General features: G+C 43.5%; 5 protein-coding genes and 2 long non-coding RNA genes across 8 annotated transcripts in view; 4 read left to right on the forward strand and 3 right to left on the reverse strand.

The window, feature by feature from the left end:
• Positions 1 to 5357, forward strand: part of sdad1 (SDA1 domain containing 1) — a 12654-nt gene extending 7297 nt beyond the window's left edge. Inside the window, exons 16-19 of the mRNA XM_064977311.1 lie at positions 1089 to 1273; positions 4384 to 4468; positions 4844 to 5008; positions 5131 to 5357. Of these exons, the coding sequence (XP_064833383.1) occupies positions 1089 to 1273; positions 4384 to 4468; positions 4844 to 5008; positions 5131 to 5178 (483 nt within the window). The 3' untranslated portion in view covers positions 5179 to 5357. The remainder of the gene's footprint in view (positions 1 to 1088; positions 1274 to 4383; positions 4469 to 4843; positions 5009 to 5130) is intronic.
• A 19351-nt stretch (positions 5358 to 24708) lies between these two features.
• LOC135548074 (kelch-like protein 8) lies at positions 24709 to 48685 on the forward strand. 2 transcript variants are annotated; one of them, XM_064977312.1, is made up of 10 exons: positions 24709 to 24815; positions 32610 to 32856; positions 34242 to 34790; positions 36027 to 36213; positions 36488 to 36631; positions 42839 to 42950; positions 43094 to 43262; positions 44849 to 45008; positions 45836 to 46037; positions 46250 to 48685. In XM_064977312.1, exons 2-10 carry the CDS (start codon positions 32632 to 32634, stop codon positions 46383 to 46385), a joined length of 1884 nt encoding a protein of 627 aa, XP_064833384.1. In that variant the 5' UTR covers positions 24709 to 24815; positions 32610 to 32631; the 3' UTR covers positions 46386 to 48685. The 2 variants fall into 2 exon arrangements, with proteins under 2 accessions (XP_064833384.1, XP_064833385.1); XM_064977313.1 differs by having other exon boundaries at positions 46262 to 48685.
• Positions 48686 to 55387: 6702 nt separating this feature from the next.
• On the forward strand, positions 55388 to 90695 carry LOC135548075 (macrophage mannose receptor 1). The gene is made up of 49 exons (XM_064977314.1): positions 55388 to 55568; positions 57386 to 57531; positions 57625 to 57737; positions 58034 to 58167; positions 58272 to 58495; positions 60835 to 60950; positions 61056 to 61174; positions 63635 to 63770; positions 63858 to 63940; positions 64152 to 64271; positions 64384 to 64485; positions 64632 to 64790; positions 64917 to 64999; positions 65116 to 65260; positions 66665 to 66709; positions 66929 to 67096; positions 67344 to 67463; positions 68251 to 68361; positions 68445 to 68477; positions 69019 to 69153; positions 69301 to 69447; positions 70407 to 70541; positions 70658 to 70812; positions 71008 to 71152; positions 71231 to 71285; positions 71475 to 71541; positions 71653 to 71786; positions 71911 to 71954; positions 72294 to 72467; positions 74664 to 74818; positions 74933 to 75046; positions 75128 to 75243; positions 75671 to 75822; positions 75915 to 76120; positions 81477 to 81876; positions 82009 to 82178; positions 82302 to 82372; positions 82474 to 82574; positions 83828 to 83947; positions 84042 to 84179; positions 84282 to 84436; positions 84606 to 84705; positions 84819 to 85054; positions 85184 to 85370; positions 86721 to 86969; positions 89006 to 89188; positions 89277 to 89333; positions 89450 to 89595; positions 90517 to 90695. The coding sequence occupies exons 1-49, from the start codon at positions 55526 to 55528 to the stop codon at positions 90559 to 90561; spliced, it is 6492 nt and encodes a 2163-aa protein (XP_064833386.1). The 5' UTR covers positions 55388 to 55525; the 3' UTR covers positions 90562 to 90695.
• Positions 90696 to 96896: 6201 nt separating this feature from the next.
• LOC135548076 (AF4/FMR2 family member 1-like) lies at positions 96897 to 155085 on the reverse strand. Its single transcript, XM_064977315.1, is given in 20 exon segments — positions 96897 to 100999; positions 101285 to 101514; positions 106892 to 106938; positions 108904 to 108997; positions 109158 to 109229; positions 109726 to 109862; positions 109979 to 110042; positions 110149 to 110240; positions 110435 to 110648; positions 112157 to 112251; positions 114931 to 115902; positions 116261 to 116414; positions 120856 to 120910; positions 122167 to 122203; positions 122548 to 122634; positions 123222 to 123263; positions 139383 to 139675; positions 139678 to 140212; positions 146929 to 147046; positions 154844 to 155085. Coding segments are annotated over 20 exon segments (3480 nt in total). The 5' UTR covers positions 154861 to 155085; the 3' UTR covers positions 96897 to 100874.
• Positions 155086 to 187230: 32145 nt separating this feature from the next.
• LOC135548077 (uncharacterized) lies at positions 187231 to 190032 on the reverse strand. The gene is made up of 2 exons (XR_010456770.1): positions 189664 to 190032; positions 187231 to 188975 (listed from the first exon to the last, which is right to left on the reverse strand). It is a non-coding gene; the product is annotated as an uncharacterized LOC135548077 (long non-coding RNA).
• A 4362-nt stretch (positions 190033 to 194394) lies between these two features.
• On the reverse strand, positions 194395 to 201952 carry LOC135548078 (growth/differentiation factor 5-like). The gene is made up of 5 exons (XM_064977316.1): positions 201466 to 201952; positions 199855 to 200012; positions 198823 to 198909; positions 198374 to 198510; positions 194395 to 196735 (listed from the first exon to the last, which is right to left on the reverse strand). The coding sequence occupies exons 1-5, from the start codon at positions 201591 to 201593 to the stop codon at positions 196598 to 196600; spliced, it is 648 nt and encodes a 215-aa protein (XP_064833388.1). The 5' UTR covers positions 201594 to 201952; the 3' UTR covers positions 194395 to 196597.
• LOC135548080 (uncharacterized) lies at positions 200496 to 202613 on the forward strand. The gene is made up of 2 exons (XR_010456771.1): positions 200496 to 200685; positions 201394 to 202613. It is a non-coding gene; the product is annotated as an uncharacterized LOC135548080 (long non-coding RNA).
• Positions 202614 to 225611: the final 22998 nt, after the last annotated feature.

Genomic DNA, 225611 nt, shown 5'->3' on the forward strand with positions numbered 1-225611 from the left:
CAAGATGCTAGAATATGCATATAATTGACAGCTTAGGATAGAAAACACTCTAAAGTTTCCAAAACTGGAAAAGTATTGTCTGTGAGAATAACATAACTGATATTACAGGCGAAAGCCTGAGAAAAATCCAAATCAGGAAGTGACTCATGTTTTGAAAGCTCTGCGTTTAGATGCGTCCCTATTGAGCAGTGAATGGGCTATCAACCAGATTACTTTTTCTACTTATTCCCCAAGGTGTCTACAGCATTTTGACGTAGTTTCACGCCTTTATGTTGAAGAATGAGCATAAGTGGTCACCTGATGGCTCTCAGAGTGATTCTTGCGTAAAATACAGAGGTAGCCATTTTTCCTCTTGGTCCTACTGAAAAGCCAATTGTCCCGGTGGATATATTATCGAATAGATATTTTAAAAACACCTTGAGGGTTGATTATAAACAACGTTTGCCATGTGTCTGTCGATATTATGGAGCTAATTTGGAATATTTTTCGGAGTTGTCGTGACCGCAATTTCCGGTCGATTTCTCAGCCAAATGTGAAGAACAAACGGAGCTATTTCGCCTACAAAAATAATATTTTGGGGAAAAAAAGAACATTTGCTATCTAACTGAGAGTCTCGTGAGTGAAAACATCTGAAGCTCATCAAAGGTAAACAATTTAATTTGATTGCTTTTCTGATTTTCGTGACCAAGTTGCCTACTGCTAGCTGGACATAATGCTATGCTAGGCTATCAATAAACTTACACAAATGCTTGTCTTGCTTTGGCTGTGAAGCATATTTTCAAAATCTGAGATGACAGGGTGACTAACAAAAGGCTAAGCTATGTTTCAATGTATTTCACTTGTGATTTCATGAATAGGAATATTTTCTAGTAATATTTATGTCCGTTGCGTTATGTTAATTAGTGTCAGATGATGACAACGATCCCGGACCCGGGATGGGTAGCTACAACAGGGGTTGTCCCTCCCTGTTTCTGTCCGTTTTCTGCCAAATGAACACTACCCTGGTGATTAGTGTTCTGATTGGTGAATAACATGTTCTTATTGGTGAATAACGTCTTCTCATTGGCCATTGTATGCGTCTCGCCCAGGCTGAGAAGCTGAAGACTATGGATCCAGAGGAGAGGAAGGCCAAGGCAGCAGCGGTCAGCTCCAGTCGACTCCTCACTCAGGATGACTTCAAGAAGATCCGTCTGGCTCAGATGGCTAAAGAGGTCAACGCTGCCCCGGGCAAGGGACAGAAGAGGAAGATGGTTGAAGATGATGATGGTGAAAGGTCAGTCTTGTTATTTTACCTCAGGTCCTATGATATATATATATAATTCAAAACAGGGCCGACTTTTTGTTACAATGATGATGTGTGGATTGCATTTTTTACCTGATGGGAATATCTTATTTAAAATGCGTTGATGCTGCGTTTAGACGAAGGACGCAAAAACCATCATACCAGTTGGTATAACGGGACAAGAAAGCAAGAAGGTGAGGGTGACGACAAGACAAAAAGCACGACGGTATGCGTTGCTATGGTGATATCCGTAAACAAACAGTGCAAACGAACATCCGGTAGAAAACAACGCTACGGCAAAAAAGTTGTGATATTTGAACTCTGGCGGAAAGTCCCGTATACCGTGGCGGCTAGGGATAACCCGGTTTAGTCGACCGGTCGATTGTTTGGTCGACTAAGATTTCTTGAGTCGAGCGGTAGCAAAAAAACGTGGCGTACGAGACACCTGTCTGGTCGGCTCCTGTCTGAGTGGACTGATCCAGGCCGTGGGGATGGCACTGTCCATCACTCTCAAGACATTTGCTGCTGAAATTGTACATGGTTATATTACATAAGATCAATGGTGCAACACTAATAAAAACAATATTATTTTATAGCAAATGAGCTTTCTCCCGCTTTGGATAGCGGTTGCTGTCCGCGGTTCTGAAACATCAGTACGCTGTGGATTTGGAGCCTAGACCATGTTGCTATGTGCGTAATAGCAAAATTACCCAGCATATTGGTGTTGAGAACAATGTGGTGGAGGCAGCAGCGGAGTTAGGAGACGAGAAAACAGCCTTCGCCTTAATTGTCTAAGAAAAGAGAGGAGAGAGGAAACCCCAGCTTAATTCGGTCTATAATCAATAGCCCAACTGTTAGGTGTGCCTGGCTTTATAAATCATCCACATATACAGCGCATTGTGAAAGTATTCAGACCACTTGACCTTTTACACATTTTGTTACGCAACAGACTTATTCTAACTTTGATCAAATAAATGTCTCCTCAATCTACACACAATACCCCATAATGACATCACAATACCCCATAATGACATCACAATACCCCATAATGACATGACACTACCCCATAATGACATGACAATACCCCATAATGACATGACAATACCCCATAATGACATGACAATACCCCATAATAACACCACAATACTCCATAATAACATCACCATACCTCATAATGACATCACAATGCCCCATAATAACATCACAATACCTCATAATAACATACAATACCCCGGCAGGGTAGCCTAGTGGTTAGAGCGTTGAACTAGTAACCGGAAGGTTGCAAGATCAAATCCCCGAGCTGACAAGGTAAAAATCTGTCGTTCTGCCCTTGAACAGGCAGTTAACCCACTGTTTCTAGGCCGTCATTGAAAATAAGAATTTGTTCTTAACTGACCTGCCTAGTTAAATAAAGGTCATTATTTTTTTTATTTTTTTTTACATCACAATACCTCAATCTACACACAATACCCCATAATGACATCACAATACCCCATAATGACATCACAATACCCCATAATGACAAAGCAAAAACAGGTTTTTAGACATTTTTGCAAATGTATTAAAAATAAATTACATATCATATTTACACAAGTATTTAGTCCCTTTACTCAGTACTTTGTTGAAGCACCTTTTGGTAGTGATTACAGCCTTGTAGCGTCATTCTTGGGTATGACGCTACAAGCTTGTCACACCTGAAATTGGGGAGTTTCTCCCATTCTTCTCTGCAGATCCTCTCAAGCTCTGTCAGGTTGGATGGGGAGCGTCGCTGCACAGGGAAAAAGTCTGGGCTCTGGCTAGGCCACTTGAGGACGTTCAGAGACTTGTCCCAAAGCCACTCCTGCGTTGTCTGGACTGTGTGCTTAGGGTTGTTGTCCTGTTGGAAGGTAAAGCTCCTGAGGTCCTGAGCACTCTGGAGCAGTTTTTCAGCAAGGATCTCTGCTCTGTTCATCTGTCCCGTCAATCCTGACTACTCTCCCTGCCGCTGAAAAACATCCCTACAGCATGATGCTGCCACCACTATGCTTCACTGTATGGATGGTGGTCAGGTGATGAGCGGTGCCTGTTTTCCTCCAGACGTGACAAGTTAAATCTTGGTTTCATCAGACCAGAGAATCTTAGTTCTCATGGTCAGAGTCCTTTAGATGCCTTTTGGCAAACTAAGTGGGCTGTCATTTGCCTTTTACTGAGAAGTGGCTTCCGTCTGGCCACTCTACCATAAAGGCCTGATTGGTGGAGTGCCACAGAGGAACTCTGGAGCTCTGTCGGAGTGACCATCGGGTTCTTGGTCACCTCCCTAACCAAGGCCCTTCTCCCCCGATTGCTCAGTTTGACCGGCCAGCCAGCTCTAGGAAGAGTCTTGGTGGTTCCAAACTTCTTCCATTTAAGAATGATGGAGGCCACTGTGTTCTTGAATACTGCAGACGGGCCCGGATTGACCCTTCTCTGGGGCTGGGCCCGGATTGACCCTTCTCTGGGCCCGGACCGCCAGTTGAGTTCGGTTGCCCTATTGGTCACCTGCATGCGATGCATTCATGTGTCACGTAAAGAGAACAAAGTTTTTAGGGAATCTTTTTTTTCTCTCCCGCTGCAGCAGAGAGGAGAGAACGACAACGGGTGCACGTCACACAGTCACTCGTTGTCTTTTTTTACACAGCACAGCAAGTCTGAGCCCAGCCTGGCACAAAACAATTACTATCGGATTCCCTTTAGTCTTCTGCGTGTCTTTTAATTATTTCATCAAACTGTGTGCTTTAAAGCATCAGACAAGCTCAGTTCACATTGTTGATTTGATTAAAAGACAGGATGTGTCAATATAGGGAAAAATATACGTTTTAGAATTTTGGCGAAAGAACGGATGACTCTCGGGTCGACCAAGATTTGTATTCAGTCGAGGACAGCCCTAGTGGAGGCTGACTGCATTCACTGCCCGCCTCAATGGCATTTACCATTGTAAATGACATCCGGTTCGCTGTCTACCTCGTACCAGCTAAACGCAGCATAAGTGTGATAAACACTCATGCAAATAGTTTAACCGCCATTTTGTGTGTGTGTGTGCGTGTGCGCGCATCTTAACTAATAACATGTCAAATCGTTTTCAGAGGGGAAATCCTTACCTTGAGAGACATTGAAAAGCTGCACAAGAAACCCAAGGCAGACAAGGAATCAAGACTTGCCACTGCACAGGTGACCATCTCAATCAAGAATGTGCTGAATTCTAATTATCGTATTCTTAGGATGTGCTGAATTCTAATTATCGTATTCTTAGGATGTGCTGAATTCTAAGTATCGTATTCTTAGGATGTGCTGAATTCTAATTATCGTATTCTTAGGATGTGCTGAATTCTAATTATCGTATTCTTAGGATGTGCTGAATTCTAATTATCGTATTCTTAGAATGTGCTGAATTCTAATTATCGTATTCTTAGAATGTGCTGAATTCTAATTATCGTATTCTTAGAATGTGCTGAATTCTAATTATCGTATTCTTAGAATGTGCTGAATTCTAATTATCATATTCTTAGGATTTCAGCAGATCGTGTGGTTTTGTTTTGATGGTAGGCTGGCCGCTCGGATAGGAAGGAGTTTGTGAAGAAGAGGAAGGAGAAGCTGAACCCGTTCGCTTCCACCAGCAACAAGGACAAGAAGAGGAACAAAGACTTCAGGATGATGAGACACAGTCGAAACGTACGGACCAAGAACAAGAGATCCTTCAGAGATAAACAGGTACATGAAGTTTGTTTTTTTGTGTGTTCAGCATAATTGGAAAATGTGTATTTTTGTCAGTATTATTTATCTCTGTTGTATCTATTTCTCTTTCTTTCTCTTCTCTCTCTCTCTCCATACAGATTGCTCTAAGAGATGCACTCATTAAGAGAAAGAAGCAATACAAATAGCAATGTCACTGTGGACTCTGTTTCCTAAGGAAATGATGGCTTCCTTGAACGTGGGCTGTTAAAGGAAGATGGGGAAGGCTTCATTTTAACGTGTTAAATCTTGCTGTCCTTTGTTTTCCTTCTTAGGTAGTAGGCTGTAATCACACTGCCTTCTATTAAAATATTTACTGTCAATCGTCTACTCCTTCTCCTATTTGCATTTTTATGTACAGTTTGCTTCATATTTCCATACACCTTTTGATGTGAAGATTATGTTCCTGCCAACAAATGAAATGTAACTCCTCTAGATTGACATGATAGACAATAAATAAATGCAGACAGGATTTAAATGTCAAGATTTCCAGGACACAAACGCATATAATATACGGACAGATCAGTCCACTTCATTACGATGCCACCTTCAACCCCTACAGGTAAGGATAGGTTTGAGTTGTTGTAATGCTTCTCTCAGCTGGAATTCATTCACACTTAACTGGTATTTAGAATTCAATCAAACATTCCTGTCCGTATATTATGATACACTTGCCCCGGTTGGGCAGAGACTCAGAAGTGCCCCAGTTGGGCAGAGACTCATAGAAGTGCCCCAGTTGGGCAGAGACTCATAGAAGTCCCCCGGTTGGGCAGAGACTCATAGAAGTCCCCCGGTTGGGCAGAGACTCATAGAAGTCCCCCGGTTGGGCAGAGACTCATAGAAGTCCCCCGGTTGGGCAGAGACTCATAGAAGTCCCCCGGTTGGGCAGAGACTCATAGAAGTCCCCCGGTTGGGCAGAGACTCAGAAGTCCCCCGGTTGGGCAGAGACTCAGAAGTCCCCGGTTGGGCAGAGACTCATAGAAGTCCCCCGGTTGGGCAGAGACTCATAGAAGTCCCCCGGTTGGGCAGAGACTCATAGAAGTCCCCCGGTTGGGCAGAGACTCATAGAAGTCCCCCGGTTGGGCAGAGACTCAGAATTCCCCCGGTTGGGCAGAGACTCATAGAAGTCCCCCAGTTGGGCAGAGACTCAGAAGTCCCCCGGTTGGGCAGAGACTCATAGAAGTCCCCCAGTTGGGCAGAGACTCAGAAGTCCCCCAGTTGGGCAGAGACTCAGAAGTCCCCCGGTTGGGCAGAGACTCATAGAAGTCCCCCGGTTGGGCAGAGACTCATAGAAGTCCCCCGGTTGGGCAGAGACTCAGAAGTCCCCCGGTTGGGCAGAGACTCATAGAAGTCCCCCGGTTGGGCAGAGACTCAGAAGTCCCCCGGTTGGGCAGAGACTCATAGAAGTCCCCCGGTTGGGCAGAGACTCAGAAGTCCCCCGGTTGGGCAGAGACTCATAGAAGTCCCCCGGTTGGGCAGAGACTCAGAAGTCCCCGAGTTCTTCAAATCCCCAGATGGTTCTTGCTGACCCAGTTCGTCTTGCCTCTGGGCTGCACCGTCGAGGCCATGGGCTATCCTGGTAGGGCTGCTGTACCAGTTTGGCTTCATGCCCCCTCACGGCCTACCTGCTGGTTCTGGGCTTCTCTGTACAGGCAGGCGGTGGCTATAATCACCACGGGCCGCTTTCTTGGAGGAGTAATTTCCAACGTCATCAAATACTGGATAGATGGGGACATGGACCTCCTGTGGTTGGGTTTACTTAGGTCACGACCCAAATGGCACCCTATTCCCTACATAGTGCACTACTTTAGACCAGAGCCCTATGGAACCCTATTCCCTACATAGTGCACTACTTTAGACCAGAGCCCTATGGAACCCTATTCCCTACATAGTGCACTACTTTTGACTAGGGCCCATAGGTCTCTGGTCAAAATGTAGTACACTGAGACAAATTTTATTTTGTGAATTCTCAAATCATCAGGTAACAATACCTTGGTTCTACGTCACATACAGCCCCATGATCCTCTAGTTCTCTGAACATGTCTCGTCATTACAGGGTCATGGGCCGGTCATCCTGCTAGTTTTGGGTCTATTTTGGTTGTGTTGTCTGGAGCATCACCATGACGAGTATCTCCACAGTGCTTGGTATGGGCATGATGCCCCTGTATCGGCACGTCTACACACACGCCTGGCGTGGAGGCAGGCACGATCACAACACCATTCTTTAATATATAGGTAATGACCGTTTCTGTTTTCCATTGTGTTTCTTGATGTTTTGAATCTTCTCTGTCTGTGGTCTCACTCGCTCCCTTTTTCCTCTCTCACTACTCAACCTTTTCCCGAGGAGAGAGTTGTTTGATCAACGCTGAAGGTCAGAGACTTTAATAAGAATCTTGAAATGCAATGGAATGCAATGAATGTTTTACCAGTAGTCTAGGAGGAAAATAACCTCTCCCTCAACGTCAACAAAACGAAGGAGCCGATTGTGGACGGCAGGAGACAGTAGCGAAAGCACGCCCCCATCCACATTGACAGGGTAGCAGTGAATAGGGTGAAAAGCTTCAAGTTTCTCAGTCTGCACATCACTGACAAGCTGAAATGGCCCATCCACACATAGTGTGGTGAAGAAGGTGCAACAGCACCTCTTCAACCTCAGGAGTCTGAATAAATTTGGCTTGGCCCTTAACACCCTCACAAACTTTTACAGATGCACCATTGAGAGCATCCTGTCGGGCTGTATCACCGCCTGATACTGCAATTGCACCATCCGTGAACGCAGGGCTCTATTTTCGCAATGTACACAGTGGCCAGACTTAGTAATTTCCATTGGGCGGGCCTGGGAGCCAAGTGTCACGCTTCTTGGGTAGCTGCTTGCTCTGTGTAACGGAATCGGCTAGACGCTAGGGGGCAATGTTATGAACTCTAGTAAATTTTGGCCAGTTTTGAGGATGTTCAAGTGTTTTCAATACAATGAATTTGACGCGACCTGCACGTGGGCTGTACTTGGAAAAACAAACGTTGCGACTTTGACGTTCAGTCTCCCTAGCACGGGTATAGACCTGTTAAACGACCTTCTGTCACGTATCATACCCGAGTTACAGGAACCTAGTGTACCAAATCTATGTCTGTACTACTGTTCCGTCAGTTTTAGGAATTTACCCATCGGTATGTGTACGAGGTGGTTACTGTCTGCGCGTGAACGTTTATTCCTACTCTGCGATTTGCAGAAGATTGTAGACTCGAACTTGTTTTCTTTATTTTTGTGGATTGTAAGATCCAAGAAGTATATCTTCTCCCAAATCAAATGACAATGCAGCAATATCAACAAGTAATCTAACAATTCCACAAAAACTACCGTATACACACATCTAAATGGATGGAATAAGAATATGTACATGTAAATATATTTACGAGCGATGGCCGAGCAGCATAGGCAAGATTCAATAGATTGTATAAGATACAGCATATACATATGAGATGAGTAATGTAAGATATGTAAAAATTATTAAAGTGCCATAGTTTAAAGTGATGGTGATGCATTGTGCAGACCTCACTACCCTCTGGAGAGCCTTGCGGTTCAGGGCGGTGATACATCCCGACTTCTCTCTGCTGTGAATTTGAGTTTGGCGTCAGATAAGTTAATATAATAAATTAAATAGTACCATTCCATACCATTAGGATGTTGTCAATGTAGCTTTTCCAAAGGGCTACATTCTGGAAAAATCCTCAGTTTCCACCTCATTTTGTAGGTAGTGCGCACATAGCCTGTCTTCTCTTGAAAGCCAGGTCTGCCTACAGCGGCCTTTCTCAATAGCAAGGCCATGCTCACTAAGTCTGTACATAATCAAAGCTTTCCTTATGTTCTGTTCAGTCACAGTGGTCAGGTATTCTGCCACTGTGTACTCTCTGTTTAGGGTCAGGTATTCTGCCACTGTGTACTCTCTGTTTAGGGTCAGTCACAGTGGTCAGGTACTCTGCCACTGTGTACTCTCTGTTTAGAGTCAGCCACAGTGGTCAGGTATTCTGCCACTGTGTACTCTCTGTTTAGGGTCAGTCACAGTGGTCAGGTATTCTGCCACTGCGTACTCTCTGTTTATGGTCAGCCACAGTGGTCAGGTATTCTGTCACTGTGTACTCTCTGTTTGGGGACAAATAGCATTCTAGTTTGCTCAGTTTTTTTTGTTAATTCTTTCCAATGTGTCAAGTAATTACCTTTTTGTTTTCTCATGATTTAGTTGGGTCTAATTGTGTTGCTGTCATGGGGCTCTGTGGGGTCTGTTTGTGTTTGTGAACAGAGCCCCAGGACCAGCTTGCTTAGGGGACTCTTCTCCAGGTTCATCTCTCTGTGGATGATGGCTTTTTTTATGGAAGGTTTGGGAATCGCTTCCTTTTAGGTGGTTGTAGAATTTAACAGCTTTTTTCTGGATTCTGATCATTAGCGGGTATCGGCCTAATTCTTCTCTGTGTGCATTATTTGGTGTTTTACGTTGTACACAGAGAATATTTTTTTGCACAATCCTGCATGCAGTCTCAATTTGGTGTTTGTCCCATTTTGTGAATTATTGGTTGGTGAGCAGACCCCAGACCTCACAACCATAAAGGGTAATTGGTTTAAAACCCCATTTAAAAATCTCTCTCTCTCTAGGTGGGTGGGTACTGTGGTGGGAGGGCTTCTCTTGATGGTAATAGGGGTTGACAGTGCTGTTCTCTACCGAGGCTCCTGGCACAGTGCTGTTCTCTACCGAGGTTCCTGGCACAGTGCTGTTCTCTACCGAGGCTCCTGGCACAGTGCTGTTCTCTGCCGAGGTTCCTGGCACACAGACGCCTCTATCATGGTCATCATTGAAGGTATCAGGGTAATCAATAATGAAGAAAGATTAGAATGTCATCCAGAGTATGTGATGTTTTATTGACAAAAACGAGGAGGAGCCTGGGAGAAAACTCTCGTACAGCTCTCAAGTACATTTTCTCAAAGCCTTACTTCCTTGTTCATCTCTGCTTACACCTGGTTTTGCATCATAAAGTGTTTTGCAATAATCAAATTCAACGTATCACAACAGCTTGAGTTTCAATAAACCGGTAGACCATATTTGGCTAAGCTTTCCTGTGACAAACTTAACCATTACATTTTTTTTTTACCAGTTAAGTTGACTGAGAACACTCTCATTTACAGAAACAACCTGGAGAATAGTTACAAGGGAGAGGAGATGAATGAGCCAATTGTAAGCTGGGGATGATGGTACAGTATGAAGACCAGATTGGGAATTTAGCCAGGACACCAGGGTTAACACCCCTACTCTTACAATAAGTGCCAAAGACTACACAGGGCAATAGGATATTTTTTTAGGCCAGAGGAAAGGGTGCCTCCTACTGGCCCTCCCAAAACCACTTCCAGCAGCAGCATCTGGTCTCCCATCAGCAGCATCTGGTCTCCCATCAGCAGCATCTGGTCTCCCATCAGCAGCATCTGGTCTCCCATCAGCAGCATCTGGTCTCCCATCAGCAGCATCTGGTCTCCCATCAGCAGCATCTGGTCTCCCATCCAGGACCAACCTTGCTTAGCTTCAGAAGCAATCCAGCAGCAGTATCCAGGGTGGTATGCTGCTCTTCTGGGTTTATATCATCTTCCTCCCACTGGGCAACAACTGGTTGAATCAATGTTGTTTCCACATCATTTCAACAAACAAACAAACATCTATGTGATGTCGAAAACTGATTGGATTTGAAAAGAGTAATCAACGTCAGGGAATTTCGTATTTTTTTCACCCAACTTTTAACCTAAATAGAATGAAGGTGAAATGTTTTATTTGATTTATTTCATGTTTAATTCACGTTAGTTTACAACTCAACCAAATGTAAATTAAAACTTAGACGTTGAACTGACGTCTGTGACCAGTGGACTTCCTGTTGGGACCTAAGATGAACTATTTAATGGGACTGCCAATTCTATTCAAACCACAGGTTTTCAATTGAGTTCTTGTCCATTGAAAGTAATTAGCCTAGTTCTTTTTTCTTCTTCTTTTTTTTACCTATGTATTTTAGAAGTACAGACATACCTAACAGTGATGTTTTTAATACACTGATTCTACTAATATTACTGTTGCATTTGAAAGTTTTTTTGTCTTCAGAAAAATAAAGATGAAAAAACAACATTTAAAACAGCCTTTTTATGCCTCGAGTGAAATATAAGTATCAAAACATTGTTTATATAATGGACATGAGGTCTGCCGTTGCTCATGTGAGCCCCGATAAGAGGTCACCTTACTCAGGATTCCCCTTTTGGACCAACCTTGTTCCTACGGCAGGACAGATATCCTACCCTGTGGATGTTACTGTGAGGTCAAACATATTGCATAACATCTCACCGAGACGATTCTGCTGTATCTGACCAGTTGAGTCGATTCTGCTGTATCTGACCAGTTGAGTCGATTCTGCTGTATCTGACCAGTTGAGTCGATTCTGCTGTATCTGACCAGTTTAGGCGATATGGTGCAAAGTTTTACTTCCTTGTTCTGCTGAAAACAGTATTATCCAGTTATTACTATATAAATGGGCAATTCTACATTAATCCAGAAGAGAGTGCTGGTGTACTCAGTGGTAGAGAAGAGAGAGCTGCTGTACTTAGTGGTAGAGAAGTGAGAGCTGCTGTACTCAGTGGTAGAGAAGAGAGTGCTGGTGTACTCAGTGGTAGAGAACAGGGAGCTGGTGTACTCAGTGGTAGAGAACAGGGAGCTGGTGTACTCAGTGGTAGAGAAGAGAGTGCTGGTGTACTCAGTGGTAGAGAAGGGAGTGCTGGTGTACTCAGTGGTAGAGAAGGGAGTGCTGGTGTACTCAGTGGTAGAGATGGGAGTGCTGGTGTACTCAGTGGTAGAGAACAGAGTGCTGGTGTACTCAGTGGTAGAGAAGAGAGTGCTGGTGTACTTAGTGGTAGAGAAGAGAGTGCTGCTGTACTCAGTGGTAGAGAAGAGAGTGCTGGTATACTTAGTGGTAGAGAAGAGAGAGCTGCTGTACTTAGTGGTAGAGAAGGGAGTGCTGCTGTACTCAGTGGTAGAGAAGAGAGTGCTGGTGTACTCAGTGGTAGAGAAGGGAGTGCTGGTGTACTCAGTGGTAGAGAAGGGAGTGCTGGTGTACTCAGTGGTAGAGAAGGGAGTGCTGGTGTACTTAGTGGTAGAGAACAGAGAGCTGCTGTACTCAGTGGTAGAGAAGAGAGTGCTGGTGTACTCAGTGGTAGAGAACAGAGAGCTGGTGTACTCAGGGTTAGAGAAGAGAGTGCTGGTGTACTCCGTGGTAGTGAAGGGAGTTCTGGTGTACTCAGTGATAGAGGCTTGTGTCGTGGAGCACCAGGGCAGTGGAGCCTCACCCAGAACAGGGTGAGGACAGATGGATTAGGCTGCATGTCTAACTGTGTTTAGTTTCTCTATGTCCACACTAGGACCGGCATGGTATTGGCAGTATGTAACAAAGCAATACACTTATCTGTGATGATGTCTATAACAGGCAGAGGGAAAGTAAACCGTGTGAACAATACTGCTAACCAGTACTGTGTTTGTGCTGAATCAGATATTTTCTTGTCACATTATCCTTTCCAGCACGGCTCCAGCAACCATTGTGGATAGGTAAGCAGTAGGTACGCAGTACAGCTCAGCTTGGCTTAACCAGAGACGTTTTCTTACAGAGTTCAGACAACTCTTTGTTAGGGGTGAATATACAGTTGAAGTCAGAAGTTTACATACACTTAGGTTGGAGTCATTAAAACTCGTTTTTCAACCACTCCACAAATTTCTTGTTACCAAACTATAGTTTCGGAAAGTCGGTCAGGACATCTACTTTGTGTATGACACAAGTCATTTTTCCAACAATTGTTTACAGACAGATTATTTCACTTATAATTCATTGTATCACAATTCCAGTGGGTCAGACCTTTACATACACTAAGTTGACTGTGCCTTTAAACAGCTTGGAACATTACAGAAAATGATGTCATGGCTTTAGAAGCTTCTGATAGGCTAATTGACAATTTAAGTCAGTTGGAGGTGTACCTATGGATGTATTTCAAGGACTATCTTCAAACTCAGTGCCTCTTTGCTTGAAATGATGGGAAAATCAAAAGAAATCAGCTAAGACTTCAGAAAAAAAATTGTAGACCTCCACAAGTCTGGTTCATCCTTGTCAGCAATTTCCAAATGCCTGAAGGTACCACGTTCATATGTATAAACAATAGTACGCAGGTATGAACACCATGTGACCACGCAGCCATCATACCGCTCAGGAAGGATACGCGTTCTGTCTCCTAGAGATGAACGTACTTTGGTGCGAAAAGTGAAAATCAATCCGAGAACAACAACAAAGGACCTTGTGAAGATAGTGGAGGAAACAGGTACAAAAGTATCTATATCCACAGTAAAACAAGTCCTATATCAACATGACCTGAAAGGCCGCTCAGCAAGGAAGAAGCCACTTCTCCAAAACCGCCATAAAAATGCCAGACTATGTTTTGCAACTGCACATGGGGACAAATATCGTACTTTTTGTAGAAATGTCCTCTGGTCTGATGAAACAAAAATAGAACTGTTTGGCCGTAATGACCATCGTTATGTTTGGAGGAAAAATTGGGAGGCTTGCCAGCCGAAGAACACCATCCCAAACGTGAAGCACGGTGGTGGCAGCATCATGTTGTGGGGGTGCTTTGCTGCAGGTGGGACTGGTGCACTTCACAAAATAGATGACTTCATGAGGAAGGAAAATTATGTGGATATATTGAAGCAACATCTCAAGACATCAGTCAGGAAGTTAAAGTTGTGTCGCAAATGGATCTTCCAAATGGATAATGTGTCACGTTCGTCGATTATGATGAGACCAAGGCGCAGCGTGAACAGAGTTCCACATATTTTTAATGAACCGAAACTCAACAAAACAACAAACAAAACGTGAAGCTACTGGTGTGCACACAGGCACCTAACTGTAGACAAGATCCCACACCGGAAAGTGGGAAAAAGAGCTGCCTAAATATGATCCCCAATCAGAAACAACGATAAACAGCTGTCTCTGATTGGAAACCATATCAGGCCAGCATAGACATACAAAAAACCCTAGACATACAAAAACCTAGAGTACCCACCCTAGTCACACCCTGACCTAACCAAAATATATAGAAAACAGAGATATCTAAGGTTGGGGCGTGACATAATGACCCCAAGCACACTTCCAAAGTTGTGGCAAAATGGCTTAAGGACAACAAAGTCAAGGTATGGGAGTGGCCATCACAAAGCCCTGACCTCAATTCTATAGAAAATTTGTGGGCAGAACTGAAAAAGCGTGTGCGAGTAAGGAGGCCTACAAACCTGACTCAGTTACACCAGTTCTGTCAAGAGGAATGGCCCACAATTCACCCAACTTATTGTGGGAAGCTTGTGGAAGGCTACCCAAAACCAAGTTAGACAATTTAAAGGCAATGCTACCAAATAGTAATTGAGTGCATGTAAACTTCTGACCCACTGGGAATGTGATGAAAGAAATAAAAGCTGAAATAAATCCTTCTCTCTTCTATTATTCTGACATTTCACATTCTGAAAATAAAGTGATGATCCTAACTGACCTAAGACAGGGAATTGTTACTGGGATTATATGTCAGGAATTGTGAAAAACTGAGTTTAAATGTATTTGGCTAAGGTGTATGTAAACTTCCGACTTCAACTGTATTGTATGTCAGAGACATGTTTGTCAGAGACTAAATATTCATATGAAAATATAACATCAACATAGGGGGCAGGGCTTTTTTTCCTCTACCCTACAGACATAAGATGTTCATAATTTGTTGCGTGATTTTATTGGCTTAGATAGTTAAAGTGAATGGCTTTCATATGACATTATAAAGTATATCTTTAATTGCCTACATCGCACATTTTTCTGTAAATGGGCCTCAGAGTAGATTGTATAACACTATAATTTTATACTTTTAACTGATGCACAACATTCTGGTATACAACTACTGTGCAATAAACAGACGTGAGCATCACTGATTGTAATGGCTTCCCTAACATTTGATTGACTCAGCATACCAGTTTGTAGGTGGACACATAAGATCATATATTTTATTGATCCCCCTCAGGGGATTGTGCCGCATGTTTTACTTGTACCTTTATTTAACCAGGCAAGTCAGTTAAGAACAAGTTCTTATTTTCAATGACGGCCTAGGAACAGTGGGGTTAACTGCCTTTTCAGGGGCAGAACGACAGATTTGTACCTTGTCAGCTCAGGGATTGGGACTTGCAACCTTCCGGTTACTAGTCCAACGCTCTAACCACTAGGTTACCCTGTGCATAAGACAACATTAACCAGTCAACATATTACCAATGAATACTAATGTAGTCTGAGGAGTCTATGGGTAACATACTCTGGTCCCCAACAACTCCACAGAAACTGGGCTTCACCTCTCTGGGACTGTCCCGTCAACTGCTTATTACGTTTATGAGTTCCAGCGTATCTAGCGTGCATTTTGAAAACATCACAGGCCCATCTCAGTACCTCACATTTAACTGTTTAGTTTTGAGTTCATTTGTCAACATCCTGGAGTATTTTGAACAAGTGGGAGCAGATTCACACTGCATCTGTGTGTTATTATTCTGTGTCCCATGTCTGCAGTTATAGATTGCTTTCTGTGTGTGTTTTCTAAGGCATGGTCTTTCAGTTGGTGTTCACCAACACTCTCCAGCTAGGGTCTCCGATGGTCTAAATGACCCAGGGCTGCCCAAACATCTGGATGCTCAGCTTACTTCGGGGTGGCAGGGTAGCCTAGTGGTTAGAGCGTTGGACTAGTAACCAAAAGGTTGCAAGTTCAAATCCCCGAGCTGACAAGGTACAAATCTCTCGTTCATCCCCTGAACAGGCAGGTTAACCCACTGTTCCTAGGCCGTCATTGAAAATAAGAGTCGGTTCTTAACTTACCTAGTTAAATAAAGGTAAACTAAAAATAAATCCTGTTTGTTCAGCGAGACCAGACCAGCAGGTCATTTAACAAGTTAATAATAACACCACAAACACATAACAAAAGCAGTGTGTGACAGGCCTGATTGTCTGTTTTGTAGAGAATCTCACCACTATACCGATCATAAAAACAATCATTCATATGGCATGTGCCGCCGCAAGGTGATGTGTATTTCACTACAAATCTGAGGTAAAAATACAGGTAATTGAGGTTTCATTTGACCACATCAATGTTTTATGTATTTAAAATGTGTTTTTATTTTACAATATGTATCGAGTTCTTTGATCTGCTGGAATCTGCCAACTGCAGTTATTTTATGCTTATGATTACCATAGGATGGTTACATAATTCTTAACACATTAACATTATTTTATGGGATTCCAATTTTTTTAAACTTCACATCAGACTTGGTTCTGACTGGATCAGCAAGATGTACCAATCCCCAGATTGAATTACATTGGAACTGGGCTTGCTACTGTGAGGTACATGCTTTATGATACAGTAAATGTTGAAGAGGGTGAAACCTCTGATATTTATTACTGGGGTGTGTAGGCAAAGATATGGAGATTGTGCTCTTGGTGGTAGGTTTAACATAAATGTCAGGCTTCTGTGCCATCATTAAACTGTAATTATCCAATGTGTGTCCATACACTGACGTCTGAAAGTCAAACAATAAATTAGAATTGCAACAATACAATGGCTTGACATCTTAGAATAAAGGACATATTCATTAGCAAATAACAAATCGGACAAACAGTTGTCATTTGCTATAACAGTGCCTCAAAAAACGAGATACAACTTGGCTAGCTAACCAGTCAATATTTTGACAGGCAACATGTGGTTACTTAGGCTCGTGCCCTAAATGTTACAATAATGACAACTTCGTCAGGAAAAACATACGGAAACAATATACTGTACTCACAGTAATTACATTCACGAACAGTGAATAATTAACAGCTAGAAATAATAATGTTTGAAACTGGAGCTTCCTCTCCACAGCCGCAGGCAGCCAGCTGATCCTGGAATGAATGAACCGCCTGGGAGCCCGTTCGAGCTGTGACCTCATCAGTCACTCTTAAAGGGACAGTAAAACTTACATTAAACGTTGAGTACTCAAACAGCCGCCTGTCGCATTTAAATGCACTGGGACACATTTTGGCAAATAAAAGCCTGTTTCAAATAAACGCTTGGTCTAAGTTAGTTGTTCCCTAGCTTACCATTGACCATGGACATAGATGTGAAGTTTGAAATCTTGGGTGTATGATAGGAGGGCCTAGTCTTTGCAAGTCTGATCTGTGATGGATTTGTCACAAGTACGCAGTCATTTTAAATAAAACTTTGTTCTTATTAACTGACTTGCCTAGTTAAATAAAGGTTAAATAAGAAAATGACACCATTATTTAACATGACTGTATGTCAGCCACGTGAACAATGTGTGAATTGACTGGAAACCGGGTGGTATTCGCTCCAAATTGAGACGCAAGTGGTACAGATGAGTGGCCGAGACGAGACCGAGGCTGCCATGGACAACTGTGGATAAATCAATTCAGGCTACAAGTTTATGCCTTATGATAATCACAGAATGTCATTACAATACACCTAGGTGTTTTATAGCAGATTTCTCTTTCTATTCATCACATTTCACATGCACTGTTGGGGTTTGGATACTGAAATTATTTTGTGAGTGAACTAATGTTTCTTTAAGTGGCTGCTCCCTTGCTGCATTTGCAGGGCTAGTGTATAGATGTTCCTACACCACAATCATCTACATAAATAACATGAGGAATGGTACAGCATCTCCAGGAGCCAGCCAGTACGGTACGATTGTCAGCAACTGCATAACTATTATATCGAATAAAATAAATGAAAACCTTCAGACTGAAAAAGGTATCAACGCTAGTCATATCTTCATCACACTTACATTAATCGTTGACCATTTGACACAAGTTGTGATTGTCTATTTGTTGTTTCCCCTCCAGGTTTGGATTTCCCTTTTCCCTTTCATGACCGGGATTAATGTTACCACCTCCATAGTATTCTTTGGGTATTGTACACTGATGAAGAACAGGCCGTTTCTCCCATCAAAGTGTGTATTACCAGCCACATCCTTATTCCAATGTCCTTAATAGCACACGGCTAAACCACTCCACCAAGAGCATCCATCAATGTGTGTTTCTCAGGGGTGTGTGTAGAAAGCAGAAAATACATACAGTGGGGCAAAAAAGTATTTAGTCAGCCACCAATTGTGCAAGTTCTCCCACTTAAAAAGATGAGAGAGGCCTGTAATTTTCATGATAGGTACACTTCAACTATGACAGACGAAATGAGAAAAAAAAATCCAGAAAATCACATTGTAGGATTTTTTATGAATTTATTTGCAAATTATGGTGGAAAATAAGTATTTGGTCACCTACAAACAAGCAAGATTTCTGGCTCTCACAGACCTGTAACTTCTTCTTTAAGAGGCTCCTCTGTCCTCCCTCGTTACCTGTATTAATGGCACCTGTTTGAACCTGCTCCAGTTTCAACTGTTCTGTCTTATTATTATTCGACCATGCTGGTCATTTATGAACATTTGAACATCTTGGCCATGTTCTGTTATAATCTCCACCCGGCACAGCCAGAAGAGGACTGGCCACCCCACATAGCCTGGTTCCTCTCTAGGTTTCTTCCTAGGTTTTGGCCTTTCTAGGGAGTTTTTCCTAGCCACCGTGCTTCTACACCTGCATTGCTTGCTGTTTGGGGTTTTAGGCTGGGTTTCTGTACAGCCCTTTGAGATATCAGCTGATGTACGAAGGGCTATATAAATAAATTTGATTTATCAGTATAAAAGACACCTGTCTACAACCTCAAACAGTCACACTCCAAACTCCACTATGGTCAAGACCGAAGAGCTATCAAAGGACACCAGAAACAAAATTGTAGACCTGCACCAGGTTGGGAAGACTGAATCTGCAATAGGTAAGCAGCTTGGTTTGAAGAAATCAACTGTGGGAGCAATTATTAGGAAATGGAAGATTCTTATCGGCAGACTCAGTAGCCTCAGGTTTTCTAATGACTGCCTTGCCTGGTTCACCAACTACTTTGCAGACAGAGTTCAGTGTGTCAAATCGGAGGGCATGTTGTCCGGTCCTCTGGCAGTCTCTATGGGGGTTCAATTCTCGGGCCGACTCTTTTCTCTGTACATATCAATGATGTTGCTCTTGCTGCGGGCGATTCCCTGATCCACCTCTACACAGACGATACCATTCTGTATACTTCTGGCCCTTCCTTGGACACTGTGCTATCTAACCTCCAAACGAGCTTCAATGCCATACAACACTCCTTCCGTGGCCTCCAACTGCTCTTAAACGCTAGTAAAACCAAATGCATGCTTTTCAACCGTTCGCTGCCTGCACCCGCACGCCCGACTAGCATCACCACCCTGGATGGTTCCAACCTAGAATATGTGGACATCTATAAGTGCCTAGGTGTCTGGCTAGACTGCAAACTCTCCTTCCAGACTCATATCATTTCAATCTCTGTATCATTTCAATCATTTTAGTCAATAAGATTCTTGCTACGTAAGCTTAACTTTCTGAACATTCGAGACGTGTAGTCCACTTGTCATTCCAATCTCCTTTGCATTAGCGTAGCCTCTTCTGTACCCTGTTAACTATGTGTCTATCTATCCCTGTTCTCTCCTCTCTGCACAGACCATACAAACGCTCCACACCGCGTGGCCGCGGCCACCCTAATCTGGTGGTCCCAGCGCGCTCGACCCACGTGGAGTTCCTGGTCTCCGGTAGCCTCTGGAACTGCCGATCTGCGGCCAACAAGGCAGAGTTCATCTCAGCCTATGCCTCCCTCCAGTCCCTCGACTTCCTGGCACTGACGGAAACATGGATCACCACAGATAACACTGCTACTCCTACTGCTCTCTCTTCGTCCGCCCACGTGTTCTCGCACACCCCGAGAGCTTCTGGTCAGCGGGGTGGTGGCACCGGGATCCTCATCTCTCCCAAGTGGTCATTCTCTCTCTCTCCCCTTACCCATCTATCTATCGCCTCCTTTGAATTCCATGCTGTCACAGTTACCAGCCCTTTCAAGCTTAACATTCTTATCATTTATCGCCCTCCAGGTTCCCTCGGAGAGTTCATCAATGAGCTTGATGCCTTGATAAGCTCCTTTCCTGAGGACGGCTCACCTCTCACAGTCCTGGGCGACTTTAACCTCCCCACGTCTACCTTTGACTCATTCCTCTCTGCCTCCTTCTTTCCACTCCTCTCCTCTTTTGACCTCACCCTCTCACCTTCCCCCTACTCACAAGGCAGGCAATACGCTCGACCTCATCTTTACTAGATGCTGTTCTTCCACTAACCTCACTGCAACTCCCCTCCAAGTCTCCGACCACTACCTTGTATCCTTTTCCCTCTCGCTCTCATCCAACACTTCCCACACTGCCCCTACTCGGATGGTATCGCGCCGTCCCAACCTTCGCTCTCTCTCCCCGCTACTCTTTCCTCTTCCATCCTATCATCTCTTCCCTCTGCTCATACCTTCTCCAACCTTTCTCCTGACTCTGCCTCCTCAACCCTCCTCTCTTCCCTTTCTGCATCCTTTGACTCTCTATGTCCCCTATCCTCCAGGCCGGCTCGGTCCTCCCCTCCCGCTCCGTGGCTCGATGACTCATTGCGAGCTCACAGAACAGAGCTCCGGGCAGCCGAGCGGAAATGGAGGAAAACTCGCCTCCCTGCGGACCTGGCATCCTTTCACTCCCTCCTCTCTACATTTTCCTCCTCTGTCTCTGCTGCTAAAGCCACTTTCTACCACTCTAAATTCCAAGCATCTGCCTCTAACCCTAGGAAGCTCTTTGCCACCTTCTCCTCCCTCCTGAATCCTCCTCCCCCTCCCCCCTCCTCCCTCTCTGCAGATGACTTCGTCAACCATTTTGAAAAGAAGGTCGACGACATCCGATCCTCGTTTGCTAAGTCAAACGACACCGCTGGTTCTGCTCACACTGCCCTACCCTGTGCTCTGACCTCTTTCTCCCCTCTCTCTCCAGATGAAATCTCGCTTCTTGTGACGGCCGGCCGCCCAACAACCTGCCCGCTCGACCCTATCCCCTCCTCTCTCCTCCAGACCATTTCCGGGGACCTTCTCCCTTACCTCACCTCGCTCATCAACTCATCCCTGACCGCTGGCTACGTCCCTTCCGTCTTCAAGAGAGCGAGAGTTGCACCCCTTCTGAAAAAACCTACACTCGATCCCTCCGATGTCAACAACTACAGACCAGTATCCCTTCTTTCTTTTCTCTCCAAAACTCTTGAACGTGCCGTCCTTGGCCAGCTCTCCCGCTATCTCTCTCAGAATGACCTTCTTGATCCAAATCAGTCAGGTTTCAAGACTAGTCATTCAACTGAGACTGCTCTTCTCTGCATCACGGAGGCGCTCCGCACTGCTAAAGCTAACTCTCTCTCCTCTGCTCTCATCCTTCTAGACCTATCGGCTGCCTTCGATACTGTGAACCATCAGATCCTCCTCTCCACCCTCTCCGAGTTGGGCATCTCCGGCGCGGCCCACGCTTGGATTGCGTCCTACCTGACAGGTCGCTCCTACCAGGTGGCGTGGCGAGAATCTGTCTCCTCGCCACGCGCTCTCACCACTGGTGTCCCCCAGGGCTCTGTTCTAGGCCCTCTCCTATTCTCGCTATACACCAAGTCACTTGGCTCTGTCATAACCTCACATGGTCTCTCCTATCATTGCTATGCAGACGACACACAATTAATCTTCTCCTTTCCCCCTTCTGATGACCAGGTGGCGAACCGCATCTCTGCATGTTTGGCAGACATATCAGTGTGGATGACGGATCACCACCTCAAGCTGAACCTCGGTAAGACGGAGCTGCTCTTCCTCCCGGGGAAGGACTGCCCGTTCCATGATCTCGCCATCACGGTTGACAACTCCATTGTGTCCTCCTCCCAGAGCGCTAAGAACCTTGGCGTGATCCTGGACAACACCCTGTCGTTCTCAACCAACATCATGGCGGTGGCCCGTTCCTGTAGGTTCATGCTCTACAACATCCGCAGAGTACGACCCTGCCTCACACAGGAAGCGGCGCAGGTCCTAATCCAGGCACTTGTCATCTCCCGTCTGGATTACTGCAACTCGCTGTTGGCTGGGCTCCCTGCCTGTGCCATTAAACCCCTACAACTCATCCAGAACGCTGCAGCCCGTCTGGTGTTCAACCTTCCCAAGTTCTCTCACGTCACCCCGCTCCTCCGCTCTCTCCACTGGCTTCCAGTTGAAGCTCGCATCCGCTACAAGACCATGGTGCTTGCCTACGGAGCTGTGAGGGGAACGGCACCGCAGTACCTCCAGGCTCTGATCAGGCCCTACACCCAAACAAGGACACTGCGTTCATCCACCTCTGGCCTGCTCGCCTCCCTACCATTGAGGAAGTACAGTTCCCGCTCAGCCCAGTCAAAACTGTTCGCTGCTCTGGCCCCCAATGGTGGAACAAACTCCCTCACGATGCCAGGACAGCGGAGTCAATCACCACCTTCCGGAGACACCTGAAACCCCACCTCTTCAAGGAATACCTAGGATAGGATAAGTAATCCTTCTCACCACCCCCCTTAATGATTTAGATGCACCATTGTAAAGTGGCTGTTCCACTGGATGTCAGAAGGTGAATTCACCAATTTGTAAGTCGCTCTGGATAAGAGCGTCTGCTAAATGACTTAAATGTAAATGTAAAATGTAATCTCCAATCTAAAATCAAATCTAGAGTCGGCTTTCTATTTCGCAACAAAGCCTCCTTCACTTACTCCGCCAAACTTACCCTAGTAAAACTGACTATCCTACCGATCCTCGACTTTGGCGACGTCATCTACAAAATAGCTTCCAATACTCTACTCAGCAAACTGGATGCAGTTTATCACAGTGCCATCCGTTTTGTTACTAAAGCACCTTATACCACCCACCACTGCGACCTGTATGCTCTAGTCGGCTGGCCCTCGCTACATATTCATCGCCAGACCTTGCTCCAGGTCATCTACAAGTCCATGCTAGGTAAAGCTCTGCCTTATCTCAGTTAACTGTCACGATGGCAACACCCACCCGTAGCACGCACTACCAGCAGGTGTATCTCACTGATCATCCCTAAAGCCAACACCTCATTTGGCCGCCTTTCCTTCCAGTTCTCTGCTGCCTGTGACTGGAACGAATTGCAAAAATCACTGAAGTTGGAGACTTTTATCTCCCTCACCAACTTTAAACATCTGCTATCTGAGCAGCTAACCGATCGCTGCAGCTGTACATAGTCCATTGGTAAATAGCCCACCCAATTTACCTCCCTCATCCCCATACTGTTTTTACTTATTTACTTTTCTGCTCTTTTGCACACCAGTATCTCTACCTGCACATGACCATCTGATCATTTACCACTCCAGTGTTAATCTGCTAAACTGTAATTATTTGCCTACCTCCTCATGCCTTTTGCACACAATGTATATAGACTCTTTCTTTTTTTCTGCTGTGTTATTGACTTGTTTATTGTTTACTCCATGTGTAACTCTGTGTTGTTGTCTGTTCACACTGCTATGCTTTATCTTGGTCAGGTCGCAGTTGTAAATGAGAACTTGTTCTCAACTAGCCTACCTGGTTAAATAAAGGTTAAATAAAAAAAATAAACATCATGGGAAATCAAAAGAAATCAGCCAAGACCTCAGAAAGAACATTGTAGACCTCTACAAGTCTGGTTCATCCCTGGGAGCAATGTCCAAATACCTGAAGGCACATGTTGACCTGAATGCCGTGTTAAATTTGTTGCTCACAACTGTCCTGAATGCAGTGTTAAATTTGTTGCTGACAACTGACCTGAATGCAGTGTTAAATTTGTTGCTCACAACTGACCTGAATGCCGTGTTAAATGTGCTGCTCACTACAGACAGAAGCAACATGACAAGAACGGTTGCTATAGCTGCGTTTAGGCATAGTTTCCTTGTTCTGAGTCCGTTAAGTGTGTTTCTCATTCTGTTGGAGTTGACCTAGTATTTTATATTGAACCTACCTGACACATCCAGTTGTTCCTCAAAATGTGCAGTACAGAATTTGGCAAACCATAATGATCGCACAATCCAGCACAGTAGGTGGGGGCATGCACCTGAACCGTTTGTTTGCGGACCGCCATTATAATATAAAAGACAAAGAAGAAGAAATTGCACCATCTGTGCCAGAGCGAGAAGTGTGTAATTGCAGACCGCAATTAGGGTCGTTTTCTGTTATCGGCGTTTCTTGATATGAATTTACACCCATTGATACTCGCCATTAGTCCGTGGTCGTTTATTTCGCTCGGGAAAACCGTAGCGACGCCTAACCTTAACCCTATTCTCCTAACCACGATAGTTATCCTAACTTTTTTTTGTTAGTTAATTATCCTAACTTGCTATGTAAACTGTAGATATACATTTTTTTTCTATTGTATCATTGACTGTATGTTTGTTTATTCCATGTGTAACTCTGTGTTTGTGTCGAACTGCTTTGCTTTATCTTGGCCAGGTTACAGTTGAAAATGAGAACTTGTTCTCAACTGGCCTACCTGGTTAAATAAAGATGAAATAAAAACAAATAATCAGTGTCGAGAGAACATTAGTCTCATAACACCGGAACTGACCATTGGCAGGCACCAATGGTTATTTCCTGATATCAAGAAACGTCCCGAAGTGATCTCTGCGCACGCACCATATCGTCCAGAGCGAGTCGAATGGTTTCATTTCTGTACCTGTAAATGAAAGTGGGATTGGATTTTTACAATATGAGGTAACAGAATAATACATTTGTCTCATGTAGATTGGCTCAACGTGTTCCATGTAGTAAATGTACAGCGATGGTAACAGTAATTCGTTTCCTCCAACATCTTGCATGAGTTCATGAGTAACGTTAGTAGCTCATTTTCAGCTTAGCTTGTTAACGTTCGTTAGCTTCTTGCTAACCAATGAATTTGAACAGATTGCTTGTTTAACAAGCAAAACATATAAGTACACCAGTAAAGCTATTGCTTATGATTGTTCATACTCATACCGACACTTATACTCTAAGTTATAGTATCGCAAAGATATGAGAGACGTATGAATACCGCTAGCTCTAGCTAGCTATTTACCCAGCTAACAGTCATTAGCAAGTGAGCTAGCATAACAACAATACATCAAATCAAATTGTATTTGTCACATGCGCCGAATATAACCGGTGTAGACGTTACAGTGAAATGCGTACTTACAAGCCTTTAACCAACAATGCAGTTTTAAGAAAATACAAAAAAGCAAGAGATAAGAATAACAAATAATTAAAGAGCAGCCGTAAATAACAATAGTGGGGCTATATTCAGGGAGTACCGGTGTCGAGGTAATATGTACATGTCGGTATAGAGTTCTTAAAGTGACTACGCATAGATAATAACAGAGAGTAGCAGCAGCGTAGGGGTGGGCGGCAATGCAAATAGTCTGGGTAGCTATTTGATTACGGTAGCTGTTCAGGAGTAGCTTGGGGGGTAGAAGCTGGTTAGAAGCCTCTTTGACCTAGAATTGGCGCTCAGGTTTTGTTGTGCCCTCTTCATGATGTGCTTGGACCATGTTTGTTTGTTGGTGATGTGGACGCCAAGGAAGTTGAAGCTCTCAAACTGCTCCACTACAGCCCCGTCGATCAGAATGGGGGCGTGCTCGGTCCTCCTTTTCCTCTAGTCCACAATCATCTCCTTTGTCTTCATCACTTTGAGGTAGAGGTTGTTGTCCTTGCACCATATGGTCAGGTCTCTGACCTCCTCCCTATAGGCTGTCTCATTGTTGTCGGAGATTCAGGCCTACCACTGTTGTCATCAGCAAACTTAATGATGGTGTTTGAGTTGTGCCTGGCTGTGCAGTCATGAGTGAACAGGGAGTACAGGAGGACTCTGAGCACGCACCCCTGAGGGGCCCCCGTGTTGAGGATCAGCGTGGCGAATGTGTTGTTACCTACCCTTACCACCGGGGGCGGCCCGTCAGGAAGTCCAGGATCCAGTTGCAGAGGGAGGTGTTTAGTCCCAGGATCCTTAGCTTAGTGATGAGCATTGAGGGCGCTATGGTGTTGAACGCTGAGCTGTAGTCAATGAATAGCATTCTCACTTAGGTGTTCCCTTTGTCCAGGTGAGAAAGCGCAGTGTGGAGTGCAATAGAGATTGCATCATCTGTGGAGCTCTTGGTGCGGTATGCAAATTGGAGTGGGTCTAGGGTTTCTGGGATAATGGTTTTGATGTGAGCCATGACCAGCCTATTCAGAGCATTTCATGGCTACAGATGTGAGTGCTACGGGTCGGTAGTCATTTAGGCAGGTTACCTTTGTGTTCTTGGGCACAGAGACTATGGTGGTCTGCTTGAAACTAGAGGTCAACCGACTTTGATTTTTCAACACCGATACCGATTTTTTTTGGGGGGGGGCGGGGGGATGACCAAAAAAGCCGATACCAATTAATCTGCTGATTTTATTTTATTTATTATTTTTTAAATTATTATTATTATGATTATTTTTTAATATATTTATTTTATTTATTTGTAATAATGGCAATTACAAATGAACACTTATTTTAACTTAATATAATACATCAATAAAATCAATTTAGCCTAAAGTAAATAATGAAACATGTTCAATTTGGTTTAAATAATGCAAAAACAAAGTGTTGGAGAAGAAAGTAAAAGTGCAATATCTGCCATGTAAAAAAGCTAACGTTTCAGTTCCTTGCTCAGAACATGAACATATGAAAGCTGGGGGTTCCTTTTAACATGAGTCTTCAATATTCCCAGTTAAGAAGTTTTAGGTTGTTATTATAGGACTATTTCTCTCTATACCATTTGTAATTCATATACCTTTGACTTTTGGATGTTCTTATAGGCACTATAGTATTGCCAGCCTAATCTCGGGAGTTGATAGGCTTGAAGTCATAAACAGCGCAATGCTTGAAGTACAGCGACGAGTTTGAATGAATGCTTATGAGCCTGCTGCTGCCTACCACCGCTCAGACTGCTCTATCAAATATCAAATCATAGACTTAATTACAACAAAAAAGCACAGAAAAACTTGCCTTAGGTCATTAATATGGTCAAACTCGGAAACTATCATTTCGAAAACAAAACGTTTATTATTTTAGTGAAATGCGGAACTGTTCCGTATTTTATCAAAAGGGTGGCATCCATAAGTCTCAATATTCCTGTTACAATGCGCAACCTTCAAAGTTATGTCATAATTGTGTAAAATTCTGGCAAATTATTTATGGACTTTGTTTGGAAGAAATGGTCTTCACACAGTTTGCAATGAACCGGGTGGCCCAAAATGCTGCATATACCCTGACTTTGCTTGCACAGAACGCAAGAGAAGTGACACAATTTCCCTAGTTAATATTGCCTCCTAACATGAATTTATTTTAACGAAATATGCAGGTTTAAAAATATATACTTGTGTATTGATTTTAAGAAAAACATTAATGCCTATGGTTAGGTACATTGGTGCAATAACAGTGGGTTTTTTCTCCGCGAAGTGCTTGTTAAATCACCACCCGTTTGGCGAAGTAAGCTGTGATTCGATGATAAATTAACAGGCACCGACATGGATTATATGTAACACAGGACAAGCTAGTTAACCTAGTAATATCATCAACCATGTGTAGTTTACTAGTGATTATGTTAAGATTGATAGTTTTTTTTATAAGATAAGTTTTATGCTAGCTAGCAACTAAACTTGGCTCCTAGCTGCAGTTGCGTAACAAGTGGTCAGCCTGCCACGCAGACTCCTCATGGAGTGCAATGTAATCGGCGTCCAAATATACCGATTACCGATTTCAAGTTTTCATAACAATCGGCCATGCCGATTACTCGGCTGACCTCTAGTACGTACATACCCCAACCAGAAGCCATGGATTACAGGCAACATCCGCTCGTACTGCACCGGCTCCGATGTGGTGTACTCCTCAATGCCATCGGAAGAATCCTGAAACATATTCCAGTCTGTGCTAGCAAAACAGTCCTGTAGTTTAGCGTCTGCTTTCTGACCACTTTTTTTATAGACCGATTCACTTGTGCTTCCTGCTTTAATTTTTGCTTGTAAGCAGGAATCAGGAGGATCTAATTATGGTCAGATTTGCCAAATGGGGGGCGAGGGAGAGCTTTGTACCCGTCTCTGTGTGGAGTTAAGGTGGTCTAGAATTTTTTTTTCTCCCTCTGGTTGCAAATTTAACACGCTGATAGAAATGAGGTAAAACTGATTTGTTTCCCTGCATTAAAGTCCCTGGCCACTAGGAGCACCGCCTCTGGATGAGTGTTTTCCTGTTTGCCTTTGGAGGTATACAGCTCATTGAGTGCGGTTTTAGTGCCTGCATCGGTCTGAGGTGGTATGTAGACAGATGAATACAGATAAATTCATCAGCTAGCTTGTGTCACTTATTTGGTTGAAAACATAAGCATGGAACAGATGGCTACTTAGCTAGTTGCCAAATACTGATTAGCATAGCAATCGTCCCTAAGTTAGCCAAGTGTAATTAACATTGTTAGTTGTCTAGCATGCTATTTAGAATGTCAACATTGGCTACATTGTAGCACCTTCTACATGCCTGTTGTCCATAAACCCTGCTACAGGCACTAATTGCTCCATGTCCAAATGCAGGCAGTTAATATAATGTATACTAATACTATTATATTAGAATACCGATATCCAATATTTTCCTTGCCAAAAAAAACGAAACCGATAATCGATATTTACATTTTTTGCGGCCTTTTTAAGTATTCTCGTACTGTTAAATAGTTGACGCAGCGGTCTAAGGCACTGCATCTCAGTGCAAGAGGTGACACTACAGTCCCTGGTTCGAATACAGGCTGTATCACATCCGGCCGTTATTGGGTAAGTCGCTCTGGATAAGAGCGTCTGCTAAATGACTTAAATGTAAATGTAAATTGGGAGTCCCATAGGGTGGTGCACAATTGGCCCAGCGTCGTCCGTGTTTTTGCCGGGGGTAGGCCGTCATTGTAAATAAGAATATGTTCTTAACTGACTTGCCTAGTTCAATAAAGGTTACACACACAAACACACCACACTGACCAAAAAGGTATTTAGTTGGCATTTACATATGTCCCCATTACCAGTAAAACATCATCAAAACCTATTTCTTTCACGTACTTGCTGTGCTGTTTCATTGTTCAGTCGTTTCATTCTCAACCAGAATTTCTATGGAACGCCGTTTGGGTCTTTGCATGTCAAAAAAGAGGCGTCAAATAACACTATTTGACGTGTCAAATAAGCTTGTTGACCAAACAGGAACTGAATATGACTGCACGTCACATAGTAATTTAACGCTTTCATACATTTTTTTACGTAGTTATTAAACATTGATTACACCATCACTCGTATTTCATAACACTGTGATTCATCGATACGTATGCTATGATGCTGGTAAAGTTGTCTCGCGCACCTACAGTGCTGTTCATTTAAAAAAAAGCTAGCACATGGATGCAAACAATGTTCTTCCCCAAAACACAGCAAAACGACATCTGTTTCAGTAGCTATAGTTAGCTAGCTATGTAGCGCTAGTTGTCATCTAAAATAACCCTAATTTATAAGACAGTTCTTATTTGATTAATGGTGGTATGACCCATCTATCTGAAGCTAGCCACCATAAGGATTAGCCACAATAGTGGACTTTGCGGTTAGCCTTCAAAATACAAATGAATACAAACAGTAGAATTATGCCATAATTGAATAGATCATGCTAAATGAGGTTGGAATGTTGATATATAAAATCAACAAAAGACTCCACCGCCCTCAATGGCAAGGCTCTCCAGAGGGTGGTGCGGTCTGCACAACGCATCACCGGGGGCAAACTACCTGCCCTCCAGGACATCTACAGCACCCAATGTCACAAACTTGATGATCGAGTTGGAGGCGTGCATGGCCACAAAGTCACGGGTGAACAGGGAGTACTGGAGGGGGCTGAGCATTCACCCTTGTGGGGCCCCAGGACACAGCTAGGTATGCTGTCTGGGCCGGCAGTCTTGCGAGGGTTAACTCGTTTAAATGTCGTACTCATGTCGGCTATCGGAGAAGGAGAGCCCACAGTCCTTGGTAGCAGGCCGCATCGGTGGCACTGTATTATCCTCAAAGCGGACAAAGAAGGTGTTTAGCTTGTCTGGAAGCAGGACGTCACTGTCCGCGACGTGACTGCTTTTCCTTTTGTAGTCCGTGATTGTTTGTAGACTCTACCACGTACGTCTCGTGTCTGGGCCGTTGAATTGCGACTCCACTTTCTCTATACTGACATTTTGTTTGTTTCATTGCCTTGCGGAGGGAATGACTGCTCTGTAGTCCTCCATATTGTCTTTCAAGACGATTCAATTACGTATCTATACTGAACAAAAATATAAACTCAACAATTTTAAAAGTTTTTACTGAGTTTTTTTATTTTACCTTTATTTAACCAGGCAAGTCAGTTAAGAACACATTCTTATTTTCAATGACGGCCTGGGAACAGTGGGTTAACTGCATGTTCAGGGGCAGAACGACAGATTTGCCCCATATACTGTTCATATAAGGAAATCAGTCAATTAAAATACATCTATTAGGCCCTAGTCTATGGATTTCACATGACTGGGAATACAGATATGCATCTGTAGATATGCTGTTAAAAAAATATATATATTAAAAAAAACGAAAGTAGGGGCGTGGATCAGAAAAGCAGTCAATATCTGGTGTGATCACCATTTGGAGGAGAAATGCTCACTAACAGGGATGTAAACAAATTTGTGAACAACATTTTTGAGAAATAATCTTTGATGTTTGGAACATTTTTGCGATCATTATTTCAGCTCATGAAACACGGGACCAACACTTTACATGTTGAGTTTTATATTGTTGCTCAGTGTTGGGACATAGGGTTTTGATACTATACAGGAATGCTACGTTTTGGTTTGAAACAATTAGGTTTGATTTAATTAGTGAACAAAATGCACTAAACATTTGTTGCGTCAACATTCATGTTCCATTCTAAATTAAAATCTGCTGCTGATGTCGTTCAATAGCTGGGCCCGTCTGAGCTGGGCCCGTCTGAGCTGGGCCCGTCTGCGCTGGGCCCGTCTGCGCTGGGCCCGTCTGCGCTGGGCCCTTGTGTGAATGATGCATGTCTAAAGTGTATACTATGGTACCTGATCTGAGCCATAAAGGAGACTAGACATCTACCACCCCACTCCGATTAGAGCCATAATGGAGACGAGGCATCTACTACCAGATTCATTTTTTTTGTCCCCCTCCACTGGTTCTGAAATCACTATCACCCACTCATTAACTTTTTTTTTTAACAGATTAAGTGTTTCAGCTAGTAGTGTATCAATACTTATTATTTCCAAATGAGCTATGGCATAGCCAATGAATATATAGTACAACTTTGGATTTCACCCCCATCTCAAAATCAAATGGTTTTGCCCAAGCTTTTAGTCAGCTCATTTTGTCCTCCAGCGTTTGGCCATGCAGTGAACCTCGCAAAAAGTGCTTCCTCATTATGAAAATATCACTTTACCCTGTATTATCTAAAAATGACATTTCTATACACTGAACTAGTAAAACATATTGCTGATGGTGAACCTGAACAATCAACATAAAAATCAGCATTCAGCAGCTATAGCCAGATGAGTTGTGTCTCCGGTAGCTTACTTTTATTCTGGAAAAACACAATTTTCAACAACGTGTAGATAACTATAACCTAGCAAATTACACAGGTTGTCACTCAACTTATAAAGCCTAATATTGCCAGCTAAGCTGGGCACAGTGTGCATTTTGACAAGGCTACTCCCTAGGGTTGTTCTGCATGCTCAATGACTCTCAATGACTGACAACGCAGTTAAATGCTTAGTTTTGACACTGGAAGACAGACATGCATCAGTTGTCACAAAATGAGGTATTTTCGGGAAATGTAAGAAACATATGAACAACAACAACAAAGTGAATAGGTGATTCATAACGTTTGAATTGATTTTCTGACTGGTGCTAGATTTAGATCGGTTTATGGTCTGCGGACTGATGCAGTCTTATCTTAAACATTTGAATCTTAAACATTTGAATCAAGGACTGTTGTGTAATGGTTGTGTAATGGTGAATGTTACACCCCTACAATAGATGTCTTCTGTCCTTAAGAATAGTGACGAGGGGGCGGTGAAGCCTATGGCCACATTGTCTCAGGGAGTCTATTCAGCAGCAGAAAGCTCACCAGAGAAGCCACATAATCTGTCGAATGTGGGTGGAAATGTGCTTAGCGATGCTCTGTTTTATAGGCTGTGCCATATCAGTTTGACAGCGAGAGAGAGAGAGACAGAGAGAGAGACACCTCACACAGGAGCTCAATGGCGTCTCCAGTCTACAGCTCTCTACTCCCAACTGTGACATCATACATTTAGCCTCTTGTGAGAATTAGCTTGACCTCTTTTTCCACTGACTGGGGACATTTGGTTGGCTATAAATGTACAGGACAAGGCTAACCCCCCCTCCCCCTTCCTTCTAACAAGCTCTCTGAATTTTCTCCCCTTCATCTTGCCCCTCTTTCTCCCCTCCCAGGTCTGACTCCCTGTAGACTGTGATGGCTCCAGGCGACATGGTGCCGGAGCATGCCAAGCAGCATAAGCTCAAGCAGAAGAAGGAGAACCGTCAGAGCACCACTACCACCACCACCACCACCAGGCCCGATGGAGACTCTGAGCCTGACGGATCCTTTGTCTTTGAGGCCTATGAGGCATGGAAGGACTTCCACGACTCCCTGAGGCAGTTCTACGAAGTGGGGGAGCTCTGTGATGTCACACTGAAGGTAGGTCTGGACATAGACGTGAGGGACGGGCAGAGTGGGGTTTTCAAATCAAATCAAATCAAATGTATTTATATAGCCCTTTGTACATCAGCTGATATCTCAAAGTGCTGTACAGAAACCCAGCCTAAAACCCCAAACAGCAAGCAATGCAGGTGTAGAAGCACGGTGGTTAGGAAAAACCATATAGTTTTATAGTGTTCACAATGCTCAGTCACTAGCTCTTTGGCTACTAGCTATTTGTGAAATGGGTATGCCAAACAATGGGTAAAGCATAGAGATGCTATTAAATTACTAGAGGGGCTGAGCTGTCATTAACACTCAAAGTTCCAGAATGGAATGAAAATTGCAGCCATATTGGTCAGGAAGAAATCCAAACCAGTCTAATTAGAATTTGTATTAAAACATTTTTATTTTACCATTATTTAACTAGGCAAGTTAAGAGCAAATTCTTATTTTCAATTACGGCCTAGGAACTGTGGGTTAACTGCCTTGTTCAGGGGCAGAACGACAGATTTTTACCTCGTCAGCTCGGGCATTCGATCCAGCTTTCGGTTACTGGCCCAATGCTCTAACCACTAGGCTACCTGCTGCCCCAGCGGCACGTAGCCAATGGCAGTAGAGGCTTAATCCTGATTTGACTTATGCAGGAAAATAAAAGTAAGGCATGTGATATCATAAATTGTGTAATAATTATTGTCAACTTCAAATAGTCATGATTATAAATACAGTTTATTTGGGTTTTATACACTTTCTGTATAAATAGCCTGTAAAATATGTAAATGTCTACTTTTTTAGTTTTCTTGGAAAGCTGTGAGTACTATTATGATAAAATATTTGCATTTACAGCTGTCTTAAGTCCTATCATCAACTGACGTCAGCCAGTGTATGACTGTGGATTGACTGTATTTTTTTAATCGAATATTGCCATTTTAATAATTTATGGAATCATTCCTCTAAAAGTGTCTGGCTAACATACATACAGGGCAGAAAAATTATTCAAAATTCATTATTTTACACTATCTTATCAAAGCGCTGGCAAACCATGGTTGACCAACTCCCTGACCAAAATGGCTGCCCTTTATCCCATCATAAGAAGGTTCATGTCCATTCCGGTATTCTAATTCCTAATTCTATTTGTCTCCAAGGTAAAAACTTATGTCTGTTTTTGTGAAGTTTGGTGGGAACCAGTTAAGCCTATAATTATTTTTTATTTTTTTAAGACACAAATTAACCAACAAAACCTTTTATGTACTGAATAGTTCAGGGAATGAATAACGTGTGAGCTTGCATTAACTCTCTCTGTCTCTCTCTCTGTCTCTCTCTCTGTCTCTCTGTCTCTCTGTCTCTCTGCCTCTGTGTGTGTGTGTGTGTGTGTGTGTGTTCAGGTTGGCAGCAGGCTGATACCATGCCACAAGCTGGTGCTGGCTTGTGTCATCCCTTACTTCAGGGCCATGTTCCTGTCCGAGATGTCCGAGGCCAAACAGGACCTGATTGAGATCAAGGACTTTGACGGCGACGCCATCCACGACCTGGTGCGTTTCGCCTACTCCTCCCGTCTGACCCTGACAGTGGACAACGTACAGCCCCTCCTCTACGCAGCCTGTATACTGCAGGTAGAGCTGGTAGCCAGAGCCTGCTGTGAGTACATGAAGGCCCACTTCCACCCCTCCAACTGCCTGGCTGTCCGCACCTTTGCCGAGAGCCACAACCGCGTCGACCTGATGGACATGGCAGATCGCTACGCTTGCGAGCACTTCCGGGAAGTGGTGGACTGCGAGGACTTCCCGTGCGTGTCGCCTCCTCACCTGAGAACCCTGTTGTCCTCCAGTGATCTGAACATCCACTCTGAGACTCAGGTGTACACCGCTGCTGTCAAGTGGCTGAAGAATAACCCTCAACACCACGAGGCCTGGCTGCAGCAGATCATGACTCAGGTAGGTCTGAAAGACTGCGTTTTCACAGGCAGCCCAATTCTAATATTATTATTTTTTTCTCCACTAGTTGGTCTTTTGTCCAATTGCATTTAGATTTTTACACATCTGATTGGTCATAAGACCATGTAGTGAAGACCATCGAACTGCCTGTGTAAACGCAGTCTTGGCTGGTTGGGGAGCTTTGGTATTTTGTTTAATTTTTAATTTATGCTTGTATGTGCTGTGTGTAGTATGTTGGGTTTGTGGAACATTTTCCTCATCAATACTTGGTTGTAGGTGTGTGTGTAGTGTTTGACACTGTGTGTGTGTGTAGTGTTTGACACTGTGTGTGTGTGTAGTGTTTGACACTGTGTGTAGTGTTTGACACTGTGTGTGTGTAGTGTTTGACACTGTGTGTGTGTGTAGTGTTTGACACTGTGTGTGTGTGTAGTGTTTGACACTGTGTGTGTGTGTAGTGTTTGACACTGTGTGTGTGTGTGTGTAGTGTTTGACACTGTGTGTGTGTGTGTGTGTGTGTGTGTAGTGTTTGACACTGTGTGTGTGTGTGTGTAGTGTTTGACACTGTGTGTGTGTGTGTGTACTGTGTGTGTGTGTGTGTGTTTGACACTGTGTGTGTGTGTGTAGTGTTTGACACTGTGTGTGTGTGTAGTGTTTAACACTGTGTGTGTGTGTGTAGTGTTTAACACTGTGTGTGTGTGTGTAGTGTTTGACACTGTGTGTGTGTGTGTAGTGTTTGACACTGTGTGTGTAGTGTTTGACACTGTGTGTGTGTGTGTGTAGTGTTTGACACTGTCTGTGTGTAGTGTTTGACACTGTGTGTGTGTGGTGTTTGACACTGTGTGTGCAGTGTGTGGCTGTGTGCAGTGTGTGTGCTGTGTGCAGTGCTGTGTGTGTGGTGTGTTGACACTGTGTGCAGTGTGTGTGTGCAGTGTGTGTGTGTAGTGTTTGACACTGTGTGTGTGTGTGTGTGTGGTGTTTGACACTGTGTGTGTGTGGTGTTTGACACTGTGTGTGTGTGGTGTTTGACACTGTGTGTGTGTGGTGTTTGACACTGTGTGTGTGTGTGGTGTTTGACACTGTGTGCAGTGCAGTGTGTGTCGGCTGTGTGCAGTGCAGTGTGTGTCGGCTGTGTGTGTTGGCTGTGTGCAGTGTGTCGGCTGTGTGTGTTGGCTGTGTGCAGTGTGTCGGCTGTGTGCGGTGTGTGTTGACTGTGCTGTGTATCCATACCTCCTGTAGGTGCGTCTCCCCTTGCTCCCAGTAGACTTCCTGACGGCCACGGTTGCCAAAGAGGAGATGATCAGAGGGAACCTGAGCTGCAGAGATCTGCTGGATGAGGCCAGGAACTATCACCTGCACCTCAGCAACAAGGTGGTCCCGGACTTTGAGTATTCAGTAAGAACAACGCCTAGGAAACACACTGCAGGTAACAGACTGGCTGCTTGTCCAACTAATCGTCATTCAGCTATGTGATATAGTGTTGAGGACATTGCAGAACAATGATAAAGGAAAACAATCTTAATTTTATATATTTACGAGTCTGACAAATAACTAAACCCTAAATCGTTGATTGATTCCTCAGGGTGGATATTCATGTGTTGAGCTTGGCATTGCAGTGTGTGTGGTGTTTTTTAAAATATTGTTTAATACCTGCTCTGAAGTCATACCTTCTAACCCCTGACCTTTTGCCTCGTCTTCAGGTGTGTTGTTCTGTGTGGGTGGGCGGGGTGGTTCTGGTGACCCGTTCCGCAGCATCGAGTGCTACTCCATCAGCAAGAACAGCTGGTTCTTTGGACCTGAGATGAACAGTAGGAGACGACATGTTGGAGTCATCTCTGTAGGAGGTGAGAGATGGAGGGAGGGAGGGAGGGAGGGCGAGAGAGAGGTGGGGGGGTGGGGGATGGCGAGAGAGAGGTGGAAGATGGAGGGAGGGAGGGAGGGCGAGAGAGTGGTGGGGGGACGAGAGAGAGGTGGAAGATGGAGGGAGGGAGGGAGGGCGAGAGAGAGGTGGAAGATGGAGGGAGGGAGGGAGGGCGAGAGAGAGGTGGGGGGACGAGAGAGAGGTGGAAGATGGAGGGAGGGAGGGCGAGAGAGAGGTGGGGGGCGAGAGAGAGGTGGAAGATGGAGGGACGGAGGGAGGGAGGGCGAGAGAGAGAGATGGGGGGGGGGGCGAGAGAGAGGTGGAAGATGGAGGGGGGAGGGAGGGGGGCGAGAGAGAGGTGGGGGGGCGAGAGAGAGGTGGAAGATGGAGGGAGGGAGGGAGGTGGGGGGGGCGAGAGAGAGGTGGAGGGAGGGGGGGCGAGAGAGAGGTGGAAGATGGAGGGGGGAGGGAGGGGAGAGGAGGGGGGGGAGAGAGGTGGAAGATGGGGGGGAGAGGGGCGAGAGAGAGGTGGGGGGGGGGAGAGAGAGGTGGAAGATGGAGGGGGAGGGAGGGGGAGAGTGGGAGAGGAAGATGGAGGGGGGGGGGGCGAGAGAGAGGTGGAAGATGGAGGGGGAGGGGTGGGGGTGGGGGAGGGCGAGAGAGAGGTGGGGGCGAGAGAGAGGTGGAAGATGGAGGGAGGGAGGGCGAGAGAGAGGTGGGGGGGGCGAGAGAGAGGTGGAAGATGGAGGGGGGAGGGAGGGCGAGAGGTGGAGATGGGTGGAGGGGGGGGCGAGAGAGAGGTGGAAGATGGAGGGAGGGAGGGCGAGAGAGAGGTGAGAGATGGGATGGAGGGAGGGCGAGAGAGAGGTGGGAGATGGGATGGAGGGAGGGCGAGAGAGAGGTGGGAGATGGAGGGAGGGAGGGCGAGAGACGGGTGGAAGATGGGAGGGAGGGAGGGCGAGAGAGGTGGAAGATGGGATGGAGGGAGGGCGAGAGAGGTGGAAGATGGGATGGAGGGAGGGCGAGAGAGAGGTGAGAGATGGGATGGAGGGAGGGAGGGTGAGAGAGAGGTGGAAGATGGGATGGAGGGAGGGAGGGCGAGAGAGAGGTGGAAGATGGGATGGAGGGAGGGCGAGAGAGAGGTGAGATGGCGCTCCTGTCAATGTGGGATAAGGACACGCCTCTGATTACTCATAGAACCTGGCCCAGGATACCTGGCCTAGGATACCTGGCCTAGGATACCTGGCCTGCGCTCAAATGTAGGCTTAAAGATCACCTGATTTATACATCTGCCCACTTGGGGATCTGATACTGTTTCTGATTGGCTTAACTTAACCATCACTGTTGAGCTTCTCAAAGTAATTTTTTCTTCACCTCCAACAGCAAGTAAACAAAGTCCGTCTTTCTCAATGGATGTAAAAACCATGTTGTGGAACTATTGTCAATTTGAAAAATCTTTCCAGCTCTCTCCATATTGATAACCACTTGGCATGAAAGGGGAAAAAATGTCATGCTCTGATTTGGTGAAAACGTCATAAAATAGGCCTACCTGATTACTTCTTATCCCTTGTGCAAATAGCCCACAGCTGTGTCTGTCTGTCTGGACATCACTTTTGCAGGAAACTCTGAGGGAAGGGAATGTTGCAAGTTTTCTGGCACTGGGCCAGACTAAGTTAATAGTTGATACAATGTTTCAAGTTCCTTGTAGACAGGCCATGTGTAGCCAATGTGATTTCTAGGATATTTTTTTTCTTTCTGGATATTTTCAACCTGCAGGCTGCAATGTTTTTATTTTGATGGCTTTATGTTGGCTATTTTACGTAATGGCAATAGAAGTTACTTTTAGATTTGTATTATTTTCATAAAATTTTGATTCACCACATAACATTTAATTTTGAGATATGAAGACTTTTTATTATAAATTAAATGAAACTGATCCATGAAAATGTGCATTTGAAAATCATAACGGGCACTCAGGTCAGTAAAATCGGTAGGATAACTTGGCACTCCACATGGAAAAATGTTACCGACCGCGGGTGTAGCTTATTACCAGCAAATTCAGGAGCGTAATGGCTGCTACGAAGGCCTGCAGCAACGGGAGGAGGGTCTGGATGGAACAGGTTGTCTTCTTCTGGTTAGACTATTTTGATCTGTAAGGCCATATTGATCTCTGGCTCCCTCTTTAGACATTTGTGTCTTCCTTTTTAATCACGGTGCTTAAAGCATCAGACAAGCTCAGTAGCCTACATATAGTTGATTTTATTCAAACATTTAGATTTTATTCAACACCTACAGTGGGGCAAAAAAGTATTTAGTCAGCCACCAATTGTGCAAGTTCTCCCACTTAAAAAGATGAGATGCCTGTAATTTTCATCATAGGTACACTTCAACTATGACAGACAAAATGAGAAAAAAAATCCAGAAAATCACATTGTAGGATTTTTAATGAATTTATTTGCAAATTATGGTGGAAAATAAGTATTTGGTCAATAACAAAAGTTTATCTCAATACTTTGTTATATACCCTTTGTTGGCAATGACAGAGGTCAAACGTTTTCTGTAAGTCTTCACAAGGTTTTCACACACTGTTGCTGGTATTTTGGCCCATTCCTCCATGCAGATCTCCTCTAGAGCAGTGATGTTTTGGGGCTGCTGCTGGGCAACACGGACTTTCAACTCCCTCCAAAGATTTTCTATGGGGTTTAGATCTGGAGACTGGCCAGGCCACTCCAGGACCTTGACATGCTTCTTACGAAGCCACTCCTTCGTTGCCCGGGTGGTGTGTTTGGGATCATTGTCATGCTGAAAGACCCAGCCACGTTTCATCTTCAATGCCCTTGCTGATGGAAGGAGGTTTTCACTCAAAATCTCACGATACATGGCCCCATTCATTCTTTTCTGTACACGGATCAGTCGTCCTGGTCCCTTTGCAGAAAAACAGCCCCAAAGCATGATGTTTCCATGCTTCACAGTAGGTATGGTGTTCTTTGGATGCAACTCAGCATTCTTTGTCCTCCAAACACGACGAGTTGAGTTTTTACCAAAAAGTTATATTTTGATATCATCTGACCATATGACATTCTCCCAATCTTCTTCTGGATCATCCAAATGCTCTCTAGCAAACTTCAGATGGGCCTGGACATGTACTGGTTTAAGAAGGGGGACACATCTGGCACTGCAGGATTTGAGTCCCTGGCGGCGTAGTGTGTTACTGAATAAAGGCTTTGTTACTTTGGTCCCAGCTCTCTACAGGTCATTCACTAGGTCCCCCCGTGTGGTTCTGGAATTTTTGCTCACCGTTCTTGTGATCATTTTGACCCCACGGGGTGAGATCTTGCGTGGAGCCCCAGATCGAGGGAGATTATCAGTATGTCTTCCATTTCGTAATAATTGCTCCCACAGTTGATTCATTCAAACCAAGCTGCTTACCTATTGCAGATTCAGTCTTCCCAGCCTGGTGCAGGTCTACAATTTTGTTTCTGGTGTCCTTTGACAGCTCTTTGGTCTTGGCCATAGTGGAGTTTGGAGTGCGACTGTTTGAGGTTGTGGACAGGTGTCTTTTCTTTTTTTCTTCTCATTTTGTCTGTCATAGTTGAAGTGGACCTATGATGAAAATTACAGGCCTTATCTTTTTAAGTGGGAGAACTTGCACAATTGGTGGCTGACTAAATACTTTTTTCCCCCACTGTATATATGGAAAAATACACGTTTTAAAATGTCGACCAATCATTTGGAACAGATGACTTGGTCTACAAAGAATTTTTTGTTTCGGGACAGCCCTTGTCGTGGACAGCCCTAGTATAGTGCGTATATTATCATGTGTAAATGCATTTGTCTCTTCAGTCACGCTGTTCCATAAGGTGTATTTCTATCTTTTTTTTTAAATCAGATTTTTCTGCTTGGTTGAGTTACTTGATGTGGAATAGAGCTCTGTGTAGTCATGGCTCTATGTACTACTGTGTGCCTCCCATAGTTTGTTCTGACCTTGGTAACTGTGAAGAAACCTTTTGGGCATGTCTTGTGGGGTATGCATGGGTGTCTGAGCGGTGTGCTAGTAGTTTAAACAGACAGCTTGGTGCATTCAACATGTCAATACTTCTTACAGTAGTGATGAAGTCAATCCTCTACTTTGAGATGGAAGAGATTGACATTCATGTTAGCTCTCCATGTACATTTAAGGGTCAGATGTGCTGCCCTGTTCAGGGCTAATATTAATTTGACTAATTCCCTCTTTGTGGCACCTGACCACGCGGCTGAACAGTAGTCCAGGTGTGACAAACCTAGGGCCTGTATGACCTGCCTTGTTGATAGTGTTGTTAAGAAGGCAGAGCAGCACTTTATTACAGACAGACTTCTCCCCATCTTAGCTACTGTTGTATCAATATGTTTTGACCATAATAGTTTACAATCCAGGGTTACTCCAAGCAGTTTAGTCTCCTCAACTTGTTCAATTTCTACATTATTCATTACAAGATTTAGTTGAGGTTTAGGGAATGATTTGTCCCAAAATGCAATGCTTTTAGTTTTAGAAATATATTTAGGACTAACTTATTTCTTGCCACCCATTCTGCAACTGACTGCAGCTCTTTGTTAAGCGTTACAGTGATTACTGTCGCTGTGGAAGCTGACGTGTATAGTGTTAAGTCATCAGCATGCGTAGACACACTGGCATTACTCAGAGCCAGTGCCAGGTCATGAGTAAAGATTGAAAAGGGGCCTAGACAACTGCCCTGGGGAACGCCTGACTCTACCTGGATTATGTTGGAGAGGCTTCCATTTAAAGAACACCCTATGTGTTCTGTTAGATGGGTAACTCTCAATCCACAATATAGCAGGGGATGTAAAGTCACAACACAGGTTTTTCAAGCGGCAGATTATGATCGATCATTTCAAAAGCTCCACTGAAGTCTTAACAAAACAGCTCCCACAATGTTTTTATTATCAAATTCTCTGTCTATCATCAGTCATTTGTGTAAGTGCCGTACATGTTGAATGCCCATCCCTATAAGCATGCAGAAAATCTGTAGCATTTTTTTTTCTTCTGTGAAATAGCATTGTATCTAGTCTAACAATTATTTTCCAAAAGTTTACTAAGTGTTTGTAATGGGCTGATTTGGTCAGCTGTTAGAGCCAGTAAAGGGTGCTTTGCTATTTTTGGGTAGACTAATGAGTTTCCTGTAGGCTTAGATTGAAGAGATAGCAGACAATATTGCCACTCCTATTTTGCTATCATCCTCAGTAATTTTCCATCCAAGTTGTCAGACCCAGGTGACTTGTCATTGTTTATAGACAACAATACGTTTTTCACCTCTTCCGCACTCACTTTACGGAAGCCAATCTTGCTAATAAAAAAATAAATGAAGTAGTTGGCAATATTAGTGTGTTTTGTGATGAGTTAGCCATCTGATTCAATGAATGATGGACACCTAAAATGCCTAAAATGTCATTTTAAGGAGCTCCAAAGCTTTTTACTAATAATTTTTTAATATAATTTCTCTGTTTCATAGCACAGTTTCTTCTTTTTGTGCAGTTTAGTCTCATGATTTCTCAATTTACAGTATGTTTGCCAAGTGACTGTGTGTAGAATGTGTAGAATTGCAGAAAAAGTGCTTTAAAGTAATTGTCCAGTGTTTCCAGATTTCTATGAAATATGACCTATAATTACTTACAATATGAGTGAAATAGTTTTCCTGACAAAAAATGTTAATTAATTATGTTAAAAATAGGCTTTTCTGTGTTTGAATGGTGTGTGTGTGTGTGTGTGTGTGCGTACCCCAACAACAGAATGGTGTGGGCGTATACCGTCATAAAACATATGAGTACGAGTAGACTGCTGATTGGCCAGCTCATCCTCCTCAGGAATATGACATCATACTCAATGAGGAAATAGCACTGATTTTTTTTATTTTTTTAGACTATTTTTTTTCTTCTCTAATTTATGCTTTGGCCACAAATACAAGTATAAAATGAGTCCACAACATGATTTGGGTATGAGCTGGCGGAATAACTTTTTAAGTGATATTTTCACTGGACAGTTACTTCTAAAACTGCACATTTTTCTCTCCGCACCCATGGCAAAATGTGTAGAATTAAAACTGTAAAAAAGTTGTGATGTTGACCACATTTAGTATATGTCAGGTTGTGAGTTGTCTATGGTCTCGTAGTCCTAACGTTGCTCTGGTGTCCTCAGGTAAAGTGTATGCAGTAGGGGGGCATGATGGTAGTGAACACCTGGGCAACATGGAGATGTTTGATCCACTCACTAACAAGTGGATGATGAAGGCTTCCATGAACACTAAGAGGTATGTCATGTCTGGGCGGAGGAAGGCAATTCTCTAATATGAGTTTTGTTTTAGAAATGTTGTTTTTCAGCTGACCATAAAGATCCCTAATTATAATCACTGATATACTGCCCTATTGTCAATGCTGTCTTGTATGTGTGTAGAAGGGGCATAGCTCTGGCAGCTCTGGGAGGTCCTATCTATGCTATCGGAGGCCTAGATGACAACTCATGCTTCAACGACGTGGAGAGATACGATATCGAGAGCGACCGCTGGACTGCTGTGGCGTCCATGAACACACCCAGAGGAGGGGTGGGCTCTGTGGCCTTAGGGGTAAGAACAGCGGAACAGCATGGATACATGGTTGCACTGAACATACAGTATTATACAGAGCCTGTGGCCTTAGGGGTAAGAACAGCGGAACAGCATGGATACATGGTTGCACTGAACATACAGTATTATACAGAGCCTGTGGCCTTAGGGGTAAGAACAGCGGAACAGCATGGATACATGGTTGCACTGAACATACAGTATTATACAGAGCCTGTGGCCTTAGGGGTAAGAACAGCAGAACAGCATGGATACATGGTTGCACTGAACATACAGTATTATACAGAGCCTGTGGCCTTAGGGGTAAGAACAGCAGAACAGCATGGATACATGGTTGCACTGAACATACAGTATTATACAGAGCCTGTGGCCTTAGGGGTAAGAACAGCGGAACAGCATGGATACATGGTTGCACTGAACATACAGTATTATACAGAGCCTGTGGCCTTAGGGGTAAGAACAGCAGAACAGCATGGATACATGGTTGCACTGAACATACAGTATTATACAGAGCCTGTGGCCTTAGGGGTAAGAACAGAGGAACAGCATGGATACATGGTTGCACTGAACATACAGTATTATACAGAGCCTGTGGCCTTAGGGGTAAGAACAGCAGAACAGCATGGATACATGGTTGCACTGAACATACAGTATTATACAGAGCCTGTGGCCTTAGGGGTAAGAACAGCGGAACAGTATGGATACATGGTTGCACTGAACATACAGTATTATACAGAGCCTGTGGCCTTAGGGGTAAGAACAGCGGAACAGCATGGATACATGGTTGCACTGAACATACAGTATTATACAGAGCCTTCTAAAAGTATTCACACCCCTTGAATTTTTCCACATTTCTGTGTGTTATAGCCTGAATTTGAGATGTGTCACAGGCCTGCACACAATACCCATGTCAAAGTGGATTTATGGTTTGAGATTCTTTTTCTCTCCAAATTTAATTTAAAAAAAATAATTAAAGTTTTGAAAGTATTGAGTCAATAAGTATTCAAACCCTTTTGTTATGGCAAGCCTAGATACGTTCAGGAGTAAACATTTGCTTAACAAGTCACATAATAAGTTGCATAGACTCACTCTGGGAATCTCACTGGGACCAGGGAGGTTTAACCCCCCCTCCCCCGCAAGGACCAGGGAGGTTTAACCCCCCCTCCCCCGCAAGGACCAGGGAGGTTTTCCAATGTCTCTCAAAGAAGGGCACTGTATTGATAGACATTAAAACAGTTTAGAGTTTAATGGCTGTGAATGAATAAACTTAATTTTAACACTCAACGGGTGACATTACCCTCCCCACAGAAGATTATTTTACAACCATTTATACCATTCAGTAAAGAGATTTTATTCCCTGTGCTGTTTGTGTGATTGAAGTCCGACCATGTCCGTGGACTATAATATATAATCAGACCTTTCCTTGTCGGTAATAGGAACACACCTCAAATGTTGTTCTTCTTGAATGGCTGAGCCTCTTTCATATCGGCTTAGTTCCAACACTTAAAAAAGAGTAGCAGCAGCTAATTCACTCCACTTCAAGCACTGAGAATCACTTGTCTTAACCCCCCCCTGTCCTCTCCTGTCAGAGTCATGTGTACGCTGTGGGAGGTAACGACGGTGTGGCCTCTCTATCCAGTGTGGAGAGGTTTGACCCCCACCTCAACAAGTGGACAGAGGTCAGGGAGATGGGCCAGAGACGAGCAGGAAACGGAGTCAGTGAGCTGAACGGGTGCCTCTATGTCGTGGGTGAGAACACAGCACAGTACTACTGAATTGACATGCTAATAATTTACAACAGTGTTTCCCAAACCAGGTCCTGGGGACCCAAAGGGGGGCACACATGTTATTGTTTTTTGCTCTAGCACTACACAGCTGATTCAAATCATCAAAGCTTAATGATGAGTTGATTATTTGAATCGGCTGTGTAGTGCTGGGGCCAAACCCAAAACGTGCACTCCTTGGGGTCCCCGGAACCTGGTTTGGGAAACACCGATTTTGAAGATGTGAATGACTTACAGTAACCACATATCACTGTCACGTTGTATTTCCTATCAGTGTTTACCACCCGTTCTACTGGCTGCTATTTAACATGGGTCACATGCTTCTCACACACAAGGGGTTGGCTTGTAAACATGAGACAGAAAAGAGAAAAGTTCATGTTTTGTCAAGTTGGTTACTGATTTAAAAAGTGATCTATAAGGGTGGGGTGATGTTATCGGCTGAATTTGTAGAGTCTTTTTCGCAGCTCTGGCCGGACTCTTAGCTGATCCCAGTTGAAATGAGTCAGCATGGCTGTGTTTGTGGAGGAGGTTAAAGCTACTGATTATCTCAGTCTACCATAAGCATTGACCTTGCTGGGCAGACGAGTGGATCTTTATTGCCTGCTGCTTCACTGACCGGGTTATGCTATCACATCTTGTACTGATTGAGCCGTTATCCTACAGTATGTACACAACTAACTTTATTCGGGACACGACGTGTACAAGCCTTCAACTCTGAAATTGCTCATTCATAGTTTGTTAGTCAGGGCTCCTCCGAGGTGTTACTGAACCCCCCCCCCCATCTTCCGTCAGGCGGTTTTGATGACAACTCCCCGCTGAGTTCTGTGGAACGTTTGGACCCCCGTCTGTGCCGCTGGAACTACGTCTCTGAGCTGACCACGCCCCGAGGCGGAGTGGGCGTGGCCACGGTCATGGGTCGAGTGTTCGCAGTCGGTGGTCACAACGGCAACATTTATCTTAACACGGTGGAGGCCTTCGACCCCCGTATGAACAGGTGAGAGAGAGCAGGGTTACTGTCCAGGTTCAAGGAAGAGGTTGTAAGTTGTTGTTTTTTAAAAGCACACCAAAGTATTTCACCCAGGTCTGGTATACTCAAGGCTCTAGCACAGATGAGCAACTGTTTTCTACTTAAAGAGGGTCTAATCATTTTTTAGTTTTTAGGTCTGGTGCGTTACACTTTTTATCACACTACATACATACTGACAGTGTGTTCCTCAGATGGGAGCTGGTGGGGTCTGTCTCTCACTGCCGGGCAGGAGCAGGAGTGGCTGTCTGTTCCACTCACATCAGCCAGATCAGAGACGTGGGCCAGGGCTCCAGCAACGTGGTCGACTGCATGTGACCGCTGTCTGACCACAGACTGACCCGGAAAACTGCACAAGATCAGACGTGCACAGAACAGCACCCATCCCACGCACAGCCACAAGCACTCAATCACACTGCACCGGACACTGACTAGGAGCAGCTGTCCTTAAAGCAGCACTTCCCTTTAGCACTGAGTGTAATGTAACCAGTCTCACTATGTTAGGTGGTGTGCGTTGTTATTGTTCAGCTGAAGACACTTCTCTGACTGAACCTTTATCAGTGGAGAACTGATCTATAAACAATCCATATATTTTCTCTTTTTGTGACGTTTGCAGATGCAATTCAGTGATTGGTGTATTTTGAAACAAATTATAGATTTTCTTTGCGTTTTGACTGCTTTGGAACATTATCGAAGGAAAATAGCTGACTGATCGTTGCGCTTTAGATGTCTCATTAGACAGGCCTTGCATATCAACTTGTATATTTTTAAGAGCGACCGGTTAGTACCTATGTTCTGTCAGAACTCACTCTCACAATCATCACTGTCTGAACTGGTTAATTACCTATGCTCTGTCAGAACTCTCACTCTCACAATCGTCACTGTCTGAACCGGTTAATTACCTATGCTCTGTCAGAACTCACTCTCACAATCAACACTGTCTGAACTGAGAGATCTTCCTAGGGTTCCCAGCAGTCTCTCACCATATACAACAATATGAGAGAGAGCACTGTGAAGTATGGACAGTATCTGGAGGCTGGAAAGCTGTGAAGTAAAGACTGAACAGAACAGTGTTTGTGATAAAAAAATAGAGGATTTCAGGGCTTTCATTCTAATCTATCCGCTGTAGACTCCGTGATGCTGAAACCGCTTTCGTGTTAGCATTAGCTAGCTGTAGCCTGTATTTGCGTTTTGTACAATCATTCAGACTGATTCTAATTGAGATAGTTTAATCTATGGCGGTCTTTGGCAGAGTTGGACTAAATTGTGAAGCAATAAGAGGTTGATGCATATCTCTGTTACCAGACTGAACGTGTGCGGTTTTGAAATGACTGGGGGACTAGTGATAACTCTCAGGACAGACAGTCTAGGGTCTTAGCAGAATGCTAACCCTCATACGCTCTGTGTTCTACTCAAAGATGGCTGCCAGTAAACAAGTATGCTTTCAGACATGTGAAGAGATGGATCCTCTATCTGCCAAATGATTCCGATTTTATATTTTTATATTTGGAAGTTTTTATGAAATCAGTGCTCATCTTTGGTGTTGTTCTCTACTGTCTTGTCTTGGACTTGTTGTTGTGCACTATCTTCCTAGAGTTGTCAGGGGTTTCACTATATTTTGTCCTATGGAAATGTTTATGCTATTTTCAACATGTTTTGACAGTTTTTTTTTTTTTTTTGAGGCCTTGTGTTTGAAGAATTTTTCTCAACCTTATTTTGTTGTGGTGACTCCTGGTCAATTCAAGGCCTTTCAGGTAATTCTGGATTTGATTGTAAGACTGTTGTTGGTCAACAGATTGACCCAATACTTTGATTTAGAAATACACACGTTTGAAGAGATGATATGCATTAGGAAAACATGCTCTTTCCATGACAGACTGACCAGGTGAATCCAGGTTAAAGCTATGATCCCTTATTGATGTCACTTGTTAAATCCACTTCAAATCAGTGTAGATGAAGAGGAGGAGACACGTTAAAGAAAATTTTTTGAGACATAGATTGTGTATGGGTGCCATTCAGAGGGTGAATGGGCAAGACAAAAGATTTAATGGGGCAAGCCGAAAGTGCCTCTGAACGGGGTATGGTAGTAGGTGCCAGGTGCACCGGTTTGAGTGTGTCAAGAACTGCAAAGCTGCTGGGTTTTTCATGCTCAACAGTTTCCCGTGTGTATCAAGCATGGCCCATCACCCAAAGGACATCCAGCCAACTTGACACAACTTTAGGAAGCACTGGAGTCAACATGGGCCAGCATCCCTGTGGAACGCTTTGGACACCTTGTAGAGTACATGCCCCAATGAATTGAGGCCGTTCTGATGGTCCTTAATGTTCTGTACACTCCATTATATGCATAATTTCTCTTGTTCCCTCCATTAAGGGAATATTGAATTGTTGCACCATTGGTTTGTTGTATTCTACAATAGAACTGTATTACCTCTGGTGTGTCATACTGTACACCAGGGGTGTGTACTGACTTGCCAACCGTAATATAGAACGTGTAAGTTCATGCTTTTGTAAATGTGTTGCTATTGGTTCAGATTAAATGCTGTGTCTTGCATTGTATTTTTGCTAAAATCTTCATTTTGTTGATGTTACTATAATAAATTTGTCATTATCCATGATATGGCTCCAGTATGTCATTATTTGTTTTACTCGTTTGGATTGCATATTCAAGTTAACATGTTCTTATGGTCTGTATCAGCAGTGGCGTAAAAGTACTTGAAAGTACTACTAAGTAGTTTTTTTGGGTATCTATACTATACTACTTTTACTCCATTACATTCCTAAAGAAAATTATGTACTTATTACTCCATACATTTTCACTGGCACCCAAAAGTACTCATTACATTTTGAAATCTTAGCAGGGCAGAAAAATTGTGTGATTTATTTATTTTAATTTTATTTCACCTTTATTTAACCAGGTAGGCCAGTTGAGAAGAAGTTCTCATTTACAACTGCGACCTGGCCAAGATAAAGCAAAGCAGTGCGAATCAAACGTACAGTCAATAACACAAAAGGAAAAATAGAAAAATCTATGTTCAGTGTGTGCAAATGTAGGGAGGTAGATGACAAATAGGCAAAAGAGGCAAATTTATTACAATTTAGCATTAATACTAGAGTGATGTGCAGATGATGTTCAAGTAGAGATACTGGGGTGCAAAAGAGCAAGAGGGTAAGTAATACTATGGGGATGAGGTAGTTGGGTGTGCTATTTACATATTGGCTGTGTACAGACAGGTACAGTGATCTGTAAGCTGCTCTGACAGCTGATGCTTAAAGTTAGAGGGGGAGATTTTAGACTCCAGCTTCAGAGATTTTTGCAATTCGTTCCAGTCATTTGGCAGCAGAGAACTGGAAGGAAAGGCGGCCAAAGGAACTGTTGGCTTTGGGGATGACTAGTGCAATATACCTGCTGGAGCGCGTGCTACGGGTGGGTGGGTGTTGCTATGGTGACCAGTGAGCTGAGATAAGGCGGGGCTTTACCTTGCAAAGACTTCTAGATGACCTGGAGCCAGTGGGTTTGGCGACCAATATGAAGCAAGGGCCAGCCAACGAGAGAATCATCAGCAGCAAGAGCGACATCATTGATATATAAAGAGAAGTGTCGGTCCGAGAATTTAACCCTGTGGCACCCCCATAGAGACTGCCAGAGGTCTGGACAACAGGCCCTCTGATTTGACACACTGAACTCTATCTGAGAAGTAGTTGGTGAACCCGGCGAGGCAGTCATTTGAGAAGCCAAGGCTATTGAGTCTGCCGATAAGAATGCTGTGATTGACAGAGTCAAAAGACTTGGCCAGGTCGATGAAGACAGCTGCACAGTAATGTATTTTATCAATGAAGGAGAAGCAGAAGGGGGGGGGGGTTGGGCAAGTTGCTGCAGGGGGTGCTGAGAAGTTGGCCAGGGTAGGGGTAGCCAGGTGGAAAGCATGGCCAGCTGTGGAAAAATGCTTATTGAAATGATCGATTATTGTAGATTTATTGGTGGTGACACTGTTTCCTATCTTCAGCGCAGTGGGCAGCTGGGAGGAGGTGCTCTTATTCTCCATGGACTTTCGTGTCCCAAAACGTTTTGGAATTAGTGGTACAGGAACCAAATTTCTGTTTGAAAAAGCTAGCCTTGGCTTCCCTAACTGACACAGTATATTGGTTCCTGACTTCCCTGAAAAGTTGCATATTGCGGGGGCTATTCGATGCTAATGCAGTACGCCACAGGATGTTTTCATGCTGGTCAAGGGCTGTCATGTCTGGGGTGAACCAAGGGCTATATCTGTTCTTAGTTCTACATTTTTTTGAATGTGGCATGCTTATTTCAGATAAATCACTTTTGAAGAGCAACCAGGCATCCTCTACTGATGGGATGAGGTCAAAATACTTCCAGGATACCCAGGCCTGCTCGCTGAAGTGTTGAGGAAGCGTTTGACAGTGATGAGGGGTGGTCATTTGACTGCGGACCCAGTATGCACGCAGACAATGAGGCAGTGATCGCTGAGATCCTGGTTGAAGACAGCAGAGGTGTATTTGGAGGGCAGGTTGGTCAGGATGATATCTAAGAGGGTGCCTATGGTTACGGATTTAGGGTTTTACCTGGTAGGTTCCTTGATGATTTGTGTGAGATTGAGGGCATCTAGCTTAGATTGTAGGATGGCCGGGGTGTTAAGCATGTCCCAGTTTAAGTCACCTAACAGTACGAACTTTGAAGATAGATGAGGGGCGATCAATTCTCATATGGTGTCCAGGGCACAACTGGGGGTCTATAACAAGCGGCAAAGGTGAGCGACTTGTTTCTGGAAAGGTGGGTTTTTAAAAGTCAAAGCTCAAATTGTTTGGGCACAGACCTGGATAGTATGACATAGTTCTGCAGGCTATCTCTGCAGTAGATTGCAACTCCGCCCCCTTTGGCAGTTGTACCTGGTTGGGAAATGTTATAGTTAGGGATGGAAATTTCAGGATTTTTGGTGGCCTAGCCAGGATTCAGACATGGCTAGGACATCCGGGTTGGCGGAGTGTGCTAAAGCAGTGAATAAAACAAACTTAGGGAGGAGGCTTCTAATGTTAACATGCATGAAACCAATGCTTTTACGGTTACAGAAGTCAACAGATGAGAGCGCCTGGGGAGTGGGAGTGATGCTGGGGGCTGCAAGGCCTGGATTAACCTCTACATCACCAGAGAAACAGAGGAGGAGTAGGATAAGGCTACGGCTAAAGGCTATAAGATCTGGTCGTTTAGTGCGTTCGGAACAGAGAGTAAAAAGAGCAGGTTTCTGTGCGCGGAAGAATAGATTCAAGGCATCATGTACAGACATTTACATTACATTTAAGTCATTTGGCAGACGCTCTTATCCAGAGCGACTTACAAATTGGTGAATTCACCTTATGACATCCAGTGGAACAGCCACTTTACAATAGTGCATCTAAATCATTTAAGGGGGGGGGGGTGAGAAGGATTACTTTATCCTATCCTAGGTATTCCTTAAAGAGGTGGGGTTTCAGGTGTCTCCGGAAGGTGACAAGGGTAGGTTATGAGTACAGTGGAGGTAAGCCTAGGCATTGAGTGATGATGAGAGAGGTTTGGTCTTTAGAGTCACCATTTAAGCCAGGTGTCGTCACCGCATGTGTGTGGGCATATTTGAGCAGGGTTGGAGGCTCTACAGTGAAATAAGACAAAAATTACTAACCAAAACAGCAATAGACAAGGCATATTGACATTAGAGAGAGGCATGTGTAGCTGAGTGATCCTACTCTTATCAAGAGAACATCCCTGGTCATCCCTACTGCCTCTGATCTGGCGGACTCACTAAATACATGCTTTGTTTGTAAATGATTGTCAGTGTTGTAGCGTGCCCCCTGTCAATCCGTTAAAAATATTTTTTTAAAGAAGAAAATGGTGCCGTCTGGTTTGCTTAATATAAGGAATTTGAATTGATTTTTACTTTTGATGCTTAAGTTTATTTTAGCAATTACAAAGACTTGATACTTAAGTATATTTATAACCAAATACATTTAGACTTTACTCAAGTATAATTTTACTGGGTGGCTTGCATCATTTTCTATTAAGGTGTCTACTTTTACTCAAGTATGACAATTAGGAACATTTTACACCACTGTGTATCAGTGAACAGTATAACTTAGATTCAGATGAAGGTACAGATTCAATCGTTTTACGTTTTATTTATGTAAATTAGGATTCTATGCTTTTATTGTTGTGCTGATGGTTCTGCTGTTCCACCAATTCACCATACATAAATCAAGGCCTCGATTTAATCAGCAAAAGCGATAACCGACACCCGCATAGCTGATGCTTTGGCCATGTGGGAGGTGTCAAATAGGTGAGCAGCTGCTCTTGATCACGGAAGACATACCGTCCTACTCGCGTTAGAAGTTCAGAACGAGAAAGTGTAGGCTCTATAGAAATAATGACGCTAAAATTGAAAAATCCTTCAATTAAATAACGAGGGTTTCTATCATCGTAATGGAGGTGTAGATTACATCTCACATTCCAGTGTTAGAACTTGTGAACAAGGCTAAACGACGCTAAAGCGCGTCTGGGTAAAAAGTTAAAAAGTAACCATTCAAGGCAGTTTCGGTGATATAATGTTTACAGACTAAAAGTATGTGGGTTTTAGGAGAATCATAAAACATATTTTGGACTTTGAGATTTCAAAATTGATATTGTGTCAAATGCACCTCCTGATCATGAATCAGCCCATTATTTCATTCAACTCAAGACATGGATGTGAGAAAATGGTACACTGACAGGCTCTTTCCATGACATAGACTGAACTGAGGGCAACTGTCGGTTAAGCTCTTTTGCACACCAGTATCTCTACCTGTACATGACCATCTGATCATTTATCACTCCAGTGTTAATCTGCTAAATTGTAATTATTCGCCTACGTCCTCATGCCTTTTGTACACAATGTATATACTCTTTTTTTAAATTATTATTATTATTTGTATTTTTTTAATACAGTGTTATTGGCTTGTTTATTGTTTACTCCATGTGTAACTCTGTGTTGTTGTCTGTTCACACTGCTATGCTTTATCTTGGCCAGGTCGCAGTTGTAAATGAGAACTTGTTCTAAACTAGCCTACCTGGTTAAATAAAGGTGAAATAAAATAAAACTGGGATTTTTTTACCTTGTCAGCTCGGGGATTTGAGCTAGCAAATTTTCGATTACTGGCCCAACGTTCTAACCACAAGGCTTCCTGCTGCCCCGGGGCAAAATGTTTACGTCAATTTGATCAGATCATGAAATCTATAAGAAATGTGGTGTAAATATTTGAATATATGTCACGGACTACTTTCCTTTATTTAAATATTCCGCCCCACTTTATGAACTACAATTTATTTAGGCTTTTTAGGGAATTCATAAAGACTATTTTTGACCTTTATTTAATCAGCGAGTCACCGTTGAGACCAGTGTCTTTTTTTTTACGAGGGAGCCTTGCATATACAATTTCATAAAATAAATCAAAAATCGAATGCAATATAAATCTAACAACACATATTGAACAGACAAACATTAATATACACAAAACACAGTCAACTAAAATGAACACATTCTTCATTGTACAAATCCTCTGTCTGCTTCCTGAACTGCCCAAGGGACACTAACACATCTATTCGAAATGTATTTTGGACAACTAAACTCTCTAGACACCAAAATGAGTCTCCAGAGTTAACCGACCCTGTGAATTAGTTTGTTAACTTGTCATTTTAAATCTTACCAGTGATGTTAGGTAAGTCGGAAGCTTGTGGAGCAGGGCTTTGTAAACAAAAATAGTGTAATCATGTGATCTACAGTGCCTTCAGAAGGTATTCACACACCTTGACTTTTTGCACATTTTGTTGTGTTACAAAGTGGAAGTAAAATGGATTAAATTGTCTTTTTTTGTGTCAATGATCTACGCAAAATTCTCTTTAATGTCAAAGTGGACTTTCAAGCAGATTTAAGTCAAAACTGTAACTAGGACACTCAGGAACATTCACTGTCTTCTTGGTAAGCAACTCCAGTGTATATTTGGCCTTGTGTTTTTGGTTATTGTACTGCTGAAAGGTGAATTCAGCTCCCAGTGTCTGGTGGAAAGCAGACTGGACCATGTTTTCCTCTAGGATTTTGCCTGTGCTTTGCTCCATTCCGTTTATTTTTTATCCTGAAAAACTACATAATCCTTAACGAATACAAGCATACCCATAACATGATGCAGCCACCACTATGCTTTAAAAATGGAGAGTGGCACTCAGTGATGTGTTGTTGGATTTGCTCCAAACAACACACAAAGTCAATTTCTCTGCTTCATTTTTTGCAGTTTTACTTTCGTGCGTATTTTGGAATGTTTTTATTCTGAACAGTTTTCCTTCTTTTCACTCTGTCAGTTAGGTTAGTATTGTGGAGTAACTACAATGTTGTTGATCAATCCTCAGTTTTCTCCTATCACAGCCATAAAAGTCTGTAACTGTTTTAAAGTCACCATTGGCCTCATGATGAAATCCCTGAGCGGTTTCCTTCCTGTCCGGAAACTTTGTTAGGAAGGATGCCTGTATCTTTAAGTGACTGGGTTTATTGATACACAAACCAAAGTGTAATTCATAACTTCACCATGTTCAAAATGATATTCAATGACTGCTTTTTTATTGTGAGGCATTGGAAAACCTCCTTGGTCTTTGTGGTTGAATATGTGTTTGAAATTCACTGCTCGACTGAGGGACCTTACAGATAATTGTATGTGTGGGGTAAAGAGACGAGGTAATCATAAACAAATAGTGTTAAATACTATTATTGTACATAGAGTGAGTTTGTGCATATTATTATGTGTCTTGTTAAAGCACATGTTTACTCGTTAACTTATTTAGTCTTTCCATAACCAAGGGGTTGAATACTTATTCACTCAAGACATTTCAGATGTTCATATTTAATTAATTTGTAAAAATGTCTAAAAACATAATTCCACTTTGACCTTATGGGGTATTGTGTATAGGTCAGTAACAAAAAAAGTTTATCAATTCCATTTTAAATTCACACCAAAATGTGGAAAATGTCAATGGGCGTTAATACTTTCTGAAGGCACTGTAGATTACATTTCCAACAGATTGACCATTAACGTTTCTATAAATAGTGAAAAGAACAGGTCCTAGTATCGACCCCTGCGGAGCACCTTTGTGTATTTAAAGAAATGTGGACTTAACCCCACCAACAATAGGCCACTTTTGGTGATGGTTTGGCATCACAGCTTGTGTCAAGTGTTTGTCATCCCTGGTTTACTGCCCCTCAATCTTTGGACCTTGGGCTGGTTCTTAAAAGAAGAGAAACTGTGCCAGGATGCTCAAAGCTGTGTTGAGTTACAGCAGGTACATACCCATTTCTAGAGAACGTTGAGAAGACTACTCCTTTAGGATGTATTAGACCCTGAGAACTAAACCAAGACTACATATTGATCGGCTGGATAAAACACACAGCATGCTGCTACTGCTTTTCACCCTCTGTAGTCTGCTCAGTTGTGGTAAGTATAATCATTATTTATATCCAAAATTATCTTTCTGTAGAACCTAATATCAAGTTCACATTGCTATAATTGACATGGAATGCTTACGCTGACCTACGTATTTATTTGTACAGTGAAGCTAAAACCTTACATTTGGCTCAATGCTCCAGCATTTTGGATTTGAGATCAAATGTTTCATGAGGCAACAGTACAGAATGTCACCTTTTATTTGAGGGAATTTTCCTACGAATCTGTTTTTACCGTTTAGAAATGAAAAGCACTTCATGTTTTGAGTCCCCTTCATTTGAAGGTGGCATAAGTATTTGGACAGATTCACTTATATGTGCTTTAAAGAAATCAAGAGTGTAATATTTTGTCCTATTTTCCTAGCAAGCAATGATTACATCAAGCTTGTGACTCAAACTTGTTGGATGTATTTGCTGTTTGTTTTTGGATGTGTTTCAAATTATTTTGTGCCCAATAGAAATTAATTGTAAATCATTTATTGTGTCATTTTGGAGTCACTTTTATTGTAAATAAGAATATAATATGTTTCTTATCACTTCTACATTAATGTGGATGCTACCATGATTATGGATAATCTTGAATGAATCTTGTGTAATGATGAGTGAGAAAGTTACACAGGTATAAATATCATGCCACCCCAAAATACTTACCTCCCCTATTATTGTAATGGTGAGATGTTAGCATGTCTTGGGGGTATGATTTAAAATGCTAACCTAACCTGTTATTGTAATGGTGAGAGGTTAGCATGTCTTGGGGGTATGATATAAAATGCTAACCTCCCCCGTTATTGTAATGGTGAGATGTTAGCATGTCTTGGGGGTATGATTTAAAATGCTAACCTCCCCTGTTATTGTACTGGTGAGAGGTTAGCATGTCTTGGGGGTATGATATAAAATGCTAACCTCTCCCGTTATTGTAATGGTTAGCATGTCTTGTGGGTATGATATAAAATGCTAACCCCCCATGTTATTGTAATGGTAGAGGTTAGCATGTCTTGTGGGTATGATAACCTAACCTGTTATTGTATTGGTTAGCATGTCTTGGGGGTATGATATAAAATGCTAACCTCCCCTGTTATTGTATTGGTGAGAGGTTAGCATGGCTTGGGGGTATGATATAAAATGCTAACCTCCCCTGTTATTGTATTGGTGAGAGGTTAGCATGGCTTGGGGGTATGATATAAAACACTAACCTAACCTGTTATTGTAATGGTGAGAGGTTAGCATGTCTTATGGGTACGATCTTTGTGCCTCTGTTACTTTCTCACTCATCATTTATACACGATTCATTCAGGATTATCCGTAATCATGGTAGCATCCACATTAACGTTAAAGTTATTGATGGAAGGAGGGCACGATGCCCTTTCAACCTTGGCACGAAGAGGTTGTGGAATGTTTCCTCATCTAACCCCATAGAAATAAGGATAAAAATAACAGCACTAGGAATAGCCATGATAAGTTACGATCAGTTTTACTGGACTGAAGTAATTTATTTTTTCTTCTTGTTGCGTAATTAAGCAATAATGTGCAAAGTCGTGCCTAAGAACACCCCTTAGCTGTGGTATATTGGCCATACACCACAAACTCCCGAGGTTCCTTATTGTTATTATAAACTGGTTACCAACGTAATTAGAGCAGTAAAAATACATGTTTTGTCATACCCGTGGTATACGGTCTGATATACCATGGCTGTCAGCCAATCAACATTCAGGGACCGAACCACCCAGTTTACTTTGTTATTTTCCCATAAACTGAACTATGATCAGTTAGACCTGCAGCTAAACACTCCTGTGATTGTTGTGTTGTCAGCCTTCAGTCAGTGTGAGGAGGGATGGAGGGCCTATGAGGACAAGTGTTACTACTTCTCTACCAACACAAAGTCCTGGGATGATGCCCGCACAGACTGTGTGGGACGGGGGAGCCATCTGATGAGCATCCTGGACATTCCTGAGAGGGTGAGCTTCTGGGTTTGAGATGCGTTCTACAGTCGTCTAGTTCACAACTACTGTATATGACTCTCTACTGTGACCTCTGCTCTCTCCTGGTAGACATGGGTACGGACTCAGGTTGGTACAGAGATTTTCTGGATCGGTCTGAATGACATTGCTGCTGAGGGAGTGTGGGAGTGGACTGACGGGAGCACCTTCCTCCCCTTCTTAGCGTACGTAGCCACACTATGATCGTCAATGATCTGACACTGTATTGAAACACATCAGCAAATTATGGTTCCATGAAATGAACCATTTTGGTTGGAGGGTAATCAAGTGCTGTTAATCATTGACTTGTAATCAAGCACAGTAACCCCCTATAGTAGCCTTTGTTGCGTGAAGGTTGTTGGTGATTGGTTGACGGGCACCATACTTCCTCAGGATGGTTGGGTATCAAGCCATCATTTGACCACATAATTATTCATATTCACCTCTGATTTTCTCATGTGTGCTTGTGCACTCTACACAGATACTGGAAACCAGGGAATCCTGACAACTGGGAGGACAACGAGGATTGTGGGGAGGTGGTCGGGGGAGAGCAAGGACGATGGAATGATGACATCTGCACTAGCCGGCGGAAGTATATATGCAAGCGCCCCAACCGTAGGTTTAACTGGCCAATCAACATGGCCTGTTGTCTACAATAATACTTATGGGATCTAAGAAGGTGAATGATAATGCGTAACACATTTCACTCCTTTCCTCAGCTAATCCTCCAACAATGTGCGACACAGCCAACGGATGGAGCCAGTATGGATCCGACTGCTACAAACTAAAGACAGACACCAGGAAGAGCTGGTTGGGAGCCAGACACGACTGTGTTAGAGATGGGGCAGACCTGGTGTCCATCGCATCACCGGAAGAGGAGCAGTACATCACAGGACGACTGGACGATTCCTTCTTTGATATTTGGCTTGGCTACACCACTCTGGTAATCAAAACATACAGTATATGACCCATCCAAAAGCTATCAGACCCAGCACCAAAATCAATATAGCCAGTACAATCCGGGATTAATTAATGAAAGAAAATAGAATCCTTTGACAGATATCATTTCAATGTACATTACCCACTGGGCGCACACTGGTTGAATCAATGTTGTTTCAACATCATTTGTCAAGGGACTGTGACGTGGAATCAACGTGGGAAATCCATTGTATTTGAAAAAGTCATCCACCAGTATTGTTCTCATCTAATTTCAACCAGCGTTGTAAACTTTGAAATTAGGGTAAAACTTTAACTTAAATACATTGACTTAACCTGACTAGCAGGTTGTTACATCGATCTAATTTCAACATAATCATCAGAACTATGTACACGTTGAAATTGCATTGAAAATTCCATGTAGAATAATTAAATATTGGGTGGTTAAAATTGTTGAATTTAATTACACAGATTTTATTTGACGTTTCAATGTTGATAGTCATGATATGTGTGAATCAATGGCAATTGTTTCAACATCATGCCACCAACCTAAATAAAGAGTTTAGGTCTTATATTGAAATATAATGTGAAGTCACAGTAGGAGTCATTGGACTGTGTCATTGGTTCAACTTTTATTTCAATATACACTATATATCCAAAAGTATGTAGACGCCCCTTCAAAATAGTGGATTAGGCTATTTCAGCCCATTTTAATTTATTTGTTTTACCTTAATTTAACCAGGCAAGTCAGTTAAGAACAAATTCTTATTTTCAATGACGGCCTAGGAACAGCGGGTTAACTGCCTGTTCAGGGGCAGAACGACAGATTTGTACCTTGTCAGCTCGGGGGTTTGAACTTGCAACCTTCCGGTTACGAGTCCAACGCTCTAACCACTAGGCTACCCTGCCGCCCCATTGCTGACAAGTGTATAAAATCGAGCATACAGCCATGCAATGTCCATAGACAAACATTGGCAATAGAATGGCCTTTCTGAAAAGCTAATTGACTTTCAATGTGGCACCTTCATAGGATGCCACCTCTCCAACAAGTAATTTTGTCAAATTTCTTCCCTGCTCGAGCTGCCCAGGTCAACTGTAAGTGCTGTTTTTGTGAAGTGGAAGATTCAGGCGTCCGGTGTAGCTCAGTTGGTAGAGAATGGTGTTTGTAATGCTAGGGTCGTGAGTACGATTCCCACAGTGGACAAGTATGAAAATATATGCACTTAGTGCATATATTTTCATACTTGTCCACTGTGGGAATCGTACTGTAAGTTGTTCTGGATAACAATGTCTGCTAAATGACTAAAATGTAAATGTTTAGGAGCAACAATTGCTTTCAATGTAGCGCCTTCATAGGATGCCACTGTTCCAACAATAATTTTGTCAAATTTCTGCCCTGCTTGAGTGGTAGGCCACATGAGTGCTGAAGTGTGTAAAAAATGTATATTTCCGGTTGCAATACTCACTACTGTGTTTCAAACTGCCTCTGGATACAATGTCAGCACAAGAACTGTTTGTCGGGAGCTTCATGAAATGGGTTTCCATGGTCAAGCAGCTGCACACAAGCTTAAGATCACCATGTGCAACACCAAGTGTCGGCTGGAGTGGTGTAAAGCTTGCCACCATTGGCTTGCCTAGTTAAATAAAGTTTAAAAATTGGATGCTGGAGCAGTGGAAATGTGTTCTCTTGAGTGATGCTTCACTGTCTGATGGATGAATCTGGCTTTGGCGGATGCCAGGAGAACCCTGAATGCATAGAGCCAACTCTAAAGATATTAATGCCCATGATATTCGATTTCGACAAGCAGGTGTCCACATACTTTTGATCATGTAGTGTAACTCTTTATTTAGGTTGATGGCATGATGTTGAAACGATGACGTTGATTCAAACAAACCATTTTACTATCAACATTGAAACGAGGTCAAATAACATATGTCTATTTAAATATAAAATTCTACATAATTTCAACAACCCAATATATATAGAATATAGGATGACAAATATTTGTTATGTTTCTATGTGGACTTTTCAATGTATGCATAGTCCTGATGATTATGTTGAAATTAGATCAATGTAACAACCTGTTAGTCAGGTTAAGTCAATGTATTTAAGTTTAAGGTTTACCCTAATCAATTGATTACAAAGCTGGTTGAAATGAAATGAGAAGAGTAATGGTTCATTTATTTTTTTCCCCCAAATAAAATGTATTATCCACGTTGATCCCTCTTCACAATACATAGACAAATTCAGTTGAAACAACATTGATCCAACCAGTACCTGCTAGCTACATGTATTCTAAAACTTACCCCTTGGTATAATGAGTTCTCATTTTTGTTTTTTCACAGAAATGCACAACAATATCATGTCAGGTTGAAATTGACAGCACTCAGTTCAGCTGGTCTGATGCTTCTCCTGGGACCTACACCAACTGGGGAACTGACCCTGTGCAGCCAGATCTCAGGTAGGACAGGACACGTGGGGTGACAGATCTATATAATCAACTGTATCACAGTGATTGTGCAGGGTTTATTCTAGCTTCGTAGTCAAAATATGTTCTCTCCGACAGTGAAAAGCAGAACGGGATTTGTGTGGCAGTGATCAAGGAGGCAGGACAGGACTTTGGGAAGTGGAAGACCCATATATGCCGCCATGAGCGTCCTTACATGTGCAAAAGAGCCCTCAACAGTAAGCTCAGATCTTCAGAAAACATTACTGGATAAGTAACCATGTGAATTATGTGGTATTAGCTCAAATGACTCTGACATGACATGCGATCTTGATTCAACTTAATACATTGCCAATTATTATATGGTTTGATGTGGTCCTATTTAATTATCTCAAGGCAATTCAATACAAAGCAACAATGTAGATACAAGTGGTCACTGCTCGGCGGCAGAAAGGCGCTGACTTCGAAGGTCTACTGAGGCTCCTGCGTGAAAACATGGGCCTTTTTCTAAATTAAATCTGCTCAATACAAAACTAAATAGGGAGTAAATATATATTTATTTACAAAGCTAAAAGACCGAATTTCAATATCCATCCTCCGTGAAGACAATCTGTTCCTGTTTTCATTGTGTATTTCTGAGTCTTGCCATTTACGTCGCAATAGAAACGGCCCCCTCTCAACGCAGATTGATCGCGGTTATATGCAATGAAAGCCAATGATCTGTATGTGAAAAATGTCGAAGGTATCAAGTTGATTTTGATTTGTCCAACCAGCGGAAACACCTCCAAATGGTACCACCTCACAACACCAAATATGGAAGAGATACTGCCAAGAGCAGCGCAGTCGAAACTAGCAACGATCACAGCAAATTCATGTTCTTATTTCATCAACACTGTCAAGTGCACGCATAATAGCTAAGGTGACAATATTGCAGAGAACAATCTAATGATTCATTCTATGTAATTTATAATAACACAGGGCAAAGAAAACAACGTTTTGACATTGATTTCGTAGCACCCTCTTGAATGGCCCGTTTTTTTCTACATTGTACAGCAGTGAGTGAATGCTCTATACCAGTGGCCAGCAACCTTTTGTGAGTTAACCTGTTTGAATCAAAATGCAGATTTTTTTAAACATTGCTTAAAAAAACGTAACCTATGCAACATTAACCAATTAAAAACAGAACTCTAGCAATGAGCATTTGTGCATTAAGCTAATACAGCTAAAACATTATCACCACAAATTGGGCTTTGCTTGAATTGCCCTGCCAATGCATTGTTGTTCAGGCCATTTAAAAATATATATATTTTAAAATTTAAGTTCGGCTTTATGATCACCCCGGTAATAGATCCGTACTTGTAATACTTTTGAAGCACAGCTGAGAGAGTGTAGCCAATGTGAAATGGCTAGCTAGTTAGCGGTGGTGCGCGCTAGTGGCGTTTCAATCGGTGACATCCCTTGCTCTGAGACCTTGAAGTAGTGGTTCCCCTTGCTCTGCTTTTGTGGATCGATGGGTAACGATGCTTTGTGGGTGACTGTTGATGTGTGCAGAGCGTCCCTGGTTTGCGCGCAGGTTGAGGCGAGGGGATGGACGTAAAGTCTATACTGTTACATGAGCATACATTTAAATCATTAGCATTTTTATTTTACTGTGCTGATGGTGCCTGCATCTGATGGTCAGTCTCAGCGGAGGGAGAGAGCAGCAGACTGAGGGTCAGTCTCAGTGGAGGGAGAGAGCAGCAGACTGAGGGTCAGTCTCAGTGGAGGGAGAGAGCAGCAGACTGAGGGTCAGTCTCAGCAGAGGGAGAGAGCAGCAGACTGAGGGTCAGTCTCAGTGGAGGGAGAGAGCAGCAGACTGAGGGTCAGTGTCAGCGGAGGGAGAGAGCAGCAGACTGAGGGTCAGTCTCAGTGGAGGGAGAGAGCAGCAGACTGAGGGTCAGTCTCAGCGGAGGGAGAGAGCAGCAGACTGAGGGTCAGTCTCAGCAGAGGGAGAGAGCAGCAGACTGAGGGTCAGTCTCAGCAGAGGGAGAGAGCAGCAGACTGAGGGTCAGTCTCAGCGGAGGGAGAGAGCAGCAGACTGAGGGTCAGTCTCAGCAGAGGGAGAGAGCAGCAGACTGAGGGTCAGTCTCAGCAGAGGGAGAGAATAGCAGACTGAGGGTCAGTCTCAGCAGAGGGAGAGAATAGCAGACTGAGGGTCAGTCAGCAGAGGGAGAGAGCAGCAGACTGAGGGTCAGTCTCAGCAGAGGGAGAGAATAGCAGACTGAGGGTCAGTCAGCAGAGGGAGAGAGTAGTAGACTGAGGGTCCACCTCTCATCATCCCTCTTTCCTACCTTCCCTCCACTGAACCTTCCAGATGATAGCGAAACCTGAGTCGCACCGCATTAATGCACAAATTCATGTTGTCACTCCTATGAACAGAGAAAGCGAAATATTCCTCGATATTAAAAAATACCTAAGCCGCTAATAATAACAACAACGAAAGCCTATAGATACACTTTCCTACGAATTCATTACTGCCGCACTGCTTGTTGTACATTACTGCAGACGCTGCCACCTGAGCCATCCGTTTGGCCAGCGGTAGACCTATAGTGGACTTGATTTGCTTTCTGGGCCCGCCCGGGTAGGCAGAGTTTGTACCAGTCGAGAGCGACCGGTTGTTGACCACTGCTCTGTACTGTGTTCTATTTTCCTCTGAAAAGCAATTTGCCCTCCCGGTTGGATCAGCTTCAGTGGAAACTGTTACTGGGTGGTCAGCAACACGATGTTCCTGACCAGTTGGCATGAGGCTCAACAGAAGTGTTCAAGTGAGGGGGCTAACCTGGTGACAATTAAGACGTAAGAAACAACACATGATCTACTGAACATAATGATTGATAAGAAAATTGAAAGCATTTTCTAATTCGTATCACTTGTTGTTTTAAGTCAAGAGGAGCAATACTTCATCAACACACATCTGCCAGATCTTAATCAAGGGGAAGTGCCTGATGTCTGGATTGGTGTTGCAGGTACGTCAGACATACAGATTTAACCCCTAGCTTTATTTGGCCAATATCTTATGAGCTTTTCACTGTAATCTGTGACACTTGACCGATTTAGCATTGACAAGCACTGCTGGTTGCATCGTGGAAAGAGAAACTGCAGAGTATTTACTAAAACTCAAATTTTAAATCAATGAAAAGGCCAAGTCTACAATTTCCTGATTTGTGATGTCACTAGATGAGGACCAGGATGGTACATTCAGATGGGTGGACAAAACAGATATTACGTTCTCCAATTGGAAACCTAGCTTTCCCAAGAACACAGTAAACCTCTGGGACTGTGGTCAAATCTACACCGGTAAGGGCAATGTGGTCTGTACTCCACTTATCACTTAATCAATCAACAAACTCTCTGGATCATAGACGAAGAAAGGTTACAGAACTTTGTTCTATTGTTTTATGTCTCACAGGAGATTTCTCTGGAAAATGGGAAACAACCAATTGCTTCAAAAACCTGGGATACATTTGTAAAATGGTGGGGGGTCAAAATGTTAAGCCGACCTCTGTTCCAGGTTAGTGGGACAACTGTGGCTGGCAACTGGAAGCCTTTTGTTTTGTATTCCTTTAAATCATGTCTATGCAAACTAATACGTTCTTTATTCTATCAACATATTGTTTGACATATAACAACATAATACTTTACATTGTGTTGGTGTAGATTCTCATTGTGATGCTGGGTATCTTCTCTATGGAGACTACTGCTATCACTTTGAGACTGAAATGGTGAAAAATTGGCTCGATGCAGAGAGTTACTGTGCCAGCCAAAGAGGCCACCTGGCAAGTTTTCATACTCAAGAGGAACTGAGCTTCATAACTAGTGAGTGGTTGACTAAATGTTTAAAAAAACATTTTTTTTTTAAAAACATCTATATTTTGTACAAATAACAGGTAGTATTTTATTTTCTTAAAAATATTATATTCCATTGGAAATGTTATTTTGCAGCTCATATGCCCGCACCATCCTGGGTTGGTCTTAGTGACAGTAGGACAGAAGGAGTGTGGGTCTGGTCAGATGGGACTCCCTCCGTAAGTGACAAATATGCCATTGATTAAACGTTTGTGGGCCAAATCTTTTATGGTAGACACATTTGAGAGATTCCAGCTTAAATGAACATTCACTTTGGCTTCACTCTCTCTTCCAGGACTTTCTACCATGGGCTCCCAACCAGCCTGATAACTGGCAGGGCAATGAGGATTGTTCCAATATTAGGGGATTCAACCACCATGAAGCAGGGCTACTCAACGATGAGTTCTGTACCTCCACATTGGAATTTGTCTGCAGAAAAGGTCTGATTTGTCCTTTTACCATTTCCCATTGTTGAATGTACTTTGTAAAACATATACATAAAGTGCATTCGGAAAGTATTCAGACCCCTTAACATTTTCCACACTTTGTTTCTTTACAGCCGTATTCTAAAATTTATCAAATTTGTTTTTTTCCTCATCAATCTATACACCATACCCCTCACAAAGCAAAAACAGATTTTTAGACATTTTTGCGAATGTATTAAAAAAAAATATTAAAAAAATATCACATTTACATGTATTACAAATATTCAAACCCTTTACTCAGTACTTTGTTGAAGCACCTTTGGCATCGATTTCATCCTTGAGTCTTCTTGGGTATGATGCTACAAGAGTGGCACACCTGTGTTTGGGGAGTTAGACCCATTCTTCTCTGCAGATCCTCTCAAGCTCTTTAAAGTTGGACGGGTAGCGTTGCTGCACAGCTACTTCCAGGTCTCTCCAGAGATGTTCGATTGGGTTCAAGTCCGGGCTCTGGCTGGGCCACTCAAGGACATTCAGAGACTTGTCCCGAAGCCACTCCTGTGTTTTATTGATTGTGTGCTTCGGGTCGTTGTCCTGTTGCAAGGTGAACCTTTGCCCCAGTCTGAGGCCCTGAGCGCTCTGGAGCAGGTTTTCATCAAGGAACTCTCTGTACTTTGCTCCGTTCATCTTTGGCTCGATCCTGACTAGTCTCCCAGTTCATTCTGCTGAAAAACATCCCCACAGCATGATGCTGCCACCTCCATGCTTCACCGTAGGGATGGTGCCCGGTTTTCTCAAGACGTGACACTTGGCATTCAGGCAAAATTGTTCAATCTTAGTTTCATCACACCAGAGAATCTTGTTTCTCATGGTCTGAGAATCTTTAGGGGCCTATTGGCAAACTCCAAGCGGGCTGTCATTTGCCTTTAACTGAGGAGCTGCTGCCTTCAGGCCACTCTACCATAACGGCCTGATTTGGTGGAGTGCTGCAGAGATGGTTGTCCTTCTGGAAGGTTCTCTCATCTCCACAGAGTAATTCTAGAGTTCTGTCAGAGTGACCATCAGGTTCTTGGTCACCTTCCTGACCAAGGCCCTTCTCCCACGATTGCTCAGTTTGGCCAGACGGTCACCTCTCAGAAGAGTCTTGGTGGTTCCAAACTTCTTCCATTTAACAATGATGGAGACCACTGTGTTCTTGGGAACCGTCAATGCTGCAGAAATGTTTTGGTGCCCTTCCCCAGTAGCTTGCTGAGGACTTTTTTTAAAAATGTAATCAATTTTAGGTCCGTAACGTAACAAAATTTGGAAAATGTCAAGGGGTCTGAATACTTTCCGAAGTTACTGTATATTGGCTCACTATTCAAAAGTAATTGCCTGTTGACCACAGAATGTTCATCAGTCAACTGTCTTTCTAACCCTCAGAAAAAGGTCAAGGACCCCCACCCATACCTCCCACATCGGGGCCAGGTAAAAGTAGCAGCTTCTCTCCTAAGTTTACCATTCTTTGCAACCCCAAAACCTCTCACTTGCAATTTCCAACAAGAAATCAGTTTGACCGTTGGCCATTTTAACCACACACAATTATATTTGTGCAGTTAAAATGCAAAACAAACAGGTTTCTTTTTTTTCAGAGTGTGTTGTAAGCCCTACCCTATTCCAAAAGATATCATCCGATTTTTCCTGCAGATTGGAATGAGAAGTGTGGCTCTTGGATGTCAGACCCGTTCAATGACTACTGCTACCTGTTTAACTACCTGTCCATGAGGAAATGGGCTGATGCACGTGCTGACTGTGTAAACCAGAAAGGGGACCTTCTCAGCATCACCGAGCCCTTTGAGCAAGCCTTCATTCAATGTACAGATGTTTTTTTTTTTATATATATATATATATATTTTTTTTTAAATGTTACCTTTATTTAACTAGGCAAGTCAGTTAAGAACAAGTTCTTATTTTCAATGACGGCCTAGGAACAGTGGGTTAACTGGTTAAGTGCTATTAAGCTTCTCAGCAAAAAAAAAAAAGAAAAGTACTACAACAATATTGTTTATTCACAATGGCAATTCAAATGAATAGTACTCTGATGTGTTGTGTTCATGAACAGCTAAGGTCCAGCTGATTCCTACGGGCGTCTCCGTGTGGATGGGAGGACATGACTCCATCACAGAGGGGGGTTGGGAGTGGACTGACGGCTCTCCATTCAGATACATCCACTGGAATGCAGGTAATAGTCCTAATGCTTTCAGATACATCAAGTCAATTAAAATGGTATTTATCACATGCGCCTGAATTACAGTGGAATGCTTATTCACAATCACTTAACCAACCATGCAGTTTTAAGAAAATAGAGTTAAACAGAGTTACTAAATAAACTAGTTTAAAAAAAGTAAGACAATAAAATAACAATAATGAGGCTATATACAGGGGGTACCAGGTAGTAACATGGCTATATACAGGGGGTACCAGGTAGTAACATGGCTATATACAGGGGGTACCAGGTATTAACATGGCTATATACAGGGGGTACCAGGTAGTAACATGGCTATATACAGGGGGTACCAGGTATTAACATGGCTATATACAGGAGGTACCAGGTATTAACATGGCTATATACAGGAGGTACCAGTACCGAGTCAATGTGCGAGGGTACCAGGTATTGACATGGCTATATACAGGGGGTACCAGGTATTAACATGGCTATATACAGGGAGTACCAGTACCGAGTCAATGACCGGGGCAACCAGGTTAGTTGAGATAATTGAGGTAATACATGTATGTAGGGGTAAAGTGTCTATGCATAGATAATAGATAATAAACAGGGGGGGGGGTGTCAATGCAAATATTCCGGCTAGCTGTTTGATTAGCTGTTCAGCAGTCTTATGGCTTATCCACTGGTACGCAGGTGATGTTTATTCTTTTTGCATGTATTTTAGAGGGGGGACTCCCCCGAGTTGCGAGGTGGTACAAATACCAAGCATCACATTTCTCTACCTCCTCTTTGCCTCACTCAGGCAACCCAGACAACTATGGAGGAGAGGATTGCCTTTCCATGCTTATCAACACCGGCTACTGGAACGATGACAACTGTGATTACAATAGAGGATACATATGCAAGCGCAGAGGTAGCCTGGTCCTGTACAGATGGTTGTGTTTTTGAACCTTTTCAAATGTTATTTTTAAACCCTACTTCCATGGTTTCTTTCAGGAAACACACCAGTTTCTCCTCCACCCCACGATGGTAAGATAAATTAACCCTGCTCTTATAGATAAATCATTTATTTTTCCTTTATTTAACTCGGCAGGTCAGATAAGTTCTTATTTACAATGACAGCCTACGGAGGAACACTGAGTTAACTGCCTGTTCAGGGGCAGAAGGACAGATTTTTACTTTGTCAGCTCAGGGATTCAATCTTGCAACCTTTACGGTTACTAGTCCAACGCTCTAACCACTAGGCTACCTGCCGCCCCAATAAACTTGGTGAGGAGGGTTTGACCTGTAGTAGAGTTAGATAAACCACATGGTCCATCAGAACAGCCACATTATTCAATGGTATTTTTAAACTATTTCCCTTGTTCACAGTAACCCCAGATGCCTCTACTGTTAGAAGTGAGTTAGAAAGCTCTCTACCTGGGATCGTCAAGGCTGGAATAAAGTGTGGACTATTAATGCCCATGTTTACTATTGCCTTTTTAAAATCTGATTTAAGAGTCTGGAGACTCCTTTTTCAATGTCTTTGAAACCTGTTGACCGTGTTTGTACGGGTTGCGATCTCCTGTAGGGTTTGAAACTGCTTACATCTGTGAGGACTCCAGTGCTGTCCTCCACTGTGATACCAACAGTGTCATCAACATTCAGTCAGCTTTCTTTGGCCGCAAGAGTGACAAGATCTGCCCCCACCAGGAAGGAGCTTCAGGTACAGAACAAATTGCTTTTACCTCTGAAACTCAAATAGGTTATAGCTATAAGAGCAACTAACTCCTAATGGCATATTATTTATGTGTTAGGCTTAATACAGTGCTTCAGACAGCCATATTGCTAACGCATTGGTTATCCCTATCAGGAACATGCACTGTAGATGGCATCCTGCCTTTGGTACGAAAGGCGTGTGACAACCGACCCTTCTGCTTCTTGTATGCCTATACTGAAACTGACCCCTGCCCTTCAATCTCCAAATACCTGGAAGTGGTGTACAGCTGTGAGCAAAATGGTAGGCAACCAGACCCAACCCCCACCACATCCAACCCCCACCAGACCCAACCAGACCCTAACCAGACCCAACCAGACCCTAACCAGACCCAACCCCCACCAGACTCAACCAGGCCCTAACAAGACCCAACCCCAAACAGACTCAACCAGACCCTAACCAGACCCAACCCCAAACAGACCCAACCCCAAACAGACCCAACCCCCAACCCCCACCACATCCAACCCCCACCAGACCCAACCAGACCCAACCCCCACCACATCCAACCCCCACCAGACCCAACCAGACCCAACCCCCACCAGACTCAACCAGACCCTAACCAGACCCAACCCTAACCAGACTCAACCAGACCCTAACCAGACCCAACCCCCACCAGACTCAACCAGACCCTAACCAGACCCAACACCAACCAGACCCAACCCCAAACAGACCCAACCCCAAACAGACCCAACCCCAACCAGACCCAACCCCTAACCAGACACAATCCCAAACAGACCCAACCCCAACCAGACACAACCCCAACCAGACACAACCCCAACCCCAACCAGACCCAACCCCAACCAGACACAACCCTAACCAGACCCAACCCTAACCAGACCCCAACCAGACCCCAACCAGACCCAACCCTAACCAGACCCAACCCCAAACAGACACAACCCCAACCAGACACAACCCCAACTAGACCCCAACCAGACACAGCCCCAACCAGACACAACCCCAACCAGACCACAACCAGACCCAACCCCAACCAGACCCTAACCAGACCCAACCCCAAACAGACCCAGCCCTAACCAGACCCCAACCAGACCCAACCCCAACCAGACCCCATCCCCACCAGACCAACCCCCCCCCCCCCCCAAAAAAAAACCTGAAACCATGATTCACTGTTACCATGAATCACTGTTACATTACTGCACTTATTTACATGATGTGCCTCTTGTGGTTGTGTTTTGATCTTTCAGTGTGTCTGAGGGGACTTGGTGTGGAGGATGGTAACGTCACTGACTCCATGCTGTCCGCCTCGTCCTCACAGAGTTCACACGGTCCGAACGGAGCTCGTCTGAATGGTGGCTCCTGCTGGATGCCATCAAATCCCTGTACGTTCCACCTGGCATCTCGTCCATCTCACATTTGCTATCCGTGAAAGAATTAGAATTCTTCCAGAAATTAACTTCAATCATGTTCATTTTCCTCTCCACTGACATCACCGCAGTAAACTCCTGGATCCAGGTGAACCTCGGTGAGGCCAAAAAGATCACAGGTGTTGTGATCCAGGGGTGTCCTGGTGCAGATCACTGGGTGACTGAATTCAAGATCCAGCACAGTATGGATGGAAGCAAATGGACTGACTACAAAGACGATGGAGGGGTAAACCACATCAAACATACACGGCCGGTTTCCTAGGCACAGTTAACGCCTAGTCCTAGACTTGAAAAGCAGTCTAAGACCAGGCTCAATATGTGTCTGGGAAGCCAGCCAGTCTTTGGTCCAATGCCCCATATTGGGATAGCTGGATTATAAACTCCAGATCATAATTGCACTTTGTTCTTCCTGTTTGTCCAGGTATTCACAGGCTGCATGGACAGAAACACGCCAGAGACACAGCTTCTGGGCACTCCTGTCTCTGCCCTGTATGTCAGGATTCTTCCCCAGGAATTCAACGGACAGACTGGTCTTCGCTTTGACATCCTGGGATGTGTACCTGACTGTAGGCGAAAACTGTTTCGCTAACCTCTTAGCATTTCTTTGTGTCCACTCAGAATACAGAGTGTTTTTCTTTTCACAGATGCTGTGTCCTGTGATGCAAAGCCCAACTTTAACTTTGCAAATGATCTTATGACGTAAGTCCCTGCGTCTACTGCCCTCTACTCCAAAATGCCTCTGCTCCGTGGCCCAGATCCTGACGACTACTGTGTCAAGTTATTTTGGGTCTGGGCTGAGCAGGCAGTGTGAAGTAGAGGCAAAATAGAATTTTAATAAGACATGAATGGAAAATACATGAAGCTAATTTCACATTGTGTTTCTTTCAGTGTTCACTGCCCAGCAGGATGTGCGCAAGTACTATATACTGTTTATGGCTCTGGCGTATATCGTGGGGTGAGTGAATGAAGTGATTTAACCATCAACTCCCAATGATTCAACATAAAATTTGGAGTGAGGAATGTGAGGATATTGATGTATGTTGATATGTGCTTGCGTTACACAAAGGACTCCAACATCTGTGCAGCTGGTATCCATGCAGGAGTAATCCTGAATGATATCGGAGGAGACTGTACTATGTTGAAAGAACCAGGCCAGAACTTCTACAGTGGCTCCACCAAGAACGGAATCACCTCCAGGCAGTGAGTGTCTTATTATTATTGCATGATGATGCGCTGTCTACACTAAATTCATTCATTCATTCATTACGAACCACCCCCAAAAAATGCAACCAATACCAACATAGTAACCTTTGACCTTCAACAGGTATGATGGGAACTATGAAATTTCATACCAGTTTGCAGATAAAGGTATGTTAGACTACACCAATGCTCAGACATCAATCAAGTTACCTAAGGACACTAATATGGGCTCCCGAGTGGCGCAGCGGTCTAAGACACTGCATCTCAGTGCTAGAGGCATCACTACAGACCCTGGTTCAATCCCGGGCTGTATCACAACTGGCTGTGATTGGGAGTCCCATAGGGCGGCGCACAATTGGCCCAGCGTCGTCCGGTTTGGCTGTCATTGGAAATACTAATTTGTTCTTAACTGACTTGCCTAGTAAAAAAATGTTTTAATGATTTGAATGTTATTGAATGTGCTGTAGGCTACATGCTGTCTCAACTCCTACTTTGATTCCTCTGCAGAGTTGAGTTGCTCGGGGCCTGACTGGTATGAATTTGGGGAGTTCTGCTACAAGCCCTACGGAGATAAAAAGACATGGCATGCAGCCCGTGGAGAGTGCAGGAAGCTGGGAGCTGACCTGGTGTCTATTCAGTCCATGACAGAACAGAGCTGGCTGGAGAGCTACCTTTACATGGGTAAGAGTCCACCTTGTCCGTATGGGAAAGTATCGGGAAGTATCGGTCCATATGGGGAAGTATCGGTCCGTACGGGGAAGTATCGGTCCGTACGGGGAAGTATCGGTCCGTACGGGGAAGTATCGGTCCGTACGGGGAAGTATCGGTCCATACGGTGAAGTATCGGTCCGTACGGGGAAGTATCGGTCCGTACGGGGAAGTATCGGTCCGTACGGGGAAGTATCGGTCCGTATGGGGAAGTATCGGTCTGTTTATTTTATTTTATTTTTATTTCACCTTTATTTAACCAGGTAGGCTAGTTGAGAACAAGTTCTCATTTGCAACTGCGACCTGGCCAAGATAAAGCTTAGCAGTGTGAACAGACAACACAGAGTTACACATGGAGTAAACAATTAACAAGTCAATAACACAGTACAAAAAAAGGCGAGTCTATATACATTGTGTGCAAAAGGCATGAGGAGGTAGGCGAATAATTACAATTTTGCAGATTAGCACTGGAGTGATAAATGATCAGATGGTCATGTACAGGTAGAGATACTGGTGTGCCAAAGAGCAGAAAAGTAAATAAATAAAAACAGTGTGGGGATGAGGTAGGTGAAAATGGGTGGGCTATTTACCAATAGACTATGTACAGCTGCAGCGATCAGTTAGCTGCTCAGATAGCACATGTTTGAAGTTGGTGAGGGAGATAAAAGTCTCCAACTTCAGGGATTTTTGCAATTCGTTCCAGTCACAGGCAGCAGAGTACTGGAACGAAAGGCGGCCAAATGAGGTGTTGGCTTTAGGGATGATCAGTGAGATACACCTGCTGGAGCGCTTGCTACAGGTGGGTGTTGCCATCGTGACCAGTGAACTGAGATAAGGCGGAGCTTTACCTAGCATGGACTTGTAGATGACCTGGAGCCAGTGGGTCTGGCGACGAATATGTAGCGAGGGCCAGCCGACTGGAGCATACAAGTCGCAGTGGTGGGTGGTATAAGGTGCTTTAGTGACAAAACGGATGGCACTGTGATAAACTGCATCCAGTTTGCTGAGTAGAGTGTTGGAGGCAATTTTGTAGATGACATCGCCGAAGTCGAGGATCGGTAGGATAGTCAGTTTTACTAGGGTAAGTATGGGTCCGTATGGGGAAATATCGGTCTGTATGAATCCGTATGGGGAAGTATCGGTCCGTATGGGGAAGTATCGGTCCATATGGGGAAGTATCGGTCCGTATGGGGAAATATCGGTCTGTATGGGTCCATATGGGGAAGTATCGGTCCATATGGGGAAGTATCGGTCCGTATGGGGAAGTATCGGTCTGTATGGGTCCGTATGGGGAAGTATCGGTCCGTATGGGGAAGTATCGGTCCGTATGGGGAAGTATCGGTCCGTATGGGGAAGTATCGGTCCGTATGGGGAAGTATCGGTCCGTATGGGGAAGTATCGGTCCGTATGGGGAAGTATCGGTCTGTATGAGTCCGTATGGGGAAGTATCGGTCCGTATGGGGAAGTATCGGTCCGTATGGGGAAGTATCGGTCCATATGGGGAAGTATCGGTCCATATGGGGAAATATCGGTCTGTATGGGTCCATATGGGGAAGTATTGGTCCGTATGGGGAAGTATCGGTCCGTATGGGTCCATATGGGGAAGTATCGGTCTGTATGGGTCCATATGGGGAAGTATCGGTCCGTATGGGGAAGTATCGGTCCGTATGGGGAAGTATCGGTCCGTATGGGGAAGTATCGGTCCGTATGGGGAAATATTGGTCCGTATGGGGAAGTATCGGTCCGTATGGGGAAGTATCGGTCCATATGGGGAAATATCGGTCTGTATGAGTCCGTATGGGGAAGTATCGGTCCGTATGGGGAAGTATCGGTCCATATGGGGAAGTATCGGTCCATATGGGGAAATATCGGTCTGTATGGGTCCATATGGGGAAGTATCGGTCCGTATGGGGAAGTATCGGTATGTATGGGTCCGTATGGGGAAGTATCGGTCCGTATGGGGAAGTATCGGTCCGTATGGGGAAGTATCGGTCCGTATGGGGAAGTATCGGTCCGTATGGGGAAGTATCGGTCTGTATGGGGAAGTATCGGTCCGTATGGGGAAGTATCGGTCCATATGCGGAAGTATCGGTCCGTATGGGGAAACATGAATGCTACTTATTGTTGGAAAGCTTAGCTGACGACTTCTTTTGATGTGTTTTCCACCAGCCACCAACGATGTGTGGATTGGGCTGAATGATATGGGCTTCTCAGGCCTGTTCTCCTGGTCAGACAACCACTGGGTCACTTTCACCTACTGGGCACCAGGAGAACCCAACAATCATCAAGGCTTCAATGAGGACTGTGTGGAGATGTTTTATCAGGTAACACGGTTAGCTTGGGCACACATGCTTAACTCTTACCCCATTCTCTTAACCTTACTGTTATCGTTAATCTGGCGCTTGTCCAACCGAATGTTTTATGTTCCTTCATTACAGACTGGTAGATGGAATGATGTCCCCTGCACAGAACTGAACACTTATATATGCAAGATGCCCAAAGCCCACTACCTGCTTCCCTCTGTCATGCCCACTGTGTACGGATGCACACAGGTGAGTGTTTGTCCTGTTGTACCTGTACCTGCCTATAGCTGTCCCTCTGCAGCACCACATCAGTGTGTGTGTGTGTCATAGGGCTGGGACGCCTATGGCTATTCCTGTTACTGGATGGAAGAGACCGCCAGAACCTGGTCAGACGCCAAGGCCTTCTGTGAGCAGCAAAACAGCAAACTTCTACACATTGGGGACATGTGAGTGTGATCACCTCAGCATATCACAAGATGTCTTTATGTGTATGTTGTGACAGATACAGATCATCAGTCTGGTGTACTTCAATCTGTTGGAAACCGGCTGGTCCATTTGATTTCTTATCCGAAGGGGCATCACATTTTTTGGGGCGGCAGGGTAGCCTAGTGATTAGAGCGTTGGACTAGTAACCGGAAGGTTGCAAGTTCAAACCCCCGAGCTGACAAAGGTACAAATCTGTCGTTCTGCCCCTGAACAGGCAGTTAACCCACTGTTCCTAGGCCGTCATTGAAAATAAGAATTTGTTCTTAACTTGCCTAGTTAAATAAAGGTAAAATAAATAACAACTTAGAATCTTGGCATGCCTCAAGATGTCTATAATGCTGGTCTTTGATTGGTTGTTGAATATAATATCTGTGATGTCTTTCCCAGTTATGAACAGTCCCACTTCACAGTGAAACTGGCTAGATACACTGGTTTGTGGTGGATTGGACTGAGGGCCTCGGGTGACTCAGGAGGGGTGGATTACATCTGGGATAATGGAGCACCTCTCACCTTCACACACTGGGATCGAAACCAGCCAGGTACAGTCATTTTACACCCATTATCGAATCTGAAGTATTTTCCTGTCAGTATATCAGTTGAATTGTTTACTATTGTCTTTGTGATCCTCCAGATAACCATGCGGGAACCTGCGTTGCCATGACTACGGGCCTTACTGGTGGGTTCTGGGATGACAAGCCATGCACTGAGGTGTTCCCATTCGTGTGTGAGACACCAAGGCCTGACATCACCCCGCCCACTAAACCTCCAACTCCTCCCCCTTCATCGGACTGTGCGGACGGTTGGACGGCTGAGCGACACTTCAGGAACTGCTACAAGGTAAAGATACAGACTAGCTTCATCTGAACTGCTACAAGGTAAAGATACAGACTAGCTTCATCTGAACTGCTACAAGGTAAAGATACAGACTAGCTTCATCTGAACTAGTATAAGGTAAAGATACAGACTAGCTTCATCTGAACTGATACACCGTAAAGATACAGACTAGCTTCATCTGAACTAGTATAAGGTAAAGATACAGACTAGCTTCATCTGAACTGATACACCGTAAAGATACAGACTAGCTTCATCTGAACTAGTATAAGGTAAAGATACAGACTAGCTTCATCTGAACTGATACACCGTAAAGATACAGACTAGCTTCATCTGAACTAGTACAGGGTAAAGATACAGACTAGATTCATCTGAACTGTTACAACGTAAAGATACAGACTAGCTTCATCTGAACTAGTACAGGGTAAAGATACAGACTAGCTTCATCTGAACTGATACACTGTAAAGATACAGACTAGCTTCATCTGAACTAGTATAAGGTAAAGATACAGACTAGCTTCATCTGAACTGTTACAACGTAAAGATACAGACTAGCTTCATCTGAACTGATACACTGTAAAGATACAGACTAGCTTCATCTGAACTAGTATAAGGTAAAGATACAGACTAGCTTCATCTGAACTGTTACAACGTAAAGATACAGACTAGCTTCATCTGAACTGTTACAACGTAAAGATACAGACTAGCTTCATCTGAACTGCCGAACTAGCACAGGGTAAAGATACAGACTAGCTTCATCTGAACTGCTGAACTAGTACAGGGTAAAGATACAGACTAGCTTCATCTGAACTGCTGAACTAGTACAGGGTAAAGATACAGACTAGCTTCATCTGAACTGCTGAACTAGTACAGGGTAAAGATACAGACTAGCTTCATCTGAACTGCCGAACTAGCACAGGGTAAAGATACAGACCAGCTTCATCTGAACTGCTGAACTAGCACAGGGTAAAGATACAGACCAGCTTCATCTGAACTGCTGAACTAGCACAGGGTAAAGATACAGACCAGCTTCATCAAAAGTTAAAATGGCGCCGGAATAAATGGCAGTAGTTTTACAGGCGCCAAACCAATTGTGCTATTATGTGTTTTTTTTCTCGCGTTATTTGTAACTTATTTTGTACATAATGTTTCTGCAACCGTATCTTACGGCAAACAAAGAGCTTCTGGACATCAGGACAGAGATCACTCACCTCGGATTAGACAAAGAGCTTCTGGATATCAGGACAGAGATCACTCACCTCGGATTAGACAAAGAGCTTCTGGATATCAGGACAGAGATCACTCACCTCGGATTAGACAAAGAGCTTCTGGATATCAGGACAGAGATCACTCACCTCGGATTAGACAAAGAGCTTCTGGATATCAGGACAGAGATCACTCACCTCGGATTAGACAAAGAGCTTCTGGATATCAGGACAGCGATCACTCACCTCGGATTAGACAAAGAGCTTCTGGATATCAGGACAGCGATCACTCACCTCGGATTAGACAAAGAGCTTCTGGATATCAGGACAGCGATCACTCACCTCGGATTAGACTAAGAGCTTCTGGATATCAGGACAGCGATCACTCACCTCGGATTAGACAAAGAGCTTCTGGATATCAGGATCACTCACCTCGGATTAGACTAAGAGTTTCTGGATACCAGGACAGCGATCACTCACCACGGATTAGACAAAGAGCTTCTGGATATCAGGACAGCAATCACTCACCTCGGATTAGACAAAGAGCTTCTGGATATCAGGACAGTGATCACTCACCTCGGATTAGACAAAGAGCTTCTGGATATCAGGACAGCGATCACTCACCTCGGATTAGACTAAGAGCTTCTGGATATCAGGATCACTCACCTCGGATTAGACTAAGAGTTTCTGGATATCAGGATCACTCACCTCGGATTAGACTAAGAGCTTCTGGATATCAGGACAGCGATCACTCACCTCGGATTAGACTAAGAGCTTCTGGATATCAGGATCACTCACCTCGGATTAGACAATGAGCTTCTGGATATCAGGATCACTCACCTCGGATTAGACAATGAGCTTCTGGATATCAGGATCACTCACCTCGGATTAGAATAAGATTTTTTCTACAACAAGGAAGATGCACAGGACTTTGTCCAAACACCCAACAGGCCGAAATCCCCGTTATTTGTAAGAGGAAGCGATGCAGGTACAGAGACCAAAGAGCCGGATGCCTCGTCTGGACCCGGAGAAGGCGAGTGGGAAAGCTGCCATTTACCATCAATACTACTCGCCAACGTGCAATCATTGGACAATAAATTAGACGAGGTATGATCACGAATATCCTACCAACCGGACATTAAAAACTGTAATATCCTATGTTTCATGGAATCGTGGCTGAATGATGACATGGATATTCAGCTAGAGGGATATACGCTGCACCGGCAGGATAGAACAGCACACTCCGGTAAGACCAGGGGGGGCGGTCTGTGCATATTTGTAAACAACAGCCGGTGCACCAAATCTAAGGAAGTCTCTAGATTTTGCTCGCCTGAAGTAGAGTATAATGTGATAAATTGCAGGCCACACTACTTGTCTAGAGAGTTTTCAGCTATACTTTTTGTGGCTGTTTATTTAACACCACAGACAGAGGCTGGCACTAAGACCGCACTCAGTCAGCTGTATAAGGGAATAAGCAGACAGGAAACCAGAGGTGGCGCTCCTAGTGTCCGGAGACTTTAATGCAGGGAAACTGAAATCAGTTCTACCAAATCTCTATCAACATGTTAAATGTGCAACCAGAGGGGAAAAAATTCTAGATCACCTGTACTCCACATACAGAGACACATACAAGCTCTCCCTTGCCCTCCATTTGGTAAATCCGACCACAACTCTATCCTACTGATTCCTGCTTATAAGCAAAAATTAAAGCAGGAAGCACCAGTGACTTGGTCTATAAAAAAAGTGGTCAGATGAAGCAGACGCTAAACTACAGGACTGTTTTGTTAGCACAGACTGGAACATGTTCCAGGATTCGTCCGATGGCATTGAGGAATACACCACATCAGTCACTGGCTTTATCAATAAGTGCATCGAGGATGTCGTCCCCACTGTGACTGTACGTACATACCCCAACCAGAAGCCATAGATTACAGGCAACATTCGCACTGAGCTAAAGGGTAGAGCTGCCGCTTTCAAGGTGCGTGACTCTAACCCGGAAGCTTACAAGAAATCCTGCTATGCCCTGTGACGAACCATCAAACAGGCAAAGCGTCAATACAGGGCTAATATTCAATCATACTACACCGGCTCCAATGCTCGTCGGATGTGGCAGGGCTTGCAAACTATTACAGACTACAAAGGGAAGCACAGCTGCGAGCTGCCCAGTGACACAAGCCTACCAGACGAGCTAAATCACTTTTATGCTCGCTTCGAGGCAAGCAACACTGAGGCATGCATGAGATCATCAGCTGTTCTGGACGACTGTGTGATCACGCTCTCCGTAGCCGACGTGAGTAAGACCTTTAAACAGGTCAACATACACAAGGCTGCGGGGCCAGACGGATTACCAGGACGTGTGCTCCGGCCATGTGCTGACCAACTGGCAGGTGTCTTCACTGACATTTTCAACATGTCCCTGATTGAGTCTGTAATACCAACATGTTTCAAGCAGACCACCATAGTCCCTGTGCCCAAGAACACAAAAGCAACCTGCCTAAATCACTACAGACCCGTAGCACTAACTTCCGTAGCTATGAAGTGCTTTGAAAGGTTAATGGCTCACATCAACAACATTATCCCAGAAACCCTAGACCCAATCCAATTTGCATACCGCCCAAACAGATCCACAGATGATGCAATCTCTATTGCACTCCACACTGCTCTTTCCCCACCTTGACAAAAGGAACACCTACCTGAGAATGCTGTCCATTGACTACAGCTCAGCGTTCAACACCATAGTACCCTCAAAGTTCATCACTAAGCGAAGGATCCTGGGACTAAACACCTCTCTCTTCAACTGGATCCTGGACTTCCTGACGGGCCGCCCCCAGGTGGTGAGAGTAGGTAGCAACACATCTGGCACGCTGATCCTCAACACTGGAGCTCCCCAGGGGTACGTGCTCAGTCCTCTCCTGTACTCCCTGTTCACCCACGGCTGCATGGCCAGGCACGACTCCAACACCATCATTAAGTTTGCAGACGACACAACAGTGGTAGGCCTGATCACTGACAATGACGAGACAGCCTATAGGGAGGAGGTCAGAGACCTGGCCGGGTGGTGCCAACCTATCCCTCAATGTAACCAAGACTAAGGAGATGATTGTGGACTACAGGAAAAGGAGGACCGAGCACGCCCCCATTCTGATCGACGGGGCTGTAGTGGAGCAGGTTGAGAGCTTCAAGTTCCTTGGTGTCCACATCAACAACAAACTAGAATGGTCCAAACACATCAAGACAGTTGTGAAGAGGGCATGACAAAGCCTATTCCCACTCAGGAAACCAAAAAGATTTGGCATGGGTCCTGAGATCCTCAAAAGGTTCTACAGCCGCAACATCGAGAGCATCCTGACTGGTTGCATCACTGCCTGGTAAGGCAATTGCTCGGCCTCTGACCGCAAGGCACTCAAGAGGGTAGTGCGTACGGCCCAGTACATCACTGGGGCTAAGCTGCCTGCCATCCAGGACCTCTACACCGAGCGGTGTCAGAGGAAGGTCCTAAAAATTGTCAAAGACCTCAGCCACCCCAGTCATAGACTGTTCTCTCTACTACCGCATGGCAAGCGGTACTGGAGTGCCAAGTCTAGGACATTTACATTGTGTGCCCCCCCCCAACCCCTCTCTTTACGCTACTGCCTACTCTCTGTTCATCATATATGCATAGTCACTTTAACCATATCTACATGTACATACTACCTCAATCAGCCTGACTAACCGGTGTCTGTATGTAGCCTCGCTACTTTTATGGCCTCGCTACTGTATATAGCCTGTCTTTTTACTGTTGTTTTATTTCTTTACTTACCTATTGTTCACCTAATACCTTTTTTGCACTATTGGTTCAAGCCTGTAAGTAAGCATTTCACTGTAAGGTTGTATTTGGCGCACGTGACAAACTTTAATTTGATCTGAACTGCTGAACTAGTACAGGATAAAGAAACAGACCAGCTTCATCTGAACTAGTACAGGGTAAAACACAGACTAGCTTCATCTGAACTGATACAGGGTAAATATACACAGACTAGCTTCATCTGAACTGCTGAACTAGTACAGAATAAAGAAACAGACCAGCTTCATCTGAACTGCCGAACTGATACAGGGTAAAGAGCCTCAACAATATATGAACTGAAAAAAACTTGAGTGTCTCGAAATGTTTGTTGTAGCTCTTCATGGTGGACTTCTCCAAGAAGAAGAGTTGGCCTGCAGCCCGTGAAGACTGTATCTCCAGGGGGGCAGACCTTGTCAGTATCCATAACATGGAGGAAGAGAACTTCCTGTCCACGTACACCAAGGGGAAGTCCAAGTGGATCGGTCTGAAACACAACCCTACAGATGGAGGTTACCACTGGAGTGACGCTACTCCTGTGAGCCACACCAACTGGGGACTTGGGGAGCCCAACAACCATGAGGGTCGTGAGGACTGTGTAGAGATGGTGAGCAACACAAATGGGACGTCCTCTTGGTGGAACGATCTCAACTGTGATGCCCATCAGGACTGGATCTGCATGATCTCCAAGGGGAAGAAACCCATCGTGCCTCCAGTTCCCCCTCCTCCTGTTCCAGGTAGTTTAGCTTAGTGCACCTCTGATCGCATTGTTAAACCATAAGATGGCACCATAGAGTCATGATCATTGATTTGTTCCAGAAGTTTCTATGACCTGTATGACCCTGAGAAATGGCTTGTATCTTTTCCAGCACCTGACTGCGGTACCAACGCTGTCTGGAGGAAGAACAATGGCATCTGCTACTACTACAATGACACCGACATAGTAGACTTCCAGACAGCTATGTCCCGTTGCTACGATGAGAAGGCTCTACTGGTCTCCATCTTAAACAAAGATGAACAGGCGTACATCAACACGATGGTGTGAAATGCTTGTCCAAGCAGACCTTTTTTTTTGTGTTTGTTTTGTTTATCGGTTGTGCGGGAGATGTTACAAAAACTCTCCGTGTTCGGCTCCTCTCAGTAACACTTCTTGACATTGCAGATTGGGACGGGACGGGCTGAATCATCATGGATTGGAATGCTTGTGTTTGGCATCGCAGCAGACCAGTACCAGTATGTCTTTCCTTTGTATTGATACTACCCAAACTGTTGTACAATATGGTGTGGGACAATTGTCAAGACTGCTAACCACCTATCTCTGTTCCCCTACCCAGGTGGGTGGACTGGTCCCCTGTCACATATGTTTTCTGGGGTCTGGGAGAGCCTAATAATGCCAACGGGGAGGAACAGTGTGTCCAGATGAACAGACATCAAGGTACTGATGTAAACAGAAATAATAGAAATAAATAAATAGAAATAAAAAATATTCAACTCCCATCCAACAATTTTGGTCGCATATTTTGCTATTTTGCAACCAGATAATAATGATTAGTCTTCGTTGTACTGTTGTTTTCGAGTGCCTTAGAGATAAAAGTGCGCACAGATTCGTTACTGTTTCATCATTACTAATGCGATAAACGGATTGTCAGGTAAAAAGATACTGTATGACCCATATATTACCGACTCAATGTTTTTTTTTTCTCCTGTCGTGTCTATACGTTCGTAAAACAATTCGCAGGCTGTACCAAAACCCCTCGCGGGGAATTTGTTGACACCTTGTTCAGTCATGTAAATTCATTAGCTAGCTAGCTAGCAAACTTAATTAGCAGCATATCGAAACATTTAAGGAAAGAAAGGAAAAGGGATACTTCTTCAGAAGATCAATAATCAGATTATTGCAATGAACTTGATGCTCTTAAAGAGACAGTGTAGAATTTTCAATGGGTTGCATCTCAATACACATGATGTAGAAACCTACTATTCCACACATGACTGGAATGTCAATGACAGGTTTTTGTATCAACATCAACAATTGCTTTTTACAGGGTTAAGGCACGAAAGTAGCTAGAACTTTGTATGGGCCCAGTATAGGCTGTGTCTCAATCAATTTAAAAATCTTATTTTCTGGTGCTTTTATGTTGTGCTCCTAATTTTTATGTTGTGCTCCTAATTCTTATGTTGTGCTCCTAATTCTTATGTTGTGCTCCTAATTCTTATGTTGTGCTCCCAACTTTTTATGTCGTGCTCCTAATTCTTATGTCGTGCTCCTAATTCTTATGTTGTGCTCCCAACTTTTTATGTTGGGCTCCCAACTTTTTATGTTGTGCTCCTACTTTTTATGTTGTGCTCCTAATTGTTATGTTGTGCTCCTAATTTTTATGTTGTGCTCCTAACTTTTATGTTGTGCTCCTAACTTTTTATGTTGTGCTCCTAATTGTTATGTTGTGCTCCTAATTGTTATGTTGTGCTCCTAATTTTTATGTTGTGCTCCTAACTTTTATGTTGTGCTCCTAACTTTTTATGTTGTGCTCCTAATTCTTATGTTGTTCTCCTAATTTTTATGTTGTGCTCCTAATTTTTATGTTGTGCTCCTAATTTTTATGTTGTGCTCCTAACTTTTTATGTTGTGTTGAAAATGGTTAATTTAGAGCCCTGCATCCAACATATTCTGCATCTTGTGTCTCGTAGGTAACTGGAATGATGTCAACTGCGCCCGTACCAATGCAGGTTACCTGTGTAAGAAATACCCTAATGAAGACCACACTCCACCTCCTCCCACCCAACCCTGGACGGGATACTGCCCAGCAGGTAGGGCAGACACCCCCCCATTAATACTACAGGTTCTGATTGTAAAATGATCCCCCAAAACACTAGTAGTAACCAGTGTCTTTGTCTGTTCTAGGATGGATGCTGTTCCGAAACAAGTGCTTTATGTTCCAAGGGCATAAGCACGGGATGAAAGCCAACTGGACCTCTGCTCGGAGTTGGTGCCAAAGTAAAGGAGCAGAATTAGCTGTCATCGACAATCAATATGAGAACGGTAAAGCTACAGAAGCAACTCTAGCTTTGGAGATCCAGTCGATCAAAGTTCCTTTGACCTTTTTCATGGTGGTTTTATATTTGAATGTCCTCTGTTCTCCAGACTTTGTGTCCAGCTATCTAAGGGATCTGAAGCTGCCAACATGGATTGGCTTGACAGACAGCCTGGTGGAGGGAGGGTTTGGCTGGAGTGATGGTGTGAGTCCAGTGTTGTACACCAACTGGGCCGACAAGGAACCCAACAACAATGGAGGACGGGTGAGAATCATGCACAGCTCCAGCATACTTCAGATGAGGGGTTTTTGAAGGTCACCATGAATGTCAAAGGTTCTATGGTTTTTCCACTCATAGACTGGATCGGTTTAAAACAAGATAATAAGCTACAAGTTAAAACAAAGATTAAACTTTGACCTATTTCCTCCCCCAGGAGCACTGCACCGCCATTACCCATAACTACTTGGTGAGTGGACGCTGGAATGATGACTTGTGCACTGAGGAACATAGCTGGGTCTGCTCCATGAAGAAATGTTAGTGCTGACTTTTTTTCATTTTTTCATTTATTTTTTGCACACATCTCACTTTTTGCAGCTTAATGATTTTGCGACTTTTTGTTAAAAGTTCTATAATTTAATTCTGACAGCAAGCAGTATAGCTCCGCCAGCTCCAACCAAAAACCCCTGCCCCTCTGGTTACATCTCCTGGTATAAGAACTGCTACAAGCTGGTGGAGGAGCCGAAGACGTGGCAGGCAGCTCAGGTGGCCTGTGAGCAGGAAGGTGGTAACTTGGCCAGCGTAGACATGAGCTACGACCAGGCCTTTGTGGCCGGTGTTGTTCTCCAGGGCAAAGCAGACGCATGGATTGGACTAAGACGCAAGGTAATAGCCCAATCCTCTTTATTGAATTGAACTGCCATTAATCACAACAAAGATCATTTGAAGTTGTCATTTCTTTGATTATGGTAAGTGGACAAGATGCTCTTGGTTGATTGTTTGTTGTATCTACAGGATGATAGCAGTTCATATACATGGACAGATGGCTGGTCAGTGTTCTTCACTCACTGGGGACCTGGGGAGCCTAGTAACCACAAAACAGAGGGCTGTGTAGCAATGCGTGCAGAGCCTATCTTCCATGGAACATGGAACGACACCGACTGTAATTCTGCCAAGGCCTATATCTGCAAGATCTCCTCAGGTAGGAGCTACAGGGCCTTCAGAAAGTATTCATATCCTTAATTTACTCCACATTTTGTTGTGTTACAACCTGAATTGAAAAATTGCTTAAATATATTTTTTTTAAATCTCACCCATCTACACACAATACCACATAATGACAAAGTGAAAACATTTTTTTTAGAAATGTTTGCAAATTAATTGAAAAAGAAATACAGAAATATCTCAGTAGTAACCGGAAGGTTGCAAGTTCAAATTGAAAATTTGAAAATAAGAATTTGTTCTTAACTGACTTGCCGAGTTAAATAAAGGTTAAATAAAATTAAAATTTACATAAGTATTCACAACCCTCCGTCAGTACATGTTAGAATCACCTTTGGCATCAATTACAGCTGTGAGTCTTTTTGGGTAAGTCTCTTAGAGCTTTGCACACCTGAATTGTACAATATTTTCACATTATTCTTTAAAAATTATTCAAGCTCTGTCAAGTTGGTTGTTGATCACTCTAGACAGCCATTTTCAAGTCTTGCCATAGATTTTCAAGGTGATTTAAATCAAAACTGTAACTAGGCTGCTAAGGAACATTCAGTGTTGTCTTGGTAAACAACTCCAGTGTATATTTGGCCTTGTGTTTTAGGTTATTGTCCTGCTTAAAGGTGAAAATTGTCTCCCAGTGTCTGTTGGAACGAATGAAACAAAGTTTACCACTAGGATTTTGCCTGTGCTTAGCTCTATTGCGTTTCTTTATATATAAAAAATAATATTCCCTTGTCCTTGCCGATGACAAGCATACCCATAGCATGATGCAGCCACCACCATGCATGAAAATATGAAGAATAGTACTCAGTAATGTGTTTTGTTAGGTTTTCCCCAAACACTTTGTATCAGGACATAAAGTTCATTTGTTTGCCATTTTTTTTTTCAGTTTTACTTTCGTGCCTTATTGCAAACAGGATGCATGTTTTAGAATATTTTTATTTAAAAAAAAATTTAAATGTGGAAAACTTTCTTTATGCAGAATTCCTCTTTGATATTATGGGGTGCGTAGGCCAGTGACAGTGGCTAATAGCAGTAAGGCCAAATAAAATGTTTAATCCCCAAAAAAAATTGGGATATTTTTGGGATTCTTCAAGGGATCTTAAAATTCTAAATCAAATAGCAAAATGATCCTTGGTACGACCTTCTTAAAACAACTCATTATAGCTTAGTAGGACCCCCCCCCCCATTTTAGACAGGGCATTGACTCTTATGGGATAAGCAGACTAATTTAACTAGCCCTCTCTTGACAAGTGTACTATATTTTCCACAGGTTTCCGATAATTGCAGATGTCACCTATTAAAATACTAAATATTTATATTCCTCTCTCCTCAGAGTCTCCTCCTCCAACCCCAGCCCCTGGAGATGGGAAATGCCTTTTAGGCTGGGTCCCCTTTGGTCGTTACTGCTACTTTGTATACAACGGGCCCCAGGGATTCTCCTGGCCAGAGGCAAGACACTCCTGCCAAATAGTGAGAGGAGACCTGGTGTCCATCCACAGTAGACCAGAGGTGGAGTTCATCTTGAAGATGAACTACACCAGAGTTCACAACGTCTGGATCGGCCTGACCAGGGACAACAACTGTAAGTGGGTCGTTCCACGAAACCTTTTGCACACCTTCTTTATTTGAAGTAGAAATAAAAACCTGTTAACTGACGTTCCCTTTAAAATAGACCCATGGAGAATTCAATATATCCAATTTTTTAAATATGAATAAAGTCTTGTTAAAGTGCCAAAATGTTGCATTTCAACCCATTTTAATCCAATCATTTCTCTAATGTAAAGGCCTAGTTATTGTGTTGCTTTGGGGTGGCAGGGTAGCCTAGTGGTTAGAGCGTTGGTCTAGTAACCGGAAGGTTGCAAGTTCAAACCCCCCGAGCTGATAAGGTACAAATCTGTCGTTCTGCCCCTGAGCAGGCAGTTAACCCACTGTTCCAAGGCCGTCATTGAAAATAAGAATTTGTTCTTACTGACCAACCAGTTAAATAAAGGTAAAATAAATAAATAAAACAATACTGGCTAGCGAAGCAGTCTAGCTAATTTTAGCTAGCGAGGCAGGCTAGCTAAGCTGTACTTTCCTTGCTAAAAATGTTATCTAGCCTGCTAACCTGCCTTGCTTTTATCAAAAATTAACTAAAATAAAATTGACATAAGTCATTTCTGGAGATTTACTATTTATTTCATGTGATTAGTGATTCATTTACATCTGTCACTCATTCTAAGGTCAACCCCCTGTTACGTGACCTGAACTCTCATTTTAATGTGGTGAAACTATTATTTTAAATATTTGGTTCAATAGAAACATTTAAACATCTAATAGTCAAATCATCATGTAAAAGCAGGTAAGCTGGTCCAACTCTTTAATTTGCCATTTTCTGGTGTTTTGTGGTGAAAAACTGAGTGGGACGAGTATAACACATCAACCCTGTTACCTATAGATAGACAGGCTAGAATAACACATCAACCCTGTTACCTATAGATAGACAGGCTAGAATAACACATCAACCCTGTTACCTATAGATAGACAGGCTAGAATAACACATCAACCCTGTTACCTATAGATAGACAGGCTAGAATAACACATCAACCATGTTACCTATAGATAGACAGGCTAGAATAACACATCAACCCTGTTACCTATAGATAGACAGGCTAGAATAACACATCAACCCTGTTACCTATAGATAGACAGGCTAGAATAACACATCAACCCTGTTACCTATAGATAGACAGGCTAGAATAACACATCAACCCTGTTACCTATAGATAGACAGGCTAGAATAACACATCAACCCTGTTACCCATAGATAGACAGGCTAGAATAACACATCAACCCTGTTACCTATAGATAGACAGGCTAGAATAACACATCAACCCTGTTACCTATAGATAGACAGGCTAGAATAACACATCAACCCTGCTACCTATAGATAGACAGGCTAGAATAACACATCAACCCTGTTACCTATAGATAGACAGGCTAGAATAACACGTCAACCCTGTCACCTATAGATAGACAGGCTAGAATAACACATCAACCCTGTTACCTATAGATAGACAGGCTAGAATAACACGTCAACCCTGTCACCTATAGATAGACAGACTAGAATAACACATCAACCCTGTTACCTATAGATAGACAGGCTAGAATAACACATCAACCCTGTTACCTATAGATAGACAGGCTAGAATAACACATAAACCCTGTTACCTATAGATAGACAGGCTAGAAATGTTTGAGCAATTACATTTTTTTAGTGATGCTTGCATTCAATTGCCAATCCCTGTTGCACACAACCAGCTTCCATTCCCTCCTGTCACGAGGGGATCTATGGCTGATTTAAGATGACAGAGTTACAGTCAACCATGTTACTTTATTTGGCACTTAAGAGACACTTAATATAGTATTCTTTTAATTTAACCTCTTGAGATAGGAAAACTCTGTTTATTTAATTAAGTTGATCGTGTGCTCTTCATTACAGACTTTTAAACCAAGTTACACTTCTCAAACGGCATTGAATTGGTGGAACGACACGAGGATATGATGCACTGACTTTTCACCTTGTGGTTTTCTCACCTAAGTGTCTAACGTTATACGAATATTTCTACCTGTTTCCAGTTGGCTGGAGTTGGACAGACATGCAGTCCTTGGCTTTCCTAAACTGGGCGCCTAACGAGCCCAACGAAGCCTTCCACAATGGAGACGTGGGAGGAGAGAACTGTGTGGAGATGTACCCTGACGGACAATGGAATGATAACAACTGTATGCAGAAGAGAGGATATGCCTGTCGCCACCGCCAATGTGAGTACTCAGTATAACTGATAGACAGGCACAGGGTCCATTGATGCAGTATTTTCAGATGTAAATGCCACTGTTATTTCTCCTGCAGACTACACCACAGATGGCGGTGGTATAGTCATTCCCACTGATGCTCCCCAGGATAGCGGTAAGTTTGCTAGACTAGTTACAACATTGAAAAAATAAACATAGATCTTTCCCGAAACCATAGATCATAAAAAAACATAGATCATATTCATTCATATTTTGTCCTTCGTTTAACAGGTGCAGGACTGATCGCTGGGGCTGTGATTGGGGCCATTGTTGTCTTCACCTTGATATTTGGACTGCTTTATTACGTCTTCAGCATCAGAGGAGTCAAGCTGAGTGACGTCAGCTTCCCAACGAGAACGGGAAGGAGCGTTGATGTGGTAAGTGAAGCTTATAGCAACCGTGGTTTCTTAAGCATAAAAGATGTACATGATGGTAGCAGAGCACCAGAGAGGAAATAGTACTTAGCTGTAAACAAAGCAAATAACAAACAGGGATAATATCAAATCAAATGTATTTATAAAGCCCTTCGTACATCAGCTTATATCTCAATGTGCTGTACAGAAACCCAGCCTAAAATCCCAAACAGCAAGCAATGCAGGTGTAGAAGCACGGTGGTTAGGAAAAACTCCCTAGAAAGGCCAAAACCTAGGAAGAAACCTAGAGAGGAACCAGGCTATGAGGGGTGGCCAGACCTCTTCTGGCTGTGCCGGGTGGAGATTATAACAGAACATGGCCAAGATGTTCAAATGTTCATAAATGACCAGCATGGTCAACTACTAATAATCACAGGCAGAACAGTTGAAACTGGAGCAGCAGCACGGTCAGGTGGACTGGGGACAGCAAGGAGTCATCATGCCAGGTAGTCATGAGGTATGGTCCTAGGGCTCAGGTCCTCCGAGAGAGAGAGAGAGAGAGAGAAAGAAAGAAAGAGAAAGAGAAAATTAGAGAGAGCATTCTTAAATTCACACAGGACACCGGATAAGACAGGAGAAGTACTCCAGATATAACAAACTGACCCTAGCCCCCCGACACATAAACTACTGCAGCATAAATACTGCAGGCTGAGACAGGAGGGGTCAGGAGACACTGTGGCCCCATCCGATGACACCCCCGGACAGGGCCAAACAGGAAGGATATAACCTTATAATAGACATCCTTGCCTAGTTCCTCTTATCTATATTGAGATAAGGGGCGATGTTCATGTGAGGAGGTTTACAGGGATTCATGAACACTCTCCAAATGTTCAAATTTAAGAATGAATCTTCCCTCAAATGACACGATTTGTTCTTATATTGCAGCCTGCTTTTAACAACCCCAACTTTGGAGGAGAATCAGAAACATGAAACATGGGATTTGGATGAGTTTTTGTATATTTGTAATGAACCATGATTTCCATAGTTTGTCTTGTATAAGAAATCACCATGTCAATAACTTAGGTCTGTTTAAATAAAGCATGAATTACAACAATCTCTAAGAACTGGTTTTGAGACATGCATTTTTTGAGAGAATATATTTTCTAATAATCTCTTTAAATCTTATAAATCGGTCGGCAACATGTAATATTTAAATTTCAAATGTTTATACTTTTTTTTAGGTTGGATGCTTGTCTGTGGTAGTATGTATCGCACTACATTAGTCATAAAATCACTTTTCTGAATACCAAATAAACTGGGCTGCAACTACCACCGTAGATGTAATACTTCTGTCAAATGGTCAAGCTATTTTACAATAATGTATGGAATTTTATTATTTACTGTTGTATTTAATGTATTGATAATGCATTATTTTCTAAAAGAGGTTTGAATAAAAAAAAAAAGTAACATTTTTTAATACTATTTCTAAGTGTCTTGCGTGCCGGAGACCTTTCAAATGTGTCTGTGTCCTGAAAATATTGTAGTTATATTTTTACTTGATTTACTTTTGTTAAATCATCCTATCATCTGATTTTTACTTTTGTTTAATAAATATTTTGTTATCATTTCACCTCATAATTCAGTTTGCTTGTGTTAGACTGCTATTACACAGTCCCTAAGTCCAGAACAGACTGTGGGAGGCACACAGCACTACATAGAGCCATGACTACATGGAACTCTATTCCACATCAGGTAACTGACGCAAGCAGTAAACGTAGATTTAAAAAACACCTTATGGAACTGTGAAGAAACTCAAACACACACAGATTTAGTACTGTAGATATGTGGTAGTGGTGGAGTAGAGGCCTGAGAGCACACAGTATTCTTCTGTTATGGTAAAGCAATATATATACACTGCTCAAAAAAAATAAAGGGAACACTAAAATAACACATCCTAGATCTGAATGAATGAAATTAAAGTGGAAAACCACACTACAGTCTGATCCAACTTTGATGTAATGTTCTTAAAACAAGTCAAAATGAGGCTCAGTAGTGTGTGTGGCCTCCACATGCCTGTATGACCTCCCTACCACACCTGGGCATGCTCCTGATGAGGTGGCGGATGGTCTCCTGAGGGATCTCCTCCCAGACCTGGACTAAAGCATCCGCCAACTCCTGGGTAGTCTGTGGTGCAACGTGGCGTTGGTGGATGGAGTGAGACATGATGTCCCAGATGTGCTCAATTGGATTCAGGTCTGGGGAACGGACAGGCCAGTCCATAGCATCAATGCCTTCCTCTTGCAGGAACTGCTGACACACTCCAGACACATGAGGTCTAGCATTGTCTTGCATTAGGAGGATCCCAGGGACAACCACACCAGCATATGGTCTCACAAGGGGTCTGAGGATCTCATCTCGGTACCTAATGGCAGTCAAGCTACCTCTGGCAAGCACATGGAGGGCTGTGCGGTCCCCCAAAGAAATGCCACCCCATACCATGACTGACCCGCCACCAAACCGGTCATGCTGGAGGATGTTACAGGCAGCAGAACGTTCTCCACGGCGTCTCCAGACTCTGTCACGTCTGTCACGTGCTCAGTGTGAACCTGCTTTCATCTGTGAAGAGCACAGGGCGCCAGTGGCAAATTTGCCTTGGGTGTTCTCTGGCAAATGCCAAACGTCCTGCACGGTGTTGGGCTGTAAGCCACAACCCCCACCTGTGGACGTCGGGCCCTCATACCACCCTCATGGAGTCTGTTTCTGACCGTTTGAGCAGACACATGCACATTTGTGGCCTGCTGGAGGTCATTTTGCAGGGCTCTGGCAGTGCTCCTCCTGCTCCTCCTTGCACAAAGCCGGAGGTAGCAGTCCTGCTGCTGGGTTGTTGCCCTCCTACGGCCTCCTCCATGTCTCCTGATGTACTGGCCTGCCTCCTGGTATTGCCTCCATGCTCTGGACACTACGCTGACACACAGCAAACATTCTTGCCACAGCTCGCATTGATGTGCCATCCTGGATGTGCTGCACTACCTGAGCCACTTGTGCGGGTTGTGGACTCCGTCTCATGCTACCACTAGAGTGAAAGCACCGCCAGCATTCAAAAGTGACCAAAACATCAGCCAGGAAGCATAGGAACTGAGAAGTGGTCTGTGGTCACCACCTGCAGAACCACTCCTTTATTGGGGGTGTCTTGCTAATTGCCTATAATTTCCACCTGTTGTCTATTCCATTTGCAAAACAGCATGTGAAATTTGTCAATCAGTGTTACTTCCTAAGTAGAAAGTTTGATTTCACAGAAGTGTGATTGACTTGGAGTTACAATGTGTTGTTTAAGTGTTCCCTTTATTTTTTTGAGCAGTGTATATTTTTACCTTTATTTAACTAGGCAAGTCAGTTAAGAACACATTCTTATTTTCAATGACAGCCTAGTAACTGTGGGTTAACTGCCTTGTTCAGGGGCAGAACAACATATTTTTTTTTTACCTTGTCAGCTTGGGGATTTGATCTTGCAATCTTTCGGTTACTAGTCCAACACTCTAACCACTAGAGCTACCTGCCTCGTTGTATTCAGCTTTTCACTGCTGGTATAGTGACTTGCCAATTTTAATAGAGAAAGTACAAAATGTTTTGTAAATTCATACACTGTAGCTTGTGTTTTGCTTTTATTAATCGTTTGAATGTTTTTCAAGAGGATACATGGCGAAATGTATGTGGACACCCTTCAAATGAGTGGATTTGACTATTTTAGCCAAACCCGTTGCTGATAAGGTGTATACAATCGAGCACACAGCCATGCAATCTCCATAGACAAACATCGGCAGTAAAACGGCCTTACTGAAGCGTTCAGTGACTTTCAACGTGGCACCGTTATAGGATGCCATCCATCCAGCAAGTCAGTTCGTCACATTTCTTCCCCGCTAGAACTTCCCCAGGTCGACTGTAAGTGCTGTTATTGTGAAGTGAAAATATCTAGGAGCAACAACGGCTCAGCTGTGAAGTGGTAGGCCACACAAGCTCAAGGATCGGGACCGCCGAGTGCTGAAGCGTGTAAAAACCGTCTGTGCTCTGTTGGAGCACTCGCTACCTAGTTTCAAACTGCCTCTGGAAGCAACGTCAGCACAAGAACTGTTGGTCAGGAGTTTCATAAAATGGGTTTCCATGGCCGAGCAGCCGCACACAAGCCTAAGATCAACCATGCGCAATGCCAAGCTTCGGTTGGAGTGGTGTAAAGCTTGTCGAAATTGGACTCTGGAGCAGTGGAAACATTCTCTGGATTTGATGAATCCCACTTCACCATCAGGCAGTCTGACGGACGAATCCAGGAGAACGCTACCCGCCCAAATGCATAGTGCCAACCGTAAAGTTTGCGGAAGGACAAATAATGGTCTGGGGCTGTTTTTCATGATTCGGGCTAATCTCCTTAGTTCCAGTGAACAGAAACCTTAATGCTACAGCATACAATGACATTCTAGACAATTCTGTACTTCCAACTGTGTGGTAACAGTTTGGGGAAGGCCCTTTCCTGTTGCAGCATGACAATGCCCCATGTAGTGTATTTGTGGATTCTGGGATTAATTTACTTCTACCTGATACTTTTCATCAAGGTTTTCGATTTCGTTTTTTGTAAAAGGTCAAGGTAAACGAATCCATGAAAATAATATAATTTAATGTGTCTTCAATTACCCAATTTTCATGAATTTGATGATATAAGTTTGAAGCCCATTCAAAAACAGTACGGGACTTGAACCAGGAAGAAGACTTTCATAGGGTATATAATGTTACCCAGGACCTTCTAATTAGCAGGTTTTGTATGGGTGGAGTTTTGACTTGCCAGGTGACATCACTAGACGGTATAAATGAATAGACCAATAACCAATAGAGTTCCAAATTAGAGGGCAGCATTCCAGAAAGAACTTTCGGACGAAAATGTTTTTTTTTTCTCCTGCAAACGATTTAGAAGCCGATCGTCTTCCTGCTTTGTATGCATTAGTTTACCTGTTGTATTAAACACTCCTCTCTCTGACATTATTCACACGCTCTCAGCATTCGCTGCTTCAAGTTCAGTAGCCCACCGCTCCTCTCCTCGTTAGAGATATTACAGTACATTCGGAGAGTATTCAGACCCCTAGACTTTTTTCACATTTTGTTAAATTACAGCTGTATTCTAAAATGGATTAAATTTAAAAAATGCCCTCATCAATCCACACACAATACCCCATAATGACAAAGCAAAAACAGTGGTTTAGATTTTTTTGCAAATGTACAAATAAAACAGAAAAACATCGTTTACATAAGTATTCTGACCCTATGTTATGAGACTCAAAATTGAGCTCAGGTACATCCTGTTTCCATTGATCATCCCTGTTTCTACAACTTGGACTACACCCACCATTTGACAATGCAAGGCAGAGCAAAAACCAAGCCATGAGGTCGAAGGAATTGTCCATATAGCTCTGAGACACAACATATAGCTCTGAGACAGGATTGCGTCGAGGCACTGATCTAGGGATGGGTTCCAAAACATTTCTGCAGCATTGAAGGTCCTCAAGAACACAGTGGCCTCCATCAACCTCTACAGGATCGCTGGGTCCCCCACTGGACGGTTGAGCTCATGTAGGCTAATGTGATTAGCATGAGGTTGTAAGTAACAAGAAGAATTCCCAGGACATAGACATATCTGATATTGGCAGAACACTTCAATTCTTGTTAATCTAACTACACTGTCCAATTTACTGTAGCTATTACAGTGAAATAATACTTGAACATGTATTAAACTAATTAGGCACATTTGGGCAGTCTTGATACAACATTTTGAACAGAAATGCGAGGGTAGCCTAGTGGTTAGAGCATTGGACTAGCAACCGAAAGTTTGCAAGTTCAAATCCCCGAGCTGACAAGGTACAAAATCTGTCGTTCTGCCCCTGAACAGGCAGTTAACCCACTGTTCCTAGGTCGTCATTGAAAATAAGAATTTGTTTTTAACTGACTTGCAGTCTAAAATGTTGCACATACACTGCTGCCATCTAGTGGCCAAAATCTAAATTGTGCCTGGGCTGGCATAATATATTATGGTCTTTCTCGTGCATTTCAAAGATGGTACAACAAAAATACAAAAAAATGCCAAAATACCAGATCTAATGTGTTATATTTTTCCTCAAACTTCAAAGTGTTTCCTTTCAAATGGTATCAATAATATGCATATCTTTGCTTCAGGCAGTTAGATTTGGGTATGTCATTTTAGGCGAAAATTTAAAAAAGGGGGAAACACCAAGACTCTTCCTTGCGTCCGACCAAACAGCAATCAGGGGTGAAGGGCCTTGGTCAGGGACCTGACACCTACCTTACCTGACACCCTAGAGAACCACTTCAATTTGCTTTCCACAAACGATGCAATCGATCCACAGACGATGCAATGTCACTCATGTCTAATAAATGTATCGCAGTGTGTGTGTGTGGCAGGCTTACAATGATGACAAAAAAAAACATCTGAGAGTGTGCTGACCCTAGTGCTAGAGGGGGTACACAGCTGGAGGTTGAATGTTAAGAAGTACGGGACTATGAAAAGTTTGGGAACCACTGGTCTACCGTATCAAACGCTTTGGCCAAGTCAATAAAAACAGTAGCACAACATTGCTTAGAATCAAGGGTAATAGTGACAAAAATCATTGAGGACCTATAAGGTTGCAGTGACACATCCATAACCTGAGCAGAAACCAGATTGCATACCTGAGAGAATACTATAGACATCAAGAAAGCTGATCAGTTGATTATTGACAAGTTTTTCCAACACAAACAGGGCAACATAGAAATAGGCCTGTAACAGTTAGGATCAGCTTGATCTTCCCCTTTAAATAAAGGACGAACCGTGGCTCTCTTCCAAGCAATGGGAACCTCCCCAGAAAAGGAGAGAAGGTTAAAAAAAGGTCAGCGATAGGCTTGGCGATGATAGGGGCAGCAACCTTGAAAGGTCTAAATCACCTGACCCAGATGTTTTTTTGGGGGGTCAAGTTTCAGGAGCTCATTCAGCACCTCTGACTCAGTGACTGCCTGCAGGGAGAAACTTTGTAGAGGGGCAGGGAGAAAATAGAAGCATCGGGGACAGACACATTAGAAGGGGTGGGAGATGAGGAAATGTTGGACAGCAAGGAGGCATGGCTGAGTCATCAGCAACACAGTTAATTAATTCCGTTTTTTGAACGTATCTAGGGGGGGGTTACATGTTCGTACATTGAAATCATGTTTTATAGCAGACGTCATAATTATGAAATATATCAGAATGCCCATAGTTCGATGTAGTTATAGCAGAATAATTCACATAGCCAGCACATTGTCCCCCAAAGTTTATTGCCTCAAACATTTTACAGTGCAGAGGTCTGAATATACTGTTGAGCCACAATTCATCTTCAGCAGCCAAGCTACAAAATGTCTGCAAAACAGCATCTTTGGGAAAACTTGAGTCAAAAGAAAACCAAAATTCATTGTCAATCGGTCTTTATACATCTCTGTACATTGCAGCTCAAACTATTTACATATTTCCACAAGGCAAAAAAGTTTAATTACAAAAGATTTCTGCACATTTTCCCAGTAAATGACCAAAGTGATGTTGTTCCTTTTAGCGTGATATCATATATTTATGGACAATAATTATAATTCTGCACACAGAATACCTATAACTGAAGCGCAAAAAAAAGAAGAAAAAAAAAAGATTGAAATGAAGCATGACAATAAAGCTTCAAAAATATGAAAAGGACATGTAACATGACATAGAAACCAGAGCAACGTTTTAGTCAGTACAAAATGTAGAATGTCATCTCAAAACAGGACAACATTTCATTTCATGTGCAGTTTGACATCCAAGTTGGGTAACTCAAAGTATGATTGATTACTTACAAAGCAGCCTACTTTGGAGGGGGATTTTTAAAATATATATATATATATATATTTAAAAAAAAGCCATGGTACCAGTATACTCTATTCATACGGTTCATATTTGTGATAAAATAAATACAAACTCATTTTTCTTTTGTGGTTTCATGTGCAGCCCTTATATATTTGTACGCCAATAGAAATAGCTTTTCCAGTGAGCTCCAATTTCTTTTTTTTTTTTTTACAGTATAGTAACAATAAAACAATTCATTTAACTAAACGGCACAGATTTAGTCAATTTTAAGCAAAGCATGGTGATGTAAACCAATCTCCAATCTTTCATCAAAAACAGTATTTTATTAATGTTCTATGTATCGTTTTGCATTCGCCGCCCTGTTTTATTGCTCTTAACCAAAGCCTTGCAACAAGCAAGAGGACTCCAACCCTGGAGGAGAAACCCTGAAGGAAACCGGAAAATACACGGAAACAAGTGCAAATGACACACGTTGGTTTTTATCTTGCTGTAAGCATTGTTGTGTTAATGCTGAAATGAGAGAGAGGCAGGGTTGTATAGGCTTAAATATCAGAATATTGATTGACTGATACAAAATAATAAGGATCGCTAGTATTTCGCCATCAATAACATCCGTTAAACATGAAATAATCCACTGATTTAATCAAATACAAGTGTGTAATTGTAATATCATCAAACCCCCCACCTTTTTTTGAAATCAGAAAAACAAATACCAAAGTCATTCATTCTACAGAAATTGAACAGGGCGCTTTTAAAGGGAAATGATGTCAATTCATTCTACAGAAAGGCATTGTCTAGGTCTGGTAATCTTTGATCTCAATGAAGAGACGGTGCTGAACACACACAATGAAGATAAACGTCCACGATAAAAATACTCCTCTAAAGACAGTCTTTGTCCAAATTGGACCCTGTTCCCTATATAGTAGACTACTTGGTCCAAAAAAAATAATCTAAAAAAAAAAAAATAGTGCACTATATAGGGAATTAGGGTGCAATTTGGGACGCACATCATGTCATCATCGAGGGAGTTGGGTGGTCTAAAAATGGTGGTAATAGGTACTGAAGAGATAAAATGGGCAATAGGGTCAAAGACCAGTTGTAAGATTTAGCCAATCATTTGCCCAGTCACTTCTGCTGACCTGTGTGGTACATGAAACTGTATTTTCGACTTCCATACGAAAAAAAAACAACAAAAAAACCCGGCAATCATTTAGATGTGTTGATAAGTGTTATTTTCGAATGACCTGGGCCGTTATTGTATGTACGCACAAGATGTGACACCAGAGCTACGCAAATGATGTAAACTAAACAGCCGGTCAACGCTTCCTCACAGGTAGCCAGTCCTATACAGTGAATCATTTCCAACGGTCACGGCTGTCCGTAAAGGGAAGAGTATCCTGCTTTTCAAAACTCTGACCACATTACTAAATCCACTTTTAACTTCAGTTAAATGGGACTTGCTTTTGTCAATGATCAATACAAGATGATGCTATATTCAATAAGTATTCCATTTGGGGAGACAGACGGCAAGTGTCCTTAAAAAAACCCATCTAAGGCACTTTTATTTCTACTGAACGATGCCACGTCTGTATAAAAACTGGTTTGATGCGCAGCTTCAGCCTGAGTGTTAAAAGCATGTATGCTGGATAGATTACAGAACTAGAGAAAACGCTCTCAACCATCACATTAGGCCACAGGTCCCTCCCTCTCTCTCCCTCTGCCTCCATCAGACAGCGTTGCTCTGCTTCCCATGTGCAGTGAAGATGAGGTAGTTACTTCCTGCTTCCTGTCTGAAGAGTAAAGGACCAGGGCTACAGGTCAAATCAGACCATTTGGTTTTCTTATCTAAAATGTCTTAGATGAGCAGTTGTTGACCAAAAAGGGAAAGCAAGTACAAAATCCAACTCAAATCATATTTCTGTTATGACTGATTGAACATAGTGGACCCGCCCTGGCACGTAGAATCCATCTCCTTTGAAGAGAAAAATGGGGGTGGGGGGGAAAGAATAATATATCTTCACAAAAAAAGCATCAAGGACTATCTTTGTCTCCATTCAAGAATACTGCCGTCCCATATTTCAGGACAATGCATCAAGTCACTTTATAATACTTTATGGTACAGCAGAGACATACTAACTATATCCTGCCGAATTCGAACAGTATTATTATAGACGTGTCTTGGATGGATAGATCCCTTCACTTCTATAGGACTTTTTAGTTGGTTGTGAAGTAAAACAATTGGCCATATCAACGCTTTTAATCAAAAAAAAACAAAAAAAAACAAACGTAATTGAAACAATATATTTAAAGTGATATAATAATAAATGATAATGAGGCTAGTAAATAAGCTTTTGTCATTACTGCTTCGCATTACCACAGGAGAAAGGTGAGAGGCCTCTCTGAACCACAACCAAAGAAAAAGCAGGTATCTTCAGACAACCATCCCGCAGGGACATGGCCTCACTGACCTCCAAGACAGACAGGACCCAGAGGGGTTGAGCAGGCCACTGGGAGACAGTCTTACTGACCCCCAGAGGGGCGGGGCAGGCCACTGGGAGACAGTCTTACTGACCCCCAGAGGGGCGGGGCAGGCCACGGGGAGACAGTCTTACTGACCCCCAGAGGGGCGGGGCAGGCCACCGGGAGACAGTCTTACTGACCCCCAGAGGGGCGGGGCAGGCCACCGGGAGACAGTCTTACTGACCCCCAGAGGGGCGGGGCAGGCCACGGGGAGACAGTCTTACTGACCCCCAGAGGGGCGGGGCAGGCCACGGGGAGACAGCCCTCCTGACCCCCAGAGGGGTGGGGCAGGCCACGGGGAGACAGCCCTCCTGACCCCCAGAGGGGTGGGGCAGGCCTTGGGAAGACACCCCTACTGACCCCCAGAGGGGTGGGGCAGGCCACGGGGAGACACCCCTACTGACCCCCAGAGGGGCGGGGCAGGCCACAGGGAGACACCCCTACTGACCCCCAGAGGGGTGGGGCAGGCCACGGGGAGACACCCCTACTGACCCCCAGAGGGGTGGCAGGGCAAGTCAGCTGGCTGTGTGGCTCGTTGTTGAGAATGGGAGGAAGTCCTACTCAGCTCCGCCTCCATCAGCCCTCCCTGAGCTCCAGAGGATGTGATAGTTGTTTGTTGATGGACCCTTCAATGTGACCAACAGAGGACAGGGACCCAAAAACGCATGTAATCTGTGTGTGTGTGAGATAGATATATTTATATAGATATATGTAGTTGAGAGAAAAAAAGGTGACTTGGTATCCATGTGAACAACTTGCAGAGGGACTTGGGATCCTGCATTCATCTGATGGCCCGTCAATAAATAAAACCAAGAAGGATGTCGTGGACAGGGAAAGCCAGGGCTGGGCTCGGCATTGTCGACAGGGCAGGGCTGAGAAGCGGTCACTGTGCCTCACGGGTGTCCAGTCGGAGCCACTGCAGTCCCTGCCGTGTGTGACGCACCAAAGAGCTCATGGTGGACGTCAGGCTCAACGGGCCCAGAGCCAAGTCCAACTCAGACAGCAAACCTAGAGACACGGAGAGATAAGGAAATAGACTTGAGCAGGAGCAATGAAACACTCGCATGAATATTACTACAATCAAAATCAAATGTATTCGTAAAGCCCTTTTCACAATCAGCCGATGTCAAAGCGCTGTACAGAAACCCAGCCTAAAACCTCATCACCAGTATCTTTTCCCCCACGGTGATCATGACCTCTAGTGGTCACACGCAGAACTACAGCTATAAAGAATCCATATTCCTGTGTAATAATATCCCTGTGACTTTAACCCATCCCCTTGCTCCGCCTCACCACTGCCTTTGTGGGCCAGCTCGTCAGCCTGCTCCCAGATGTCGTGAGCACTCAGGAAGAGTGCCGTGATGTTGACGTAGGAAGACGCCACCTGCTGGATGACCTGTGGAATGGCCACGGTGCTGACGGTGCCTGCCCCCGCCCCGCTGCTGTGGTTGGAGCCCGGCCCAGAACTGGCTGTGCTGGCAGGAGATGGCATGGGAGACATGGGGGATGGGGTACCTGTGCTTCTGGGGAAGAGAGAGCAAGCCAGGGGATGAGACTAAGGGATAAATCATTCACTAAACCCTAAAACTCAACAAGGCAGGTCCTACAGGCCCTAGTTTCTACCTTCTTAACAACACTGTCAACAAGGCAGGTCCTACAGGCCCTAGTTTCTACCTTCTTAACAACACTCAACAAGGTAGGTCCTACAGGCCCTAGTTTCTACCTTCTTAACAACACTGTCAACAAGGCAGGTCCTACAGGCCCTAGTTTCTACCTTCTTAACAACACTGTCAACAAGGCAGGTCCTACAGGCCCTAGTTTCTACCTTCTTAACAACACTGTCAACAAGGCAGGTCCTACACAGTTTCTACCTTCTTAACAACACTATCAACAAGGCAGGTCCTACAGGCCCTAGTTTCTACCTTCTTAACAACACTGTCAACAAAGGCAGGTTTCTACCTTCTTAACAACACTGTCAACAAGGCAGGTCCTACAGGTAGTTTCTACCTTCTTAACAACACTGTCAACAAGGTAGGTCCTACAGGCCCTAGTTTCTACCTACTTAACAACACTGTCAACAAGGCAGGTCCTACAGGCCCTAGTTTCTACCTTCTTAACAACACTGTCAACAAGGCAGGTCCTTACAGGCCCTAGTTTCTACCTTCTTAACAACACTGTCAACAAGGCAGGTCCTTACAGGCCCTAGTTTCTACCTTCTTAACAACACTCAACAAGGTAGGTCCTACAGGCCCTAGTTTCTACCTTCTTAACAACACTGTCAACAAGGCAGGTCCTTACAGGCCCTAGTTTCTACCTTCTTAACAACACTGTCAACAAGGCAGGTCCTACAGGCCCTAGTTTCTACCTTCTTAACAACACTGTCAACAAGGCAGGTCCTACAGGCCCTAGTTTCTACCTTCTGTCAACAAGGCAGGTTAACAACACTGTCAACAAGGCAGGTCCTACAGGCCCTAGTTTCTACCTTCTTAACAACACTGTCAACAAGGCAGGTCCTACAGGCCCTAGTTTCTACCTTCTTAACAACACTGTCAACAAGGCAGGTCCTACAGGCCCTAGTTTCTACCTTCTTAACAACACTGTCAACAAGGTAGTTTCTACCTTCTTAACAACACTGTCAACAAGGCAGGTCCTTACAGGTCCTACAGGCCCTAGTTTCTACCTTCTTAACAACACTGTCAACAAGGCAGGTCCTACAGGCCCTAGTTTCTACCTTCTTAACAACACTGTCAACAAGGCAGGTCCCTACAGGCCCTAGTTTCTACCTTCTTAACAACACTGTCAACAAGGCAGGTCCTTACAGGCCCTAGTTTCTACCTTCTTAACAACACTGTCAACAAGGCAGGTCCTACAGGCCCTAGTTTCTACCTTCTTAACAACACTGTCAACAAGGCAGGTCCTACAGGCCCTAGTTTCTACCTTCTTAACAACACTGTCAACAAGGCAGGTCCTACAGGCCCTAGTTTCTACCTTCTTAACAACACTGTCAACAAGGCAGGTCCTACAGGCCCTAGTTTCTACCTTCTTAACAACACTGTCAACAAGGCAGGTCCTTACAGGCCCTAGTTTCTACCTTCTTAACAACACTGTCAACAAGGCAGGTCCTTACAGGCCCTAGTTTCTACCTTCTTAACAACACTGTCAACAAGGCAGGTCCTTCCAGGCCCTAGTTTCTACCTTCTTAACAACACTCAACAAGGTAGGTCCTACAGGCCCTAGTTTCTACCTTCTTAACAACACTATCAACAAGGCAGGTCCTTACAGGCCCTAGTTTCTACCTTCTTAACAACACTGTCAACAAGGCAGGTCCTACAGGCCCTAGTTTTGTCGCACCTTGACTACTGTTCAGTCGTGTGGTCAGGTGCCACAAAAAAGGACATAGGAAAATTGCATTTGGCTCGGAACAGGGCAGCACGACTGGCCCTTGGATGTACACAGACAGCTAACAATAATATGCATGTCAACCTCTCCTGGCTCAAAGTGGAGGAGAGATTAACTTCATCACTACTTGTATTTATGAGAGGTATTGACATGTTGAATACACCGAGCTGTCTGTCTAAACTACTGGCACACAGCTCAGACATCCATCCATACTCCACAAGACATGTCACAAGAGGTTTCTTCACAGTTTCCAGAACAGACTATGGGAGGCATACAGTACTACATAGAGCCATGACCACATGGAACTCTATTCCACAGTACTACATAGAGCCATGACTACATGGAACTCTATTCCACAGTACTACATAGAGCCATGACCACATGGAACTCTATTCCACAGTACTACATAGAGCCATGACCACATGGAACTCTATTCCACAGTACTACATAGAGCCATGACCACATGGAACTCTATTCCACAGTACTACATAGAGCCATGACCACATGGAACTCTATTCCACAGTACTACATAGAGCCATGACCACATGGAACTCTATTCCACAGTACTACATAGAGCCATGACCACATGGAACTCTATTCCACAGTACTACATAGAGCCATGACCACATGGAACTCTATTCCACAGTAACATAGAGCCATGACCACATGGAACTCTATTCCACAGTACTACATAGAGCCATGACCACATGGAACTCTATTCCACAGTACTACATAGAGCCATGACCACATGGAACTCTATTCCACAGTACTACATAGAGCCATGACCACATGGAACTCTATTCCACAGTACTACATAGAGCCATGACCACATGGAACTCTATTCCACAGTACTACATAGAGCCATGACCACATGAACTCTATTCCACAGAACATAGAGCCATGACCACATTCCACAGTACTACATAGAGCCATGACCACATGGAACTCTATTCCACAGTACTACATAGAGCCATGACCACATGGAACTCTATTCCACAGTACTACATAGAGCCATGACCACATGGAACTCTATTCCACAGTACTACATAGAGCCATGACCACATGGAACTCTATTCCACAGTACTACATAGAGCCATGACCACATGGAACTCTATTCCACAGTACTACATAGAGCCATGACCACATGGAACTCTATTCCACAGTACTACATAGAGCCATGACCACATGGAACTCTATTCCACAGTACTACATAGAGCCATGACCACATGGAACTCTATTCCACAGTACTACATAGAGCCATGACCACATGGACAGTACTACATAGAGCCATGACCACATGGAACTCTATTCCACAGTACTACATAGAGCCATGACCACATGGAACTCTATTCCACAGTACTACATAGAGCCATGACCACATGGAACTCTATTCCACAGTACTACATAGAGCCATGACCACATGGAACTCTATTCCACAGTACTACATAGAGCCATGACCACATGGAACTCTATTCCACAGTACTACATAGAGCCATGACCACATGGAACTCTATTCCACAGTACTACATAGAGCCATGACCACATGGAACTCTATTCCACAGTACTACATAGAGCCATGACCACATGGAACTCTATTCCACAGTACTACATAGAGCCATGACCACATGGAACTCTATTCCACAGTACTACATAGAGCCATGACCACATGGAACTCTATTCCACAGTACTACATAGAGCCATGACCACATGGAACTCTATTCCACAGTACTACATAGAGCCATGACCACATGGAACTCTATTCCACAGTACTACATAGAGCCATGACCACATGGAACTCTATTCCACAGTACTACATAGAGCTATTCCACAGTACTACATAGAGCCATGACCACATGGAACTCTATTCCACAGTACTACATAGAGCCATGACCACATGGAACTCTATTCCACAGTACTACATAGAGCCATGACTACATGGAACTCTATTCCACAGTACCACATGGAACTCTATTACATAGAGCCATGACATGACCACATGGAACTCTATTCCACAGTACTACATCCACATGACCACATGGAACTCTATTCCACAGTACCACATAGAGCCATGACTACATGGAACTCTATTCCACAGTACAACATAGAGCCATGACTACATGGAACTCTATTCCACAGTACTACATAGAGCCATGACCACATGGAACTCTATTCCACAGTACCACATAGAGTCATGACCACATGGAACTCTATTCCACATCAGGTAACTGATGCCAGCAGTAGATTCATTTTTTTTTTTTAAGAAGATAAAAAACACCTTATGGAACAGCAGGGACTGTGAAGCAACACAAACATAGGCACAGACACATACATACGCACTATATACACACACACAACTGTAGATATGTGGTAGTGGTGGAGTAGGGGCCTGAGGGTACACGGTGTGTTGTGAAATATGTGAATGTATTGTAACGTTTTGGTATAAACTGCCTTTATTTTGATGGACCCCAGGAAGAGTAGCTGCTGCCTTGACAGGAACTAAATGGGGATCCATAATAAACCCCAGGTAGAGTTAGCTGCTGCCTTGGCAGGAACTAAATGGGGATCCATAATAAACCCCAGGAAGAGTAGCTGCTGCCTTGGCAGGAACTAATGGGGATCCATAATAAACCCCAGGTAGAGTAGCTGCTGCCTTGGCAGGAACTAATGGGGATCAATAATAAACCCCAGGTAGAGTAGCTGCTGCCTTGGCAGGAACTAAATGGGGATCCATAATAAACCCCAGGAAGAGTAGCTGCTGCCTTGGCAGGAACTAATGGGGATCAATAATAAACCCCAGGAAGAGTAGCTGCTGCCTTGGCAGGAACTAAATGGGGATCCATAATAAACCCCAGGTAGAGTAGCTGCTGCCTTGGCAGGAACTAAATGGGGATCCATAATAAACCCCAGGAAGAGTAGCTGCTGCCTTGGCAGGAACTAATGGGGATCAATAATAAACCCCAGGAAGAGTAGCTGCTGCCTTGGCAGGAACTAAATGGGGATCCATAATAAACCCCAGGAAGAGTAGCTGCTGCCTTGGCAGGAACTAAATGGGGATCCATAATAAACCCCAGGAAGAGTAGCTGCTGCCTTGGCAGGAACTAAATGGGGATCCATAATAAACCCCAGGAATAGTAGCTGCTGCCTTGGCAGGAACTAAATGGGGATCCATAATAAACCCCAGGTAGAGTAGCTGCTGCCTTGGCAGGAACTAAATGGGGATCCATAATAAACCCCAGGAAGAGTAGCCGCTGCCTTGGCAGGAACTAAATGGGGATCCATAATAAACCCCAGGAAGAGTAGCTGCTGCCTTGGCAGGAACTAAATGGGGATCCATAATAAACCCCAGGAAGAGTAGCTGCTGCCTTGGCAGGAACTAAATGGGGATCCATAATAAACCCCAGGAAGAGTAGCTGCTGCCTTGGCAGGAACTAATGGGGAATCCATAATATATACAAACACAGATCTACAACAGTCTATATAGGTATTAGATGAAAGACTTACTTTGAGACACATGGTGAAGGAGCCTGGGTTGCAGACTTTATAGAACTCTGAAAAGGAGGATGAGAGACAATGTCTTATTTTTTTATTTCCAACGTTTAAATAAATAAAAACATTGGTTGACTGCTCCAAAGATCAGTTTCCCCAGAAACATATACTGAACAAAATTATTAAAAAATGCAACATGCAACTAAGGGCGTCACTACAGTGCAAGAGGCATCACTACAGTCCCTGGTTCGAATCCAGGCTGTATCACATCCGGTCGTGATTGGGAGACCCACAGGGCGGCGCACAATTGGCCCAGTGTTGTCCAGGTTTGGCCCGGGGTAGGCCGTCGTTGTAAATAAGAATTTGTTCTCAACTGACTTGCCCAGTTAAATAAAAAGGTTTTTCATTTTTATTTAAGGAAATCAGTCAATAGAAATAAATTCATTAGGCACTAATCTATGGATTTCACATGACTGGACAGGGGCACAGCCATGGGTGGGCCTGGGAGGGCACCCACCCACCGAGGAGCCAGGCTCAGACAATCAGACATGAGTTATTCCCCACAAAAGGGCTTCATTACAGACATAAATACTCCTCAGTTTCATCAGCTGTTCGGATAACTTTTCTCAGACATGGTTACACATGGTCTGAGGTTGTGAGGCCGGTTGGACGTACTGCCAAATTCTCTAAAATGACGTTGGAGACAGCTTATGGTAGAAAGATTCACATTCAATTATCTTGCAACAGCTCTGGTGGACATTCCTACAGACAGCATGCCAATTGCACGCTCCCTAAAAACTTGAGACATCTGTAGCATTGCATTGTGTGACAAAACCGCGCATTTTAGAGTGGCTTTTTATTGTCCCCAGCACAAGGTGCACCTGTGTAGGTGTTCATGCTGTTTAATCAGCTTCTTGATATGCCACACCTGGGGGAGACATGTTTACCTGCGCTGCAGACAGCTATATCGGTCAGCTAATACAACACTATTAAAAAAGGCCCAGTGCACTACTTGTGAAAGAAATGTCTTCAGATTTTTTCAGGGGGTGCTACATCATCCCTACTTCCAAGCGGTGGCGACTTCCAAGCGGTGGCACCTTACGTTTATATTTTTGTTCAGTATAGATTTAAATCAGGGGAGAATGACTGCCCCCTCTCATTGAAACCATGGAAGCTTAAGACCGACCAACGGTACTGCAGTCATTGTTTGCAGAAAACAGGATCCCCCCCCATGAGTGAATGGGAAAATTGCAATCTTCTTCAAATTAATTTGGCTTCAATAAATCGGTGGCTTTGTCCGTTCATATAGTCATTGATCTAGACCTGGACAAAAAAAAAAAATGCACTTCGGCAGATTTTTATTTAATTGAAACTTTATTTAACTAAGCCAAGATGAACCACAGCCTGTCCTTTCCAATGGGAGCAAATGAATCATGGGGCAGAACAAAAGCAGAGAGGTGGGCAGTGCCAAGCACGAGCTAACGAGATCCTATTGTCACGTTCTAGCTTGTATTTGCATATTCCCATGAGGGAACGCCTACTCTGAAGTGCGTGTGTGCAATATATTCCATTTTCCACTCCTAAACAATTACACTTTTGGAAACTTGGGCAAACAGTAAATAAAACAAAAGCTGTAGTCCACTCTTCATAAAACAGATTATAGATTTGGAAACAGAAAACTGTATGGAGATGAAAATGTTAAAAGAAAAAAAAAAAAGAAATCGATGACAAAATTAGCAGAATGATGGCCAAAATCCATCAACGCTCCATCTTCATTCACTTCCTCTCGTCACAATAGTTGGTGAGTGGAAATGCAAACCGGAAGCTTCAAATCTATACATTCCGTGAAATTTCTGGCTCGGTTGAGTCCTCAGACCTCCCCCCGGTTGAGTCCTCAGACCTCCCCCTGGTTGAGTCCTCAGACCTCCCCCCGGTTGAGTCCTCAGACCTCCCCCCGGTTGAGTCCTCAGACCTCCCCCCGGTTGAGTCCTCAGAACCAAAACGACAAACGCGTAATAGAAGCCTACCTTGAAATGATCTGTCAGGGTCCTTGAATACTTAAGTGCTGCTTCTCGTTTGTAGCGAAACATGGCCATCTGTAGAAGGGACAGGCCCCTCATGCTGCCAGACAGAAAATAACAAAAAGGTTACATTCTCATAATCCTCTCCAAGGAACATTTCATTTAAATGACTTCTGAGGTAAAAATTGGATCCAAATGTACCACTACTTTACATTTTGGTTACATTTAACAGAAATAGATAGTTGTGGTTATCTATTTACCATAAAACTGTAAAGTCCTTGTCTGTAGCAGGAGCCGAGGGGTTCACAGAGCCCTTTAGTTTCAGTATGAACCTGTGAAGACCGTCAGACGTGATATGTAAAACAACAACACACAACTAGTCAAAGCACAGCAAACACGGTAAAGCAGAGGAGAGTTTCACATCCTGTCCTAGATCACACATCCAAATTGTGTTGCGTCAGCAGGGGACAGCAGAGGGAGTACTTAGATCATAGAAAAATGGAATTAAATTGTTTCTATCATTCTGTGGATGGTCTCAGTGCATAGACTACTCACTACAGCTAAGAAGCCCAACATAGACTACTCACTACAGCTAAGAAGCCCCACATAGACTACTCACTACAGCTAAGAAGCCCCACATAGACTACTCACTACAGCTAAGAAGCCCAACATAGACTACTCACTACAGCTAAGAAGCCCAACATAGACTACTCACTACAGCTAAGAAGCCCAACATAGACTACTCACTACAGCTAAGAAGCCCCACATAGACTACTCACTACAGCTAAGAAGCCCCATCTAGAACATATATGTTTTGGGGTTGCTCACTTGATCAGATCCAAGGTTTCAGCGAACATCGTATACGCCGACTTCGGGGTCTGGGGATCGGTTTCCATAGCGATGCCACTCTCCACGAAGGACATGGCAGCATCTAGGTAGTTGAAAGCTTTGCCCACCTTATCCGGCTGGATTAAAAACACACGGGGACCTTGATTTAAAATTGGGACACCGAATCCACTGAGCTCGTCTCTTATGAGAAAGTGAAAGAGAAATGTAGGAGAGAGAAAGAGGGCACGGTTACCGTGGCATCTGCCTTGTGCTTGAGTGTTTTGGCTTCCTTCATGTGATACTCCACTGGCTGCTGCCTGTGGGCGGCAGGAACAGAACAACTGATCAGACACAACAAAACCCCTTAGAGAGATGGAGAAATGGCCACCCACACAACAATGACAAACAGGGAGGGACGTTTACCGCTCTTCGAACCGGAGCAGGGGTCTGGAGGACAGGGCGGCCCCGGTGGGCTGGGAAGGCACGGAGAAGGCAACGCTGCTCTTGAGGACTTTCTGCCAGGACCACAGGCGAGACAGTATTAGAACAGCCTTCATATCAACATCTGATTCTCATTTATTTCAAACAAGCTTCATACAACCAATTAATGCAACATACAAAACACTGAGCTTCTTTCCTTTGTATGACATTAAAACATCTGACATACATGCGTTAATGTATAACATAAAAATGGACTCAAATATACTACCTTGGCATGCTCTGTGCGTTGTTTTCCAGTGCTCTTCTTGTGCTTGACAGGTGTGGAGGCCTCCCTGTCCCTGCGGCGGGCTGCAGATGCTGTGCTAGGCTCTGGGGCATCCACCGCATGTCGTTTGTGGCCCCCCTGCCCTTTCCCAGGATCCTGAGTGGTGGTGGGCTGCAGCAGAGGGACAGGAGCCCCCTTAGACCGCTTCCTCTCAGTCCTGTGAGGAAGCAGACCAGACAGCATGTTACAGAGGGGAGAGTAGAATGAGGGGAATAGGAATGCTGTTGATCTCTATTGGGGGGGGGGGGGGACTTTCCAAGTCTGACACCCAGACCAGTCTCTAGGGTGGCATATGCCCAAATGAGATGTAATTAAGGTGCTTGGAAATCACCAAACCTTTTCTTTAATGCATCTCCAATATCGTTGTAATGTTAAAAAGGTAAACAAGAAGAATGATATACCAGAAGTAGTTTGGGGCAGAGAAGCTATGGGTGGATGGATCTGCTGCATAGATATGAAGACCCTAACTAGGAGGAGAGAGAGAGAGAGAGCAGGTGTAGTGTTACTCACTAGCTAGGAGGAGAGAGCAGGTGTAGTGTTACTCACTATCTAGGAGGAGAGAGCAGGTGTAGTGTTACTCACTAGCTAGGAGGAGAGAGAGAAGGTGTAGTGTTACTCACTAGCTAGGAGGAGGAGGAGAGAGCAGGTGTAGTGTTACTCACTAGCTAGGAGGAGAGAGCAGGTGTAGTGTTACTCACTAGCTAGGAGGAGAGAGAGAAGGTGTAGTGTTACTCACTAGCTAGGAGGAGAGAGCAGGTGTAGTGTTACTCACTAGCTAGGAGGAGAGAGCAGGTGTAGTGTTACTCACTAGCTATGAGGAGGAGAGAGCAGGTGTAGTGTTACTCACTAGCTAGGAGGAGAGAGCAGGTGTAGTGTTACTCACTAGCTAGGAGGAGAGAGAGAAGGTGTAGTGTTACTCACTAGCTAGGAGGAGGAGGAGAGAGCAGGTGTAGTGTTACTCACTAGCTAGGAGGAGAGAGCAGGTGTAGTGTTACTCACTAGCTAGGAGGAGAGAGAGAAGGTGTAGTGTTACTCACTAGCTAGGAGGAGAGAGCAGGTGTAGTGTTACTCACTAGCTAGGAGGAGAGAGCAGGTGTAGTGTTACTCACTAGCTGAGGAGGAGAGAGCAGGTGTAGTGTTACTCACTAGCTAGGAGGAGAGAGCAGGTGTAGTGTTACTCAGCTAGCTAGGAGGAGAGAGCAGGTGTAGTGTTACTCACTAGCTAGGAGGAGAGAGCAGGTGAGTGTTACTCACTAGCTAGGAGGAGAGAGCAGGTGTAGTGTTACTCACTAGCTAGGAGGAGAGAGCAGGTGTAGTGTTACTCACTAGCTAGGAGGAGAGAGCAGGTGTAGTGTTACTCACTAGCTAGGAGGAGAGAGCAGGTGTAGTGTTACTCACTAGCTAGGAGGAGAGAGCAGGTGTAGTGTTACTCACTAGCTAGGAGGAGAGAGCAGGTGTAGTGTTACTCACTAGCTAGGAGGAGAGAGCAGGTGTAGTGTTACTCACTAGCTAGGAGGAGAGAGCAGGTGTAGTGTTACTCACTAGCTAGGAGGAGGAAGCAGGTGTAGTGTTACTCACTAGCTAGGAGGAGGAGGAGAGAGAGAGGTGTAGTGCTACTCACTAGCTAGGAGGAGGAGGAGAGAGAGCAGGTGTTGTGCTACTCACTCAGACTTGCGGGAACCAGGACCTGAAGTGGAGGGTTTAAGATCTTTCTGCAGCTTTGGCTTCTTCCTTGGCACGGTTTTCACATCCTTCTCAGCCTGAGAAACAAAACGTATTAGAGACAGGCTCGCTCTTCTTCCAGTAATAGAAAGGGCAAACCAAGCTTCTATGGCGAAACCACCATTATCATAGTACTACCACTTTATAACATTAGTCAACCGTACAGGTTGGCAGCCCTCAGATGGGCAATGACGCACAGCCTAGATAAGAGCCTTGTGAAGGAGGCCAGGCTGCCCTGTTCACCTCAAATGAGCAGAGAGCCAAAGAAAACAAACCAGGTACTGTACATAACAATTTGAATCAATGTTTGGAACTAAGCCATAGGACTGGTCTCTAAATGTAATCAAAATCGGTTGTGTACACATATCGTAGGTGCAGCTAAATGTTTCTGGCTTCAACAGTGCAGCAATACCTAACAATACACACAAATGACCAAACTACAAAGAAAGGAATCAAAAAATATATATAAAAAAAAAATTAGCCTATGCAGAGTTTGGAATATATATATATATATATATATATATATATATATATATATATATATATATATATATATATATATATATATATATATATATACACACACACACATACATACATATATATGATGGTGTGTGTACAGTATATGAACAGAAAAGGTGTGTATAGACGGTAGCTATATAGGATGGTGTGTATAGACAGTATAGACAATAGCTATATAGGATGGTGTGTATAGACAGTAGTTATATAGGATGGTGTGTATAGATAGTATAGATGATAGCTATATAGGATGGTGTGTATAGACAGTAGTTATATAGGATGGTGTGTATAGACAGTAGTTATATAGGATGGTGTGTATAGACAGTATAGACAGTAGTTATATAGGATGGTGTGTATAGACAGTAGTTATATAGGATGGTGTGTATAGACAGTATAGACAGTAGTTATATAGGATGGTGTGTATAGACAGTAGTTATATAGGATGGTGTGAATAGACAGTATAGACAGTAGTTATATAGGATGGTGTGTATAGACAGTAGTTATATAGGATGGTGTGAATAGACAGTATAGACAGTAGTTATATAGGATGGTGTGTATATACAGTAGTTATATAGGATGGTGTTTATAGACAGTAGTTATATAGGATGGTGTTTACAGACAGTAGTTATATAGGATGGTGTTTACAGACAGTAGTTATATAGGATGGTGTGTATAGACAGTATAGACAGTAGTTATGATGGTGTGTATAGACAGTAGTTATATAGAATGGTGTTTACAGACAGTAGTTATATAGGATGGTGTGTATAGACAGTATAGACAGTAGTTAGGATGGTGTGTATAGACAGTATAGACAGTAGTTATATAGAATGGTGTGGTATAGACAGTATGGACAGCATATGAATAGAAAAGGTGTGTACAGCAGTAGTTATATATTTATTAGGTACACCACACCGTTTATGAAAATGGTTTGCTCCTACAGACAGTGAGTAAATGTGACTTGCTATATATAAAGCAGGCAGACGTCGAGACTTTCCGCTACGGTTTGATTGAAATGCTATAAAATGTGCCACAACGAGTGACCTAAACAACTGAGTGTGGTATGATTGACGCGCCTGGCGTTGACTGTTACAGTATCTCGGAAACAGCTGGCCTCCTGGGCTTTTCACGCACGAGTGTCTAGGGAGAACAGAGGATGGTACGACAAAAAAACATCCAGTCAGCGGCTGTCACGTGGGCGAAAAAAAAGAGCTTGAGAGGTCGAAGGAGAATGGCAAGAATCGTGCAAGCTAACAGGCGGACCCACAAACAGGCAAATAATGGAGCAGCACAACAGTGGTTCGCAGAGCGGCATCTCAGAACGCACAACACATCGTTCCTCGTCACGGATTGGCTATTTGCAGCAGACACAGGGTTCCACTCCTATCAGCTAAAAACAAGAAGAAGAAGCAGCTTCCGTGGGCATGAGATCACCAACACTGGACAATTGAGGAGTGGAAAAACATTGCCTGGTCCGAACGAATCCTGGTTCTCTGTTGCGTCATGATGATTTGATGGATGCAGCATGAGTCCATGGGCCCATCCTGCATGGTGTCAACAGTACAGGCTGGTGGCGGTAGTGTAATGGTGTGAAGAATGTTTTCCTGGCATACGTTAGTCACTAAGGTGCAGGGTAGAGTACTGGGTGATAGCTGGCTAGTAACAGTGACTGAAGTTCAGGGCGGAGGCCTGCTAATGGTGACTGTTTAACAGTCTGATGGCCTGGAGATAGAAGCTGTTTCTCAGTCTCTCGGTCCCAGCTTTTGATGCACCTGCACGGTCTCCGCCTTCTAGATAGTAGCAGGGTGAACAGGGTGTGGCTCGGGTGTAGCGGAGGCCCTTGATGGGGGGGCTGTAGGTGTCCTGGAGGGCAGGCAGTGTGCCCTCCGGTGATGAGTTGGGCTGACCGCACCACCCTCTGGAGAGACCTGCGGTTGTGGACGGTGCAGTTGCCGTAATCGTTACGTAACAGGAAGGTGTACAGGAAGTACGGGACACTGTGTCTGCTGGTATGGTAGCAAGCACCATCCCCTTGTGTTTTAGAGTACGATAGGACTGTTGATACACTTGGCTAGGAGTGGGAGAAGGTTACTACTACTACAAAGGACTGCAGAACCCAAACCAGCTCATCAAGCAAAAACAACAACCACTACTAATCAGCAACACCACGAATACCATTTCATCATAAAAAGCCAACCTACCGGTCTCTTCTTGCAGACTTTGGTAGGGATGGGGGCAGCAGGGTTGGTGTCCCCTCTCTCTGGGGCCGTGTTGGGTCCCTTCCTGATGACTGGCTCCTGGCCCCCTGAAGAAGGCCTGGAGCCCTGGGAGGGAACCCTGGACAGCAGGCTCAATTCTATCTTTACCAGCAGGGCCCGTGGAGGACCTTGGCAGACCCTGGAAGCTTTGGCTGAGGACTCCCGCTTGGCCTTGTGTGCTGGGTCTAGAGAGTGGCGCCGGGGCTTCTTTTGGCCCTTCTGAGGGGCCGGGAGGGTCTCCGTCCTGACACTGATGGTCTTCACCACAGCTGGGGCTGGCTGGTCTACCTCCTGGGCAGGACTGGGACTAGGAGACTTCTCCCGCTTACAGTCCAGCACCAGAGTCACCTTGGGGCCACCCTGTGACTCTGGTTGTTCGGTCTTCTTCTCAGAGGTGCCACGTTTGGCAGGCTTCCTGCTGTTTGTTTTGGCTCCGCTGCTCTTGCTATTGCTGTGGCCGGTTTTCGTTTTGACCTTTGGCTTGTCTGTGAACGAGGTGTCTTTGTCACGGGGGACCACCTCCACACTCTCCACCTGTAACCCAGCCTGAGGGTCTTCAGGTCTGGGAGCCTTGGCTGGTCTGGAAGGGTGTTTGTTCCCCACTGTCTTTCTCTGGCTGCTGCTGCTGCTGTTGTTCCCAACGTGCGAAACGCCCGGGGACTTGTGTTGGACATGCTGGTTGTGGGCAGCTTCTTCACTGCGTTGAGGTTTGGCTTCGCCGTCACTGAACTCTGAGCGACGTGGGGGTGTGTGGGATTTGTAGTCCCTGGGAGGAATGGCCTCCTCCTCATGGCTCTGCTGCTGTTTGGGTAGAGGGCTCAGTAGAGCGTCACTCTGGCTCTCTGTGCTGGGGTTCTGCTGGCTCACTCTGATCCAGTTGTTCAACTGCCAGTTAGTCACCACGGGGCCCTCCGTCTGGACAGACAATATATGATCAATGAAAAGAAACACAAATATATATTAGTGGGTGGCTGCTGAGGGGAGGACGGCTCATAAGAATGGCTGGAACAGAACGAATGGCATCAAACACCTGGAAACCATGGAAACCACGCTACTCCAGTCATTACCACAAAAAAAATATATATATATATATATAAAAATAAAATAAAAAAAGAAGCCTAAATCTAGTTCTGAGATTGTCCATTGAGCAAGTTTATTTTATTCCATGACTTTAATGTGTCCAGGAAATTTGACCCCACAGTGTATATATGATCAAAGCACGTTACTTAAGTGTTCTGAGTGCATGACTAATCAGTGTGCTGTGTGATTGTACCTTTGTCACAGGTGGGCTACTACTCCTGAGGGGCTGTGGGGGGGCCTCTGTCCCACTCTCACTGCTCTCACTGCCTGACTCCGACCCTGAGCTGCTCTCAGAGTCACTGGAGCTGGCTGACTCCACCCCACTGGAATGTGCTGCTGTAACCGTACTGGGGGACCAGAAAGAGAAAGAACAGGGTTACAACCATACTGAGACCGAGTAGAGTCACTTGCAACCAGAGAACACAGAGACAGACCCAGATTAAAATCAGATAAGCAGGTTAAGAATGAAAGTTTCATATCCTGACACAGCATGACAAAAAAAAGCAATAATGTTTTATAAAAAAAAGCAATGTATCGAGTTAAGATTAGGGGTGAATCGGTGATGACATTTTGTCAGCCGATTATGGTCTGATAAAATCCATTTCATATTCATATTAATGTCTAATAAAATCCATTTCATATTCACCATCACAAAAAGTGGTTTGCAGTCAGATGGAACAGAGTAAATAGGCATTTTAAGATCATAGATTTAGCCAGTGGTAATTTGTGGAATAGACACCGGCTGGAATGCGGTTTTAACTAATCAGCATTCAGGATTAGACACACCCTTGTATAAGTGGCTGTGCACCATGCCACAGGCTGTAGGCCAGTCCATTGCGGACCGAGTGCTCATATGAAGTGGCTATGTTGAGCGAGCATAAATGTGATGTGTAGCATAAGATAACCATCCACTATACATAATAACACAGTCCACACTGAAAAAGGTGATTACTGGAATGTTTAATTTTGGAGTATAGGCTAGCTAGACCAATTACGTACCAAAGACATCTTTAAAAAAAATTACACAGTGTAGGGCGTCTTCTTTCAGATGGGACGTTAAAACGGGTGTCCGTCCTGACGCTCTGTGGTCACTAAAGATCCCATGGTACTTATAAGAGTATGGGTGTTAACCCTGGTGTCCTGGATAAATTCCCAATCTGGCCCTCGTACCATCATGGTCACCAAATCATCCCCAGCTTCCAAATTGGTCCATTCATCCCCTCCTCTCCCCTGTAACTATTCCCCAGGTCGTTGCTGTAAATGAGAATGTGTCCTCATTTTATTTTACCAGGTAAGTTGACTAAGGTTAAAAAAAAACACATTTGTAAACGTTTTTCTGCCACCCGTAATATGCAGTAGGCTATGATTGGGCTCATATATAGGCCTATGCATATGCATTAACTAATATTCATATCGGTGTTTTGGAATGAATCACCACCTTAGAAAGCGCCGTCTGTTTCATTATGTTCGGCTTTGAAACAACATCCACAATGACCATGTTTTACACTCAGTTTCAACCTGCTGTTGAACTTCCATCTTTAAATTGATCAAATCACAGTGAGGTGAGTTTTAAAAGCACGATACTGTGACTTGATGTGACTTTAGATTTTGGTTAGAGGGACACTAGATCCCTGAGTTCCAGGCCATTAGTACACCTGAAGGTTGTTAGCGAGTTGGATACTACAAACGAGACCCAACGGTCACGTGGAATTGCACTGCGGTCACGACTCCCGGTGTGGCGGTAATACGGTCACCAGAACAGCCCTAGTTAAAGATGGTGATTTTCCCCTGCGACGTCGCTATAAACCCTGTGTTGAGGGCTACCTACACAAATTCATATAGCCAAGGCTCGGTGGCATAGCTGCAATTTGACATATGAGATGGACACATTTCATGAGCTAGCAAAATATTTGGCCCCCTAAGAGTGAGCGGAGGATAATGATGCGCGTGTTGACTCATAACCAGTGGTCAACCGTGGTTATATCCACGGGGCGGACGAGTTTAGGGTCACTAAATATTGTGGATGAAGGGCGGGCGGGTTGAATAAAGATCATACAATTCCTTAAAAACCATAAATGTATAATTCTTGTGAAATGTATATCTACAGGCTATATTTAGGTATTTATTTTCGGCTATCTGGCATCATTGACTAAAAGCCTAAGGCATAATTGCACTCACGCCAAATAGCCTGCCTACAAGACAAAAAAGGACAATGTCGGAGTTTAAATTCAGTAAAAGAAAAAGAGAGTTGAAAATAAATAAATGTTTGCTAAAGATTTGGTGACGTGGTAAAAAAAAAAGGATGATAGCAGTGATGTTATGCGTGATGATTGTGAGGCGCTATACATATTTCGACAGTCACAAGACGGGTACTTCTTAATAGGCCTAAGGGAACTTGCAGGGATACTGTTCAGATGGGTGAAATGTAAACTAAAATCTGGACACTGACTGTACGTCTTGAACCTCTCACATCGCCTTAATCTTAACTCCTGCAGAATTAAGCATTCCTTGCATTACCATGACACACCAAATTAAAAGGCAACATTTTCACTCGGGAACAAGAGTGGAGAAATATGATTTCTTTCTTTCAGAATTTTGAGAGAGTGTGAAATTTCGATATCATCTGTAGAGGTACTTTCTTCACCAACGTCATAAAAGCTGATATTTTAATTTATACTATTCATCCAGGCCAAACAAATATTATCAGAAACATGTTGAGTCGTTTTTCACAGATTTCTATTTCCTTACCACCGGTCAAAAGTTTAGAAGGAAAATATTTTTTTTGTTTTTGCATTTTCTCTCCGGTCCCTAAACATCTTTGCTCCACGAAAGAAGCAGAGATGACAAAGGAATACTTTTTACACAGTTGTCAAACTAAATTGAAGCATTCATTCTATCGATTTATGACATTCTGGTGAGCAAGGGTTGATTTAGACTTCCAGGGCAACATATAATGACAGAGGAGAAGCTGTATGTATCTAATTATAGACAAAGTTGACTAACAATTAGCCTACCAAAATGTTGGAAGTGATAAGCAGGAACATATCTAAAAGCAGGCAAAAAGAAATCCTTCAGGCATGCCTGTCACTCTGACAGAGCTCCAGAGTTCTACTGTGGAGATTTGGGAACCTTCCGGTTTTCAGGTGTAGGTGAGTGAAAAAGGGGGACACTGTAGAGCTCTTTCACCATCCACCCAACCTGTATTTTACTGCGGTCATGACTCCCGGTGTGGTGGTAATACGGTCACCAGAACAGCCCTAGTTAAAGATGGTGATTTTCCCCTGCGACGTCGCTATAAACCCTGTGTTGAGGGCTACCTACACAAATTCATATAGCCAAGGCTCGGTGGCATAGCTGCAATTTGACATGAGATGGACACATTTCATGAGCTAGCAAAATATTTGGCCCCCTAAGAGTGAGCGGAGGATAATGATGCGCGTGTTGACTCATAACCAGTGGTCAACCGTGGTTATATCCGCGGGGCGGACGAGTTTACGATCACTAAATATTGTGTTGATGAAGGGTTGAGAAAAAAAAGGAGAATACAATTAATTAAAAACAAGGTGTAGGTGAGTGAAAGGGGACACGGTAGAGCTCTTTCACCCAACCTGTACTGTAGCTAGAAATAGGATTGTCAGCCCACCTGTCTATTGTAATAGGACTGTCCCCTGGGTGCATACACCAACAGAAGCCGTTTACGCTTGGGGCCCACGAGCCCGAGCCCTCGACTCCTTCCTGTGCCCAGGTGTTGTGGGGGGACGTCACTTGGGGGACACTTTGTTTCGGAGGACCCCATCACACACAGGTGAGGTGCATGCATGACATGGCGTTTTGGTATGTCATATTGTAAAGGGGACTTCATCTCATCTCAATAGTTTTGGTATGTAATTTCGCGGCTGTTTTTTTTTTGTTGTTGACCATATGTCCTCACTGACGTTAAAGAGACGGGGTGGGAATCTACCCAGCTGTGTTCTACTACAACACACAGAAAGGTGTTTAGATAAGAAACTGTGACACACACGGCCGTGTGAGGACACTGGCCCTCTGCAGGCTCAGTCTGCAGAGAGAGAAATGGAATATGTGACAGAGGCTCCTGCCGGTGAAACCTCTAATCTGTGAGCAGGGGGGTAAAATCTACCGGTGAAGGGCCTCCCGGGTGGCGCAGTGGTTAAGGGCACTGTACTGCAGCGCCAGCTGTGCCACCAGATACCCTGGGTTCGCGTCCAGGCTCTGTCGTAACCGGCCGCAACCGTGGGGCGATGCACAATTGGCCTAGCGTCGTCCGGGTTCGGGAGGGTTTTGGCCAGTCCTTGTCTCATCGCGCACTAGCGACTCCTGTGGCGGGCCGGGCGCAGTGCACACTAACCAGGTCGCCAGGTGCACTGTGTTTCCTCCGACACATTGGTGCGGCTGGCTTCCGGCTTGGATGCGCGCTGTGTTAAGAAGCAGTGCGGCTCGGTTGGGTTGTGTATCGGAGGACGCATGACTTTCAACCTTCGTCTCTCCCGAGCCCGTATGGGAGTTGTAGCGATGAGACAAGATAGTAGCTACAAAAAAAAAAATTTTTTTTTTAAAAAATACACCACGAAATTGGGGAGAAAAAGGGGTAAAATTAAAGTAAATAAATAAATGTTAAAAATCTGCCAGTGAAACCTCTAATCTGTATCTATACACATCTATACACACTACATAGGGTCACCGCAACGTTTTCAACCCAAACGGAAGGGCCTGGGGCACAGCGTAGCCCCTTGTTGGGGACTTGACACAGGGTGAGAATGGTATACTCACCATGAGCTCTGTTGACAGATGGAGGGCGGGGCTAGTGGAGGTGATCCATAGTGTTCTGGGAAGAGAAGAGGGAACACCAAAACATCATTACTAAAAACGCAGACAGAATAAAGGACGCAGCGATAAACAACATCACGGGCCAGTGAGCTCAGTGGAGGAGATCCAGGCAATACGAGGTCAATCAAGGGTCAGAGCTCATTTGAGAGAAGCTAGCGGTTTATTATTTCTTGGCCATCCAGTTCAATAGACGGGGAGATGAACAACATGGCTGTGATCAACAACTTTCTAACTGCGGGGGACCAGAGGTTTAAGTGTTTGTGACGGCGTCCGCCGGCGATGACAATAGATAGAGGGCGAGCGAAAGAAAGATCGAGCAAGTGAAAGAGGACGAGCGAGCGAAAGAGAGTGCGAGCGAGCGAAAGAGAGTGCGAGCGAGCGAAAGAGGACGAGCGAGCGAAAGAGAGTGCGAGCGAGCGAAAGAGGACGAGCGAGCGAAAGAGAGCGAAAGAGAGCATAAGAGAGCGAGCGACAGGAGTGGAGGAAGTGACCATTCTCCAGTAGTTTTGATGTTAAGAGGCCATGGGAGGGTTTTTAAAGTCTCCTCTGTCATGAGGATAATACAATCTGACACCAAAAGGGAAGGTGTCGTTGTGGTGGATTGAGAAAGAGAGAGTGAAAGGGAAGGAAGGAGAGAGAGCAAGACACACACAGAGAAAAAAAATGTAGATAAAGCAAGAGAGGGCACCCAGCTGGCATTTACAGCACAACTACGGAAACAGGGCTGCATAAGAGCAACCCCCCATCAACTGCCAACGAGCTAATAAAAGCCTTGTTCTACTTTGAGAAGTACATTGCTGAGCTAGTGTTCAACTTCATGTTGTAATATGGTATATCTAGTGAGTATACTCTCCCAATCCCCCACATTAACATGTTGTAATATGGTATATCCAGTGAGTATAGACTCCCAATCCCACCACATTAATGTGTTGTAATATGGTATATCCAGTGAGTATACACTCCCAATCCCCCACATTAATGTGTTGTAATATGGTATATCCAGTGAGTATACACTCCCAATCCCCCACATTAACGTGTTGTAATATGGTATATCCAGTGAGTATAGACTCCCAATCCCCCACATTAACGTGTTGTAATATGGTATATCCAGTGAGTATAGACTCCCAATCCCCCACATTAACGTGTTGTAATATGGTATATCCAGTGAGTATAGACTCCCAATCCCCCACATTAACGTGTTGTAATATGGTATATCCAGTGAGTATACACTCCCAATCCTTCACATTGACTTACTTTGTCCTGGAGACGCAGGTGGGACATGCTGTGCTTCCTGTGAGGGGACAAAGTAGAGGCGACCAGCCTTAGTGACACACACACACACACACACACACACGACAAGGGAGGCATTATGCTTTCCCTCAGAATCTACGACAACAGACTACAACACTGATGATTAACGTATGTAGTGTAGGTGCTGTGAATGACTGACTAAGTGGAACACGCGTGTAGATTTATTTTTAAAAAAAACATTTTTTTTGGGGGGGGATTCTAAGTTGCTAGTAGAGTAGAACCCATGGCCTGAAGTGTTTAAGGTTGGATACCTAAAGCTAATACAATAGTGTGTAGTTGCGTAGGTTGTGCATCTCAGGCAACGCAGAGGGCCTTCAGGCTCACCTTGACTGGGAAGGAGAACTTGGAGGGCTCAACTGTGCTGGGCGTCTGAATGGCAGTCAGGAGAGGAGGCCAGGAGTGGGTCATTTCCTGAAGGAGGCAGAGAGAGAGGGGAGTCAACCCAGCGAGGAGGACTAACTACCCTACCCAGCAGGACCCAGAGAGGACCAACTACCCTACCCAGCAGGACCCAGAGAGGACCAACTACGCTACCCAGCCGGACCCAGAGAGGAGGACTAACTACCCTATCCAGCAGGACGAGGAGGACTAACTACCCTATCCAGCAGGACGAGGAGGACTAACTACCCTATCCAGCAGGACGAGGAGGACTAACTACCCTATCCAGCAGGACGAGGAGGACTAACTACCCTATCCAGCAGGACTAACTACCCTATCCAGCAGGACGAGGAGGACTAACTACCCTATCCAGCATGACTAACTACCCTATCCAGCAGGACGAGGAGGACTCATTCATACAGCACATGAAGTGGGGTTCTGTCCTGAATAAATGCCAGCTAGCTCTTTAAACATGGGTTGGATTTAACACAGGAATGTGAAAAGTGGCCATGTGCTCAGCAACTAAATCCCTCTTTTAGCCACGATGATAATGAACACTAGCAAACTGAGCAACCTCCACCTCTACACGATTCATTAGTAAAGATTTGAGAAGTGCTTACCCTCAGAATGTCTTCCACACAGTCAGCTTCATGTGACAGCGTCTGGAAGGCAGCACAACACTGTTTGAGTGACACAGAAACCAGCCAATAGGGGAAGCTTGAACAAAACACATACATGCATGGTGGTAAATGCACTGAAACAACTACGATCAAGTGACTTTCCCTGACACACACACACGCACCCGATACAGTCCCGATACAGTCCAGCTTGAGAAGAGGCCCCTTCTCAGAGGTCAGACTGGGGCCAGGACAGGGTGTGTGTGTGTGTGTGTGTGTGTGTGTGTGTCATCCATAATTGGAATCTCAGAGCTCAGACTGGGGCCGGGCCAGGACAGTGTGAGTGTGAGTGTGAGTGTGAGTGTGTGTGTGTGTGTGTGTGTGTGTGTGTCATCCATAATTGGAATCTCAGAGCTCAGACTGGGGCCGGGCCAGGACAGTGTGAGTGTGAGTGTGAGTGTGAGTGTGAGTGTGAGTGTGAGTGTGAGTGTGAGTGTGAGTGTGAGTGTGAGTGTGAGTGTGAGTGTGTGTGTGTGAGTGTGTGTGTGTGTGTGTGTGTGTGTGTGTCATCCATAATCGGAATCTCAGAGCTCAAAGGTGGTCACAGGATTTCAGTTCAAGTTCGGACAATCAAAGAATTAGCTTTTTTTTTTGGTGGATTTTCATATTTAACAGCTTGCCTTTTTAGTTCTCTCTCGTCATTGTATGTCACACTAACAAATAATACATGTTCAGGATTTGAGATAATTGTTTACAGCAATGTTTTAAGTTGTTTCTTAATAAGAACAGCAATGTCTTGAGTGCACAGACATGTCAACTAAGGCTTACATGATTTAGGCTATTCATTGATAGGAATGTAAAAAAGGCAGGAACGATGTAGCGCGCGTCAAATTATTTGATCAGATTAACATTCTGGGACACATTCTGACAACACAAACAACAGTATTCTGTTGTCACTTCAGTTTAGTCAGCTGAGACAAGCAGTTTTCAGTGAAACATTTCAACTGACTGGTTTCAGAAGCCAATAGAGTACCAAAGACAGACTTTTAAAAGATGTAGGCCTAAATTACACCATGTCAGGGATTTTTATGCCATTGTAATCCTTGGGCGGGTCACCTAAGTGTTTTTTTTCAGGGTCGCCTAAGACCAAACAGTGTTAAAATCTTGAAAAAAATAAAATAAAAACTATACATTGGGATGAAAATATGCTTTCAAGTGTAAACAAACTACTACAGCCAGATATAAAACGCATAGATATCTAACACGTAGAAAAGATCATGGACCAGTATATTATTAAATAACCATCTTTGGGAACTAACAAATCACCAAAATAAAAGCTAGACCAGGGGTTCCCAAACATATTTTACCCTTGACCCCATTTTGATTTAAAAAAAAATATGTGACCACACTATGTAGAAAAGTGATATAATCTAGTGGCAATTTAACAATTTTTTTTTTTTTAATATATATATATATTTTTTAAATTTGTGTTATGACAGTCAATTACAAATCAGTCTAGCAGTACTTTTGACGGTCTTTTATTGTGAAAGAACCATGATTTAAAGTGACTGAAATTACATCAGAAAGGTTTTGGGAAGTTCAGAAGATCATCAGGCAAATCATTTAAATCTGTGTAGAAAAGCAGCTCATCATTGAGGTTCTTTCCCCCCAGTCTTACTGTCTGATCTCGTCCACTCTGTTCTAACGAAGCGTGTGGGCATTGTAGACTGAAACAGAAGGCACATACAGTGCAATTGGGTAGTATTGAGACCCCCCCCCCCCGTCAATTCACACACAATACATGAACTTTAAAAAAAAACCCACAGGAAATATCATATTTACAAAAGTATTCAGACCCTTTACTCAGTACTTTCAGGAAAATGGTCAAATATATGCATTCATCAAGAAAACATCCCTGATCATCCCTACTGCCTCTGATCTGACGGACTCACTAAATACAAATGCTTTGTTTGTAAATTATGCCTGAGTGTTGGATAGCCAGGGGCTATCCGTAATATTATTATTTATTTATAAAGTGCCATCTAGTTTGCTTAACATAAGGAATTTGAAATGATTTATATTCTTACTTTTGATACCTAGGTATATTTAAAACTTTTTTTAAAGGGTGACTTCCATTTTTACTTGACTCATTTTCTATTAAGGTATCTTTACTTTTACTCAAGTATGACAATATGGTACCTTTATTGAGGAGTGGCTTCCGTCTGGCCACTCTACCATAAAGGCCTGCTTGGTGGAATGCAGCAGATTTTTGTAAAATCTGAAAATGTAGAAATGTTCTGAATATTTGAGAGAGTTTAACTGAAAAGTGCAGTAACAGCGTGTTAAATTCTGCAGTAGCTGCCTAAAACTATGGAACCCATCCTAATCACCAACTTTTTAATATATATATTTTTATGACGATACCGTCAACATATCCTATTTGTATTGTCTTTCATTTGTAACATTGTGTGGTGATTTCAGAGGTGTCACCACGGGTCCCAGATGTAGTGGGGAAATTGTTTTTAACCTAACCAACTCCAGACCCTTTACACAGACAAAGAGACAACTGCGATTGTACAAAAATGTACAGGGCTGACTGAACTGGCTGTATGCAGGGTTGCATCGTGAAGGCCTTTTCATCTGTAATTAAAAAAAAAAAAATAACTCAGTATTTCATCACTATTGCGTTGATTGATTCATGCCAGTCAATCATCTTGGATTAAAAAGGCGTAGGTAGCCTAACCACCTGAAGCTTGAATATAAACCAAATTTGACCATTCACATTTTCTCAGAACACAAATAAAAATTGGCCTATTTTAGGCTATAAATACATAGCTTTCCCCTGGACCAGATGGGATCTAGGCTTTCTGCACCTGTGGTTGTCGTCAGTAGGCTGCTCTAGGCTACCTGTGGTTGTCGTCAGCAGGCTGCTCTAGGCTACCTGTGGTTGTCGTCAGCTCTAGGCTACCTGTGGTTGTCGTCAGCTCTAGGCTACCTGTGGTTGTCGTCAGCTCTAGGCTACCTGTGGTTGTCGTCAGCTCTAGGCTACCTGTGGTTGTCGTCAGCTCTAGGCTACCTGTGGTTGTCGTCAGCTCTAGGCTACCTGTGGTTGTCGTCAGCTCTAGGCTACCTGTGGTTGTCGTCAGCTCTAGGCTACCTGTGGTTGTCGTCAGCTCTAGGCTACCTGTGGTTGTCGTCAGCTCTAGGCTACCTGTGGTTGTCGTCAGCTCTAGGCTACCTGTGGTTGTCGTCAGCTCTAGGCTACCTGTGGTTGTCGTCAGCTCTAGGCTACCTGTGGTTGTCGTCAGCTCTAGGCTACCTGTGGTTGTCGTCAGCTCTAGGCTACCTGTGGTTGTCGTCAGCTCTAGGCTACCTGTGGTTGTCGTCAGCTCTAGGCTACCTGTGGTTGTCGTCAGCTCTAGGCTACCTGTGGTTGTCGTCAGTAGGCTGCTCTAGGCTACCTGTGGTTGTCGTCAGTAGGCTGCAGTTGATCAGACGGCAGAACGTTGACAAATGCTTTTTGGTGGTGGGTATAGCTTCCATATGAAACAGCCTGACGCAGTGAATTCACTTATACCCCCGTTTTCCGTCACAATTTGCTTTTGCCATATGTAATGTTTTTGCATGATATTGCTGAAAATGCAGTCTGGTTTGTTGTAATGTTGTACAGTAAGTGTACTGTAACGATTAACCCTCAGATGAATATGAATTTTTTTAGAGGCTAATGTTACTTGATGAAGACATGCTGTTAGCAACTCTGAGCTTTTGTCTTGAAGCTAAAACTGAAAGGAGTGTAGCCTACAGACGAGAAGAATAACCCCCTCGTCTGCACATGCTTGTTAATTGTTGCATTACTCGGGAGTGTAATGTGGTTAAGATGAAGTCGGTTGCATAGCTCAAGCACCCCTCTACACACAACAGTGAGTTAATTAGTTTTAATTCAACCGTGTAGGTGTTTCATTTGTTTTGTCTGTCAGACTGATTCATCAACATAACAGCACTCAGACGCTTACCCACCGACTCCTAGGCTACGTCCCCAAATTCCCCATATAGAGCACTATTTTTGACCAGGGCCCTATGGTTTCTAATCAAAAGTAGTGCACTATGTAGGGGATAGGGTGCCATTTTGGGACAAACACCACAACAGTAGAATGGCAAACCACAGGCAATTACAATCAGACTTCTCTCCTCAGACGACTGCTGCACCATAACAGTGGTTAGGGGTTAGTGCCTAACAACTACTGTACTCCAACATACCATCTTGAAGTGAAATATTTGTTTATAAAAACTATGCAAGGGATTATGTCCCCGATACGGTAATTCTTCTCAACAACAAAAAGCTTCAGCACAAAACATGGTGTTGTGTGACATGTCTCCACCCCCCCACCCCCCCTCCTCCTCCTCAGGTTTCCATGTTTCAGATAAGAGGCCCAAAAGTGGTCTTCACTCAGGTCACAGCGATAGTTACGTAAGGTGGTGATGACAAAGCAAATGTATTGTGCTGCTGAAGGGAGGGCTGAGTGGAGAACTGCTGCTGGCAAGCTCTCAGTGGCAGCTGAGGTCAATAGCTGCCTGGCTGGCTACCACACAAACAGCACTAAGCGTGGAGGGGAGGGGTGGGGGGGGGGGGGGGCTTTTCTCTCTGTTGGAGTGAACAATGCCACACCGCAGCACAAACACAGCCTGGACCGGAGAGCCACTTAATACTTAGCCAACCAGTGCTGACTAGGTCATTAAATGTAGATAGGCACACATCAAGGTTTTCAGGATTTAGTCTTTAGAAGAGGTGTGTGTGTGTGTGTGTGTGTGTGTGTGTGTGTGTGTGTGTGTTCGCTGGCTACTACTGCTCAGACAGAACTGCACCAGCTGGAGCTGGGCAAAGAGAGAGGGGCATCCCAACCTAACATGTAAATCAAAGTTTATACAGTGGGGCAAAAAAAAGTATTTAGTCAGCCACCAATTGTGCAAGTTCTCCCACTTAAAAAGATGAGGCCTGTATGACAGACAAAATTAGATTTTTTTTCTCCTGAAAATCACATTGTAGGATGAATTTATTTGCAAATTATGGTGGAAAATAAGTATTTTGTCACCTACAAACAAGCAAGATTTCTGGCTCTCACAGACCTGTAACTTCTTCTTTAAGAGGCGAAGAGCCTCTTAAAGAAGAAGTTACAGGTCTGTGAGAGCCAGAAAAAAGAGCAGGCAGCTCTTTGCCAGCAGCTCTTCACAATGCTTCAAGCATTGCGCTGTTTATGACTTCAAGCCAATCAGCTCCCGAGATTAGGCTGGCAATTAGAACACCTATTAGAACATCCAATAGTCAAAGGTTTATATGAAATACAAATGGTATAGAGAGAAATAGTATAATAACTACAACCTAAAACTTCTTACCTGGGGAATATTGAAAACTGCTAAAAGGAACCACCAGCATTTCATATGTTCTCATGTTCTGAGCAAGGAACTTAAATGTTAGCTTTCTTACATGGCACATATCGCACTTTCTTTCATTCAGTATTGTTGTAATTGTCATTAATACAAATATATATTAAAAATGATAATAATAAGCCGATTAAATCGGTATCGGCTTTTTTTTTTTGGGGGGGGGGGTCCTCCAATAAATCGGCACCGGCGTTGAAAAATCACAATCGTCCGACCTCTAATATCAATACATTCACACAAACTACCTAGGTGAAATAAGGGAGAGGCCGTGTGTCATGTGGGGTCGATGTAGCTTTTTTTTTTTTAAACAGGTTTGCTGTTTATTTGAGAAATATGAGATGGAACAGAGTTGCATGCAATAAGGGCTCTATATAAAATACTGAATGCCTTCTTGAATTTGTTCTGGATTTGGGGACTGTGAAGAGACCCTTGGTGGCATCTCTGGTGTGGTAAGTGTGCGTTTCAGAGCTGTGCTTTATCAACACTATCTTATAAAAAGAAGAAGTGATGCAGACAGTCGCTACTCAACTCTTAGCCAAGAGAGACTGGCAAGCATAGTATTTATAGTAGTATAGTATCTATCATCAGCTCTCTGATTACAAATGGGCCAGCTAAAGCTTAACTGTATTTTTTAACAGCACTTGACCACGACTGGACAATAATCAAGATAAAACTAGAGACGGCAGGACTTGCTTTGTGTAGTGTGTCAAAAAAGCAGAACATCTACTACGGACTGACCTTTCCCTATCTTTACAACCACTGAATCTATATGTTCAAACCATGACAGTTTACAAGCCAAGGTTACAACAAGCAATTTAGTTTCCTCAACTTGTTCAACAGCCACACCATTCACTACCAGATTCAGCGGAGGTCTAACGCTTAGGGAATGATTGTACCAAATACAACGCCTTAAGTTGTAAGAGATGCTCAGGACGAGCTTAATACTGCCCACCCATTCCAAAACTCTTCGTTATGGGCTTCGGTGGCCTCATTAACTGTGGTTGCTAACGTGTACAGTACCAGTCAAGTTTGGACACCGGTTCACTCAAGGGTTTTTATTTTTACTATTGTGGAGTAATATTGAAGATATCAAAACTATGAAATAAACACATGGAATCATGTAGTAACTCAAAAATATATTTTGATTTCTTAAGTAGCCACCCTTTGCATTGACAGCTTTGCACTCTTGGCATTCTCTCAACCAGCTTAGCTTGAAGTAGTTCCCACATATGCTGAGCACTTGTTGGCTGCTTTTCCTTCACTCTGTGGTCCAACTCCCCCCAAACCATCTCAATTGGGTTGAGGTTGGGCGATTGTGGAGGCCAGGTAATCTGATGCAGCACTCATCACTCTCATTCTTGATCAAATAGCCCTTACACAGCCTGGAGGTGTGCTGGGTCATTGTCCTTTTGAAAAACAAATGATAGTGGGACTAAGCGCAAACCAGATGGGATGTCGCTGCAGAACGCTGTGGTAGCGTGTGCCTTGAATTCTAAATAAATCAGTGTCACGAGCAAAGCACCATCACACCACCACCTCCATGCTTCACGGAGGGAACCACACATGTGGAGATCTCAAAAGACAAAAGCTCAGATTTCCACCGTTCTAATGTCCATTGCTCGTGTTTCTTGGCCCCAGCAAGTCTCTACTTATTGGTGTCCTTTAGTTGTGGTTCCTTTGCAACAATTTGACCATGAAGGCCTGATTCACAAAGTCTCCTCTGAACAGTTGATGTTGAGATGTGTCTGTTACTTGAACTCATTTATTTGGGTTGCAATCTGAGGTGCAATTAACACTAATGAACTCGGTTTCTTCCTTTCCTGTGGCAGAAGGAAGTCAGTTCTATTTGTAACGCAGATCGTGCTGCAAGTCCTGCCTCTTTCTCCTCATTGGTTTATTTATAGAAGCAGGTACCCACGTGCCATCTCCTCATTGGTTATACCCACATGGTGATTGAAAGACAAACTGTGTTGCTGGCCGTAGTGGTAATACTATGAAAGTTTAGATGGCTATCACCATATAAGTTCAAAGATGAAAAAGCCTGGAAGGTGGAGAGATGACTAGAAATTATTCGGTTGACCGTTGTGTGTGGATTAATTGTCGGCGTAGAGGACCTTGTGCATTTCAGGTAAAATAACTCAATGTTTATATACAAGGACAAATTAGCTAGCAAATGCAAGCTAGCTAAATTGCCATAAATGTTTAATGCTTTTCGACCTGTCCCCAAATTCATGTAATTGGTTCAGTTTGTTTCGATATTTTAACCTGCGTGTCATGATCGCGTTTGGTGTGTGGGGACAAAATAAATTGTTGAACGATGGCGCACGCACGCAGCCGGTTTGGGTTCCGTGTCAGTTGTCAATGCCAGGAGTTCAGTATTGAGCAATAATTTTTCCACCTGTCCCCACACTAACTTTACAAAATTATAACTTAGTGCTTTTCTTTCATTATTCATTTTTTTTATGCATGAATACGATGGGCTCACTGTTCGTTGTTGGCATTAACTGCTTAAGTTCGCCCACTTTCCCATCATTAAAATAATAGCCAACATTACATAGTTTTGTAATGAATAGGCCATCTGATTCAATGGAGTTCAATGTGTCTCTCTACCCATAACGTAATTTAAAGTATGCCAAAGTTATTTTCCATATCATTGATATTCGCTTCATAACAGTTTCTTATTTTTGTTAAGTTTAGTCACAATTACCAGCAAGTCAGCCAGACTTAGCCAGTCTTTTTGACCCCCCCTCCCCTCCAACATCTTTCAACCATACCATTTTTCAATTCGTCATCAATCCATGGAGCCAGTTTTAAAAGTTAGTTTCACAGTTGCATGTTTATCAATAATTGGAAGAAGCCATTTCATAAATTCATTAAAGGCGTAGCGTCTGGATGTTCCTTATTAAAATCACATCAGACCAACACATTTTTTACATCGTTCACATAGAAAAGTTTTTGCTGTGACTATGATCTAAGACTATTTTAGGCCCAGCTTTAGGAACATTGGTTGTCCTAGATATAGTCACTATATTGTCATCATTACATCCAATGTGTGTGTATACAGCTTTAGGAGAGAGTTCTACAGTATTAGTAAAAATGTGATCAATGCATGTGGATTATCTTGTTCCTGTCGTGTTTGTAAACACCCTGGTAGGTTGATTAATAACCTGAATCAGATTACAGGCACTGGTTAATGAAGCTTCCTCTTGAGCAGATAGCTTGATGAAAGACAGCCAATATTCAGGTCCAAAAGAAAATACACACCTGTGTTTACACCATTGGGCATTTCACACACATTATTTAGATACTGACTGTTGGCACTTGGTGGCCTATAGCAACGCCCCAGAATAATAGGCTTTAGATGAGGCAGGTGAACCTGCAACCACAACACTTCGATAACACTTGATATGAGATTTTCTCTTAGCGTTACTGGGATATGGCCCTGAATATATATAGCAACACCTCCCCCATAAGCATTCCTGTTACTACTGCTGTATCAAATTAATTATCTAAGCGAGTCTCAGAAACGACTAATATATGCTATCAGATGTTAGCAAGTTATTGATTTCATGAACCTTATTCCTAAGGTTACATATTAATATGGGCTATTTTCAGCCCTTTCTTGGGTAGCTTCTCCAAGATAGACATAATATGGAAAACAAAACAAAATATACATTTAGTCCATTAATCATTTTGCGTGTGCGTGTGTGTGCGCTGCAGCGTTGAAGCTACATTACCCAAAGGCTTGGCTCTCTCATTCCTTCCAGGCTCCTGGGAGGGAGGGTGGACAATGAGCCGGTCATATCAGATGTAAGCAATGTCCCCACACGCTCTGGCAGCTTTCATGGCTGGGATAGTTATTTTCTCTTCTGGCCCACAGCTTCAGGGTAATCCTCGTTGCGGAAGATGTACACTCCTTTCAAGTTCTTTGCGCTTTCCAGAACCGCTACCTTGTCCTTGAACCTCAGGAACTTGGCGACTATCGGCCTGGGCCTGTCACCCTGGGCCGGTGGTGGGTTTTCCAGTCCTATGGGCATACTCAAACTCAGATCTTCCTGTGGTATATCTTCAGTTTCTCCGAGACAATTTCCCTCACTTTGTCCAGACTCCGTCCAATCTGGCATAAGCTAACCATTTAGCTTTCTAGCTAACTAGCTAGTAAATTAGGTATGCTAATCAAAAAGGTATTTAAAATGGCCTAATTTCCTTTTATGAATTGTAACTCAGTAAAATCATTGAAGTTTGTTCTTCAGTATAGATAATGTATGGCAAAACTGTCTACAATGTACATATGAAGTGGGTAAAACAGTATGTAAACATTATTCAAGTGACCAGTGTTCAATGACTATGTATATAGGGCAGCAGTCTCTAAAGGGACAGTGTAAGGTTCTGGGCAGGGTACCAAGGCCAGCTAATGATGACTAACAGCTTGATGGCCTGGAGATAAACAGCTTCTTTCAGTCTCTCGGTCCCAGCTTTGATACACCTGTACTGTCTCTGCCTTCTGGATGGTAGCAGGCTGAACAGGCCGTGGCTCAGGTGGCTGAGGTCCTTGATCTTCTAGATGGTAGCGGGGTGAACAGGCCGTGGCTCAGGTGGCTGAGGTCCTTAATGACCTTCTAGATGGTAGCAGGGTGAACAGGACGTGGCTCAGGTGGCTGAGGTCCTTGATCTTCTTCGCCTTCTTGTGACACCGGGTGCTGTAGATCTCCTGGGAGGGCAGACAGTGTGAGGTTGCAGGCGGTGCAGAATGCTCTCATTGGTGCATCTGCAGAAGTTTGTGAGGGTCTTATGGGTCAAACCAAATTTCTTCAGCCTCTTGAAGGGGGGCAGGGGGCGGTCGTTTTGACAATATCGCAATTTCATTTTTGCGCTAGTTGGCTGCATCTGAACCAAAATACCAGTATTTTTCCTTCATAGCTTATTCTCCATCTTGTTTTTAAATAGTGAGCAGAAAAAATGTCTACGCTAGTATTTCCATGACTGATCAAAACTTGTTTTCTCATGTCTCCATCTTGTCCCTCTGCAGCAGACATATGGTGAGCAATGTTTGGAACATTGAATTACAATATATAGAGTCGTAACACACATTGTATCAGCGCCGAAGTATCATGATAATATGGTATCACGAGGTCCCTGGCAGTCCTACAGTGTGCCTCAATGTCAAGATTAGTCATATTTTTTATTTTTTTTTAACTCCGTAGCCAAAATGAATCATATTTACTGCCAACACGACACACCCTTCTTTCCAAACCCCATACTACTGTAGAGTCGGCCACCAGACTACTGCTCAACCACATTCCAACACACACACACACATACACACACGACTAACCAACGCTGGGGATCTGGGATGGGGTACAATGGCATGGACTGTTTCCAAACAGGAACCAGGTCTGGATCACAACAAACAATCACCATAGCAACACCACCTCACTGCATTCCTTATGTGTACCAGACAGTCAGTATAGTCTAGCTACTTTGAGCATTGCAGTTCTAGGTGAGGAGACTTAGGCTGTGTTTACATAGGCAGCCCAATTATAGACAAACGATCTGATTGGTTAAAAGACCAAATAGTAGAAAAACATCAGAATTCGGCTGAATACAGCCTTAGAAATGTACAACTGTGTGATAAAAATCTAGGAATCTGTTTGGCCTACCTTGAGTTTGGCCAGTGGCTACAGAGAAGCCTCCTCAACAACCATGTATTACTACTGACTGTGATTGTCTCACTGCGTGTTAACAAGCACCAGACTGCCGGGCCTGATGACAGTGTGCGCGTGTGGGCGTTTTGCTGAAGTGCAAAGCCACACAAAAAACACACACCCATTTCTCAAAGCGCCTTTCACTTCAGCCTCGTCACTGAGCCCAAAAGAAGACTTTTCTGACTGTCCCCACTACTAAGCATACGTCATTATGTCCAACATGTGTGCTACAGATCCAACGCGTTACTATGTTTCGTCTCGGCTTCACTTCTGTAATCAGTACTTTACTTAAAACATTTGCTGAGCGTATTGAAGACTGTTCACAAGCAAGCATTTCTTTAGTTTTAGTTCATAGGTCTATGTGGAAACTTATTGAACCAAACAGTTTCTCTCCGTACCTTCAGCCCCCACTCAAAGGTTCCCAGGTGTCTCAGAGTCTGAGTTGCCCAGGCAAACACACACAGAGAGAGAGACAGAGAGAGACAGACAGAGACAGAGACAGAGACAGAGACAGAGAGAGAGCTAAATTCCATTGTTAAATCGCAGAAGCATTACACTACTGTATGACTGAGGCAAGGCTTAGACAGCAGAGTGGAGCACAATGCTTCAAGTAGCCGGAGAGGGAGAGAGCAGGCAGCTTCAAGCTCGATAACCAATGGAACCCCAGACACAAAAAAACACCTCTACATCACCCACTCTCCGGGACATTCACTATGGATTCAAATCAATGAAACATCAGGACTGCGTGTGTTCAGTAGGACACAACATTGTGGAATGTTCGGATAGAAATATATAATCAAGAACAGATGTGCCTCTCTGACAATGACTAGGAGAGTTATCTGACCCCGTCAGCTCTATTCGTGTTCAGTTTGTAGAGTGAGGGGTGAGTTGAAGGTTCGGGGTTATGAGTCACTACACAGCTATCCTCTGCTGGATTAGCGCCCGCAATGGGTGGAAACAGCAGCCTGCCAAATCAGCACTGCTGGGTGAGTGTCCACGTGTACCAGGGCCGGGCGAGGCAGGGGCCAGGGCAGGGCGAGAAAGGGGTCCCAACAATGAGCAGAGCTGCTGCAGGTGCAGCTTGGGCTGTGGGTAGGGAGGGTGAGAGGGGGATTGGCCACAATCCACATAAGAGAGACGGTTAATATATTTGGATTGTGGACAAGCCTTGGAATGGCTGGGTTAATAAAACTATGACGTGTGCCACTCTGCTCTCAGAAGACGTCCTCACTGGGTGGAGAGAAAGTTGGCGAATAATCTTGGCTCAAAACAGTATCGTCAACAAGCTCAGCTCTTCCAGGGTTTATGCATAGAAAAGTATTGGAAGGGCAACATAAAAAAAAAATATATATATATATATATATATATATATATATAAATAATCGTCAGGGAGAATCTAAAATTTAAAAAAATGTAATGGTATGATTGGTTTTAATTACTATGTTTGAGTCACTCAGAATAACAATACGGCATAAAGCATAGCAAAATGAGTAAAATAGCAGGAAACTAGGTTTAAAACCGTAAAGATTTCTCTCCGCCCCATGGCAAAATGTGAAGAACCACTTTAAAACAGTTAAATGTTCTCAGCTACCGAGGGGCAATAAAATATTAGATCGGAGACCACGCCATTGGTCACACCCTCGCTATGCCCACCACCTAAGCCCCATTTTGATCTAGAAGAAACCCTGTGAAAACAACCTGAGGGAGAACTCTCTAGTCGGATTTGAGGCTTTATAAATCTGATCTGCAAGTATGATGAGGGCCGTGAGGTGATTAGTGGGGGGAATGAATTCATTGCATAGTGAATTTGTTAGGCCTACAAAAACATACAGTACCCGATTAGTCAAGTTGACTCAAGCAGGGTTGTAACAATTCACAGATAAACATTTAAAATCGGGGGTCGATGCATAGTTACAAGTGAAATCGGTCCAAATCTAGCCTGCATAGCTCCGAAAATGGATTCAAACGTTACAAAATCTATTGATTACATTATTCTTTCTACCCTCCAAAAATATATAATCTTTTGTGACAATTGATGAGTCTTCTTCATTGAGTGACAACCCATTTAATTTCCTTGGTTACTGCCATCTATCCTCTGTTGAAAATTCTGTTTCACTGGAATAAAAGCTACCGGAGGCAAGTCATCTGGCTATACCTGCTGAACGGGGCTGACAATAAATGTTATGTCGATTGTTTAATTGCACCATCAGCAATAGCTTTGGAAGTGTTTGTTTAAACAAAAAACAGTGTATATGGTAATTTTTAGAGATGAAATGATCAACTAAACCCTGTATAACGAGGAATCTCTTTTGCGAGGCGCACCGCATGGACGAATCGAGAAGAGGATCACTCCATAAAAACTTCTAAACGGTCAAAACCATTCGATTGTGCTATATACAGTGCATTCGGAAAGTATTCAGACTCCTTGACTTTTCTACATTTTGTTAAAATGTATTAAAATAAAAATCCTCAACCTACACACAATACCCCATAATGACAGAGAAAACAGTTCAGACATTTTAGCAAATATATTCAAAACAAAAACAGAAATACCTTATTTACATAAGTATTCAGACCATTTGCTATGAGACTCGAACATTGAGCGCAGGTGCATCCCGTTTCCATTGACGATCCGAGAGATGTTTCTACAAATTAATTGGAGTCCACCTGTGGTAAATTCAATTGATTGGACATGATTTGGAAAGCCACACCTGTCTATATAATGTCCCACAGTTGACAGTGCATGTCAGAGCAAAAACCAAGTAATGAGATCGAAGGAATTGTCCGTAGAGCTCTGAGACAGTAATTGTGTCGAGGCACAGATCTGGGGAAGGGTACCAAAAAATGTCTGAAGCATTGAAGGTCCACACAGTGACCTCCATCATTCTTAAATGGAAGAAGTTTAGAACAACAAAGACCTAGAGCTGGCCGCCAAGCCAAGCTGAGCAATCGGGGGAGAAGAGCCTTGGTCAGTGAGGTGAACAAGAACCCGATGCTCACTTTGACAGAGCTCCATAGTTCCTCTGTGGAGATGGGAGAATCTTCCAGAAGGACAAAAATCTCTGCAGCACTACACCAAGCAGTCCTTTATGGTAGATTGGCAGATGGAAGCCACATGACAGCCCGCTTGGAGTTTGTCAAAAAGCACCTTAAGACTCATCTCAGACCATTAGAAACAAGATTCTCTGAACCACCAGCTTTCATGTGTTTTGAGCAAGGAACCTAAACGTTAGCTTACTTTCTTCTCAAAAATATATATTTTTTTTGGTCCTCCAAGTCAGTATCAGTGTTGAAAAATCACAATTGGTCGAACTCTACCTAAAACAAGTACAAATCTACACTGGAGTTTCCGACCAAGAAGTAATGGATGTTGGCGAGTTACAGTTTTGACTTAAATCTACTTTAGAAATCTATGGCAAGACTTGAAAATGGACTCACAGCTGTAAAATCGCTGCCGAAGGTCACTAAGGTGACTCAATACATACATTGACTCAAGGTGACTCAATACATACATTGACTCAAGGTGTGTGAATAATTTTGTCAATTAGATATTTAACTTTCAATAAAATGTGAAAACAGGTCTAAAAACATGTTGTTTTCACTTTGTCATTATGTGGGTCGTGTGTGAGATTTTGAAGAAAAAATGCATTCATGCTGCAACAAGTAGAATATGAACACCATCTTAAGGTACTGTATCTTAGTCATTTAGCTCTGATCCAGAGACTCACAGGAGAAACTGCTCAAGGGCACAGACAGACATATTTTATTTTTTAACCTCGTCGGCTTCAGGGACTCGAACCAGTGACCTTTTGGTTACTGGCCCAATGCTCTTAACCGCTAGGCCGACCCTGTATCAAGACAAGTGTGAAATCTTGAAAAAGGGGAAAAAGACGCACATTCCTAACGATTAGACCAATTATGCCAGCATTCACTTATTGAGACAAATGGTCACCCATCTGTCTCGGTGAGCATTCATTATCATTGGAGACTACAGGACACAGGTGTGGAATGCACTAAATTTAGGGGACAGATTATTTCTCTGTTGGTGTCCATTGTCTGTTCCTCCTACAGGTAAACAGGCAGGGTGAGGTCCCATCGCAAAGTCTGCATCCCAAATGGCACCCTATTCCCTTTATAGTGCACTACTTTAGACCAGAGCCCTATGGAACCCTATTCCCTATATAGTGCACTACTTTAGACCAGAGCCCTATGGAACCCTATTCCCTATATAGTGCACTACTTTAGACCAGAGCCCTATGGAACCCTATTCCCTATATAGTGTACTACTTTAGACCAGAGCCCTATGGAACCCTATTCCCTATATAGTGCACTACTTTAGACCAGAGCCCTATGGAACCCTATTCACTTTATAGTGCACTACTTTAGACCAGAGCCCTATGAGGGCCCCGCTCAAAAGTAGTACACTAGGTAGGGAACAAGGTGCCATTTGGGACACAAACAAAGTCTCAAAGACAATTATGGAAATATTCCCCCCAGAGAGAGAGAATAGGACTAGACTAGAGCATGCAAATCTCTGACATTTCGTTCTGCATGATTTCCACTGAGCTGACCTAGCCTCACAGAGTGTGTCAATAAGCTACATCGACACTGGGCCTGAATGCTGTCTCTCCAAAAATGGTTATCCGTCTGTAGTTTTAAGCTGATCAAACTTTGGAAGAGCTACTTTCCAGAGCAAGTCGAGGCATCCAAAAGTTCAATATTAACCAACTAAGAAACAGGCCCATCTGATACATGTTCCATTTTTAGGATATGTTCAAGGTTTGTTAGTTTGATGTTACGTAATGTTTAACTTTTTCTTTGCTGACCAACTATTTCTTCCATCTAAAGTCCACCGTCCAGTTCTAATCTAAAGTCCAGTTTAAACCCAATCTCCCAGGCTTGTGTGTTCATTATGCGTCTGGTATTAACTGATATTTCTCACACAGCAGGCTATATAGGCTAGTCAAAATAAGGAACACACACACACACACAGTTAAAAACAGAACATGATTCTGCTTACCTCTATAGACTGTGATGGTATCTTCAGTTTGGAAAGGCTGGGCTTGGTGCTTTTCAAGTCTGGTAAGGGTTCATGATAAGACTGCCCATGGAAGTCTTCTGGAGAGGGCTTGAGGTCCGGAGACTCGCTGGTCACCTGGTCCTGGCCGTCCATGGGCCGGACGTAGGCTGTTGGCTTCTGGGGCATGACCAGGTTGGGTTTGGAGGCCAGGGGTGGAGGGAAGGTCTGAGAGGGTAGGGTTGCTCCATCGATGGCCGGAGGTGGGATGTCTCTCTGGGGGTCATCCAGGGGGACACCATGGGGAAGTGTGAGTCAGGGTGTAGGGGAGAGGCCGGGAGCCTCTCAGGGTGCAGGGGGGAGTCCTGGTGTTCAGAGTCGCTGGGGTCACTGGAATGTAGGGGGGATAGGGGATCGGCTGGGGGGGACAGGGCGGAGAGGACTGGAGGAAGACTGGCACACTCCCTCAGGTCTGGCCAGAGCTCAGTCTTTCTCTGGTGTGGGTCTGGGCAGGCCTGGCCCTGGCTGAGACTCAGGGAGGACTGGGTGTAGGAGGAGGAAGGACCGTGGATCTTCTTCAGAGGCTGGCCAGAGTGGTTACCACGGGGCGGACCACTACTCTGGCTCTGGCTTGCCCCGTACTGAGGAGGGTTCTGGAATGGAGGCTTCGCTCGGTCTCGGCTGCGAGATGGCCGCCCATACTTTGTGGTGACATGAGATTGAGGGTCCTTAGAGAAGCTGCTGTCCAAACACTGAGTGTTGGGATTGTTCACATCCTCATAACTACCCAGCATCCTCTGGATACGGCTAGACAGCTCATCTCCTTTGTTCGTCTGAAACAGAAAAGAAAAGGTTACTCAGGTACATCAGTGTTGTTAAGAAGATGGGTTCTTATCAGCGCGACAGTAGTTGTTAGCCTTGAAAATTAATAAGAACAATACAGTCTGAGACTGAGGAGGAGAATAACATCTTGCTACACGCTCTTCGTTGTTGCGGAAGTTGACCTGATACTGCTAAAATGTTTACTTTGCATCGCTGAGTCTACCTTTAAAAACCATGATTTAACTAGATAGAAATCAGCCGAACTGTGTTCTTTATAGATAAAACCATGGTTTAACTATCTAAATATTACTGTTGCCCTTCGTCTCTGTATGTAGCTGACTTTTTGGCAACCAATCAATATGACCTTTAAAAAGCAGGAGAGTAGACAAGATGAAGTTCTCGGTTACATTAGCTAGCTAACCCCAAGGGCTGTATGGGCTCACTGCGTCACTCCAAAACATCCTCTTCAGAATAAGGGCAACGTTGGGCTGTGGTTCAGGAGATAGATGGGGGGGGGGACGCATCTGGATGCAACCTTTAGCCTTCACCAACACACTCCGTCATGGATTTTAAGGACGTATAGGATTGGTGTAAGCATTGGCTTGAAGGGAGTTTCCACTATTGTGGAATGCATGGCGGGGAGTGTGCAAGAGTACACGCCAGGAGAAGGGAGGAGAATAAGGTTGCCAAAGTCCCTACAGTAGAAGACACAGAAACTGAAGAGGAAGCGAGACAACTCGCTGGCTCCTTATTTCTGGTTCATATACAGGTCAAAGAACTAAGTAGACCAGGCCAAACTGCTGTCGCATTGGTGCCTATGGGAGAGCCACCCCTTAAACAGACGGGAACTGTGCCAATTTTTTGGTCAAAATGGTAAAACGGCCTGAGTAAGACACCTTCCATTTATCCAGCACCTTTGGTACAGCATCACCTCGTGAAGACAAAGAATCCACCTATGCTTTGCTTCACCATCAATTCACATGGCCTGAGCGAGTACAATGCCTGTCCCTAACAGGCTCCTACCTCACTTCTCTCTGGTCAATATGAGACGCTATGCATTGTGAATAAACCAGCAGTACCTAACCCTAAGCCCTGGGATGTTAGTGACAGCTAATTCACATCCTACAACATTGTTCACCTTGAGAGGCTGGCCTTGTTCACAGACCCAACTGACGCCAACACAACATAAGGATTTGCCAGAATGAACCAAATGCATCACAACAGGCAGCCGACCAAGGAAACAGAGCCTCCCATTCATCCACTGAACAAACAAAGCAATCAGCTTAGCCATGGTAAAGAGATATACTTTACAGCTGCCAGCCACCAAGGGAAAGCAGTGCTTCTTTATAAGAAATGACTGAGTTAACAGGAGAAAAGGGAGGGTTGACTGAAAGAGTGATTGAGGCGGTGTTAATTAGAAAGGGTGGTATGCTACTTGAGGACTAGAAAATGATCTAATAACGTTATTTGGTTCATATTTTCACAACTATTTCTAATTTTCATGTTTTTTTTTGTTTTGTTTTAAGGATTGTTTAGAAACATCTCAAGCCATCTCAAGCTCATCTTGGCCCACTTCCCTGACAACACAGACAATGCATCGCTTCCCGTGTGCCCAATAATGTTTGTACCATGTTTTGTGCTGCTATCATGTTGTGCTGCTGCTGCCATGTTGTCATCGTAATGTGTTGCTATCATGCTTTGTCGTCTTAGGTCTCTATGTAGTATTGTGGTGTCTTTGTCGTGATGCGTTTTGTCCTCTATTTTTAATCCCAGCCCCCATCCCCACAGGCGGCCTTTTGGTAGGCCGTAATTGTAAATAAGAATGTTAACCGACTTGCCTAGTTAAATAAATAAATAATATATATATTTTTTAAATTCATACAGCCTCTCACTGACCCACTGGGCACGAAGGCCAACCAGCACACAGACACGGAATTAAAAAGAGAGTCTCACCAAATTACATTATTTTAAGCCACACCATCTTATTTCCTAGGGAGCCTAAATAGCGAACTGTGTTCCTTTAAAAAATCAGGGGTGGGCAACTTTGATTGTAGCTCATGAGGAAGTGCAGTGGCTCGAGGGTCTGCATAGCCACATCCATAACGACAAAAGCCCTAGCATTTTGGGGGCCCGAAATTGTGTTCGCGGGGCACCCCCCACACCTTGCAAGCAACATTTTTTTAGCAGCCCTACTTGACCGCAGAGATACATTTATAGTTATTTTCTGCAATTCTACACATTTTGCCATTGGGCGGAGAGACGATTTAGCAATTTTAATAACTAATTTCATGGTTGGTAATTTGACCATGATTAATACAAGTTCAGATATTTGAACCGTTAGACTAAATAGCTTTTGTCAAATTGACATAAAAATTTATTTTTGATAACCCAAACCATTTTCCTAACCTTAACCTAATTATCCTGACCTGCCATGTCAATTCTCCCAACCTGCTGCACAAGTTATATTAACCGGTGAAAAGTCCATTTAGACAAGAGCTGTATCCAGTCCAGACAAAACCACCCCTGCTTTAAATAACAAGCGGCTGCTGGAGCTGACAGGCTCTGATGGGGGACAGGACTAACTGGTTGGCCCTCCGGTTTAGAGTACTCCTCAGGGGTTCCCACTCCCTCCTGAGTAGTGACACGGTAGGGGGCTCCAAGAGGCCTCATTAACCGAACAGCACCATAATCTACAGAAGACGTGGCTGGCTGGGGATTGCATCGATTTCCAGAGGACATGACTGGCTGGGGGTTCCCATCTGTCTCCAATCACATGCTGGGATTTACATGCTCACTTGGGGACTTGCAGTCCTCACCCAATAACAGGCTGGGATTTCCATCCACATGCTGCGTAGACCACAAGAGCATTAGTAAGGTCGGGCACTGATGGGGTTGAGGTCAGGGCTCTGTGCAGGCCAGTTAAGTTCTTCCACATCGATCTCGACAAACTATTTCTGTATGGACCTCGCTTTATGCACAGGGGCATTGGCACGCCGAAACAGGAAAGGGCCTTTCCCAAAACAGTTGCCACAAAGTTGGAAGCACAGAATCATCTAGAATGTCATTGTATGCTGTAGCATTAAGATTTACTTTCACTGGAACTAAGGGTCCAAACCCGAACAATGTAATAAAGCCCCAGACCATTATTCCTCCTCCACAAAACTTTACTTGGCACAATGCATTGTGGCAGGTAGTGTTCTCCTGGCATCCGCCAAACCCAGAATCATCTGTCGGAATGCCAGATGGTGAAGCTTGATTCATGACCCCAGAGAACAGTTTCCACTGCGCCAGAGTCCAATGACGGCAAACTTTACAACCCCTCCAGCCCGCGCTTGGTGATCTTAGTCTTGTGTGCTGTTGCTCGGCCATGGAAACCCATTTCATGAAGCTCCCGACGAACAGTTCTTGTGCCGATGTTGCTTCCAGAGGCAGTTTGGAACTCAAGTGATGTCAGCCGAATCCACTAATTTTAAAGGGTATCCATATACTTATGTATATACAGTGCATTCGTATCTATATACTTTTGTACATAGTGCATTTGTAAAGTTCAGACCCCTTGACTTTCCACATTTTGTTACGTTACAGCCTTATTCTAAAATGTATTAATTAGTCGGTAGCCTAGTGGTTAGAGCATTGGACTAGTAACCGAAAGGTTGCAAGTTCAAATCCCCGAGCTGACAAGGTACAAAATCTGTCGTTCTGCCCCTGAACAGGCAGTTAACCCACTGTTCCTAGGCCATCATTGAAAATAATAATTTGTTCTTAACTGACTTGCCTGGTTAAATAAAGGTAAAATAAAATAAAATAAATAAAGTCCCCCCTCCCCTCAATCTACACACAATACCCAATAATGACCAAGCATAAGCAGGTTTAGAAATTTACAAATGTATTAAAAATAAAAAGTGAAATATTATATTTACATAAGTATTTAGACCCTTTTCTCAGTACGTTGAAGCACCATTAGCAGCGATTACGGCCTAGAGTCTTCTTGGGTATGACGCTACAAGCTTGGCACGCCTGTGTTTGGGGAGTTTCTCTCATTCTAGTCTGCAGATCCTCTCAAGCTCTGTCAGGTTGGATGGGGAGCGTAGCTGCACAGCTATTATCAGGTCGCCTCAGAGATGTTCGATCGGGTTCAAGTCCGGGCTCTGGCTGGGACACTCACAGACATTCAGAGACTTGTCCCAAAGCAACTCCTGCGTTGTCTAGGCTGTGCGCTTAAGGCCGTTGTCTCATTGGAAGTGGACCTTCGCCCCAGTCTAAGGTCCGGAGCAGTTTATCATTAAGGAGCTCTGTTCATCTTTCCCTTGATCCTGACTAGTCTCCCAATCCCTGAAAAATATAGCCATAGCATGATGCTGCCACCACCAAGCCTCACCGTAGTGATGGTGCCAGCTTTCCTCCAAATATGATGCTTGGCATTCAGACCAAAGAGTTGGTTTTATCAGACCAGAGAATATTATTTCTCATGGTCTGAATGTCCTTTAGGTGACTTTCAGCAAACTCCAAGTGGGCTGTCATGTGTATTTTACTGAGGAGTGGATTCCATCTGGCCACTCCACCATAACGGCCTGATTGGTGGAGTGCTGCAGAGATGGCAGAACCTTCCAGAAAGATGACCATTTCTGCAGAAAAATTGGTCACTCTGACAGAGCTCCATCTGGTTCATGGTCACCTCCCTGATTAAGGCCCTTCTCTCCCGATTTCTCAGTTTGGTCTGGTGGCCAGCTCTCTCTAGGAGAGTCTTGGTGGTTCTAAAACATATTTTATTTTAGAATGATGGAGGCCACTGTGTTCTTGGGGACCTTCAATGCTGCAGAATGTTTTTGGTACCTTTCCCCAGATCTGTGCCTCGACACAATTCCTTCGATCTCATGGCTTGATTTTTGCTCTGACATGCACTGTCAAACTGTGGGACCTTATATAGACAGGTGTGTGCCTTTCCAAATCATGTCCAGTAAATTTTAAATTTACCAAAAAGGTGGACTCCAATCACATAGTAGAAACATCAAGCATAACCAATGGAAACAGGATTCACCCGAATCAATTTTGAGTCTCAAAGCAAAGGGTCTGAATACGTACATAAATATGGTATCAGTTTTTTTTTGTGTGCAAAAGTTTCTAAAATCCTGGTTTCGCTTTACCATTATGGGGTATTGTGTGTAGATTGAAGAAAAACATTAAATTTAAATCAATTTTAGAATAAAGCTGAAATGTAACCAAATCTGTAAAAAGTCAAGGGGTCTGAATACTTTCCAAATGCATGTATATAGTATGCACACACACAGTCCACCCTGGCCCCAACTCATTTCAGACCTCCCTAAGAATGACTCAAAGCCAGGCCTATTCCCTAAATCAGGGATGGGCTGCGCCAGTCCTCCGGGGTTGGAGGGGTGTCACACACTGTCCACATCCCTCGTCAACACAGCTGATTAAACTAATTGCATTCTAAACTGAAGATCATGATTGGAGTCAGGTGTGTTAGCTGTGGCAAAAGTGTGATACCAATCAGGCCCCAGGGGACTGGAGTTGCCCCATCCCTGCACTAGGCTGAGCCAATTACATAAGAGAAGGTAAAAAAAAACACCCTTGAGCCTGGAGCTAGCATTCACTACAGCTCCATCAATGAGAGCATCTTGACAGGCTGTATCACCGCTTGGTATGGCAACTGCTTAGCATCAAACCACAAGGAGCTACAGAGGTCAGTGTGCATATCCCAGTACATCACTGGGGCCAAGCTCCCTGCCACTGAGGACCTGGATACCAAGTGGTGTCTGTTCAGGGTCCTGTTGGGTCCAGACTTGATGCATCGGTACCGCTTGCCGTGCGGTAGCAGAGAGAACAGTCTGTCTATGACGTGGGTGGCTGGAGAGTTTGACAATTTGCCCTACAAATGGTCAAACACTCCAGCCACCCACGTCATAGACTGTTCTCTCTGCTACCACACGGCAAGCGGTACCGATGCATCAAGTCTGGACCCAACAGGACCCTGAACATAGTCTACCCCTAAGTCAAAAGATTTCTAAATAGTTAAGCAAATAGCTACCTGGACAATCAGCATTGACCCTTCTGTCACTAACTCTTTATTATCTATGCTGTTGCTAGTCACTTTAGCCCTACCTATACATACATATCTACGTCAATTACCTCACACACCTGCACATCGACTCTGTACTGGTACCACGTTACTCATTGTGTATTTATTCCTTGTGTTTTCTCTGCGCATTGTTGGGAAGGGCTCGTAATGATGCATTTCACTATTAGTCTACACCTGTTGTTTAGGAAGCATATGACAAACCAATTTTATTTGACTTCAGTGGTAACTAGACCTAGGGCAAAGAGGGGGGGTCACGGTATGAACGCAGGTCATCACGTCCAGAGCAACGCCTAACTACATCAACGAGATGTTCTGAGGAGTTTCTAATAAAAGGTTGCAGTCGAATTCACAACAGCTCATCTCTTAAGAGCGACACACTGACACGTGGGCTGTGTTACAAAACAAACTGTTACATTATCAACGTGCAAACGCATTGGTCATGAAGTCATCAAGCAAAACACTTCCTCTGGCCTCTAATTCTCTTATTTCAAATAGAATAATTAATAGCATCATATAAAATAACCTGTATTTTGGGAATACGTCGGAATGTTTGTAGTTGTTATTAGGACTGCAGGAGGACATACTAAGGGCCTAGAGAAGAAGAAAAGAAAGAACAGGAAGTAGTCTGACCTTATAGGGTTCCCCGAATAGGGGAACGGTCTCCTGGTAGAACTCCTTCTCCTGGAAGGTTCCCTGATTCCGCCGCTCCCGCTCTTGGATGCGAAGGAGGTTCCTCTCCTCATTGTAGCTGTGTGTGTGGGGGGAGGAAAAAAGAAAAGAAAAAAAATCAGACAGGTTTAGAGTGGACACTTTGAACAGAACACATTTCTCAAGTCTGTATATGCTTAACTCAGACTTCAGGGTAAATTCAATGATGCACAGATATCAAAAATGGAAGACTTGGGCGAAAAATCGAAATACTTGGGTAGATCTCAGGTTAGGATTTTGGCTTCATAAGGAGAGCAAGTTGGATTGGATTTATTATACAAAGTACACCATTACCAGAATAATTTTGAGAGTCCAAAATGGTGTAATTGGGGGGGGTTCCATCATTCAGTGAGTGCCTTCAGTAAGTATTCACACCCCTTAACGTTTTCCACAGTGTTGGGTTACAGTCTGAATTTTAAAAGTGATTCAATTGAGAAAACACATTTTACTGGTATACACTCACAATACCCCCATTTTGTCATGAAAATGTATTGAATTGTATTGAACCCTTTGTTTTATGGCAAGCCTAAATAAGTTCAGGACCCCAAAAAAATGTGCTAAACCCGTAAGTTGCATGGACTCACTGTGAGCAATAACTGTTTAACATGAGGTAGTCATTCAAAAATCATCCCTGTACCCCACACATACAGATAATTGTAAGGTCCTTCAATCGATCAGTGAATTTCAGACAGAGTCAACCACAAAGACCAGGGAGGATTTCCAATGCCTCACAAAGGGCACATGGTTTAAAAATATAGAATGTATTTTGTATTTTTTTAAAGCTGACATTAAACATCCATTTGAGCATGGTGAAGTTATTAATTATGCTTTGGGTGGTGTATCAATACACCCAGTCGCTACAAAGATACAGGCGTCCTTCCTAACTTAGTTGCCGGAAAGGAAGGAAACTGCTCAGGGAATTCACAATGAGACCAATGGTGACTTTAAAACAGTTACAGAGTTTAATGGCTGTGAAAGGAGAATACAATGTTGATCCATCAGTTGTTACTCCAAAAATACTAACCTAGTGAAAAGGAAGTCTGTACAGAATAAAAATATTCCAAAACATGCATCCTGTTTGCAACAAGGCACAAAAGTAACACTGCAAAATATTTGGCAAAGAAATTGACTTTTGGTCCTGGATACAAAGCATTCCGTTCATATTTTCAAGCATGGCGGTGGCCGCATCATGTTATGGATATGGGATTTATTTTAGGATAAAAAGAAACAGAATAGAGCAGAGTACAGGCAAAATCCTAGAGTAAAACTTGGTTCAGTCTGCTTTCCAACAGACACTGGGAGACAAATTCACCTTTCAGCAGGATAATTAAGTAAAACACAAGGCCAAATTAACACGAGTTGCTTACCAAGAAGACAGTGAAGGTCTTTCAGTTAATCTACTTAAAAAATATGGGCCAAGACCTGAAATTGTTTAAAATTATCAACAACCAATTTGGCAGAGCTTGAAGAATTTAAAAATAAATTCAAAAGTGGTAAATGTTGCACCATCCAGGTATGGAACGCTTGGGGACTTACCCATAAAGACCCATAGTTGTAATCAATGCCAAAAGTACATTAAAAATATTGACTCAGGGGTGTGAAAACATGAGATTTTCCTGTATTTTATTTTTAATAAATTGGCAAAAATGTCTAAAAACACGTTTTCATTGTCATTATGGTGTATGATGTGTAGATGGGTAAGAGAAAATATATTTGATCAATTTTGAATTCAGGCTGTAACAACAAATGTGAAGTCAAGTCAAGGGGTATGAACACTTTCTGAAGGCACTGTATCTGGAGACAGGTGTAATTATAGACAGAGACACAGTCCTATGGGGTTGACATCATCTGTTTCAAACACTCCCTCTAGAATGGCACACTGCCAGAATACATATAAAAATGGACAACGACTTACTTTACTGGATTTAAAAAAAAAAATCAGCTCTGTTGAAGTAAGAAGGGTGTGGATAACTTGATCTGGGTGGAGAACTTGGATGTAGCTTCAATTGTCATTTGGAAATCTGGCAACAAAATAGACTGCCCTCAAACAGGTTGGCTATCGTCCTGCTCTGCCCTGATTCATGTAATTCTATAGGAGGTTCCTAGAACACGCTCACTACCCAGTGGTGTATAGTATTTTTACAAGTTCTACTTAAACAGTTTGGGTATGTGTACTTTACTATTTATATTTGACAACTTTTACTAAACTACATTCCTAAAGAAAATAATGTACTTTTTACGCCATACATTTTCCCTGGCACCTAAAAGTACTCATTACATTTAAAAAAAATTAAAAAAATACTTAGCAGGACAGAGAAATGGTTCAATTCACACCCTTACCAAGAGGACATCCCTGGTCGTCCCTACTGTCTTTGATCTGGCGGACTCACTAAACAAATGCTTTATTGGTCAATTCTGTCTGAGTGTTGGAGTGTGCCCCTGGATATGCATGTAAAAAATAACAAAAAAAATAGACACCTTAATATAGTATTCAGACCCTTTGCTATGAGACTCGAAATTGAGCTCATGTGCATCCTATTCCCATTGATCATTTTTTTGATTTATTGAAACCTTTATTTAACTGGGCAAGTCAGTTAAGAACAAACTCTTATCTACAATGGACTGCCTACCCAGGCCAAACCTGGACGATGCTGGGCCAATTGTGTGCCGCCCTATGATACAGCCTGGATTCGAACCAGGGACTGTAGTGTACTGAGATGCACGCCTTAGACTGCTGCGCCACTCGGAAGCCCATCATCCTTGATATGTTTCCACAAGTTGGTTAGAGTTCACCTGTGGTAAATTCAATTGATTGAACATGATTTGGTGTGGTCCCACAGCTGACAGTGCATGTCAGAGCAAAAATCAAGCCATGAGGTTGAAGGAACTGTCCGTAGATCTCCTAGACAAGATTGTGTCAAGGTACAGATCTGGGGAAGGGTACCAAAACATTTTTGTAGCATACAAGGTCCCCATTGACTCATCACATACAGTGCATTCGGAAAGTTCAGGCCCCTTGACTTTTTCTATATTTTGTTTACGTTACAGCCTTATTCCAAAATGGATGACAGTTTCTCCCCCTCACCAATCTACACACAATACCCCATAATGACAAAGCATAAAACCGTTTAGGAAAAAATATATATATATTTTTTTTAATAATCATCATATTACATTTACATAAGTATTCAGAACGTTTGCTTAGTACTTTGTTGAAGCACCTTTGGCAGAGATTACAGCCTCGAGTCTTATTGGGTATGACGCTACAAGCTGGTCACACCAGTTTTTTGCAACTTTCTCCCAATCTTCTCTGTAGATCCTCTCAAGCTCTGTCAGGTTGGATGAGAGCGTCGATGCACAACTACTATCAGGTCTCTCCAGAAACGTTCAATTGGGTTCAAGTCCGGGCTCTGGCTGGGCCACTTGAGGACATTCAGAGACTTGTCCCAAAGCAACTCCTGCGTTGTCTTGGCTGTGTGCTCAGGGTTGTTGATCTGTTGGAAGGTGAACCGCCGCCCCAGTCTGAGAACCTGCTCCAGAATGCACAGGACTTCAAAGATCTCTGTACTTTGCTCCATTGATCTTTCCCTTGATCCTGACTAATCTCCCAGTCCCTGCTGATGAATAACCTCCCCACAGCATGATGCTGCCACCACCATGCTTCACTGTAGGGACGGTGCCAGGTTTCCTCCAGACGTGACACTTGGCATTCAGTCCAAAGAGTTCAATCTTGGTTTCATCAGACCAGATCATCTGGGAGGAGTGGCTACCGTCTGGCCACTCTACCATAAAAGACTGATTGGTGGAGTGCTGCAGAGATGGGAGAACCTTCCAGAAGGACAACCATTTCCACAGAGGAACTCTGAAGCACTGTCGGAGTGACCATCATGTTCTTGGTCACCTCCCTGACCAAGGCTCTTCTCCCCCGATTGCTCTGTTTGGTCGGGCGGCCAGCTCTAGGAAGAGTCTTGGTGGTTCCTTAACTTCTTCCATTTAAGAATGATGGAGGCCACTGTGTTCTTGGGGACCTTCAATGCCGCAGAACTTTTTTGGCACCTTCCCCAGATCTGTGCCTCAACATGATCCCTTATCAGAGCTCTACGGACAATTCCATCGACCCCACGGAGTTGTTTTTGCTCCGACATGCACTGTCAACTGTGGGACCTTATATATACAGGGGTGTTCCTTTCCAAATCATGTCCAATCAATTGAATTTACAACAGGCGGACTCCAATCAAGTTGTAGAAACATCAAAAGATGAATAAAAACAGGATGCACCTGAGCTCAATTTCGAGTCTCATAGCAAAGGATCTTAATACATATGTAAACATAAATAAATAAATGTTTTACTGTTTTTGATTTGTCATTATGGGATAGTGTGTAGATTTGAGGAAAAACATTTATTTAATCCATTTTAGAATAAGGGGGGGTCTGAATAGTTTCCAAATGCACTGTACACTGCTGTACATTGTTGCTACCTGTCTGTCACTTTATTTTGAGGTATACCTGTATGTATACTGAACAAAACAAAAAAAATGCAACATGTAAAGTGTTGGTCCCATGTTTTATGAGCTGAATAAAAAGTCCCTGAATGTATTTTTTTAATGGTGGTTTTGAAGCAGTGGCTTCTTGCTTGCTTAGCGGCCTTTCAGGTTATGTCGATATGGGACTTGTTTTACTGTGGATATAGATACTTTTGTACCGGTTTCCTCCAGCATCTTCACAAGGTCCTTTGCTGTTGTTCTGGGATTGATTTGCACTTTTCGCACCAAAGTACGTTCATCTCTAGGAGACAGAACGAGTCTCCTTCCTGAGCGGTATGACGGCTGCGTGGTCCCGTGGTGTTTATACTTGCGTACTATTGTTTTGTGGAGTGGTTGAAAAACAAGTTTTAATAACTCCAACCTATGTGTATGTAAACTTCCAACTTCAACTGTATATAGCCAAGTTGTCATTATTCAGTACTGGTACCCCATGTATATAGCCAAGTAATCCTTACTCAGTGAGCATCTATTATGTGTTTTACTTGTGTATTATTTTTCCTTTCTCGCTGCATTGTGGGTAAGGACCTGTAAGTTAGCATTTCACTCTTAGTCTACACCTGTTTTTTACAAAACATGTGATGAATACAATTTGATTATCTTTCAAATCTTGGCATGTTTTCAAACCATTACGGTCCATGATATGGGCTCCTGAGTGGCGCAGTGGTGTAAGGCACTGCATCTCAGTGCTAGAGGCGTCACTACAGACATCCTGGTTTGAGTCCAGGTTGTATCACAACCAGCAGTGATTGGGAGTCCCATAGGGCGGCGCAAAATTGGCCCAGCGTCGCCCGGATTAGGGTTTGGCCGGGTTAGGCTGTCATTGTAAAATAAGAATTGTATTCTTAACTGAATTGCCTAGCTAAATACAAAAATCAGCAAGGGTACAGATTCCACATTTGGATCACCCTCAAGAACGCAAGGCATTATTGTGAAATATTGGAGTACGGGCATGCCATTTTGATTCCCATGTGATGCTATTTACAAGTGTAAATCATGTACAGCCACTGTAGTAAAGCTGCCTGCCACAGTGGTGGTCTGATGCACACTAACCCCTAGGTCCCCTTAAAACTGATTATCACCCTCCTCACCCAAAATCTCATCTCCTCTCTCTTAAATGAAGGCACAAGAACACACCAGACTGATAAGGACGAGAAGGATCATTCATGAAGCTAGTGCTACTTCTAAATCCAGCCATCCCATAATGTAGCCTGTGTAGTGTCTGGCTTTTCAGAAGGGATGCAAGAATGAGCCTTTATCCAAAATGTAGGCCTATATCACGACCATGTCTGCATGACATCATTAAAATACAAAGGGCATACTATAACATAACATACTATAACATAACGTAGGCCTTGCTGAGACCTACAGGCAAAACGTTGGCAGGCGCCTGCACTGGAATTCCTCCGAACCACAAAAGTCGGCTGATGGCAGGCTTTTAAGTTTTATAAGAGGCGCAGGGCTGTCTGTAGTTAGCAAAGTAGAAGCAACACGCAGCATACTAGCCTCCACTAAAGAGAAGGGCTGTGTGATGAGTGGGGGAGGGGAAAGACAGAGAGACTCCTTCCCCTGCAGTGGGCAAAGGTCAACATGTGGTTCACCCTGTATCATTACTTACAATCCACTGACTAGTATACATTGGAGGTGAAAAGATATTCAGCCACTGATGGTAAACAAAGGAAGTTTGTCTCAGTAAAAAGATGGCTTTTAAATTAACCAACCATCTTTATTGGTAAGCAAGGTGCAACAGCATTTATTTTTCTCTAGTCTAGATTTAAAATCAAACTATTTGTCACACGCACCAAAGATAAGTGTAGAATTTACAGTGAAATGCTTAGAGAGTGATTTGAAGAGACTACAGAGTTGATACCTAAGCGCAAATAGCTACATTCTTCATATACAAATGGGTCCATTTCTCCTGTGCTACACCTTTAAGGTTTAGCTTCATGAGGACAGTTTACCCCTCCACATCAGCTGGTGCAATGGTTTCTCCCAGTAGTAGACAAGAGTAGGGTTCAATGCTATACAAAGGCAGTAGACGGAATTAACTTTCATCAACCCCAAACACAGGTGTGTGTCTGCCATGCTGCTGCATGCATGGGATGTGTGAACCTGTACTCAATATAAGGATGTGATAGCAGGGTACTGTGGGCATAATTAACTTGTATTATTTTCCTTATTAGGCCAATCAATCTATATCTAGGACTATTATGGCTTTACGCAGAGAGACAATATGGAGAGTTTTTAGACAAGGGACTATCAGCAACTATTGATGGTTTCGTCAACAATAACTATTCATTTCAAACCTGATATTAAAAAGTTGAGTAGCTAAAAATATTGATATAAAAAAGGTACAATGGATGGAGACATGGTAAACTCGCATTCCTCCTTTCCCTGCGTTTAGGGAAATTGTATTTATTTGCTAAACAAGTTTCGATTTGAGACCTCTAAAAAAGGAAATCAGCTGTTCATGCGCGGTGGTTAGCTATTCGCCATATTCAATCCTGCTGGTTAGCAAGTAAAAATGTATAACAAGGAATGATTGAAAGTATACTAGTAGCTAGTTTTTCTGTCCGAAATTAAACTACGGTTAACGTTACCTATCAGTATCAGGTTTAAAACGCAAAATCTAGTTTAAAAAACAGCATGCGAACTGCTAGATAGGCATCTTACTAACACTGCCAGGATGGAGTGAAAGATCAAACTTCTGACGTGACAATTAAATATCTAGTAGCTAAATTCGTGAGTAACGTTTGCTAAGGAACGTTAGCTAGTTAAACTCGCAGGACCACATTACATAATGGCCAGTTATTTTGTTATCCAAAATAATGTTAGCTGGCAAACTAATATATATCGACTAATTTAAAAAACAAACACGACGGAATTGTTATCTAAATGAGCTAACTAAAATGTTAGCCGGTGGTGAGGTCGTGCGCTAGCTCCTAAATCTAAAAATACACTGACATCGTCGATCAGCTGGTTAGCAGTGGCACCAGTTTGCTAGCTAAATCACACACCACAGCTGTGGCAGTGAGCAGGCTAGTTCCAGCTGATTCCACCTCCTTCGGCTACGCTAGCCGCGTTACCAATTCAGGTTGTTTATTTTATTACGCTTTAAAAATGGCAAATAACTTCGCCAAACTCCGTTTAAAAACACGCTTCTAGCGATATTCAAAAACGTAGTTATCAAAGTAACGAGTCAAACTCAACTTTTGGAACGACTTAGCGTCTTTTTAGCTAGCTATGGTCAAATGGATTTGAGATAGTTCGTAGGTTAGCTAACGTTCTCTGCTTACCTTGAACGAGCTGCCATGGTGCGCCTCAACAAAAAAAACAAATTGTAAATTGCTTGCCATGTGTTTCTGACAATCCTTGATTGGATAATCTCTCTCCCCCCTCCCCTCTCCCTTCTTGATTACATTGTTTACCAGTCAAATGTCATCGAAATGTTTATATAAATGAACTGTCAATAACTGTTCTTTCACAGTTCTCTGCTAGTAACTGTGCATATGGATCCTGGTCTCAGGGCATACTGGGTTGTTCTATTTCATGCAGTCATCCGGGGGGGACACACAGTGGAGCGAGATACGATGGCTTTTGTACTAAAACAGAAAAGCAACCTGCAATAAACAAAAAAACGACTGTTCATATGTTCTACTTATTTCCAAATTATATTTCTGTTGTATATTATAGAATGTGTTTTCTTTCTCGCGTTTTTCAATTGTCAACTTTAAAACAAAGTTTGCACAGTTCCCCCCTTGCACGTAGGGAAATGGTACAGCCACACCATTCCTATTATGGACATGTTATTCTTCTCTCTGAATCACCACCTTAAACTATTGCCAGGGATAGCAATCAAACAGTTTTATTTTATCTCTGAACTGAGAACTACACATACCATTAGACAGCACAGGCTACTGCTGGATACAGAATTATATTGAAAGAGTTCATATTAATTTCCCCAATTAAATTAAAATTACTGATATATTTTATGATTATGTAGTGCTGGATACAGAATTATATTGAAAGAGTTCATATTAATTTCCCCAATTAAATTAAAATTACTGATATATTTTATGATTATGTGGATAGTTAAAGTATGCCTTCCTATAAATTAATCTAAGTTATTGATAAATGTGAAGAATATAACTGATAATGGCATCCCATAGATACTGAACAACATTCCAATAGTAGTTTTTTTTAAATAAATTCTATTTTCGTGGAGACACTCATTGAATTGAATAGAGTGATATAAAAAACAAAGTTCAAATCAAATCAAATGGTCAAATCAAATTGTATTTGTCACATACACATGGTTAGCAGATGTTAATGCGAGTGTAGCGAAATGCTTGGGCTTCTAGTTCCGACAATGCATTAATAACCAACAAGTAATCTAACCTAACAATTCCACAACTACTACCTTATACACACAAGTGTAAAGGGATAAAGAATATGTACATAAAGATATATGAATGAGTGATGGTACAGAACGGCATAGGCAAGATGCAGTAGATGGTATCGAGTACAGTATATACATATGAGATGAGTAATGTAGGTTATGTAAACAGGAAAGTGGCATAGTTTAAAGTGGCTAGTGATACATGTATTACATAAAGATGGCAAGATGCAGTAGATGATAGAGTACAGTATATACATATACATATGAGATGAGTAATGTAGGGTATGTAAACATTATGTTAAGTGGCATTGTTTAAAGTGGCTAGTGATGCATTTTTGAGTTGAGTCAGTATGTTGGCAGCAGCCACTCAATGTTAGTGGTGGCTGTTTAACAGTCTGATGACCTTGAGATAGAAGCTGTTTTTCAGTCTCTCGGGCCCTGCTTTGATGCACCTGTACTGACCTCGCCTTCTGGATGATAGCGGGGTGAACAGGCAGTGGCTCGGGTGGTTGTTGTCCTTGATGATCTTTATTGCCTTCCTGTAACATCGGGTGGTGTAGGTGTCCTGGAGGGCAGGTAGTTTGCCAAGTTCAATGGAGCCTTAATGGGTAGGCCTATAATTCATACCATGTCGCAGGAGAGAACGACTGCCACCTCACATTGAAGCCAAGGAAGATAAAGGCCAATCGCAGTACTGCAGAAAACAGGACCACCATTATAGACCAGCGTGCACAACTACAGGGGCATTTTAGATGAGCACTTGTTAGGTATTGCACAATGAGCACTTGTTAGGTATTGTTAGATATACCAGCACTGTCAGAACTAGAAGCACAAGCATTTCGCTACACTTGCAAAAACATCTGTTAACCATGTGTATGTGACCAATAAAATTTGATTTGATTTGATGATTTGTCTCTCAAATACATCGTTACAGTTGTTGGTTAGCTATCTAGAGGATTTTAGCTATATTAGCGTTGACATGAAATCAGTCAAAACACCTCAAAACAAGACATAGTATGAAGAACAAGATGAAACGAGCAACTTACGATTCCCCACATGGCAGTTTCTTGTAATTCTTACTAACAATCAATGTCCTCGGGTCTTATGAAACAAAAATAGAACTGTTTGGCCATAATGACCATCGTTATGTTTGGAGGAAAAAGGGGGAGGCTTGCAAGCCGAAGAACACCATCCCAACCGTGAAGCACGGGCGGGGCAGCATCATGTTGCAGGGGTGCTTTGCTGCAGGAGGAACTGGTGCACTTCACAAAATAGATGTGTATATCTTGAAGCAACATCTCAAGACATCAGTCAGGAAGTTAAAGCTTGGTCGCAAATGGGTCTTCCGAATGGACAATGCCACCAAGCATACTTCCAAAGTTGTGACAAAATGGCTTAAGGACAACAAAGTCAAAGTATTGGAGTGGCCATCACAAAGCCCTGACCTCAATCCTATAGAAAATGTGTGGGCAGAACTGAAAAAGCGTGTGTGAGCAAGGAGGCCTACAAACCTGATTCGGTTACACCAGCTCTGTCTGGAGGAATGGGCTAAAATTCCCGCCAACCTATTGTGGGAAGTTTGTGGAAGGCTACCTGAAACATTTGACCCAAGTTAAACAATTTAAAGGAAATGCTACCAAATACTAATTGAGTGTATGTAAACTTCTGACCCACTGGGAATGTGATGAAAGAAATAAAAGCTGAAATAAATCATTCTCTCTACTATTATTCTGACATTTCACATTCTTAAAATAAAGTGATGACCCTAACTGACCTAAGACAGGGAATTTTTACTAGGATTAAATGTCAGGAATTGTGAAAAACTGAGTTTAAATGTATTTGGATAAGGTGTATGTAAACTTCCGACTTCAAGTCATTGCTGTGTAGGCTACTGGAGCTGTCGCTTAGGTCTCCTGACAATCCACGGCCGAGGCACCTTGGGGTTAATACTGTAAAGAGTTGGGAGGAAAAGCCTTGTCTGATGACTCGAACTGAATCCTTTCTCTGCTCTGTCGTTCAGTACATACTTCAGTCTGAGACTGCCATCATTGAAGTTGTTTGTGGTGACATAAAAATTAGGTGTTTTGTACAAAACAAAGTCATCAGCTATTGGATCTTACTCTAACCACGCAGAGTATCAAAACCAACGATGAATTTTCAAAATGTCTGGGACAAATCAGACAGTCTAGAATGGAAATCCATTCTAGAAATTGTCGTGGAGGTACTCAGATCCAGACTCATTGATGAGAAGAAACTAAAATCTGTGGATATGGCATAGTATTTGGCCAGAGAAAGGAGTTTGGGCAGCCAGGCAAGGAGAAGCCTGGAACAAACCGCACACGGCAACACAGCAGGCAATGGTAGTGAATGTCAGTCACCAGTAGACTTTGCACCAGGATTTCAAAGGTCACTGTAGCCTAGTAGTTAGAGCGTTGGACTAGTAACCGGAAGGTTGCGAGTTCAAACCCCCAAGCTGACAAGGTACAAACCTGTCGTTCTGAACAGGCAGTTAACCCACTGTTCCTAGGCCGTCATTGAAAATAAGAATTTGTTCTTTAACTGACTTGCCTGGTTAGATTTTTAAAAATCCACCTCCCCACTCTTGAAGCTCAGAATGAGACCAAATTCTATTTTCTTACTGGACGAGGTCAGTGTTGATAATAATGGAGAAGGCATATCCTATGTTTATCTGGATAAGAGCGTCTGCTAAATGACTTAAATGTAAATGTAAATTACTCTAATCATGTTAATATAATGTTACAATAAATCAAGAGTGTAAAACATTATTATAATTTTAATACAATCTAAAAATCTATGTTGTAAATAATCTTAATTGTTGTGATATTGTGCCAATAGATAACTGCACGCAGGGAGTTTGATTATTCATACGTTCTATTCACACAATCATGCTGAGTTGGAAAATAAAATAACTGATCAGACTGTTGTATTTGATGTTACAGAGTTAATTTGTCACTTGGCTCTAAACCTTGAAAGTAAGTCTTTTAAAAAAACACATACTAGATTTGTATCAGTTATTCCACAATTACCAGTTCACCACAGCTGGGAGAGGGAGCTTCACTAAATGTACTGTATGTTCAAATGTCATGTATGAACCCACTGTATTGCATATGTAACTGCCATGGACACAGATATTGTGATTGGGGACAGTAAATCCTCATTGCTCAGGTAAGAAATCATTTGAAAGGGAACTGTACTGTGTGCTGTATTAGCCTGCTCTTACATAACCTGATGTGAATGAAGCACAGTGTTTAGATTCTACTGGATGTCTCCAGCTGGCAACACGTGCACCGCTTTTTTCATAGCTCGGGCTGCTGTGGTCATGTGATCAGGTCAGGCTTCTATGTTGAAAAGCTCTTAAGCCCTGTTTCTCCTCACCTCCCCATGGCGGAGACACATAAATCCCCAGGTCTCTAGAGCTACAGCCAGTAGGCTACATAAGGGCATGGCTCTGTAGCGTAGTGGCAGCCTGACCCACACAGAGACAGACGTAGATAGACAGACCAGACTGTAGTAGGTCGATTCTATCTATCACCCTAACAGATTTATTGGAGCCAGAGACCGAACACACATCCAACCTGTCCGTTGAGAGAAGCTGTGCCACTACTGTATCACTGAGCGGACCAGCAGCCATTAAAATAATCACTGGGTCATTAGCCAGCCAGCTACTATTTTTTTGGTTTTGAATTGTTAGATGCAACAGAATGTTGTGTAAGATTGTTTTATGGCAGTTATTTGGGTTAAACTACACTGAACAAAAATATCAACGCAACATGTAAAGTGCTGGTTCCATGTTTCATGAGCTGAAATAAAAAAATCCCAGAAATGTTCCATGTGCATAAAAAACATATTTACATCCCTGGTATTGAGCGTTTATCCTTTGCCAAGATAATCCATCCACATGACAGGTGTGGCATATCAAGAAGCTGATTAAACAATAAAAAGGCCACTCTAAAATGTGACATTTTGTCACACAACACAATGCCACAGATGTCTCCAGTTTTGAGGAAGTGTGTAATTGACATGCTGACTGCAGAATGTCCACCAGAGCATTGAATGTTAATTTCTCTGCCATAAACTGCCTCCAACATCGTTTTAGGGAATTTCGCAGTACGTCCATCCGGCTCAGTAGACCACGTTTAAGGCATCATTTGGGCGAGCGGTTTGCCGATGTCAACGCTGTGAACAGAGTGCCCCATGGTAGCGGTGGGGTTACGGTATGGTCAGGCATAAGCTATTGATAATGAACACAATTGCATTCTATCAATGGTAATTTGAATCCACAGTGATCCTATGACAAGATCCTGAGGCCCATTGTCGTGCCATTCATCCATCGCCATCACCTCATGCTTCAGCATGATAATGCAAGGCCCCATGTCGCAAGGATCTGTACACAATTCCTGCAAGCTGAAAATATCCCTGTTCTTCCATGGCCTGCATACTCATCAGACATTTCACCCGTTGAGCATGTTTGGGATGCTCTGGATTGACGTGTACGTCAGCGTGTTCCAGTTCCCGCCAATATCCAGCAACTTTTTACAAATCAAATCAAATACAACTGTATTTGTCACATGCCCCAAATATAACAGGTGTAGATGCTTACTTACAAGCCCTTAACCAACAATGCAGTTTTAAGAAAAATAAGTGCTAAGTAAAAAATAGATAAGTAAAAAATCTAAATCTAAAATAATTAAAGAGCAGCAGTAAAATAACAGTAGCGAGGCTATATACAGGGGGTACTGGTACAGAGTCAATGTGGAAGATATACACAGGTGGTACTGGTACAGAGCTAATGTGCGGGAGAACAGGTTAGTTGAGGTAATTGAGGTAATATGTACATGTAGGTATGTAGGTATGTAGTTTGTGGCTGCTTTGTGTGATTTATTGTTGTCTCTACCTTCTTGCCCTTTGTGCTGTTGTCTGTGTCCAATAATGTTCGTACCATGGTTTGTGCTGCTACCATGTTGTGCTGCTGCCATGTTGTGTAGCTACCATGTTGTTGTCATGTTGTGTTGCTACCATGCTGTGTTCATGTGTTTGTCACGTTCTGACCATAGTTCTTTTGTATTTTCTTTGTTTTAGTGTGGTCAGGGCGTGAGTTGGGTGGGCAGTCTATGTTTTCTGTTTCTATGTGGGGTTTCTTGTTTGGCCTGATATGGTTCTCAATCAGAGGCAGGTGTTAGTCATTGTCTCTGATTGGGAATCATATTTAGGTAGCCTGTTTTCTGTTGTGGTTTGTGGGTGGTTGTTTTTTTCAGTCTTTGTGGGGCTGCACCAGATAGAACTGTTTTGGGTGGAACATTTGTTGTTTTGTAATTTGAAGTGTTCAGTTTTTTGATTATTATTAAATTAAGATGAACACTAACCACGCTGCGCTTTGGTCCTCTCCTTCTTCCACCGACGACAACCGTTGCTGTCTTGCTATGTCGTTGTCTTAGGTCTCTCTTTACGTAGTGTTGTGTTTTGTCCTATATTTTCATTATTTTTTAACATTTAAATCCCAGCCTCTGTCCACGCAGGAGGTGTTTGGCCTTTTGGTAGGCCATCATAGTAAATAATAAATAATTTGTTAAAATTTTTTTTTTAAATGGAAAAAAAACTGACTATGCATAGATAATAAACAGACGGGGGCAGAAACATTATGTACAAAATAAGTTACAAATAAACTGAAAAAAACCCGCACAATTGGTTCGGAGACCGTAAACCGAACTGTAACTCAGTAAAATCTTGGAAATGGTCACATATTCTGTTCATATTTTTGCTCAGTATAGTTTAATGATTTCGTATGTCCCTTTAATTCACCAGAAGGTATTAGGCAAATGTGTAGTTTCAATATGACTCAAAAACTATAATCCTTTAGGTTTAGGATAAAGAAGAAAAACACTTACGACACTTGAAATCCCTGAAGCTATTTTCTAACCCCACACAGTGTAATTTCAGCAGTGGAGGCTGGTGGGAGGAGTTATAGGAGGACATGCTGATTGGAATGGAATAAATAAAAACCACATTTTTTGACTCCGTTCCATTAATTCCATTCCAGCCATTACAATGAGCCCGTCCTCCGATTGCTCCTCCCACAAGCCTCCACTGAATTTGAGTCTGTGTTGTGGGGTAGCTAGTCATGAGGAGCTAGACATGTGTCCTGCTGCACATCTGTAAACTTCATGTGTGATGTGAACTCCCCCTGCTTAACTGTGACTCTAGTCGTATTGTTTATCCCACACTGCGGAGAGAGAGGGACACCTGACCACTGTGACTGAGACAAAATTAAGAAAGTTCTTGACTATATACAGACTCAGTGAGCATTGCTATTGAGAGAGGCTGCCATAGGCAGACTTGGCTCTCAAGGGAAGACAGGCTATGTGCACACTGCCCACAAAATGAGGTGGAAACTGAGCTGCACTCCCTAACCTCCTGCCAAATCTACAACTATATAAGATACACATATTTCTCACAGATCACACAGACCCATAAACAATTTGGGGAAAAAAAGTCCAACATTGATAAACTCCCATATATGTTAGGTGAAATACCCCAATGTGCAATCACAGCAGCAAGATGTGTGGCCTGTTGCCATGAGGAAAGGGCAACCAGTGGAGTACACACAATATCATAAATACCACCAAAATGCATCTGTTTATTTATCTTCCCCTACTATTCGTACTACAACTATTAGCACATTACTAAAACACTGTAGATAGCTGCTATTATAACACTTGATGTCTTTATCATTTTCAAACCTGTTTACTGTTAATCTCTAACAGTTTGTTGTTGAACTTGTCTTTGTTTCTTCTCACTTGTGTTCATTGTTTATTTCACTTGCTTTGGCAACGTAAACACGTTTCCCATGCCAATAAAGCCCGTTGAAATTGAATTGAAGGAGGGAGAGAGAGAGACCCCACTCACAGTCAGGGTGCCAGAGAGAGAGAGAGAGAGAGAGAGAGAGAGAGCTATTTCACTTGCTTTGGCAATGTAAACATGTTTACCATGCCAATAAAGCCCATTTTAATTGAATTGAATTGAAAGAGCGAGAGAGAGAGAGAGAGAGAGAGAGAGAGAGAGAGAGACCCCACTTCACAGTTAGGGGGACAGAGAGAGAGAGAGATAGAAAAAGAGAGCTATTTCACTTGATTTGGCAATGTAAATATATGTTTCCCATGCCAATAAAGCACTTTGTTTTCCAAAGGAAGCTGGACCTGTGCCACAACCGGAAGCATTGCTTTAGTGTCTCGTGGAGGAGCTTTAACGCATATCAGCATGACAACCCTGGAATGGAATGCAAAGCTTTTTTTGTTTCACAGGGAGATGTTAAATGTTAAATGGTAGCTAAAATGCAACTGATTCCCATGTGTTTTTTGAAGTCTTAAAATGTGGAATGTTCAGTTTGGGGATGAGCCCTAGATTTAGATGCATATCTTGTTCAGCCTGTAAATGAGATCTGATGCTTATTGTGTGCTATACATGTGGCTATATGTCACATAGGGATTATATGGTTAGATGTAAAGATGCCTGGATAGAAATATGATCCTGAGTGTGTTTAGACATCAGGACAAAAACACTGGGCTGGAATAAAACCAATCAAATGTGTGCCTCTCCCTCTGTGCATCGCTACTGGATGGCATTGGGCCAAGGCTCTTCAGGCAAGCAAATAATGTCTGTGAGCTGTGCAGCCAGCCCTTAATACGCCCAGAACGAAGTCTGCCTGCCTAAGAAAGGTCAGTCACTGGACACGCTCTCTCTCTCTCTCTCTCTCTCTCTCTCTCTCTCTCTCTCTCTCTCTCGCTCTCTCTCTCGCTCTCTCTCTCTCTCTCTCGCTCTCTCTCTCTCTCTTGCTCTATCTCTCCCTCCCTCCCTCCCTCCCTCCCTCCCTCCCTCCCTCCCTCCCTCCCTCCCTCCCTCCCTCCCTCCCTCCCTCCGTAGGACTGTCTGGCAGGCTGCCAAGAGCCAGAGCAGATAGAAATCCGTCTGCGTCCTAAATGGCACCCTAGTTCACTACTTTTCACCAGTTTGCTATATGGACCCTGGTCAAAAGTAGTGCACATTTTGGACGGAACTCCCCCTCACCTCACAGGCTGGGCTGTGTTAGGGCCTTACCTCCCACTCTGCTGTTCTGCTGCTGTGCTCTGGCTGAGGGATTACATACAGTACTGCTGCCAGGAACTATTTATCCGGAGAAGTGTTGGAATACGCAGGTCGCTCAGGGGTGGGAGAGTGCCTCGTTCGAAGTGTGTCACAAACAGGCTGTAACTTACTGGCTGTGGGGCGGTGGAGCTCCGTCAATCCTGACATTTAGAGTCAGGCCCCGAAGGCTCTCTCTCTCAGCCTCTCGCTAACATTATTATTGCCTTCCCAGCTGACATCAAACGTTTTCCACAACTTTAGAGAACGTTCCCTGAAGAGTCTCGTTAGGTCATTACCTAATGTTTTCATATGAATGATCCAGCGACATGTAAGAACTGTTTCCAAGAGACCATTCCTTTAATGCTTAACAGAACTTAGCCAGAATGTGGTTACCATGTTCTAGAATATTAAATATTCTGTTCTCGACAAGTTTCATCCCACCCCTCTGCTACTCTGTCCATCCCGCCTATCATGAGCTCTTTAATCCCACCCCTCTGCTACTCTGTCCATCCCGCCTATCATGAGCTCTTTAATTCCACCCCTGTGCTACTCGCAGTCCATCACAACTATCATGAGCTCTTTAATCCCACCCCTCTGCTACTCGCAGTCCATCCCACCTATCATGAGCTCTTTAATCCTACCCCTCTGCTACTCGCAGTCCATCCCACCTATCATGAGCTCTTTAATCCCACCCCTGTGCAACTCACAGTCCATCCCAACTATCATGAGCTCTTTAATCCCACCCCTCTGCTACTCACAGTCCATCCCACCTGTCATGAACTCTTTAATCCCACCCCTCTGCTACTCGCAGTCCATCCCACCTATCATGAGCTATTTAATCCCACCCCTCTGCTATTCTGTCCATCCCACCTATCATGAGCTCTTTAATCCCACCCCTGTGCTACTCGCAGTCCATCCCACCTATCGTGAGCACTTTAATCCCACCCCTCAGCTACTCGCAGTCCATCCCACCTATCATGAGCTCTTTAATCCCACCCCTGTGCAACTCGCAGTCCATCCCAACTATCATGAGCTCTTTAATCCCACCCCTCTGCTACTCACAGTCCATCCCACCTGTCATGAACTCTTTAATCCCACCCCTCTGCTACTCGCAGTCCATCCCACCTATCATGAGCTCTTTAATCCCACCCCTCTGCTACTCGCAGTCCATCCCACCTATCATGAGCTCTTTATTCCCACCCCTGTGCTACTCGCAGTCCATCCCACCTATCATGAGCTCTTTAATCCCAAACCTGTGCTACTCACAGTCCATCCCACCTATCATGAGCTCTTTAATCCCACCCCTCTGCTAATTCTGTCCATCCCACCTATCATGAGCTCTTTAATCCCACCCCTCTGCTACTCGCAGTCCATCCCACATATCATGAGCTCTTTAATCCCACCCCTCTGCTACTCGCAGTCCATCCCACCTATCATGAGCTCTTTAATCCCACCCCTCTGCTACTCTGTCCATCCCACTTATCATGAGCTCTTTAATCCCACCCCTTTGCTACTCACATTCCATGTGAATTTAAGTATGCTCTCTCTAATTCTCTCTTTCTCTGTTTCTTTCTCTCTCTAGGAGGATCCGAGCCCTAGGACCATGCCTCAGGACTACTTGACATGATGACTCCTTGCTGTCCCCAGTCCACCTGGCCTCTCCAGTTTCAACAGTTCTGCCTGTGATTATTATTATTTGACCATGCTGGTCATTTAAGAACATTTGAACATCTTGGCCATGTTCTGTTATAATCTCCACCCGGCACAGCCAGAAGAGGACTGGCCACCCCACCTAGTCTGGTTCCTCTCTAGGTTTCTTCCTAGGTTTTGGCCTTTCTCTGGAGTTTTTCCTAGCCGCCGTGCTTCTACACCTGCATTGCTTGCTGTTTGGGGTTTTAGGCTGGGTTTCTGTACTGCACTTTGAGATATCAGCTGATGTACGATGGGCTATATAAATACATTTGTTTTGATTTGATGGCTAGAAAGGCTGGGTTTGACGTTGATCACCAAAACGAACAAGGAGAGGAGCCGACCTTGATCCCCAACCCTGTCAGCTCGGGGATTCGTTCCAGTAACCTTTCAGTTAGCCCAACGCTCTAACCGCTAGGCTACCTGCCGCCACACATTTTTTTATATTATGTGCTATGCGTTTCGCCAGGATTTTAGCAACATTGAAATATTTTATTATGGACTGGATCTTTATACTTAACCCCTGGCTCCTGTTTCAGTAATAGTGCAATCAGACCTTCTTGCTGAACACCAGATAGTAAAAATTATTTATAGGAGTAGTTAAAACATGCTAATAATGGATCTTTGAGGACATACACATTTTTTTAGGACGTCAAGCCCTGGGGTTTTTCTGGACTGAAAGGATTTAATTGCCTCAAGAAGTTCGTCCTCCGTAAGTTGGCCTTCACAGACGGTCTTACTTAAGGTGTTCATTTTACATAATTATTTTTAGGAAATAAATCCTTACAGTGAACATCATTCAGTGGAGATGGAGGAGACTGAAAAGAAAACATACGTTTAATATATTTTGCTTCCTCTTTCAAAATATAATTCGCTGAATCGTGTATGACTTCGTCATTTGTAACGAGTTTCTGTAAATCATTTTTGGAATCATTTTGATGTTGACGTTTTTCGTCCAGTTCGCTTTATTTTTTGTAGTAAATTGCACTTGATCGTTCTTGAATAGGTTTCTCCAGTTCTTTTTGTTTTTCCTAACTTATAGTGTGCCTCTATCGTACAGTTGTTATTGCTACCTGTGCTATTAGTTCCTCTATTTCCTTAGTCTCATCTCTTTTGACAGAAACTGAATTTGTTTTAAAGATGAGTATTGAATTGAATGGCTTCTAAAGGTGCATTTGAAAGTATCCCATACAACAAGGGGATCGGTATTTAAGCCTCCATATATCCACAGGTTCTAATGTGTCCATGATAGTTGTGATCTCCTTAAGTGCATGAGGGGGATAGTTTGTAGTGTGATTTCCTTTATGGTCCATTGAAGTACTCAAAACCGTGTGTGTTTGTTGATTCTGATAGATTTGTATAAATAATTTAGAGGATGTGTTGATCATTATTTGGACCATATAGATTAATGAGACAGATTTATTTATCGTCCACTAGCATTTTGAAAAGGATTGGAACGTATACGCTTGGCGTCAGGAAGCACGTGCAGAAGGTATGTTTAATGATAAGAAGGGTAGATAACAAAAACAGGAGAAGCGTATTGAATGTGACAAAAAGCAATACAGCCTGAACACAGACGCTACTGTGGGCTAAATAAAGGGAGAGTAATCAAGGTGATGATGAGGTTCAGATGTGCGCAACAACAATGAGGAGCAGGTGTGCATAATGATGATTGCCAGGACCAGTAGTTAGTAGATCTCCCCCCGAGACGCGTGGCTCCAGCCGCAGGACAATGCCGGCAAGGGGGTGCGGCCCCGAGAGTGAGGAGAGGGCCGTTCCGGACAGCGGAGATGGGGTCCAGGATGCCGGCCGCCGGGACCCAACAGCTCTCCTCTGGGCCGCACCCCACCCAGTCCACCAGGTATTGGAGCCGACCCCCACAACGCCGGCGGCACAGGTTCAATCAATGTCCAGGGGAGGAGGAGGGTTGTCGTGGGGGACGGCACCAGGCAGGGGATCAGGAACCAATGGCCTGAGGAGTGCAACATGAAAAGATCCAGTAGTTGATGGGGAGTTGTTCATGGTTGAGAGCCAGACGCGATCACCAGGATGGAAGACAAAAGCTTCACTGCGGTGGCGGTCCACTTGCTCCTTCTTGTGGGGACAATGCGTTGGCGCCTCACATGAGCAGTGATCCAAACCTCCACTGCGCACCAGAACCACTCGTCCACCGGAGGGGTTTCGGTATGGCTCGGGGTCCATGGGGCCAGGGCCAGCTGATATGCCAGGACGTACTGGAGTCAACCTGGTGGAGGAGTGACAAAGTGAATACTGGGTATACTCTGCCCAGGGAAGGAACCGGGACCACTCCCCCTGCCGGTCCTGGCACTGACTCCTAAGGAACCTCCCCAGCTCCTTGTTGGTCCTCTCCACCAGCCTGTTGGACTGAGTCCAGTACCCAGATGTGAGGCTTGCCTTTTCCCCGAGCTTCTCCATGAAGGCTTTCCATACCCGCAACGTGAATTGGGTGCAACGGTCGGAGACGATAGAGCGGTCGGGAGACCGGAGAGAGGGATACAATGGCAGGATATGGAGAATCTGTCCACAACAACCATAACAGTGGTGAAAACCATCAGACGTGGAGAGATCAGTAACATAATCTATGGCAGATGGGACCAAGGCACGGGAAGGGGAAGGAATTTCCCTACTCGAGCGTGCCAGGGAGATTTGGTTTGGGCACATTGGAGCAGTTGACGTAGCGGGTGACATCTTGCGCCAAGTTGGGCCACCAGTACTTTGCAGAGATGGATTGAATGGTGCGGGCGATACCTGGGTCTCCAGCTGCAAGGGATGTGTGTGCACAGGTCAACAGCCAATCCTTTACCTACGTGGGGATGTAGGTGTGCTCCCGAGGGCAGATAGCAGACGGGGGTTCCTCCCTCTCCAGCACGGGGACAACGATTCTGGAGGGTGGAATGAAGGACACACTCAGAACTGGAACCTCTCCCGAATTGTGGCTTTGATGTTCTTTGAGCCTGGGCAATATGACAGGGTGAAGACAATCTTGTGAAGAAAAGGGCCCACCTTGCTTGGAGCGGGATCAGCCGCTGTCTGCATGAACTCCAGGTTCCGATGGACTGAGGCATCCACCGCCCACCACCAAATGAATGAGTAGGTGTGTCCAAACTTTTCACTGGTACTGTATATAAAGTGTAATATTGGGATATAAACTCAAAATTGAATATATTTCAACTCTATATCTGACATGGTACAGGTATATCATTTTTTTAAAGCCCATAACCATATGTGTGAGGTGCATACTTTTGTTTGAAAGTAGATTTGTTTAAGACTACCCAGAATCCCTATGTGTGGCCCTGATTTAGCCCACTGCTGAAAAACATTAATATGACCATTGTTATATTTGGAGGAAAAAGGGGGAGGCTTGCAAGCTGAAAAACACCATCCCAACCGTGAAGCACGGGAGTGGCAGCATCATGTTGTGGGGTTGCTTTCCTGCAGGAGGGACTGGTGCACTTCACAAAATAGATGGCATCATGAGGGAGGAAATTTATGTGGATATATTGAAGCAACATCTCAAGACATCAATCAGAAAGTTAAAGCTTGGTCACAAATGGGTCTTCCAAATGGACAATGACCCCAAGCATACTTCCAAAGTTGTGGCAAATTGGCTTAAGGACAACAAAGTCAAGGTATTGGAGGTGCATCACAAAGCCCTGAACTCAATCCTATAGAAAATGTGTGGGCAGAACTGAAAAAGCGTGTGTGAGCAAGGAGGCCTACAAACCTGACTCAGGTACACCAGCTATGTCAGGAGGAATGGGCCAAAATTCACCCTACTTATTTCGGGAAGCTTGTGGGAGGCTACCTGACGAAACATTTGGCCCAAATTTTTATGAGGATTAAATGTCAGGAATTGTGAAAAACTGAGTTTAAATGTATTTGGCTAAGATGTATGTAAACTTCCGACTTCAACTGTATGTGGCAGGGTCTACAGACAGTTACGGATTACAAAAAGAAAACCATCCCCGTCGCGGACATCGACGTCTTGCTCCCAGACAAATTAAACAATTTCTTTGCATGCTTTGCGAACAATACGGTGCCACCGACATGGCCCGCTACCCTAGCCGCGTCCTCAGAGCATGCGCAGACCAGCTGGCTGGTGTGTTTACGAACATATTCAATCAATCCCTATCCCAGTCTGCTGTCCCCACATGCTTCCAGATGGCCACCATTATTCCTGTTCCCAAGAAAGCTAAGGTAACTGTACTAAATTACTATCGCCCTGTAGCACTCACTTCTGTCATCATGAAGTGCTTTGAGAGACTAGTCAAGGATCATATCCCCTCCACCCTACCTGATACCCTAGACCCACTTCAATTTGCATACCGCCCCAATAGGTCCACAGACGATGCAATCGCCATCACACTGTACACTGCCGTATCCCTTCTGGACAAGAGGAATACCTACGTAAGAATGCTGTTCATTGACTACAGCTCAGCATTCAACACCATAGTACCCTCCAAACTCATCATTAAGCTTGAGACCCTGGGTCTCGACCCTGTCCTGTGCAACTGGGCCCTGGACTTTCTGACGGGCGGCCCCCAGGTGGAGAGGATAGGAAACAACATCTCCACCCCGCTGATCCTCAACACTGGGGCCCCACAAGGGTGCGTTCTCAGCTCTCTCCTGTACTCCCTGTTCACCCATGACTGCGTGGCCACGCACGCCTCCAACTCAATCATCAAGTTTGCCGACGACACTACAGTGGTAGGCTTGATTCCCAACAACGACGAGACAGCCTACAGGGAGGAGGTGAAGGACCTTGGAGTGTGGTGTAAATAACGTCTCATTCAACATCAACAAAAAAAAGGAGAGCTGGCGCAGTGGTTAAGGGCGCTGTACTGCAGCGCCAGCTGTGCCACCAGGGACTCTGGGTTCGCGCCCAGGCTCTGTCGTAGCGACTGGCCTAGCGTCGGTAGGGATATCCTTGTCTCATCGCACACCAGCGACTCCTGTGGCGGGCCGGGCGCAGTGCACACTAACCAAGGTTGCCAGGTGCACAATGTTTCCTCCGACACATTGGTGTGGCTGGCTTTCGGGTTGGATGCGCACTGTGTTAAGAAGCAGTGCGGATTGGTTGGGTTGTGTATCGGAGGATGCATGACTTTCAACCTTCGTCTCTCCCGAGCCCGTACGGGAGTTGTAGCGATGAGACAAGTTAGTAGCTACTAACAATTGGATCCCACGAAATTGGGGAGAAAAAGGGGTCAAAAAAAAAACAAAAAAAAAAAACAGGAGATGATGATGGACTTAAGGAACCAGCATCCCCCTATCCATATCGACATGACTGTAATGGAGAAGGTGGAAAGTTTTAAGTTGCATACACATCACGGACAAACTGAAATGGTCCACTCACACAGACAGCGAAACCTGAAGAAATTTGGCTTGTCACCTAAAACCCCTCACAAACTTCTACAGATGCACAATTGTACCATCGCCTGGTACGGCAACTGCACCGCCCTCAATGACAAGGCTCTCCAGAGGGTAGAGCAGTCTGCACAACGCATCACCGGGGACAAACTACCTTCCCTCCAGAACACCTACAGCACACGATGTCACAGGAAGGCCAAAAAGATCATCAAGGACAACAACCACCCGAGCCACTGTCTGTTCGCCACACTATCATCCAGAAGGCGAGGTCAGTACTGGTGCATCAAAGCTGGGACCGAGAGACTGAAAAACAGACTGGCTGCTGCCAACATACAGACTCAAATCACTGGCCACTTTAATAAATGGATTTAACAAAGGTATCACTAGTCACTTTAAATAATGCCACTTTAATCATGTTTGCATATCCTACATTATTCATCTCATATGTAAATACTGTATTTTATACCATCTATTGCATCTTGCCTATGCTGCACAACCATCGCGCATTCATATATTTATATGTACATATTCCAGGCCCTTACATTGTGTGTATAAGGTAGTCGTTGTGAATTTGTTACATTACTTGTTAGATATTACTGCACTGTCGGAACTAGAAGCACAAGCATTTCGCTACACTCGCATTAACATCTGCTAACCATGTGTATGTGACAAATAACATCTGCTAACCGTGTGTATGTGACCAATGACATCTGCTAACCATGTGTATGTGACAAATAACATATGTTAACCATGTGTATGTGACCAATGACATCTGCTAACCATGTGTATGTGACCAATAACACCTGATAACCATGTGTATGTGACAAAAAACATCTGCTAACCATGTGTATGTGACCATTAACATCTGCTAACCATGTGTCTGTGACCATTAACATCTGCTAACCATGTGTATGTGACAAATAACATATGTTAACCATGTGTATGTGACCAATGACATCTGCTAACCATGTGTATGTGACCAATAACACCTGCTAACCATGTGTATGTGACAAAAAACATCTGCTAACCATGTGTATGTGATCATTAACATCTGCTAACCATGTGTATGTGACAAATAACATCTGCTAGCCATGTGTATGTGACCATTAACATCTGCTAACCATGTGTATGTGACCATTAACACCTGCTAACCATATATGTGACCAATAACATCTGCGAACCATGTGAATGTGACAAAAAACATCTGCTAGCCATGTGTATGTGACCATTAACATCTGCTAACCATGTGTATGTGACCATTAACACCTGCAAACCATATATGTGACCAATAACATCTACTAACCATGTGTATGTGACAAATAACATCTGTTAACCATGTAGATGTGACCATTAACATCTGCTAACCATGTGTATGTGACCATTAACACCTGCAAACCATATATGTGACCAATAACATCTACTAACCATGTGTATGTGACAAATAACATCTGTTAACCATGTATATGTGACCATTAACATCTGCTAACCATGTGTATGTGACCAATAACACCTGCTAACCATGTGTATGTGACAAATAACATCTGCTAACCATGTGTATGTGACAAATAACATCTGCTAGCCATGTGTATGTGACCATTAACATCTGCTAACCATGTGTATGTGACAAATAACATCTGTTAACCATGTGTATGTGACAAAAAACATCTGCTAACCATGTGTATGTGACAAATAACATCTGCTAACCATGTGTATGTGACCATTAACATCTGCTAACCATGTGTATGTGACCATTGCCATCTACTAACCATGTGTATGTGACAAATAACATCTGCTAACCATGTGTATGTGACAAATAACATATGATAACCATGTGTATGTGACCATTAACATCTGCTAACCATGTGTATGTGACCAATAACACCTGCTAACCATGTGTATGTGACAAATAACATCTGCTAACCATGTGTATGTGACCATTAACATCTGCCAACCATGTGTATGTGACCAATAACATCTGTTAACCATGTGTATGTGACAAATGACATCTGCTAACCATGTGTATGTGACCAATAACACCTGCTAACCTTGTGTATGTGACAAAAAACATCTGCTAACCATGTGTATGTGACCATTAACATCTGCTAACCATGTGTATGTGACCATTAACATCTGCTAACCATGTGTATGTGACAAATAACATCTGCTAACCATGTGTATGTGACAAAAAACATCTGCTAACCATGTGTATGTGAGCATTAACATCTGCTTACCATGTGTATGTGACAAATAACATCTGTTAACCATGTGTATGTGACAAATAACATCTGCTAACCATGTGTCTGTGACCATTAACATTTGCTAACCATGTGACTGTGACCAATAAAATCTGCTAACCATGTGTATGTGACAAAAAACATCTGCTAACCATGTGTATGTGAGCATTAACATCTGCTTACCATGTGTATGTGACCAATAACATCTGCTAACCATGTGTATGTGACAAATAACATCTGCTAACCATGTGTATGTGACCATTAACATCTGCTAACCATGTGTATGTGACCATTGCCATCTACTAACCATGTGTATGTGACAAATAACATCTGCTAACCATGTGTATGTGACAAATAACATATGATAACCATGTGTATGTGACCATTAACATCTGCTAACCCTTTGTATGTGACCAATAACATCTGCTAACCATTTGTATGTGACCATTAACATATGCTAACCATGTGTATGTGACCAATAGCATCGGCTAACCATGTGTATGTGACCAATAGCATCGGCTAACCATGTGTATGTGAAATTAACATCTGCTAACCATGTGTATGTGACCAATAGCATTTGCTAACCATGTGTATGTGACCATTAACATCTGCTAACCATGTGTATGTGACCATTAACATCTGCTAACCATTTGTATGTGACCAATAACATCTGCTAACCATGTGTATGTGATCATTAACATCTGCTAACCATGTGTATGTGACAAATAACATCTGCTAGCCATGTGTATGTGACCATTAACATCTGCTAACCATGTGTATGTGACAAATAACATCTGTTAACCATGTGTATGTGACAAAAAACATCTGCTAACCATGTGTATGTGACCATTAACATCTGCGAACCATGTGTATGTGATCATTAACATCTGCTAGCCATGTGTATGTGACCATTAACATCTGCTAACCATGTGTATGTGACCATTAACACCTGCTAACCATATATGTGACCAATAACATCTACTAACCATGTGTATGTGACAAATAACATCTGTTAACCATGTGTATGTGACCATTAACATCTGCTAACCATGTGTATGTGACCAATAACACCTGCTAACCATGTGTATGTGACAAATAACATCTGCTAACCATGTGTATGTGACAAATAACATCTGTTAACCATGTGTATGTGACCATTAACATCTGCTAACCATGTGTATGTGACCAATAACACCTGCTAACCATGTGTATGTGACAAATAACATCTGCTAACCATGTGTATGTGACCATTAACATCTGCCAACCATGTGTATGTGACAAATAACATCTGTTAACCATGTGTATGTGACAAATAACATCTGCTAACCATGTGTCTGTGACCATTAACATTTGCTAACCATGTGACTGTGACCAATAAAATCTGCTAACCATGTGTATGTGACAAAAAACATCTGCTAACCATGTGTATGTGAGCATTAACATCTGCTTACCATGTGTATGTGACCAATAACATCTGCTAACCATGTGTATGTGACAAATAACATCTGCTAACCATGTGTATGTGACCATTAACATCTGCTAACCATGTGTATGTGACCATTGCCATCTACTAACCATGTGTATGTGACAAATAACATCTGTTAACCATGTGTATGTGACAAAAAACATCTGCTAACCATGTGTATGTGACCATTAACATCTGCGAACCATGTGTATGTGATCATTAACATCTGCTAGCCATGTGTATGTGACCATTAACATCTGCTAACCATGTGTATGTGACCATTAACACCTGCTAACCATATATGTGACCAATAACATCTACTAACCATGTGTATGTGACAAATAACATCTGTTAACCATGTGTATGTGACCATTAACATCTGCTAACCATGTGTATGTGACCAATAACATAACACCTGCTAACCATGTGTATGTGACAAATAACATCTGCTAACCATGTGTATGTGACAAATAACATCTGTTAACCATGTGTATGTGACCATTAACATCTGCTAACCATGTGTATGTGACCAATAACACCTGCTAACCATGTGTATGTGACAAATAACATCTGCTAACCATGTGTATGTGACCATTAACATCTGCCAACCATGTGTATGTGACAAATAACATCTGTTAACCATGTGTATGTGACAAATAACATCTGCTAACCATGTGTCTGTGACCATTAACATTTGCTAACCATGTGACTGTGACCAATAAAATCTGCTAACCATGTGTATGTGACAAAAAACATCTGCTAACCATGTGTATGTGAGCATTAACATCTGCTTACCATGTGTATGTGACCAATAACATCTGCTAACCATGTGTATGTGACAAATAACATCTGCTAACCATGTGTATGTGACCATTAACATCTGCTAACCATGTGTATGTGACCATTGCCATCTACTAACCATGTGTATGTGACAAATAACATCTGCTAACCATGTGTATGTGACAAATAACATATGATAACCATGTGTATGTGACCATTAACATCTGCTAACCCTTTGTATGTGACCAATAACATCTGCTAACCATTTGTATGTGACCATTAACATATGCTAACCATGTGTATGTGACCAATAGCATCGGCTAACCATGTGTATGTGACCAATAGCATCGGCTAACCATGTGTATGTGAAATTAACATCTGCTAACCATGTGTATGTGACCAATAACATTTGCTAACCATGTGTATGTGACCATTAACATCTGCTAACCATGTGTATGTGACCATTAACATCTGCTAACCATTTGTATGTGACCAATAACATCTGCTAACCATGTGTATGTGATCATTAACATCTGCTAACCATGTGTATGTGACAAATAACATCTGCTAGCCATGTGTATGTGACCATTAACATCTGCTAACCATGTGTATGTGACAAATAACATCTGTTAACCATGTGTATGTGACAAAAAACATCTGCTAACCATGTGTATGTGACCATTAACATCTGCGAACCATGTGTATGTGATCATTAACATCTGCTAGCCATGTGTATGTGACCATTAACATCTGCTAACCATGTGTATGTGACCATTAACACCTGCTAACCATATATGTGACCAATAACATCTACTAACCATGTGTATGTGACAAATAACATCTGTTAACCATGTGTATGTGACCATTAACATCTGCTAACCATGTGTATGTGACCAATAACACCTGCTAACCATGTGTATGTGACAAATAACATCTGCTAACCATGTGTATGTGACCATTAACATCTGCCAACCATGTGTATGTGACCAATAACATCTGTTAACCATGTGTATGTGACAAATGACATCTGCTAACCATGTGTATGTGACCAATAACACCTGCTAACCATGTGTATGTGACAAAAAACATCTGCTAACCATGTGTATGTGACCATTAACATCTGCTAACCATGTGTATGTGACCATTAACATCTGCTAACCATGTGTATGTGACAAATAACATCTGCTAACCATGTGTATGTGACCATTAACATTTGCTAACCATGTGTATGTGACCAATAACATCTGCTAACCATGTGTATGTGACAAATAACATCTGCTAACCATGTGTCTGTGACCATTAACATTTGCTAACCATGTGTATGTGACCAATAACATCTGCTAACCATGTGTATGTGACAAATAACATCTGCTAACCATGTGTATGTGACCATTAACATCTGCTAACCATGTGTATGTGACACTTACCATCTAATAACCATGTGTATGTGACAAATAACATCTGCTAACCATGTGTATGTGACAAATAACATATGTTAACCATGTGTATGTGACCATTAACATCTGCTAACCATGTGTATGTGACCATTAACATATGCTAACCATGTGTATGTGACCAATAGCATCGGCTAACCATGTGTATGTGACCAATAGCATCGGCTAACCATGTGTATGTGAAATTAACATCTGCTAACCATGTGTATGTGACCAATAACATTTGCTAACCATGTGTATGTGACCATTAACATCTGCTAACCATGTGTATGTGACCATTAACATCTGCTAACCATTTGTATGTGACCAATAACATCTGCTAACCATGTGTATGTGACCATTAACATATGCTAACCATGTGTATGTGACCAATAGCATCGGCTAACCATGTGTATGTGAAATTAACATCTGCTAACCATGTGTATGTGACCAATAACATTTGCTAACCATGTGTATGTGACCAATAACATCTGCTAACCATGTGTATGTGACCATTAACATCTGCTAACCATGTGTATGTGACAAATAACACCTGCTAACCATGTGTATGTGACAAACAACATCTGCTAACCATGTGTATGTGAAAACTAACATCTGCTAACCATGTGTATGTGACAAATAACACCTGCTAACCATGTGTATGTGACAAACAACATCTGCTAACCATGTGTATGTGAAAACTAACATCTGCTAACCATGTGTATGTGACAAATAACATCTGCTAACCATGTGAATGTGACAAATAACATCTGCTCACCATGTGTATGTGACAAATAACATCTGCTAATCATGTGTATGTGACAAATAACATCTGCTCACTCTGTGGATGTGAAAATTAACATCTGCTAACCATGTGTATGTGACCAATAATATATGCTCACCATGTGTATGTGACCAATAGCATCTGCTAACCATGTGTATGTGACAAATAACATCTGTTAACCATGTGTATGTGACCATTAACATCTGCTAACCATGTGTATGTGACCATTAACATCTGCTAACCATTTGTATGTGACCAATAACATCTGCTAACCATGTGTATGTGACAAATAACATCTGTTAACCATGTGTATGTGACCATTAACATCTGCTAACCACGTTTATGTGACCAATAACATCTGCTAACCATGTGTATGTGACCATTAACATCTGCTAAACATGTGTATGTGATCATTAACATCTGCTAACCACGTTTATGTGACCAATAACATCGGCTAACCATGTGTATGTGACCAATAACATCTGCTAACCGTGTGTATGTGACCAATAAAATTTAATTTGATTGATTAACCCTGTTAATGGAAATCTCGTTTTAATACGGTGAAACTTGAGTTTGCAAGAAAGACATTTCCCTGTACTTCTGCATGTGACATTAAAACTTGAAACTTACTTTTAAAAAACTATTCTAATAGTAAAATCACGGTGTGTAAAGTCAGGTGAGCTGGTTGTACTCTGTTTGGCCATTATCTGGTGTTTTGTATTGGAAAACTGAGCGTGTCGAGCAAAACACGTCAACCCTGTTCCCGATAGACTAGAAATATTTTAGCAATGTTTTAGCAATTGCCTTTTTTTTGTGAAGATGGCATTCATTGACCACTCCCTGTTTCGCACAACAAGCTTCCATTCCCCCTGTCACAAGGGGATTTATGGATGATTTAAGATGAAATCGTCAAACCTGTTACGGTCAACCCTGGTAAAAAAAATCAAATAGATTTTACCCAATTTTAACATTCTGTCATAAATAGCACAAGTTCACAAAAAACATGTCTTCCCATGTTACACTGTTAAAAATAGGTGAAATCAACAACAACAACAAAATCTCCCAAGTTACACTTCTCAAAAAGCATCCGCAGCTGTTTACATTAGGTCCCGTGGGTCAAAGGACATGTACACTGCAGTGTGTTTATACAATGTCTCTTTCTGTTTACTGGGGGTGTGACGTTTTTCCAAATGCTTGGAAGCTTGTCATCTCTTAACATATTTCACACTGCCACTTTCAAGGAGCAGAAGACTCATTTGGACGCTTGTAAGAAATCCTGCTACGCCCTCCGACAAACCATCAAACAGGCAAAGCATCAATACAGGAGTAAAATCGAATCCTACTACACTGACTCTGAAGCTCGTCGGATGTGGCAGGGGCTAGCCTGTCTATCTATAGGTCACAAAGGGAATCCCAGCCGCGAGCTGCCCAGTGACGGAAGCCTACCAGATGAGCTAAAGGTGTTTTATGTTCGCTTCGAGGCAAGCAACTACGTAATCAATCTCTCCGTAGCCGATGTGAGTAAGACGTTTAAACAGGTTAAAGTACAGGGGATGCCAAGAGGGAAACAAGGTTTCTGGGTCGCTGCTTCAGCAATGCAGCACCATCTGTAAAACAGCATCGACATCCTGTCGCGCACTTCTTATTCAGTTGCAGTGTGAACTGGGTCGCTCCACAAAAATACTGCCTCTTGATATTTTAAGTAGAAATTGTGCACCAATAGTGAATTTTAAATGCAATTTATATTAAATAGTCCTCTTTAATATGGATCACATGAACAGATCAATATATCAGATTTGTAATGTAAATAAAGACTTGCTAAAAATGCCAAGATTAAGCATTTTGACATTTTCCTTCATCCACCATCTGTGACTTCTAGGAAGACTTTAACCCACTTAACCCCAACATTTCTCCCAAGTTATCACCATCATTGTAAAGCCCTAGTTGGCCTTCCGAGTGGCGCAACGGTCTAAGGCACGCAGTGCTTGAGGCGTCACTACAGATCCGGTTTCGATCCCGGGCTGTGTTGCAGCCAGCCGTGACCGGGAGACCCGTGAGGCGACGCCCAATTGGCCCAGTGTCGTCTGGGTTAGGGGTCTGGGTTGACCGGCCAGGTTGCCCTTGTCCCATCGCGCTCTAGCGACTCCTCTGGCGGGCCGGGCGCATGCACGCAGACACGGTCGCCAGTTGGACAGTGTTTCCTCTGACACATTGTTGCGGCTGGCTTCCGGGTTAAGGGAGCAGTGTGTCAAGAAGCAGTTCGGCTTGGCGGGGTCGTGTTTCGGAGGACACATTGGCTATCGACCTTCGCCTCTCCCTAATCCGTACGGGAGTTGCAGCGATGGGACAAGACTGTGTTTACCATTATATATCACGGAATTAGGCAGGAAAATAAGTAAATAAGACCTAGTTATTGTGTTGCATTTCTGAAGATGCTTTATTTCATGTGATTTGTGACAGGTCTGTCCCTCATTTAAGGTTAAACAGTACAACCCTGGTGCGTGAACTGAACTCTCATTTTAAGAATGTGAAACATACTTACATTTTTTAAATTCAAAATAAAGATTAAAATCACATAGAATAACACATCAACCCTGTTCTAATAGAATAACACATCAACCCTGTTACCTATAGATAGACAGGCTAGAATAAAATCAACCCATTTTGGACATTTAGATCTAGAATAACACATCAACCCTGTTTTAGATAGACAGGTAGAATAACACATCAACCCTGTTACTATAGATAGACAGGCTAGAATAACACATCAACCCTGTTACCTATAGATAGACAGGCTAGAATAACACATCAACCCTGTTACCTATAGATAGACAGGCTAGAATAACACATCAACCCTGTTACCTATAGATAGACAGGCTAGAATAACACATCAACCCTGTTACCTATAGATAGACAGGCTAGAATAACACATCAACCCTGTTACCTATAGATAGACAGGCTAGAATAACACATCAACCCTGTTACCTATAGATAGACCTGTAACACATCAACCCTGTTACCTATAGATAGACAGGCTAGAATAACACATCAACCCTGTTACCTATAGATAGACAGGCTAGAATAACACATCAACCCTGTTACCTATAGATAGACAGGCTAGAATAACACATCAACCCTGTTACCTATAGATAGACAGGCTAGAATAACACATCAACCCTGTTACCTATAGATAGACAGGCTAGAATAACACATCAACCCTGTTACCTATAGATAGACAGGCTAGAATAACACATCAACCCTGTTACCTATAGATAGACAGGCTAGAATAACACATCAACCCTGTTACCTATAGATAGACAGGCTAGAATAACACATCAACCCTGTTACCTATAGATAGACAGGCTAGAATAACACATCAACCCTGTTACCTATAGATAGACAGGCTAGAATAACACATCAACCCTGTTATAGATAGACAGGCTAGAATAACACATCAACCCTGTTACCTATAGATAGACAGGCTAGAATAACACATCAACCCTGTTACCTATAGATAGACAGGCTAGAATAACACATCAACCCTGTTACCTACAGGCTAGAATAACACATCAACCCTGTTACCTATAGATAGACAGGCTAGAATAACACATCAACCCTGTTACCTATAGATAGACAGGCTAGAATAACACATCAACCCTGTTACCTATAGATAGACAGGCTAGAATAACACATCAACCCTGTTACCTATAGATAGACAGGCTAGAATAACACATCAACCCCTGTTACAACCCTGTTACCTATAGATAGACAGGCTAGAATAACACATCAACCCTGTTACCTATAGATAGACAGGCTAGAATAACACATCAACCCTGTTACCTATAGATAGACAGGCTAGAATAACACATCAACCCTGATAGATAGACAGGCTAGAATAACACATCAACCCTGTTACCTATAGATAGACAGGCTAGAATAACACATCAACCCTGTTACCTATAGATAGACAGGCTAGAATAACACATCAACCCTAGACAGGCTAGAATAACACATCAACCCTGTTACCTATAGATAGACAGGCTAGAATAACACATCAACCCTGTTACCTATAGATAGACAGGCTAGAATAACACATCAACCCTGTTACCTATAGATAGACAGGCTAGAATAACACATCAACCCTGTTACCTATAGATAGACAGGCTAGAATAACACATCAACCCTGTTACCTATAGATAGACAGGCTAGAATAACACATCAACCCTGTTACCTATAGATAGACAGGCTAGAATAACACATCAACCCTGTTACCTATAGATAGACAGGCTAGAATAACACATCAACCCTGTTACCTATAGATAGACAGGCTAGAATAACACATCAACCCTGTTACCTATAGATAGACAGGCTAGATTTATTTTTACAATTACCTTTTTTTCTCATGAAGCTTGCCTTCATCTGCCACTCCCTCTTTTACACAACAACATTCAACCCTGTTGGTTATACTGATTTAAGATATCGTCATCCCTGATAACACATCAACCCTGTTACCTATAGATGATTTCACCTAATTTTAATATTCTTTCATAAATAGCACAAGTTCAACTTAATAAAAAACACTTCCCAGTTTAATAAAAAAAAAAGACTTGTTCATGTTTACATTAGGTCCCTGGGTCAGGTCATGTGTTTATACAATGTCTCTTTCTGTTTACTGGAGGTGTGACGTTTTTCCAAATGTTTGGAAGCTTGTCATCTCTTAACATATTTCACACTGCCACTTTCAAGAAGCAGAAGACTCATTTGGACGCTTGTAAGAAATCCTGCTACGCCCTCCGACAAACCATCAAACAGGCAAAGCATCAATACAGGAGTAAAATCAAATCCTACTACACTGACTCTGAAGCTCGTCGGATGTGGCAGGGGCTTGCAAACTATCACTGATCACAAAGGGAATCCCAGCCGCAAGCTGCCCAGTGACGTAAGCGTAGCAGACGAGCTAGAGGTTTTCTATGCTCGCTTCGAGGCAAAAAACTGTGTAATCAATCTCTCCGTAGCCGATGTGAGTAAGACATTTAAACAGGTTAACAGTCACAAGGCCGCAGGGCCATTTGGAGTACCAGGTCGTATACCCTGAGTATGCGCTGACCAGCTGGCAAGTGTCTTCACTGACATTTTCAACCTCTCCCTGACCCAGTCTGTAATACCTACATGTTCCAAGCAGACCACCATAGACCCTGTGCCCAAGAACGCCAAGGTAACCTGTCTAAATGATTATCGCTCCTTAGTACTCACATCTGTAGCCATGAAATGCTTTGAAAGGCTGGTTGGTCATGACTCACATCAAAACCACCATCCCAGACATCCTGGACAGCCGCACACTAGCCTTAGATCACCAAGCACAATGCCAAGCGTTGGCTGGAGTGGTGTAAAGCTCGCCACCATTGGACACTGGAGCAGAGGAAACACGTTCTCTGGAGTAATGAATCACGCTTCACCATCTGGCAGTCCGACGGACTAATCTGGGTTTGGTGGATGCCAGGAGTACACTAGCTGCCCCAATGCATAGTGACAACTGTAAAGTTTGGTGGAGGAGGAATAATGGTCTGGGGCTGTTTTTCATGGTTTGGGCTAGACCTCTTAGTTCCAGTTACATTCTAGAGAATTTTGTGCTTCCAACTTTGTGGCAACAGCTTGGGGAATTCCCTTTCCTGTTTCAGCATGACATTGCCCTCGTGCACAAAGCGAGGTCCATTCAGAAATGGTTTGTCGAGATCGGTGTGGAAGAACCTAACTAGTCTGCAAAGAGCCCTGACCTCAACCCCATCAAACACCTTTTTTTGATGAATTGAAAACGCTGACTGCGAGCCAGGTCTAATCAACTGAACATCAGTGCCCGACCTCACTTATGCTCTTGTGGCAGGATAGAAGCAAGTCCCTGCAGGCAATGTTCCAACATCTGAAGAGTGGAGGATGTTATAGCTGCAAAAGGGGGACCAACTCCGTATTAATGCCCATGATTTTAGAATGAGATGTTCGAGGAGTAGGTGTCCACACACTTTTGGTCAAGTAGTTTATCTACCTCAATTACCTCGTACCGGAGCACGTCGACTCTGTACTGGTACCTCGTGTACAAAGCCAAGTTATGATTACTTATTGAGAATGTATTATTACTTATTACTTTTCTATTATTTCTCTATTTTCTTTCTCTCTATTGTTGGGAAGGGCCCATAAGTAAGTATTTCACTTTTAGTCTACACCTGTTGTTTATGAAGAATGTGACGAATACAATACAATTGTATTTTATTTTATTTTACTCTACTGCACTTGCACTGCATATCCCTCACTGGTTCACTGCATGTCCCTCATCGGTTCACTGTATGTCCCTCATCAGTTCACTGCATGTCCCTCATCAGTTCACTGCATGTCCCTCATCAGTTCACTGTATGTCCCTCATCAGTTCACTGCATGTCCCTCATCAGTTCACTGCATGTCCCTCATCAGTTCACTGTATGTCCCTCATCAGTTCACTGCATGTCCCTCATCAGTTCACTGCATGTCCCTCATCAGTTCACTGTATGTCCCTCATCGGTTCACTACATGTCCCTCATCAGTTCATTGCATGTCCCTCATCAGTTCACTGTATGTCCCTCATCAGTTCATTGCATGTCCCTCATCGGAACCGCCCTTGCTGTCTCTGCCTGGCCGGTTCCCCTCTTTCCACTGGGATTCTCTGCCTCTAACCCTATTACAGGGGCTGAGTCACTGGCTTACTGGGGCTCTCTCATACCGTCCCTGGGAGGGGTGCGTCACCTGAGTGGGTATGGGTTGGCGCCCCCCCCTTGGGTTGTGCCGTGGTGGAGATCTTTGTGGGCTATACTCAGCCTTGTCTCAGCATGCTAAGTTGGTGGTTGAAGATATCCCTCTAGTGGTGTGGGGGCTGTGCATTGGCAAAGTGGGTGGGGTTATATCCTTCCTGTTTGGCCCTGTCCGGGGGTGTCCTCGAATGGGGCCACAGTGTCTCCAGACCCCTCCTGTCTCAGCCTCCAGTATTTATGCTGCAGTAGTTTATGTGTCGGGGGGCTAGGGTCAGTTTGTTATATCTGGAGTACTTCTCCTGTCCTATTCGGTGTCCTGTGTGAATTTAAGTGTGCTCTCTCTAATTCTCTCTTTCTTTCTCTCTCTCGGAGGACCTGAGCCCTAGGGCCATGCCTTAGGACTACCTGACATGATGACTCCTTGCTGTACCAGTCCACCTGGCTGTGCTGCTGCTCCAGTTTCAGCTGTTCTGCCTTATTATTATTGGACCATGCTGGTCATTTATGAACATTTGAACATCTTGGCCATGTTCTTTTATAATCTCCACCCGGCACAGCCAGAAGAGGACTGGCCACCCCACATAGCCTGGTTCCTCTCTAGGTTTCTTCCTAGGTTTTGGTCTTTCTAGGGAGTTTTTCCTAGCCACCGTGCTTCTACACCTGCATTGCTTGCTGTTTGGGGTTTTAGGCTGGGTTTCTGTACAGCACTTTGAGATATCAGCTGATGTACGAAGGGCTATATAAATAAAATGGATTTGATTTGATTCACTGTATGTCCCTCATCGGTTCACTGCATGTCCCTCATCGGTTCACTGCATGTCCCTCATCAGTTCACTGCATGTCCCTCATCAGTTCAATGCATGTCCCTCATCAGTTCACTGCATGTCCCTCATCAGTTCACTGCATGTCCCTCATCAGTTCACTGTATGTCCCTCATCAGTTCACTGCATGTCCCTCATCAGTTCAATGCATGTCCCTCATAAGTTCACTGCATGTCCCTCATCAGTTCACTGTATGTCCCTCATCAGTTCACTGTATGTCCCTCATCAGTTCACTGCATGTCCCTCATCATCAGTTCAAGTTCATGTCCCTCATAAGTTCACTGCATGTCCCTCATCAGTTCACTGCATGTCCCTCATCAGTTCACTGTATGTCCCTCATCAGTTCACTGCATGTCCCTCCAGTTCATCAGTTCACTGCATGTCCCTCATCAGTTCACTCATGTCCCTCATCAGTTCACTGTATGTCCCTCATCAGTTCACTGCATGTCCCTCATCAGTTCAATGCATCAGTTCACCCTCATCAGTTCACTGCATGTCCCTCATCAGTTCATGCATGTCCCTCATCAGTTCACCCTCATCAGTTCACTGCATGTCCCTCATCAGTTCACTGCATGTCCCTCATCAGTTCACTGCATGTCCCTCATCAGTTCAATGCATGTCCCTCATAAGTTCACTGCATGTCCCTCATCGGTTCACTGCATGTCCCTCATCAGTTCACTGTATGTCCCTCATCGGTTCACTGTATGTCCCTCATCAGTTCACTGTATGTCCCTCATCAGTTCACTGTATGTCCCTCATCGGTTCATTGTATGTCCCTCATCGGTTCACTGCATGTCCCTCATCAGTTCACTGTATGTCCCTCATCAGTTCACTGTATGTCTCTCATCGGTTCACTGCATGTCCCTTATCGGTTCACTGTATGTCCCTCATCGGTTCACTGCATGTCCCTCATCAGTTCACTGCATGTCCCTCATCAGTTCACTGTATGTCCCTCATCGGTTCACTGCATGTCCCTCATCAGTTCACTGCATGTCTCTCATCAGTTCACTGCATGTCCCTCTCTGGTGAAAACTCTTCAGGGGACATACTGTTCCAGTTCGGTGTACAGTCCAGGCACGAGTCTCTCTGAAGATTCTTCCTGGCACCACAATCAAAAGAGGCCAGCTTGGTGGATGCTAGATCTTCCTATGTGTTTTGCACACTCAAACAGTAGTCTTTCTTATACTTGACATCAAATTGTAATCTCCCTATTCAGCTGGGTAGAGAATGATAAATGTGTAGAATTATGTAATATCAGGGAATAAGTGGGTGGCTGTAGGGTCTCCCATAGCTGGGAGTGGGGACCAGGGCTGGGGTCTATTGGAATTGAAAGCATACAATTCAGGAAAGGATTATATTTAACATAAAAATAAAAAATACAAATTTCAAATAACTTCTTCTCCTATTGAGAAGTCATTGAACATAGTTTGAATTCAAGTTTGAATTTTAATTTCAGCTCTGGTGGGGACCATAATGTGCTAAGTGTGCCACTCTGAGTAAAATAGGGCAATGTAAGCATAGGCATGATACTGTGTTTCTGCCAGCAGAGGGAGCTATAGTCAATATAATGCTCTCTACTGCTCGCTGTGGTAAGGTAACGCCCACTGTTGTTGCAAACTGTCCTCCATTTTCCTGTTTCTTGCTTCTATATAAAGTTTTTTTTTTTTTTTTTAATTCCAGGTCTGAAACAGTTCCTATTCTCTCAACTTTTAATGATTTGTTATGGTAAGATCAAACCATGGCCTTCTTTTTGTGCTCACAGACGTACACAATCATGTGAAGTTGTTTTAATGTTGTGGATACTTGACATGGTTGGAAAAACATTCTAGTAAAGCTCACAGTTTGCAGAGGTTACATCAACCCAATTAGTGTGGTGTTATAGCAAATTAAAGTAAATAAAAATAGAAGTTAAAGTAAATATAATAAAAGTTAAATAAAATAAATGTGCTTTAGGACAGTTTCTGGTGTTCACACACTTAAAATAGCAGCCACATATATTTCTTATAAGAAGCTTATACATTCTGTATACATATGTGCCATCAAATGTTTGCTCCACACATTAGAGCACAAATGAACACAAAGGCCTCAAATCCATATTATTTGAAATATTATCTCAATCTAGAATCAACTATCGACCCAAAAGCATACATCCATACAGCATATTAACAATGATATTGATATCAATCAATCAATCAATCAATCAATCAATCAATCTATCAATCTATCAATCTATCAATCAATCAATCAATCAATCAATCAATCAATCAATCAATCAATCAATCAATCAATCAATCAATCAATCTATCTATCTATCTATCTATCTATCTATCTATCTATCTATCTGTCTGTCTGTCTGTCTGTCTGTCTGTCTGTCTGTCTGTCTGTCTGTCTGTCTGTCTGTCTGTCTGTCTGTCTGTCTGTCTGTCTGTCTGTCTGTCTATCTATCTATCTATCTATCTATCTATCTATCTATCTATCTATCTATCTATCTATCTATCTATCTATCTATCTATCTATCTATCTATCTATCTATCTATCTATCTATCTATCTATCTATCTATCTATCTATCTATCTATCTATCTATCTATCTATCAAATACAACGGTTAATTTTCGCCTTCCATACATTTACCTCACGTTCTTCTCATTCCAAACTGAGTCCATTTCAAGTCATCGTTGAAAGTACTCCATTTAGTCAACAGTCTTGTGTCAAAGAGTTCTGGGTAATTTCATCGGACAATCCGTTGTTTTAGCTGACTTTCCATTTGAATCGGACATCCTTTTTCTCTTCCATAAACATGATACAACCTACTGTGACTGTTACAGCATCGTCCTCCCTAAGGATTTCATTCAGCAGCAGTGACAATTGTAGCGAGAATCTAAAGACAAAAGATATGTTGTAACTTGTCACTCTATATTTTTTTTTGGGGGGGGGGAGTGGCGGGGCACCGCTGCTAAATCAATATATGAAGAAACACTATTTTATATACAATGTGTTGCTGACGAGATAGATAGCTGTGAAATAAGCAAGACTATCAGATCCAGATGCATTTACAATAGGAGAAGGGTTACCTAACAATTCTGACAAACGAACCTTGATGCCATTAAACATTTTGGATGGTTGTCAGCTTTACAAGTCCTTTTCATCCCCCTCCATTGCTTTGTAGGTTACTTATTCAGCCTCTGCCACATCGTCACCAAGAAAGGTGGGCATCTAATAGGAATTCCGTTTTCCAACGTGCTCTGCTGTGGTACAACCTGCACACAGAACGTTGGCAATCTCTTTGTCACGGTGAACTGGTCTGTGATGTCAAAGCGGAGACCACAGAGTTTGGAAAGTGGCGTGGGACCGTTGTGAGGAGTGAGTATGTTGTTATGGTGGGGGAGAGTAGCTTTCAATCCAAGGGTTTCCTTGTTAACCAGTGACACATCCACAGGTAACACGATGTAGGCTTGAAGCAGGCTCTCTCCGGGGCTACACTTTGTTCTCCTGGACCAGCAGTATTCTCCATGCTCACCTGTAGAGAAAGGGGATTAGCATGTATGGTACATGGTATATGGTATATGCCACTTAGCAGTTTCCAGCCCCACACTCCTACAAACTGAGCCACACACAGCACCACAGCCAGTCTATATCCTTTTTATCAAAGGAAAAAAATAAGTTTTCTAGAAACTAATGCTTTTTTTCTCTCAGCAATCAGCAATTCCCTTAGACTGTGATATATCATGTGATATAGTGCTTAATATAATATTTTAGGGGTGGGCACCAATATTGAAAATTCAATATGATATTGATATAATTTGATATTGTTTGATATCAAAAATGAGCAAGACATATTGTGAAATCGGTTTGTTCTTCCTGTTAATTAACCTACACTGTTCTGTAAGAAACGCATACATGACTGTTCCTGCATGAACAAAACCCTCTCACAGACTCTTGATTTAACATACTGAACTGCCTGCTGGTGATCCATCAACAGTGGATGGGCATCCCATTGTATTCAAAGTTCATGTTACCAGAAAATTCCCAAATGGAAAATCCGCAAGCAGTTGCCTGGACTACACAGAAAAGTGAACAGTCACACAGTTGCAATGTATTTTCTACAAACCGATTTAATATCGATATTGAATTGAAAAATACAACTGATATCGATACAGATTTTCCATATTAGTGCCCATCACAGAATATTTCTATCATGTTCTCACCTGCTGTAGAGTCTTTGAAGCGTACAGTAGGTATATTTTGTGTCTCCAGCATAGCTCTGTAAGTCAGTGCAGTGCAGCCTAGCACACACTCCGATGGTGGGTCCAGATCTTTGGATATCTGTGTCAGTAATCTGTCCTTGTCTGTACATTCCATCCCACCATCCAGTGCCCCCATGACCAAGAGCATGGTGGATAAAAGCCCACAGAAAACCTGAACAGACCAGTAGTTAGCCATTCTGACCCAAACCAGCCAAAAGTCAAGTCAGGAAAAAAGTTGAGTTGCTGCCTCTTGCGGCTGCTGTGCTGAGCTGTGTCGTAGTAGCTCTGGACGTGTATCCAAAATCCAATAAGCGTTTTCATTGCTCATCACTCCCCCCCCTATTTTTTTTTTATTTGTTTAGAAAGCAAATGACAGGCACTGCTGCTGAAATAGCAGTTGGGTCATTCCACCAATTCGGTGCCTTTTGAGAAGTGTAAACAAAACAAAAAAAATGGTCAGTGCAATTAAAAATGTGTTTTTCCTTCATTTTTTTGAAATAATATTTCCACACTAGAAGGTCAAAATAACACTCGGGTGAGATGGAACCTTTGGCCCAAGTCATGATGTCACCACGTGATCTGATTATAATAGACCAATGACTGTTCCTTACCATGAAAGGTTTAGTTACAAGCCCTTAACCAACAATGCATTTCAAGAAATAGAGAAAAAATTGACTAAATAAACAAAAATATATACTGTATATATAAAAAAAAGTAAGACAATAAAATAACAATAACGAGTCTATATACAGGGGGTACTGGTACCGAGTCAATGTGCGGGGTACCAGGTAGTAACATAGCTATATACAGGGGGTACCAGTACCGCGTCAATGTGGAGGCTATATACAGGGGGTACCGGTACCGAGTCAATGTGGAGGCTATATACAGGGTGTTATGGTACAGAGTCAATGTGGAGGCTATATACAAGGTATTACGGTACAGAGTCAATGTGGAGGCTATATACAGGGGGTACCGGTACAGAGTCAATGTGGAGGCTATATACAGGGGGTACCGGTACCGAGTCAATGTGGAGGCTATATACAGGGTGTTACGGTACAGAGTCAATGTGGAGGCTATATACAAGGTATTACGGTACAGAGTCAATGTGGAGGCTATATACAGGGTGTTACGGTACAGGGTCAATGTGGAGGCTATATACAGGGGGTACCGGTACCGAGTCAATGTGGGGGCTATATACAGGGGGTACCGGTACAGAGTCAATATGGAGGCTATATACAGGGTGTTACGGTACAGAGTCAATGTGGAGGCTATATACAGGGGGTACCGGTACAGAGTCAATGTGGAGGCTATATACAGGGGGTACTGGTACAGAGTCAATGTGGAGGCTATATACAGGGTGTTACGGTACAGAGTCAATGTGGAGGCTATATACAGGGGGTACCGGTACAGAGTCAATGTGGAGGCTATATACAGGGGGTACTGGTACAGAGTCAATGTGCGGGGGTACAGGTCAGTCGAGGTAATATGTACATGTAGGTCGGGGTAAAGTGACTATGCATAGATAATAAACAGCAAGTATCAGCAGTGTAAAAAGAAGGGGGGGGGGGTGTAAATAGTGCAAATAGTCCGGGTGGCCATTTGATTAATTGTTCAGCAATCTTATGGCTTGGGGGTAGAACCTGTTACGGTGCCTTTTGGTCCTAGACTTGGCAGTCCGGTACCATTTGCCGTGCGGTAGCAGAGAGAGCATTCTATGACTTTGGTGACTGGAGTCTTTGACAATTTTTTGTGCCTTCCTCAGACACTGCCTAGCATATAGGTCCTGATTGGCAGGAAGCTTGGCCCCAGTGATGTACTGGGCCGTACGCACTACCCTCCATAGCGCTTTACTCTCAGATGCCGAGCCATTGCCATACCAGGCGGTGATACAACAGGTCAGGATGCTCTCGATGGTGCAGCTATAGAACTTTTTTGAGGATCTGGGGACCCATGACAAAACTTTTTAGTTTCCTGTGGGGGGAAAAGGTGTTGTCGTGCCCTCTTCACGACTGTCTTGGTGTGTTTGGACCATTATAGTTTGTTGGTGATGTGGACACCAAGGAAATTGAAACTCTCGACCCGCTCCACCTCAGACCCGTTGATGTTAATGGGGGCCTGTTCGGCCCGCCTTTTCCTGTAGTCCATGATCAGCTCCTTTGAGGGAGAGGTGTTTGTCCTGGCACAACAAGGCCAGGTCTCTGACCTCCTCCCTATAGGCTGTCTCATCGTTGTCGGTGTTCAGGCCTTCCACTGTTGTGTCGTCAGCAAACTTAATGATGGTGTTGGAGTCGTGATTGGCCCCGCAGTCGTGGGTGAACAGGGAATACAGGAGGGGACTAAGTACACACCACTGAGGGCACCAATGTTGAGGATCAGCGTGGAGATCAAGGTAGCTACCTAGACAATTTTTCCCCTGTTAGCTACTAATAGCTAGTAATAGTGATGCTTGGCCGATTTAAAACATTGCCTTCTCCTGGCAGAATTTACCTGCCTACCCAACAGTTAGAAAAAAAATGACATAATTCATAATGTTTTTTTATTTAATTTTAGTTCGTTTTGGAGTCAAATATAATCATTTTAGTTAAACCTTTTCTAATGGGTTTCAATGTCATCTTAAATTAGCCGTAAATCCCCTTGTGACAGGGAGAATGGAAGCTTGTATGCAACAGGGAGTGGCAGTTGAATGCAAGCTTAAAAAAACGATTTAAATAGTTAAAAGTGAGCATCTCGTGCCTGGATTTACATTTGTAATCAGTGATAATTTGCAAGCCCCTGCCACATCCGATGAGCGCCAGTCAGTGAATGTTTTTTTTAATGATTTCACCTAATTTTAACATTCTGTCATAAATAGCACGTTCAACTTAATAAATTTTCCCATCTCCAAAAAATAAAATAAGATTAAAGTAAGTGCCTATTAAGTGCCAAATAAAATAACAGGGTTGACGATGTAATGTTAAATCAGTCATAAATCCCTTTGTAACAGGGGGAATGGAAGCTTGTTGTGTAAAACAGGGAGTGGCAGATGAAGGCAAGCTTCATGAGAAAAATGTAATTGTAAAAAGAAATCTAGCCTGTCTATCTATAGGTAACAGGGTTGATGTGTTATTCTAACTGTCTATCTCTAGGTAACAGGGTTGATGTGTTATTCTAGCCTGTCTATCTATAGGTAACAGGGTTGATGTGTTATTCTAGCCTGTCTATCTATAGGTAACAGGGTTGATGTGTTATTCTAGCCTGTCTATCTATAGGTAACAGGGTTGATGTGTTATTCTAGCCTGTCTATCTATAGGAAACAGGGTTGATGTGTTATTCTAGCCTGTCTATCTATTGGTAACAGGGTTGACATGTTATTCTAGCCTGTCTATCTATAGGTAACAGGGTTGATGTGTTATTCTAGCCTGTCTATCTATAGGTAACAGGGTTGATGTGTTATTCTAGCCTGTCTATCTATAGGTAACAGGGTTGATGTGTTATTCTAGCCTGTCTATCTATAGGTAACAGGGTTGATGTGTTATTCTAGCCTGTCTATCTGTAGGTAACAGTGTTGATGTGTTATTCTAGCCTGTCTATCTATAGGTAACAGTGTTGATGTGTTATGCTTGACCTGCTCAGTTTTCCACCACTAAACACCAGAAAATGGCCAAAAAGTGTAGAACCAGCTAATCTGCATTTACACTGATTGGACTATTAGATGTTCCCACACGGATTCGGGAGAGGCGAAGGTCGACAGGCAATCTGTCCTCCGAAACACGACCCCGCCAAGCCGCACTGCTTCTTGACACACTGCTCCCTTAACCCAGAAGCCAGTCGCAACAATGTGTCAGAGGAAACACTTTCCAACTGGCGACCGTGTCAGCGTGCATGCGCCCGGCCTGCCAGAGGAGTCGCTAGAGCGCGATGGGACAGGGGCATCCCAGCCGGCCAAACCCCTCCCCTAACCTGGACGACACTGGACCAATTGTGTGTCGCATCATGGGTCTCCCGGTCGTAGTTGGCCAGAACACAGCCCAGGATCGAACCCGGATCTGTAGTGACGCCTCAAACACTGCGTGCCTTAGACCATTGCGCCACTCGGGAGGCCAACTAGGGCTTTACAATGATGGTGATAACTTGGGAGAAATGTTGGGGTTAAGTGGTTTAAAGTCTTCCTAGAAGTCACATGAAGGAAAATGTCAAAATGCTTAATCTTGGCATTTTTAGCAAGTCTTTATTTACATTACAAATCTGATTTATTGATCTGTTCATGGGATCCATATTAAAAAGGGGACTTTATTTAATATAAATTGCATTTAAAATTCTATATCGGTGCGTAAAAGGCAGAGTTTTCACGGAACAACCCAGAATAAGAAGTGCGCAATAGGATGTCGATGCTGGTTTACAGATGGTGCTGCATTGCTGAAGCAGCGACCCAGAAACCTTGTTTCCCTCTTGCCGCCCCCCTGTACATTTAGGTTTCCTGTCAAACTGATCCCACAGCCGGGGGCTATGAATCACTCCCTCTATTAAGAGGTCACTGTATAAATAGTTATTCACTTTTAGATTACACTTTAAATGCAGTGTTAAAATGTCAGTGAACGAAGATACATTTTGACAGCATTTATAAATAGTATGAATTCTCCAATGCAAAAGAAAATATATATATACTGATATTTGACTGTTTATTCTTGGAAATAATGAAATTGGAATCCAGAATTCTTGTAGTAGCATTTATTAAAGAATTTAATCAGATAATAGACATAATTGATACAAATTCTCAAACTGTGTGATCAATGGCAATAACACATTTCACAACATTTTTTTTTTTTTTACCAAAACGTGTTAGTGAAGCTGTGACAACCTCAGGTACATTCCATATCGTGGTGATAAATATTATGGTGGAAAATACATTGTGAAAAGGTGGCAATGTGAGGTAAAAGTAAAAGGAATACATTTATTTAGTGTATCTCAAAGAAAATATAAAAAGAGTATATATTTTCCAACTGCCAAACCCAGAAAACGCTGTGGACCTAGTTTAGGACTGATAGACAACAATATTGTCGAAAGGTGCACATGGGAAGCATTGGGGGATAACAATTAAAGTTGCAAATGTAGCAAACTGAAATACTTTTTGGACTCCATATGTGCAACCGAACAAATGTCTTAACTGAAAATGATAGGCTTTTTGTTTGGTGAAAACCGCAACACTATTATTTATCTCTATGCCAAAGGTTTCTACTTGTCCAAACATGAGCTATGGAGCTTTTTCCAAGAGGGCAATTCCAACGGAGTGGAAAATCACAGCACATATAAGAACAGGATTTTAGTTTGGTGAGATCAGAATCTTTATTTTACATAACCCAGAATGCATTTTTTTGAAATGTTATACTTTTGTAGAGAACTGGGTCCATGCATGTTAGAGTCCCGGGGAGAAGCCTGTTTAGATGAGAGCTCTGCTGTTATTGCCTAGTGCTGGGTCGGCTTTCCCACCCTGAGAGGGTTTTTTTTGGCATGGGAAGCCTGTGTTCACATTTTTGTGGGGAACATGGAGCAGCATTTCTTTAATCCCTTGCCAGTCTAGCGCTTCAGGGTTGTGAAATATCGTCGTCAAAAATAGCATCAAAGCACATATGAAATGTCATCAAAGCAAGACTGCCAACGTTTATTCAACCAGAACTAAAAGCTGTCAGTTTTTTGTTTTTCAGAACGGAGTGGCTGCAGATCTGATTTTACTCAGACCTTTTTATTTTATGTCCCGAAGCTTCTGAGCATGTGCAGGATTCTCTAGGTATTTATTTTAGTTTTATGTCTCGAAGCTTCTGAGCATGTGCAGGATTCTCTAGGTATTTATTTTAGTTTTATGTCCCGAAGCTTCTGAGCATGTGCAGGATTCTCTAGGTATTTATTTTAGTTTTATGTCTCGAAGCTTCTGAGCATGTGCAGGATTCTCTAGGTATTTATTTTAGTTTTATGTCCCGAAGCTTCTGAGCATGTGCAGGATTCTCTAGGTATTTATTTTATTTTATGTCCCGAAGCTTCTGAGCATGTGCAGGATTCTCTAGGTATTTATTTTAGTTTTATGTCTCGAAGCTTCTGAGCATGTGCAGGATTCTCTAGGTATTTATTTTAGTTTTATGTCCCGAAGCTTCTGAGCATGTGCAGGATTCTCTAGGTATTTATTTTAGTTTTATGTCCCGAAGCTTCTGAGCATGTGCAGGATTCTCTAGGTATTTATTTTAGTTTTATGTCTCGAAGCTTCTGAGCATGTGCAGGATTCTCTAGGTATTTATTTTAGTTTTATGTCTCGAAGCTTCTGAGCATGTGCAGGATTCTCTAGGTATTTATATTTATTTTTCTGTAGCTACTGCTTAAATAATCCCCCTTCTGGGAAAAGAGAGGAGAGCAGGGTTTCATATGGGAGCTTGTCTAGAGATTTTATGAAACCACAATGATCCATTATCTTTATGCTCCTCAAGATGAACACATTTCAAATGTTTCGTAAAATTAACTAGGAAATAACTAGGAAATAACTAGGAAATAACTAGAAAACAGACATAATCTATTTAGGAATGTAGGCTATGTGCCAAAACAAAGCTGCAAGACAAAACCTTCACGTTTAAGGTTGCAAGGTTCCTGTAATTTTCCCAAGATTCACAGATTTTCCCAAACTCCTGATTGGAGGATTATGTATTTCCTGCCTAGTCCTTCTTCATTCTGGGAATCTTCCAAATGGAAATTCTGGAAAACCTGGCAATTTTGGGATAATTACTGGAATGTTGCAACCATGTCCACTCTATAGGTATTTCATGAGCAGAATAGATATGGGGAAAGGGTAGGGGGACTTGCTGGGTTGGCATTGGGTGGGCTCCCTGGAATGGGGGTGGGGGGGCTCCCTGGGATGGGGTGGGGGGGTCAATGATCAGTCCTCAGCTGGCAGCTGGGGGTTGCCAGGACCGCAGGCGCGGGTGAGCTGAACAGAGGAGATGGTGAGGGTGCTGAACTCATCCATGTAGAGGAAGGGCACATGCTCTGTAGAAGTGGTCTGGCAGCACGGCATCTGGGGTTAGGATTAAAGAGAGGAGGAGGGAGGAGTTACCATCTGGGGTTAGGGTTGAAGAGAGTGGGAGGGAGGAGTTACCATCTGGGGTTAGTGTAAAAGAGAGGGGGAGGGAGGAGTTACCATCTGGGGTTAGGGTTAAAGAGAGGGGGAGGGAGGAGTTACCATCTGAGGTTAGGTTTAAAGAGAGGGGGAGGAGTCAACAACAGAGTATCATATAGTAACCTGAATACAACCGTAGGCGTTGAAGTGCTGTCTTCACTATTTTTGGAAGACTTGGAGTAGCCTTCTTTTTAGCTAGACAACCACTGGCATATACAATACATTTATCTGGGGAGGAGTCTATATTTAAGCCATAAGGTCAGAAGGGTTGTGGTATATGGTCAATATACCACGGCGAAGGGCTGTTAAGCACGACGCAACGGGGGGTGCTTGGATACACCCCTTAGCCGTGGTATATTGGCCATATACCACAAACCCCCGAGGTTCGTTATTGCTATTATAAACTGGTTACCAACGTAATTAGAGCAGTAAAAATACATGTTTTGTCATACCCGTGGTATATGGTTTGATATACCACAGCCGTCAGCCAATCAGCATTCAGGGCTCGAACAACCCAATTTATAATACATATTTTTTTTAGCAATCACACCCTTTTAGTATGTTACAAATTTGAGGATCCCATTGATAATTTGGTGTCTAAATCCAGTGTCACTTGGTGTTAGTCAATTTAAATGAAGGGAAATAACATTATGAGCAAAATTATGAATCATGTGCCTTTAGTAAACGTTTTTTAAAGGGTTAAGGACCTTAGATTTGAGCATCTGTGACCTCCTTTGAAGAAAATCCTCAATAACCTAAAATTGGTGTCTCATTGGTGGTCCCAGTCCTACTGGTGGTACAATGTTATCCTGATGGAAACATTATTTAAAGTCATTAAGCTGAAATACTAGTGGATTTAGAATGGGATGTTTTAGCCAAATACATTTCCATAAAAAGTATATAAAAAAACAAACTGTTAACAGTAAGTTGAAACACTGCGAGAAATGTGATAAGTCTGAAGCACAGGTGGCTGCAAGATGTTCCTCATGATCGACCTTGCACCTGGCTGTGCTTCTCACGCACAGAGCTGCTTTTTTCCACAGATACCTAGACAAAACATTGATATCTCCCCTAGCACAGCCTGGGTCTCTCTAGGACACTCTGTTTCCCTGCTGTTTTCCCAGACCTGAGACAAATTCTCTTAATCTTGATGTGCGCCTGATTTTTGTTGTTTTTTTTGTTAGCTTTACTGGTATGCAGGGTGGGAAGACGTTGCACTTTCCTACTGTCCCAGGCAAGCTGACAACTTCAAGTATTTGAATGTTTTTAATTTATGTATTTGGTCTGCTGCTTTTCTAGGAACTAAACTGAACATTGAGCTTGACTTACGGACTGACTAAAATGGAAACCAGATGTGGATCTTAAGGCAGCGGACCAACTCAGAATCCAATTATCCAATAGGACAAGCCAAAAACCTATTATAGTAAGCTTATTCACATAATTCTAATACATTGATCATGATCATAATCCACACAATGTCCTACTACACACCAGTAAAGTGCCTTTGCTTTTTTAAGAAACATGAAGTTGTTTTACCTGTGAGGGGCTGTTCTGTGCGGGAGGAGTGTGTGATGGGCAGCGCGAGGGGCTCAGGTCCAGTTGGGAGTTGCAGGGTGAGCACTGGACGTAGGTGAAACTCTCAGGGTAGATTACCCAGTTCTCCCAGCCAAGATCTAATGGAGGAATGAAGACAGACGGCACAGAAGGATTAAATGCTATGGTGATGGCCACACACACACACACACACACACACACACACACACACACACACACACACACACACACACACACACACACACACACACACACACACACACACACACACACACACACACACACACACACACACACACACACACACACTCACACACACAGGTCTTGGCCAGGTCGCAGTTGCGCAAATAAAAACTTTTAAAAAAAACACACAAAAAGTTTCATAGATTAACAGTGTTTTATTAAATTTTTGTGTGAACAGAGCTGGTCACCTTTCAGGAAGATCTGTGAGGCCAGCGGACAGCATTTCAGACCACTACTGTTGTCTGCTGCAGGACCCTCAGCCTGGGGTAAAGGCACTATGGAGAAAGGGAAAGGACTTATATGAATCAATAAGAAACATTGTGATGATGGATCAGAATACTAGAAGCAGAATAATGTAATGATCATATAGCCCTCTTAAGCCCATTACGAACTGGCTAGCACACTTGCACGTTTGGTCAGAAGAACCTGGTTTTACTCTCCGCATTGGAAGTTACTCACCTCTGCTGTTATCTACAATTTGGATGGCACTGAAGTTGGCAACACTTTATTTGGATAGTCCTTAGTAGATGGTTTGTAGATAGTCAGTAGATGTTCAATAACTGTCAACAACATTTCAAATAAACATCCACTAACCCTAAACTTAACCCATACCCTTACCCTAATTCTAAACTTAAGCCATACCCTAACCCTTAACCTAATTCTAAACTTAACCCATATCCTAACCTTTACCCTAATTCTAAACTTAACCCATATCCTAACCTTTACCCTAATTCTAAAACTAGCCCATGCCTAACCGTAACCTAAGCAGGCAGTTGCTTATCAAAAGATGGTCAAATTATCAACAAACTATCTGAAAGTATTTGTATTGTGTATTTGTGTTTATTATGGATCACTATTAGCAGCTACTCTCCCTGGGGTTTATTAGGGATCCCCAGTAGTTCCTGCCAAGGCAGCAGCTACTCTTCCTGGGGTTTATTAGGGATCCCCAGTAGTTCCTGCCAAGGCAGCAGCTACTCTTCCTGGAGTCCAGACACATTAAGACACTTATATCACACATAAAATAAAAAAATAAAACAGTACATCATATAACAGTCACACCACCACATATCTACAATACAAAATGTATGATACCACTGTTCAACACTATTATAATGTACGTGTGTGTACCGTGTGTTAGTCCGATATAGTAGATCAGAGGGTCATACTATCTAAATTAAGTGGGATCCTGAAGTTCTATTGCCCCCCAAAAATGTGGCTACCTGCTTTGTCCTGGGTCTTGTGAGAGATGGCAGAGAAAGTGGTCTTCCATTGCTCTCTGATGGCAGTCAGTCTGTCCGCCGTCACCTGGGGCTCCTGCTGCAGGTTGAGGGCTCCAATAAGAGTCTTTCTGATGTCATTCAACAACTCTCCATGGCACCTGCACACGGAACAGACAAATTAGTTTATTGCAAATCAAATCGAGTTTTTATGTAAAACAGTCAATTGAAACTTAATTTGCATATTTTCTGACAATAAAATATTTGTAGCATTCCATTTTTTTTATTTTAGTATTTATTTTATTTTCAGTATATGGTCATGAAAATACTTTAGAAAACAATTCCTGGTGACATATTTTTTTTTACACAATTCCTGGCAATTGTTTTAAACACAATTCCTGGTGATTTAAAAAAAAAGAAGAACGTTTTATTTATAATTTTTACTAAGACATCTTTGGTAAGACAAATAAAATTGCAAAAGGGCCGAATTTGGCCTGTGGGCCTCCTATTGCCTTTGACCGCAACAGAGAGAAAGAGATTGTAATGCAAGCAATGGAGCGCAGCCACCTGCCTTCTCTCCCTCGGGCATTCACAGTCCTGGCTGGCTACACTTCAGATTGCATAACCATGGATAGCCTGTTCTTTTCAATCTCTTGCATCCATTTTGTGAGAATTCTCTAAAAGAATCAACAAGCACCATTTTGTGCATGAAATATTTAGATGGACTTCAATCAATTAATGGCATGCTGTTAAATTGGGGGGTAATGTTGGTAATTTAATGGAATAGATTTAATCTGAAGATGATTTTACAAATCCAACCGGATCAACCTTTAGGTAAAGTATTAAAACAGCTTGTTCACTCAGACTAAAGTTGGCTGTGTTACCAAAGCATGCGTTGTTAAATCTATAACCGGAGACCATACTTTTTTCAGGCAGTTTGTTCTCACAATCTCTATTTGAGGTGGATCGGCTCTATGTCTAAAGATAGTGTTGCTGACAGTGCTGTTCTTCTGTCTCTGCAGTGTTGCAGACAGCGTTGCTCTGTCTCTATGCCTTGAATGTTGTCATGTAAGAAAGATTTATAGTGTTGTTCATGCCTGGGGAGAACACAGTGTTACACTTAAAACTGTAAGGTCAGCTCTCTCAAATCTAGATGCAGCCAAGTAAACCTCTCATACAAAACACCCGGCTCATTTCACGAGGCCTCAGCAAGCATTTATCAACGGTGACTTTGCAAGTCATGATATAACCTGGTGCAGCTGTATGGGTCATCAAGGTTTAAAATAGCCTAACACTGGATATATGGTTGGCTATTTCAAGTCTTGATGACCTGTAGAACTGGGCATGGAATTTAGAAAATAGCTTATGTCAGGGATTGGCACAATGAGAACATACTAAGTTTCTGTGTTGGTTAGACGGACAGATTATTTAACCAAAAACGCCATTTTGAATGAAATTCAAAAAAATTCAATTTTTTAGAATTATTTCCAGACCTGATGTGTCCTCTATGACCTTCTGACAATTGTTTTGAATTATTTCCAGAGTTGATGTGTCCTCTATGACCTTCTGACTATCCAGTGATGTGTCGCTCCAGCGAGAGGCGATACTACTAACCTGTCGGGGTGGAGGACGGCAGAGCCAGTAGCTGCAGCAGGTTCCTTCTCCGGGGACTGGAGGACAACAGATTTTCCCAGAGAACAACCAAAGAGCACCAGCATCATCACAAAGTGCGAAAAATGCATTTTTGGAAAGATGGTGGTCAGTCTGGTCTCTATGCAACTATCAGAGCAAATACCACCAACTTGTGGTTTTGTGGCAATAAATGAATTTGACTATGTTCAGTAATGAAGGAAGAACTAGGTGTTCTTCAGTTGGCAGAGGAGGAGGCTGTACTGGTACAACTGATAATGACGCTCTGGTAGAGGTCTGGTTATCCAATGGAAGCTCACGACGAGGCAGGAAGAGAATAACTATTGTTTGTATTGGCCTGGAAACCTCAGCTTTATCTCCTCGTACACCAGGTTGTCCTTGGAATATTTTACATTGTTTTTATGTCCTGCAAGTATGAAACAGTGTTGAGGTGATAGAGAAGGACCAGAGAGAAAGAGAGAGAGAGCTGAGAGAGAAAGATTAGGAGAGACAGAAAGGTTTCAGAGAGAGCTGAGAGAGAAAGATTAGGAGAGACAGAAAGGTTTCAGAGAGAGCTGAGAGAGAAAGATTAGGAGAGACAGAAAGGTTTCAGAGAGAGCTGAGACAGAAAGATTAGGAGAGACAGAAAGATTGAGAAAGATTGAGAGAGAGAGAGAGAGAGAGAGAGAGAGAGAGAGAGAGAGAGAGAGAGAGAGAGAGAGAGAGAGACTACTTACCATAGTTGTATAGACAAAGAGTATCATGGGTAATGTGCGTTGAGACTGAGCACATTAAATGGTTGAACTGATTCCTGCCCATCCTTATTGAATTGTTATAAAGATGTGGTTATGAAACCAGAAAGACATAACAGTCTTGTCAACAATACATAATGTGTGACTGGCTGTTACCTCAGAAGAGATGTGTGTGTGTAACCGTTATTAAACGAGGAACGTCAATTAAAGAACAACTTCTTATTGACAAATGACGGCCTTCCCCGGCCGACGCTGGGCCAATTGTGCGCCGCCCTATGGGACTCCCAATCCTGGCCGGATGTGACTCAGCCTGGAAGAATAGATAATAGGATACAAACATTAATTTGCATGTGTTTCTTAAAATAAAATACATTAAATAGCCTACTTCTCATGAATGAAACAAAATGATGTAATGTAATATGTTGAAAGAGGGGAAGATGCTTCTTTCATGGAGAAGAGCAACAATGTCTATGATATCTAGCACAAGACCTGAGAGTACAGCTGCTGTTATATGCTTTGCATTTAAAGCTTTATATTTGATATTACTTTACCTGAACCATCTAGCAGGGCATGACATATAAATCAGATCAGTCACATAACATATCCAGAAGGGATGGAACACCAGTAAACAAGCTTCATATGAAACATCCAGTAAGCTGGGACACCAGTAAACAAGCTTCATATGAAACATCCAGTAAGCTGGGACACCAGTAAACAAGCTTCATATGAAACATCCAGTAAACTGGAACATCCAGTAAACAAGCTTCATATGAAACATCCAGTAAGCTGGGACACCAGTAAACAAGCTTCATATGAAACATCCAGTAAGCTGGGACACCAGTAAACAAGCTTCATATGAAACATCCAGTAAACTGGAACATCCAGTAAACAAGCTTCATATGAAACATCCAGTAAACTGGAACATCCAGTAAACAAGCTTCATATGAAACATCCAGTAAACTGGAACATCCAGTAAACAAGCTTCATATGAAACATCCAGTAAGCTGGGACACCAGTAAACAAGCTTCACATGAAACATCCAGTAAACTGGAACACCAGTAAACAAGCTTCATATGAAACATCCAGTAAACTGGAACATCCAGTAAACAAGCTTCATATGAAACATCCAGTAAACTGGAACATCCAGTAAACAAGCTTCATATGAAACATCCAGTAAACTGGAACATCCAGTAAACAAGCTTCATATGAAACATCCAGTAAACTGGAACATCCAGTAAACAAGCTTCATATGAAACATCCAGTAAACTGGAACATCCAGTAAACAAGCTTCATATGAAACTTCCAGTAAGCTGGAACACCAGTAAACAAGCTTCATATGAAACATCCAGTAAGCTGGGACTCCAGTAAACAAGCTTCATATGAAACATCCAGTAAGCTGGGACTCCAGTAAACAAGCTTCATATGAAACATCCAGTAAGCTGGGACTCCAGTAAACAAGCTTCATATGAAACATCCAGTAAGCTGGAACACCAGTAAACAAGCTTCATATGAAACATCCAGTAAGCTGGGACACCAGAAAACAAGCTTCACATGAAACATCCAGTAAGCTGGGACTCCAGTAAACAAGCTTCATATGAAACATCCAGTAAGCTGGAACACCAGTAAACACGCTTCACATGAAACATCCAGTAAGCTGGGACACCAGAAAACAAGCTTCACATGAAACATCCAGTAAGCTGGGACACCAGAAAACAAGCTTCACATGAAACATCCAGTAAGCTGGGACACCAGTAAACACGCTTCACATGAAACATCCAGTAAGCTGGGACACCAGTAAACAAGCTTCACATGAAACATCCAGTAAACTGGAACATCCAGAAAACAAGCTTCACATGAAAACCCCCACAAAGATTCCATTGATTGAGCTTTGTATTTTTTTCCAGCCCATCATCTAGGGAAGTGGAGAATCATAAGACCTCTCTTTATGAAGGCTCCGTCTCAAATGGCACACTATTGCTTATAAAGGGCCCATGGGGCTCTGGTAAAAAAAAAGTAGTGCATTATGAAGGGAATAGGGTGCTATTTGTGACTCAACCTGTTGATAATAGTGACTTGCCATGAAAACTGGGAGTTGGGTTGATAACCAGACAGTCCTCCTTGTTAAAGGGGACTGCAACCATCACCTCCCTATAGTACTGGCCCAACATGAAAGGTGGCAATCTTCCTCTGATAACCAAGAAAATGTTATTTTTGCTTTGCACCTGCCATGCAAGGACATAGATTCCAGAAAGCAGCCAAACTGTCTGAGAGAGTTAAATAGAAGTTATGATTACAGCTACTGTAGTGTCTGTTACTTTGGACATCTCATGATCAGTCGAGATCTCGTTACAGAGACTCAAACTGGGTCGGTCGAAGTAAACATTCGCTCACATGACCTGAGATGAACTTGAACTCTTTCTCTCTGACACTTCAAATAGCCAATGTGTGGAGTAAAATACAGTACAAGCTGATACAGAACATGTGGGGGTTTCTACATCCAGATCAGCCTTTAGCTGTATCTGATAGACATCACAGACCCTGGCCGACAAATGGGCTCTTGAGCAAGCTTGGCATGAACCGGTATGAATGTCAGTTAGAGGTTCAACTAAGGGGTAGAGATTCATCTGACATAACTATCACTGTAGTCTCTTGTGACTGTCCTATCAGTGAAGGGTGAGAATTCAACAAGTCAAACCAATTATTTATATTGCTCAATGTTGCTGGAACAATCAGGGGTGGAAATGTCCTCTTAAACATCTCAGGTCTGGTTGGCACAGCCACATCACTCCAATATACCCAGCATTACATCCTTACTATAGTCAGGATAGCTTGTTCCCCCTTGGGCCATTGATTTACCACTGTTGTTATCATAGTATCAAAGTTGTCCATCATAATGTAATATCCTTTTCCAACTCTTATCATGCATTTTCCAATAAGGCGGCCCATAGAGAATATCCAGGTACAACAGCTGTGATATTTAAAGACTCAAGACTTTCCTGTGATCACTGTGGGCTAAGAAGGTGTTTTTATTTTGTATACTGAACAAAAATATAAAGTGTTGGTCCCATGTTTCATGAGCTGAAATAAAGAGATCGCAGAACATTTTCACGTGAACAAAAAGCTTATTTCTCTCAGATGTTGTGCACAAATGTGTTTACATCCCTGTAAGTGAGAATTTTCTCCTTTTCCAAGATAATCCATCCACCTGAAAGATGTGGCATATCAATAATCTGATTAAACAGCATGATAATTACACAGGTGCACCTCGTGCTGGGGCCAATAAAAGGCCATTCTAAAATGTGCAGTTTTGTCACACAACAGAATGCCACAGATGTCTCAAGTTAGGAGGGAGCATGCAATTGGCATGCTGACTGCAGGAATATCCATGAGAGCTGTTGCCAGAGAATTGAATTTATCGACCAAAAGTCATTTTAGAGAATTTGGGAGTAAGTCCAACCAGCCTCACAACCGCAGACCATGTGTATTGCGTCGTGTGGATGAGAGGTTTGCTGATGTCAACGTTGTGAACAGAGTGCCCCATGGTGGCAGTGGTGTCATGGTATGGGCAGGCATGAGCTACGAACAACGAACACAATTGCATTTTATTGATGGTGATTTGAATGCACAAAGATACCGTGAAGAGATCTTGAGGCCCATTGTTGTGCCATTCATCCACACCACCATCACCTCATGTTTCAGCATGATAATGCACAGCCCCATGTCGCAAGGATCTGTACACAATTCCTGGAAGCTGAAAATGTCCCAGTTCTTCCATGGCCTGCATACACACCAGACATGTCATCCATTGAGCATGTTTGGGATGCTCTGGATCGACGTGTACGACAGCGTGTTCGAGGTCCCGCCAATATCCAGCATCTCCTCACAGACATTGAAGAGGAGTGGGACAACATTCCACAATCAACAGCCTGATCAACTCTATGTGAAGGAGATGTGTCGCGCTGCAAGAAGCAAATGGTGGTCACACCAGATACTGACTGGTTTTCTGACCACTGTATCTGTGACCAACAGTCACATATCTGTATTCCCAGTCATGTGAAATCCATAGATTAGGTCCTCATTTATTTATTTAAATTGACTGGTTTTCTTACATGAACTGTAACTCATTAAAATCTTTGAAATGGTTAAGTTTATATTTTTGTTCAGAATAGTTTGGAATTTTGACCTCCTGTCATTATTTGATACATTTCTAGACATGACAGTAGTAAGTTAGAGAGGCATGGCAGGAAAGTGGCCGATCCGGGGATCAGAGCTCTATCGCCAGAGCTCCAGAGGCGGCAGCGGTTACAATGCAGGGGCACAGCAAGGCATTGTTTATGGTCAGAACATGAAGATGAATAAAGACCTTGACTGTGGCCTATTTCCCACGGTCTCCTCACTGAGGTTCATGGAGTACAGGTCCTGGTGGAGAGATGGAGTACAGGTCCTGGGGGAGAGATGGAGTACAGGCCCTGGGGGAGAGATGGAGTACAGGTCCTGGGGGAGAGGTGGAGTACAGGCCCTGGGGGAGAGATGGAGTACAGGTCCTGGTGGAGAGATGGAGTACAGGCCCTGGGGGAGAGGTGGAGTACAGGCCCTGGGGGAGAGATGGAGTACAGGTCCTGGGGGAGAGGTGGAGTACAGGCCCTGGGGGAGAGATGGAGTACAGGTCCTGGTGGAGAGATGGAGTACAGGCCCTGGGGGAGAGATGGAGTACAGGTCCTGGTGGAGAGATGGAGTACAGGTCCTGGGGGAGAGATGGAGTACAGGTCCTGGGGGAGAGATGGAGTACAGGCCCTGGGGGAGAGATGGAGTACAGGCCCTGGGGGAGAGATGGAGTACAGGCCCTGGTGGAGAGATGGAGTACAGGCCCTGGGGGAGAGATGGAGTACAGGCCCTGGGGGAGAGATGGAGTACAGGCCCTGGGGGAGAGATGGAGTACAGGTCCTGGGGGAGAGATGGAGTACAGGTCCTGGGGGAGAGATGGAGTACAGGTCCTGGTGGAGAGATGGAGTACAGGCCCTGGGGGAGAGGTGGAGTACAGGCCCTGGGGGAGAGATGGAGTACAGGTCCTGGGGGAGAGGTGGAGTACAGGCCCTGGTGGAGAGGTTGACTACAGGCCCAGGTGGAGTACAGGCCCTGGTGAAGAGGTGGAGTACAGGCCCTGGTGGAGTACAGGCCCTGGGGGAGAGGTGGAGTACAAGCCCTGGTGAAGAGGTGGAGTACAGGCCCTGGTGAAGAGGTGGAGTACAGGCCCTGGTGAAGAGGTGGAGTACAGGCCCTGGTGGAGTACAGGCCCTGGTGAAGAGGTGGAGTACAGGACCTGGTGAAGAGGTGGAGCACAGGCCCTGGGGGAGAGGTGGAGTACAGGACCTGGTGGAGTACAGGCCCTGGTGAAGAGGTGGAGTACAGGCCCTGGTGGAGTACAGGCCCTGGTGGAGAGGTGGAGTACAGGCCCTAGTGGAGTACAGGCCCTGGTGAAGAGGCGGAGTACAGGCCCTGGTGAAGTACAGGCCCTGGTGGAGAGGTGGAGTACAGGTCCTGGTGGAGAGGTGGAGTACAGGTCCTGGTGAAGAGGTGGAGTACAGGCCCTGGGGGAGAGGTGGAGTACAGGCCCTGGTGAAGGACAGGTCCTGGTGGAGAGATGGAGTACAGGTCCTGGTGGAGAGGTGGAGTACAGGTCCTGGTGAAGAGGTGGAGTACAGGCCCTGGTGGAGTACAGGCCCTGGTGAAGAGGTGGTACAGGCCCTGGTGGAGTCCAGGCCCTGGGGGAGAGGTGGAGTACAGGCCCTGGTGAAGAGGTGGAGTGCAGGCCCTGGTGAAGAGGTGGAGTACAGACCCTGGTGGAGTACAGGCCCTGGTGAAGAGGTGGAGTACAGGCCCTGGTGAAGAGGTGGAGCACAGGCCCTGGGGGAGAGGTGGAGTACAGGCCCTGGGGGAGAGGTGGAGTACAGGACCTGGTGGAGTACAGGCCCTGGTGAAGAGGTGGAGTATAGGCCCTGGTGGAGTACAGGCCCTGGTGGAGAGGTGGAGTACAGGCCCTAGTGGAGTAGAGGCCCTGGTGAAGAGGTGGAGTACAGGCCCTGGTGAAGTACAGGCCCTGGTGGAGAGGTGGAGTACAGGTCCTGGTGGAGAGGTGGAGTACAGGTCCTGGTGAAGAGGTGGAGTACAGGCCCTGGTGAAGAGGTGGAGTACAGGCCCTGGTGGAGTACAGGCCCTGGGGGAGAGGTGGAGTACAGGCCCTGGTGAAGTACAGGTCCTGGTGAAGAGGTGGAGTACAGGTCCTGGGGGAGAGGTGGAGTACAGGCCCTGGTGGAGAGGTGGAGTACAGGTCCTGGTGAAGAGGTGGAGTACAGGCCCTGGGGGAGAGGTGGAGTACAGGCCCTGGTGAAGTACAGGTCCTGGTGAAGTACAGGCCCTGGTGGAGAGGTGGAGTACAGGTCCGGTTGGAGAGGTGGAGTACAGGTCCTGGTGAAGAGGTGGAGTACAGGCCCTGGTGAAGAGGTGGAGTACAGGCCCTGGTGGAGTACAGGCCCTGGGGGAGAGGTGGAGTACAGGCCCTGGTGAAGTACAGGTCCTGGTGAAGAGGTGGAGTACAGGTCCTGGGGGAGAGGTGGAGTACAGGCCCTGGTGGAGAGGTGGAGTACAGGTCCTGGTGAAGAGGTGGAGTACAGGCCCTGGGGGAGAGGTGGAGTACAGGCCCTGGTGAAGTACAGGTCCTGGTGGAGAGGTGGAGTACAGGCCCTGGTGGAGAGGTGGAGTACAGGTCCTGGTGGAGAGGTAGAGTACAGACCCTGGTGGAGAGGTAGAGTACAGGTCCTGGTGGAGAGATGGAGTACAGGTCCTGGTGGAGAGGTGGAGTACAGGCCCTGGTGGAGAGGTGGAGTACAGGTCCTGGTGGAGAGGTGGAGTACAGGTCCTGGTGGAGAGGAAATCAATGCCTCACAAAGCAGAGGAGGTGTGTCGCAGGTTGTCTAAAAACAAACTAAATAGATTACGTTCCTGGAGTGTTTGAAAACATAGTGATGAGTAAAGATTCAACAGACAAAGTCCTTCAGTTTGAAGGAAATGTAATGGATTGGCAGTGGGGATCGTTGAACCACATTTGTGTTGTATTAACAAACATAGTTTGTCTTTTTTTTTTATTATAGTGCATCCAGCCTGCCTCTTGTAACCTTGGACTGGGTTTGGCCTTATGTGAAACTGTTTACAAGACATGTATAACTTTCTGAGAATGTCTGGGAAAATGAAAAGGGCATCTGAGAGTAAGAGCACTTCTCTAACCTTGTCCCCAGTAGCCAGGGTTGGGACAACGTCTGGCGCAGGAGACTGGCTTTACTAGTTCTTTCCGTTAGCTCACTTTGCTATCAGCCAATCAATCCAAATACATGAATGAATCCACACTAACATACCACTTGATTTCATTTTGATTTCATTTAGAATGAAGCAGTATATTTGGCATACATGCTAAGCAGAAAAAACATGGCAACAACATGGGAACAACGTAGTGACAGAATGATAAAACAACATGGCAACAACATAGTGACAGGCTGGTAAAACAACATGGCAACAACATGGCAACAACATAGTGACAGACTGGTAAAACAACATAGTGACAGACTGGATAAACAACATAGTGACAGACTGGTAAAACAACATGACAACAACATAGCAACAACATAGTGACAGACTGGTAAAACAACATAGTGACAGACTGGATAAACAACATAGTGACAGACTGGTAAAACAACATGACAACAACATATCAACAACATAGTGACAGACTGGTAAAACAACATAGTGACAGACTGGTAAAACATGGTAACAACATGGTGACAGACTGGTTAAACAACATAGTGACAGGCTGGTAAAACAACATGACAACAACATATCAACAACATAGTGACAGACTGGTTAAACAACATAGTGACAGACTGGTAAAACATTTCAACAACATAGTGACAGACTGGTAAAACAACATAGTGACAGACTGGTTAAACAACATAGTGACAGACTGGTTAAACAACATGAAAATGTTACCATGTTGTTTTACCATTCTGTCACTATGTTGTTTTAACCAGTCTGTCACTATGTTGTTTAACCAGTCTGTCACCATGTCGTTTAACCAGCCTGTCACTATGTTGTTTAACCAGTCTGTCACCATGTTGTTACCATGTTTAACCAGTCTGTCACTATGTTGTTTTACCAGTCTGTCACTATGTTGTTTAACCAGCCTGTCACTATGTTGTTTAACCAGTCTGTCACCATGTTGTTACCATGTTTTACCAGTCTGTCACTATGTTGTTTTACCAGTCTGTCACTATGTTGTTTTACCAGTCTGTCACTATGTTGTTACCATGTTTTACCAGTCTGTCACTATGTTGTTTATCCAGTCTGTCACTATGTTGTTGAAACGTTTTACCAGTCTGGTAAAAACAACTGGTAAAACAACATGGTGACGAACTGGTAAAACAACATAGTGACAGACTGGTAAACAACATAGTGACAGACTGGTAAACAACATAGTGACAGACTGGTAAACAACATAGTGACAGACTGGTTAAACAACATAGTGACAGACTGGTTAAACAACATAGTGACAGAATGGTAAAACAACATGGTAACAACATAGTGACAGACTGGTTAAACAACATAGTGACGGACTGGTAAAACAACATGGTGACAGACTGGTTAAACAACATAGTGACAGACTGGTTAAACAACATAGTGGCAGACTGGTAAAACAACATAGTGACAGACTGGTAAAACATGGTAACAACATGGTGACAGACTGGTTAAACAACATAGTGACAGACTGGTTAAACAACATGGTGACAGACTGGTTAAACAACATAGTGACAGACTGGTAAAACATGGTAACAACATAGTGACAGACTGGTTAAACAACATAGTGACAGACTGGTAAAACAACATGGTGACAGACTGGTTAAACAACATAGTGACGGACTGGTAAAACAACATGGTGACAGACTGGTTAAACAACATAGTGACAGACTGGTTAAACAACATAGTGACAGACTGGTAAAACATGGTAACAACATGGTGACAGACTGGTTAAACAACATAGTGACAGACTGGTAAAACAACATGGTGACAGACTGGTTAAACAACATAGTGACAGACTGTTAAAACAACATAGTGACAGACTGGTAAAACATTTCAACAACATAGTGACAGACTGGTAAAACATTTCAACAACATAGTGACAGACTGGTAAAACATTTCAACAACATAGTGACAGACTGGTAAAACACTTCAACAACATAGTGTCAGACTGGTAAAACATTTCAACAACATAGTGTTGTTTAACCAGTCTGTCACTATGTTGTTTACCAGTCTGTCACTATGTTGTTTACCAGTCTGTCACTATGTTGTTTACCAGTCTGTCACTATGTTGTTTACCAGTCTGTCACTATGTTGTTTACCAGTCTGTCACTATGTTGTTTACCAGTCTGTCACTATGTTGTTTACCAGTCTGTCACTATGTTGTTTACCAGTCTGTCACTATGTTGTTTACCAGTCTGTCACTATGTTGTTTACCAGTCTGTCACTATGTTGTTGCCATGTTGTTTGGTAAACAACATAGTGACAGACTGGTAAACAACATAGTGACAGACTGGTTAAACAACATAGTGACAGACTGGTTAAACAACATAGTGACAGAATGGTAAAACAACATGGTAACAACATAGTGACAGACTGGTTAAACAACATAGTGACGGACTGGTAAAACAACATGGTGACAGACTGGTTAAACAACATAGTGACAGACTGGTTAAACAACATAGTGGCAGACTGGTAAAACAACATAGTGACAGACTGGTAAAACATGGTAACAACATGGTGACAGACTGGTTAAACAACATAGTGACAGACTGGTTAAACAACATGGTGACAGACTGGTTAAACAACATAGTGACAGACTGGTAAAACATGGTAACAACATAGTGACAGACTGGTTAAACAACATAGTGACAGACTGGTAAAACAACATGGTGACAGACTGGTTAAACAACATAGTGACGGACTGGTAAAACAACATGGTGACAGACTGGTTAAACAACATAGTGACAGACTGGTTAAACAACATAGTGACAGACTGGTAAAACATGGTAACAACATGGTGACAGACTGGTTAAACAACATAGTGACAGACTGGTAAAACAACATGGTGACAGACTGGTTAAACAACATAGTGACAGACTGTTAAAACAACATAGTGACAGACTGGTAAAACATTTCAACAACATAGTGACAGACTGGTAAAACATTTCAACAACATAGTGACAGACTGGTAAAACATTTCAACAACATAGTGACAGACTGGTAAAACACTTCAACAACATAGTGTCAGACTGGTAAAACATTTCAACAACATAGTGTTGTTTAACCAGTCTGTCACTATGTTGTTTACCAGTCTGTCACTATGTTGTTTACCAGTCTGTCACTATGTTGTTTACCAGTCTGTCACTATGTTGTTTACCAGTCTGTCACTATGTTGTTTACCAGTCTGTCACTATGTTGTTTACCAGTCTGTCACTATGTTGTTTACCAGTCTGTCACTATGTTGTTTACCAGTCTGTCACTATGTTGTTTTCCAGTCTGTCACTATGTTGTTTAGCCAGTCTGTCACTATGTTGTTGCCATGTTGTTTGGTAAACAACATAGTGACAGACTGGTAAACAACATAGTGACAGACTGGTTAAACAACATAGTGACAGACTGGTTAAACAACATAGTGACAGAATGGTAAAACAACATGGTAACAACATAGTGACAGACTGGTTAAACAACATAGTGACGGACTGGTAAAACAACATGGTGACAGACTGGTTAAACAACATAGTGACAGACTGGTTAAACAACATAGTGGCAGACTGGTAAAACAACATAGTGACAGACTGGTAAAACATGGTAACAACATGGTGACAGACTGGTTAAACAACATAGTGACAGACTGGTTAAACAACATGGTGACAGACTGGTTAAACAACATAGTGACAGACTGGTAAAACATGGTAACAACATAGTGACAGACTGGTTAAACAACATAGTGACAGACTGGTAAAACAACATGGTGACAGACTGGTTAAACAACATAGTGACGGACTGGTAAAACAACATGGTGACAGACTGGTTAAACAACATAGTGACAGACTGGTTAAACAACATAGTGACAGACTGGTAAAACATGGTAACAACATGGTGACAGACTGGTTAAACAACATAGTGACAGACTGGTAAAACAACATGGTGACAGACTGGTTAAACAACATAGTGACAGACTGTTAAAACAACATAGTGACAGACTGGTAAAACATTTCAACAACATAGTGACAGACTGGTAAAACATTTCAACAACATAGTGACAGACTGGTAAAACATTTCAACAACATAGTGACAGACTGGTAAAACACTTCAACAACATAGTGTCAGACTGGTAAAACATTTCAACAACATAGTGTTGTTTAACCAGTCTGTCACTATGTTGTTTACCAGTCTGTCACTATGTTGTTTACCAGTCTGTCACTATGTTGTTTACCAGTCTGTCACTATGTTGTTTACCAGTCTGTCACTATGTTGTTTACCAGTCTGTCACTATGTTGTTTACCAGTCTGTCACTATGTTGTTTACCAGTCTGTCACTATGTTGTTGCCATGTTGTTTAACCAGTCTGTCACTATGTTGTTTACCAGTCTGTCACTATGTTGTTTTACCAGTCTGTCACTATGTTGTTTACCAGTCTGTCACTATGTTGTTTTACCAGTCTGTCACTATGTTGTTTACCAGTCTGTCACTATGTTGTTGCCATGTTGTTTAACCAGCCTGTCACTATGTTGTTTTACCAGTCTGTCACTATGTTGTTTTACCAGTCTGTCACTATGTTGTTTACCAGTCTGTCACTATGTTGTTTTACCAGTCTGTCACTATGTTGTTTACCAGTCTGTCACTATGTTGTTGCCATGTTGTTTAACCAGCCTGTCACTATGTTGTTTTACCAGTATGTCACTATGTTGTTTACCAGTCTGTCACTATGTTGTTTACCAGTCTGTCACTATGTCTTTTTACCAGTCTGTCACTATGTTGTTTAACCAGTCTGTCACTATGTTGTTGCCATGTTGTTTAACCAGCCTGTCACTATGTTGTTTTACCAGTATGTCACTATGTTGTTTTACCAGTCTGTCACTATGTTGTTTACCAGTCTGTCACTATGTCTTTTTACCAGTCTGTCACTATGTTGTTTAACCAGTCTGTCAGTATGTTGTTTTACCAGTCTGTCACTATGTTGTTTACCAGTCTGTCACTATGTCTTTTTACCAGTCTGTCACTATGTTGTTTTACCAGTCTGTCACCATGTTGTTTACCAGTCTGTCACTATGTTGTTTTACCAGTCTGTCACCATGTTGTTTACCAGTCTGTCACTATGTTGTTGAAATATTTACCAGTCTGTCACTATGTTGTTTTATCAGTCTGTCACTAATGATCCTAACTCCTGGTCTTTCTTAACGATCCTTCCCCCTGGTCTATCCTAATGATCCAATCTAACGAGGACCACATCTTAACCTCAGGTACGGTCAGACATACTGTACTGTATGTACAGTATAATATCTTCTTCTCTGGTACACCCCAGGGGAAACATCATTCAACCCATGCACTTTTTAACATGTTATTTTCAGGTGCTTGGGAAGTACAGGGCTCACCTTGTGTCATTCTAAAAGACTTAAAAGACTGGACATGTTTATCTTTCAGTCCCCAAACCGAGGTTATAATAAACTAGAATTTTCAGGCCCCACCAATATATTAAACCAAGATTACCCCACCATAGGTAGTTGATTATGTTTAGCAGAATAATCGAATCTTTCCCAGCATGTGTGTGCCAGTCCGTCAGTGAGCCAGCCAGGACACTGACCCATTAAGGGTGAGGGTGTCGAGTTCGTTTTGGGTTACATTATTACATTGGTGACAGGTTGCCTGGCAACACATCCACTTAGTCATTGATTAAATACAAATGTTTTATGTATGAATAGTGTAAACAACTATGCAGCACACCAAAGGGTTGGGAGCACTACACAGGTTGCAGAATAGGTCCCAGAGTTTACAACATACAGTGCATTTGGAAAATAATCAGACCCCATGACTTCTTCCACATTTTGTTATGTTACAAGCCTTATTCAAAAATGGATTAAATAAATGTTTTTCCTCATCAATCTACACACAATACCCCATAATGTCAAAGCAAAAACAGGTTTTTAGAAATTACATGGTGGTCAGACAAGCTCATACAGTGCCTTCGGAAACTATTCAGAACCCTTGAATTTTCCCACATTTTTTTTTACGCTACAGCCTTATTCTAAAATGGATTAGATACAAATAAAATCCTCATGAATCTACACACAATACCCCATGATGACAAAGCGAAACAGGTTTTTAGAAATGTTTGCTAATTTATTAAACATGTAAATAAGGTATTTCTGTTTTTAATAAGTATTCAGACCTTTTCCTATGAGACTCTAAATTGAGCTCAGGTGCATCCTGTTTCTATTCATCATCCTTGAGATGTTTCTACAACTTGATTGGAGTCCGCCTGTGGTAAATTCAATTGATTGGACATGATTTGGAAAGGAACACCCCTGTCTATATAAGGTCCCGCAGTAGACAGTGCATGACAGAGCAAAAACCAAGCCATGAGGTCGAAGAAATTGTCCGTAAAGCTCCGAGACCGGATTGTGTCGAGGCACAGATCTGGGGAAGGGTACCAACAAATGTCTGCAGCATTGAAGGTCCCCAAGAACACAGTGGCCTCCATTATTCTTAAATTGAAAAAGTTTGGAGCCACCAAGACTCTTCCTAAAGCTGGCTGCCCGGCCAAAACTGAGCAATCGGGGGAGAAGGGCTTTGGTCAGGGAGGTGACCAAGAACCCGTTGATCACTCTGACTGAGCTCCAGAGTTCCTCTGTGGAGATGAGAGAGCCTTCCAGAAGGACAACCATCTCTACAGCACTCCACCCTTCAGGCCTTTATGGAAAAGTGGCTAAATGAAAGCCACTCCTCAAAAAAAGGCACATGTCAGCCCGCTTGGAGTTTGCCAAAAGGCACCTAACATGGATTCTCTGGTCTGATGAAACCAAGATTGAACTCTTTGGCCTGAATGCCAAGGGTCACATCTGGAGGAAACCTGGCACCGTCACTACGATGAAGCATGGCGGTGGTAGCATCATGCTGTTGGGAGGTTTTTCTGCAGCAGGGACTGGGAGACTTGTCCGGAAAGATGAACGGAGCAAAGTACAGAGAGATCCTTGATGAAAACCTGCTTCAGAGTACTCAGGACCTCAGACTGGGGCAAAGGTTCACCTTCCGAGCAAAGACAACGCAGGAGTGAATGTCCTTCAGTGACCCAGCAAGAGCCCGGACTTGAACCTGATCGAACATCTATGGAGAGACCTGAAAATAGCTGTGTAGTGATGCTCCCCATTCAACCTGACAGAGCTTGAGAAGAACTGCAGAGAAGAATTGGAGAAACTCCCCAAATACAGGTGTGCCATGCTTGTAACGTCATACCCAAGAAGACTCAATGCTGTAATCGCTGCCAAAAGTGCTCCAACAAAGTACTGAGTAAAGGGTCTGAATTACATATCAAAATGATAAAACTAGCAAAGATTTCTAAAAAACAGTTTTTGCTTTGTCATGATGGGGTATTGTGTGTAGATTGATGAGGGGAAGAAAACTATTTAATCAATTTTAGAATAAGGCTGTAACGTATCAAAATGTGGAAACAGTCAAGGGGTCTGAATACTTTCCGACCCGTTGACACGGTAATCACTAATGCTGACATATTTAATCTCTATTAAAAGATGCACTATGCTGTAATCGCTCCGCAATTTCCTGGCTGATAGAGTTTGAATAGTTTGCCTACTTTCAGTTTGTGACAAAACAATCAAGTATAGTGGAGAGAATTATTGTGCCATGTTAACCTGCTGTGAAATATTTTCCAAACTAAAAAAATATAGTTTTTCTCAGTCATTTGAAACTGGTGTACAAAACCGAAAGTGACAGACGCACAAAACTCAAGAACGGGAAGCATAGAAATAGAACAGATCTACCGCTTCTTAGACTTCCTTTCAATGAGAATAACAGATCTATAACTCACACGTCGATGTGAATTCGGTCGGTTCGCCCAAAAAGTTACATATTTCAGCTTTAACTTATGCATAATTAGCATTATTCGGGTTGCTTGGTTTGTCCTCAGCTTCATGGCAAGAAGGTTCTAAAGCTTCTTCAGAAGATCTTCAATGGTAATTGATCACAAGGTGTTGGTTCTGCATGGCGGAATCTCGGACACCACAGACCTTCTCTTCACTACCAGAGTGGACCTCAGCACAGTCCTATGGAGATCTCCGTAACTCCCTGACTAACTCTGACCCAGACTGACTGAGATTATGGGGAGCTGCTGGAGAAGTACAGGACGAGTGGAAACAGCTAATATCCGTCCTCAGAACCAAATCTTGCGTGTACCAGCTGTCACCAGAGAGTACAACAGGTGACTGACATCAGACAGAATGCTTAGATTTATGCCACATTTATTGCTGGGTATGGACAGATGGATTTGGATGGACATTTTTCCTAAAGTACCAGTGAATAGAGTGGAAGGTCACCATGACTCCGTTCCTATCTCCTTAGTGGTGGTACTGACTAGTAATTGTACCCTGGTGTTGTCTGTCTGGGCTACAGATTGTGGACATGCTGTGGAGAGAGGTGGAGGCTGCGACTGGGGCCCAGATGTGACAGATGAGGTCCTGGAATGACACAACCTCACACTGCTCATTAGATGGGGCCCAGATGTGACTGTGACGACTTCCACCGAAGGTGGTTCCTCTCCCTGTTCGGGCGGCGCTCGGCGGTCGTCGTCGACGGCCTACTAGAAGGTGGCTCCTCTCCCTGTTCGGGCGGCGCTCGGCGGTCGTCGTCGCCGGCCTACTAGAAGGTGGCTCCTCTCCCTGTTCGGGCGGCGCTCGGCGGTCGTCGTCGCCGGCCTACTAGAAGGTGGCTCCTCTCCCTGTTCGGGCGGCGCTCGGCGGTCGTCGTCGCCGGACTACTAGAAGGTGGCTCCTCTCCCTGTTCGGGCGGCGCTCGGCGGTCGTCGTCGCCGGCCTACTAGAAGGTGGCTCCTCTCCCTGTTCGGGCGGCGCTCGGCGGTCGTCGTCGCCGGCCTACTAGAAGGTGGCTCCTCTCCCTGTTCGGGCGGCGCTCGGCGGTCGTCGTCGCCGGCCTACTAGAAGGTGGCTCCTCTCCCTGTTCGGGCGGCGCTCGGCGGTCGTCGTCGCCGGCGTACTAGAAGGTGGCTCCTCTCCCTGTTCGGGCGGCGCTCGGCGGTCGTCGTCGCCGGCCTTCTCGCTGCCACCGATCCAGTTTTCCTTTTCGTTTGTGTCTGTCTGTATTGTTTACACCTGTGTCCTATTAGTATATTTCGGGGGGGTTTATTTACCTCCGCTGCCTGCTAGTCTTCTTGCGGGAATGTTTGCTGTGGTATCTTTGTTAGGGGTGCGTGTCTGCACCTCAGGGTTTTCTTTTACAAAGCAGTTTGTACCGTTTGGTGTTCAAGAGTAGAGGTTTCTCCTCCGTGTGTAACGTTTATTTCCCTGTGGGTGGCGACCTCATTTGGGAGTATTCTCCCCCATGTTGTTGCGGAGTTGGGACTTCTTAAATTAACAATTGTGCCACCGGGACATCCTTGTTCTCCTGATTCCTGCACCTCCCTCCTTTAAGGAGGCTCTAAACAGTGACAGAAGAGGTCCCGGAATGACACAACATCACGCTGCTCAATAGATGGGGCCCAGAAGTACCAGGCCAACAGGACTACCAGGGTGCCTCACTTCATCCAGTACCAGGCCAACGGGACTACCAGGGTGCCTCACTTCATCCAGTACCAGGCCAAATGGCTACCAGGGTGCCTCACTTCATCCAGTACCAGGCAAACAGGGCTACCAGGGTGCCTCACTTCATCCAGTACCAGGCCAACAGGGCTCCCAGGGTGCCTGGTGCCTCACTTCATCCAGTACCAGGCCACAGGGCTACCAGGGTGCCTGGTGCCTCACTTCATCCAGTACCAGGCCAACAGGACTACCAGGGTGCCTCACTTCATCCAGTACCAGGCCACAGGGCTACCAGGGTGCCTCACTTCATCCAGTACCAGGCCAATAGGACTACCAGGGTGCCTGGTGCCTCACTTCATCCAGTACCAAGCCAACAGGACTACCAGGGTGCCACACTTCATCCAGTACCAGGCCAACAGGGCTACCAGGGTGCCTCACTTCATCCAGTACCAGGCCAACAGGGCTACCAGGGTGCCTGACTTCATCCAGTACCAGGCCAACAGGGCTACCAGGGTGCCTCACTTCATCCAGTACCAGGCCAACAGGGCTACCAGGGTGCCTCACTTCATCCAGTACCAGGCCAAAAGGACTACCAGGGTGCCTGGTGCCTCACTTCATCCAGTACCAGGCCAACCAGGGTGCCTGGTGCCTCACTTCATCCAGTACCAGGCCACAGGACTACCAGGGTGCCTGGTGGCTCACTTCATCCAGTACCAAGCCAACAGGACTACCAGGGTGCCACACTTCATCCAGTACCAGGCCAACAGGGCTACCAGGGTGCCTCACTTCATCCAGTACCAGGCCAAAAGGACTACCAGGGTGCCTTACTTCATCCAGTACCAGGCCAACAGGACTACCAGGGTGCCTGGTGCCTCACTTCATCCAGTACCAGGCCAAAAGGACTACCAGGGTTCCTGTTGCCTCACTTCATCAAGTACCAGGCCAACCAGGGTGCCTGGTGCCTCACTTCATCCAGTACCAGGCCACAGGACTACCAGGGTGCCTGGTGCCTCACTTCATCCAGTACCAGGCCACAGGGCTACCAGGGTGATCACAATGAGGCAAAAGAAACAGACATCACACCAGCCATCCCTAGAGATGAAACAGACGTCACACCAGCCATCCCTAGAGATGAAACAGACATCACACCAGCCATCCATAGAGATGAAACAGACGTCACACTAGCCATCCATAGAGATGAAACAGACATCACACCAGCCATCCCTAGAGATGAAACAGACATCACACCAGCCATCCATAGAGATGAAACAGACATCACACCAGCCATCCATAGAGATGAAACAGACGTCACACCAGCCATCCATAGAGATGAAACAGACATCACACCAGCCATCCATAGAGATGAAACAGACGTCACACCAGCCATCCCTAGAGATGAAACAGACATCACACCAGCCATCCATAGAGATGAAACAGACATCACACCAGCCATCCCTAGAGATGAAACAGACATCACACCAGCCATCCATAGAGATGAAACAGACATCACACCAGCCATCCATAGAGATGAAACAGACATCACACCAGCCATCCATAGAGATGAAACAGACATCACACCAGCCATCCATAGAGATGAAACAGACGTCACACCAGCCATCCATAGAGATGAAACAGACATCACACCAGCCATCCCTAGAGATGAAACAGACGTCACACCAGCCATCCCTAGAGATGAAACAGACATCACACCAGCCATCCATAGAGATGAAACAGACGTCACACCAGCCATCCATAGAGATGAAACAGACATCACACCAGCCATCCCTAGAGATGAAACAGACGTCACACCAGCCATCCCTAGAGATGAAACAGACATCACACCAGCCATCCATAGAGATGAAACAGACGTCACACCAGCCATCCATAGAGATGAAACAGACATCACACCAGCCATCCCTAGAGATGAAACAGACATCACACCAGCCATCCATAGAGATGAAACAGACATCACACCAGCCATCAATAGAGATGAAACAGACATCACACCAGCCATCCCTAGAGATGAAACAGACATCACACCAGCCATCCATAGAGATGAAACAGACATCACACCAGCCATCCATAGAGATGAAACAGACATCACACCAGCCATCCCTAGAGATGAAACAGACATCACACCAGCCATCCATAGAGATGAAACAGACGTCACACCAGCCATCCATAGAGATGAAACAGACATCACACCAGCCATCCATAGAGATGAAACAGACATCACACCAGCCATCCATAGAGATGAAACAGACATCACACCAGCCATCCATAGAGATGAAACAGACATCACACCAGCCATCCATAGAGATGAAACAGACATCACACCAGCCATCCCTAGAGATACTTATATAACTCTGGGAAATCCAATTGCTCAACACTGGTAACATTGTGTCATCTGTTTGGAGGGGAAATATGAAAAGCTCTCACATTAGTATGCGGCCTCTTGAAATTATCAGTAGTCCTACTGTTTGTGTGTTATGCTTGATAACTGATACCTCCCACATATGCTACTTCCACTAAAAAACCCCTGCTGTGAATACAATGAATAGCTCCTACAGACACGGTATCCAGTGTGTGACGTGGTTAATGCCCTATGATGTAGTTGGTATTTCATTAGGATTCACCATTAGCTGTTGGAAAAGCAGCAGATCCTCTTCTTGGAGTTCCACACAAACCATAATACAGAAGGACAGTTCATGCCCTTGTGTTTTCTGTGTTGGGCGGACTGAGCTTTCAGCTCCAAAATCTTTGAGGGAGCAGCTGTTTGAACACCTCATTCGGGAAGACGACCCGGAGAATATGCTGGTGACGAACCACACACTCACTGTTTCACTCCTATCACAACTACCGGTAACCTCTGTTCGTCCTCAGTAGTTTAGGAACATTATATAGCCGGTTGACTATTCATCACCATCTAGTGGCTATAAATGGCAACGGTAAATAGTACCGAGGAGTCTCTTCAAATCGTAAATGTTCCCAATGGACAATGAATGGTGTGTCAACATCAAATCGGGTTTTATTGGTCTCTTATGTGACTTTATAGCTCAGTAAAGCATATAGATAAAACTTGATCTCTCTCTATGCAGTAAAGATTGTCTGCGTTATCAATGTGAGGCTGTGCGGTATCTATCTGGTCCGACTGGTCTCTCTCTCACGTCTGATCTCTCCGGGCCAGTTCCATGGAGGCTGTGTTGAAACTGGGCCTGACCAGAAGGGTTAGGGCAGTGTCCTGGGGACCCCAAGGAATGGACTTTGCCCTAGAGCTACACAGCTGATTCAAACAAACAACTCATCATCATCATCATCAAGCTTGGATTATTTGAATCATCTGTGTAGTGCTATGGTCAACATGTGCACCCTTTGGGGTCCCCGGGACCATGTTTGGGAAACGCTGGGTAAGGGTTATAGGGTTTTAAGGTAGCAGTTTGAGGCTGACTGTGTAATGGCTGCTTGGTCTCTCTGGAATGGCTGCTTGGTCTCTCTGTAATGGCTGCTTGGTCTCTCTGTAATGGCTGCTTGGTCTCTCTGTAATGGCTGCTTGGTCTCTCTGGAATGGCTGCTTGGTCTCTCTGTAATGGCTGCTTGGTCTCTCTGGAATGGCTATATGGTTTCTCTGTAATGGCTGCTTGGTCTCTCTGTAATGGCTGCTTGGTCTCTCTGGAATGGCTATATGGTCTCTCTGTAATGGCTGCTTGGTCTCTCTGTAATGGCTGCTTGGTCTCTCTGTAATGGCTATATGGTTTCTCTGTAATGGCTATATGGTTTCTCTGTAATGGCTGCTTGGTCTCTCTGTAATGGCTGCTTGGTCTCTCTGTAATAGCTGCTTGGTGTCTCTGTAATGGCTGCTTGGTCTCTCTGGAATGGCTATATGGTCTCTCTGTAATGGCAGCTTGGTCTCTCTGTAATGGCTGCTTGGTCTCTCTGTAATAGCTGCTTGGTCTCTCTGTAATGGCTGCTTGGTCTCTCTGGAATGGCTGCTTGGTCTCTCTGGAATGGCTGCTTGGTCTCTCTGTAATGGCTATATGGTCTCTCTGTAATGGCTATATGGTTTATCTGTAATGGCTATATGGTCTCTCTGTAATGGCTACATGGTCTCTCTGTAATGGCTGCTTGGTCTCTCTGTAATGGCTGCAATCTACTCATTTGACTCAATGGCCCCAGCCATCTCCAAAAGGACAGAATTACTACCGAGATTCTTTCTCAGTAGACAGAGGAACACATTAGAAAGATATTTTAGGGGATACCTGACTATTCATACAATAGCCACTATAGCTGACCAAAGGAATGTTATGTTAAGACCAAAGGAATGTTATGTTAAGACCAAAGGAATGTTATGTTAAGACCAAAGGAATATTGCTTCTATAGATGAAAGCTGCACAGCCATTGCTCAGTCACTATGTAAGCAGTATAACAAGAACAAGAGAGCGACACGGGACAAGCATTTCTTTTAGAAATGGTGCCGAAGTGAGGTGTACGCATAGTATCTATGCTTGTGTAATGGATTGAGATTGAACCAGATAAACTCACCCACAGCGTAAAATGTTTCCAATGGTGCTATTGTAATCTAATATTTTTCAGTGACATAACTGGTTTGTATGTTGTTCTGACTGGTTCAAGCCCAGTCAGAGGCAGATTGAGGGAGGAAGTGAAGCTGCCAAGCTAGCAGAGTGATACTTGGATAAGCTAGCATGGTGATGCCGGTGACACTTGGATAAGCTAGCATGGTGATGCTGGTGATACTTGGATAAGCTAGCATGGTGATGCCGGTGACACTTGGATAAGCTAGCACGGTGATGCCGGTGATACTTGGATAAGCTAGCACAGTGATACTTGGATAAGCTAGCATGGTGATGCTGGTGACGCTTGGATAAGCTAGCATGGTGATGCTGGTAATACTTGGATAAGCTAGCACGGTGATGCCGGTGACACTTGGATAAGTTAGCACGGTGATGCTGGTTACTCTTGGGTCAGAAAAGAGATCCAAATTCAGTTCTGGAGAAAGGCTCTTTAATGAAACCTTATTATTAAGCCATGTTGGGCTTGTGCAGTATTCTCACGCTATCATATACAAATGACTAAAGCAATAAAAAGAGTATTTATTTGTTGAATATCACCCAACATATTGAACAACTCAAAACAGTCGCATCTTAGTTCAGATGGATGGGAGCTTTGAGTGGGAAACACAGAAAGAGAGATGTGTTGCCAACAAAGTGGCATGTCTCTATAATAATGGTTATGTTATCATCATCAGACCTGGTTTAAATAAACATCCCTTTAATTTTAAAATACTTTACCTGCCGTCCAATAGTCCCATAATGTGCAACCATGCATCAGACCGGATCAATCAAATTCTCAAAAGTATTTGAAAGAAAGCAAATACTATTTGAATCCAGCTCAGACAGTAAAAAGGGCAGGGCGGGTTAAGCTGAGCAGGTCCAGGAAGCCGTGTCCTATCAGATTGAGGTCTTCCACGAGGTCTTTGATCACACTGATCAGCAGACTCAGACCCGCCTGCTGTTGAGGAGAGGGGGAAAGAAAAACGGAGACAGTCAACAATACTGACTAACCATACCTACACGAATATGAACAGAGACACTCAGTACTACTGATGGACTAACGGCTGACCACACACTATATTCACAAAAGTATGTGGACAAATTAGTGGATTTGGTTGTTTCAGCCACACCCCTTGCCGTCATACCATCATGGCCACCTAATCATCCCCAGCTTACAATTGGCTCATTTATCCCCCCTCCTCTCCCCTGTAACTATTCTCCAGGTCGTTGCTGTAAATGAGAATGTGTTCTCAGTCAACTTACCTGGTAAAATAAAAAAAACGCATATAAAAAATCTCACCACAGGGCCTCCCGGGTGGCGCAGTGGTCTAAGGCACTGTATCTCAGTGCGAGCTGTGCCACCAGAGACTCTGGGTTCGACCCCAGGCTCTGTCGCAGCCGGCCGCGACCGGGAGGTCCATGGGGCGACGCACAATTGGCCTAGCGTCGTCGTCGTGGTTAGGGAGGGTTTGGCCGGTAGGGATATCCTTGTATCATCGCGCACTAGCGACTCCTGTGGCGGGCCGGGCGCAGTGCACGCTGACCAGGTTGCTAGGGGCACGGTGTTTCCTCCGACACATTGGTGGGGCTGGCTTCCGGGTTGGATGCGTGCTGTGTTAAAGAAGCAGTGCGGCTTGGTTGGGTTTTGTTTCGGAGGACGCATGACTCTCGACCTTCGTCTCTCCTGAGCCCGTAGGGAAGTTGTAGCGATGAGACAAGATAGTAACTACTAAAACCAATTGGATACTGCGAAAAAAGGGGGTAAAATCCCCCCCCCCCCAAAAAACTCGCCACAGACATGCAATCTCCATCTCCATAAAAAATTAATGAAAAAATAAATAATAATAATCGTCTGTCCTCGGTTGTAACACTAACTACTGAGTTCCAAATTGCCTCTGGAAGCAACGTCAGCACAATAACTGT

Source organism: Oncorhynchus masou, chromosome 11, assembly GCF_036934945.1.
Source record: "Oncorhynchus masou masou isolate Uvic2021 chromosome 11, UVic_Omas_1.1, whole genome shotgun sequence".
Lineage (NCBI taxonomy): Eukaryota > Metazoa > Chordata > Actinopteri > Salmoniformes > Salmonidae > Oncorhynchus > Oncorhynchus masou.

Excerpts from the sequence above, each read along its gene's own strand:
- LOC135548074 (XM_064977312.1), top strand. The coding sequence starts at position 32,632 with ATGGCTCCAGGCGACATGGTGCCGGAGCATGCCAAGCAGCATAAGCTC. Across the intron at positions 34,791-36,026 it reads TGCAGCAGATCATGACTCAG|GTGCGTCTCCCCTTGCTCCC; the intron begins GTAGGTCTGAAA and ends TACCTCCTGTAG. Across the intron at positions 46,038-46,249 it reads TTCGACCCCCGTATGAACAG|TGTGTTCCTCAGATGGGAGC; the intron begins GTGAGAGAGAGC and ends ACATACTGACAG.
- LOC135548075 (XM_064977314.1), top strand. The coding sequence starts at position 55,526 with ATGCTGCTACTGCTTTTCACCCTCTGTAGTCTGCTCAGTTGTG. Across the intron at positions 60,951-61,055 it reads CCTGTGCAGCCAGATCTCAG|TGAAAAGCAGAACGGGATTT; the intron begins GTAGGACAGGAC and ends TCTCTCCGACAG. Across the intron at positions 89,334-89,449 it reads TGATGCTCCCCAGGATAGCG|GTGCAGGACTGATCGCTGGG; the intron begins GTAAGTTTGCTA and ends TTCGTTTAACAG.
- LOC135548078 (XM_064977316.1), bottom strand. The coding sequence starts at position 201,593 with ATGCATTTTTCGCACTTTGTGATGATGCTGGTGCTCTTTGGTTGTTCT. Across the intron at positions 200,013-201,465 it reads GCCGTCCTCCACCCCGACAG|GTGCCATGGAGAGTTGTTGA; the intron begins GTTAGTAGTATC and ends TTCCGTGTGCAG. Across the intron at positions 198,910-199,854 it reads CAAGACCCAGGACAAAGCAG|TGCCTTTACCCCAGGCTGAG; the intron begins GTAGCCACATTT and ends CTTTCTCCATAG.